The 286,921-nt window shown below is 48.5% G+C and overlaps 6 protein-coding genes across 17 annotated transcripts; 3 read left to right on the top strand and 3 right to left on the bottom strand.

Annotated features, from left to right (window-relative positions):
* Positions 1 to 77,409: 77,409 nt before the first annotated feature.
* RNF112 (ring finger protein 112) lies at positions 77,410 to 82,333 on the bottom strand. Of its 2 annotated transcripts, none has more exons than XM_004433017.3 (14): positions 82,094 to 82,333; positions 81,867 to 81,907; positions 80,807 to 81,092; positions 80,412 to 80,618; positions 80,170 to 80,298; positions 79,884 to 79,988; positions 79,412 to 79,462; positions 79,082 to 79,138; positions 78,928 to 79,002; positions 78,671 to 78,788; positions 78,340 to 78,506; positions 78,206 to 78,259; positions 78,002 to 78,076; positions 77,410 to 77,884 (listed from the first exon to the last, which is right to left on the bottom strand). In XM_004433017.3, the coding sequence occupies exons 1-14, from the start codon at positions 82,145 to 82,147 to the stop codon at positions 77,414 to 77,416; spliced, it is 1,890 nt and encodes a 629-aa protein (XP_004433074.1). In that variant the 5' UTR covers positions 82,148 to 82,333; the 3' UTR covers positions 77,410 to 77,413. The 2 variants fall into 2 exon arrangements, with proteins under 2 accessions (XP_004433074.1, XP_087296287.1); XM_087440161.1 differs by having other exon boundaries at positions 78,671 to 78,785.
* A 26,163-nt stretch (positions 82,334 to 108,496) lies between these two features.
* On the top strand, positions 108,497 to 113,014 carry MFAP4 (microfibril associated protein 4). Its single transcript, XM_087440329.1, has 6 exons — positions 108,497 to 108,936; positions 110,126 to 110,204; positions 110,478 to 110,632; positions 111,124 to 111,220; positions 111,298 to 111,480; positions 111,862 to 113,014. Exons 1-6 carry the CDS (start codon positions 108,892 to 108,894, stop codon positions 112,107 to 112,109), a joined length of 807 nt encoding a protein of 268 aa, XP_087296455.1. The 5' UTR covers positions 108,497 to 108,891; the 3' UTR covers positions 112,110 to 113,014.
* Positions 113,015 to 113,077: 63 nt separating this feature from the next.
* Positions 113,078 to 118,435, bottom strand: MAPK7 (mitogen-activated protein kinase 7). 2 transcript variants are annotated; one of them, XM_004433015.3, is made up of 6 exons: positions 117,556 to 118,435; positions 116,730 to 116,895; positions 115,011 to 116,089; positions 114,252 to 114,901; positions 113,713 to 113,846; positions 113,078 to 113,567 (listed from the first exon to the last, which is right to left on the bottom strand). In XM_004433015.3, exons 1-6 carry the CDS (start codon positions 117,785 to 117,787, stop codon positions 113,414 to 113,416), a joined length of 2,415 nt encoding a protein of 804 aa, XP_004433072.1. In that variant the 5' UTR covers positions 117,788 to 118,435; the 3' UTR covers positions 113,078 to 113,413. The 2 variants fall into 2 exon arrangements, with proteins under 2 accessions (XP_004433072.1, XP_014644949.1); XM_014789463.2 differs by lacking the exons at positions 116,730 to 116,895; positions 117,556 to 118,435 and adding an exon at positions 116,187 to 116,726.
* Positions 118,436 to 140,298: 21,863 nt separating this feature from the next.
* On the top strand, positions 140,299 to 146,562 carry LOC101404379 (serine protease 33-like). Its single transcript, XM_087440239.1, has 7 exons — positions 140,299 to 140,386; positions 141,508 to 141,605; positions 142,197 to 142,302; positions 144,456 to 144,600; positions 144,683 to 144,942; positions 145,506 to 145,672; positions 146,323 to 146,562. The coding sequence occupies exons 1-7, from the start codon at positions 140,299 to 140,301 to the stop codon at positions 146,542 to 146,544; spliced, it is 1,086 nt and encodes a 361-aa protein (XP_087296365.1). The 3' UTR covers positions 146,545 to 146,562.
* Positions 146,563 to 147,602: 1,040 nt separating this feature from the next.
* Positions 147,603 to 161,491, top strand: B9D1 (B9 domain containing 1). Of its 7 annotated transcripts, none has more exons than XM_087440325.1 (9): positions 147,603 to 147,775; positions 149,379 to 149,447; positions 151,214 to 151,325; positions 155,266 to 155,362; positions 156,560 to 156,622; positions 158,760 to 158,918; positions 159,073 to 159,187; positions 160,821 to 160,888; positions 161,122 to 161,269. In XM_087440325.1, the coding sequence occupies exons 1-8, from the start codon at positions 147,713 to 147,715 to the stop codon at positions 160,842 to 160,844; spliced, it is 702 nt and encodes a 233-aa protein (XP_087296451.1). In that variant the 5' UTR covers positions 147,603 to 147,712; the 3' UTR covers positions 160,845 to 160,888; positions 161,122 to 161,269. The 7 variants fall into 7 exon arrangements, with proteins under 7 accessions (XP_087296451.1, XP_087296450.1, XP_087296452.1 ...); XM_087440324.1 differs by having other exon boundaries at positions 147,604 to 147,775; positions 161,206 to 161,354; XM_087440326.1 differs by lacking the exon at positions 158,760 to 158,918 and having other exon boundaries at positions 147,609 to 147,775; positions 161,206 to 161,354.
* A 5,500-nt stretch (positions 161,492 to 166,991) lies between these two features.
* Positions 166,992 to 253,317, bottom strand: EPN2 (epsin 2). Of its 4 annotated transcripts, XM_087440322.1 has the most exons (11): positions 251,257 to 251,379; positions 214,075 to 214,838; positions 211,940 to 212,110; positions 192,671 to 192,783; positions 190,846 to 190,938; positions 189,667 to 189,841; positions 188,761 to 188,838; positions 175,438 to 175,611; positions 174,748 to 174,834; positions 172,459 to 172,674; positions 166,992 to 169,867 (listed from the first exon to the last, which is right to left on the bottom strand). In XM_087440322.1, the coding sequence occupies exons 2-11, from the start codon at positions 214,667 to 214,669 to the stop codon at positions 169,569 to 169,571; spliced, it is 2,001 nt and encodes a 666-aa protein (XP_087296448.1). In that variant the 5' UTR covers positions 214,670 to 214,838; positions 251,257 to 251,379; the 3' UTR covers positions 166,992 to 169,568. The 4 variants fall into 4 exon arrangements, with proteins under 4 accessions (XP_087296448.1, XP_087296446.1, XP_014644945.1 ...); XM_087440320.1 differs by lacking the exons at positions 188,761 to 188,838; positions 211,940 to 212,110; positions 251,257 to 251,379 and adding an exon at positions 252,824 to 253,317; XM_014789459.2 differs by lacking the exons at positions 188,761 to 188,838; positions 211,940 to 212,110.
* Between the last annotated feature and the right edge of the window lie 33,604 nt (positions 253,318 to 286,921).

Raw genomic sequence — 286,921 nt, 5'->3', positions numbered from 1 at the left:
TAATTTTTAAGGACTTCCATGGAAGACTGTCAATGTTGATTCCTTCTGGGAAGTTATGTCAGTTGCTATTTTCTTATGGATAGTTATTGTAGATGTGAGTACATTAAATTAACTTGTGGGATGCTGTGAGTCATATAGAAGCTAGACTTTTTATAGTCATGACTCTTGTTTCCTTTTATTTTATTTATTTATTTTTGTGAGGAAGATCGGCCCTGGGCTAACATCCGTGCCCATCTTCCTCTACTTTATATGGGACGCCGCCACAGCACGGCTTGACAAGCAGTGTGTCGGTGCGTGCCTGGGATCCGAACCGCTGAACCCTGGGCCACCGCAGCAGAGCTCGTGCACTTAACTAACTGCTTGCGCCACCGCACTGGCCCTTGTTTCCTTTTAGATTACTAATATGAATACAAATTAATGCTTGAGTTGAATCTATCCTTATAAAATAACCTAATCTTTTTAGGTAAAGGACTCAATGAACAGGACAACTGCATAACCTCAATGAGGAAAGTTCAATTTACAAATACCTTCTGTCCAAAAGCTGAATACTGAGTCGTAGGTGGGCAATTCACACAGTTAGTGGAGTGTGAATTCCTAGAACCATCTCAGAAACAAATCTCATAGTATGTACCCAAAGCCTTGGAAATGTTTAAGTCCTTTTACTCAGTATAATTCTCCTTCTAGAAATCTACCTTGAAGATGTAATCTGTCACTCATTCAAATATTATGTGAAATATTAGACAGCCTTAAAAATGTATGGGTTAGAACAACATTTAAGGACACCGAAAATGCTAATGATTTAATGTTAAGTGGAAATAAAACAAACCAGGACTTTCTCTACAGGGTCATTATAACTGTTTATTCTTGAGAGAGGGAGCGAGGCACTCACCAGAGAGAAATACTACAAAATACTCATTCATCAGGGACACAGTATAATTTTTTATTATTTTTCCTTATTCCTGTGTTTCCAAATTTACTAATTTGATTAGCTATCATTATGCTCAAAAAAATCTTTCATTTGAAAATGTAGATTATGTAATGTCCAACGAGACTACAGATTTTTTATTTTTAATGTTTTTCTATCCAAAGTTTAGTGGTCTGCTTTGTTTTGTTTGCAGTTTTTCTGCGTTCTTACAAAGTTGGAGACATTTTTGACATGTCTATCCTTCTAATCAGTGAAAGGATCCATTTCTGACATAAGGAAGTGTGTAATCTTACACACCAAACTTTGGTACCATTTCTTTTGCATAGAACAACATGAAACCCAAAGTACTGGGTGCACTGAGACCAACCCTAGGACACACATCATTGATACTCATAGCTCATTCCCACATAGTGGCCAGACCTCTGACTCCAGCCCTGCCAAAGAGAAATTGTCTTCCATTCACAAATTCTTTCATATCCTCACATCTCTTAAGCACGTTCATTAGAGATATCATTGGACTTGATTTCTACATGAGGTGCCTTTTAATATGTTAATTGAGGAGAGAGTAGGGTGTATTTGGTGTTGGCCCCAATCCCTCAGTTATCTAACACAATTGGGAACAAATCATTCTGTAGAAATGAGTTTTGCAGATGACTGAAGCTAACCAAAGTGGCCAGAGCTTTGGTGCAAATCTTTCTGTATAACTGAGAACACATTTCCTGATTTCCTCATTATAATGGACCTGTCATTGTGAGTTTTTCTCTTACGTATTGACTGGAAAAGTCCTTGGAAAGCCAAAGTGATCTCCTCCCCCTTGCGGCCTGCGGGGATTTCTTTTGGACTAGGTAAAGCAGAGTGGAAAGGTGAATGAAGGGGGAGATGGGAGAAGCATTTCACATTTCCCCCTCTGGTTCTCCCATTTCCACAGTGCACACCTGCTCCAGTTCTGGCAAGGTTCCGTCAGCTTTGTGTCCTGGGCTGACTCTTCACCATTTCATTCTAAGAACCCTTGTCCTTAGTCGTCAGCCCACTGCACCACCCCTTCTGCTTGAATGTTCAGGGGGAGATGGGGAAAGAGGAGGCTCACTGTCTCAGGACCAAGACTGAGACAAAAGAATGCAGTTTTTGACTCTTCAGTTCCAGCAGGAAATTGAAAACTGCAGTAAGGGGCACAGTGAGCTATGTGGAGCTATGTGGAGAAATCACGTCGTTAGAGAAGTCTCAGAAAGATCTGGAAGGAGCTGTGACTCATAAGGATGATAATATTGATGTAAGCTCATCCTCATGAGCACAGTTGGAAAATCTGCTTAATTAAACTTAAGAGGCTCCTTCTAGTACTGTCCCGCTGCTGTCCTAGACTATGACTAATGCACTGACAGATGAATCTGCTATGCTGTGAATCTGAGCCTGAGGGCAGTAATGCAGGAGGAAATGAATCAGCAAATGGAGAACTGGCGGGTAAGATGAATTAGCAAATTCTGAAGTGTTGGTGTTGTAGGCTTCCATCCCTGGAATTGTTTATGTGTCCCCGTGCGTCAGGCCCAGGTGCGTGCTGGGCGCGGCAGAGCACTGGACAAGCCTAGAACACCGACTGCCCACTTTCATCCCTTTGGGAGTAACATCCACGAGGGCAGCTGGAGCAGCACTTCAGAGTACTGGATACCGTCCTGTCGGTTCCGTCCGGGAGAGACTGGCTTCTCAGCCTCATGGAGAGAGTGTTTGTGGTGTTCCTCATCATTTGTGGCTTCAAGGCCAATTGTCAACATTTGAACCCAGAGGTGGCAGAGCCATCTCCCAGGACTAGTGGCCTTAGGCTGCAGGCTGAGGAGCAGCAGTGGCCTTCTCTGCCCATGGTGGAAGTGTTGCTAGGGCTGTGTCCCAAGTCCGATGTCGCCTGTGGCACACAGCTGGTGTTGTCAGCCACACTAGATAGCAGCTTCAGGGGAGAGCAGAGGAGGAAATCTGCCCAAACCAGACTTACACCCAGGTGGAGGCAGATCTGAGAGAGAAGCAATAGCATTTTCATTCCTTCAGCTCAAGAGGGCAGAGATAACCATTTCTTCTACATACTGTGTCTTCTTCCTTCATAGTTAAGTTTGTGATTCCTTTAAAAGTCAATTACACTATTGACACTATCCAAAAGGTGGAAACTACCCAGATGCCCATCAACAGATGAATAGATAAACACACTGTGGTGTAAACATACAATACAACCATAAAGAATGAACCACTGATTCATGCTACACACATGAAGCTTGATAACATTATGCTCAGTGAAAGAAGCCAGACAGACGGCCCGGGTTCGGATCCTGGGCGCACACCGACGCACCGCTTCTCCGGCCATGCTGAGGCCGTGTCCCACATACAGCAACTAGAAAGCTGTGCAACTATGACATACAACTATCTACTGGAGCTTTGGGGCGAAAATAAATAAATAAATCTTTAAAAGAAAAAAAAAAAAGAAAGAAGCCAGACAGAAAGGTCATTTATTGTGTTAATTCCACTTATGTGAAATGTGCAGAAGAGGTCAGGCCACAGAGACAGTGCAGACTGGTGGTTGTCAGGTGCTGGGGGAGGGTGGAGTGGGAGTAACTGCTAATGGGTAGGGGTTTCCTTAGGGGTGATGGAAGTAGATAGAGGTGGGGGTTGCACAACTTGTGAATGTATTCAGTGCCACTGAATTGTTTATTTTTAAAAAAGTCCATTACTTTTTGCTTGCTCTGTAATATTTTTTACTTTGTTTGAATATGATAAAATAAATGTTTGATTTCTTAGAAGCATTTAGAATTAAGAAAATATAAAGTCAAGAAGCAAAGGGGTATAAAGTAACTTAACTCTTTTGTTTTTTAGATAATCAGAATGAGAAAATGAAAAGTGGAATGACACAAATGGAGATCTTGATAATCTAATGCTTTTTACAGAGTAACTACTGACTGGGATTTCTTACTATGCTTCACTTTTAACAAAATTTCTATCGTTTGCAATAATAGAAGTTGAAAGGGATCTTATAATTCCTTAGAGGTTTTATTTCTCATTTGGTATTCAAACTCTGATTTAGAATTTGTTTTCAGCTTCTCAAATTGTGGTAATATAAACTATCCTTTTATAGACTTAATATACTTTCTTTTTTTATTGAGGTAACATTGATTTATAACATTGTATAAATTTCAGGTGTACATCATCGTATTTCGCCTTCTGTATAGACTACATCGTGTTCCCCACCAATGTCACCGTACACATGTGCCCTTTATCACTTTCGCCCTCCCTCCTCCCCCTTCCCCTCTGGTAACCACCAATCTGTTCTCTGTATCTATGTGTTTATGTTTGTTTATCTTCCACATATGAATGAAATCATATGACATTTGTCTTTCTCCCTCTGACTTATTTTGCTTAGCATAATACTCTCAAGGTTCATCTGTGTTGTTGCAAATGGCAAGATTTCATCTTTTTTATGGCTGAGTAGTATTCCTTTGTATACATATACCACATCTTCCTTATCCATTCATCTGTTGATGGGCATTTAGGTTGCTTCCAAGTCTTGACTATTGTGAATAATGCTGCAGTGAACACAGGGGTGCAGATATCTTTTCAAATTAATGTTTTCATGTTCTTTGGATAAATACTCAGAAGTGGAATTGCTGGATCATATGGTAGTTCTGTTTTTTTTATTTTTTAAGGACTCTCTATGCTGTTTTCCATAGTGGATACCAATTTACATTCCCGCCAGCTGTGTATGAGGGTTCCCTTTTCTCCACATCCTCTCCAACACTTGTTATTTTTTGTCTTTTTAGTAATAGCCATTCTGACAGGCGTGAGGTGATATCTCATTGTGGTTTTGATTTGCATTTCCCTAATAATTAGTGATACTGAACATCTTTTCATGTGCCTGTTGGACATCTTTATATCTTCTTTGGAAAAATGTTCAAATCTTCTGCCCATTTTTTAACTGGGTTGTTTGCTTTTTTGTTGAGTTGTATGAGTTCTTTATATATTTTGGATATTACCCCCCTATTGGATATATGATTTGCACATATCTTCTCCCCGTTGGTAGGTTGTCTTTCTGTTTTGTTGATGGTTTCCTTTGCTGGGCAGAAGCTTTTTAGTTTGATGTAGTCACATTTGTTTATTTTTTCTTTTGTCTCCCTTGCCTGAAGAGACATGTTCCAAAAGATACTGTTAAGATCAATGTCAAAGAGCAGACTGCCTATGTTTTCTTCTAGGAATATTGTGGTTTCAGGTCGTACATTCAAATCTTTAATCCATTTGGAGTTAATTTTTGTGTGTGGTGTAAGATAATGGTCTACTTTCATTCCTTTGCCTGTGGCTGTCCAGTTTTCCCAGCACCATTTGTTGAGGAGACTTTCCTTTCTCCATTCCATGTTCTTGGCTCCCTTGTTGAAGATTAGCTGTCCGTATATGTGTGGGTTTATTTCTGGGCTCTTGATTCTGTTCCATTGATCTGTATGTCTGTGTTTCTGCCAGTAGTATGCTATTTTGATTACTATAGCTTTGCAGTATACTTTGAATCAGTTATGCCTCCAACTGTGTTCTTTTTTCTCAGGATTCCTTTGGTTATTTGGGGCCTTTTGTTGTTCCATATAAATTTTAGGATTCTTTGTTCTATTTCTGTGAAAAATGTTGCTGGAATTCTGATTGGGATTGCACTGAATCTGTGGATTGCTTTAGGTAATATTGAAATTTTAACTATGTTAATTTTTCCAATCCACGAGCATGGAATATCTTTCCATTTCTTTGTGTCTTCGATTTCTTTCAACAATGCCTTATAGTTTTCAGTGTATTGTGTACAGTGTAAACTTTCACCTCCTTGGTGAAGTTTATTCCTAGGTATTTTATTTTTGCTATTGTAATTGTAAATGGGATTGTATTCTTGATTTCTCTTTCTGCTAGTTCCTTGTTAGTGTATAAAAAAATGCAACTGATTTTTGTATATTGATTTTGTACCCTGCAACTTTACTGTATTCGTTATTATTTCTAATAGTTTTTTGGTGGATTCTTTAGGGTGTTATATATATAAAATCACGTCATCCACAAATAGTGACAGTTTTACTTCTTCCTTTCCAATTTGGTTACCTTTTATTTCTTTTTTTGCCTAATTGCTCTGGCTAGGACTTCCAATACTATGTTGAATAAGAGCAGCAAGAGTGGGCATCCTTGTCTTCTTTCTGTTCTTATGGGGATCCTGTTCTTATCCCTATAAGAAATGTGGTGAAAAGCCCTATTTCAGCTTTTCACCATTGAGTGATGTTAGCTGTGGGTTTGTCATTTATAGCTTTTATAAAATGTTGAGGTATTTTCCCTCTATACCCATTTTATTGAGTGTTTCTATCATAAATCAATGCTAAATCTTGTTGAATGCTTTTTCTGCATCTATTGAGGTTATCTTGTGATTTTTATTCAGCATTTTGTTAATGTGGTGTATCACATTGGTTGATTTGCAGATGTTGAACCGTTCTGACATCCCTGGAATAAATCCCACTTGATCGTGGTGTATGATCCTTTTAATGTATTATTGTATTCAATTTGCTAATATTTTGTTAAGGATTTTTGCCTCTCTGTTCTTCAGTGATATTGGCCTCTAATTTTTGTTTTTTGTGTTGTCCTTGTCTGGTTTTGGCCAGGGCAATGTTGCCCTTGTAAAATGAGTTAGTAAGCATCCCCTCCTCTTCAATTTTTTGGGAGAGTTTGAAAAGGATAGGTGTTAGATCTTCTTTGAATATTTGGTAGAATTCACCGGAGAAGCAGGAATTTATCCATTTCTTCTAGGTTATACAATTTGTTGGCATTAATATATTTTCTTAAGTGAGATGTTCACTGACAATAGGAATTATTCCCTACTTGTTTCTTTTTTCATTGTGGGTGGGTGAACTAAGGAATAAAAACATCTCCCTTCCCCATTCTAGTCCCTATTTCCTGCCACCGATTCTGATACCGTTCTGGTTTTCCAACAATGAATTCTGTGGGTGGAAGGATGCTGCTGACCTCGTGAAATATGAGCATTTGTGCGATGTGAGTTTACATTTGTTCAATGAATTCTTATCACGTCAGATACAGTATTAGGTGCTTAATTTGCAGTATCCCCCTTAATTTATCTAATTTATCCTTCACAAAAGCCCTATCAGGTATGTAATAGTTGAATATAGTGTATTAGTTTGAGAGGGGAAACAAAATAGTACACTAGAAAAAAATCAACACAAGTGAAGGCAGTAATGGACTCATCAAGGAACAACAACAAAAAGATATAGGGCATATGGAAGGCAAATAGCAAATTGGCAGAGTAAGTCCCTCCTGATTAGTAATTACTTCAAATGTAAATGATTAATTCCTCCAATTAAAAGGCAGATATTGGCAGAATGGATTTTAAAAATGACTCAGATATGTCTTGTGTTCAAGAGAATCACTTTAGATCTGAAGACACAAATAGGTTGAAAGTGAAAATATGGAAAAAGGTATTCCATGCAAATAGTAACCAATAGAGAGCTGCAGTGGCTATACTAATATCAGAGAAAATATACTTTAAGTCAAAAACTGTTAAGATACAATTGGGATTATATATATATTGAGAAAGGGGTCAATTTTTCAAGAAGAAAAACAATTATAAACATATATGCACCTAATAACAGAGCCCTGAAAATACATGAAATAAAAACTGACAGAATTGAAGGGATAAAGAGAAAGTGCTAAATGATTGTTGGAGACTTCAATACCCAACTTTTAATAATGGTTAGAAAAACTAGAAGAGCAATAAGAAAGAGGACCTGAGATGCTATGAATCAATTAAACCTGACAGACATGTACAGAACACTCTACCCAACAACTGCAAATACACATTCTTCTCAAGCACACGGAAATCAATGAAACCAAAAGTTGGTTCTCTGAAAAGTCCATCAAAATTGACAAACTTTTACCTAGATTGACTAAGAGAGAAAAATAAGACTCGAATTTCTAGAATCAGAAATGAAACAACAAACATTATTACTGGCCTTACAGAAATTAAAAAGGAGTATAAAGAAATACTATGAACAACTGTATGCTAATTAATTAGCTAACTGAGATGAAATGGAAAAATTTCTAGAAACACACAAACTACCAAAACTGCCTCAATAAGAAATAGAAAATCTCAGTAGACTTATAACCAGTAAAGAGATTGAATTAGTAATCACAAAAATACCCAAAAAGAAAAGCCTAGTCCCATATGGCTTTACAGGCAAATGCTACCAAACATTTAAAGAAGTAACACCAATACTTCACAAACTCTTCCAAAAGATAGAAGAGGAGGAAAAACTTCCCAACTCCTTCTGTGAGGCCAGGATTACCCTGCTGCCTAAACCAGACAGACATCACAAGAAAAGAAAACACAGGCCAACATCTAATATGAATATAGATGTAAAAACTCTAAACAAAATATGAGTAAACAGAATCTATCTTTTTTTGTGTGTGTGTGAGGAAGATCAGCCCTGAGCTAACATCCATGCTAATCCTCCTCTTTTTGCTGAGGAAGACCAGCTCTGAGCTAACATCTATTGCCAGTCCTCCTCCTTTTTTTTTTTCCCCAAAGCCCCAGTAGATAGTTGTATGTCATAGTTGCACATCCTTCTAGTTGCTGTATGTGGGATGTGGCCTCAGCATGGCTGGACAAGCAGTACGTTGGTGTGCACCCGGGATCCGAACCCGGGCCGCCAGTAGCGGAGCACGTGCACTTAACCGCTAATCCACGGGGCCGGCCCAAACAGAATCTAGCAACATATTAAAATAACTCTGTGGAGTGACATCAGCAAGATGGTGGAATAGGAAGTCCTAGCCCTCATACTCCCACAGAAACACTGGCTTAACAATGTATGGACCAAAATACCTTTAGGAGAAGTCCAGGATCCGGTGAAGAAGTTGCAGTACCCCAGGAGAGCACAAAACCGAGAACAGCCACATCGAAATGGGTAAGAGCAATTTCACTTTCCCCACATCAGCCGCTCCCCAAGCCTGCACAGCTCAGTGCCGACAGACTGTCTGAGCCTGTGACCGCTCTCTCGGGAACGAGAGAGTGGAGCATGCATCCAACGCCCTTGGCTTTGGGGGTTCTGCATGAAGGATGTGCTTCTGCCTTGCCTCACCCAGAGCACCAAGGGCACTGGCAGAGTTTGGGTGCCTGAGGGCAGCTAAGAATAAAGAAAAGGAGATGATTACTGTGGCCGGAACAGCTCTGTGAGATTGGGAGAAAGTGCACAACCAGGGGATATCTCCCACAGGACAGAGGGAGAGAACTAGAGTGTGTGCATCCATAGAAAATGTTTGAGAGGCTCCCAGAGTCTCTAGCTAGGCAGATCGGTGAAGGTCTTTCCCTGTTGAAGCTAGCTCATAGAGACTGGGAGAGGAGCTGGCTGTTTCTTCAAATGTTCAGACACCAGCATAAAGCTACAGGGAACAGGAAGAATCAGGGAAATATGAGACAATCAAAGGAACAAAATAAATCACCAGTAGCCAATCCTAAAGAAGTGAAGATCTATGAATCGCCTGATAAAGGATTCAAAATAATCATCTTAAAAAAGCTCGGTGAGTTACAAGAGAACACAGAAAACTAAATGAAACCAGGAAAATGATACATGAATAAAATGATAATATCAACAGATAGAAACCATAAAAAGGAACCAAACAGCAATGAAGATTACAATAACTGAACTGAAAATTTGACTAGAGAGCTTCAGCAGCAGACTTGCTCAAGCAGGAAAGAAGCACAGATCTTGAAGTCACTTGAAATGATCCAGTCAGAGGAGCAATATGAAAAAAATGAAAAAAGTTGAAGAAAACCTAAATGACTTATGGGACAGCAATAAGAGATTATATGCATGTGGGAGTCCCAGAAGGAGAAGAGAAAAAGGGGCAGAAAGCTTATTTGAAGAAATAATGGCCAAAAACTTCCCAAATCTGGAAGGGAAATGGACATCTGGATTCATCAAGCCCAAAGGATCCCAAATAGGATGATCTCAAAGCCTATACCAAGAAACATTATAATCAAATTGTCAAAATTCAAAGACAGAGAATTTTGAAAGCAGCAGGCAAAGAGCAATTTATCATGTACAAGGGAGCCCCCAAAAGACTATCAGTGGCTTTTTCAGCAGAAACTTTGCAGGCCAGAAGGGAGTGCGATGATATATTCAAAATTCTGACAGAAAATAACTGCCAACCAAGAATACTATAACTGGCACAACTGTCCTTCAGAAGTGAGGAGACAAAGACTTTTCCACACAAACAGAAGCTGAGGGAGTTCATCACCACTCTACCTGCCTTACAAGAAATGCTAAAGGGAGTTCTTCAGATCGTAACGACAAGGCACTAAGTGACAACACAAAAGCATATGAGAGTATAAAACTCATCTGTTGTTGGTGCTGTAAAGTTGATTCCAACTCCTAGTGACCCTGTGTACAGCAGAGGGGAACCCTGCCTGGTCTTTTTCCTCTCATCTTCTAGCACTGTATCAGACAATGCTCCACTGCTCTTCATGGGTTTTCATGGCCATTTTTTTCAGAAGTGAGTGGCCAGGTCTTTCCTTCTTCCTAGTCTTTTTTAGTCTAAAATCTCTGCTGAAACCTATCCACCTGAGTGACCCTGCTGGTATTTGAAATACTGATGGCATAGCTCTCAGCATCACAGCAACACACAGCTGCCACAGCATGACAACTGACAGACAGGTGGTGTAGTTCCCTGACTGGGATATGAACCTGGGCCACAGTGGTGAAAGCACCAAATCTTAACCACTAGACCACCAGGGCTGGCTGTAATACTGTAATAGTGGTGTGTAAATCACCTAAATTAAAAAATTTTTTCCAGTTTTATTGAGATATAATTGATATATAAAATTGTATTAATTTAAGGTGTACAACATAATGTTTTGATATATGTATATATTGCAAAATGATAATTAAAAGTTTAGTTAACATTCATCACTTCACAGTTACAATTTTTTTCTTGTGATGAGAACTTTTTTTTTTTTTTTTGAGGAAGATCAGCCCTGAGCTAACATCTTCCTCTTTTTTTTGCTGAGGAAGACCGGCTCTGAGCTAACATCTATTGCCAATCCTCCTCCTTTTTTTTTTCCCCAAAGCCCCAGTAGATAGTTGTATGTCATAGTTGCACATCCTTCTAGTTGCTGTATGTGGGATGCGGCCTCAGCATGGCCAGAGAAGTGGTGCATTGGTGCACGCCCGGGATCTGAACCTGGGCCACCAGTAGCAGAGCATGCGCACTTAACCGCTAAGCCATGGTGCCAGTCCTGATGAGAATTTTTAAGATCTACTCTCTTAGCAACTTTCAAATATGAAATTTAGCATGCTGCATATCACATCCTCATAACTTATTTATCTTATAACTGAAAACTTGTACCTTTTGACCATTTTCACTCCTCCCTCCCAGTCCCTGCCTCTGGCAACCACCAATCTATTCTGTTTCTATGAGTTCATACAGTATTTGTCTTTCTCTGTCTGACTTATTTCAGTCAGCATAATGCCCTCAAGGTCCATCCATATTGTCATATGGCAAGATTTCCTTTCTCATGGCTGAATAATATTCCATTGTGTATATATATACCATATTTCCTTTGTCTATTCATCTGCCAATGAACACTTAGGTGTTTCCATATCTTGGCTATTGTAAATAATACTGCAGTGAACATGGGGGTGCAGATATCTCCTCAAGAGAGTGATTTCAATTCCTTCAGATATATGCCCAGAAGTAGAATTGCTGAATCATATGGTATTTCTATTTTTAGTTTTTTGAGGAAACTCCATACTGTTTTCCATAGTGGCTGCACCAATTTACATTCCCACTAACAGTGCCCAAGCGTTCCCTTTTCTCCACAACCTTGCCAACACTTGTTACTCTTGTCTTTTTGATGACAGTGTTTCTAACAGGTGTGAGGTGATATCTCACTGTGGGTTTGATTTGCATTTCTCTGATGATTGGCAATTTTGAGCATATTTTCATGTACCTACTGGCCATTCATATGTCTTCTTTGGAAAAATGTCTTTTTAGTTCCTCTGCCCATTTTTTTTTTTTTAAAGATTTTATTTATTCAGTTTTTTCCCCCCAAAGCCCCAGTAGATAGTTGTATGTCATAGGTTCACATCCTTCTAGTTGCTGTACGTGGGACTCGGCCTCGCGTTGGACGGAGAAGTGGTGCCTCGGGGCGCTCCCGGGATCCGAACCCGGGCCGCCAGCATCAGAGCGCACGCACTTAACCGCTAAGCCACGGAGCCGGCCCCCTCTGCCCATATTTTAGTTGGACTGTTTGTTTTTATGCTATTGAGTTGTATGAGTTCTTTACATATTTTGGATATTAATCCCTTATCAGATATATGATTTGAAAATATTTTCTCCCACTCCATAGGTTTTCTCCAGTTTCATTTTGTAGATGGTTTCCTTTGCTGTGCAGAAGCTTTTTAGTTTGATGTAGTCCCACTTGTTTATTTTTGCTTTTGTTGCCTGCTTTTGGTGTCAAATACAAAAAAACCATTACAAAACAAGACCAATGTCAAGGAGCTTACTGCCTATGTTTTCTTCTAGGAGTTTTATGGTTTCAGGTCTTACATTCAAGTCTTTATTCCATTTTGAGTTGATTTTTCTGTATGGTGTAAGATATACGTCCAGTTTCATGCTTTTGCATGTGGTTGTCCAGTTTTCCCAACACCATTTATTGAAGAGACTATCCTTTCCCCATTGTGTACTCTTGGCTCCTTTTTCATAACTTAATTGACCACATATATGTGGTTTTATTTCTGGGCTCTCTATTCTGTTCCATTGATCTGTGTGTCTGGTTTTATACTGTTTTGATTACTATGGATTTGTAATATAGTTTGAAATCAGGAAGTGTGATGCCTCCAGCTTTGTTCTTCTTAAGATTCCTTTGGCTAATTAGGGTCCTTTGTGGTTCCAGAGAAATTTTAGGGTTGTTTTTTCCATTTCTGTGAAAAATGCCATTGGATTTTGATAAGGATTGCTTTGAATCTGTAGATTACTCTGGGTGGTATGGACATTTTAACATTAATTCCTCCAACACATGAGCATGAAATGTCTTTCCATTTATTTGTTTCTTTTTTCAGTTTCTTTCATCAATGTCTTATAGTTTTCAGTGTACAGGTCTTTCACCTCCTTAGCTAATTTTATTTCTAGATGTTCTCTTCTTTTTTGATGTAGTTGTAAATGGGATTTTTTTCTTAATTTCTCTTTCCAATAGTTTATTTTAGTGTATAGAAATGTAACCAATTTTTTGTATTTATATTGTATCCTGAAATTTTACTGAATTCCATTATTAGTTCTAACAGTTTTTTGGTGGAGTCTTTAGGGTTTTCTATATATAATATCATATGATCTGCAAATAGAGACAGTTTTACTTCTTCCTTTACAATTTGGATGACTTTTATTTCTTTTTCTTGCCTAATTGCTCTGGATATGGATAGGACTTCCAGTACTATAATCACTTTTAATTTCAGGATAAGAATTAAAAGACAAAAGTATTAAGAATAACTATAACCAGAAATTTTTGTTAATGGATATACAATATAAGAAGATATAAAGTATGACATCAATAACATAAAGTGGGAGTGAGTAAAAGTGTAGAGTTTTTCTATGTGATTGAAGTTGCTATCAGATTAAAATAGATTGTTATAACTAAGATGTTTTATGAAAGCCCTATAGAAAGCAAAAATACCTACAGAAGATTCACAAAAGAAAAGGAAAAGGGAAATAAAGCATATCACTACAAAAATGTCAATGAAACACAAAGGAAGATAACAAGAGAGAAAAACACAATGAGATATCACCTCCCACTTTTTAGGATGGCTATTGTCAAAAAAACCCCAAAAGATAACAGATGTTGGTAAGAATGTGGAGAAACTGGAACCCTTGTACACTGTTGTTAGGAATGTAAAATGGTTAAGCTGTTATGGAAAGCTGTATAGCAGTTCCTCAAAAAATTAAAAACAGGACTACCATATGATCTAGCAATCCCACTTCTCAGTTTATATCCAAAAGAATTGAAATCTGGATCTCAAAGAGACATCTGCACTCTCACGTTCTTTGTATTATCATTCACAATGCCCAGATTGGAAACAACCTAAATATCCAATAACAGATAAATAAAATGTGGTATGCACATACAATGGGCTATTGTTCAAACTTAAAAAAGAAGGAAATCTTGCCATTTGTGACAACATGGATGAACCTGGAACACATTATGCTAAGTGAAATGAGCCAGTTACAGAAGGAGATAAACTGCATGATTCCACTTATATGATGTATAACAGCCAAACTCATAGAAGCAGAGAGTAGAATAGTGATTGCCAGGGACTAGGGGGAGGGAAAGTTGTTGTTGAATGGGTATAAAGTTTCAGTTATGAAAGATGAATAAGTTCTTGAGATCTGCTATACAACATAGTGCCTATAATTAACAGTAATGTATCGTACAATTAAAAGTTAGTTAAGAGGGTAGATCTCATGTTAAGTGTTCTTACTACGATATAAGGAAATATAGTGCCTATAATTAAAAGAAATGTATCGTACAATTAAAAGTTAGTTAAGAGGGTAGATCTCATGTTAAGTGTTCTTACTACAATATAAGGAAATAAAGAAATTAATTTAAAAAAGAATCTGTTCCTTTAGAAAAACAAAACAAAACCCTATATACCATGCCTAAGTGGGATTCGTCCTGGGAATCCAGGGTTGGTTTAACACCCCCAAATCAATTAATTTAATATACCATATCAATAGAATAAAAACAAAAATGACATGAACATCTCAACAGACACTGAAAAATCATTTGACAAAATCCAACACTGTTTCATGATAAAATCTAGGGATAGAAAAGAACTCAACTATCAACCATCTAGGAATAGAATGGAGCTTCTTCAACTTGAAAAGGGCATCTAAGAAAAACCCACGGGGCTGGCCTGGTGGTGTGGCTGTTAAGTTCATGCACTCTGCTTCAGCCTGGGGTTTGCAGATTTGGGTCCTGGGTGCAGACCTACAAACCGCTTATCAAGCCATGCTGTGGCAGGTGTCCCATATATAAAGTACAGAAGATGGGCACAGATGTTAGCCCAGGGCCAAGCTTCCTCAGCAAAAAAGAGGAAGCCACGGCCCCGTGGCTTAGTGGTTAAGTGCGCGCGCTCCGCTGCTGGCGGCCCGGGTTCGGATCCCGGGCACGCACCGACGCACGGCTTCTCCGGCCATGCTGAGGCCACGTCCCACATACAGCAACTAGAAGGATGTGCAGCTATGACATACAACTATCTACTGGGGCTTTGGGGTAAAAATAAATAAATAAAATTATTGAAAAAAAAAAGAGGAAGATTAGCAACAGATGTTAGCTCATGGCTAATGCTCAAAAAAAAGAAAAAAAACAAAGAAAAGAAAAACCTACAGCTAACATCACACTTGATGATAGTAAATTACTTGCCTTCTAGCATGCCTTTGATATGCAAATCAGCCAATCCTGAGTCCATACCTCCACACCTTTTTCAGGCTCCTGAAGTCTGGGACACTATCCCCCTGCCTTAAGTCACTCCAGGGCCAGGTACCAGACAACTCGAGACAGCCTCTATACCCCAGAGCCCACTGAAATTATTCAAACTGGCCAATCCTAAGCCTGTTTCCCCTGCCTTGCTCATTCCTTCCAGCAAAAACTACAATAAAGGCTTTTGCCAGTACTCTCTTTTTGCTGCGTCTCCCTCCTGACTGACCTGGTTGCTTCCCCGTGTAGCCCTGCATAGTGTGGTGTGGCCCCTCCTCTTAGGAAGTGTAACAAACACAATCTTTCAATGGCAATCATCTCTTAATCTGTTGGCCTCACCATACCTAAATAAAACCTAAATCCTTGGTATACTTTAAAACACTGACCATCATGGGATCTTGGAGCTGGGCCCTGGGGGGAAGCAGTGTGCAGGGTCCCATCTGGAGCTGGCATAGAGGGGTGACTCCAGGGCTTCAAGTGACTGGAGAGAGCAGAGGGGGAAAGGACACCCTATCTTCACTTTGACCATCACTGATTAATTGGGTATAGTTGTTGACTCACACACTGGCCGGTCCATAACAAGCCCCAGAATGGAGCTAATCCCCTGTTATGAGAGGTTCGGGGATTCGATCGGAGACGTAAAAGAAACTTTCTACTCCAAACAAATGGACCGAAGGTATATTTTATTATATAGAGGATAGTGAAGGCGATAGTCCGCAAACAGATCTGAATAGGTCAAATAATAAGAGGGAAAAAACACCAGCTCGACTGGAAAGGGAAAACATCCACATCGGCTGAGATAGCAGCAGATCCGATTAGCTCATATAATAAGAGGGAACAACATCAGATCGATCGGAAAGGGAAACACCAGATCGACTGAAGGGAAATGACACAAATCAACCGGAAAGAGAAACACCAGGTTGACCGAAAAGAGAACACATCAGATCAATTACTTCACAGTAAATCAATTACTCACAACATCCACGCCCCACTGCTGGGAGAGTCCTGTCAATCGACACAGCTGGGCAAGGATCACACGTCCTGGGCAAGGCGTCCCTTCCACAGGTGGAACTTTCACCGGGTCTCAGTGTCCAGCAGTTTATATAAGCAGTTACAGAGTTTGCAGAGCAAGCATCTAGTGTTCCCATGCACAAAATGGTTATCAGTGGCGTACGTGCACTGAGCCCCTTGGCTAACGTCCCAGCCCAGTAGTTGTGTATATGCATTGTTCTCTTTGGTTATCGTCTTAGCCCGGCACAGATGGCCAGTCCATCCTGTGCTACGACGCTCCAAGAGCCTTGAAATGTTACAACTTGCAACTCTCTCCGTGGGAGAAGGGCCAGTTCCCACCACGCAGAAAGCAGCTTTATATTTCTTTTTGTGCTGGTGGCTGTACGTCAATGGAGCGGCCAAACATGGCTGTACTCATGTCAAGACATCCCCTTTATTGGCACACGGGGAAAATGAGGCCAGAGGGGAAGGGACATTCACACAGTGAATAAGAAATTCCATCTTCTTGCCTCTCTTGGACCTGCTCATAGCCGGAGCCCAGGCTAAAGGTGGAGTAGGAAAACTAGTCCCCTTCTGCCACCCAACAGAAGCTTGGAAGCTAATCTCAAGGTTGTAAAAGGGATATGGGGAACCTGAGATGATGGGGTAAGAAAGTCCAACAACATTGACTTGATCCAAGCTGTGGTCAGGAGTAGGACCACTGCCATCAGAGACAACTCTCCTGGATCTGGCCAGCATTGTCCTGTGACCCTGGGCAAGGTCTTCCCCTGGTCCTTAGACTCCTGATACATGATGGAAAGTATTTGGTCTCCACATGCTATGATAACCTCACCAGAAGACATGTACCAGGATCTTCATAGCAGCTTTATTCACAACATCCCCAAACTGGAAATATCCCGGGTTTCCAGCAATAGAACGGAAAGTAATCTGTGGTCATCCATACAATGGAATGCTACTCAGCAATAAAAAACATGCAATCGCCTTCTGCTGAGAGAAGGAAGCCTTACCCAACACAGCATATACTGTATGATTCCACCAATATGAAGTTCTAGAACAGGCAAAACTTACCATAGTGGAAGAAAATCAGAACAGTGCTGGTCTTTGTGCAGAGGCCTTACCAGATCAGAGGGGAGCCACAGAAGCCTGGATATGGCCATCCTGAGGGTGCACTGCTTGCTGACTGTGCCTGGTTAGGATAATGATTAATCTCACAGGGAGGGAAAAGCTTTGTGCTGGCTGCTCCTTCATGAATAAACCATTCCTGTGTTCTCACAGGTTCATTCATCACTTGGGTGAAGAAGAAAACGCCCTAAATGAGGCTGTGAGTACCCAGCATGCTTTTCTGTCTCCGCTGCAGAGGCATAACCTCTGATGATGGCTCTCACTAAGGCTCTGAGTTTTGTTCCAAGGTTTGACTTACATTCTCTTCTCTGGCTTGTGCCCCGTGCACTGAGCACGTGTCATGTTGCAGCTTCCTCTAGTGTTCATCCGGTGGACTCCTCCGACCTCATTTGGGATTGGGAGCGAGGCAGATCTTTTTCTTAACCATTAGAGTTGGCCCCCAAATACCTGGCGTCTGCCACTTCTGAGGTTCTCTTTCTCTTCTCAGGTGTTCTGCCCACAGGTTCTGCTGCGCCCTGCGCTGTCACCCTCGAGTCTGTTCCCAGGCCTCCTGGGATTTCCCATGATACTGATGAAGGTCACAGAGCTCGCGACATTGCTCATTCTGGTGATGGGCTTCCCTGTGTCACTGCTCCACAAGCTTCCGGATTCTGGTATTTCCCTCTCCCAATGAGGCTCAACTTGGTGTTTTCCGCTTCTTCTTTAGCTGCCTCAGGATAGTGAAGGTAGATGTGGGTGGTAAGCGGAGCTCTGAGTCTATACACGAGACCCTGGGGCCGGGAGAGGGGGCCAGGGTCGGCGCCGAGTGCGCGGGGAGGGGCCCAACAAGAGGAGCAGAGCCACAGGCCCACTGTCTCAGCACCAACTCTCCTACTCTCCACTCAGTGTCTGCCCCGAGCGCGGGCTTTTATCCCCGCCCGGCGCCCGCCCAGCCAATCCCGGCTGAGGCTCCGCGTGCGTCACAATGGCGTCTGTGACGTCGTGTTGGCCCCTCCCCACGTGACTCCTTCGGCGGAAGTCCACCCAGCCCGCGCAGCGTCCGCCATCCTCGTTGCGGATGGGTCTCTGGCGCTGTCCGGGTAGCAGCTGTTCCACAGTTTATTGTTGAACTTGTTGTTGAATTTACCCTGGCCTGTTGCCCATGAGGTCGCAGATGAGCTGACTTAGGAAAAAAGTTAGGAAGGAAATCTAAGAATGCAGGAAATGAGGCTCTGTGTCTGGGAGGTCCACTCTTATTTGCTGAGGGGAGTGGAGTCTTGTGGGTTTTGTTATTGAAAATTACTCGCGTTAGCTCCTACTATGATAGTGAACACCGTCCCCACGGAGTGAATACAGAATTAATGAGAACTGCAAAGTATGTTGTACCCAAAGTACCTGAACCCTCTTTGTGTTCCCAAAAGGAATTCCATGAAGGAGTCCGTGTGAAGGGCTAGAGATAGAAGAGATAACTGAAACGTTTACAGTTTCTTTCCACAAGTGTCCCTCACTGTAACTGACCCACGGCTCCTTCCTTCCACAGTCTATCTGCAGTCGCCAGGAAGTAAAATGAGCTGGAGTCCATAATGCCCACATCCTAGGAGGTGTCATCAAGTTGCTTTGGAGCTGGGCTACCTGAATTTGAGTCCCCATCTGTCAACTGGCCCTCATGTGGGTCTAGGGTGCGTCTTAAATACACCCCTTCACTCTCACCAGCTATACGTAAAGAGGATGACAGTGGGGACTGACTCAGGGCTACTGTGAGGTTAGTGTGGGAACCAGTAAAGCACTCAGAACAACACTTATGCTCCTGGTTAGCTTTTTTATGATCTACTCCAATTGTTAAGACAACTCTGGGATCACGACTTAAAGTCACATTTTGCTAAATGAGAGCCCTTCTCTCTTGATTCCTTTTGCCATAACTCTTTATTCGGTGGTGCCATTTGTGGGGTACATTCGTGTTTGTCCATCTTCCTCTTTTTAGTGGTGACAAAGCAAATGAAATCCCTTGACCAGGCTACTGTCATGGGTGTGTAGAATGAGACAGGGTTTCCTGCAGGGAGCAGGTGGAAGAGTGAGAACAGATGGTGGAACACGGGGATGAATGATGAGAACCTGCGCCTAGAGGAGTGTTGCTGTAGGAGTGTGCTTGCTGGGCCTGTAACCCAGGGTGGATGAGTCAGAACATCCCCTGCCTGGCCTCCCTCTGTCAGTATTGCTCTTCCCTGCGTTTGGGCTACAAATCTTGATTACCTGTTTAGCGTCCCTCTTTGACTGGGCCACCTCCCAAGGAAGACATAGAGTAAAATGTCTCTTTCCATGTCAGTGATTTTCAATTGGTCTCCATTTAGAGGTGTTTCATGGGTTAGGAAAAGTGAGGCACTGGTTTTACCTCAGGCTGGCACCATGTACTCTGGTACCCTGTAGTTTTAAACCTTCAGCCTGGGGGTGGAGTAGTTGAAGAAAGCCCTTTAAAGGAGAGGAACTTGAGGCTGTACCACAAGCTCCAGCTTCACAGGAGGAGCTTCCAGCTTCAGAATCTCTACATTTGGTGAAGGGATTGGTGAACGTAGTTATGGATACTGAGAAGTCCCAAGACGTGCAGTCATCAAGATGGAGACCCAGGAGAGATGATGTGTAGTTCCAGTCCAAGACCAAAGGCTGAGAACCAGGACAGCTGATGATGTTACTCCAGTCCCAGTCTGAGTCTGAATGCAGGACAAGACCCATGTCCCAGCTCAAAGAGAGTCAGACAGAGAAAGTAAATTCTCCCTTTTTCACCTTTTTGTTCTGTTTAGGCGTCTAACAGATTGGATGAGGCCCATCCACACTGGGGAGGGCAATTTGCTTTACTCAGTCTGCCGATTTAAATGTTAATCTCAGCCAGAAACGCCCTCACAGACAAACCCAGAGTAATGTTTAACCAAATATCTCGGCACCCTGTGGCCCAGTCAAGTTGACACATAAAATTAACCATCATAAGCATAAACTAATAAAGACATTTTTCAGGTCAATCTGACAGTATGTATCAAATGCAAAATTATTTTGTCATTAGAACCAATAATTTTATTATGGATTTAGGTAACTTTCCTGGAGAAAAATTAGTATATATAAATTAAAAGGCATGTAAAGATTATTCCTTCTAAATGGTTTGTATTAGCAAAAGTAGGAGAAATACTCTATATACCGACCAACTGGGAACACTTAAATAAATTACTGCCATTCATTATGTTATGTGGCTCTATATTATGTGAAAATTAAAAATAACAGGGTAGATGTATATTTAGTTACCTGAAAATATCTCTAAAGCCTAATATGCTTTAAAAAACAAGTTGAAGAACTACGCATATAATATAATCTGCTTTTAACTATATATTTGTGCATGTTTTAAGTATATTAAATGAATGAGGCACTATCAAAATTATATAAACAAAAATTCTAACAATCAACACCTCTAGACAGGGTTACATAATTCTGGGAAGGGAGCTTTCACTCTTTCTATACATCTGTAATATTTTCACTATTAATAGGAAAACAAATACTTGCATTATTTGTGTTAGAGAGTTTGCCTGGTTTTCCGTGGAGCCAGCACCTAGAAAACCACATCTCTTGTCCTGTCCCTTGTCCAGGGTGAAACAGTCCACTGGCCATGGGCAGGTCCTCAATTTTCAGAGGAATTTACAGCTACACATAAGCATGGAATGGATTTTTCTGACACCAGTTTCTCTGTTGTTTCCTTCCCAGTTGTTGAACTTTCTTTTTTTGTAGTTTTATCTCTCTCCTCTTGTGGTGAGTGGGGTGGGCAGTGGTTCAGCATGGAATACCAGGGTATTTTTCTCTTGCATCTGAGAAAATTTTATTTCCCTTTCAGAATGACCAGGGGCAAAGCATGCCCACAACATGTAAGCCTAGGGAAGAGAAAGCCCGAGTCCACTAAGGCTGGATGGTCTTAGGTTCTAGAGCGTGGTTCCTTAAGTATTCCTGCAGACCCTGGTCCATTATGATTTCATTAGACTGAAATTTCTACAATTGTTGGTTCTAATAAACAAAATAAAATTTACGTTTGATGTGGACAGTCAGATTGCCCTACAAAATGTCTGTACAAGTTTGCTCTCCAGTCAACATGGTGTGAGAGTGCCTGGGACCCTACTCCCTTCTCAAGGCCTGTGGCAATGTTGGGGATAGAAGTTATGGCTCTAAGAGGGAGGTTAGACCCTATGTTAGTTTCCTAGGGCTGATGTAACAAAAAACCCACAAACTGGGGGGTGTAAAACAACAGAAATTTATTCTCTCACAGTTCTGGAGGCCAGCAGTCCAATATCAAGGTGGTAGCAGGGTTGGTTCCTTCTGGAGACTCTGAGGGAGCATCATCTGTTCGATACCTCTCTCCTAGCTTCTGGTGGTTGCTGGCCATCTTTGGCATTCCTTGGCTTGTAGACACAGCCCTCTAATCTCTGCCTTCATCTCCACAAGGTGTTCTCCCTGGGTGTCTGTCTCAAATATCCCTCTCCCTTCGTTTCTGAGGACACCAGCCAGTGGATTTATGGCCTACCTTAAATCCAGGATGATCTCATCTTGAGATCCTTAACTTGATTACATCTGCAAAGATCCTATTATTTCCAAATAAGGTCACATCTGAGGTTCCCAGTGGACATGACTTTTTGGGTGACACTATTCAACCCACTACAGATCCATTTTTTGCTTGCAAATGTCCTGGGTCTCTGATTGCTGTTCTGCTACAGACTAAGACTTTGACTCTGGGTGTATCCCATAGCCTTCCTGATCTTTAGATTCTGCTCTAGTTGAAGAAGGTGTAATCTTTATGTGGTCTGCCTCACTCATTCAGCCTTTCATTCAATACGTTTGTGTTAATGACCACCTTTTAGACATTGGGCTCTATGTATCTTGGCACCTCATGTGAGCTTGGGGTAAAGAATAGAGGAGTTAGGGTGATGGCAGCATGATGGCTGAACAGACGTGTCAGCCCTCATTCCCCAACAGACAGCAAATTAACAATATAAGGACCAAAATACCTTTAGGAGAACTCCAGAAACCAGTTAAGAAGTTGCAGTACCCCGGGCGAGCGCAGAGCCAAGAACAGCCACATTGAAAAGGGCAAGAAGAGCCTTTCCCTCTATCCGTGATTGCCGCTCCCCCTAGCCAGTGCAGCTGCTCCCTCAGGGGAAAGAGAACTGTGGAATGTGTGTCATCACTCCAGCTTTCAGAGGGCTGCTGGGACTGGTTTCTGTCTCTCCTGACTCTAAGGGCCGACAGAACCAACGTAGTTCGGGCATCTGGGGGCTGCTGAAAGCAAAGATGAGTGAGGGCAGCGTTCTGCAGTACGAGAGGGCCTGCAGCGCTGCAGACAGAGGCCAGGGCAGCTTGGCGTGATCAGAAGGCACCCAACTTAGTAGCTTCTCCCGCAGGAGGGAGGGAGAAGAGTAGAGCATGGGTCCAGTGTTCTGAATTTTTGGAGAGATGCCTGAGGGACTGGTACCTATCTCACCTGATTTGGGGAACCAACAGAGAGCTGGCATACCACGGATGCCTGGAGGCTGGTGAGAACAACAGAGGACAGCTGGGGCAGTTTACTGCTGTGGCGCCAGAGAACATGCAGTACCATGGGCAACACCAGAGGGAGCAAGAGATTACGTGCTCCTGAGAAAGAAACCAGCAAACCTATCTAATTGGAAAGTTACATGCACAAGCCCAGAGATGTTGCATTCCCCCAGAAAGGTTTCAGAGCCCCTCAGAATCTCTAGCTGGGCTAATTGGTGAAGGTCTTCCCCTCTGTGAAACCAGTCCATAAAGACTGGGAGAGGCGGCTGTTTTTTTAAATGCATAAAGCTTAGCAGATAATCACAAGGCACATGAACCGACAGAGAAAGATGTCCCAATCAAAGGAACAAAATAAATCTCCAGAAACCAATGCAAAAGAAGTGGAGATCTATGTATTAGCTGACAAATAATTCAAAATAATTGTGTTAAAGAAGCTCAATGATCTACAAGAGAACACAGATACATAACTAAACAAAAATAAGGAAAATGATGCATGAACAAAATGAAAATATCAACAAAGAGATAGGAACTATAAAAAGAACCAAATGGAAATTCTGAACTGAAGAATACAATAACTGAATTGAAAAATTCACTAGAGAGTTTCAACAGCCAACTTGATCAAGCAAAAGAAAGAATCAGCAAACTCAGAGACAAGTCATTTGAAATTATTGAGTCAGAGGATCAAAAAGAAGAAAGAATGAAGAAAAGTGAAGAAAGCCTAAGACTTATGAGACACCTTTGAGTTGACCAATATAGACATCATGGGAGTCTCAGAAGGAGAAGAGAGAGAGAAAAGAACAGAGAGCTTATTTTAAGAAATAAGGGTCAAACTCTGAGGAAGGAAATGGACATCCACATTCAAGAAGCTCAAAGGACTCCAAACAGGCTAAACTCAAAGAGGCCTACACTGACACATTGTAATCAAACCATCCAAAGTAAAAGAAAGAGAGAATCTTGAAAGCAGCACAAGAAAAGCAATTTTTCATGTACAAGGGAGCTCCCAATAGATTATCAGTGGATTCTAGGCAAAAACATTATAGGCCAGAAGGGAGTGGGATGATATATTCAAAGCACTGAACGAAAAAAGAACACCTGCCAACCAAGAATACTATAGCTAACAAAACTGTCCCTCAAAAACGAAGGTAATGGAGTGACGTCAGCATCATGGTGGAGAAAGTTGTTCCCTTTGTCTCTCCCCTCTAAGTTACAACCAGTAGGACATCCATAGACCAACAAAGGACTCTGCACAGCACACCAGAACACCTGAGAGATCCATGCGGCTATGTCTATACATTTGAAGGAGGGTGGACTAGACCTCCTGGAGGTGATGGAACCAGGGGAGCAGCGGCAGCAGCTCCGGAGACTGGAAGCTCCATAAACTGCAGCTGCACCTGTGATGAGAGGCCCCAGGAACTGAGGTAATGCTCATGAATGGAGGCCCCAGGAACTGAGGTAATGCTCATGAATGGAGGCCCCAGGAACCCAGGCAGCCCATGCTCTCTGAGGTACTAGGAACCACTGTGGGTTCTGTGACTAGAGGTTCTGAGAACTGCAGTGATACCTGTGACCCAGCCCCCACCCCTTCCCCTGGCAGCAGTGCCTTTGACTCTGGTCCTCCCAGTAGCAGGGGCTGCATCCAAGACCTCAGTACCCCTGGCAGTGGTGGTGGTACCTGAGATCAGAGGCTCCAGAAACTGCACCAGTGCTTGAAACCCAGCCCCCTCCCCTGGTAGTAGTGCCTCCAACTCCAGCTCTTCCAACAGTGGGGGCTGCATACAAGACCCAGCAGTGGTGGTGGTATTCTTGAACTGAGGTTCCAAAAATTGTGCCAGTGGCTGAGACCAGAGGCTCCAGGAACCCCAGCAGTGCTCATGACCCAGGTACCATTTCCCCCATGGTGGTGGCAGCATCATCCGCAACCCTGCCCACCCAGCAGTGGTGTTGACACTCACAAACCCAGTGGCCCCAGTAGCTGTGGTGCTAACACTCACAGAAAACCTGGGAGCAGCAGCACAGGAGGCACACATGGCAGCAGCATCTGAGCCCATGGAGAGCCAGGTAACAGTGACACTGGAGCCCACAACCCCAGTCCCCCCCAGCTGCAGTGGCACCCGCAACTTCAGCCCCTCCCCCAGCAGTGGCACCTTCAAACCCAATGAACCTAGACATGGAGGAGGTGCCCATGACCCCAGCTCCCACCCCACTCTCTCCATTTACCCACTGCAGTTGAGAACCGCCAACACAGATCACCCTGGAAGAAGCAGAGGTGCACACCTCCCCAGTGACCCTGGTGGTGACACCTGAGACTGCAGTGACATCATAAGCAGCAAGGCACCAGCAACCTTGGAGACACAAGCAGCACAGGGAGGGCACTGACAATACCTCTGGCAGAGACAGTGGAGGGTGGAAAGCACAGACTCTCAACTACAACCAGAAGCAGCTCAGAATCAAAGCAAATGATTTGCTTTTTACATTATCATGAATCATGATAATGTAACCATGTAAGTTTCCTTCCACTGAAATGCTGGCTGTAAAATAATTCAAACTGTAAAAAAGGAAGAAAAAAATCAAATTATTTTCAGCTACTGTAACATAACTTACTTGGCTATTGCTACACTAGAAAGTAAAAAAGTGTTCATGTTAGAAAAGACATTATAGCCCATCTGGTGTACCTACTCCTTTCACAAATGAGAATATACACCCCTGTGCCTCCCTGACCAAGATCACAAAAGCAGTAGCCAAGCTCTTGTCACTTACAACCTTGTCCAAGGTTCTTTCCACTGAGCCACAACCCTGCAAATTTGACATTTTGTATAAATTCAGAAATGACATAGTCAGTGATTCATTATTATTTCTGAATGATATCAATTTGGATTTTATAAACACTAATTACTGACCCAAAACACCAACACATAGATTTCAATATGAAGATACAAATCATACCTTCATTTCTCATCTCCTATTTGCCAAATAAGGAAGGTGTTTACTACCACAAATGCTCTGGCAGAGGAATAACAAGCTCCATGAAAAACTACAGTAATACGATATCATAAAAATAAAATCACAACTCTCTAGAAATCAAACTTGAAGTCATGGATGATTACAATCTAACTGACAGAGAATTCAAAATAGCTGTCATGAAGAAACTCCACAAGTTACAAGAAAACTCAGAAAGACAGTTCAATGCACTCAGGAACAAAATTAATGAACAGAAGGAATACTTCACCAAAGGGACTGAAACTTTAAAAAAGAGCCAAACAAATTCTGGAGCTGAAGAACACAATAAATGAGATGAAGAATAAAGTAGAAAGCACTGGAAATAGAGCAGACCATAAGGAAGAGAGCTCAAAGATAGAAATCTAGAAATGATTCAGGTGGAAGATGAGAGAGAACTAAGATTTTTTAAACATGGAGAAATTCCATGAGAAATATTTGACTGAATTAGGAAAAGCAATGTAAGGATAATGGGTATCACAGAAGGAGAGGAGAGGGAGAAGGGAGCAGAGAGCTTATTTAAGAAATAATAGCTGAGAACTTCCCAAACTTGGGGAAGGAACTGGATATATAAGTACACGAAGCTAATAGAACACTTAATTATCTCAACTCAAAAAGACCTTCTCCAAGGTACATTATATTAAAACTGTCAAAAGTCAGTGACAAAGAAAGAATATTAAGGGTAGTCAGAGAGAAAAAATAATAACCTGCAAAGGCACTTCCATTAGGCTATCAGAAAATGTCTAAGCATAAACTATATAGGCCAGGAGACTGTAATGATGTATTCAAAATATTGAAAGATAAAAACTTTCAGCCAAGAGTACTCTAACCAGCATAGTATTCTTTCAAATATGAATGAGAAATAAAGGCTGTCCCAGGCAAACAAAAGCTGAGGGAGTACATTGCCACTAGACCTATGAGAAATCATGAAAAGAGCTCTCCTGCCTGAAATGAAAAAAATCAAAACTATACAAAGCTTTGAGCAAGGTGATAAATAGACAGATAGAATCAGAAAATTGCAACTCTATACTTAATTATAACATACAGACTAAAGAGAAAGAAAGCATTAAAATTAACTATAACCATTTCAGTTTGGTAACAGACATACAATACAAAAAGGGATAATTTGTGACAACAAAAACATAGAAAAGGAAGAGGAAAAGGATGGAACCTGATAAGCAAATGGAGATAAGATGCTATCAGCAGAAAAAGGACTATCTTATCTATGAGATCTTTTCTTTTTTTTTTTACTTTTTTTATTGATGTCATAATAGTTTATAACATTGTGAAATTTTAGTTGTACATTACTGTAAGTCACCACATAAATGTATCCCTTCAGCCCTTGCGCCCACCCTCCAACCCCCTTCCCCTGGTAACCACCAAACTATTCTCTCTATATGTGTGTTAGTTTATCTTCCACATATGAGTGAAACCATGCAGTGTTTTTCTCTGTATGGCTTATTTTGCTTAACATAATATCCTCCAGGTCTATCCATGTTGTTGTAAATGGGAAGATTTTGTCTTTTCTTATGGTTGAGTGGTATTCCATTGTATATATACATACCACATCTTCTTTATCCAATCATCAGTCGAGGGACACTTGGGTTGCTTCCACTTCTTGGATATAGTGAATAATGCTGCAATGAACATAGGGGTGCATAAGCCTCTTTGGATTGTTGATTTCAGGATCTTTAGATAAATACTCAGTAGTGGGATAGCTGGATCATAAGGTATTTCTATTTTTAATTTTTTGAGGAATCTCCATACTGTTTTCCATAGAGGCTGCACCAGTTTGCATCCCTACCAGCAGTGAACTAGTGTTCCTGTTTCTCCACAACCTCTCCAACATTTGTTATTTTTTATCTTGGTGATTATAGCCATTCTAATGGGTGTAAGGAGATATCTTAGTGTAGTTCCAACTTGCATTTCCATGATGATTAGTGATGTTGAACATCTTTTCATATGCCTATTGGCCATCTGTATATCTTCCTTGGAAAAAGATCTGTTCATATCCTCTGCCCATTTTTTGATTGGGTTATTTGTTTTTTTGTTGTTCAGCTATGTGAGTTCTTTATATATTATGGAAATTAACCCCTTGTCGGATATATGATTTGCAAATATTTTCTCCCAGCTGGTGCATTGTCTATTCATTTTGATCCTGGTTTCCTTTGCCTTGCAGAAGCTCTTTAGTCTGATGAAATCCCGCTTGTTTATTTTTTCTTTTGTTTCCCTTGTCTGAGTAGACATGGAATTCAAAAAGATCCCTCTATGGCCAATGTCAAAGAGTGTTATGCCTCTGTTTTCTTCCTGGAGTTTTATAGTTTCAGGTCCTACCTTCAAGTCTTTGATCCATTTTGAGTTAATTTTTATGTATGGAAAAGAAAATAGTCTACTTTCATTCTTTTCCATGTGGCTGTCCAGTTTCCCCAGCACCATTTATTGAAGAGGCTTTCCTTTCTCCATCGTATGTTCTTAGCTCCTTTGTCAAAGATTAGCTGTCCGTAGATGTGTGGCTTTATTTCTGGGCTTTCAGTTCTGTTCCATTGATCTGTGTGTCTGTTTTTGTACCAGTACCATCCTGTTTTAATTATTATGGCTTTGTAGTATATTTTGAAGTCACAGATTGTGATGCCTCCAGCTTTGTTCTTTTCTCTCAAGATTGCTTTAGCTATTTGGGGTCTTCTGTTGCCCCATATGAACTTTGGGATTCTTTGTTCTATTTCCATGAAGAATGTCATTGGGATTCTATGAGATCTTTTATAAAAACCTGATGGTAAGCACAAAACAAAAATTGAAAGCAGAGTCAAGAAACATAAAAGAAGAGGAAACTGAGAAACACATCACAGAAAACCACCAAACTGAAATGGCAGACAGAAACAAAAGGAAAAAGAAACAATGGAAATATAAAGCAATCAGAAAACAAAAGATGAGAAGGCAGTATTAAGCCCTGATATATAAATAATCACCCTAAATGCAAATGGATTGAATTCATCGATCACAAGACACAGAGTGGCTGGATGGATTAAAAAATAATACCCAAAAATATACTTCCTCCAGGAGACCCATCTCAGCTCTAAAGACAAACATAGGCTCAAAATGAAGGGATGGAAGATGATACTCTAAGCAAATGGCAACCAAAAGAAAATGGATGTAGCCACACTTACATCAGACAAAATAGACTTCAAGCCAAAAAGGATATTAAAAGACAAAGATGGGCACTATATAATGATAAAGGGGACAATCCACCAAGAAGATGTAACATTTATTAATATATATGCACCTAACATAGGAGCACCAAAGTATCTAAAGCAACTATTAACAATCCTAAAGGGAGAAATTGACAGCAACACAATAATAGTAGAAGAATTTAGGGCCGGCCCCGTGGCTTAGCGGTTGAGTGCGCGCGCTCCGCTACTGGCAGCCCAGGTTCGCATCCCGGGCATGCACCGACGCACTGCTTCTCTGGCCATGCTGAGGCTGTGTCCCACATACAGCAACTAGAAGGATGTGCAGCTATGACCTACAACTATCTACTGGGGCTTTGGGGGAAAAATAAACAAACAAACAAAAAAATAGTAGAAGAATTTAATAGCCCACTTACATCAATGGATAGATCATCCAGACGGAAAGTCACCAAGGAAACATTGCCCTTAAATGAAACACTAGACCAGATGGACTTAATAGATAGATATATATATATAGTACATTCTATCCAAAAGCAGAAAAATATACATTCTTCTCAAGTGCACATAGAACATTCTCAAAGACAGACCATATGTTGGGAAACAAAACAAGTCTCAGTAAATTTAAGAAGATTGAAATCATATCAAGCATCTTTTCTGGCCACAACGGTATGAAAATAGAAATTAACTACAAGAAGAAAGCTGGAAAAGTCACAAATATGTGGAGATCAAACAACATGTTACTGAGCAGCTATTGGACCAATGGAGAAATCAAAAAATACCTGGAAACAAAGGAAAATGAAAACACAACATGTGTAAACTTATAGGATGCAGCAAAAGTGGTACTAAGAGGGAAGTTTATAGCAATCCTACCTCAAAAAACAAGAAAAATATGGAATAAACAATTTAACACTAGACCTAAAAGAACTAGAAAAAGAGAACAAATGAAGCCCAATGTCAGTAGAAGGAGGGAAATAATAAAAATCAGAGTGGAAATAAATGAAATAGAGACTAAAAAGACAATAGAAAAGATCAATGAAACTAACAGCTAATTCTTTGAAAAGATAAACAAAATTGACAAGCCCTTAGCCAGACTCACGAAGAAGAAAAGAGAGGTGACTCAAATAAATAAAATCAGAAATAAGAGAGGAGAAATTACAACAGATACCACAGAAATACAAAGGATTATAAGAGAATATTATGAAAAGATATATGCCAACATATTGGATAATCTAGAAGAAATGGATAAATTCTTAGAATCATACAACCTCCCAAAACTGAATCAAGAAGAAATAGAGAATCTGAATAGACCAATCACAAGTAAAGAGATTGAAACAGTAATCAAAAACAAAAGTCCAGGACCAGATGGCTTCTCTGGTGAATTCTACCAAACATTCAAAGATTTAATACCTATCCTTCTCAAACTCTTCCAAAAAATTGAGGATGGGGGAAGCTCCCTAACTCATTCTACGAAGCCAACATTAGCCTGATACCAAAACCAGACCAGGACAACACAAAAAAAGAAAACTACAGGCCTATATCACTGATGAATATTGATGCAAAAATCCTCAACAAAATACTAGCAAATTGCATACAACAATACGTTAAAAAGATTATACACCATGATCAGGTGGGATTTATTCCAGGGATGCAGGGATGGTTTAACATTCGCAAATCAATCAACGTGATACACCACATTAATAAAATGAAGAATAAAAATCACATGATCATCTCAATAGATGCAGAGAAAGCATTTGACAAGATACAGCATCCATTTATGATAAAAACTCTGAATAAAATGGGTATAGAAGGAAAGTACCTCAACATAATAAAGACCATATATGACAAACCCACAGCTAATATCATCCTCAATGGTGAAAAACTGAAAGCTATCCTTCTAAGAACAGGAACCAGACAAGGATGCCCACTGTCACCACTCCTATTTAACATAGTACTGGAAGTCCTAGCCAGAGCAATCAGGCAAGAAAAAGAAATAAAAGGGATCCAAATTGGAAAGGAAGAAGTGAAACTGTCACTATTTGCAGATGACATGATTTTATATACAGAAAACCCTAAAGAATCCACCAGAAACCTTTTAGAAGTAATAAACGAATATGGTAAAGTTGCAGGATACAAAATCAACATGCAAAAATCAGTTGCATTTCTATACACTAACAAGGAAGTAGCAGAAAGAGAAATTAAGAATACTATCCCATTTACAATTGCAACAAAAAGAATAAAATACCTAGGAATAAACTTAACCAAAGAAGTGAAAGAGCTGTACACTGAAAACTATAAAACATTGCTGAAAGAAATTGAAGAAGACACAAAGAAATGGAAAGACATTCCATGCTCTTGGATTGGAAGAATTAACATAGTTAAGATGTCCATCCTTCCTAAAGCCATCTATAGATTCAATGCAATCCCTATCAAAGTTCCAACAACATTTTTCACAGAAATAGAACAAAGAATCCAAAAATTTATATGGAACAACAAAAGACCCCGAATAGGTAAAGGAATCCTGAGAAAAAAGAACAAAGCTGGAGGTATCACACTCCCTGATTTCAAAATATACTACAAAGCTATAGTAACCAAAACAGCATGGTACTGGCACAAAAACAGACACACAGATCAATGGAATAGAATCAAAAGTCCAGAAATAAACCCACACATCTATGGACAGCTAATCTTTGACAAAGGAGCCAAGAACATACAATGGAGAAAAGAAAGTCTCTTCAACAAATGGTGTTGGGAAAACTGGATAGCCACATGCAAAAAAATGAAAGTAGACCCTTACCTTACACCATACACAAAAATTAACTCCAAATGGATTAAAGACTTGAATGTAAGACCTGAAACCATGAAACTTCTAGAAGAAAACATAGGCAGCATGCTCTTCGACATTGGTCTTAGCAACATATTTTCAAGCACCATGTCTGACCGGGCAAGAGAAACAATAGAAAAAATAAACAAATGGGACTACATCAAACTAAAAAGCTTCTGCACAACAAAGGAAACCATCAACAAAACGAAAAGACAACCTAACAATTGGGAGAAGATATTTGCAAACCATACATCTGATAAGGAGTTAATCTCCAAAATATATAAAGAACTCATGCATCTCAACAACAAAAAAACTAACAACCCAATTAAAAAATGGGCAAAAGCGGGGGCTGGCGGTTAAGTGCACATGCTCCGCTGCTGGCGGCCCTGGTTCAGATCCCGGGCGTGCACCGACGCACCGCTTCTCTGGCCATGCTGAGGCCGCGTCCCACATACAGCAACTAGAAGGATGTGCAGCTATGACATACAACTATCTACTGTGGCTTTTGGGGGGAAAATAAATAAATAAAATCTTTTAAAAAAAAAATGGGCAAAAGACTTGAACAGACATTTCTCCAAAGACTATATACAGATGACCAACAGACACATGAAAAGATGTTCAAAATCATTAATTATCAGGGGAATGCAAATTAAAACTACAATGAGATATCACCTCACGCCCATCAGAATGGCTATAATTAACAAGACAGGAAACGGTAAGTGTTGGAGAGGATGTGAAGAGAAGGGAACTCTCATACACTGCTGGTGGGAGTGCAAACTGGTGCAGCCACTATGGAAAACAGTATGAAGATTCCTCAAAAAATCAAGGATAGAACTACCATATGATCCAGCTATTCCACTGCTGGGTATTTATCCAAAGAACTTGAAAATACCAGTGCATAAAGATACATGCACCCCTGTGTTCATTGCAGCGTTATTCACAATAGCCAAGACTTGGAAGCAACCTAAGTGCCCATCAAGGGACGAATGGATAAAGAAGATGTGGTCTATATACACAATGGAATACTACTGAGCCATAAGAAACAATGAAATCCAGGCATTTGTGACAACATAGATGGACATTGAGGGCAATATGCAAAGTGAAATAAGTCAGAGGGAGAAGGTCAAATACTGTATGATTTCCTTCATTAAGTAGTAGATAATAACAACAATAAACAAAGATATAGAGACAGAGATTGGATTGGTCATTACCAGAGGGGAAGGGGGGAGGGAGGAGGGCGAAAGGGATAATTCGACACATGTGTGTGGTGATGGGTTGTAATTAGTATTTGGGTGGTGAACATGATGTAATCTATGCAGAAATAGAAGTATAATGATGTACACCTGAAATTTACACAATGTTATAAACCAATGTTACTGCAATAAACAAAAAATTAAAAAAAAAAAAAGAAAATATGACATGCCAGAATTTATGGAATACAGCAAAAGCAGTTAAGAGGGAAGTTTATAGCAATGCGAGGCCTGTCTCAACAAACAAGAAAAATCTCAAATAAACAATCTAACAATGCATCTAAAGGAACTGGAAAAAGAAAAACAAACAAAGCCCAAAATTAGTAGAAGAAGGGAAATAATAAAAATCAGAGCAGAAATAAATGAAACAGAGACTAAAAACACAATAGAAAAAATTAATAAAACCGAGAGCTCGTTCTTTGAAAAGATAAGCAAAATTGACCAACCTTTAGCTAGACTTACCAAGAAAAAAAGAGAGAAGGCTGAAATAAGTAAAATCAGAAATGAAAGAGGAGAATTTACAATGGACACCTCAGAAATACAAAAGATTATAAGAGAATACTATGAAAAGCTATGTGCTAACAAATTGGACAATCTGGAAGAAATGGATAAATTCTTAGAATCATACAACCTTCCAAAACTTGATCAAGAAGAAATAGAGAATTTGAATAGACCAATCACCAGTAAGGAGATCAAAACGGTAACAAAAACCTCCCCCAAAATAAAAGTCCAGAACCAGATGGCTTCCCTAGTGAATTCTACCAAACATTCAAAGAAGACTTCATACCTATCCTTCTCAAACTCTTCCAAAAAATTGAGGAGGGGAGGAAGCTCCCTAACTTATTCTACGAAGCCGACATTACCCAAAACCAGACCAGGACAACACAAAAAAAAGAAAAAAGAAAACTACAGGCCAATATCACTGATGAACATCGATGCAAAAATCCTCAACAAAATACTAGCAAATCGCATACAACAATACATTAAAAAGATTATACACCATGATCAGGTGGGATTTATTCCAGGGATGCAGGGATGGTTCAAAATTCACAAATCAATCAACGTGATACACCACATTAATAAAATGAAGAATAAAAATCACATGATCATCTTAATAGATGCAGAGAAAGCATTTGACAAGATACAGCATCCATTTATGATAAAAACTCTGAATAAAATGGGTATAGAAGGAAAGTACCTCAACATAATAAAGACCATATATGACAAACCCACAGCTAATCATAAATGGTGAAAAACTGAAAGCTATCCTTCTAAGAACAGGAGCAAGACAAGGATGCCCACTCTCACCACTCTATTCAGCATAGTGTTGGAAGTCCTAGCCAGAGCAATCAGGCAAGAAAAAGAAATAAAAGGGATCCAAATTGGAAAGGAAGAAGTGAAACTGTCACTATTTGCAGATGACATGATTTTATATGTAGAAAACCCTATAGAATCCACCAGAAAAACTTTTAGAAGTAATAAATGAATACGGTAAAATTGCAGGATACAAAATCAACATACAAAAATCAGTTGCATTTCTATACACTAACAAGGAAGTAGCAGAAAGAGAAATTAAGAATACTATCCCATTTACAATTGCAACCAAAAGAATAAAATACCTAGGAACAAACTTAACCAAAGAGGTGAAAGATCTGTACACTGAAAACTATAAAACATTGCTGAAAGAAATTGAAGAAGACACAAAGAAATGGAAAGATATTCTGTGCCCTTGCATTGGAAGAATTAACATAGTTAAGATGTCTAGACTTCCTAAAGCCATCTATAGATTCAATGTAATCCCTATCAAAGTTCCAACAACATTTTCCACAGCAATAGAACAAAGAATCCTAAAATTTATATGGAACAACAGAAGACCCTGAATAGGTAAAGGAATCCTGAGAAAAAAGAACAAAGCTGAAGATATCACACTCCCTGATTTCAAAATATACTACAAAGCTATAGTAACCAAAACAGCATGGTATTGGCACAAAAACAGACACATCCATCAATGGAATAGAACTGAAAGCCCAGAAATAAACCCACACATCTATGGACAGCTAATCTTTGACAAAGGAGCCAAGAACATACAATGGAGAAAGGAAAGTCTCTTCAACAAATGGTGTTGGGAAAACTGGACAGCTACATGCAAAAAAATGAAAGTAGACCCTTACCTTACACCATACACAAAAATTAACTCCAAATGGATTAAAGACTTGAATGTAAGACCTGAAACCATGAAACTTCTAGAAGAAAACATAGGCAGTCTTCTCTTTGACATCAGTCTTAGCAACATATTTTCAAGGACCATGTCTGACCAGGCAAGAGAAACAATAGAAAAAATAAGCAAATGGGATTACATCAAATGAAAAAGCTTCTGCACAGCAAAAGAAACCATCAACAAAACGAAAAGACAACCTAACAATTGGGAGAAGATATCTGCAAACCATACATCTGATAAGGAGTTAATCTCCAAAATATATAAAGAACTCATGCATCTCAACAACAAAAAAACTAACAACCCAAATAAAAAATGGGCAAAGACCTGAACAGACATTTCTCCAAAGAAGATATACAGATGGCCAACAGGCACATGAAAAGATGTTCAAAATCATTAACTATCAGGGAAATGCAAATCAAAACTACAATGAGATATCACCTCACGCCCGTCAGAATGGCTATAATTAACAAGACAGGAAACGGTAAGTGTTGGAGAGGATGTGGAGAGAAGGGAACTCTCATACACTGCTGGTGGGAGTGCAAACTGGTGCAGCCACTATGGAAAACAGTATGGAGATTCCTCAAAAAATTAAGGATAGAACTACCATACGATCCAGCTATTCCACTGCTGGATATCTATCCAAAGAATGTGAAAACACCAATGCACAAAGATATATGCACCCCTGTGTTCATTGCAGCATTGTTCACAATAGCCAAGACTTGGAAGCAACCTAAGTGCTCATCAAGGGACGAATGGATAAAGAAGATGTGGTCTTTATACACAATGGAATACTACTTAGCCATAAGAAACAATGAAATCCAGCCATTTGTGACAACATGGATGGACACTGAGGGTATTATGCAAAGTGAAATAAGTCAGAGGGAGAAGGTCAAATACCGTATGATCTCACTCATTAAGTAGTAGATAATAACAACAGCAAACAAACACATTGAGACAGAGATTGGATTGGTGGTTACCAGAGGGGAAGGGGGGGAGGGAGGAGGGTGAAAGGGATAATTAGGCACATGTGTGTGGTGATGGATTGTAATTAGTATTTGGGTGGTGAACATGAGAACATGATGTAATCCATGCAGAAATAGAAGTATAATGATGTACACCTGAAATTTATACAATGCTATAAACCAATGTTACTGCAATAAACAAAACAAACAAACAAAAGAAATGGAAAGATATTCCATGCTCATGGATTGGAAGAATTAACATAGTTAAAATGTCCATATTACCTAAGGCAATCTACAGATTCAATGCAATCCCAATCAGAATCCCAACAACATTTTTCATGGGAATAGAACAAAGAATCCTAAAATTTATATGGAACAACATAAGATTCCAAATAGCCAAAGCAATACTGAGGGAAAAAAAACAAAGCTGGAAGTATCACACTCCCCGATTTCAAAATATACCACAAACCTAAATTAATCAAAACAGCATGATACTAGCAGAAAAACAGACCATAGATGAATGGAGTAGAATTGAGAGCCCTGAAATAAACCCACACATCTGTGGATGGCTAATTTTCAACAAAGGAGCCAAGAATATACAATGGAGAAAAGTCTCTTCAACAAATGGTGTTGGGAAAACTGGGCAGGCACATGCAAAAAAAAGAAGGTAGACCATTATCTTATGCCATATACAAAGATTAATTCAAAGTGGATTAAAGACTTGAATGTACAACCTGAAATCATAAAACTCCTAGAAGAAAACATAGGCAGCATGTTCTTTGACATTGGTCTTAGCAGTATCCTTTTGAATATGTTCCCTCAGACAAGGGAAACAAAAGCAAAAATAAATAAATGAGACTACATCAGACTAAAAAGCTTCTGCAGAGCCAGGGAAACCAGCAATAAAATGAAAACACAACCTACCCACTGGGAGGAGACATTTGCAAATCATATGTCCAATAATTAAATATTATATCCATGGTTAATATCCAAAATATATAAAGAACTCATACAACTCAACAACAAAAAGAGCAATCAACCCAATTGAAAAAGGGGCAGAGGATCTGAACAGACATTTTCCCAAAGAAGACATACAGAATGGCCAAAAGGCACATGAAAAGATGTTCAACATCACTAATTATTAGCGATATGCAAGTCAAAACTACAATGAGATATCACCTCATGCTGATCTGAATGGCTATTATTAAAAAGACAAGAAATAATAAGGTTGGAGAGGATGTGGAGAAAAAGGAAACCTTATATTCTGCTGGTGGGAATGTAAATTAGTGCAGCCACCATGGAAAACATTATGGAGAGTCCTCAAAAAATTAAAAATACCATATGATCCAGCTATTTCACTTCTGGGTATTTAACCAAAGAGCAGAAAAAACACTATTTTGAAAAGATATATGCATTATATGCATTGCAGCATTATTCACAAGAGCGAAGACTTGGAGGCAACCTAAGCATCCATCAGCAGATGAATGGATAAAGAAGATCTGGTGTATATATATATATATATATATATATATATATACACAATGGAATACTACTCAACAATAAAAAAAGATGAAATCTTTCCATTTGTGACAACATGGATGGACCTTGAGGGTATTATGCTAAGTGAATTAAATCCAATGGAGAAAGAGAATCACCATATGATTCACTCATATGTGGAAGATAAACAAACAAACACATAGGTATGGAGGACAGGTTGGTGATTACCAGAGGGGAAGGAGGTGGGGGGAGGGCAAAAGGAGTAAAGGGGCACATGTGTACTGTGACAGATGGCAACTAGACTTTGGTGGTGAATATGATGTAGTCTATACAGAGGTAGAAATATAATGATGTACACCTGAAATTTATATAATGTTATAAACCATTGTTACCTCAAGTAAAAAAAAAAGGAGAGATAAGGACCTTCTCAGCTAAACAAATCTGAGATTGCTCATTACCACTAGACCTACCCTACAAGAATTGCTAAAGGGAGTCTTTCAAGTTGAAATGAAGGATGCTAGAGAACAACGTGAAATTATATGAAAAGAAAAAGCTCTCTGGTAAAGGCAAATATATAGACAAATATATATGGAATTCTGTAATACTGTAATGGTGGTACAAAATCATTTAAATTCTGGTATAGAATTTAATACATAAAAGTATAAAAAATAACCATAACTATAAAACTATGTTAATGGATACAAAATATAAAAAGACGCAATTCATGACATCAATTACACAAAGTGCAGGGAGGGAGATATAAATGACTAGTTTTGTATGCAATTGAAGTTAAGCTGCTAGCAGTTTAAAATAGATTATTATAACTATAAGATGTTTTATGTAATCCCCATAGTAACCACAAAGAAAATACCTACAGAAGATGCACAAATGAAAATGAGAAAGGAATCAAAGTATATCACTCCAAAAAATACCAAAAATCAATGAAACACAAAGGAAGGCAGCAAGAGAGGAAAAGAGGGACAAAATAACTACAAGACATACAGGAAACAAGAAAATGGCAATAATAATTCCATCTCGGTATTTATTTTATTTTATTTATTTATTTTTTATTTATTTACTTATTTTTATTTATTTTATTTTTCCCCCACAGCCCCAGTAGATAGTTGTATGTCATAGCTGCACATCCTTCTAGTTGTTCTATGTGGGACGCGGCCTCAGCATGGCCGGACAAGCGGTGCGTCGGTGTGCGCCCGGGATCCGAACCCCGGGCCGCTGGTATTGGAGCGCATGCACTTAACCGCTAAGCCACGGGGCCGGCCCTCGGTAATTATTTTAAATGTAAATGGATTAAACTCCCTACTCAAAATACATAAAATGGCTGAATGAATTAAAAAAAAACAAGATCCAACTAAATGTTGTCTACAAGAGACTCACTTCAGATATAGGATGAAAGTGAAGGGATGGAAAAAGGTATTCCAAGCAAATGGTAATCAAAAGAGAAGGGGTGTACATAATTATAACAGATAAAATAGACTATAAGTCAAAAAAAGGCATAAGAGACAAAGAAGGACATTATATAATCATAAAAGAGTCCATGAACCAGGAAGATGTAACAATTATAAATATATATGCACCTAATAACAGAGCGCCCAAATATATGAAACAAACATTGACAGAATTGAAGGGAGAAATAGACAGTAACACAATAATAGTAGATTTCGATACCCCACTTTCAATAATGGATAGATCAACTAGATAGATGATAAATAAGGAAACAAAGTACTTAACCCTATAGACAATTAGACTGAACAGACATACAGAACACTCCACTCAATAACAGCAGAATACACATTTTTCTCAAGTACACATGGAACATTTTCCAGGATACATCACATGTTAGGCCACAAAACAAGTCTTAACAAATTTAGAATGAAATAATACGAAGTATCTTTTCTGAACACAATGAAATGAAACTAGAAATCAACAGCAAAGGAAAACTGGAAAATCCACAAATACATGGAAATTAAACCATAAACACTTGAACATCCAATGAATCAAAGAAGAAGTAACAAGGGAATTATAAAGTGTCTTGAGACAATTGAAAATAAAAACACAACATACAAAAATTTATGGGATGCAGCAAAAGCAATACCAAGAGGGAATTTTATAGTGACAAACACTGACATTAAAAAAGATCTCAAATCAATAATTTTGCGCCTCAAGGGACTATAAAAGTAGAACAAGCTATACTCAAAGTTAGCAGAAGGAAGGAAATAAGATTAAGCAGAAATGAATGAAACAAAGAATAGAAAAACAGTAAAAAAAAAAAGTCAATAAAACTGAGTTGGTTTTTAAAACATCAACAAAATTGACAAATCCTTAGCTAGACAAACTAAGCAAAAAAGAAAGAAGACTAAAAAATAATAAAATCAGAAATGAAAGAGAAGACATTACAATGGATGCCTCAGAAATAAAAAGAATCATAAGGAACTATTATAAACAGTTACATGCCAAGAAATTTGATAACCTAGAAGAAATGGATGTATTCCTAGAAACATACAACCTACCAAAACTAAATCAAGAAGAGATAAAAACCCTGAACAGACCGAATAGCAAGTAAAGAGACAGAATCAGTAATCAGAAACCTCCCAACAAAGAAAAGCCCAGGACCAGATGGCTGCACAGGTGAACTCTACCAAACATTCAAAAAAGAATTAATACCAATTCCTTTTAAACTCTTCCAAAAAAAAAGAAAAAGTCAGAAAAGGAAGAACATTTCCAAACTCATTTTATGAGGCCAGCAGCATCCTAACACCAAAGCCAGATAAAGACACCACAAGAAAAGAAAACTATAGACCAGTATTGCTGATGAATATTGATGCAGAGATCCTCAGCAAAATACTAGCAAACCAAATTCAATGACACATTAAAAGGATTATACACCATAACCAAGTGGCATTTATCCTCATGATGCCAGGATAGTTCAACACGTGCAAATCAATCAATGTGATACACCACCTTAACAGAATGAAAGATAAAAACCACACGATCATCTCAATAGATGCAGAAAAAGCACTTAACAAAATTCAACATCTATTCTTGATTTTTAAAAAAACTCTCAATAAAATAGTTATAGAAGGAACTTACTTCAACACAATAAAAGTCATTTCTGAAAAGTCCACAGCTCACATCATACTCAATGGTGAAATACTGGAAGCTTTTCCTCTGAGATCACCTTAAAGATATTCTATTTTCACTTGTCAATTATACCTCAATAAAGCTAGTGAGGGGAAGTATGGGTTAAATTATTTATAAGCCAGTAGATTTACAGTTTCCTCACATGGTAAACAGGAATATTAATTTCTTCCTCATGAGAACCAAGGACCAGGCCTTCCACCACTGGCTCTCCTAGCCCTCTACACGGGTGTGTTGCCTATTTTGGGGGCAACTTCTAATTGGTGGTTGATTCATGGTTGGTGTGTATGAGAGTTGTAGGCAGGACCATATTTTCATGACTTCTCTCTCTTCCCACTGCTCTGCCAGACAGTGTTATGCCTTGGATGGGAATATTTAGGAAGATGATTGCAACTATGGGGTGTGAGTATTTTCTCCCTTTTGAAACTACATCTGTAGGGGAGGAAAAAAGTCTTTTTCCTTCTACTCTTCTAGGTTGTCAGCTGGGGCTCTGTAACAACAACAACAAAAGATTAATATGAGAAAAATAAACAGAAGTTTGTTAACATGTATGTCTCAGGGGAGAAACTCAGGGATGAGTACTTCAAAAGTTTGGTTAGAACTTGGGCTTATGTGGCATCTTAGCAAAGGAACAATAAATTTTTACAGAAGACAAATGAAAAGGACCTTGAGTCTCTCGGGGCAGCAAATTGTAAGAAGGCAAATATATGGGAAACTAGTGATAGATAAAGGCCAGTGAGTAAGGTTTGTTCTGTAGAGGCTTCTGGTGCTGTTTCCAGGCTGATAAGGTACTAAAGTTTTCTCTGCTGATCAATTTTTATCCTTCCTGGTAGAGAGGAGAGGAGGGAACATCTTTGTAAACTTATGTCCTGCTTTTAGGCAAGTAGGGGGAGGGCAGAGAGCTTTTTTGGATCTGCTGCTTCTCATTGCCTTTAGCTCAAAATAATCCTTATGCCAGAGTGGTGTATTTTGAGGAGAGAAATTCTGCTACTCTTCACTTCTCTATTCTCAGAAAGTCAGGAGAACTTCCTGAATGGAATGTTGGGGACCCTCAAATAGCCAAAAAAAATCTTGAAAAAAGAAGAACCAGGTTAGATGACTCACACTTTCACATTTCAAAACTTACTACAATGCTACAGTAATCAAAACAATGTGGTACTGATATAAGGCGTGACATATAGACCAATGAAATAGAATTGAGGGTCTGGAAATAAACCCATACATCTATGATCAATGATTTTTGACAAAGGTGTCAAGATCATCCAATGGGGTAAGAATAGTCTCTTCAACAAATTGTGCTGGGAAACTAGATGTCTACATGCAAAAGAAACTATAAACTCTTAAATTTCTTCATAAGAAGTTTTCATGACCTCGAGTTTGGCAATAGATTCTTAACTATGACACCAAAAACATGAGCAACAAAAGAAATATTAGATAAATTGGACTTTAAAATTAAAGACTTTTGTTTATTAAATGACATTACCAAGAACTAGATAGAGGTGGTGGTTGCATAGCATTGAGAAGGTACTTAATGCCACCAATTGTACACTTTAAAGTGGTTAATTTCACGTTATGTGAACTCCGCCTGGATCATTTATTCCTGGACTTCTTAATATTTTAACCTTTTTGTGTGTGTTACAGTTTGCTGGACATCAGCTAAATCCCACTTGAAAAGACCTATGCTGGGTGGACTTTCCGTCCTTGGTAGTAAAATATGCACACACTAGAACCAATTAAAAAAAGCTTCCTTGACTATGCATCTGCAGCATAACTATTTGTACTTATATATAGTCACATTCATGTCCACGACCTGGGAGAATGTTGGTAGTTTGCCTGTCATCTTACAAAGGAAGAGCAGGATAGATCCTCTTTCTGCAGATTTTCTATAGTACTGCCAGCAAAATTCATGAAGCAGTGAGGCCTCTAGGCAAAGGGATGCAGTTGTTTTTGGACACTTTTAGAAGGATGATGGCATTAAGGACATATTACTTCTTAATTAATTCATACTACCTTCCCTCTTCCTAGGCACAGTTACATTGGATTAAGGGCCCATACTACTCCAGTATGACATCATCTTAACTAATTACATCTGCAATGACCTTATGTCTGAATAAGGACACATTCTGTAGTACTGGGGGTCAGGACCTCAACATATCATCTTGGCAGACACCATTCAATCCATGACAGTGACACATGCTGAAATTTTGTTAAGAGACCTAGATGAGTCACTGATTTAGTGTAGTGATGACTCTGAGAAACAGTATGTTTACCACCGTTTGGGGCATGAACCTCTTTACAATGACACCTGTTGAAACTGTGTTGTGGGCCGGCCCGGTGGTGTAGTGGTTAAGTTCACATGCTCCACTCTGGTGGCTTGGGGTTCACGGGTTTGGATCTCAGGCACGGACATACACACCACTCATCAAGCCATGCTGTGGCAGCGACCCACATACAAAATAGAGGAAGATTGGCACAGACGTTAGCCCAGGGCCAATCTTCCTCACCAAAAAAAAAAAAAAAAGAAAGAAAGAAAGAAAAGAAGCTGTTAAATGATCTAGGTGAGTCAGTGATTCATTATGATGCTCTCTCTGTAAAACACTGTGTCTTTAGCATTGAATGGTGCCTGTACTCCATTTTTAGTGACATACATTGAAACTCTGTGTTTAACAGAGCCAGGAGCCCGACTAAGTCCAGTGCTGTCTCTGTGAAACACTGTTTATCATGGCATGGTGCATATACTCTGTGTTTGGTGACACGTGTTGAAACTCTGCTTTTAACAAAGCCAGGTGACTGACTGGTTGAGTACAGCGATTTCTCTGTGAACCGCTGCGTTTAGCACTGTGGTGCGTGTACTCTTTTTTTATTGACAAATGTGGAAACTCTGTATTCACAAAGCTGAGTGGGTGATTGATTCAGTTTAGTGATGTGTCTTTGAAACAGTGGTTAGCACTTGTTTCTTTATTGACATACTTTGACACCCTGTTTTTAGTAGGCCTGGGTGTGTCTTTGGCTCAGGTGGTGATGTCGGGGTGACTCAGTATGTTTTGTGGTGTGTGGTGCATGTATTCATGGGCAACAAGAACGGGTGCGTGACTGAGTCGATATGGTGACATCGCTCTGAAAGCTGTGCTTATTTCTGTGTGGTGTGTGTGTGACACTCTAGTGCCGTCTGCGGGGACTCTGTTCAGCAGAGCTGCCTGTGTCAATGATTCAGTACAGCGAGGTCTCTGCACAACACCACGACCAGCACTGGGGGATGTACGCCCTCAGTTCTTTTGTGACAGGTTGAAAATCTGTGTTTAAAAGATCTAAGTACGTGATTGATTCAGTAAAATGAAGTAAATTGACTCAAGAAAGTGAGATCTCTGTGAAACCTTGTGTTTAGCCCTGTGTGATGCATGTGCTCCTTTCTTTATGGACATATTTTGAAATTCTGTGTTTAATAGACACAGGTGTGTCTTCGATGCAGTGTAGCGGTCTCTGTGAATCAGTGTTTTGTAAAATATCTTGCATGCGTTCCTTTCCTCATGACATGTGCTGAAGCTGCATTGACAGAGGATGGTGGATAGTTGATTAAGTACTATGACATCTCTGGAGAACATTGTTTCTATGCCATATGTTGAAACTGTGTTTAACAGAGCCAGGGGCGTGATTGATTCAGTGTAGTGATGTCTCTGTGAAGGGCTGTGGTTAGCACTGTGTGGTGCACATACTCACTTTTTATTGACAAATGTTGAATTTATGTTTAACAGAGCTAGTTGCATGATAGATTCAAAATTGTGATCATCTGTGATACACATGTAATCTGTCATTGAAACACTGGTGTCACAATGCTAGATGTCTGATTCATTCAGGATTCTTGAGTTGCTGTGTGTGTGTGTGGAGCACTGGGGACCGTCTATTACATTCTTTAATGACATACAACTCCGCTCTGTTTTACAGTATAGTTGCCAGACTGAATGAGAATGGAGATGTCTCTGTGGAATACTGTTTACAATTGTGTGGAAATTGTACTTCTTTTCTAATGACATATGTTGAAATTCTAGCTCAATTAATCACAGAGTTTCAAAATATGGTGCTAAAGAAAGGAGCATGTGACCTCCTACTGTCCTGAACATAACGTTTCACGGAGTGAGTAACTGAGGTGGGTGAGAGATGGATTCCGGATCGCGATGTGTCTCTGAAACACAGTGTTCAGAGGTGTGATGTGTTTACTCGTTCCTTGGTTGGCATGCTTTGAAACTCTGCTTTTACTAGAAAATTGGTGTGTCTTTGATCCAGTGTAGTGATGTCTCTGTGTTTCAGTATGTTTGCCAAAATCTGATGCGTGTAATTCTTTCTCTAGTGACACGTGAAACTGTGTTTAACAGAAGTGGGCTAGTGATAAATATAATGTAGTCTCTGGGAAGCACTGCGCTCATTTCTGTATTGACATGTGTTGAAACTTTGGTTTTAGCAGAGCTATGTGCATGATTGATTCAATGTAGTGACTTATCTGTGAAACACTTTGTGTAGTGCTGTTTCCCAGGTACTGCTGTCCTCAGTCACATGTTTAGCCTCTGTCTTCAAGAGATTGGTTCACTATGGTGATGTCTCTGTAAGACAGTGTGTTTGCCACACTGTGGAGCATAGATGCCTTTCTTTAGTGACATGTTGAAACTCTGTGTTCAACACAGCTGAATGCATGTTTGAGTCTGTATAATGATGTTCTAGGAACACTGTGTTTAGCACTGTAGAATGCACGTATGCATTTTTCTTATGACATAGGTTGAAAATCTGTATTTAAGAGCGCTTGATAAGTGATGGATCTAGTACAGTGAAGTCAGTGTGGAAGCGTGTGGTTAGCACAGTGTGGCACGTCTACTGCTTTCTAGTGATGTCTGTTGACATTCTTTGTTTAAGACCTAGTTACTGGTGGAGTCAGTGCAGTGCTATGTCTGTGTGTGAAACAGTGTGTTTAGTGCCATGTGGTGCATGGGTTCCTTCCAGTTGTGAGGTAGGAAACTCTGTTCAGCAGAACTAGGTGGATGACTGATTCAGTGTAGTGACATTTTCATGAAACATTCATTTAGGACCATCTCATACGAGTACTCCTTTCACAGGGACGTGTGCAGCAACTCTGCATTCAAGAGAGCTTGGTGCACGAGTCAATACAGTGGTGTCTCTGTGACACAACATGGTTATTTTGTGTGTTATGGTTGGTTTATTTTCAGGACAGGTCATGCATGCTCTTTTTCTTTAGTTATACATGTAGAAACACTGTATTTTAGAGAAGTGGGTGAGTGGCTGGTACAGGGCTGTGATGTCTCTGAGAAACAGGGAGTTTAGTGCTGTGTAGTGAATGTCTTCCTTTCTTTAGTGACACATATTGAAACTCTTTTCTTTAGTGACACACATCTAAACTCGCTGATTTGGAATAGTGATGTCCCTGCAAACACTGTTTTATCACTGTGCAATGTGTATACTCTTTTCCATGGTGACACGTGTTGGGACAGTTTAAGAGCTCTGTGTGTGACTGATTCAGTGTAGAAAGTTGCTGGGGAACATCGTGCAGTGTGGTGTGGTACAGGTCTCCTTTCTTAGGGACATATGGTGAAACCATTACCGGCACCGGTCAGATTGGTACGGTGGGGTCCCAGGTTCTTGGTCCACAGACACAAAGGAATTTGAGAGCAGACACACACTGGAAGTTTTGACAGAGGAGGATTTATTAGCAAAGTGAAAGTACACCCCCAAGGGGAGGGGCGGGCAGGCTCGAGGGAGCAACTGCACCAAAGTTGTGGTGGTCAGTGGCTTTGGAAGGTCGGGTCCCAGGGTGGGTGAGGGTCTTGGAATGTGTGCCCATCGGGGCATTGTCTCCACCCTCACGTTGGGAGGGGGAGGTTTTTTCCTTACATAGGCATCTCTGGAACTGTCATGGCGGTGATCCCCCGCTGGGGTGTCAAAACCGCAATGCAAATGAGAGTATAATGTGGCTTGGGGCTACTCTTGGTCAGGGTCAGAGAGGGTTGCACATCTGAAGAGCCACTGCCCGGTAATGAGGACACTGCACCTGGTGGAGTGACCTTGCTCCCAGCTCATATGTAGCTTCCTGCTTATCTCATTCCCCACTCAAGAGGTCTCCAGACCCTGAAATCCTTCAGGGGAATAGGATATGGAGCCTCTTCTTTAGCTACTTCCTGCTGAAAGGGGGCGACATGCCAGGGTCTCAAGTATCCTCTTGCTTTCTGTCTGGGAACAGGGCAGACCTAGAATTGGGTCTCCACCACAGGTGGGGCTCTGTCCTGGGTATCCTGGCGAAATCTTCAAGCAGCTTCATCCAGGGGCGAATAGAGGTCTCCTGGAGAGGCATGTTCTTGGACAGAAGTGTATTTCACCATAGGGAAAGCAGCTAACTGAACGAGCATTTGGAAATTTATGGCCTCTATGTGGGAAGAAATAAACCTAGTTAGGATATTTAAAAGACAAGGTCCAAAGATAAGCAGGAGTAGAATGTAAACTGATGGTCCTGTGAGAGGGAGAAACCAAGTGAGGGATGGAAGTGCACCCTTGATCACCGACCATAGCTGATTGGGGTCTGGTCCCTGATTATAGCAATGGAGCCAGGTGGCCTCTTCATAGCTTTCTCTGATGTTGATCTCAACCTGTCCTGAGTTATTGACATAAGTGCAGCAGGTTTTGTTAATCGCTGCACAGATGCCTCCCTGTTCAGCAAGGAAGTAATCTAATTCCCGTCTTTTATCTATGACAACATTTGCTAAGGAGTCCAGGGAAGTCTGGATGTTTCGTAGGGTTTGTCCTGTCTTTATAACCAGGTTTTCAAAGGCCCGTGTCAGGTTTCTTATAGTTGACTCACGGTATATGAATCCACCCCAGGGAGCTTCCAAACCCAGGGCAGCTCCAACTCCTGCCAGAAGTAGTCCAATCACTCGTCTGGGTCTGGGTTTAGTATTGTTGTGGATAGTTATACCTAGTGTCAAAATTTATCACTAAAAACAGAGTGCGAGCACCACTGTGTGCTAACACGGCACTAAGGAGGAGTAAACGATGCATACGTCCTAATTCACAATGGTTCACAGAGACATTGCTGCGCCAGAGAAAGCAGGCACCTGTGCTGGGAAGACAGAGTTTCATTAGGTGTCAACAAAGTAAGGAGGACATGAATGACAGAGAGCTAAATACAGTGTTTCACAGAGTCACTGCTACACTGAATCAGTCACAGAGAGAGCTCTGATAAACAGAGTCTCAACATACGGCAATAAAGAAATGAGGACATGCATACACCGTGTCACACACATTGTTTCACACAGACATGTATGCACCAAATCCATCACCAGCTACCATAGTCACACGAAGAGTTTCAACATGCGTCACTATCAGGAGCGAACGCACCATACAGGGCTCCACAGGATGCGCCGTGCAGATAGTACTAGCATGAATCATCCGGGCACCCAGCTCTGTTATAAAAAGACTTTCCACTAATGTCACTAAAGAAAGGAGTATGAGGGCCAGCCCATGGCCTAGTGGTTAAGTTCGGTACACTCTGCTTCAGTGGCCCGGGTTTGGTTCCTAGGCATGGATCTACACCACTTGCCGGTGGCCATGCTGTGGCGGTGACCCACATACAAAATAGAAGAAGATTGGCACGGATGTTAGCTCAGGGTGAATCTTCCTCAACAAACAAACAAAAAAAAAAAAAAAAAGAAAGAAAGAAAGTAGTATGTGCACCACACAGTGCAAAACACACTTTCACAGGGATGTCACTTTAAGGAATAAATCACGTACCTTGGACTATTATTCCAAGCGTGAACATATGTCACTTAGTGACATGCCCCACACACTGCTGAGCACAATTGTTCACAGAGACTTCACTTTACAGAATCAATTGTGCACTTGGCTATTTTTAAAACAGAGTTTAAGCAAAGAAACACAAAGCAAGAAGGAAAGGCACACATCCGTCACACATTGCTAGACACAGCAGGTGTGTCCGTGACTCAGTAGAGCACTGGCCCTGGGACACACTATGGTTTGTGCTGTGTGGTGCATGGACTTTTTCTTTAGTGACATGTGTTGAAACTGTGCTTCTGAGAGCTGGGTGCGTGATTGACTCAGTGCGTGATTCCTCTGTGCCGTGATTCCTCTGTGCAACAGTGGGTTTCACACTGGGTGGCGCATGAATTCACTTATTCACTTATTTATTTATTTATTTATTTATTTATTTATTTATTTATTTATTTTGGTGAGGAAGATCAGCCCTGAGCTAACATCCACGCCAATCCTCCTCTTTTTTTTTTTTTGCTGAGGAAGACTGGCCCTGAGCTAACATCCATGCCCACCTTCTTCACTTTTTATGTGGGACACCGCCACAGCATGGCCTGACAAGCGGTGCATCGGTGTGTGCCCAGGATCCGAACCCGGGCCACCAGCAGCCAAGTGCACGCACTTAACCGCTACGCCAGGGGTCTGGCCCCCACTTCTTTAACAATATATGTTCAAATGCTACATTTAACAGAGCTTTGTGTGTCATTTGTTCAGGATAGTGACAGCTTTGGGAAACACTATATTTAGCAGTACTTTTTGGTGGATGTCCTCCTTTCTTTAATGACATATGTTGATACTCTGTGTGTACCAGTTGGTGTATCATTGATTCAGTGTAGCGTGTCTCTGTGTATAACCCTGTTTTAGTACTGTGTGATTCATAAGCCTTTCTGTAATGACATATGTTGAAATTCTGTTTAATAAAGCCAGATGCATCATTCATTGAGCAATGTCTCCGTGTAACACTGTGTTTAAGACTCTGTGGTGCGCATACTTCCAGCTTTAGTGACATATTTTGAAACATTGTGTTTGTAAGAGCTAGGGGCATGCTTGATTCAGAAAACCCGTCTCTGAAAAATTGTGTTTAGCAAAGTGTGGTGCATCTACTCTTTTCTTTAGGTTGAAATACCATGTTTACTAGAGCCAGGTGCATAATTAATTCAGACTACTTACGTTTGACTTATTCTTCTCCTTTTGGTGAAATATGTTGAAACCCTGTATGTTACACAGCTGGGTGCCTGATTGATTCAGAAAAGTCTCATCTGTATAAATACTGTATTTAACACTGCTTAGTGTATGTGTATATTTTAAAATGATGTATTTTAAAATTCTGGTTTAAAATAGCTAGGTGCACATTTAGTAAAGTGAATTTTGCATTCAACCCTCTAAGAGGATTGTGTTAGTATGTACACCCTTTCTGAGTGATGCATGAAACTGTGTGTTGGGCAGAGCCAGGTGCTTGATTATTTCAGTAAAGCACAGCCTTTATCAATGTGTTATGTATGTACTCCCCTTTTTAGTGAAATGAGTTGAAATGCTGTGTTTAACAGATAAAGGTGCATGATTGATCAGCACAGTGATGTCTCCGTGAAACACAGCACCTAGCATGGCGTGAAGTATGTATTACTTTCCTGAGGGGCATATGTCAAAACTCTGTGTTGAAGAGGTAGGTACACGAATGAGTCAGTTTGGTGATGCCTCCATGAAATAAATGTGTTTAGCACTACGTGGTGCATCCACTCCTTTCTTTAGTGACGTGTTGAAACTGTGCTTAACAGAGCTGGGTGTGTGATGGACTCAGCATAGTGAGGTCTCTGTAAAACAGTATTTTTAGCGCTGTGTGGTGCATGTACAGTCACGTGCTGCATAACGACGTTTCGGTCAACAATGGACCACGTACACGACGGTGGTCCCACAAGATTAGTGCCATATAGCCTAGGTGTGTAGTAGCTATACCACCTAGGTTTGTACACTCTGTGATGTTCACACAATGACAAAATCACTTAATAATGTATTTCTCAGAACGTATCCCTGTTGTTAGGCAACACATGACTGTATTCTTATTTTAGTGACCTATGTTGAAACTGTGTTTAATAAAGCTTGGTGCACAATTGAATCCTTACAAAGATGTCTCTGAAATGGTGTCATTAACACTGTGTGGTGTATATTCTGTTTTCCTTAGTGATATATGTTGAAAAACTGTGCTTATCCAAGCTAGGTGTGTGCCAGATTGAGTGTAGTGATTTCTCAGTGAAACAGTGTTTAGTACTGAGTGCTGTTGGTACATCTTTCTTTAGTGACATATTTTGAAACTCTGAATTTAAAAGATAGTTGCATAATTGATTAGTCTTGTGGTTTCTCTGCAAAACGTTTTAATCAACGTTCGGTGCATGTATTTGTTTCTTTAATAACACATGTTTAAACTCTGTGTTTAACATAGCTAGGTGTGTGATTGATTCAGTATCATGATGTGTTTCTGAAACTGTGTGCTTAGCAACATGTGGTGCATATATTCCTTTATTTGGTGATATTTGTATAAACTCTGTGTTTAACAGAGCTAGGGGCATGACTGATTCATTATAGTGATGTCTCTGTGAAACTATGTGGTTACCACTGTGTGTTGCATACACTCCTTTTTCAGTGACATATGCTGAAACACAATGTTTTACTGAGATGTTTGCATAAGTGAAAGAACGTAGTGCTATATCTGTGAAACACTGTGTTTAGAAGTAGGGGGATCATGAAGTTCACTCTTCTGCGATACGTCTGTAAACACTGCATGGAGCAGAGTTAGGAGCAGGAAAGCTCAGTGTTGTCCCTGGGAAACGCTGCCCTCAGGAGTGCCTGGTTCATGTAATTCGTTCTTTGGTGATCCATGTTTAAAACCTTTGGAAAACAGTACTAGGTGTGCAAGAGAATAAGCATCTTGTTATCTCTGTGAAACTCTGTGTATAAAAGGGTGCATTTCATCTACTTCATTCTTCAATGATACATGTTTGAACTCTGTTTAACTGATCTAGGTGCATGTGTGAATGAGCATAGCGTTATCTATGTGAAACACATCACTTAGAAACATGTGAATCATGGAGTTCATTCTTCCGTGATGTGATTAAGCTCTGTGTTTACACGAGTAATTGTGTGAGTAACTGGGGATAATGTTCCTCAGTGAACCACTGTGTTTAGATGTGTGTGGTGGATGTAATACATCCTTCTGGCTATGGCTTTACATTCTGTGTCTAATGGTGCTGGGTGTGTGAGTGAAGGCACCTAGTGTCATCTCTGTGAAAAACTGTGTTTAGAGGTGTGTGGTTAGGGTAATTCATTCTTCTATAAAAATGTTTAAACACTGTGTTTAGCTTGCTAAATACAACTCTATTTAACTGAGCTAGTTGCATGAGAGAATGAGCATGATGTTATGTATGTTACAAACTATGTTCAAAAGGATGCAATTTAGGGGGCTGGCCCCGTGGTGTAGCAGTTAAGTGTGCACGCTCCACTGCTGGTGGCCCGGGTTCGGATCCCAGGCGTGCACCTACGCACTGCTTGTCAGGCCATGCTGTGGCAGCATCCCACATAAAGTGGAGGAAGATGGGCATGGATGTTAGCCCAGGGCCAATCTTCCTCAGCAAAAAGAGGGGAATTGGCATGGATGTTAGCTCAGGGCTGATCTTCCTCACACACACACAAAAAAGGATGCAATATACGTACTTCATGGTTCAGTCACACATGTTTAAACAGTTTCACCTGTCTCGGTGTGTGAGTGAATGAATGTAGTGTTATATCCGTGAAATGCTATGTTTAGAACTTTCTGACTTGTGTAATTCATTCTTCTTTGATACATGACTCAACTCTGTATTTTACAGAACTAAGCATGTGAGTGAATGTGTTCAGTGTAACCTTCCTGAGAAATTGTACTTGGTAGTTTGTAGATCATGTACTTCATTCTGTGTTACATGATTAAACACTATGTAAGAGAGCTAGGTGAATGAATGAATAAGCATGGTGTTATCTCTGTGTGAAACCCTGTATGTAGAAGTGTGTGGTCCAGGTAATTCGTTGTTCTGTGATACATGTTTGAACATTGTGCTTAACAAGCTAGTTGGTCAGGGTGTGACAATACTTGAGTAGAAGTGTGTGGTTCCAGTCCTTCATTCTTATAGGATACATGTTTCAACTATAAATTTGACTGAGACAAGTGGATGAGTGAATGAGTATGGTGTTATATGGGGAACACTGTGTTAGAGTGTGGTTCACATACTCCATTCTACATATTTAATCACTGTGTCTAACAGAACTAGGCATGTGAATGAATGAACATTATGTTATGTCTAAAAATCTGTGTTTAGAAGTATGTGGTTTGGGGCTGGCTCCGTGGCTTAGAGGTTAACTGCGTGCACTCCGCTACTGGCAGCCCAGGTTTGGATCCCGGGCGCGCACCGACACACCACTTGTCCAGCCATCCTGAGGCGGTGTCCCATATACAGCAACCAGCAGGATGTGCAACTATGACATAAAACTATCTACTGGGGCTTTGGGGAAAAAAAGGAGGAGGATTTGCAATAGATGTTAGCCCAGGGCCAGTCTTCCTCAGCAAAAAGAGGAGGATTGGCATGGATGTTAGCTCACGGCTGATCTTCCTCACAAAAAAAAAAAAGAAGAAGAAGAAGTATGTGGTTCATGTACTTCATTCATCCATGAGATCTGCTTAGAGTCCTTGTTGACTGAACTAGGTGCATTATCTCTGTGAAACACTGTGCAAAAGGGTGTAGTTCATTACTTCATTTTTAAGCAATGTGTGTTACTTCATTTTTAAGCAATGCATGTTAAAACACTGTTTTAAAAGTCTACATGTGTGAGAAAAATGACAAACTAGGAAGCTGAAAGCCCCAGTGATCCTCAGTATGATTATCAGTCAATTTCTCAGCAGTAATCTTGGACGCCAGAAGGCAATGAGATGATATATTTAAAGTACTGGGGGGAAAAAACTTATCTGAGAATTCTATGCCCAGAAAAACTGTCCTTCAAAAATGAGGGAGAGTGCTTAACGCTATTGAGCTCTACACTTAAAATGATAAGATGGGGGGCTGGCCCGGTGGCTTGGTGGTTGGGTTCACGTGCTCTGCTTTGGTGGCCTGGGGTTCAGATCCCAGGAGTGGACCTACGCAACACTTATCAAGCCATGCTGTGGCAGCGTCCCGTATAAAGTAGAGGAAGATGAGCACAGATGTTAGCCCAAGGCCAATCTTCCTCAGCAAAAAGAGGAGGATTGGCAACAGATGTTAGCTCAAGGCTACTCTTCCTCAACAAAAAAAAAAAACAGTAAGATGGTAAATTTTGTTAAGTGTATTTTACCACAATTAGAAATTTTTTTAAATTAAAATTTAAAAATAAGGGAGAAATTAAAACATTCCCAGATAAACAAAAGCTGAAGAACTTTGTTACAACTAGACCTACCCTACAAGAAATGCTAAAGAGAACCCTTCAAGTTGAAATTAAAGGACACTAGACAGTAACTTAAAGTTAGACAAAGATATAAAGATCTTTGGTAAAGGTAAATACATGGACAAATATAAAAACCAGTATTAGAGTAATATTGGTTTGTAACTCCACTTTTTATTTTCTACAGGATTGAAAATACAGATACATAAAAAATAATTATAAATCTCTCTTAATGGGTACACAATATATAAAGATATAAGTTGCAACATCAATAACACAAAGTGCAGGGGTGGAGATATAAAGACACAGAGTTTTTTATGCAATTGAAGTTAAGTTGGTATCAATTCAAAATCTATTGTTACAACTTGAGGATGTTATAAACAATCCCCATGGTAGCAGAAAAGAAAATAGCTATAGAATATACACAAAAGAAAATAACAGAATTGAAATGTGTCACTAAAAAAACCTAACTAAACACAAAGGAAGCCAGAAATGGAGGAAATGAAGGACAAAAAAACCCTATAAGATACAGAAAAGAATAACAAAATAACAAAAGTATGTCCTTCTCTATTAGTAATTACTTTAAACATAAATGGATTAAACTCTTTAATATAATGGCAGAGACTGGCAGAATGGATTTTTCTTAAAAAGATCCAATTATATGCTGTTTACAAAAGACTCACTTTACAGATGGTCCCTGACTTATGATGATTCAACTTATGATTTTTTGACTTTATGATGATGTGAAAGTGATACACATTCAGTAGAAATCATACTTTGAATATTGATCTTTTCCCAGGCTAGTGATATGCAGTATATGATACTCTCTCATGATTCTAGGCAATGGCAGTGAGCTGCAGCTCCCAGTCAGCCAGGCAATCATGAGGGTAAACAACCAATACACTTACAACCATTCTGTACCCACACAAGCATTCTGTCTTTCACTTGCAGTACAGTGTTCAATCAATTACATGAGATATTCAACACTTCATTATAAAATAGGCTTTGTGTTAGATGATTTTGCCCAACTGTAGGCTGACACAGTGTCCTGAGCATGTTTACAGTAGGCTAGGCTAGGCTGAGATGTTTGATAGATTAGGTTTATTAAATGCATTTTCAGCTTGCAATAATTTCAACTTACAATGGATTTATCAGGATGTAACTCCATTGTAAGTTGAGGGAAACCTGTAATTCCAAAGTCACAAATATATCAAAAATGAAAAGATAGAAAAGATATTCCATGCAAATAGTAACTAAAGAAAACTGAGGTGGCTGTAGTAACACCAGACAAAATAGGTTTTAAATCAAAGACTGCTCCTAGAGGCAAATAAGGACATTATATGTTGACACAAGGTCAAGTCACCAAGAAGATATAACAATTATAAACATATATGCACCAAACTTCAGAAATCCAAAACACATAAAGCAAATACTGACAGAATTGAATGGAGAAATAGACAGCTCTACAATAAGTTGGAAACCTTAATATCCTACTTTCAATATTGGATAAGACAACCAGAAAAGAGATCAATAAGGAAATAGGGACATGAACAACACTGTAAACTAATTGGTCTTAGCAGACACGTACAGAACAGTGTACCCAACAACAGCAGAGTACATATTTTTCTCAGGTGCACACGGAACACTCTTCAAGATAGACAATATGTTAGGCCACAAATTTTAAAAAATATAATAAATTTTAAAAGATTGAAATCATACCAAGTATTTTTTCTGATTACATGGGATGAAACTATAAATCAATAATAGAAGGAAAACTGGAAATTTCACCAATATATGGAAATTAAATAACATACTCTTAAACAACCAATGGATCAAAGAAGAAATCACAAAAAAATTAGAAGATATTTTGAGACAAATAAATGTGAAAACACAACATACCAGAACCTATGAGATGCAGCAAATGCACTGGTAAGAGGGAAATTTACTGCTGTAAAGATTTACATTTAAGAAGTAAACTTTCAAACAAATAATCTAACTTCACATCTTAAGGAACTAGAAAAAAGAACAAGCTAAGCCAAATGCTAGCAGAAGGAAGAAAATAATAAAGATTCTAGTGAAGACAAATAAAATAGAGACTAAAAAAGATAGAGAACATCAATGAGACCAATTCATCAATGAAATTGATGAATATTTAGCTAGAGTGAATAAAAACACAAGAGAAAACACTCAAATTACTAAAATCAGAAATGAAAGTGGGGACATCACTACTGATTTTACATAAAGTAAAAGGATCATAAGAGAGTAGTATGAACTATTGTTCACTGACAAATTAGATAACATAGAAGAAATGGACAAATTCCTAGAAATACATAACCTCTCTAATTCATGAAAAAATAGACAATCTGAATAGATCTATAACTAGCAAGGAGATTGAATCAGTAATCAAAAACTTCCCAACAAAGAAAAGCCCAGGACCGGATGGTTCACTGGTGAATTCTGCCAAACATTTAAATAAGCATTAATACCAATCCTCAAAGTCTTCCAAAAAATTGAAGAGAAGGAAACACTCCTTAACTCATTTAGGTGGCCAGCATTACTCTGATACCAAAGACAGAGAAAGACACTACAAGAAAAGAAAACTACAGACCAATAACCCTGATGAATATTGATGCAAAAAATAACAAAATACTAGTGACTGGAGTCCAACAGCATATTAAAAGGATTATACACCATGACCAAATGGGATTTGTTTCTGGAATACAAGGAAGGTTCAACATATGGAAATCAATCGATGTAGTACATCACATTAATGGAATGAAGGAAAAAACACATGACTATCACAATTAATGCAGAAAAAGTATTTGACAAGATTCAGCATCCATTCATGAAAAAAACACTCAAAATACTAGGAATAGAAGGATAAATATCTCAACATAATAAAGGCCATATATGGAAAACTCACACCTAGCATCATAGTCAATGGTGAAAACTGAAAGCAAGGATGCCTACTTTCAACACTTCTGTTCAATATAGTATCAGAAGTTGTAGCCAGAGCAATTCAGTAAGAAAAAGAAATTAAAAGCATCCAGATTGGAAAGGAAGAAGTAAAATTATTTCTGTTCTCAGATAATCTTATATGTAGAAAAGCCTGAATTTTCCACAAAAAGACATTGCTAGAACTAATATGCAAATTCAACAAAGTTGGGACACAAAACAATACATAAAAATCACTTGCATTTCTATGCACTGACAGTGAACAATCTGAAATGGTAATTAAGAAAACAATTCCACTTACAATAGCAAGAAAAAGAATAAAATACTTAGGAATAAACTTAACCAAGGAGGTAAAAGAATTGTAAACTGAAAAGTACAAAAAACTGCTAAAATAAATCAAAGACACAAATAAATGGAAAGACGGCCTGTGTTCATGGAAGAGTTAATATTGCTGAGATGTCAATACTATCCACAGCAATCTACAGATTCAATGCAATCCCTATCAAAATCTGAATGACTTTTTTTTGCAGAAATATAAAAACTCATCCTAAAATTCATATGGAATCTCAAGGAACACCAAATAGCCAAAATAATCTTGAAAGAAAAGAACTAAGTTGGAGAATCACACTTCTTGATTTCAAATTTTGCTACACAGCCACAGTAATCAAACCATATGATACTGGCATAAAGACATATAGACCAAGAGACTAGAACAGAAAGCCCAGAAATAAACTTTCATATACAGTCAAATGATTTTTGACAAGGGTACCAAGACCATTCAATGGGGGATGGACGGTAGTTTCAACAAATGTTGCTGGGACAACTAGATATCCACATGCAAAAGAATGAAGTTGAACATTTACTTTACACCATATACAAAAATTAACACAAAATGTATCAAAAACCTAAACAAAACAACTATGAAACTCTTAGAAGAAAACACAAGGGGAAAGCTTTATAGCATTGGATTTGGCAATGCTTTCTTGGATATAACACCAAAAGCACAGGCAACAAAATTAAAAAATAGATAAGTTGGATTTCATCAAAATTTAAAGCTTTTGTGCACCAAAGGACACTATCAACAAGGTGAAAAGGCAACTCACAGAATGGGAAAAAATATTTGCAAATCATATATCTGATAAGTGGTTAATATTCAGAATATGTAAAGACCTCCTAAAGTTCAAAAAAATCAAAATTCCAAAATGGGCAAAGAATTTGAATAGATATCTCTCCAAAGAAGATATACAGATAGCCAATGGCACATAAAACGATGCTCAACATCAATAATCATTAGGTAAATGCAAATCAAAACCACTTCACACCTATGAGGATGGCTATTATAAAAAACAAAAACAAAAATGGCAAGAACAAGTACTGGTGAGGATGTGGAGAAACCCTTCTGTAGCTGTAGTTGGAACCCTCATGCATTGCTGGTGGACTATAACGTGGTGCAGCTGCTGTGGTAAACAGTAAGGCAGTTCCTTGAAAATTTAAACAGAATTATCATATGATCTAGCTATTTCATTTCTAAGTATATATTCAAAAAAATTGAAAGCAGTGACTCAAACAGATATTTGTACACCAACGTTCATAACAGCATTATTCACAATAGCCAAAAGGTGGAAACAACCCAAATGTCATCAATAAATGAATGAGTAAACAAAATGTGGTATATATATGCAATGAAATATTAATTAGCCTTAAAATGGAATGAAATTTGCATACATGCTACAATATAAATTAATATTGAGAACATTATGCTAAGTGAAATAAACCAGATGTAAAAGGATCAATATTGTATAACTCCACTTATATGAAGTAAATAGAATAGGCAAATTCATAGAGACAGAAAATAGAATTATTGTTACCAGGGGCTGAGGGGGAGAATGGGGAGTTATTGTGATGAAACGTTCTAGAGATAGATGGTGATGATGATTAAACACAATGTGAATTACTTAATGCCATTGAACTCTACACTGAAAAATAGTTAAAATTATAAGCTTTGTGCTATGTATATTTTACTACAATAAAAAAAAATGCTAGAATTCAGAGAGAACAGCAAGAGTCTGTGGCATTTGAGTCACAACTGGTTTCTTCCCCTCCCTCTCCTTATCTCACCTTGATGGCAACTCCACTCCAAGTGTGTGGCCAAAAATACAGGGCTCCCTCTCTCCTCAGCTCCCAGTCAGGAGTTACTTTATCTCACCGGGAGGGTCAGGCCACAAGCAAGTCTCATCCTCTCCAACTCCAGGTTGAAGTGGCTAAATTTCTGATGAGTATAACTGAGAGGTCAAGGGCTCTTTTCCTCTGTGCTGCCCTCACCAATAGGATGAAGTCTCTACCCCAGGCACAGCAGGCAAGAATACTGGGGCCCAGATCAACCTCACTCCAGCTTGCTCACGGGGCAAAGGCTCTGATACCGAACCTCTTAACCTCACGTTTATACGTCCAATGCACAGAAAGCCAATCGCTGAGACACTGGGTGCTTGGAGATGGAGAAAGGTTTATTCCTATTGGCCAAAACAAGAGGGCAGGAAGATAGGTTCTCTCAAATTCGCCTTAATGGAAGAAGAAAGCGGGGGTCTTTATAGAGCTAAGGGACTTGAGAGGAGGAGGCTCAGAGAAAAAAAGGGGAAGTCTGTGTTTCTTTCACTCCAGATAAGCTGTGGAGCAGTCATACTTCTGGGCAGCTGGCGGCTGGTTATCCGGTGATTGTAACTTCCTTAAAGGCGTTCTTTTTCTTCTGCAAAACAAGCTCATAAATCCTTGTGACTCTTGAGTCACCCCTCAGGTTAAACAAGGAAATGGCAAATTAACCAGATTAATTTCTTTTCATCTGTGTCTATGTTGGGAACTAGGTCAAATGGTAATCATGTTCTTATTGAATATTTACAGTAACTCTCAGCTACCTGGCACCAGTTCCATACTGAGAGAGGCTAGGAGAGACGAGCAGAGGCTACCATCTGCTCAAAACCCAGAGCAGTAGCTCAGAGACTTTGCCCAGGGCAAGAGGCAGACCATAAAAAAAGAGAGCTCCAAGCTCTCCCCAAAGGAATTGACTTTATTTGAAACAGAGTATGGAGAAGTTCGACCATAAGAGCACTCTGGAAAACAAAAGCTCCTCTTAATTTAGAGCAAAAAGCTAAACCATAGGCCATGTGGTTCACTGGAGAGAACTATGGAAAGCAACAGCTAAGATGCATCCTCCTGGGACGAGAACAAACCTCAAAGACTGGTCTCAAAAATTACCCCTTGCCAGGATTTGATTGGGTTGGATTGCTGAGGAATTTGTTCCCCAGGACATTGTCAAAAACAATAGAGCACTCGGCTGGTAATTAGTGGAGCCTAAGGGCTGGGTGTGATACTAAAATGAATCACACAGCTAAACAGAGAAATCAAAGAGAGAGATCATGAGAGAGAGCCCTGCTAAAACTACCATCATTCCAGGGTGACCCCTCTGGGAACTGACACCAAAGGCTGCATATGGCAGGGGGTAGAGTGAGGGGGGATAGACTTCACTAAAATAGACTAGCCAAGTCACAAAACAAGTAAACAAGCAAACAACAATTAAAACAAGCTCCACAGAGGGAGTAGGGGAATCAGTATACAGAGTTACTACAATATGTTACCAAAAATGTTCAAGTTTTATTAAACTTGTTTTTTAAATAGGACATGCAGAGAAACTAAAAAGTAACATCCATACACAGGAAAAAAAGCAGACAATAGAAATGGCCCGTGAAAAGGACCAGATATCATATTTAACAAAGACCTCAAAGTAGCCATTATAAATATTTTTAAAGGAAATCATGCTTAAAGAAATAAAGGAAAGATCAATTTCTGACGAAACAGCATGAGGAGCTCCACTGACCCACTCCTCAGTGAAACTGGTGAAAATTATTTAAAAATTTAAAGAAATCATTCAAAGCCTATAGAAATGATCCTAATGGCAAACAGCAAGTGAAGAAATATCTATTCAAGAAAATCTATGAAAATTTGGTAAGAAATATGAGAGTCTATGTTATTTGAACCAAGACTGCACCCCCCTTTTTCTCTCCCAGTTCAGAAACTCCACTCCAGACAGCTGCAGCTGAAAACACAGGATGCTCTCTCTCCTCAGACAAGAACACAGGGCCTCTCTTCCCTTAACTCCCAGCTTGAGGGTTTTCTTCCCAGGAGGTGCAGGGCTTCAGCGTTTCTTATCCTGCCCCCAGTCTCCTGTTACTGAGGATAAGTCCCTGGTGAGCATGGCCAAGAGTTGGGGGCACTCTTCTTCTGTTCAGTCCCCATTCCTGGAATGAAGGCTCTACCTGGGACATAATGAGCTGAGAATAATGGGGCCCCAATCACTCTTATCTCAGCTTGTGAAATGGTGGTTCCACACTAGGAAAGGGAAGCTGAGAGGACTTCAGGCTCCTGCCCCACCCCAGCTCCTTGAGTGGGAGTATCACTCAGAGAGAAGCTTTCCATTGTTCCTGCCCCTACCTCTAGAGCCCTAGATCAGGGATTTTTCAGGGAGCGGGGAGCAAGTGGTAAAACATATAGCTCCTATTCTCTTCTTAAATGAACTGACTTCATTTGCAGCAAAGTGACAAGAAATTTTCACATATTGAGGTATGTAGGGTAGCTATTCTGGCTTGAACTAGAGCCTGACTTACAGCCTATCAAACATACATTGTACATCTGCTTTAACATTAAAGTAAAGAATGCATTAGAAATTATCTCAAAGTAAAAGAATGCACTTTTTGAAGATAAGGATGCACATTTCCTTTGCTACAACTGCCAATATCATAAGGCCAGAATCAGTACTCATGAAGATAAGTTTCCTTTCTTGGACATCAGGGTCATGTTGACCTGCTAATCTGAAACTGAATACCTCTTCAAAACTTTGATGAATATGTATCCTGAGCATGTTTGATGTATATTCTTTGTTCTAAAAAGGTATAAAACTCTACTGAAAACCATGCTTCTCTGGAGCACTGTCTTCCTTTGTGAAGGCTGCTCTCCCGGGTTATAATCCTCAGCTTGGCTCAGGTAAAATTCACCTTATCTCTCCTATCTATAGAGTAGTTATTGGTTATTTGCATCAACAAAAGCATGGAGAAGTTCAAGCCTAACCATGCTTTCAAGAACGGTGGAGGTTGTGAGGAAAGGCAATTGGGAGAAGATTCATGGATTTAGCAAAGATAGAGGCTAAACTGTAGGCTGGCTAGTTTGCAGGAGGGAACAGGAGAATAATACACGTAGGAGGAGCCCTTCTAAGGTTAGAACAAATAAACACTGACATCAGAAATTATTCCTTCAATGGAGCCAAAATATGATTGGATTAGTTTGTAGAACAATTTATGCCCCAGGACATTGTCAAACACAGTAGAGCAATCAGCCAACAATTAGTGAAATTAACAGCTGGGTGTGGACAGGGAAAGAGGGGAAGAGAGCACTACCAATACCACTGTCATTCCAGGGTGACCGTGGACATACACAAAGCTGCATCTTTCTGAGGCACAACAGAAGAGGTTTAACACTATGTTTGTGGGGGGTGGGGTGGGGGTGCGAGGAAGCACAATAGACTTCACTGAAATAATCCAGCCAGTCACTAAAAAATAAACAAGCAAGTAATAATAACAAGCCCCAGAGGAGAGGAGGTAGAACCTAGGGTTGCTCCAATATATTATGTAAAATTTCTAGTTTCCAACGAAAAAAGTATGAGCCAAAGAAACAAGAAAGTATCACTCATACACCACAAAAAATCAGGCAAGGAAAACTGACTGTAAGAGTGACAAGATGACAAGATGTTGGATTTAACAGAAAAAACTTCAAAGTAGTCATTATAAATATGTTCACAGAACTAAAAGAAACCATAGTTAAAGAAGTAAAGGAGGGTATGGTGACAGTGTTACATCAAATAGAAAATATCAATAAAGAGATAAAAATTATTTTAAAAGAAGCAAATGGAGATTCTGGAGCTGAAAAGTACAATAACTGAAATAAAAAAAATTCACTAGAGGGGCTCAATAACATATTTGAACTGGTAGAAGAAAGAATTAGCGATTTTGAAGATAGATTGAGAGAAATTATGAAAGCCAAAAGACAGAGAGAAAAAAGAGTAAAGAAAAATGAACAAAGCCTCAAAGAACTTTGGAACAACATTAAATGCATCAAGATACATATAGTAGGAGTACCAGAAGGAGAGTTGAGAGAGAAAGGAGCAGACAAAAATATTTGAAGAAATAGTGGATGAAAACTCCCAAAATTTACTGAAAAAACAGTAAACTACACCTCCAGCATGCTCAAAGAAGTAAAGGAAAATATGAAGACAATGTCCCATCAAATAGAGAATAATGATAAATAAATAGAAATTATATCGAAGGATCAAGTGAAAATTCTGGAGTTAAAAAGTACAATGAGCAAAACGGAAATATTGTTAGAAAATTCTTTCTTCTGCCAGTCCATATCTACTGGCAGAAGAAAGAATTAGCAAACTTGAAGATAGATCAATAGATATCATGTAACTGAAGAACAGAGAAAATAGAACAGATAATAATGAACAGAGCCTCTGAGAAATGTGGAATATGCTTAAGCACACCAACATACACATAATGGGAGTGCCAGAGGAGAGGAGAAAGAGAAAGAAACAGAAAAAATAGTGACTGAAAACCCCTAATTTGTTTTAAACTGAAAAACATTACTCTACATGTCCAATAAGCTCAAAAACTTCTGAATAGGATAAATACAATAAAATCTACACCCAGAACCATCATAATAGAAAGAGAAGAGGAAAAAAACAAAGAGAAAATCTTGAAAATGGCCAGAGAAAAATGACTCATCACGTACAAGGAAACCCTAATATGACTTTTCATCAGAAACAACGAAGGCCAGAGGCAGCGAAAAGACAGTTTCAAAGTACTGAAAGAAAAAGAACTTGTCAACCAAGAATCTTACATCCACCAAAACTATCTTTCGAGAAGGAAGATAAAATAGATATTCTCATGAAGATAAAAAATAAGAGAATCATTGCTAGCAGACCCACCTTAAAGACATGTTCCTCAGACTGAAGGCAACTAAACCCAGATGGAAATTCACACACACACACACACACACACACACACACACACATACACACATATAAACAGAGAAAGGAAAAGAGAGAGAGAACTGGTGAATGCAATTTGTAGTTATAAAAATTGATATAAATGCATTTCATCTTTTTTCTTCTCTTAACTGATTTACAAAGTAATTTTTAAATCAATGACCTAAATATGAGAGCTGAAACTATAAAACTCTTAGAAAAAAACATAAGGGTAAATCTTCATGACTTTGAATTTGCAATGAATTCTTATATATAACACCAAAAGCACAAGCAACAAAAGAAAAATAGGTAAATTGTACATCATAAAAATTAAAAAGTCTGTGCATCAAAAGACACCATTAAGAAAGTGAAAAGAGGGGCCGGCCCAGTGGCACAAGCGGTTGAGTGCGCGCACTCCACTGCGGCGGCCCGGGGTTCACTGATTTGGATCCCAGGGGTGCACTGATGCACCTCTTGTTAAGCCATGCTGTGGTGGCGTCCCATATAAAGTGGAGGAAGATGGGCATGGATGTTAGCCCAGGGCCAATCTTCCTCAGCAAAAAAGAGGAGGATTGGCATCGAATGTTAGCTCAGGGTTGGTCTTCCTCACACACACAAAAAAAGAAAGTGAAAGGACAATGAGAGAAAATATTTGCAAATCATATATGATAAAGGTCTAGTATCTAGAATATATTAAGAACTCTTACAACTCAGCAACAAAAATACAAACAACCCAATTAAAAAAACAAAGAGTTTGAATAGACATTTCTCCAAAGAAGATATACAAATAGCCAACAAGCCCATGAAAAGATACCCAACATCATTAGTCATTAGGGAAATACAAATCAAAACCCAATGAAATACCACTTCATACACATTAAAATGGGTGTTATTTAAAAAAACATACAGAAAATAAAAAGTGTTGGCAAAGATGTGGAAAAATTGAGACTCTTGTGCAGTGCTGGAATATAGAATATAGAATATTCTGTAGGGAATATAGGATACTACAGCCACGGTGGAAGACAGTATGGTGGTTCCTCAAAATATTAAATAGAAAATTAAAATATGATCCAGAAATTCCATTTTTGAGTATATACCCAAAAGAATTGAAAGCAAGACTCAAACAGATATCTGTACACCTATGTTCAAAGCAGCATTATTCACAATATCCAAAAGGCGCAAATAATCTAAATGTCCATTACAAATGAATGGATAAACAAAATGTGGTGGATATGTACAATGGAATATTATTCAGCCATAAAAAGGAATTAAGTTCTGACACATACTACGACATGGATGAACCTTGAAGACATTATGCCAAGTGAAATAAACCAGACACAAAAGGACAAATACTGTATGATTCCACTTATGTGAGGTATCTAGAGTGGTCAAATTCGTAGACAGGAGAATGGTGGTTGCCAGGGGCTGGAGGGGAGGGGAAATGGGGAGTTAGTGTTTAATGGGTGTGAAGTCTCAATTTGAGGTAATGAAAAAAGCTCTGGAGACGGAGGGTGATGATCGTTTCACAACAATGTGAATGTACTTAATGCCATAGAACTGTACACTGAAAAATAGTTAAATAGTTAAAATGGTCAATTTTATGTTACGTATGTCTTACCACAGTAAAAGTTAATAGGGCCGGCCCCGTGGCTTAGTGGTTAGGTGCGCGTGCTCCGCTGCTGGCGGCCCGGGTTCGGATCCCGGGCGTGCACTGACGTGCCGCTTCTCCAGCCATGCTGAGGCCGCGTCCCACGTGCAGTGACTGGAAGGATGTGCAGCTATGGCATACAGCTATCTACTGGGGCTTTGGCGGAAAAAATAAATAAATAAAATTATATAAAAAAATTAATAAATTAATTTATTATATATAAAAGACCTGCTGTGTAACTGAAAGGCTACCATATTCTGTACTCTGATGGAGTGTTCGTGGAGCCCCCTGGAAAAAAGCCCCCTGATTTGGTTACACTGTGCCTTCTGATGGGAAAGGGGAATGATAAAGGGTAGCAGTCTCACCCTGTGCTGGAGAAGGCCCCGGGCTGAAACAGATCCATGCACCACTTTGGGCCTAGAGAAATGACGCTGGTTTATTTGGAGATACAGACCAGATGAAGATTCTTACCAAAAGGATAAGCCATGGCCGTGTGTAAAACACTATCCTTTGTCAAGGGCTCAATTAGACAAAATCAAACCAGTTCTAAAAAACAATTAGAAAAACAAGGGATAATTTTTAAAGAGGGCCACTCACCCTGTTATACTCCCTTATGTCCAGTCAGCGGGGAAGGGGAATCGGAGGAAGATGGTTGGCCACTGTAGAGAATTGTACCAGATCTTAGAGATGTGAATGCATTTGTTGTTCCATTAACTGACTCTGCAACTTTTCTGACTTTGATTCTGTCGTGTGCATAGTTTTTCTCTGTGGTTGACCTATGTTCTGCTTTTTTCTTTTTTTCTATCCCTCTAATTAAAAATTCTCGTTTGTTTTTATCTATGGAGTCCAGTGTTTATAGCAGAGAATTCCTCGGGAGTTTCAGGACCCCTCCTATGTTGTCTAGCCTTTTACAGGAAACCTTGGGGAGCTCTGTCCCGCTGGGGGGTCTGTAATTATTCAGTATGTAGATGACTGCCTGGTAGCCTCAGAAGCTACAGAGAAATGCAAAACCGACACTTTGGCTGTGTTCAAGTTCCTCATCCCACAGAGACACAAGGCCTCACTAGACAAATAGAAATATTACCAAACTGAGGTCAAATATTTAGGGCATTTATTGTGGAAGGTCACAAAGTGTTAGAATCTAGGAGTGAGCCAATTTTGCAGATGAAATGGCCTACAACAAAAAAAGCAACTTAGACAATTTGGGGACTAATGGGATATTTTCCACAGTGGATTCCAGCTTTTGCAGAACAGGCAAACACCTCTGATAGGTAATAGAAGACCCTCAGATTTGGTCCCTAGAATCTGAAGAAACTTCTGAACAGCTGAAATTGGCTATAGTCTCTCCCCAAGCTCTGAGGATTTCAAATTTTGAAAAAACATCCCACATGATTTTCCATGAAAACAAAGGCACTGCTACCAGAATTTAACTCAAAAGTTGGCATTAGATTCTAGACCAATAGTGTATTTCTCAGTGCTTCTGGGTGCCTCCGAGCTGTGGCAGCAGCAGCCACACTTGTTGGAAGGGCTCAAGCTCTTCTTTGGGTCATTTGACTTATTTGCATGTCCCACGTGCAGGGACAGCTATCTTTCAACTGCATTAGACCCAGCGTTGTAGGTGCGCCAGCAGACTATCTGCGAGCACGCGTAATTACCCAGCCCGGCGCTGTGTTTGGGAGATGTGAAGTCCTAGACTCGGCTGCCCTCTCACCAGACCCTGACTGCATAGGTGGTCAAGACTGCACAATGGCAGTGGAGGGAGACCTTAGGGCCTGATCTGATTCATCTGACTTTCCTGTTCAGAGGTCAGATTTGATCATGCTTCCTGCTAGGTCATGTGTGGGCATGAAAATGGCCAAGTTAAGACTTCCTGTGCTGTGGCGGCTGCTCGTGAAATCTCGGAAGCTTAGGTTTTGCCCGGAATGAAATCAGCACAAGCTGAGTGAACCACTAGCAGTTGCTTGGACCACGATTCTCAGTTCAGGACTTAAATTGACTTGACACACTGACAGTGAATGTCTGTCTAGGGTGTGTCATGCAACCACAGGGCAATTTTGGAAAAATAGGGGCTTCTTGACCTCTATGGGAACTAAAATATGTCACGGAAGATTCCGAGCTGAGCTGTTAGGGACTTTACAGGTCATACGACAGCAGCCGTTGCAGCATTCACAGCGGGCAAAGCAACGGGGTCTGAAGGAGGTGATTTTGCTGACAGAGCTGCAGAAACCCCTGTTAAAACGTGGTGGACCCCAAACTTAGAAGTCCCACTTGCAATATACAAGGAACTTCTGCTGTTCATTTTCCAAAATATGCTTCACAACAGGAAATGGACAAATGGGTTGAGAAAAGGGCTAAAAGAAATTAGACTGGACTGTGGGAATCAGCTAACAAAATAACTCCTGGACCACACTGCCCATCTGCTTGATTAGTAACGTGCCATCAACAAAGTCACGTGAGTCCATCATCTGAGCAGGATTTTCAAGGCCCTAGACTCTCACCATGCCTACCAACAGATGACTCATCCAAAGTGTATCGGAGATGTGCTGTGCGTCAGCACAGTTCTTTACAGGTCACCGCCAAGATCAGTACAGTAGGTTTCCCTGACTGGCTTTGCCAGGCACCTGGGGGTAGTTGGATTCCATAGATTCAAAGACTGTGGAAGGTAAGAGATTTTGTCTCATTATGGTTTGCAGGATGTCCAGATGGCCTGAAGTCCACTGTCACTCAGGAATCATGTAAATCTTGCCATCACATGCCCTGTCACCTTCAGTCCTCTGGATGAGTGAAGTGGATGAATCCAACTCTGAAAGCTTCACTCAGCAGTCTACTAGGTGAAAATGGCCTAGAGCTTTACCACGAGCCTTGTTAAAAATGAGAGCGACCTTCCCAGCAAGCATGGTATTGCCCTCTTTGAGCTTATGAACTTATGTTTGGCAGGCTTGTGAGTTTGGATCTGAGACCATATCCTGTGCCAAGTTTAGCTGAATCCCCCCATAATCTTGTTAAATACTTAAAAGGGCTTCTCTCCTCTCTAGAAACCCTGAGACATAAAGTAAGGACCTGGAAGGAGCCACAGAGGAGGCCTGCCACCCCATCTACCAGGAGATCTGATGTACAGAAAGGTGTTCCAGAGGGAAGACGGCTGTCACCACACTGGGAGGGACACTTTCAAGTGCTTTGATATGGCTGAAAGAAAAATCCAGTTGGATTTATGCTTCTGATGCGAAGCCAGCATCTCAGAAGGAATGGACCAAGGTTCCCATAAGGACTTGAAACTTAGGTTTTCTAGGATCACTGATATTGGTACTGAACTCATCTGAAAAGAGCTTTTCTGGTGAAATTATCATTATCACAAATAGCCCTGCTGTCCTTTTCACAGTAGTGATTATCTCCATTACTTTAAGACTCACAATTTACTAGAAACAAACATGTTATTTGTAACACTGCTATTCTTTCATTACCCTCAGTAATGGTCTCCACAATTACAGATTTCTGGTCAGCTCCATATTGTATTCCCAGGATAGACATAGTCTGGACGTAGAAGTCCAACAATCCAATTATCAGCAAAGTGAAGTCGGGACTATCTTCATGAGTAATTTTTGGTAATACTAAAGTAAAAGTAACTTACATGCATTCAATACTGTTAAAGAAAAAGTTATTCATAACACTTGTTAAAGAACAGTAAAGCAGACTTTATTCAAGAGGGGCCGTCGAGATCAGTGTAGAGACCACCGCAATGGGGTCTTGCAGTGGGGAAGAGAGATTGGGCTCAACTCCAAATACAACAAGGAAAAGTGGGAATTTATAGCCAAGGAGCAGGGTGGGGGGTCATTGGATGGAAAATTACTAAGACAACATCAGGGATAAGGGGGGATTCTGGCTGAATGGACCTAACAAGAGTCTTGCTGGAGGCAGGCCAGGGGGATCAGACATTCTCAGGGGCAGGGGGAGGTGGGGGGGGCGGCGGGAGCAGGCGATGAGGAACCCGATCAGATACCCAGGGTGATCAGATATCAAGGGGGGTGGATTCTGGCTAAACTGACTTAGCAGGAATCTTGCTACCAGTGGACAATGCAGAGACAAACACAGAAGCCCAAAAGTCAGGGCCTAGTTGAGAGGAGAATTCAGAGGAGCCTGAGTAGAGTTTGGTCAAGGAGAGAAACTTTGTCAATACTCAAGCCCAAAGTTTGACACAAAATGTCTGTGGCTAACAGTCTTCATAGCAGGAATCACATCCCCTGAGCCCTCCCATCATGGAATCTGTTTATTAAGGGACCTGTTTGGGGCCATCCAAGAACAAAAAGAGACCTATTAGATACAGTCCTTGGAGGAATAGAGCAGGCAAGTTCTAGCTAATGCTTTTTGATATTAATACTTCAACTAATAAACTTGGTGCTTTGGGACTGTTACAAAAACACATAATACAATTGCAATGGGAATGGGGGAAACTTGGAATTGGACTGTTGGGAATAATTGTTACTGAACCCAAACACAAGTTCTTTTACCCACCACATAGTAGGGCCAATAAAGAAAAAGCTGAAACACCAGGCTTGTGGCAAAGAAAGAGGTTTACTATTATCCAAAGGCAGCCAGAAGAGGAGATGGGAGTTAGAACTCAGATCCACCTCCTCGAAGGGAAAAGGTAGGGGTTTTTATCTGGGGTTTTAGGTAGGGGAAGGGGAGCATGCACTGGGGTTTAGGTAGGGGAGGGGAGCATGTGTTGTGGTTTAGGTAGGGAAGGGGGAGTGTGTGCTGGGATTTTAGGTAGGGGAGGGGAGTGTGTGCTGGGGTTTAGGTAGGGAGGGGAGAGTGTGCTAGGTTTTAGGTAGGGAGGGGAGTGTGTGCTGGGATTTTAGGTAGGGAGGGGAGCGTGTGCTGGGGTTTAGGTAGGGAGGGGATCGTGTGCTGGGGTTTAGGTAGGGAGGGAGCATGTGCTGGGGGTCTAGGTAGGGAGGGGAGCGTGTGCTGGGTGTCTAGGTAGGGAGGGGAGTGTGTGCTGGGGTTTAGGTAGGGGAGGGAGCGTGTGCTGGATGTCTAGGTAGGGGAGGGGAGCATGTGCTGGGGTCTAGGTAGGGGAGGGAGCGTGTGCTGGGTGTCTAGGTAGGGAGGGAGCGTGTGCTGGGGTTTAGGTAGGGAGGGGAGCGTGTGCTGGATGTCTAGGTAGGGAGGGGAGCGTGTGCTGGGGTTTAGGTAGGGGAGGGGAGCGTGTGCTGGGGGTCTAGGTAGGGGAGGGGAGCGTGTGCTGGGGGTCTAGGTAGGGGAGGGTGAGCGTGTGCTGGGGTTTAGGTAGGGGAGGGGGATCGTGTGCTGGGGTTTAGCGGGGGAAGGGAGGAGCATGTGCTGGGTTTTAGGGAGGGGAGGGGAGCATGTGGCCCTGCTGTTTGGCACCTCCCCATCAGCCTGTGTTTGGCCTTGAAGACTGAATTTCCTTCCCTTGACTGTCTGGACTCTTCTGGTTTGTTTTCATCCTCAGCCTGCGTTTGGCCTTGTGAAGCTGAATCTTGACGTCTAGACCTCAACTTCGTGGGAAAGACAGCTCAGTCACATGCTAAGGAGGGACAGAAAGACCTGGTTAGTTTTAAACAACAGTTGATTATGCTGAGTATGCACAGCTGCCATTAGCAAAGCTTATCTCCAAGTTTTCGTTCTCTTCTTCTAGCCCAGGGAAGATTTTTTAACTTCTTCGCACTTGGTTTCATAATTTAATGGTGGAACAAAAACTCACCACAAAGGACTCAGGCGCGCAGCGATCCAACAGCTCAGCCATCAGCTACAAACGGCTCTGCAGTATCATCAGTGGTTCAGCATGACCAAGAATTATTGATTTGGAATGATGTGAGAAACAGCCTGTAGGTGGGTTTGTCCTCAAGATGTAACACAATTAAAGCCATAGACAGTAAACGCTGGAAATTGTACCCTTCCAAGGGTGCCCCACAAGAAGGCTTTGATGCTAGGTTAATGGCCATGGTGTCTTGATGTTTTGCATCTGAATTACGGAAGGGCCTAAATTATCAGGTAAGTGTGGACTTGCTTGTGTGACTGATGGGAACTCAGGAGAAATGTACCGGGCCTTCCAAGAAAAACTCAAAATGTCAGACTATTGGGCTCTGGCAGTATGCTATTCCTTAGGCTTAGATTGGGTAAGACTTTGAGTAACTACAAAATAATACACAGATAGTTAATTGTGTGAAAGTGCAAGCGATAAAGACAACCCAGAGTTTGTAAAATCAATATATGCCAAAGGAGAATTTTCGCACGTTGCTAATCGACATACTCCCCCAAAACATGACACCTTGGCATATTGAATGTTTTAAATGGAAAGAATTTGAGAAATAGCACATTCCGGAAGGACTTGCTGCCCTTCCTCTGAAACGTCGTAAACTCTGATGTGACATGTGCCCTCCCTCTGCCCCTAGGAAAGGAGTGTCCTTACCTCAGAAGACAGGGGAAGGACGGGAGGAATCTGAGCAAACAGGCCTTGCTGAGTTTCCTCCAGTTTACTGCACTCAGCTCGCGCCCTCTTTTGTTCTATCGCATTTTCCCACAACTTCCTACTCTTCGTCAAACCCAGCACAAAAACACTCAGGTGTAACCTCTTCTTCGGATCTTCACTTCCTTTTGAAGGCTCCCACGTCACATAAAACTTATGTTAAATCAATGTGTGTGCTTTCCTCTTGTTAATGTCTTTTCGTACAAGGGCCCAGCCGTGAACTTAGAAGAGTAGAAGGAAAGGCTATTTTTCCTCCCCTACATAATCAAGAATTTGCTTTAAGCGTTTGCCATGAGTATGACGTGTTGAAACCTTTTTCCGCAAGTCACACGCTCTACTGAATTTCTAATTCATCCCATTGTGATTCTGATCATTACTTTTATTTGCATTTCACCATAAACTTGCTGAATATTTAGATGGTTGCAAAATGCCAAGAGAAAGGTAGAAACAGCAATGGAGATCATTAGAAAATTGTAGTGTCACTATAGAGTAGTAACAAAAGGGGAAAAATTCAAAGGTAAATAAAAATAAGATTGACTTTTCCTTGTTACAAAAGGGAAAGAGAACTTTCCTCCTTCTCCCTTTTCTTAGAACTTTTCCTAGAGAAAACTTGTTTTTGTAAGTACCTCCTTTGTCCTTTTGATATGTGTGCAAACCTTTTTAATGGCCAGAATTAAAGCCCAGGAGTGTGCTTCTGAAGGGCCTGAGACCCATCTCTGTTCAACGTCAACATCAAGGAAGACAGCACCCCATCTCCCTGTCACCGTCCGCGTTTGGCCGAGGCGCCTTTGCTGCCTGCTCAACGTCGAGATACAAGATGTTTTATTTTTCCTTCAGATAGAGATAATTAGCTAGCACAGATGGCCACCCCAATTACCAGGCGAATGTAGGGCGAACTGTGAAAGTAGGTAGGGCAAACGGTGCTGAGTTCTCTCCCCTGAGGACACGTCCTCGTACTTGAGAACATGCTGCCGTGGGTTGTATCTGCTTGGTATGAAAACAGTGGGATATCTTTGTCTTTGTAATCTCATTTTTTTAATAGCAGATTACCCGTAACACAGCCCAGTCTGGTTTAATGCTGATTCAATAAGAGAACTATTTCTTTTCTACATTTGTGGAGAGGATTTTCTCGGTTGGCAGGAGATTTTATTGTTTTACATTCTTTCCTCAACAGCACAAAGTCTGCCTTCCACGTTCTTGTAGGCGATAGTTTTACCAAATGTTTTGTCTCGACATAGAATGGATCCAGCAGTGTGTTTCCTTAGGCCACCACCCAGCCAGTGATATTGAGGTTTTCATTAGAGCATCACCCCATTTCAAGGAACAAACACCTGTGTTAGGTAGGGTAGGGCAGGCTGTGATGTAGTGACAAATAAACCTGTATATCTCATTCCATGGGATGGTTCAACACAGGCCAGGGGGGTTCGGGGGCTTCTGCTCCATACAGCCAAGCAGCTGCTATAAGAACATACCACAGACTGGGGGGCTTGTAAACAACAAACATTTATTTCTCACAATTCTGGAGGTTGGGAAGTCCAACATTATGAGGCCGGCAGATTCAGTGTGGTCCAGTCGAAGGCCCACGTTCTGGTTCATAAACAGCTGTGTCCTCAGGTGGTGGGAGGAGCTAGGGAGCTCTCTGGGCCTCTTTTATAAGGGCACTAATCCCCTTCATGAGGTTCCACCCTTGTGACCTAATCACCTCCCAAAGGCCCCACCTCCTAATACCATCACACTAGGGATTGGGATTTCAACATATGACACTGGCGGAGGGAAGGGGGTCACAAACATTCAGTCCATAGCAGGGCTTAAGAATGCAGATTCCCAGGGGCCGGCCCGGTGGTGGAGCGGTTAAGTGCGCATGCTCTGCTGCAGTGGCCCTGGGTTCAGATCCCGGGTGCACACTGATGCACCGCTTGTCAAGCCATGCTGTGGTGGCGTCCCGTATAAAGTAGAGGAAGATGGGCACGGTTGTTAGCCCAGGGCCAGTCTTCCTCAGCAAAAAGAGGAGGATTGGTAACAGAGGTTAGCTCAGGGCTATCTTCCTCACATACACACAAAAAAATGCAGATTCCTTTTATGTTGTGGTACTGCCATCTTCAACACGAGGGAGGCCTCAGAAGCAGGAACCATAAGCTGTTTCTCTAACCCAGAAACTTATCACCTGAGAATCTCAGAGTCAGTGACCTTCAGCAGGTCATAGAAGAGAAACCACTCAGACTTCAGCACGCTGCCGAGACCTTGGGCACAAAGTCACGTGGGCTCTTGTGAATGACAGAACCCATGTTGGAAGCCCAAGAAGCCCCCTAGCTGGGTTTGGGACCCAGAGGCCTGGTCTTGGAGTCTGGAGAGACTGGCGGGGTGAAGGCTGTCCTGAGCAAGGAATTTGGCCTCAGAAATCTTGGGTTCAAGTGCTGGCTCATCTCTGACTAGTTCTTTCACTGAGACACCATTTCCCTGAGCTTCGGTAAAAATAGGTGCTCTACGTACTGCATGAGATGGTTTCAAGTCTTCAGGAAGATGATGTTTGGGAAGACGCTTTGAAAACTATAAGGCATAAGACCAACACTACTTACTATGACTCATCTCGCCTCTGCAGAGCACTTCCCCCGCTGGGCCAACATGGCCCTTCTGTTCACATGGCAGGGAGAAGCAGCCCACTGCAGTTCCTTCCAGCACCACTGGGTGGTGTTCTAGCTAGACAACACCCTCCCTCCGTGACTCCTCTGAGGCCCGGCCAAGTCCTGAGCCTGCAAGCCCCAAAGTCTGGGAGGTTTTGTAGCTCATATGTCCACCAGATGGTGATGAAAGGACCCTGGAAAGATGCTTCCAGAAAGCCTCTCTTGACAAACACCACACAAAGTCTGGACCTATTCCCCCTCTGGCCCCGTCCTCAAAAGTTAGAGAGTCACCCTCCGCCCTCCGTCTTCACCCCACCCATCCTCCACCCCGGCTTTGGGATTTCTCTGCATCATAATTTTGTCCCCAGCTTGCTAACTGCAGCTTCTGCTGTTGAGCCATGTGTCCCAGACGACGTCCTTCTGCCTCCATCCCCCCAGTACTGTTTCCAGAGCTGGACCGGACTGGGGGGGTGGGAATCACTGAAGAGGAGTGTCTCGATTTCAGCACAGCCGAGCCCAACACAATCTCTTCTGCCGTCTGTGGGGGAACACCAGCTGGGGGATCAGGAGTTCAGGGCTCCCCTCCTCCTGCCATCAGTAGGCTGGGGAGCGTTAGCTGAGACCTCCTGTGGGTTTGCATCTGCAAAAGGCAGGGTTTGGACGTGGTGACTGTAACTGTGAGATGGGGAGCTGAGGCGGGGAGGGGAAGCAGCAGGTGAGCGCCCGGGCAGCTGACCCCCTGCAGAGGTGGTTCCGGGCTCCCCCACCTTCCTCAGCATTAGCAAGGACTCCCCTTCTATGCCTCTATTACCTCCTTCTGCCGGGACAGATGCCAGGTGACAACCTGTTCGCAGGGTCATCTGAGGCAGGAGAGACCAGGGGAGCAGGATCCCAAGTCCTGGCGGACAAGCCTGAGAAGGTAGCCGTGCCCTTGGTCTGTGGCCTGAGTGCTCTCTCTTGCCTCTCCTGAGCCAGCGGGGGCCTCGTACGCTCAGCCCCCGGAGCTCTTGAATTTAGTCTCCCTCTTCCCGTCCACAGGTCCCATAAGGGAGCGCCTTGGTTCACCTCCCCTGGCCCCAAAGCCAAGAATTGTTTCAATAACACTCGGAAGCTGACATTCAAGCGCACACATTTTATTTTTCATATAATGCACCCATTAATCCTTTACAGCTTAATAGCCTAGAATTCCTCCTAGTAGGGCCGTCCCACGCCCTGGGAGAGGCGCTCCACCCTCAGGCTCTCTGTGGGGCTGCCCCAGGTCTCCTGCTAACTCGGAACAGAGGGGTCTTCCCGAAGGCTCAGGGAGAGAGGGCGTGTCCAGGGTGGCCCGTGTCCCCTGTGTGGCCCTCGAGGACCGTCACAGACTGTCAGGAGGGCTGTCTGCTGTAGCTCCGCGTGTAGTTACGGGTGTTTTCTTTGGCATTTAATCTGTTGCTGGGACAGCATTGCACAAAGAACAAGGGCACTCCCCGTCTGCCCGGGCTTGACCGTGGGCACAGCCACGAGGGAGTACCTACAGGGACCCCATTCGAGGCGCACATGCCAACTCCCCATGCTGAAGAAGGAGAGGCGGCCCCCTTTGTCCTGTGGGGTGGCTTTGGGAAGAGTCGTAGGAGCAAGTCTGTCCGCTCTGAGGTTTAGGCCACTGTCCGCCACACCCGGACTCTTCACTTCTGCCCAGTGGCCCTCCTTCCCTCCTCCCCTCATCAGTGCTCCCTGATCCTGAACACTAAGGTCACTCAACCTGGGGCTTCTCCACCTGTGAAAGGACAGGTCCCCTCCATCCAAGGGGAGATTCTTGGAATGGCGCCTGCCCCACCTTCCTACAATCCAGGGTCATCTGGGGAAATAAGCCGGGGTGGGGAGGGTGGACCTCACTCTTGGTGGGAGACCCTGGGGTCAAGTTTATCTGGGAACCATGGCAGGTTAGCAACAGTCTGCAACCAGAAACAGGCCCTAGACTCTGTTCACTGCTCCCAAATACTACCTCCTGCAGCAGGAGGCCTCCCCAGGGCCCTGGAGCCACCTTGATTCTCCAGCTTAGGCAGCTGCCCGGACACTGGGCATTCAACCAGGGCAGTGTGGTACTGGGGGCCCTCGGAACATCACCCCCAACCCCTTCCCTCCCGCACTTCCTTCCCTCCCTCCTCGCATCTCTCCCTCCTGTTAACATCTCCCGGGGCTGTTACTCCTCCTGGAGCAGGGGCTCTCGGTCCCCTTCCTGCACCCTCTCGTCCTCCTCCTTCTCCATGCAGCCCACAGTGGCAGCCAAACCAGCACCCACACCACCCCCGACCACAGCAGCCCCCGTGGCCCCCACGGCAGCTCCAGCTGCCACCATCCCAGCCTCCGCAGCCAGCGCCGCTGCTGCCATGCCCGCACCTACCACGCCCCCCGCCAGGCCCATGAGCCCGGCCCCCACAGCACCGCCCACGGCAGCCAGGTGGCCACAGAAACGCATAGTGTAAGAGTCCATGAAGATCTTGGCCTCGGCCTGCAGCTCGGCCTCCAGGGCCTCTAATGTCTGCTCTCTCCCCTTGCACAGCAGGGCCACACCGTGGCGAGCCAGGATGGCGTCTTTCTGGGTGGAGAGGAGGTTCCGCATGGTGTCGGGCAGGACCCGGAGCGCAGAGAATATGCGTTTGGTGGCCACATCCTGTGCCAGGGAGGAGGAAAGAAGGCGCTCTGACCAGGAGCCCCAGGGGGGCCCTCCCCTGGTGTGGACCCCACCTGGCTGGACACCTGGCCTCCCATGCAGGACCTGCGGGCTCACCTGCTGTCGCACGTACTCCTCAAACTCCTTCTTGGCAGCTTCCACCGTCCTCAGGTCATGCAGCTGGGCGGCCATCTGTCCACAGGAAAACCCAAGCTGCCTCCCTCTTTCCGCCCGCCCCCTCAGGGCACTACCTGTCTCCATCCCAGGGCACATCGACCCACCTCCCTCCTGGCCCCTGGATCCTCCCGGGGAGCTCCGTACCTCGTCCGGAGAGGAGAACCCGGGCCCCGTCCTCCCCATCCAGCCTGAGAGGTTCTGCGGAGACATCGTCGGAGGGGGTCAGGGTGGGCAAGAGGCCAGCCGGGGTCTCTTGGGTCTTCAGGAGGTTTTCACACCTTGATTTCCTGAGCTAACTGCTGCCCTGTGAGCAGGCGCCTGTCCCCCCTGGCCACGGGGCGCCCCTCGCTCCAGTACCCCTGGCAGCGGCTCTTGGCGTGCTGGGGGGCGGCGCTCAGCACATCCGAGACGTAGGCGCGGAGGTGGCGGAAATCGTCATCTGTGTCTGAGGAAGAGATTCCTCATGCTGAGGAGACCGGGGGCTGAGCAGGACCGGGCTTTGGGAGGAGAAAGGGTGTCAGAGGCTGGGAGATGCTACTAGTGCGAGGGGGGCTCCGGCAGCCCGGAGGAGGGCAGGCTGGGGAGGCCTTTGCTCCTGGGGACACTCACCTTCCGGGGTTCCGTGGGCTCTGCTCCCCCACCGCCTCCCAGGAGCAGGCAGGAGGTAACAGCGGGCTCGCCTCCCTTGGAGCAGCTCCTGAACCTTGGGGTATTTGCTGGACGACTTCTGAGAGAGAGAGTGGGGAGTGCCCTGAGCTAGGGGATGCAGCCTCCCATTCTTGGCTCCCTACAGGACCTCTCCCTGGCTCCCCTCACCTCCTGCAGGGTCCACCCACCCCCTCCAACCCCTCCCTCTGCATGCTCACCTGGATGATGTCACCCACATTCCCCTGCCCTGCCTTGTTGCTGTGGGACGAGTCACGAACTAAGAGATCCAGGTGCTGGAAGAGAAGGGGTCCTGACACCAGCAGCCAGGGGGTGTCAGGGTCTGGGGAGATGGGTCCAAAATGGGTGTCTCACCTGGATTGGCACCATTCCATAATGCCTGCCCATCACCTCAGCCACCTGGACAAACATCTGGGGGCGGAGCAGAGGGTCACAGCTGGGCCACTCCAAGGACTGAGCTTCCCCGCGCCCCCGCACCACTGTAGGACCCACGCTCCGGGCTCCAGCTCCAGGACTCTCCTGTCTCTCTCCCACCCAGGCATCCTGTGCTTCACCCTCCGCCCTCAAGCCCACCAACCCAACTCCAGTGTTGTGAAATCCCAGGCCAGCACTGGAAGGCACCTCATTCCGGCCGGTCCAGTCTCCTGGCCTGATAGTCAGGGCAGGGACCAGACGTCTCCTCACCTCCAGATAGTCCAGGTCTGTATCCTTCAGCTCCTGGGAGGTGTTGAGGATCTGGAACCAAGGAGAACAACAAGTTGGAAGAGGGTCTGTGAAGGCAAAGAGATACTGGGAAGCCCCTGGTGAGGAGGGAGCTCGTAGGCACCCTATGGGGCTCGGGCCTGGGAGAGATCAGCCCGGGGACCTCCACAGCCTGTGAGGCTGGACTGGCCTTGAGGAATGGAAGGCAGGCCCGGGAATGGTCCTGCCGACCGACCTTCAGCTGCCCCCAGGGACCTTCAACGAAACTTTAGAACAAACCATACTCCCACCTTCACTGACTAGGGACACATCCCCCCTTGCAGGGACACCCCTAGAACTTGTGGGGACTCCAGACACAAAAGCTTGTGAGAGCAGGGTGGCCATTCGCAGTGTGCTGAGACACCCTGGGTCTGGAGAAAGATGAGCGGGGGGGGACGGGGGGCAGCACCCTCACCTGGTAGGAGCTCAGCATTGTGGTGAGGGCACACAGCTTGGTCCTTGTTTCTCTGCTCAGTTCAGGGCTCATGGCATCCCCTGTGTCCACCAGGAACACAGCCACCTGTGCGGGAGGCGAGGGAGACAAACCAAGGGGCCAGGCCTGCCTCGCTCCCCCACATTCTTCTGCCCCATCTTCTCACCCTTGCCCGAAAGGTCTTCTTCTCGGTTCCCCTCCTCTTTGCCCGTCTCTGCTCTTTCTCCCTTTCCCCTCCCTGCCCCTCCTCTGCCCTTTCTCCCCTCACCTTCCTCCCCTCTTTCCCCAGCAGGAAGGGGTGACTCCACATCCATATGCCCCTGGTGAGGCTATTGGCACCCCACCGGAACCCCTGGAGGGACCCCCCTCCTCTCGGCCAGCTGCCCTCGCCAGATTCCTGCGGGGCAGAGAAGGGGAGCATCAGTTGGCCCATCCAGCCCCCATTCCCCTCCCGAAGCCAGGCTGGGACCCTGAACCTGCCCCCAGCCGCCTGCCCAGCGCCGCCCTTACCAGGCCCGGCAGGCCCCGCAGCAAGTGGTTGAGGAGGAAAGTCTTCCCTGAGTGCTGCTCGCCCAGGACAGCAAGCAGGCAGACGGGGGTGTCCCTGGCCAGGGGGTGCTTCAGGCAGCGGTTGATGGCCCCCATCCTCAGGATGAGGCCCCCGGAGGCATTGATTCGCACCAGCAGCAGCGGTTCCGCCCTCACAGCCCAGGTCTCCTGGGCCGGGAGGAGGGTCCCTGAGCATCCAGACTGTGGGCGTCAGACCCCAAGTCTGGAGTGTGTCCACCCTGAGCTCCGTTCCCATCCCCACATCCCAGAAGAGGGCCAAAGCCACCTGCCTCCTCTTGGATTGGACCCGGGTCTCTCCGTGCCCCCCACCCCACGACGAGGCGGGGTCCCCGGACCTGCAGCACAGGGGGCAGGGACCTCTGTGGCAGGAGCCTCATCCTCTCGCCCAGGCTCCGCAGGCCCTTCTTCTGCTTGCATATCTTCCGGCACTCGGGGCAGCAGGGCAGCTCGCAGCCCGGGACGCGGTGCGTGCTGAAGCAGCGCGGGCAGAAGTCGTGGCCGCAGTCCAGCGAGATGGGCTCCCGCAGCCTCTCCAGGCAGATGGAGCAGGCGGGCAGCTCCCGGGGCACCGCGGACCGGGGCCCCAGGCCCAGCTCCAGCTTGGGGAATGGCGTGTGGGACCTGGGGGGCAGGGCGGCACATCGGATGCAGGGGTACAGGCCATGGATTCAGAGGGCGGGCTGCTCCCAGAGAGACCACACTCTGCCCGTTCCTCACTGACTTGCACCCCAGAACCTGAGGACCCCAGAGTGGGGGCAGCAGAGCCGTGGTGAGAGTGAGCCCGAGAGGAAGAAAGCCTGAGTGGACTCCTGGCTCTGCCACACCACCACCGTCCCCCCGGGGGCAAGCTCCTGCACTGACCTGGGCCCCAATTCCTAATCGTCCAAGAGCAGAGTTTAGCAGCGCCTGCCTCGTGGGGCCGTTGGGGCGACCAGACGAGATGATGCCTGTGCAGCGCCCTGCCCAGCGCCTGCACAAATGCTCATGACCGTCCTCCCCCACCGCCTGCTGCTGCAAGGGCGCTCACAAGGAGTTACTGACTTCGGCCGGACCCCCAAGGAGTGATCCTCTCTACAACCTCCCTGAAGCGGCTTAAATGTGCCCTGCGCAGTGGGGACGGTAGGGGAGAGTGGGAGCCCCCCCGGTGGCAGGGCAGATGGCTCTGGTTCTTAGAAGATTCCTTCCACTCTCCCCCTCTGAGCTGGAATCGGCCTCCCTGGGCACCCACCCAATTTTCCTTGTCCCTCCCTCCACAGCCTGGCAGATCCAGCCCCGTGCGCCCTCTCCTGGGACAGCCCTCTGGAGGCTCGGGCCACAGGCCTCCCTGCTTGTTCCTGGACCAGCCTGCTGACCAGGCCCGCTGCACCAATCCCGCTGGCAGGCCCTGCCACTTACCAACTGTTGCTGCTGTTTCCCATGAAGCTCCGTTTTCTCTCCTTGGGGAGAAAATTGAGGGGGGGAAAAAAAACAACAAAAAAGGTTTTTAGAAGAGAATCCACACTTCTATCTTCCTCCTGGGTTCCAGTGGCCCCTGATCCTCCTTCCACAGACCCATCCCCCAACCCCGGGTGGCCCCTTCCCACCCCCACTCTCCTCCCCAGATCTCAGGACTGGAGACTTGCCTGTTTCCCAAGCCGATGACAAAAGGAAATGACTGACAAGGCGGACCTCGGCATGGGAGGCTGGGAGCGAGGAGGGGGTCTGGAAGCAGAGAGCAGAGGCCCAAGAGACCTTCAGCCAGTGGCTGGTGGGGATGGCTTTGCCCCTGGAAGGGCTGGCCGAGCTGTGGCAGGTGGAAGATGGGGTGGGGGATGGTCTTCCCCAGAGGAGCCGATTCTGTCAGCGCTGGAAAATAGATGTGACAGTCGGGAAAGAGGAGGCTGCCTCTAGACTCACCCAGGGGGAGGAGACAGGACTGCGGGAACCAGGGCTCCAGAGGAGGGAGGGACAGAGCCAGCCTCAGAATCCCTGGCAGAGGCTGGGATGCAAGCAAGCTGAGGTGGTGAGTCGCCATGGAGACGGAAGGGAGAGATAAGGACAGGGAGGGGGCGGGTGGATGGAAAGAGAGAGAAGCCATATGGGTGCACAGGCAAAGACGAAACCGTGGGCAGGCACTGCCCCTCCTGGCCCAGCTGGGGTCCTTCCAGGGCCACTGGGCGGGGCTTGCAAAGGGGAGAAAGCATAGCCAGAGCTGCCCTACTGGACCCAGTATTCACTGAGCACCTACTATGTACACAGCCCTGTGATGCCCCAATACTACCTGTGGCCCTGCACATGCCCCGCCCCTGGGGGGCGGTCCCAGCTGGCACCAAGCTGGTCTCATTTGTGCCAGGTCCCAGCTGAAGCTTTCCTCAGCACCCTGCCCCACCCACGCCAGCTTCTCTGACATGGGCTACCTACTTGTCACCTAGTATCTTCCCCTTCCAATGGCTTCACCCTGCTTCAAGCTTGTGACAGTCACCTCTGGACCTTCTAACTGCCTCTTGACTGGACTCCTCCCACCAACCCCCACCCCGTGCACAGCCAGCATAAACTTCCCCAAGCACAGCTGACTCATGGCTCCCTACTACCATCAGATCAAAATCCAAACTACCTGGCCTGCGTCCACAGGCCTGAACCTTCCTCTCCAGCCTTCCCTCTCACCCAGCCTTCCCTGCCTCTGCACCTCTGCTCCGTGTTCCCAATGCCTGCCTCACGGCTCCTCCTCTTCCCTCCTGAGAGACCCCAAGGGCCCAGCTCAGGTGCCATCCCCTCCTTGGAGCCTTCCTGCCTCGCCCCTCCCTACTGGATGTGATCTCATCCTCAGGTGGCTTGTGGTTCAGGGGCCTCACTTGTGATGGGTTTGGTGTGGCCCACGCTCTGGTGTCAGGCCGATCCATGTTCGATTCCTGGCTGACCCATACGAGCCGGGGGCCCTGGGTGCTTCCTTTCACCTCTCTGAGCTCTGACGGGTCACAATTACCCACAGAAAGCCACTTGGCCAGGCGGAGAGTTATTCTTAAGCCCTAGGAGCTAGGATGTAGGGGGGTAGGGGGATAGGATTCATACCCTGGAGAAGTTTGGTCAAGACCACTCCCAGCAGAGGAGGACACCCCTGCAGCCAGAGCTGGATCTCGTTCACCCCGGTCTTTCGCACTGGGGACCAGAGGGCCTCCGTCTGTGGGACTGAATCAAAGCCAGAGAAGCAGCACCATCAGCGGGAGCCCCTCTGGGTTGGCAGCAAGGCCTCGCTCAGGAGAGGAGCAGGGCAGAGCCGCGTCCTCTGCTCTCCTTCGAGGAGGCCAGTCGGGTTTTCTCAATCACGCGGCCTTGCTTCCCTGGCAGAGAGATGCAGGCGAGAGAGCGCGGGCGCTGGACTCACACGGAAGTGCTACACCAGCCTCTGTCCCAGCACGAGACCCTGGCAAGTCACTGTCCTCTCTGAGCCTGTTTTCTCATCACTGGGCAAAGCTGTAGGAGAGCAGATGGGCACCCAGTCTTCCCTGAGTGACACGCACTGGGCACCAGGCCCTTGGGGTGCAGCTGGGAACAGGAACCCAAAGTCTCCTCTAGTGGGCACGTGAACCAGCTGGGTGATGGAAATGCGCTAGAGTGAGAACCAGACTGGGGGGTGTCAGGGCTATCCCCGTGAGTGAAGAGGCAGGGAAAGGCTGCTCCAGGCAAACTGAACCAGAGGGGACACGATCCACTGAAGGGGATGAAGGCTCTCCGGGTGGCGGGAATACTCAATGCAAAGGCAGGGGGCGCCAAGGCCAGAACCACGCAGGCCTGGGCATGCAGGACCTCGTGAGTCAAAGGAAGGGATTTGCGCTTGTCAGTAGGTATCCCAGGAGGGGTCCCGCCGGGCAGACGTGTGTCATAGAAGCATCATGCTTAGGGATGGCTACGTAATTTGCGGGCCTGGTGCAAAATGAAACTGCAGAGCCCCTACCAGGGCAGGAAAGTCAATCCCCCTCCGCTTGAGCCCCCTGCCCCAACCCATGGCCAACAGGCGACCCCAAGAGAGGCCACCTTCGTGCTGGGACCTGCTCAGTACCTGGATTGGCGGTGGGCAAGAAGTCCCGCTGCCTTTCAGCCCCTGGAGGGTATGGCTACCACCCTGTCCCACCCCAAGATGCCTGGGGCCAATCCAGTGTCCTCAGTTCTCCTCGAGCCCAGCTCAGGCCTCCAGATGGTGGGAGTATCAGGGAGCAGGGAATGGGCAGCCAAGACTCCGTTCTGGGGAGGCAGCGGGAAGTGGAACATGTCGGACCTGAGGCTCCACGCCCCCAGTGCGTCCTCCATTTTCCCAACAGACTTCACTTAGAAACACAAACTCAGAGCTGAAATGAGCAAGACTTTCCAGATGGCGACCACAGGACACTGACGCCCGGGCACAGGGCCCTACTGAGGGCTGGCCCTGAGTGATTGCGCTGGTCATGCTCCTGCAAAGCCAGCCCTGGTCACTCTGGCTTCTGCATGGACAACAGGTTAGAAGGGCGGGGCTGGAGGAGGGCAGTGAGGCCAGGCCACAAGGGGTAGAGACCTCACCCACGCCCTGGTGACTGAGAGAGACCATGCCGTGAGAGAGACACGGTGGGAACCGGCCAGGCAGAGGGACAGGTGGGAGAAACACGGAGCCTGCCCAAGCTGAGAGCTCGTTCTGGTGGAGAGAGGCCTGGATCCTGCTTCTTTGCTCTCAGAGGCCCCTGGTGGTACCTGCGGCTCTAAGGGGAAGGCTTGCCTGCGGAGGCTGGCCCTGGGGGTCAGGCGCCGACGGCCCCATTCTATCCATTAGGCTCCGCAGACCTGTGAGCAGTTCTACAGTCTCTGAGAATGTTTGGAACCCGATGGGGAAATGAGTGTTTCCAAACCAAAAAAAGAAAACCTCAAAATCAAAAGTAGAGCCAGCCCTGACGGCCCAGTGGTTAAAGTTGGGCGCTTTCACCGCTGCGGAGGCCCAGGGTTAGTTCCTGGTTGTCGAACCACACCACTTGTCTGTCACAGGCCATGTTGTGGCGGCGGTTCACATAGAAGATCTAGAAGAACTTACAACCATACACAACTATGTACTGGGGCTTTGTGGGGGGAAAGGAAGAAAAAAAGGAAGATTGCCAACAGATGTTAGCTCAGGGTGAATCTTCCCCTGCAAAAAAACAAAACAAAACAAAACAATCAAAAGTAATCTCTCTTAGTTCAGTGTCTGCCACCCCTCACGTCACACCAGCTCGCATCATATGAGTTAGATTCACATCACATGAGTGCTACTGAGTCAACAAGTGTATACTGAGCGCCTGCTGAGTACTGAGCACTGAGCTGGACTCTGGGGTGTCAGGGTGACCAAAACAGAGAAAATAATAGCAGTTATGTGTTCATACACAACAACGTGCAATTTGTTCTTATCAAATTCAACATTGTTCAAGATTATACAAATCCTTTTTAAAAAATTCATGGCACGCAGGGAATAGTTATTGTGACATGTTTGCTGTGATGTGAAGGGAGCTCTCCCAAAGATCAAAGGGCCGGGGGCCTGCCAAGCTCTGAGCCTGGCAGGTAAGGCCCGCACAGGAGGAGGACTTGCCCAGGTGGCCCGGGCGCCTGCGCGGGGAACACACTGTCTGGAAAGGGAAGGAAGAAACTCCACTTCGTCCAGCTCCTTGTTTTCTAATAGAGTGAAGGCTCCATGCAGGTCCCCCTGGTGCCCCTGACCTACCCCAGGGACTCAGAGGGACAGCAAAGGCCACGCTGAGCCAGGCCTGGCCCTGCAAAGGAGACCCCCCAGGTGCTGCTGGGGGCTGAGAGACTTCAGTGAGAGGGAGTTCACAGGGAGGGGCCGGGCAGTGGGTGGTCCTGGGATTCAGGAGCTTGGGCTGAGGAGAGGGAGTGAGTTGCAGGCCCTGGAGACAGACTAGTTCATTATTTCATCCACGTGTCCATTCATTCACATCGACTGAGTCTGTGTGAGGCTCCGGCAGTGCAGCCATCAGCAGCTCAGACAATGGCCCTGCCCTCAAGCTCACAGAGACTCCAAGAAGTACAGACTCAGGGGGAGGCCCAAGGCCTGTGCACCAGCTGCACCCTGAAATGCTTTGCAGCCTTGGGGTGGGCGCCTAGTCACCTGTCCATTGGCTAATCGTCTGGTGTCCAAGCTTCCTTCACTGGACAGTGATGACTATGTGGTGTTGGGATTCAGAAGGGGCCCAGGGAGGGCCAGAGAGAGGCCCTAGTGTAGCCCACCTGCCCACAGCCCAGTGGCCAGCAGGACCAGCTCCCAGATGGGCCTCAGGGGCAGGCGAGGCCATCTATGCAGCGCTCACGGCAGGATTTCCTCTTCCAGGGCAGTCATTCTCGTGCCCCAATTCAGCACTCTGTCTCCAGATCCTGAAGCCAGAAGCTCCCAGGGCCCGCTCCTGCTCTGGTTCCTCCCTCTCTGGGGGCCCAGGCGCCCGTGGCCCAGCTTAGGCTGCTCACCTCCTGACCTCCTGACCTCTGGCTCCAGCTTCTGGGCTGGGAGAAGGTGAGGCGGTAGAGTCACTTCCAGAATAACCAGCTTCAGGGGCCAAAAATACCATGTCCTACACAGGGCCCCTGTTAGGGAGGCTTCTGGGTCCCCCAGCACAGTCAGGAGCCACTTCACACACACACACAGAAGCATACACACATCCACACACACATGCACACATGCATACACTCACATACTCAGTCACCTAGACCCCGTGTAAATTCACACACATTCACGGTCAAAATACTCTCACCTCCCCACACTCCGTGTACATACACACATTCACTGCTCTCCCTTGTCTGTACAGACCCGTGAACGCTCATGCACACACATGTACACAGTCATACACACCTGCACTTAGACTCACAACTGCACATGCACATCCACACACACACATCCTTCCTTGCACATTAACACTCACATTCAGGTGTGCACCAAGACATTGCACTCATGCACACTTACACATGAGCTCACATTTACCCCATATGCACACACACACATAGCACATATTGTGAGCTAAGAGAAAACATGTATTGGTCTCTGCCCGCGGCCTCTGGCACTGAGCTCCTAAAACCCGTGTAATTTCCTGAGTGATAAGAGCACTAGGGGCATCTCTGGTTCTAATATTTGTCTTTGACCCCAACTCCTGGCACAGCGTTCCTAAATCCCATGGAATTTCCTGGGTGATAGGAGTATCTTTTGTTCTAGTGAGGTGACTCTGGGGGGACTCCTGGATGCGGGCTGGTCACAGAAAGACCAAGCCATGATTGGAAGCTTGGAATTATCAGCCCCGACCCCCATCCTCCAGAGAGGGGAGAGGGGCTGGAAATGGAGTTAATGATTGAACATGCCCACGTGAGGAAGCCTCCACAAACCCCAATAGTAGGAGTTTCGGAGAGCTTCCAGGTGATGAGCACATCCACACCGAGAAGGTGAAGCACCCCAGCTCCACGGGGACAGAAGCTCCTGCAGTCAGGACCCTCCGAGACCTCACCCTGTGTGTCTCTTCATCTGGCTGTTCATCTGTCCCTTCATCATCTCCTTTAATAAGCTGATAAACGTGTTTCCCTGAGTTCTGTGAGCCACTCTAGCAAATTAATCAAACTCGAGGAGGGGGTCGTGGGAACTTCTAGTTTGTAGCCAAATTGTACAGAAGTTGTGGGGGACCTGGGGACCTACTACTTGCAATTGGCATCTGAAGAGGGGGCACTCTTGTGGGGCTGAGCCCTTAGCCTGTGGGATCTGACGCTAACTCCAGGTAGATCGTGTCAGAACTTAAGTAAATTGTAGACACCAGCTGGTATTGCAGAGTCAATTGGTGGGGAAACCCACACATCTGGTGTCAGAAGTGTTGTGAGTGTGGTAGTAGTGTGAGAGGAAAGGAGAAAGACCCAGGAGAAGAGCTGTGGGTTTTACCAGTGCACATATCCTTACCACAGGTGCTGTCACTGTGGGTAAGTGACACTACTCACCCTCAACCACGCAACCTGTGAGGGAGGTACTATATTACTTCCATTTTACAGGTGAGGAAACTGAGGCCAGAGAGGTTAACTCACTTGTCCAAGTCACACAGCTATTAATGACAGAGTTGGAATCCAAACCCAAACAGGCAGGCTCCCACACCCACACTCTTAACCACAACCTTCTATGGTTTCTTGGGTGGCAGAAATATTGTCAATTATAAAATAAGCCTGGAAAAGAGTTTGTATCTCACTGTGTCTCAGTTTACAGTCATTTACCTCAGAGAGGAAAAAATCAGTCCAGCCCCAGTCTATGTAGAGTATTAAAATCAGACAACTGAGTTCTGGATGGTTCTGACCCCACCTTGCTGTGTGATCTTGGGCAAGTCACCGACCACTGGGCCTCAGTTTCCTGATGGGTAAGTGAAGGGGGGCTCATGAGACCAGAGGTCCCTTCTGTTGGAGGGTCCTGTGCCTCTCCCACCTCCCCGGGTAGGCCGGTGCTCACCAGGAGGCCTGGCCCGGTGGGTGCTGGGTGAGCACTGCATCCCTCCCCTTCTGTCCTGGCACCTGGACCCCTCCCCATCCTCTGTGCTCCTGGGAACCCACTGGACAGCCCAGCTCTGCAGGGAGGTGCGGGCTGTGTGGGGGTCATCACCCCCCTTCACTGGTGCAGCTCTCAGGGCCTGTGCCCTTCTCCCAGGAGTTCCAGCCCATATGTCTCCCCTTGTCTTTGCCCAGCTGCCCAAGGACACTTCTTGCTGGGTGACCAGCTGGGAGAAAGTGAAGGTAACAAGCCCAACCTGGGACCTTGGGGCTGAGGTGACATCCCTCCTCCCACCACCATGCTGACCCCAAGCATGCTGTTCTCCTCCTCCTCCCCAGCCCCTCCCAGCCCCTGCTGTCTCCAAACCCTGAAGCTGAGCCTCCAGCTTACCTCACTACCCCTGCGCCCCAGCCACAATACCTCTCCCCGAGTGCAAACAGCTCTCTCTGGCTGTGTCCTCTGTCACTCCTCATCTTCCGTGTCTCTCCCGAGCTTCTTTCTCCTCCACAGTCTCTCCAGCAGGCCCAGGTGACACTCCTGGACCTTGAAGCCTGTGAGGGTCTCTTCCACAGGTATTCCCAGGAGAGCCCAGAGACCGCCCCTGACCATCAGGTAGGACATGTGGTGTGCTGACTCCACCCAAGGTGTCCCAGATGCCTGCCAGGTGAGTGAGGAGTCCACCCAGCCCCCCAGCCATTTATCCATCCACTCATCATCCACCCATCCATCCATCCATTCTCCATTCCTCCAACCATCCATGCATGCATGCACTGATTATCCACCCACTCATTATCCATCTATTTATCCACCCACCCACCCAAACATCCACACATACATGGGGCCATTGATTAATCCATGTATCACCATTCATTTCCCATATTCTTTCATCCATCCATTCCCCAACTACCTATACACATATCTCTCCATGCATGCATACATATATGATTTCCTCCACCCACCCATCCATCTACCCACCGACCCATCCATCTATCCACCCAACCATCCATCCATTCACCCATCCATCCATCCTTTCATCCATCACTTATCTACTCATCCACCTGTCTACCCATACAATCATCCATTCTGACACTTATCCATTCATGCATCAGTTCATCTATCCATCCATGTTACATTTATTGAGCACTATACAGCAGGCATCATGCTGGCCCTGGGAGTAAACTGGTGAACCCCCAGCATGCCTCCAGTCTAGTGGGGAGACAGAAGAATCATTAGACAAATCCTGGGTGATAAGCTCTCTGATGAGGGTGAGTGAGGGGTGAGGTAGGAGGACCAAGCAAAAGCACCTCACTCGGATCTGGGCATCTGGGACGGCATCCTACACAAAGTAATGCCCAAGCTAAGCCTGAAGGATGAATACGAGTTGGCCAGCAAAGGCATGGGGATGGGCAGACAACATTTCTGGCAGACAAACCAGCACATGCAAAGACCCATAGGCACAAAGTAAAGAGCCTCGCCGGAGTGTAGCTTGTGAAGCAAGGAGAGGGAAGGAGGACAGGGGTGGGGCATATAGGGGCACGTAAGCCCTCTACCATTTGGCATCATCCCTCTGTCCCTGCCCCACAGTGCTCTCTTTCAGGGCTCAGGAGGCCACTGGCCTCTGGACGCCGTCAGGTGTGGTGAGCTAGGCAGTGGGCTGCAGAACCCCCAACCGCCCTGGTGTCCATGCCGACACGGCCGCCTTCATGCCCTGGCCCCTCACCCCAGCCCCTGAGGTGCGGCAGGATGTGCTTCCCGTGCCGCCAGGCCCAAGCAGCTGAGGGGTCGGGCTCTTTCGGTGAAGGAAGAGTGGGTCTCAGAGCAGTGGGACGAGGGCCAGGACCAGAGACGACAGAGCTGGAGGGAGGTGCCAGCAGCTGCCATATCTGGCTGGCATCTTTTAGTTTCAAATAAAGGTCACGACGAGGCTGAGCATGGTGTGGAATTCCTGCTTTTGTGGAGAGAAAACCAGATTCCGACTTCCTGGGCAGTCCTCCCAGCGGCCATCAGTCCCCTCTCGTCACAGGTGGCTCCAGCCCTACCCCCAGACAGCCCTGGGATTGAAAGGCCCGTTCCAGGCTGAAGCCCAGATGCCCAAAACCCTGGTGGCTTGGGAGAGGCTGCTGTCAGCTCAGTCAGCCTCCCCATGGATGATGCCACGTGTCCCCTCCCACGGATGACCGTGGCTACAAGTGGCACCTAGTTTTGACGTCTGTGTTCAGAGCTTGGGCGGGGGGCCGGGGGGAGGGGCAGTAACAGATGGGGACACCAGGGCCAGGCCCTGAACTCCACAGCAGGGCAGCAGACAGTCCGGATGCTGGAGAGGCAGTGCCCACCTGTGGCTGCTCGTGACCCTGACTCCACCCCTCTCCTGCTTGCTGCCTCCAGGGACGTCCCATCAACAGCTGGAGGAGAGTTCAAGCTCCCCAGCCTCCCCTTCAAAGCCCCCACCATCGATTCAACCCCAGGCTTCCTGCAATAATGATTCATAGTAACAATATGACCATCCGACACTTGCTGAGCAATTTGGGGTTGACAATGTGTTGCCTCGTGAGCAGCCTCAGCTGATTCCCACAACACGGTGACTATTAGCCTTGCTTTTTTAACAGGGAAACTGAGGCTGGGAGAGCTGAGGGGACCTTCCAGTGACAGCGCTGGAAGGAGGAGTCAGGTGCCCTGACTCCGGGCCTGTGTTGCCCCTTCACCCCGCCCCCACGTGCTGTGTGTTTTACCGCAGCCAGCGGTCTCCCTACATTCCCAGCTCCACATCTTCGCCCGCCACCGCCTGCCTGGGATGCCCTCTCTGTTCTCCCCCAGGGCCAGGCTGGCTCAGACTTCCTGCAGGGAGCCCTTCCCCAACTTTCTCTCTCCTTCCCTTTGTTCCTCAAATATTTAGGAAATGCCTCCCACGTACCAAGCACGGAGCTGGATGCAAGGGCTGCAGTAACAGATGGGGTCCCTGCCCCGAGGAGCTAGAGGGCTATGCACAAATGAGGAGCCAGGCAGCTGCCCCTCAGCATGGTCGGTGTTAGGGTAGAGCCAGGGAGGCGTGGGACCTCAAGGAAGCCCCTCACCCAGACATGGGGGTCACTGAAGCTCAGTCCTGCAGGACGAGTGGGAGTTAAGCCCCTCGTGAAAGGTATTGGTAAGGCATTCCAGGCACAGGGAACAGCCTGTGCAAAGGCCCGTGTGGGTGGCCTGGAGCGCAGGGTGAGGCTAAAGGCAGTGAGAGTAGTGGCAGGGTGAGCGGACTGAGGTCTCCGTCAGCAGAGAACAGGTCTCAGAGGGCCATGTGGCAAGTTTTGGACTTTACTTACATCACAACGGAAGCCATAAATGATTTTATGCAGGAGGTATGTGATCAGAGCTGTGTCCTTGAACCATTGCTTTGCCCAGGTGAACAGACTGGAGAGACACCTTGCTGTTGTGGACAAACACTTCTCCTTAGGGGCCTTCGAGTGTTTAACTAGTCCTCCAACCAGCCCTCTGGTGCGACGTCTTGAGCGTCGCTAATGCTTTGCTATAACAGTGCGGTGACAAATGTCCCTGCTCTCACTCCACTTCCCACCTGGGCCAGTACCATGTAAAGATGTCCTCACCAGCACAGCGCTTTGTCACTCATGTTGATCTTTGCCAATTTCAGCTACAATGTTAAAGGATGTTTCTTACAGTCAACTCAGCATTTCCAGTTTGCACTGGAGTTTTGAGGTTATCCATTTGCCATGTTGCCTAAAACAGGTTTTTTTTGTTAAAGGGGAAGATTTAAAGCAGCCTAAATGTCCAGTTATAATAAATAGTTGATGATTAAATAGCCAGACACTGTAGACCCAAGGTTACTCCAGCAAAGCTGTTGCTGATTGCTGGGCCTCCAGAGGCCTGTCCCTCGGACTGAGTCCACTCCTGATTAGAATCGGGGCTGTTTCCCACATACGACAGGTATATGTGGCACCTGCTGTGTGCCAGCCACAGGCTCCTTGCTTGCAGCAGACTCAGCCTAGGCCTCAGGCACTGGGTGTGGCAGCCCACCCACCAGAGCTGGAAGCAACACCAGAGGCCCCTGTCGTGAGGGCAGGTGTGGCAAGGGAGACCCCACAAGGAGCAGAACTTCAAATGGACTTTGGGAGGAGAAGAGGACAGGTAAGAAGGATGGCAGGCACTGCAGGCAGAGGGAGGAGGCCGAGCAGGGGCTGGGGAGCCCCAGCCACTTCCAGTCAGAGAGGCTTCCGGCATATTAATAAATGAAGTAATGCCAAAATAGGGCTAGAGAAGCTGAGGCTTTTTTTTTTTTTTTTTTTTTGGTGAGGAAGATCAGCCCTGAGCTAACATCCATGCCAATCCTCCTCTTTTTGCTGAGGAAGACTGGCCCTGGGCTAACATCCGTGCCCATCTTCCTCCACTTTATATGGGACGCTGCCACCACGTGGCTTGACAAGCGGTGTGTAGGTCCACGCCCGGGATGCAAACCTGCGAACCCCGGGCTGCCCAAGTGAAGCGTGTGAACTTAACCACGCCACAGGGCGGGCCCCAGCATATTTTTAAAGTTTACATTGGATGCTTTAAACAACAACAAATTCATTTGGTGACGAAAGTCTACAGTCTAAATTTGAGGCCCTCGGTAGTTGGCCTGCGACAGGCCCTGTGTTCGTTTTGTGGGGCTGCCCTAAAAAAGTACCACAGACTGGGCGGCCTAAACAACAGAAGTTTATTTTCTCACACTCTGGAGGCTGTAAGTCCAAGCTCAAGGTGCTGGCAGGGTTGGTTCCTTCTGAGGCCTCTCTCCTTGGCTTGGAGAGGGCTGTCGTCTCCCTGTGTCCTCACATGGTCTTCCCTCTGTGCATGTCTGTGTCCTCACGTCCTCTTCTCGTGAGGACACGAGTCATTGGATTAGGGCCCACCCCAGTGGCCTCATTTTACCCTAATCACCTCTTTAAAGTCTCTGTTTCCAAATACCGTAAGTCACATTTTGAGGTATGGGGGGTTAGGACTTCAACATATGAACTTAGGGGGACACAATTCAGTCCATAACGGCCCCAAGTGGACGACCAGCATGTGAATCTGGAGAGGGTAAAGAAAGAAGCTTGGAGGAGCTGGCAGGAGCCAGAAAGGCCCTGGATATCAGGCTAAGAACACTAGACTCCAGCCCCTAACAATAAAAGGGGGTAACCAGGAGAGCAGAATTTTCAGGAGGGTGTTGGCACCCTTGCTCTGGCAGTTGGTGTGTAGATCAGAAGGGGAGAGAAGCTGGGGGAACAGTCTGTGGGGGTGGGAGGAGGAGCCCGAGGCACCTGGAGACTGGAGCCACCGCTTGTTAACCCTCACAACCCCCGAGAGGGGAATTAACCCCCTCCCCCATTTTACAGATGAGGAAACCGAGACCTGGAGAGGTGGAATGACTTCCCCAGTGCTCACACCAGTTTCTTACATTGAAGCTTCAACAGCTAAAACAGTCAGGCCTAGGGTGGCCCAACAAACATTTGCTGAATGCAATGAAAACAGTAGAGAAGCCAAAACTCAAATATGGGGAGACAGGAAGGTGGGTGCAGAGGCAGGGTCAAGCAGGATGTAGAGCTGGGGGGAACTAACTGATGTAGGGAACTGCAGGAGAGGAAGAAGGCGGTGACACTGGTGAAGCTGGAAGACCCCAGAAGCACGTTTCTGGAGGCTCACACTGGCACTGCTGGCAGCCACCCCACCCTCACCATCATCTTCCCACAAAATCAGAATCTTGACTCAGCTCCAGACCCCTCCCCAACTCTGCACCATCCCCATTCTGACTCCCATACCACCCACCCCGGGCTCTGGAGCCATCCAGACAGTCAGCCAGGAAGCTGAGGGCTGTGGCCAGCTGGCCCCTGGGGAACAAACTCCCACCACAGACTCAGCCCAGCTGGACCCAGGCCCCCAGACCTCTTCGAGCAGCACCTTGTGGCTGGACAGAGGCAGACAGTCAGACTGAATAGAGCCCACTGTGGTCCAGGCCTCTACGTACAGACATCCGCCTCCATCTACGTACAGACATCCGCCGTCCAGCTGACCTAGATGACCTTTTAGTGCAGACTAGACCAGCAAGGTTGTGTGGGCACTGGGCAGCACCCAGGCCTTGGCGCCACACTGGTTCCGCCCAGCTTGCTGGGCCGAGTCACGCCCCTCACTCAAGTTCAGTTTCCCCAGCAGTAAAATTGAAGGTGATAATCACTCCTGCGCAGGGTCATTGCATCGAGCCTGACATGCAGCTGGTGCTCAGTAAATGCTACCTGTTAATCAGCCTTGGAGGCAAACCCGGGTCGCTCACCTCACTGTGCCTGGATCTCCCCAGGCGCCATTCCTCCCCTGCCTGGGCTCTCAGGCCTCCCTCCCCAAGGCCTCACTCTTTCTTCTTCTTCAAATAAAAAGCCAAGAGATTCCTATAGAAGCAGGACCTTAGGGAGCAGGCATGAGGACAGCTGCCCAGCAGATAAAGTACCATTCTCAGTTAATTTATTACATTGATAATAATGACCAGCACATTCACTGGGCTCCTAATACATGCTGAGTCCTTTACACAACAGAATCTCCAACTCTCCCTGCACTCCTCCAAAGGTGGAAATATTGGCTCCATTATACAGATGAGAAAACTGAGGCTATTCAAGTGACTCACGGCCAAACCTATCTAGCTTCTAATCTCCCTCCCTCCCTCCCTCCCTTTGTCTCTCTCTCTCTCACACACACACACACACACACACACACACACACACACAGTGTTTCTTCTTCCTCTCTCAAAGCCCTGGCCCATTGCTTCCCCCTCCCAACCCCATAATCCAGGGCTGGGCAGAGCAAAGCGGCCACAGCAGCCATGCCCTTAGCAAGCCACAACCCAGCATTTTTGTTGACTAAATGAAAGTGGAGCCACTGTGAAGTGAGGTTAGGTAACAGGAAATTAACAGCTGACCCCAGAGGTCAGGAAGGAGGGCGTCCAAAGGCTGGAATTTGCTTCTGCTTTCTGACAAGGAGTCTGGCAGCAGAGAGAGCAGGAGTTCCCCACCCGGCTCAGATGGCCCAGGCAGCTCAATCCCAAGTGCCAAAGAGGAGGGTGGCGGGCAGCCAGAGGCCTGAGCAGACTTGGAAGCAATCCACGGAGCCCAGGCCACCCCGCCCCGCCCCACCCTCAGGGGCCCCCAGGAACAGACGACGGGCCTGAAAACCCCAGGCTGCCACTCCCTCCCCCGTCTCTCACCAGTCCACCCTCCGCCCACAGGCAGCCTAGTTTTTTAAGAATGTGAATCAAAATGTGTTCTTCCCAGGGCAGGGAGCCAGCTGGGCGGCTAGGAATGTTGCACCTGGGTGGTGGCTCCCAGGTGCACACATCTATGAAGACAGGTCCACCGCACTGTGTGCAAGTTACGCCGCATTACAATTGCAAGTGACTTCCACTAGTAGGAAGATAGAGTAGATGTGTTTTTTCCTATTCCTGTGTGAAGTACGACTAAAAACCCCAGACACTGTATATGAGACAAACCTAGGAAGACCGTGAAAGGTGGAGAGAAGAAGGCAGGCAGGCTGGAGACCTCGGGACCTGAGAAACGACACGGAGGTAGGATTTCTTTTTGTCTCATTGGCCCAGACTGGGGGACAGTCCTGGGGCTGCAGGAGCCGGCAACCTGGAAGTGCCAATAGGCAGAGACAGAAAAAGCCCCAATAAGAGCCTGCTCTCTCTGCCGCAGAGCCAGGCAAGGGACAGCCGGGTAAGACAGAAATCTCTTAGACAATAACCACTCTACTCCAGCGTCACCCACAAAACGACGCAGCCCCACCCCTACCCCCACCAGCAAAGGGCAGAGGAAGAGCCCAGACGTCCCCCTCACCCAGGTGATGTCAGAGAAGGCTAAGTAGGGTGCCTGGACTTCCCTCCCAGCCGGTAACAAGCACTATCCCAAACCCCGAAGTGTTAGTGGAGGCCACTTGGGGATCCAGAACTCTCCCCCGTCCAGCAGTCACAGGGGGCCCCTCCTGGAGCGGCAGAGGCAGAGGCAGAAGGTCAGAGGCAGAATGAGGAACCTGGACTTCTACCCTCACCTGGCATTCTAAGGCAGCGCCCCCCTTCCCCTGCCAGAGGGGTGTCAGAGACTGCCAGCTAGACAGGTCTAAATAGGATCCAGTGTCTCATAATTCAAAAGTGTCCAATTTTCATTTCAAAATCACTCATCACACTGAGAACCAGGAAGATCTCACACTGAATGAAAAACCAATCAATGGATGCCAACACTGAGATGACAGAGATGTTAGAACTACCTGACAAAGGTTTTAAAGCAGTCATGATAAAATGCTTCAACAAGCAATTACGAACACACTTGAAAACAAAGAAAGTCTAAGCAAAAAATAAGTTGTAAAGAAGAACCAGATGGAAATTTTAGAACTGAAAAATATAATAACCGAAATAAAAAGCTCAATGGATGGGCTTAACAGCAGAATGGAGGGGATGGAGGAAAGAAGCAGCAAACTGAAAGATAAAACAATAGAAATGACTCAATCTGACAACAGAAAGAAAAAAGACTGGGGGAAAAACAGAGAGATTCAGGGACCTGTGGAACTATAACTAAAGATCTCATCTTCGCGTTACTGGGGTTCTGGATGGAGAGCAGAAGCAGGGTGTGCAGCAACAGTACTCAAAGAGAGAAGGCTGGAAACTTCCCAAATCTGACAAGACACATAAACCTCCAGATTCAAGAAGGTGAGCACACCCCACACAAGATGACCCCAAAGAAATTCAAGGCAAGACACATCATAATTAAACTTCGGAAAACTAAAGACACAGAAAAAATATTTAAAGCAGCCAGAAAAGAAAATCTTGTCTATAGGGGAAAATAATTCAAATGACAGCAGATTTCTCTTCAAAAACCATGGAAGCCAGAAGGAAGGGACACAAGACTTTTCAGGGAAAAAAAAACCCTACAGGCCCACATGGTTTCCTCAGACAAAATCTTTGAGAACAAAAAAAATTTGTAGTTCTTTTGGATTTAATTTAATGCAAATACAGTTCTTTACTTCATGTTTATTTGACACCTGTCTAGATTTAAGAGTAAAACCCATAATACAAAGTTTCCAAAAAAAAAATCTTTGGGACCTAGAACTAGGCAAAAAGCTGTTACCAAAAGCATGATACCAAAAGCACGATTCAGAAAAGGAAAAATTGACAAATCAGACTTAATCAAAATGTAAAATGTTTGCTCTATGAAAGACTGACCCTGTTAAGAAGATAAAAAGACAAGTCACAGAGTAGGAGAAAATATTTGCAAACCGCATTTCTGACAAAGGACTACTATCTAGAATATAAAACCTTGGCAGTGAAAAAGCAAACCATCCAATTACAACATGGGCAAAAGACATGAACAGACATTTCACTGAAGAAGATATACAGATGGCAAACAGCACATAAAAGGACGGTCAACGTCATTAGCCATGAGAGAAATTCAAATTAAAATCACAATGAGATATCACATGTCCATCAAAATGGTTAAAATAAGAAGTAGTGACAATATCAAATGCTGGCAAAGCGGTGGGAAAGTGGCATCACTCACACTCTGCTGCTGGGGACGCGAAATGGTACAGCCACTCTGGAAATCAGCTTGACAGTTTCTTCAAAAACTAAACATGCAACTACCATGTGACCCAGCAATGGCACTCCTGGGCATTTATCCCAGAGAAATAAAGAATTATGTTCACACAAAAACCTGTACACAGATGTTCATAGCAGCCTTACTCATAATAGCCCCAAACTGGAAACAACCCAGATGTCCTTCAACTAGGAAACGAGTAAACGAAGAGGTACATCCATACCATAGAATACTACTTAGCAAGAAAAAGAAAGAAACGATTGATACACACAACAACCTGGCTGAATCTCCAGAGAATTACGTTGAATGATAAAAGCCCATTCCCAAAGGTTATATGTTGTAGGATTCTATTTATATGACATTCCCGAAATGATAAAATTATAGAAATGGAGAATGATTGGTAGTTGCCAGGGGTTTAGGAGGTAGGGCGGGGAGAGAAGTGTGATGACTACAAAAGGGTAGCAGGAGAGGTCCTGCGGTGATGGAAATGCCCTGCGTCTTGACTGCATCCATGTCAATATCCTGGTTGTATACTCAACCATCATTTTACAAGATGTTCCCACTGGGGAAACTAGGTGCAAGATACATGGGATCTCTCTGTGTTATTTCTTACAACTTCATGGGAAGCTATAATTATCTCAAAAGAAAACTTCTAATTTAAAAATAAAAATTTAAAAGAAATAGGTGCTTTCCTGCTTGAAATTCTCCAACGGCTTTATCCCTTAGGATAGTCTGAACTGCTCCTGGCTGCCAAGGCCCTGCGTGGCCTGCCCACCGCCACCCCCTCCCTCCCTTCCCTCCCAACCCCTCGCTCGCTCTGCTCCAAGCCCACTGGCCTGCCCGCTGCTTCTTGACCAAGCACAGCCCACGAGGGGCGCCCTCAGCCTGGAATGCCGCTCCCCTCCACTGTCTGGCCCGCTCCTACTCATCCCTCAGCTTAGATATCTCTTCCCTTGCACGGCCTTCTCTGACTCTCCAGTCTGAGCGATCCCCCTTTCTCTCCCAGCACTCAGCCCCTCAGGAGCCACACGCTGGACTTGACCTTCTGTCACCGCTTTTGATGACTCAGGGCCTGCACATAAGGCTGGTCACACTGCATGTGTTGTGAGACACCAGGACAATCCCCCCAAGAGAGCCACTGTACAGGCATGTGTCACTTAACAACGGGAATGCTTTCTGAGAACTGCATCGTCAGGCGATTCTGTCGGTGTGCAAACATCACAGAGTGTACTTACACACACCCAGATGGTATAGTCTACCACACACCTGGGCTCTACGGTACTAAGCTTACGGGAGCACCGTCGCATACGTGTTCCGACCTTGACTGAATCGTTGTTGTGTAGCACATGACTGTATGTTGAGGTGTCCTCTTTTTGGGCACCAGAATATGCCCTGAATTAGCTGCAGGCAGCAAGCCTTCAATTAACATCAGGTTGACTCTTGTGTGTCACTGCTGGGGGTGTGAGCCGGTACAACCACTGTGGAGGGTATATGACTGCCTCTCCCACAGCTAACCGCCTGATACCTGTGGCCCGGCATCCATGCCTGGGCAAATATCTGAAGGGAGTGACAGCTTATGTCCACAGAAGACAGATCCACAAAAGTGCACAGCAGCCTTATTCATAATCCAAACAGGAAATATGCCAAATGCCACCAACAGGAGAACGGGTAAATAAGTTGTGGCGTATTCATGCAATGAAATACTATAAAGCAACAATTCTCAGCCATGTTGGTCTCAGGACCCCTTTGAACGCTTAGTAATTATCAAGGACCACATAGCACTTCCATTTATGTGGGTTATATCCACTAACATTTACCATGCTAGCAACGAAAAATAACACTTTAAAAAAATACGTATTTATCAATTCATTTAAAATAACAATAACAAACCCATCATGTGTTTACACAAATAACATATTTTTATAAAAATAATCATATTTCCCAACACAAAAAATAATTAGTGAGAAGAATGGCAGTGGCTTTACATTTTTGCAAATTTCTTTGTCATCTGGCTTAATCAAAAGCAGCTGGGCTCCCTTGTCTGCTGCTTCATTCAGTCTGTTGAGATGTCACACACCGTGCAGCCCCGGGAAAACTCTCCCGTACATTCATGTGAAAACCAGAGGGGAAAAGTCAACTAACATTTTAGTATTATTGTGAAAATCGTTTTGATCTTTCAGACACCCTGAAGGGTCTTGGAGACCCTCAGGGGGTCCCAGATGACACTCAAAGAACCACTACACAGAGCAGTAAAAAAAAGAACAAGCTATTGTGTTGAGCAAAAGAAACCAGCCACCAAAGACTATATACCAACTTATTCCATTTACAGGAAGTTCAAGAACAAACAAAACTAATGTAAGATGAGAGGAGTCAGATAGTGGCTACCTCAGGTTGGGGTGGGGGCATATAAACTTGAGGGGCACAAAGGGAACCTTCTGGGGGCTGGGAATATTCTCTCTCTTGATCTGGGGGCGATGACACAGGTGTTTCCCCATTCAAGAATTCATCAAGCTGCGCGCTTCCATTAGTGCACCTGCTCCCTTTTCTGTATGATTGTTACACCTCAATAAAAAAGAAAAATAATAGCATCAAGCTGATATACCTTGAACTTGGCTTCAGCTTTATTAGTAATGTCAGGACGTGACTGCCCCTTAGCTTGTAAGGATCAGAGGTCACCTGTGGGGTCCCAGCCCCCAAAGGTATGACCACTCCTCATAAGAGCCAAGATCACCCCCATCCAGCCAGGGCAGACCTGGGAGGTTGCCAAATACGCACCTGGTGGTGCCACCGCTGGATCAGGAAGACCCAGTCCCATATGGGACACACACGTGGCCCGGGACAACACATACCCCGTCCCCACCCCTGCCCGGCCCCGCCCTCTGCTTGCCTCTGGGCAGGACCTGTGCTCCTACCAGGTCTGGAGGGTAGAGGAGGACACTAAAACTGGCTTTGGTTTTTCTCATCCTGGTGAGTCTCTTCTTTGACTCATGACCAACTCTATTTGCAAAAACAAGAACCTGCTCTTGGTTCTACCTCAGGCAGAAACTAGACTTTTAGTCTGGTTTAACCAGATGAAGACAACTATGCACAGGGCTCGGAATCCTATGCACAGCCCTTCCTTCTCATAGTTTATAATACACAAGCCAAAGTCCTTCCTACGTTGACAAGGCCCTGAAGAACCTAGCCCATCTCCTCTTTGAGCTCCTCTACTATGTTCCCACCTTTATCCTCTCTGCTCCAGCCACCCCAGCTGACTCACTGTCCCTCAAACATATTGGCACACCCCCACCTGAGGGCCTTTGCACGTGCCACTTCCTTTGCTTGACTGTTCTTTACTCAAATATCCTCACGACTTCCTCCCTCACTTCCTTTAGGTTTTTATTCCAAGAGTATTTATTCCAGGGATCAAGAAACTATGGACCAAATCAGCCCTCACTCATTTTTGTCAGGAAAGCTCTACTGGAACACAGCATACTCATGTGGTTATGAATTGTCTGTGGCTGCTTTTGCGCCACACAGCCAACGAGAAATGATGTAGAATAAGACGAAGTGTGTAAATAATTCAGGAGTTTAAATATGGTGGATTCATCTCTCACATTTACTTCCTCTTCCTTCCAAAACCCACTGAAAAGACAGTTAGAAAAATAAAAAGTTATAAATCCTCAAGTAGTCCTGCTCTGCCTATTTCTGTGTTTTGTTTGTTTGTTGTGTGAAAATAAAACGAAAACACTTCCATCTGGTTGTGCTTCTGTACTCAGATTTTCTGCTGTGTGGAGCCATCAGTCCCACCTGGGCCCACAGAGCTCCCTAACGGGTCCCAAACCTTCCTCCCAAATCCGAACAAATCAGCAGCATGCATTTGAAGAAAGCCTTAGACACAAGAGAGTGACCAAAAAACCAACCAAACAAACACAGAAAAGGAGGAAATAGAGACAATGCAGGAAACAGAAGAAAAATTCAGAGATTATAATTTATCCTCAAAGAAGTAAGAGAAGATATATATCCACAAAACAAAATAAAAAAACCCTGCATGGTCCTAAAAAGGAACAACTGACAACAATAAGAAAACAAACAACTGAATTTTAAAAATGGGCAAAAGATCTTAACAGACCTCACCAGAGAAGATATACTCATGGCAAATAAACATATGAAAGATGCTCCACATCATATGTCATTAGGGAATTGTAAATTAAAACAACAAAATTATATACCTAGGGCCGGCTCCGTGGCTTAGCGGTTAAGTGCGCGCGCTCTGATGCTGGCGGCCTGGGTTCGGATCCCGGGCACCCCCCAGGGCACCACTTCTCTGTCCAACCCGAGGCCAAGTCCCACGTACAGCAACTGGAAGGATGTGAACCTATGACATACAACTGCCTACTGGGGCTTTGGGGGGAAAAAAATGAATAAATAAAATCTTTAAAAAAAAAAAAAAAAAAAAATTATATACCTATTAGAATGGTGAAAACCCAGAACACTGACACCACCAAATGCTGGTGAGGCTGTGGAGCAACAGGAACTCTCACTCACTGCTGGTGGGAATGCAGAATGGTGCAGCCACTTGGGAAGACAGCTCGGTAGTTTCTTACAAAACTAAACATACCCTTACCACATGACCCAGCAATTGTGCACCTTGGTATTTACACAGATATAGCAGCTTTATTCATAATTGCCAAAACTTAGAAGCAACCAAGATGCCCTTCAGTAGGTGAATGGATAAATAAACTGTGGTATAAGTAGATAGTGGAATATTATTCAGCAGTAAAAAGAAATGAGCTATCAAGCCATGAAAAGACATGGAGGAAACTTCAAAGCATATTACTAAGTGAAAGAAGCCAGTCTGGAAAGGCTACATACTGTATGATTGCAACTATATGACATTCTGGAAAAGGTAAAACGAGGGAGAGAGTAGAAAGATCACTGGTTGCCAGGGGTTAGGCATGGAGAGTAGGAGAATCAGTGAAGCACAGAGGATTTTTAGGGCAATAAAACTATTCTATATGATACTTTAATGGTGGATACATGTCAGTATACATCTGTCCAAACCCGTAGAATGTACAAGACCAAGAGTGAACTCTAAACTATGGACTTTGGGTGATTATGATGTGTCAATGTAGGTTCATCAAAGGTCCCACTGTGGTAGAGGATGTTGATAATGGGAGAGGCTGTTTGTGTGTGGGGTAAGGAGTATACAGAAAATCTCTGTATCTTCCCCTCAATTTTGCTGTGAACCTAAAAGTGCTCTAAAAAAGAAAGTCTATTTTTCTTTAAAAAGGAGCAATTGTTGAACTGCACACTTGTAATGGGTGGATTTTACAACATGTAAATCCCAATAAAGCCTTAAAACAAGGAGGAGCTGGAAAACAAAAACAATATGATAGTGAATATTTTAGTCAATACGAGTGTGAGACATTAAGAGTGTACTCCAGAAATTAGAGTTAAAAACGCAGAGATGGAAAATGTCAGAGAAAAGATAAGAACAAATAAAGAATCGATTGAGGAGGTCCAACATCCAACTAATAAAAATTATCTGAAAGAGAACAGAGAAAATTCAGGGGAAGAAAACAGCCAAAGAAGAGGCAATAAAGGAGAATTTCCTCAGAATGAGGGACGCCAGCCTCCAGCGTGGAGGGGCCACACAGCGAAAAGGAAAAAGACCCACCCGAGGCCTCCTCCAACACCAGGGCTGGGAGCTGCCGCTTTTCAAGAAAGGCTTCACAGTACCCTTTCTTTCCAACGATGCACATGCCTTCACTTGATTATTTAAAAACCAAAACCCTTTCATCTGTATGTTTTCTCCCCAGTATGCGGCACCCATACATCTCACACATCAAAATAAAATCAAGCACCTAAGTTACACAAGTCCCAGAAGGTAGACAGGACAGAAGGCCATATCTCAACAGACCCTAACCTCGGAGGCCTTTGGGGTCAAGTTCCAGCATCTTAGCTGGCACTCAGTACCCTCCCCATGTCCAGCCGTCTCTTCTCTAGGCCACACCCTGAGCTCCGTCAGCTGAACTTGCCCCAAACTACGAAAAACAGTAGGGAGAGACACCAAATCCCTCCTAATTTCCCCCTTTAAAACGAAGGAAAATATGGAGAGTGAGGGACTGTGTTCCCCACCATGAAAGCTCCACGCTGGCCTTGGGCCCTGAGTCGCCGTTACTGCCCCTCACTGTGGCCTTCTCTGCCATTCCGCCCACTGGCCCTGCGTCCCTCTTCCTGGTACTTGTCATCACGTTCCTTCACTTGTTTCCCTCTCCAGCTCCAGGAGGCCGCAGCTTGTGTCTATCTGTTCACTGCTGCCTGCACAGGAGTTAGAGAGCGCTCACTATGGGCTGGATTGTGCCCCCTGAAAGTCATTTGTTGAAGCCCTGACCCTCAGTACCTCAGAACGTGACTATATTTGGAGACAGAGCCTTTTAAGTTCAAACGAGGCCACTAGAGTGGGCCCTAGACCAATCTGACCTGGTATTCTGCAGTGCCCACTGGGCCCCAAGGGACGCCACATCCCCGTCCTGTCAAAGACCGTGCACGCCCCTGCCCCCACACGCAGCCCCGCAGCCCCAGTGTTCAGGCTCGTCTTCCCAACAGCCCTCCCCGCCCTGCTGCTGCAGTAGTGGCCTCTGGGGATGGCCCGGCTTTCCTCGGCTCAGCCAGAGGCTCCTTCTGGCAAACAGCCCTGTCTCTCTTGGAGCCCCCTCACTTGACCTGGTTTGGGGGACACACCCTCTCCCCTCCTCCAGTGCTCTCTGCTCCTTGGAGTTCCCTTCAAAAGCTCCCCTCCTCAGCCTTCGTGGGGGGGGCGGTAATCAGAGGAGCAGTCTGGCAAGTCCTACAAGAGCTGCCCAGCACCCGTGGAGACAACACGGGGGGCCTGTCCTCAGCGGTTGTCCAAGACAACAGAAAGCGTTCCGTCCCACAGGCTGCCGGGCTTTTAGAACAAAACCAAAGTAAGACCTTGCGTCAGTCAGGGTCCTGGCAGGAAACGAAAGGCAGACTCAGCTGTTCTGTTTTGTTTTTAAGAGAATTTAATGAAGAGACTATTTACTTGAGTGTAGGCATTAGGGAAACCAACACAGGGTGTGGAGAGGACCCGCAACAGTGGGAGCCGTTACCATTCCAGGCTGCAGGGGGAAGGGGAAGAAATGGGGTTACCAGAGCCATGAACGGGGTTACAGCAGGAGCTATAATCGAGGGTGGGCAGGCGGGGCACAGCCACTGCCAAAACGACAGTCCTGGGCAGGATGGGAGCCATGGAGAAACACCCAACCTCTCTCTTCTCCATCTCCTGCCAGTGCCTCCCACTGGCCAAATCCAGCCAGAAGCCAGGGACCACGGGAACCCAGTGAGGCTCTCCATCCACATGGGGCAGCCCCCTTGGCACAAAGCAGGATAGAGAAAGGTGGAGAGGAGAGGCAACTGCCCAGGGGGTAGGCAAGTGACTCAAGAAGACCAATGGGATGGGTGCTCCCCACCTCCTGGAATCTGGCTCTTGAGCACACAAAGCCACGGGCCTGTCCAGTGAGCAGCTTCACCCCGACAGACTGTCCCCACTACAAGACCATCATGAGGGCCTGATTCCCAGAGCCCTGGAGCAGCCTCAGCTCCCACCCACTCCCGGTCGAGCTGTTCTCCAGCCTCCCAGCAACCCCTGGAGGCCTTGAAGTCCTCCTGACAAAGTCGGTCAGAGTCGGCATCTGCTGCTGGCAATGAAAAAGCCCTGATGCAAACATCTTCACGCGTACGAGTCGAGGGTCTTTTTCAAACAGATAATGGGCAGAGCCATCGAGTTGCCAGGAGAGCCAAGAACCAAGCTCAGGGCTTTGCAGCCCAAGCCAGAGCCAATATCACTCAGCACTGCACTCACAAAGCCACCACCAGCCAGCCAGAGACCCTAGAACCCAGACCCCATTGGGGTTACCACTACTCCAAGAAAAGATCTTTGTGTGCCTGCTTCTCAAGTCAAGATCTCCCAAAATGACTTCCAGGGCGGTGCATTTGCTTGGCTAAACCAAGGTCATGTACCTTCAACTCAACTGCAAGGAAGCTAGGAAAGCAAGCACCCCGCATTCCAGGTAGGAGGGAACCCCCCCAAACATGGGAGAGGATTCTCATGCTGGGCAGCCAAACACATAATGGCCACTAATACATGTACCTTTTTCAATATGTCGGAGTATTTCCTTCAGACAGTATCTTCAAATGGCATTACTGACTCTTGGTATGTATTGCCAAATGTCTTTCCCAGAGTTAAACTAATTCCAACCACATCCAGTGAACAGAGTGCCTGCTTTGCCACATCCACATACGTTATCATTAAGTTCTTTTAAAAACTACTTTAATAGGCAAAATATGATTGGTACCTCATTGCTTAATTCTCTCTCATTTCTTTTTTTTTTTGGTTCTATGTTTGTTTATTAGTTGTATTCTGCAAAAGTCTTTGATACTTGACTTAGGACATGTTTTATTGTTTGTTTTGACGACTGATTTTTCATTATTTTCCTTTTTGTAGCTGGTGCTAAAATTAGCTGGCATTTGCTGAAAGGAGAGATGTAATAGGATCAGATTCAGCTGTGTGTAACAGGAAACAGACAACAGACTTAACCAGATACTAGAAGTTTCTTTCTCTTCCATACAAAAGAGGCCTAGAGAAGGGCAGTCCAGAGCTGGCCTTGGACCCACTCCACGAAGTGGTGAGGGACCCAGCTCCTTCCTGATCACCCCTCCACCATCCCCGACGGGGCCTCATTCTCACTGTCCAAGGTGGCAGCTGGAGCTCCAGCCATCACGCCCAGCAACAGGACAGAGGGCAGGAAGAAGAGGGAATCACTGTCTACTGCTACAACACTTCTGTTTGCATCTTGTTGCCCAAATTCAGACATGTAGCCTCACCAAGGGAGGCTGGACAATCAGTCCAGCTAAAAATCAGGATCTTACTACTCAGGACTAAGGGAAGAAGGGATATCGAGAGGCAGGCAACTATCTCCTCCACAGACAAGGATAAAAATCATGTTGAAGGAAGCCATCCTGGTTGCCTAGCAGTTAAGTGCGCGCGCTCCACTGCGGGGGCCCGGGGTTCGCAGGTTCGGATCCCAGGCACGCACTGATGCACTGCTTGTCAGGCCATGCTGTGGCAGCGTCCCATATAAAGTGGAGGAGGATGGGCACGGATGGTAGCCCAGTGCCAATATTCCTCAGAAAAGAGAGGAGGACTGGCATCGGATATTAGCTCAGGGCTAATCTTCCTCACACACACACACAAAATCGTGTTGAAGACAATCCGTTCATGTAAGAACAACCATTAAATTTATGATAATGATAGCTAATATTTACTAAATAGTTACTAATTGTGGGCACTGTTCTAGCACTTGAGATGTATTACTTAATCCTTGCCACTCCCCTTTGAAGAGAATGCTATTACTACCCTCATTTAACAGAGGAAGAAACCAAGGCACAGAGAGGCTAGGTGACTCGTTCAAGGTCACCCAGCTAACAGGTGGCACAACCTGGATTTGAATGCAGGCAGCCTGGCTCCAGAAGCCCCAGGACATGACACAACTGTGGAGAGGCAACTCCTACCGGCAATTACAGAACCAAGCCAAGGAGGCCGACTGGGCTTGTCACAGTCTTATCGACTCACGAGCGAGAAGAGGGGGCCAGAGCCAGAGCTGCTTTCTTACTTTGAGCCTCTGCATATTGCATTTGTTCATCCACTCAGCAAAGGTTCTTCCATAGCACACATTACATTTGCATTCTAAAGCCTGTATTTGCCACTCCTTGGGGGCAGATACTGTATCCCCAGCAGTCAGCACAAAATAGGTGCTCAAAAGACACTTGATCTGTGAATGAATGCACGTGCTGGGCCTGCCCTGTGCCCGGCTCTGTGAGGGTGTTGAGTGTGCAGGAGCAAGGCACAGACCCTGCCCACCGCACTCATGGCCAAGTGGAGGAGACTGACAGGCTTGACAGGGAAACAGAGCAGGCAACGGCAGGGGAAGCTCCGTGGTGAGAAGTCTGGCCTGGCTAGATTGACCTTGACGACTCACAGCCAATAAGGGACAAGGTCCATCAGGTAGGGTGGCGCCAGACTTAAAATTCCCCTCAAGTCCAAAGTGAGAGATTGAGCCTCAGCCCTGAGGTGATAGGGAGCCACCAGCGGAGGCTGTAAGCAGGCGGTAGCAGAGCAGCCATCTAGAAAGAGTGTTCTGGCAGCCTGTGCAGAGGATGGGAGGAGGAGGAGACCAGAAGCAGGGAGATCTGTGAGGAGGCTGGGGCAGTGAGCATCCTGGAGAGAGGCTCCAAGGAGGCCCGGGGCCTGAGTGGAGAAAGGAGTGGACAGGCCTAAGGGATGGTTGGAAGGCGAACAAGCTCAATGGAGGCAAGAAGGAAAGAGGTGGGTTTTCAGGGCTGAGGAAATAGACACTGGTTGAGAGGGGCCTAGGGGAAAGTCTGAGGTGAGGGGTTTGGAAGAAGGAAGGGGGGTAGGGTGAGGTGAAGAAAAACAAGAGAGGCCCCATGCTTGGGTGTGTGAGCCAGACAGATTGCCCAGGGAACTCTGTGGGAGGGGAAGGGAGGGGGCCTGAGGGGCCGGAGCGAGGGGGCTGGAGAGGGGCCCTGGCTTGAGCTGGGGCAGACAGCAGTTGGACGTCTGCAGGCTGTGCTCATGGCTCAGAAATGTCCCAGCCCTGCCAGGAGACGGCCTGGCCCCTGCTGCCCCTGGCCCCCACCCCCACCCCAGCCCAGATCCCACATCAAGAGCTCCGAAGCTGCCCCCCCAGCCTTATGCTCCCCCAGAATGGGCCTCCCCTCCCCAGAACCCAGGCATACCCACACCCTCCCCACCACTGCTCAGCCTTCCCCCAAAGCCTGATGAAACATGGGCCAGGGAAGGAGAGGGAGAAAATAAACAGACATCTGCAGGGGGGCCATCAGGAAGCAGGGGACGGGCTGGGGGTGCCAGGGGGCCCACAGGTCCCAGGGGCGGGTGGCAGGGGGATCCAGGGAGCAGTCTGAGCCAGCAGGGGGTTAACGTCTGCAGTGCTTTGCTCCTGACAGGCCTAATGAGACACAGGTGGTCCTCTGGCCCAGCCCCACCTCCCCCGGCCCCCCTGACAGTGTAAGCGGATGCTGGTCCAGTGCCGGGGGAGGGGGAGAGGGAGGGTTCTGCAGCTACAGGGGCGGGGCTGGGGCGGCTGGCCTGCGCCCAGCACATAACTCTGGGCGGTTGCAGTCTGGGGCAGCAGACAGCCGGCCGCTCGGAGCTGAACTGGCAGCATGAAGGTACGGGCCTGGGGCGGAGGACTCAGGACTGAGGACTGAGCCCACTGTGGAGGGGCCCCGGCCAGAGAGGGGGCTGCGAAGGCACAAGGAGTTCTCACGATTCAGTCGAAACTCCGAAGCTCTGAGGGCATTGGGCATGTCCCAGAAAGGGGGTTTCTCGGGAGGGGAAAGAGGGGCCAGAGGGCAGGCAGGGGGATTCTGCCAGGGGGTGGTTTGTGTGATGTGGCAAGTGCAGAAAAAGCAGGGGGGCTCTGGGGCCAGGGAGGGGCTGCGGTGGGGTGACCCTGCTTTCCTGTCGCCAGGCCCTCCTGGCCCTGCCGCTCCTGCTGCTCCTCTCCACGCGGCCCTGCGCCCCCCAGATCTCGGGGATCCGCGGAGACGGTAAGCAGCCCACATTCACAAATGCAGCCCGGTCCCCAGGCTGGGCAAGAGAGGCCAGGTTCCCGGGAGTCAGGCCTCAGGGCTGAGCCCCAGCCACCTCCTCCTCTGTGAAACGGGGCAGGTGGACGAGACAATCTTCGAGCACACCCCTCTCAAAGAAATCGTGCCATTTCTCCTGACAGAGGACTTTGCCCCCAGGGACGGAGGCAAACTGGGGTGACAAGGTGCCCATTATGCCTTAGTCCCCTTCTCCTCACCCTCCCCGCCCCCCAGCTCTGGAGAAGTCTTGCCTTCAGCAGCCCCTGGACTGCGACGACATCTACTCCCAGGGCTACCAAGAGGATGGCGTGTACCTCATCTACCCTTCGGGCCCCAGCGTGCCTGTGCCCGTCTTCTGTGACATGACCACTGCGGGCGGGAAGTGGACGGTGAGTGGGAGGAGAGGAACGGAGGCCTGGTTCTAGTCCCAGCTGTGTGACCAAACTTCACCTCTATGAGCCTCAGTTTCTTCATCTCTAAAATGGGGATAACAATACCCATGGCATAGTTGTGAGCTGCTGCCAACACAGGATTCCAGAAGCTTAAGGTAGGTTAGTGCATGTAATCCTCACAATAATCCTGGGAGGAAGGTACATTTTATAGACAAAGAACTGAAGCCCAGAGAGGTGAAGTAACTTGCCCAAGGTCACACAGCCAGTACAACTCACACTCAGGCGCCTGAACTCTAGAGCACCTCCCTCTTAACCTCTTCCTGGCACTCAGCAGCTGCTCACTGAGGGGCCTGATGCCAGCGTGCGCCTTGTTTTAGGCCCCCAGCTCAGTCCTTTAACAAACCACCTCAGCATCACAGGGTCTGTGCCTGGGTGAGGGCCCTGCCCACTGGACCCCTGATCGTCCAGGCCCATCCTCTCTACTCCAGGTTTTCCAGAAGAGATTCAATGGCTCGGTGAGTTTCTTCAGGGGCTGGAATGACTACAAGCTGGGCTTCGGCAGAGCCGACGGGGAGTACTGGCTGGGTAAGGTGGGGCCCAGGCAGGCTGGGGGGGCTGCCCCAGAGCCAGGGCCCTGCTGACCAGCTGCCCCTCCTCCCCAGGGCTGCAGAACATGCACCTCCTGACGCTGAAGCAGAAGTACGAGCTACGAGTGGACCTGGAAGACTTTGAGAACAACACAGCCTCTGCCAAGTATGCCGAATTCTCCATCTCGCCCAATGCGGTCAGTGCTGAGGAGGACGGCTACACCCTCTACGTAGCAGGCTTCGAAGACGGCGGGGCAGGTATCCCCCTCCTGCCAGCCTAAGGAGGGACTGTGGAGGGAGAAGGCAGGGCTGGCACTGCCCAGTTGGCCCCTAACCGCCTTCAGGCCCCTCCTTTCCCCTCCTGGCCTGGAAGGGCCACGCTGGCCCCCAACCCACTTGGGCCTCGGCCCTGAGGAGAAGCCGAGCCTGCTCCACTGCAGGCAGCCCCGTGGGGAGATGCTGCTCTTCGTTGCAGAAGCACAGCTACCCAACATCTGGCTCAGGGAGGGTGCCCCATCCCGCCAGGCTGGCACGTGATGTCTCTCACAGCGTCACTCATTACTGCCGTCACCCTCCTCCCTGCCAGCTTCGGGCTCAGCTCCCAGCCTCAGCAGCCTCATCCCTCTTCTCCTCCACCAGGCGACTCCCTGTCCTATCACAGTGGCCAGAAGTTCTCTACCTTCGACCGGGACCAGGACCTCTTCGTGCAGAACTGTGCGGCCCTCTCCTCGGGAGCCTTCTGGTTCCGCAGCTGTCACTTCGCCAACCTCAATGGCTTCTACCTGGGTGGCTCCCACCTCTCCTATGCCAATGGCATCAACTGGGCCCAGTGGAAGGGCTTCTACTACTCCCTCAAGCGCACCGAGATGAAAATCCGGCGGGCCTGAGGGGCTGGCCCCCCTCAGGCTCCAACCCTTGCCTGGCTGCCCCAGGTCTCCACCAGTGCTCCCTCTGCCGCCCCTGCCGCACCCCAGGGCCCAATACGCTGGTTCTGCTGCTCTCTTAGCACCTGCTTCTCACAGGGGGCCTGTGGCTCTAGGCCTAACTGATCCCGTCGCAGCCAGGGCCTCCATCTCTAAGCCAGCCCTCTGCTCCCCTCCACCTGAGGCTCAGATGCCAGCAGCTTCCCAGGCCTCCTGACAGGCACAGCCATTGACCTGGACCTGGCTGGGCTCCGTGAGACTATCTCAAAGGCTGAGAGCCAACAGCTGCTCTCCCAGGCTATAGGCTTTTGTGTTCCACCTTAGACAGCTTCCTTACTGTGGACTCCTCCATCTGGGGCCACCCTAGCATGCTAGACTGAGCTGGTACAGTCTGACCGACAGCCACAGTGTGCACCAGGCCACCTGCGTGTAGCCACCACTGCCACACCCCAGGACTCTCCCTGGCTGTTCTCAGAGTTCTCTCACTCCCATCCTTCGCCTCCCTCTCACCAACTTATTCCCCAATGGTGAGCACCATGGACCCCCAGTGAGATAGTCCATCTCACTGTCATACTCAGCTTCCCCTGCCTGCCTGTCCCAGGCCCCCAAAGCTCAATACCAACCTCTATTTCCCAACAGCTACCGCACCACCCTAAAACAGCCGTAACCGAGATAGGCATAGATATGAGGTCCCCCTACCCGCCCCGGGGTTGAGTTTGCCCATGTGAGGGGGCAGAGGACCACCTCTGTGGGGCTGGAAACGGGTGGGGACTGGAGGTCTCAATAAACCTCAGGACCTTAACGAACTGGCTTTGGCTGTTGTGCATGCAAATGCATTTGCTTGGCTCCCAGAAGTGGGGACCTGGCTCCTCCTTGCTCCCTTACTGACGGCGCCCTGCCCTCAACTCCAAAGAAACACCTGGAGTTAGGCGCTCAAGGGAACCTTATATTTCATAAGCCTCATTTCGATGGCAAAAACATCCTGTAGTAGTAGTAGTAGTAGTAGTAATAATAATAATAATAATAATAATATAATAATAATAATAAAAATACAATACTGAAAAAGATCGCTCGGGGAGTAGGGGTTTCCTGATGGCTCGGTGGTGGCTCAGGTGGCTGCTTAAGGCTGCAGGGTGGGTCTGAGATGAACCTGCAGAATAATCCAAGCCGAGCTTCCCCTGCCAGGCCCAAGGCTCCAGCCCTCGAGAATGTTCCTGTGGGCCTTGGAGCTGGGTCTGCCCCTGGCAGCAAGGCATAGGCTATGGGCCTCAGGGCTCCTGGAGTTCAGGCAGGTCAGCCAGCAGCATCGGGGAGTCCATCTGGATTTCACGCTGCAGGGACTCAATGTCGGCAGGGTTCATGCCGTGGCCCTCGAGCCAGTCAGCAAGCAGGGAGGCTGAGAGCGAGGCCGAGTCCGCCTGGCTGCAGGGGAAAGGGAAGCGGGGAGAGTGGAGGGGAGAAGAACTATCAGCCTAGGGGCTCCTTGCCCATCCCACAGGCAAGCTCCCCCTGCACCAGGAACCCCTACCCACAGCCTCATTCTAGAAGCTTGGTCCAGCCATCTTACCCATCTTGTGGTCCGTCAGCCACGCCCATGTCGAAAGACTGGTTTAGGAATTCCTCCAGATCAAAGCCAACACCATAGCCAGCCCCACTGCCCTTTGGAGTGCCCGAAAACACGGGGGGCAAGGGGTCCTCCACCTGCAGGGGATGATGGCAGGTTACAACGCAGGCACCATCAAGAGCAGGCCAAGGTCTGCAGGGCACCCCTGTCCTGATGCTGCCCGTGACTGTGTCTGGACACCCATGGGTGACAGCACCAGCCTCGACAATCACTGAGTGCTGACCAGGGCCCATCTCCAGGCCAGGCACTTCCCAGGAAGCTTCTATTTGTCTCCCGACTACCTGCTCATCAACATTATGCCTCTCTATGAGCAAGGGGACGAGTTCACAGAGATAAAGCCCCATCTCTCGCTCTGTTTTCATGAAACAAGGACACACCAAAACTCTCCCGTCCCCTTGTCCCCAACAAACAGCAAGGACTTCCCAAACCCATTTTCCCTGGGCCCGGATCCAGGTGTGCCCATGGCCTGGGCCTCTCCTCACCTGCGACTTGGACAGCTGCTGGGTGACCAGGTTGACATCGGGTGACTCTGAGGTGGAGGGCTGAGGGGCTCCCCCAGGGTCTGGAGGGGGTGGGCCAGATGGGAAATAAGGCAGAACACCCAGAGTGCTGGGGCCAGGCAGCCCAGTGGGTGGCACAAGCGACTGTGGGGCCAGGAGGCTAGAGGAAGTGGTGGTCTGAAGAGCAGGGCCAGGGATGGGCCCGGGAGGGCCAGCAGGGTGGGGAACAGGGCCAGAGGGTGGGCAGGCAGGCTGTGGTGTAGGAGCAGGGGTGGAGCCTGCAGGTGGTGGTGGGGGGCCAGCAGGAGGACTGGTGGGCTGGGCTGGGGGGGCTGTTGTTACCAGGGCTTGGGCTGGTGCCGGGGTGGGGGCTGGGGGCCGGGCCATGCGAGTCCAGCGCTCCAGCAGGCTGCGGTCATTGTCACTGAGCACCAGCCCAGCCAGGGGGTCAGTGGAGGGGCCCCCAGAGGCCCCGGCTCCGCGCTCCTTGCGCTCCCGCTCCTGCCGCCGCTTCTCCCGCTCCTTGGCACGCTCCTGCCGCCGCCGTCGCTTCTCCTCCCGCTCCCGCTGGCGCTCCTGGGCCGTCACTGGCTTCCGAGGCTCAGGAGCTTCCAGGGGGGCACTAGGGCCATCTGCAGGGAAGGTGGGCAGGGGGAAGGTAAGAGCCTGTGGCCCTGTCCAAGTCGGGAGTCCCTCCTCCGCCACGCCACCCCCCGGCAAGCCACGGCCTCCACAAAGCACCTCTGAGCCGGCTCCGCAAGGACTTCAGCAGGGCAGCTTTGAGGGCCGCCTTGGTGTTGTCTGAGATGGCACCTTCCCTCTTTGGAGGGGCTGGTTCACTGGCTGGCGGAGGTGGCTGCAGGGTCAGATCAATGGTGTCAGGTGCAAGACCAGAGCATGGTGGTGGGGCTGGTGGAGGTGACTCCATGGCACAGTCTCCACTGGGAGCCCACGGACTGGGCATCTCAACGTCGGGGCAGCCAGGTTCACTGGCCACAGGTGGCAGGGAAGGCTGGAAGCGGATCTGCTGGCGGATGCCCTCACGCCTCGCATGGAAGTCCTCAATCTCAGCCACGATGGCCTCCTTAATGCGCTCCCGGGTGAGGGCTTCACGGTCAAAGGCAAAGTCAAAGGGTGGGGCACAGTCAGGCTCATCATCAGGGTCATGATACTTGGCCAGGAAGGGGTGGCGAAGGGCAGCAGCTGCGGAGATGCGGGCACTGGGCTCGAAACGCAGCATGCGCCCCAGCAGTGAGAGGGCCTGGCGGTCAGCCCCTGGATACACTGTCTCCCAGGGCACGGGCTGGCGTGGCGGCAGGCTCTGGATATAGGCCCGCACCCTCTCAGCCCCCACAGCCTGAATCACAGCCGGCGAGGGGGTACCCAGCACCATCATGATCAGCTGCAGCTGGTGCACGTAGTTTTTGCCTGGGAAGAGCTGGCGTCGGGCCAGCATTTCACCGAAGATGCAGCCCACAGACCACAGGTCAATAGCCTGCGTGTACTCGTGCAGTGAAAGCATGAGCTCAGGGGCACGGTACCAGCGCGTAGCCACATACTCAGTCATGAAGTACTGGTGCTCAGCAGGCGAGGTGCACAGGCCGCGGGCCATGCCAAAGTCACCGATCTTGAGCTCGCAGTTCTCATTCACCAACAGGTTGGAGGGCTTGAGGTCGCGGTGGATGACCTGAGCTGAGTGCATGTACTTGAGGCCCCGCAGCAGCTGGTACAGGAAGTAGCGTACGTGCTCCAGCGTGAGCGGCTGCGAGGAGTGGATGATCTGGTGCAGGTCACTCTCCATCAGGTCCAAGACCACATAGCTGGAAGGGGCAGGGGAGACAGGCATGGGATGTCTCACCCACACTCCAGCCCCATCCTCACCACACCCTCCCGGCTTCAAACATGTAATGGCCTTACCCTTGGACTCTGTAAGGCCCAATGGCATGGTATGAAGATTCTAGAATCTCTACAACTTTTCCACGAGCTTAAGTGAAGTTAAATCGCTTTTCTCTCCAGACCTAGTTTCCCCATCAGAGAAAAGACGGGGTTGGATTAAACCAGGGCTGGCCAATAGGTTTAGTTTGGGGGTCATCTCCACTGTTTGGTAGTGCCTGCTTGAAAGACTATGATGAAAACAGTGACGGCTTGTCCGTTTTGTGCAGGAAAGTGTTCTGTGATTGATTAGTGAATCTGCTATGGGAGTAGGAGGGTGCAGCTATAGTACGAATGTCCCACGTTTACTATCCTATATACTGAGATTCTATAAAATTGTCTGTACTCTTCTTGAGGAATCACAGTTGTCCCTGGCAAAGCCCTAAGAGTGCACTGGTCCTGGAACTGTGGGAATTTTCCCAGCCTGCCGCATATCAGGTTCAGCTGCCCTTCCAGAACTTCAGCAATATGGCCCAGCCTTCAGAAAAGGACCCAGTTTTGCCTCCCTCGCCCATCCTTGCTCCTTACACAGACTTGAACTCCCCATAGGGCACGGTGGGCCTCAGGATGTCCTTGATGGCAATGATGTTGTCGTGCTTGAAGTGTTTGAGAATCTTCAGCTCCCTGAGGGTCCGCTTGGCATTGGTCACCACGTCAAAAGCATTAGGGATCTTCTTAATGGCCACCTGCTGGCCTGGGGAGTAGGGAAAAGGCAGATACCATCTAGTATGTTGGGGTAGGTGCAGCGTGGCACAAGGCCCCTTTCAGTATGCAAATAACCCCTTCTAGGATGCAAATAACAACAGCTACCCTATACTGAGCATCTACTACGTGCCAAGCCTTGTGCTAAGCACTTTACATAAATCATCAGACTTTCTCTCACATCTCTTCCCCGAGGCAGGTACTAACAGCTCAGAGTTAGAGATAAGGACACCTTGGCTCAGTAACCTGTTGGGGGCTGCACAGCTAGTCAGCAGCAGTCTAGGTGTTAATGCCCGTGCTCCTCCTACCTGCCCACTCCCTCTCCATCTCAGGCCTCACCCTTCCCACCAGCAAGCCCTCGCCCGTCTCCGGCTCCAGAACGCATTTCCCTTTTGGAAACCAAGGACGAGATGTCCATCCTGGTCTAACCGGGATCGTCATCTGCTGAGGAAGTAGGCTGACGGGCTGGCAACACCACCATTCCAGAGCTCCAGAGCCTATGCCCACCAGAGCCTGGCCCCCGGACGGCACCGGACCGGCTCTGCTGACTCGGACCAGGATCTACACCCCGCTCTCCTTGCTGTCCGGGGCAGGCTTCTCCCCCTCGCGGGCCCGGGCTCCCATCGGTGGGCGGCGCCCGGCGGGAGCTCACCGGTGAGGCGGCGGCGCGCAGAGGACACCACCCCGTAGGCGCCGTTGCCGATGGTCTCGATGATCTCATACTCGTCGCCCACGTCAAAGGTCACGTCGAAGGAGCGGGCTTTGAGCAGGGCCAAGTTCTTGGCCGCTACCGAGGCAGCGGTGGTGGCGGGCTCCGCCTTTACCGGCCCGGGGGGCTCCCCGGAGCCGTCCTCGCCGTCTTCCTCCTTCAGGGGCTCGGCCATGGCGTCTGTGTGGAGACGCGGGAGAGGAGGGGCCCACCCCCCCCCGGGCCTCCGTTTCCCCTCGGTGAGGCTGGGGAGCAGGACCAGGAGATTTCCGAGTTCCCTGAGCCAACGGGAGCCGGGGAGGGGGCGAAAGAGAGCGGCTGGCCCGTATGAGACGCCCCACCGCGGCACCCGGCGCCCGAGCTCAGCTCCGGGCGGAACGCAGGGTCGGCGTGGGGAGGCGCCGCGAGGCGCGGTCCAGGAAGAGAGGGAGGGGCGGGGCGCTTGCTTCTCTCGGCCGCACTCACCGAAAGGCGCCTCCCCTTGACGCCTCCTCGGTGCTCTCCGGGGCTCCTGGGGCTCCCCGGCCTCCCGCCCCACTGGAGAGGGACTCCAAGAGCCGCTCGCTCACTTATTCAAGGCCACCGCCACCACCTCGGCGTCTTGCTCTGCACCGCCGGTGCCCCGCCCCGCCTCCCAAGACCACGCTCTGTCCAGCCTCTGGCCAATCGCTGGGCGGCCTCTGACGAGGTTCCCACCCCTTCTACTTGCTGCGTCCAATCCAAGCCTGCCGGCAGAGGAAGCCACGCCCCTCCCCGCGCGCGCGCGCCGCTGTCCCGCTCGCCAGCGGGAGCCGCCCAAAGGGCGCTCCGCGCTTCGCAGGGCTGCGCTCCCAGCCCTGCGCCGCCCCTTTGACGCATGCGCGCTGGCAGCCCCGGGCGCCGCGTGAACGGAAGGCAACGCCGCCGTACGTGCGCGCGCACGCGCATCCCCATCTATCGGCTCCATCTCCTCCTACAACCAGCTCGTCGTAGCTGGTTACCGGAGCTCGGAGGAGTTGAGACGCTTGGGACTGTTACCTGGCGGCCGGCTCACGAAATCCCCCTTCTTTAGGCCCCTCCTCCCTTGTCAGTCCCCATCGCCCAGGGGATTGTGTCCCTTCCCCCATTTTCCTGATCGGCCAGGGAGCCCGGCTCGGAGAATGCATCATCCCAAGTAGAGGGTGATCCATCACGTCCCACCACAGAGATCCCGGTCCTCCGGGATTCTAGAGCGTCCGGTCTGAAGCTGCCACTGACTTCCGGTGGCGAGTCCTCCCCGCACAGCTTCTGGCGTGTCGTCTCCGCACGATGTCGCTGTCACACGGCCCCCGCGGGGTGGGCTGCGGGGGAACAGAAGGGACAGCGGGCCCAGGCCCCTCGGGTCAGCAGAGCCCGCACAGGAAGCCGGGTGCCCTCACCTGCTCCGGAGCCCCGTGGTTCATTCATTCATGTAGCAAATATTGATCGAGCACCGTGGCTGCAGGGCTCAGTGCCCGGGAGGCAGAGGGGACATGGTGGGCAGTGGAAGTGATACCGGCTCAAGATAAGGTTGACATAAGGGAAGCCATATTGTAGAAAAGAAAAACTCTGCTATAACTTCGAGTGACCTCTGACAAACTAACCCAGCTGGATCTGCACCCTCCAGGAGATCTAACTGCTCTGTAGATTTTTACGACCCCTGCTTGTGCATGTACCTCCCAGCTGCAATAAGATGATAACTTTGTTCTTTTGAGTTCCTTAGGAATGTGATAACCCCCGAACAGAGAATCTATGCTGATAGCCATCATCAGTGAAAACTGAAAGATCTCATGTGGCACTCCTGGTCTGTAACACCAGAAGGTCAACATTCCTAGCCCCCTCCCCTGTAACCCAATGGCCTATATAACTGCTGTAAGATTTCATGCCCCCTTAAGATGGTTCTTTTGGACATGAGTCGGCCATCTTCCCTCTTGCTAGCCTTGCTAGCAAGCTGTAATAAAAAAGTCCTTTTTCTCCTACCACCTTGCCTCTTGACTACCGGCATGTCTTGCGGCGAGCAGAAGGCCCCACGCTGGGCGGTAACAATTTGGCGACCCAGATGGGACGTTAGGTCCTGCTCGTGGCCAGCCGACCTCGGATGGGCAGCTTGTCAGGTAAGTCCCTAGGGGCTGCCGAGGCTCTCTTTGTCTCAGGGATCTGCCCTACCTGCTCTCCGGTGCCGACGCCGGCTGCCTCCTAACGCTGATGTGGTAGGAAGAGAAATGGCTACATCTGGTGGGTCAACAGGCTCTCATCTGGAGTAGGGTAAGTCACCTTGGGGGTCCACCACTGAGAACTTTCCTTCTCCTCCATCTGGGGTCTCCTCTTTGAGAAGGAGGACCATCTGGTTAATAGGGTGCCCTACCAGAGTGGGAAGAGGAATAGGACTTCACCCAGAATCTAGGAACTGGTTTCATTGGTGTCTATGTCTGTGTCTGTCTATGTCTGTAAAGAGCTCCAGGATCAGACGTCTTTTGGATTTGGGTGAGTGACTTTGTTTAAATGCGCCTGTGCCTAAAATCATCTAATATCTTGTCAGGATTGTGGGTTAGAGGCCGTACTGGTGAGATCTGGCTGCTGGGTTAAAACCCAAGGCTAGGATTGTGGGAGACAATATAAAGGTTACAGCCACTGAGGCACTCAAAAGGATCGGGTTACAGTCCCGAACTCTGGGGTAGGGTCCCAGAGATTGGATTTCTGTATCTGTTCATGTTTGTCTACCTTTGACTGTGTTATTTGTTGAAATTGGCTGCTTGGGGACTGATTTTCTCGGTGACTGCAACAAACTGCCTTTTAGACTAATCTTATGAGAGTCTTCTGACTCTGAAGAAAAGAGGCACTGTTCTCTCTGGTCCTTCAGCACGTTCCCAGGTGACTGGGGACTTTACCGAGGTGTCAGGCTGTCTGCCCATGACGTGCAACGGCCTCATAGGGACGCCTCCTGAAGAACGTGTCTTACTGGGCCTTCATTGTTCGTGGTGAGGCACTCGACAGCAGCAGCTCATCCGGGGCTTAAATCACCTGAACTTGGTGGGTGCAGGGACACATAAGGGAAAGAGCCAACCCTTGATTATTCTTGGGGGAGCTGCTCCCACTAGCTCACTATCAGACCTTGTTTGTTGCGGCCACCTTGATAAAAGCCCCCCCTAAAAGGGAGATAACTGCAAAAAGCTGGCAAGATGACCCGGGATAGTTTAAAATTACAGTGGCCACTTTGGGCTCTATTTGAGCCTCCAAACCAAGGAACAAGGAAAAATCTTTAATCTTTAAAGAGTCAAGGACTGCACCTTTTGACCAAAAGTTTCCAAAAGGTGTAAATGTTTACAGTGAACAGCAGAATCTTGCCAAGCTTGTTTTGTGTCCTGAGGGCTTGGCTTGATAACTGTCAGGTTGCGGGGGGATCCCAAAATACAGTTGGACGAAAATAGGGTGCACCTCATTTTGCGGTCAGAGATAGTCTGACAGAAATGCGGATTGCGCTCCCGTTTGTGGCTGAGTCCTACCAAACTGCCATCAGCCTCAGGGGAATTACATTGGCTATTTGAAGAAGGCCTTGGCTGGGCCTTCATTTAAGGGTCTTGATTTTAGGGATGATTTAAATTTTCGCAATCTGATTCTAGCTGCAGCATAAATATACTTTTTGTTTTTTTTTAAGGAAGATCAGCCCTGAGCTAACATCCATGCCAATCCTCCTCTTTTTGCTGAGGAAGACTGGCCCTAAGCTAACATCTATTGCCAATCCTCCTCCTTTTTTTTTTCCCTTTTTCCCCCCAAAGCCCCAGTAGATAGTTGTATGTCAGTTGCACATCCTTCTAGTTGCTGTATGTGGGACACGGCCTTAGCATGGCTGGAGAAGCGAAGTGTTGGTGCTCCGCCTGGGATCCCAACCCAGGCTGCCAGTAGCGGAGCGTACGCACTTAACCACTAAGCCACAGGGCCGGCCCCACATAAATATACTTTTGACCAGTCGTGTCTAAATTCTCAAACAATGGGAGACCCTAATTCGATCCCCACCTGAAACGCCTTAGACTGCATTCTCCTGAATTGGGAGACTTTCAGCTACAAGTAAGCAGTAGGAGCTACTGAATATTCATTGGTTTATTGATCCTTCTCCTCCCAGAGACGGTCACTGTTTTCCCTTGTTTCTGTTTTTTGTGTCATTTGTCATAAAGGAAAACCCTTAGAGCAAGATGCAGGCAGCTCCACAAGCCTGCTTTCTGGGTGGCCGGCAGTAGCTCTGCCGCAGGGCCTGCCTGTGGAGTACGCCCATACGGTGGAAGCTGTTGCTAACAGGGCGTCTTGGAAGCCAAAAGAGCCACAATGTTGGTGGGTGCGGGCCCAGCAGTTAAGAGCCATTAGGGTGCTCGCCCCCTCCAGAAGTCTCCCGTGGAAGGATAAGTTGGTCATGGAATGGGGTAGATGACGCAGGTCCCCCACCAACTTCAAGAAAATGTCCGTGCAATGACGAAGCACTCTGTAAAGCACACACAGTCCCCAACCCCGTGGCACCTCCCCCCAGGTATTAGTCTGGCTCCAAGAGACCCAAAGCATAGCTAAAGCTGTTAATGTGCATATAAGATGAGATTTTGTTCCTCTTTTTGTTTTGTTCTATGTCTTGAGAACTTGGCTTTGTGACCTCTTTGCTCATGAGGGGTCCCAGTCCATCAGGGACCTTTGTTGTCTCAATCTTTGTTGTTTGTTGGTGCACTACCGCCTGTGCAGCGAAGGCCTTTGCTTTCTTGGGCTGTTTTTTGGGAGTGAACTTTCTGGATCTTGTGAGGGCTACTCCTTTTGCACTCTCTTTTGGGGATGCCTTATGTCCATAGTTAAGCCATAAATGCTTGTAGATAATGGGATATTAAAAACTGACGAGGCAGATATCCCCCAGAAACTCCATCTTGGGGACAACTTGAGTGGCTTCTCTGTGCCTTTATGATGTAGTTGGACAGGTAGATCAACCTATAATGTCTTTTCAGTTACAACCCAATTTCTGAGAAATTAAGAGCAATTGTCCTTAAAAAATCCTTGTGAGACTGGAAAAGCAGCTCTAGAGGCAGTTCAGAGTCCACCCAGTTCCTTTATCTCAAAAAGGCTTATTGCCTCGCCTCTCTGGGAAGTGTTATCAAGCTCTTTACAATTTCTTTTTTTTTTTTTAATTATATCCACTTATTTATTTTTCATTTATTTATTTTGTGGGGAAGATCAGCCCTGAGCAAACATCCACCAATCCTTCTCGCTTTTTTTTTTTTTTGCTGAGGAAGACTGGCCCTGGGCTAACATCTGTGCCTATCTTCCTCCACTTTATATGGGACGCCACCACAGCATGACCTGACAAGCAGTGCGTCAGTGCGCACCTGGGATCCGAACCCGGGCCGCCAGCAGCAGAGCGCACACACTTAACTGCTACGCCACGGGGCCAGCCCTCACCACCAATTTCTAAGACTGAAGAAAGAAAGAAAAAAAAGTAAAAAGGCCAAAAATGGCCACAGGAGCATGCCTGGCCAAAAATCTAGAATCTCGAGTGTCTTCTCCACAAATATTAGTAAAAAGGCTTAAAACAAAAATTTGGATTCGTAATTGGGGAGCCTCTTACCTGATTCATGGCAGTAATAACTGCGCAGTCTCTGTGTATGTGTCTATATGTGTATTACCTATGTGTGATATTTTACCTCTGGATGGTATGATCAAAATTAAGAGCTCTATTCAATTAACTTGAAGTAAGCGCTTACAAAAATTATTTCTAAATGCAGTTAACCCAAGTGTCTTTCAAGTGAACATGATATAAATTAATCTTTGGTAAATTAAAGCTGGTTTAAGTTTGTTGGTTTGATTGACAATTGTTGGAAACATATGATTTAGATAGATAAAAATAAGAGTTTGGGGGTACAACAGTTATGTTTTGTGGTCTGTATACTTGGGAAAAACAGCTTCCAAAATTCCTTTTAGTAGCTTAAAACTTGAGAGTTTTTGATAAAAGTTCATTGAGTGTCTGGGTCATTTTCAAATAAGATAAAATACTGAAACATTATTGCTAAACATATCTAAGTTTATTTACTTTGGGTTTATTACAGAAAACTAAAAGGTGTTTTGGGTCTATTAGTAAATATGTCTTGTGTTTTATTAAAAGATTGTACTATAAAGTAACATGTTTCCAGAAATTATGAAAAGTGTTTGCCAATAATTTGCAAAGCAATCAATTTGCAATCAATTTGCCAAGCCACAGAATGCTGATGTAAAAGAAAGTTTATAACTGCTTACTTAGTTTTTACTTAGAAGTAAAAGTCTATAAGGGTTAAAACAAAATTCTAATATATGTGATTAAAGTTACTAAAAATTAATAAGGAAAACAGCTCTATATACAAAGAAAGTAAGATGTGTATAGTAAAGAAGATGCAAAGAATGGAAATATTTTTTTTGGTTGGTTAAGAAAGAAAAATTTTTCCCAAAGTACTAGAACGGAAGAAAGGAAGGCACGGGACAAATTCTGAATGTAAAAAGAAAGTTATAGAACGTTTGTGGAAGAGGAATTCTGGAAAAAGTTTTATGCATGGTCAAGTTGGCTGAGATTAAAGTAAATCCAATTAAGTAAATGAGTTTTTTTTTAATAATTTTATTTATTTATTTATTCCCCCAAAGCCCCAGTAGATAGTTGTATGTCATAGCTGCACCTCCTTCTAGTTGCTGTATGTGGGACACGAGAAGCGGTGCTTCGGTGCGCGTCCGGGACCAAACTCAGGCCGCCAGCAGCGGAGCGCGCGCACTTAACCGCTAAGCCCCGGGGCCAGCCCAAGTAAATGAGTTTTAATATCAGAAGTAAGCTGATACAAAATTAAAATTTGGTCGTCTTCTCTTAAAAGGATAATTTTCTTGAACTTGATAAAGAGGCTATAAAAGGTTTTTCTTTACCTTTGAGTAAGTCTACCTAAAAGACAGAAAAACTGTTAAAATAATTTCCTGTGTTCAAAGGACTGAGGTCTCTCTATTAAGGTTTCTTTTTTGCTTTTTTTTTTTTTTTGACTATTTTAACTCTCTGTTTGCCCTTAACTGTTTAAATGGATAACTGAGCGTTGTTTTGCAGTGAGCATTATTTCCTATTTGATCAAGTGTTTTAAAACCTTTTGATATTTTTTTGACAAGCTCTCCAAAATACATATCTTAAATAAAGTCTTTCTTTGGACTTTTTTTCTTTGAGAATTTTCAAAGGGCCCCTGGAACTTCTCAAAGAAATTTGCTCTCTTTCTATAAGGAGGAAGGTACTAAACTTATTAGGCTTATTCGGTATGTTAAATTACGTGGGAAGCATTGTCAAATAACTGATGATAAACCTTCTTAGGTGATATTGTGTGGGTGAATGTTATTGATATGGGTGCTTTGAAACTGTATAACACTACAGGAATTCTGATCTGTCCTGGTTATCAGTCTGGTTCTGGTTATTATTTTAAAGTATTGTATGTCACAAAATTAACCAAATTTCTTTGTCACTTGCCATTTTGGGGTCTTGTTGTTTACAGACAGTTATTGTTTGATGCTTTTGCAAAATATGTTTCATCTTCAGAAAAATTCATAGAAAGGACTTTGGCGCTTACTCTAGAATACAGGTTTCTGATAAACTTTCAGATTATAAAACTGAACTGGGGGTGCTGGCCTGGTGGCGCAAGCGGTTAGGTGCGCGCGCTCCGCTGCGGCGGCCCGGGGTTCGCTGGTTCTGATGCCGGGAGAGCACCGACGCCGACGCACCACTTGTTAAGCCATGCTGTGGCGGCGTCCCACATAAAGTAGAGGAAGATGGGCATGGATCTTAGCCCAGGGCCAGTCTTCCTCAGCAAAAAAGAGGAGGATTGGCATTGGATGTTAGCTCAAGGCTGGTCCTCCTCACCAAAAAAAAAAAAAAAAAACTGAACTGGGTAAGAAATAACAGAACTCTGACAGAGAAACTGCGGACTTCCTGAAACTGCTAACAAGATTAAGATCAAGAATCAATTACTCTGGACTAAATGAACTGATGGGCGTGATTATAATTTTTTTATGGCTTTTGTTTGAAATATTGCTTATTTTTTTAATGTTTTGTTTTCCCAGGTTTAAGGAAAACTTTTTCTCTTTTCTCCTGAGATAGCTGTGACTTATAGCAATTTGGTAAATTATACCTTGGTAAGCAGAATGGAAACATTTATCTTTTCTCCCTACCTGATCCCTCCAGGATTTGGAAACTCTTAGTAAGCGAGTATTGTTTTCATGGCAATAAAGATATTTGCATAAGTTCAATAAGAATCTGTTCTCCTTATAACAGGACACAATTGGAAACATTGGTTATATTACCAAAGCTTTGATGGAATGTGACAAGACAGCTTCTGAGAGACAAAGATTGGACTTTACGGAATAAAGCCACATGGAAGTATTGGCCTGGTGCCTTATGTTCAGTGTTCCAAGCAGCATCTACTGGATAAGTAAGGAATGTCACTTATCTGGCAGGTGCAAGGAACCTCGAAATATTTTGGGGGACCTCGAGAAGAGAGAAATTCACCCAAATCTGTAGGTATTGCAGGCAAAGGCTGATGACAAAGTCCTTGGCTTGGCTTTCCTGGCCTCAAGAGGCCTTTAAAGTTCAATCTGAGATTCTTTATCAAGAGTTCCAGCAAAGCAGATTTAAAAGAGCCTATATGATCAATGGCTGTTCTTGCTGTACTTATGTAAATAATTGTGCCGTTTATTTTATTTTGCAAACCAGTTAGTTTTAATTTGGCTATCTTTGATAAAATAAGCGTGATTTTAGAGAGAAAAATATATGTTTCAATAGAAACTATAGTACACATTCATGGATATTAAGTTCTAGTTCTGATAATTGTCTGTGAGGTTTCTGTTTTATATCTGTTAACTGGACTGGATCCTGAATTCTTCTAGTCTCTTGAAATATTTGGCTACAGATCTCCAAACTAATGTTTTCAATTTTTTTTCCATCATTTTCATTTGGAATCACTGAAAACTGAACCTGCCCTTTTTCCTGAAGCCTTACAAACTGAAGCTGGTGGACTTGATATAAACTTAAGAGAGATTCATGTCTGTTACTGTGTAAGCCACTCAGGAAGGTACCTGAATACCTGAAGACATCTTCAGAGACATTTCAAACTGCAAAAGATGCTTTGACTCTGACATCTAGAAATCTTTTTGACTGGCTGCCCCCTGGACTCAGAAACTGGTTTATAATTTGCTCCCCATTAACTTTGTTTTTCTTTTTCTCTTATTAATTACCTGGTTATTTGCTTCCATAATGTAGGCCTAACTTTGGGAACCCACCTGCATCACCATCTTACTAAGATACTGGTTCAATAAGATGGAACAACAGGACATCCTTCAAGATTGAGGGGCTAAACAGCAAAGGGGGGGAATTGATACCGGCTCAAGACAAGGTTGACATGAGGGAAGCCATGTTGTAGAAAAGAAGCCCTATTGTAACTTCGAATGACCTCTGACAACCTAACCCAGCTGGATATGCACCCTCCAGGAGATCTAACTGCTCTGTAGATTTTATGATCCCTGCTTGTGTATGTACCTCCCAGCTGCAATAAGATGATAACTTGGTTCTTTTGAGATCCTTAGGAATGTGATGACCCCCGAACAGAGAGTCTATGCTGATAGCCATCATCAGTGAAAACTGAAAGATCTGGTGTGGCACTCCTGGTCTGTAACACCAGAAGGTCAACATTCCTAGCCCCCTCCCCTATAACCCAATGACCTATATAACTGCTGTAAGATTTCATGCCCCCTTAAGATGGTTCTTTTGGACATGAGTCAGCCATCTTCCCTCTTGCTAGCAAGCTGTAATAACAAAGTCCTTTTTCTCCTACCACCTTACCTTTTGACTGTTGGCATGTATTGTGGCGAGCAGAAGGCCCCACGTTGGGCGGTAACAATGGAGGACAGGTTTGCAGCAGGGAGCTCGAGGTGGGGCTGTGAGGAAGAAGGGTTTGGAGTCCGGACTCCAAAGATGGCTGTTTCCACCAAGTGAGCAGAGAAGGGCCCTCGAGCTGGGGAAACAGGGAGGCGAAGGTAATGAGGCTGAGAAGCAGGAACGCGGGCTCTGCGGGGTCTCCTTTGCCAGATAATGACCGCTAGATGGTACGCGATAGTTAGTCTGAGTGCCAGATGGAGGGTTTATCCCTTACGTGGCAAACTGGTGGCCGAAGAGTGGAACTGATACCGAACCTCTTAATCTCAAATTTGTGTGCTGGATGCCCAGCAAGCCAAACACTGAGACATCGGTGCTTGGAGATGAGAAAAGTTTATTCGAATTGGCCAAAGCAAGTAGGCGGGGGTCTGAGTTCGCTCAAATCCACCTCCCCTAGAGCAGAAAACAGGGGTTTTATAGAGCTAAGGGGCTTGGCAGGAGGGGCTTCAGGGAAACAAAGGGGTCACTCCAGATAAGCCTCTGGGCAATCTGACTTCTGGGCTTCAACAGCTGCTGAGGGCCGGCCATCAGTCTGGTGGTCGGCCATCCGGTGATCACAACCTCTCCAAAGGCATTCTCTTTCTCCTGCAAAACGGGCTCCCAAATCCTCCAGACCCCTGAGTCACCCCTCAAGTTAAACAGGAAAAACAGTAAATTGGTTTAATATCTACAGTACGCCTCAGATACCCGGCTTCAGAACCAGACCAGAAATGAATTTTGTTAAGCCTACACACTTTTTAAAATTTTGTTTATATTCCCCACTGTTGTGATTCTGTTTTTTACTTTTTACTAAAACGTACATACAGAAAGTTCCTCATAAGTGTGTAGCCCAATCAGTCTTCACAAACATAACACACCAGTGTATTGAATTCAGATTAAAAACTTACCAGCCCCACAGAAGCCCTTCTCTTTTCTAGTGGTGACAGTTTCTTTTTGTTGACTCTTTTCAATACCTTTTTTTTTTTTGCACTGAATTTTAAGAAGTTTGTTGGAATTCATACATTAAGATAGAAAAGTAGATAGTACTGCATTTTTTAAAACTCAACATAAAGAAAAATATACTTAGGAATATTAGGTCAGCCCCAGGATAAATAGATATCTAGTATTTAGACAAATAAAGATCATATGGGCCTCCTGAGTTAAGGCTGAACTATAAATTTGTTTCAGGTTTTCCTGACAGCTTAGCAAAAGGCCGAATTATCTGTTACATTATTTGCATCAAACATTAATAAAGAAATCATATTCATGTGGACTATGTGGACATTTTCTGTCACTAAGGTCTGAAAATATTTCTTTGATGACCTTTCTTTAGGTGATACTGCAGACAATCTTCCCTATCTCTGAAGTACGTCCAGTATAAGGCCTATGGTGTCCCTCAGTATAAGTGGGGGGCATACAAAAGCAGGACACATAAACACAGCTTTTCAGGGGACCGAGTGGACAGCCGTGTGATGGTCTAATCCAGGAATAAAACGTGAAGCATCAGAAGAGACTCATAGACTATGTGTCCTTTAAGTACTTCTCTATAAATATTTCAGTGAGGCTGGGTGTATAAGTTACAGACTATTCAACAATCTCTGGCAAAAACGCCCTGATTCTCACTTACTTTTCAATCCACTGTGAGCTGCATTGCCTCTCCCCTCACTAGGCCCTGACTCTGTCCTGGAAAAATTATTGATTTTCTAACTATAGTGAAATCCAATGGACATTCTTCAGTCCTTGCCCTACTGAGCTCTGCTGCATAAGACACAACTGACCACTTCTTTTTAAAAAAAAAGTTTCACTTGGTTCAAAACTCAATATAAAAAGGTTCAAGTGAAAAATCTTAGTCCTACCCCCAGGTGCCTGCTTTGCTTTCTTCCTTTTTTATTGAAGTAACATTGGTTTATAATACATAAACTTCAGGTGTACATCATTATATTTTGGTTTCTGTATAGACTACATCATCTTCACCACCAAAAGTCTAGTTGCCATCCATCACCGTACGCACGTGCCCATTTACCCCTTTTGCCCTCCCACCCCCGTTCCCCTCTGGTAACCACCAATCTGTTCTCCACATCTATGTGTTTGTTTACCTTCCACATGTAAGTGAGATCGTGACATTTGTCTTTCTCTATCTGACTTATTTCACGTAGCATAATACCTTCAAGGTCCATCCATATTGTTGCAAATGGCAAGATTTCATCTTTTGTATGGCTGAGTAGTATTCCATTGTATATATACACCACATCTTTCTCCATTCATCCATTGATGGGCACTTAGGTTGTTTCCAAGACTTGGCTATTGTGAATAACGCTGCAGTGAACACTATAGTTTCTTACTGGAAGTAAGAAACAAGCAATACAAATTCAACACAAGCAAATACAAATACACATTTTTATCCACCTCCCCTTTAATATACACAAGGCGGCATATTTCATGCACTTCTCCTGAAGATCATTAAGTATCAATAACCAGAGAGGTCCCTTATTCATTTTTTATAACAGCTTTTTTGAGTTCTAATTCACATACTATCAAATTGTTATAGTGTACAATTCAGTGTTTTTTAGTATGTTCACAGAGTTGTGCAACCATCACGACTACCTAATTTTAGAACATTTTCATCACCCCAAAAAGAAACCCGTTAGCAGTCACTCCTCCTTTCCCCCAGCCCCCGGAACCGCTAATCTACCTTCTGTCTCTAGACACTCCATAGAAATGGAATCTTGTGCTGTGTGACCTTTTGTGTCTGACTTCCTTCATTCAGCATAATGATTTCAAGGTTCATCTTTGCAGCACGTGTCAGGACTTCATTCCTTTTTTAAGCCCAAATATATTACATTGTTTGGATATACCAAATTTTGTTTATGCGTTCATCAGTTGATGGATATTTGGGTTATTTCCACTTTTTGGCAATTATGAATAATGATGCTGTGAACACTCACGTACAAGTTTTCATGTGGACATGTTTTCATTTCTCTTGGGTATAAACCTAGGAGTGGGATTGCTGGGTCATATGGTAAACTTTTACGTTTAACTTTTTTTTGTGTGTGTGTGTGAGGAAGATCCGCCCTGAGCTAACATCCATGCCAATCCTCCTCGTTTTTGCTGAGGAAGACTGGCCCTGGGCTAACATCCGTGCCATCTTCCTCTACTTTATATGGGACCCGTGACAGCATGGCTTGACAAGCGGTGCGTTGATCCACACCCAGGATCCGAACCTGCAAACCCCGGGCCGCCAAAGCAGAGCGCGTGCACTTAACCGCTGCGCCACCAGGCCGGCCCCTGTGTTTAACATTTTGAGGAACTGCCTGTTTTCCTCAGTGGCTGCACCATTTTACAATCTGAACAGCAATAGTTGAGGGTTCTAATTTCTCCACATCATCACCAACACTTATTTCCTTTTTTGTTGTGAATTACAGCCATCCTAGTGAGTGTGAGGTGGTGTGTCGTTGTGGCTTTGATTTGCGTTCCCTGATAACTAATGGTGCAGAGCCTCTCTTCATGAGCTGTTGGCCATCTGTCTTCTTTGGAGAAAGGTCTCTTCAAGTCCTTTGCCCATTTTTAATTATGTCATTTGCCTCTTATCATGGAGTTGTAAGAGCTCTTTATATATTCTGGATATAAATCCCTTATCTGATACAAGATCTACAATATTTATTCTGGGGTCGGCTGAGTGGCGTACTGGTTAACGTCATGTGCTCTGCTTCTGCCGCCCGGGGTTCCCTGGTTCGGATCCTGGGTGTGGACCTACTCACCGCTCATCAAGCCATGCTGAGGCGGCGTCCCACGTAGAAGAACTACAACTCTACAACTATGATACACAACTATGTACTGGGGCTTTGGGGAGGAAAAAAAAAAAGAGGAAGATTGGCAACAGATGTTAGCACAGGGCCAATCTCCCTCAAAAAAAAAAAAGAAGGAAAAACAATTTGTACAAACAGCAAATAAAGGCCAACAGCAGCTTCATTTAAAAAAAAAAAAACAAAAAACATTTATTCCCATTCTGTGGATTGTCTTTTCACTTTCTTGATGGTATCATTTGAAGCACAGAAGTTCTTAAAATTTAAAAGTTTTAAAAGTTTTTAGTTGTGATGAATTCCAATTTATCTATGCTGTCTTTTGTCACTTGTGCTTTTGATGTCGTATCTAAGAAACCACCTCATTCTTTTTTACAGCTATGTGGTATCCCGTTACAGATGTCATCTATTTAACCAGCACCCTCCGGGTGGATAGTTAGATTAGTTCACATTTTTTGCTATTGCAAACAATGCTGTAATGAATTATCTTGAACACACCATCTTGCACCCTGCAATTATATCTGCAGGATAAATCCCCAGAAGTGGGAGTGCCAAGTTAAAGAAGATGGCACTTGTAATTTTAACAGTTAATATCACATTTCTGTCCTTAGAGATTGTACCTGTTTAGACTCCCACCAGCTGTGCAGGGGAATGACTCACACAGTGCTTTTTAAAAGCTTGGAGTTATTTGCCTATGTTAAAAATGGGGAGATATCTCATTAAAAAATCCTGATTTCTGGGGGTTGGTTTGTTTGTTTTCAGAAAATCGGAAGATCTGTCAACATCAGACCTGCATTTCCACATAGCAATAATGGACTGTAACTGAGCAATAGCCCCGCCATTGGAAGGCCAGGAGCTCTCCAGTTCACCACAGTCCCCACCACTCCCTAATGCCTCCCCAGCACAGTCTGAGTGTCAGATGCCATTTATCATTGTACTTGTACCCACTGTTTTCTACATATTATTGAAAGCAGGAAAACAAAAGAGGCTGAGAGGACATGTGTCTCAGAAAATGAAGACTACCACATGTATTATTTACAAATATTCAAGTCTCCTGGCTCGTGTCTCCTGCCTGGCCGCTGTGGGCATTTGAGTTTACAATTCCTGGTTTAGGCTACTGGGAGCCTCTGAATATTTTTGAGTAGGAAAATGCCCTTCAGAATTGCCTTCCTGTAAGATATTTCTGGCAAACAGCACGGAAGGTGTCCAGAGGGAGAGAGACTGGAGGCAAGGAGGAGACTATTGTGACAGTCTGGGTGACAGCCCTGATGGGGGTCTGGACTAGGGGGTGGCAGCAAGAACACAGAGCATGGGTCCTTGAAGGAAGTATGTGGAGGGGGTAAGTGCAGGTGTCAGAGTTTCTGGGTAGACAGCGGAGATGGCATCTAGATGGGGACCCCAGAAGAGGAACAGGCTGGGGTGGGTGAGGAGCTCTGTGGTGGGTGTTTAGTCACGTCCTATCGCATGGTGACCCCATCGCTGATCCACCCAGAGGCCCTCCTGAGCTGCAGGACATTAACCCTCATCGTTTGGAAGCGTCAGGGTGCTCCCAGTGTCAGACTCCTTCAGACAACCTCGGGGGCCCCCATTGTGGCAGTGGGGCCCCCCCTTTGTCAATAGTCTCAGCAGAGGTTCAGGGTGGCCTCACCGGGCAGCCTCAGCAGAGGAGGGAGGGTGCCGATTGGCCAGACCTCAGTCACCTGTCCGCCTCCGGACGGAGGAGAGGACTGCAGCATCAGCCAAACTCCTCAGACCGTGAGCGGCTGAGGGCCATTTTCCCAAAGGAAACCTGGGCTTTAACAAAGGTGGGGTGGATGCTGGGCCCGTAGAAGTAGCAGTCCTACCTGTCCACACCCCTCTGCCACCAGAGGAGGTGTAGTTAAGGTCTGAGGAACACAGGGGGGTCTCCATCCTGGAGAGCCACTATCCTGATGTTCCTGCCTCCCCCCAGTCCCAGAGCTCCACAGTTTTAAGAAGACACACTTTGGGACCAGAAACAGCCTGCGTTTGAATCCTGCTCTGCCACACCGTGGCCAAGGCGTTCTTTATTGTCTGTGCTGTGTGCGGGGTCATAACCGTGAGCACGCAGTCCCGGCCCACCCCTCACAGGGGAGACAGTCCTCACCCGGGCAGCTGCTGTCCCTGTGACAGGGGCCAAGGTGGGTATGCTCAGGCACAGGGGAGCTGGGAGAGGCCCCTCGCTCAGCTGGGGGAGTCAGGGACGGACATCGAACCAGCATGTGCCAGCCAGGCTAAGGGGCCAGGAGAATGGAGGAGGGAAGGGGCCAGAGAGGTAGGCAGAGGCCCGACCATGCAGGACCCCAAGGCATGGAGGGAGCCGGGACTGGACAGCCCTGCCCTCAGTGTCCTCGTCTGTAAAGTGGAGACGTTCAGACCGCCCCGGCTGGGTTTTTGTGTGGACTCGAGAAATGATAACCGGGAAAGCACCTGCACAGGCCTGGCCCCTCAGAGGACGAGCAGTCACTGCTCAGGGGACTCCCCCAGACCTGAGGCGTCTGAGTAGCATCTTGGTGTGTAACCATTTCCACCTTCATCTTCTCCTTCCAGAGGGTATCGCTGTCACGGTTTACAGCTGAGATGATGGGCTCAGCGGGGAGGGAGAGGGAGGGACCGAGGCCAGAGTGTGGGGGATGGGCTGCCTCTGCCCCCAGGACCCCCTGTACCCAGTCCTGTTCTTCACACACAGACACACTCTCTGACTAACACCAGCGGCCATGAGCAATCCGGTTCAGTCACCCGGTGAGCGGCTGGGGCATCCCGGGGAAAAGCCCGCGTGGCCAGACCACAGCTCACACCCACATCTGCAGAGGCCAACGGAAGCTGCTCCCCGGCCCACTCTCTCGAGGGCAGGCTGTTGTCAGTCTGCAGGGCCCCCTCCCCTTTCTCCCTCCCCACTTTGCTCAGCCAGGCCTCCTGATCCTGCTCCTGGTGCCACCTACGGGACAGGGTGGCCTGTGGACATCACAGACGGAGTGTCCCCTCCTGAGAAGGGGGCCAGTTTAACTGATGAACCTGCAACAGGGGCACTTCAGGCACCGGTGGGACAGGTTGGAGAGGGGAGTTTGGGAACAAGAACTCCCTCCATGAGCCCTTAGAACTCACCGCATAGGGAAGGACTGAGTTGTAATCCCCTCAGCTGGTGACCTTAGGCAAACCTCAGCCTTCTCTGAACCTCAGTCTCCTCTTCTGTGAAAGGAGGATAGTGATTGATTCCCCTGTCATGCAGGAAGGAGTCTGTCTCCCCAAGACTGGAAATGGGGAGTTGGTCTAAATTCTAACTGGGTCCAAGCCTGATTTGAACATGGATCCTGCTGGTAACCACACAAATGGCAGGGGCTGGGGGTCGGCAGGACTCTGAGCAGTCTGGAGGGAGAGGCCCATGGCTGGAGAGGGGGCAGGGTAAGCTAAACAGCCCATTCTCCCAGCCCTCAACCTGGAATGATCAGTTAAGATTGCATCAGGCTGCAAGTAACAAAAACCCACCAACCAGGATTTAAACATACGAAGGTTTATTTTTCTTTCATCATAAGAAATCCAAAGGACCTTGGTTTAGCTGCCCAATAATGCTTGTCAGGGACTAAGGCTCTATCTCACCAATTTGCCATCATCCTCATGACATTTTGCCCCTCTTAACTCATGGCTGCAAGATGGCTGCTGTACTCCAGCCATCACAATCATACTCCAAACAGGATAAAGGAGGGAGAAGGACATGGTACTACATCTCTCCCCTATCATCACAAGAGCAAACACCTTCCTGGTAGCCCCCAGCAGACATGCACTTACATCTCCTTAGAACTGTCACAAGGCCACCTCCCATGGCAAGGGAGGCTCGGATGGGCACGTTGCTGCCCGCCAAGCCAGGGTTTGTTAGGAAGAGGTGGGGAACAGATATTGAGTAGGCAGCTCACAGGTAAAAGGGACAAAACCAGATCTACTGGTCAAGAGGGCAGGTGGGAGGCGCCCAAGATAGCCTCTTCTAGGGGGCCCTGAAGGCTGGCAGCCTGGGCGGGGGCTGGATTCTCCACTCAGGGCCCACGGTCTCCCCAGTGCAACCATCCTCCTCATCTGTCCCAGCCCCGGGGGCTCTCGTGCTCTTTCCAAAAGGTGGCGGGCACCGAGGCTTCGCTGGGCCCAGAGCCCAGTGTCTCCAGATGACAAACAGGAGGGTCCAGTGGGGGGAGGTGGGAGGTGCTGGCCCGTAGCTCCTGCCCCGCCTCAGTCTCCACCCAGCACTGCCAGGCCCAACAGGCCACATGTCACACCACGACACACGTGCACGCCGGTGGTCACCCCAGTGTTCACGTGTGCACACTCAGAAACAGGACGTGCTCACACCCACTCAGGGACACAAGATATAGGGACACTGCTCCGCACACACAGACAACACTCCTACGTACACATTTACGTTCACACACACTGAGATTTGCACAAGCATGCGCAGAGGTTTGCATAGGCGCACACACAGGGGCATCTGCAAGGACACGGGAACAACACACACACAGGGACACGAACTATTGGGACACACACTCCGGGAACACACATGGGGACTTGCACACACATGCAAACACACACACACACACACACACCTTCCTGCCTCCAGTGCTCCTCCTTGGCCTGTTTCTACACCAGCACACAGAGCAGCCAGGACAAGCTGCCTCCGTCCCCCCAGAGCACGAGGGAAATAGAAGACCAATATCTGCCTGACAGTGGCCGACACGCGGACACCAGGGCGGGCGATGCCTCACCCAGAGAGGCACAGGCCTGCCGGGTGCCCAGACGCGGGGAACCGGGAGGGGGCAAAGGGGGCTGCTGCCTGGGGCCCAGCAACCAGGCAGTGCGGCTTGATGCAGGCACATCTGCCCCCAGGGCACAGGACAGGCGGGGGGTGGTGGTGGTGGTGGTGGTGTTGGGCTTGGGGGGGGCAAGCCACGGCATTTGCATGGCAGCGCCCCTGCGGGAAGGCCAGGGCTGACAGTGAGGAGTGCGGTTTGGTGGGGGGAGAGCAGGAAGCCTGCAGGGGACTCGCTGTCCCTGGCTTCCAGAGCCTGGGTGGGTGGGCTGAGCTCATGGCCAGATGCCTCCAGCCTGGGGCCATCTGTGGTTTCTCAGCACCCCCTCCTCGCTCCTGCTTGCACTCCTTGGCACAGCCAGGCAGACCATGGACTGGGCGGGGGTGCGGAGAGCGGTCACGTCTGTCACGGTGCCCAGAGTTCCACTGTTGGCGCTGCAGTCCCCTGTGGTCCTGAGAGACCCTGGGAGCTGGTAGACACCGAAGCTGACACCGCCCGTCCCAGAACGTGCTGGAGCCCTGGGTGTGGGATGGAGGGTCGAATCTCCTCTGTCCTCGGAAAGACCCCAGGCCTTCTAGAGAAACTGACACGAGTGAATGTCCTCAGGGAGGTCAGCCCCATAGCCGCACGCCTCCCCTGGTCCCCCTCCTCCACTCTGCCGCCCTTCTCTAGAATGTCGGCCGGGGCCCTGTCCTCTCCTCACTCTGCCCCTCCCTGAGCTCAGCACTGACCACTCTCAACCCTGCTCCACCCCAGCCCTCTCCCCTGAGCTCCAGATCCAGCACCCGGTGCCCCTCAGTCATCTCCCCAAGGACACCCACAAGTCCTCCAATTCCCGTGACCAATACCGCGCTCATCAACTCCCCACCCCCGGGCCCCCGTCTCAGCAAACGGCACCTCCGTCCAGGCCGGGCGCCCAGGCCAGCCAGGAGCCCGGGAGTCACCCGTGACCCCTCCCTCGCGCTCTCCCTCCCCTCTGATGGACCACTCCAATCCACACCTCCAGAGCTTCAGCCACTCACCCAACGAGGCTGAGTGCCTACTACGCGCCGGGCACTGTTCCAGGTGCTGGAGATTTGGCAGTGAGCGAAACAGACGCAAATCCCTGCCCTAGAGGAGCTCAGAGTATGGCTGGGAGAGAGTAACAAAATAAATCGACTCAATTACACAGTGACTTAGAAGGTGATAAGCACCACGGAAGTGGGAAGTGCTGATGGCGAGATGGTTATAATGTTCAATAGAATGGTCAGGGATAGCCAGACAGAGGTGGTGACACTGGAGCAAGGATTCGAGGGAGGAGAGGGCATGAGCCCTGCGGAGATGAGAGGGAAAAGCATTCAGGGCAGAGCGAACAGCAGGTGCAAAGGCCCTGAGGCATGAGTGTGCCTGGCATGTGTGAGGAAGCTATAGCTGGAGCAGAGTGACCAGGGGAGACAGGGTAGGAGAAGCACCATTTTTACTGCTGACTGCCTGGTCCCAGCCACTGTCCTGTCTCACCAGCACCATTGCAGTCACCTCCCGCTGTCCTCTTGGCATCCTCTGGCTCCTGTAACCTCTTCCCTGCATAGCAGCCAGAGTGAGCTTTCGAAAAACAGATCAGATCGTGTCTCTGTGGTAACTTCCCCATCCCATGGAACAAAGTCCATTACCCAGGCTGCAATGCCCGCTGGTGAAGAACGGGAGGGAGATGGAGGAGGTGGCAGTCGGTGAAGGGACCAGCTTCTCTGAGGCCTGAGGCCGAGTCCAGGGTGTGGCAGCAACTCCGGCTTGTCTGGTTTCCCGTGGGAGCATCGCTCTCACCCGTCTGTGACCTGCCCCCTACCCAGTTTCCTCTCAGACCTGCTGGAAAAGGCCAGAGGAAATGGCTGAGGGGTGTATGCAGGTCCAGGGGCGGCTGGGGTGTCGGCTGGGAGGGAATGGTAAGGTCCTGCTCGGAACACCCCAGGAGGAGGGAGTGGCCATGGGGGAGGCTCCCTCCCAGGAACTGGGCGGGCCACTCCTGGGTGGCGAGCCTTCTGGGGGCAGGTGTGGACCCCCACCTTCTCTCGCCTGGCACCTATGGGTAGAGCTGCCATGTAAAATACAGGATGCCCAGTTAAATTTGAATTTCAGATGAACAGCGAATCATTCTTTAGTTATGGAGGTCCCAAATATTGCATGCACCCTGTATTTTCATTTGCTAAATCTGGCAGCCCTGTCTGGATGGCCACACCCACCTCCCCACTGGCCTCCCAGCTTTCCCCCCTGGCTCCCACGGTCTCTTCCCCACATGGTGGCCAGAGAGATTCTGTTAAAACCCAAGTCACTTCACCTAAACCCTCAGCTCAAAACCTTCCAGCCACTCTGAGGCTGTCAGTTATCGGGGCCTGGTGACTTCTCTAGACCCATCTCCTACCCCCAGTGGTGGGCTGGTAAAGTGGCTCTCTGAAAAAAATGTATATATAAAAAATAGAAAGCCCTGATGTTAGCATTTGCCGATTTCCATGGTGTAAATACTACCTTTACGGCTGATTTCAAGCTGCCGACGTGACATCACTGAAGGCAGAGTTGCACACAGTTGTCTCTTGTGAGTCGGTGAGAGTAAGCTCCAGTCCACTTCTCTGTTCCTCAAGCATTCTCTACCTCAGGGCCTTTGCACTTACTGTGCTCTTTGTCTGGATGTGCTCACCCCCAGATCCGTGCATGACTCACCACTTTGCTTCTTTTGGGACTTTGCTCAGTCTCCTCCTCAGAGAGGCCTTCCTTGTGCACCCATCTGCATAAACCTCACCCCATCACTCTTCAGCCATTGACACTGCTTTCTTTTTTCTTTCCTTTCTTTTTTTTTTGTGTGTGTGTGTGTGAGGGGATCAGCCCTGAGCTAACATCTGCCAATCCTCCTCTTTTTTTTTTTTTTTTTGCTGAGGAAGACTGGCCCTGAGCTAACATCCGTGCCCATCTTCCTCCACTTTATATGGGACGCCGCCACAGCATGGCTCGATAAGCAGTGCGTCGATGCGCGCCCAGGATCCGAACCGGCGAACCCAGGGCCGCCGCAGCAGAGCGCGTGCACTTAACCACTTGAGCCACCGGGCCGGCCCCTGCTTTATTTTTTCTTCATAGCGCTTATCATTGTCTCGAATTATTCTGAACATCTGTTCACTCGTTTGTCTCCCCCACCAGAAAGTCAACTCCACGAGGGCAGAGGCTGTGTCTGTCTTTTCTTCAACTTTATGCCGAGCCTGGGTGCCTGACACACTGTGGGTGCTCAGTCAGTACCTGTTGGGAGAGTGGTGACTCCAGGCTCAGCAAGAGGGGCTCTCGTGACCCTGATGGTCATTTTTTATGCTCGATTGGAGCAATTCAGGTCACCTGCGCGAGCCCCATCCAAGCGTTCCTCCCTTCCACTCCCACCCGCACCAGGGCCACACCTCCCGCAGCAGCCGGCCACACACAGACACAGGTTCTAGGCCAGCTCCACTCCCACTTTGCTGTGCAACCTTGGTGAGGCCCTCTCCATCTCTGAGCCTTGTGGCTTTGTCCCCTGTGAGGGGGGCAAACTTCCCCTCCTGGGCTCTTGTGGGGACCACATAGCTGAATAGATGGGAGAGCACTTTGCAATCTACAGCCCCTAAAATGTAGCACCAGGAACTCCATCCACCCCACCACTTCTCAGAGGGGAAAAAAATTTGAGGCTATTAGAAAGAAACATCCTAGAACTGTCAAAAGTACTTACAATCAGCTACATATGATGTAAAAACATAACTCACCGTTCTGTTTATTCTGTAACAGCATTTTTCAAAAATCACAAATTTTCATCAAGTAGAAAAGAAAACTGAGGAAGTCACTTTGTCGATGCAATCTCCACTTAGGAGATTCTTCTTGACCACTGAGTGGAGATATTCATATGGCTTTACCTTATCTGGGACACTTTTTTTTTTTTTAAATCATCCTTCTGTTGTCTTTTCCCAGCCTTGGTGACTTCAGTCCATTAAAAATGATGTCACTCTAAATTCTCCTAGTTCTCGGCACTCGCTCTTCTCAGGAAACCTCTCCCACTAGCACCTGGCCTGCCTTCTCCCTTCCCTCCACCACCTGGCTCTCTCCTGGACTGTAATTCCTGAGAGAGCCTGGGAAGGAGTGCTGTCTCAGACGAGGGAACCATCTGTCCAGGACCATGGAGAGCGGCCGGCACGGGCCACCCCTTCCCACAAGCTGGACAGGCCGCGCCTATGCCACAGCAGGACCCGAAAATAAGGGATCACGTACCAACAGCCACAAATAGGCTTTCTTTGACCTACATAGTGTCATCTAAGAATTCACCCAACACAGCAAAATCAGGAGATCTCAAGGAAACGTGGAGAATCCCCAGCTGTTTTCTAAGGAGCAGAAGCGCAGGCGCCTGGACACACTGCCTACAACCAGGGCTGCTCTCCTGCTGGCGTGTGGCGGCCGGGCCCACCAGCAGGCATCCATGCCGGTTGGTGGGGCACACGTTTTGATCAATGCGGCATCTGATCAGATTGGTTGGTGCCCGTTGGTAACTCATTCACCATTGGTAACTCATGGTGAACATGAGTTATTCAATATTTTAAGTACCACCCCATCCTCGACAGCTGCCTGGGGCTGACCACGCCCCATTATCCCCTTGATTACTTCCATGCCGGAACCGTTGTGTTTTCTTAAAGCAGACAAGGACTTCCGGTAGCCACGTCTGTCAACGGAGGAAGAAAACAAAAGCTGGGTGTGGAGACGTGCTCGTTAAGGGCAACGGAAGCAAGCACGGTTCTTCACGGAAGGGAAGAACTGGCTAACTCAGCACTCATTCTAACTGCCTTTTCCCTGCTGTCCTATCCTGTGGAGCCTGGAAAGAAAAATGCTTACGTTGCCCAACTCCCTTGCAGCCAGAAGTGGCCCCATGACTCAGGTCTGGCTAACGGGCTGTGTCTGCAAGCCCCCATCCGATGGGTGGTTGTCTGGGCTGTCCTGTCCTACACAGAGCCTTGCTGGGAACCCCCTTGGCTCCTCCCCCCTTCTGCCTACAACATGGCGCTACACTTGGCGCTGAATCAGCCATCTTGTGGTCATGAGGACAAAAGCCACACGCTAAGCACGTGGAGCAGGAGGACAGAAGGAACCTGGGTCCCTGTTGGCGTAGCCGAGCTGCCCTACCAGTTCTGGACTGTCTGGATGTTTGAGACAAACGACCCCTATGTATTTAAGGCCTGATGGAGTTTTCTGTTACATGCAGCCTAACCGCTGTGCCATACGCCCAAAGAGTGACCTGGCATGCTTCACTCACCTGCCTGGCTTTGGCTGACGCTGAGGTTGTATCCACTGGATTAAAGATGAACGGCTTTTAAAGACCTACAACGTTTTCCCGAAGTTGGCCCACAATTCAACGTGTCTGTCTACAAGCTGGACTCCAAACGCATCACCACCTTCACTGTGGAGACTGTTGCTACCATCTACCGAGCCCTGGAGGTAGGGGATTTACGATCCCCATTTTCCTGGAACCTGAGACTGAGACAAGGGAAGCGCTCAGCCCAGGTCAGTCACAGGCCAGTGAGCAGCAGAGTCTGCGGCTGACCCACTTCCCTACAGCTCCCTCTGCTGGTCAGCTCCTGGAAGAAGCTGCTCCCTGCACTTCCCCTTGCACTTTGGGGGTGAAGAGGGCGTGCCCCGCCCTTGAGGCGGGTTTGGAGAGGCCGAGGATTTCCCCCGCCCTTCAAATGACTTCACAGGAGAATGAGAGAGTGCAGGCAACGCCCTCTTCTTCCTAATGTAGATGCTGAGGCCCAGAATAGGGCAATGACGTGCCCAGGGTGACACTGTAAGTTGGAGATGGGCCAGAGACAGAAACGAGGGCCCTGCACCCTACCTTGGGCTGTGCCTCAGACCCAGGCCTGGTTATCTTGCTGTCCTGCTGGAGGCTGGGGCCCTGAGTCTTCTCGCTTCCCTGACTCTAGCCCCTCCCTCTGCTGGAAACCAAGGCTCAGCCCTGGCCCACAGGCTCCAGAGCCCCTCAAAGTGTCCCCCAAAGGCCTCCCGTCGCTTGTTCACTCACTCACGCAGTCATCTGACGAGCATTTAGAGAGTGGCTCCACTGCGCCCGCCCTCCGTAGCACTCAGGGGGCTCTGACGTGGTCTGGAGACGGAGTCAGACCACAGCCTCTTCACGGTAGGGCCATGACTGACGTGCTGAGGGGCCCAGAGGAAGCCCCTAGACCAACATGGGGGTCAGAAAAAACGCAGCCTGGAGGAGGGGACGTTTATCTGGATCTTGAAGTTCAAGAGGAAGCTTTCAGGCAGAAAAGATGGAAGGGATATTCCCGGTGTGAAGGAACAGCCTGTGCAAACACAGCGTGGTGTACTGAACGCCACCGCAGCGTACACGTGGAAAGGGCTGGTTTTCAGTCATGTGAATTCCACCTCAATAAAAAATGAATACAGGGCCGGCCCCGAAGGCGTAGCGGTTAAGGCCGGCGCACTCCGCTTCAGCGGCCCAGGTTCACAGGTCTGGATCCTGGGCGCAGACCTACACCACTCATCAGCCATGCTGTGGCACCGACCTACATACAAAATAGAGGAAGACTGGCACAGATATTAGCTCAGGGTGAATCTTCTTCAAGCAAAAAAAAAATAAAAAAGAAAGAGGAAGATTGGCAACAGATGTTAGCTCAGAGGGACCCTTCCTCACCAAAAAAATAATAAATACATCCACACAATTTCTCAGAAGGTGGTGTACGTGCACCCAGTACTGTGAGGCCAGGAGGCAGGGGGAGGCGGGCCAGCTGCAAGAGGGGCCAGGGGGACCTGACAGGCCCCAAAGGGCCTTGGCTTTGTGTCACTTATGGAATTCAACCGTGGGCCTGTCTGTGCCCCATTTCACAGAGAATCGACAGGCATTCTCGGCATGGCCCCTCCACTGAAGAGCTGAGAGGCTGAGCCAGGAAGAAAGACCTAGAAGGGCTGCAAGAGGAACCATCTGGAGACTTGGAGTCACAAAGATTCTGGTTCCAACGCACTGTGATCTTGGCAAGTCCCTTCCTCACTTCTCTGAGCCTTGACGCCCCACCTGCAGGAGAGGCTGTAGCACTGCTCCTGTGGGGGTGCCTGAGGGGCCTGCAGTGGGGGTCTACCAAGCCTTGGGGGGGGGAAGAAGGGGAGGATGGGGGGAGGCTATTGATTTCAGCCAGGAGGGGCCGAGGCCTGCAAGACGCCTGTCCCCTGCCGTCCACCCTGGTACAGGCCTGCCTTAGCAGCTTCCTCTTCCCCAGGCCAGTTCCCCTTTGCCTAGTGACGTGGGCCTCATGGGGGTGGTAGGGAGAGCACTAGAGAGGTTAAATTTCCTGGGCTGACAGGGAGGAGGCCAGACTCAGTGGGGACGAGACCCGGGGCCCCTCTACCAATGCTGCTGCTGCTGCTGCTGCCGCTGCTATTTGGTGAGGAGCTGTGGGTAAGGGGTAGGGCGCCTGCGGAGCAGAGGGGAAGGCAGGGAGCTGCTGCAGAGGTGGCTGCCCATCCCTTGAGGGCTGAGTCCATGTCTCTTAAAGCTGGTAACCCAGCCTTGGGTTCAAGGAACAGGAACCTGGGTGCAAGATAGAGCAGGTGACAGGCAGCAGGGTTGTCCAGTCTGCAGGGAGGAGCTCCATGTGGATGGGGACTGACCTTTGAAGATCCAGACTGGAGAACCAGCTTTACGGGGCAGGGCAGCTAAAGGAGGCCCAGCTGCCTTGGTAATGAGTGAGCTCCCTGTCTTGACAGAAAAGCAAGCAGAGCTGGACACCCACCTATAATGAGCTTCTGGGCAGGAAGGGGAGGAAATCTTCCCAAGGCGCAGATTATAGGGGGACGAGAAGAGGAGATCAAAGAAGACTTCACAAAGGTGGGCTTTGAAGGCTGAATAGGAGTTCTCTAGTTGGAGAAGGTAGGGCATGATATGCTAGGTAAAGAGAATAGCGTGTGCAAACCTGGACGCATAAAAAAGCATGAGAATTCCAAGAACTACCTTTAATAATAAGAGTAGCTGCAAACGTATTGAGCTTCAGTGTGATCTAAGTATTTGATGTATATTATCACATCTAATCCTCACAACAACCTCCTCGGTGTGACGAGGAAAAGGGGACCCGAGAGGTTCAGGAGCTCTCTCCAGGCCGCACAGGAGTCCACCGCAGATGGTCTGATTTCAAGCGGGAGGGGCAAGCAGTGGGAGCTGGGGCTGCAGGTTAGTAGGGCCTGGATGGAAAGATGGGGGGACAGATGGGAAAGAGATGAAGGGCAGGATTCCAGGCCCAGAGCTGGGCTGTGAGGCCTCATTCTCCCGCGGCGCAGGGCCCAGGCCAGCCGAGGCCTATAGCAGGAAGGGCCCAGCCACGTGGCCTTGGCAGGCAAGCATCTTCCTGGACACCAGGTACCGCTGCGAGGGGGCCCTCATCTCCCCAGAGTGGGTGCTCACAGGTGCCAACTGCTTTGGCAGGTAGGTGCAGGGGCCAGGGAGGGTGGTGGAGAGGTGCTCTGGGACAGAGGCCCCCAGACTCACTAGCTCCTGCTCTCCACAGCTGGCCCCTGTCCCTCTTCACTGTGACCCTGGGCCCAAATCGACTGGCACTGGAGGCTTGTGAGAGCACATCCAGCGTGGAGGAGCTGCTCCTGTCCCCAGGAGGGCCCGAGGGCTCTGGGTCTGGTGGCATGGCCCTGGCCCGGCTGAAAAGCCCACCATCGCTCAGCAGTGCTGTGCAGCCTATCTCTCTGGCCACCTGCTCCCAGCCTTCCCCCTGGTGGCAGCTCTGCTGGGCCCAGGGGTTTGAGCCTGATTTTGGTGAGGATGGGAGTAGATGCCTGGGATGGTTGAGGGCGGCGGGGGATGCTGGACTGGGTAAGGTGAACATGACAGCCAGGGTGGAGCTGGGACCCTGCAGATGCAGTCATCTTCGGGGTCCCTGAGCCCCAGAGAACAACTGAGCTCTGGTCAGCTGCCCAGTGGGCACCATGGGCAGGGGAGAGGGTGGGCACTGACATCTTGCTATGCCTAAGTCAGCTTCCAGCCCCACCTGGCCCGGACGGCTGGCACTGGGCACTCTCCCCGCCCCCTCCCTGGCCCACAGTGTATCCCAGATCTCAGCAGGCTTGAAGTCTCCCTGAGAGGACTGGGCGAGTCCACCAGAGGATGGAGCTGTACTAAGAGGGAGGTGGGGATGAGGAGTGTCAGGGAGGACTGGAGGCCCAGGAGGGTATTCTCGGAGGGGCGGGCGGTGGGGAGACTTAGGGCAGGTAAGGAAGCCTTGCAGTATGTTAGCAACCAGCAGCACAGGACGGGTGCAAACCCGCAGGATGTTGGTCCTGGCTGAGGGTGCGCCCCCCTCCTCCCCTCCGCACGTGCAGATCCCTACATCCCACCGCGAGAGCTGCACAGTGTCCCGCTGAAACCGCTGGACATCGGGTCCTGCAAAGATGCCTTTCGCCTCCAACCTGACTGTCTTGACCTGAAGCTCAGCCTGCCCAAGGGCTCACAGTGCACCAGGCTCCCCTACAGCCATCCTGAACTGGTGGTGAGGATTCCAGCCCCGCCCTGAGCAGGCTTCGAGACGCACGCTCCCCCACAGTGCCTCCTCATGCCACTAAACCTGGTAGAGCCAGGCCTGGTCACCCTCCCATCCTCCTGGGGTCTCCCATTCCACATCACACAGAGAACTGCCTCAGCCGCACCCCTGCTGGCCACCCCAGAGTTTCCAGTCCCTTGGGGAAACTCTCCCTTTAGGTCCTGTTCGAATGTGGGGCAGTCTTTGACATAGCCAGGTTTTAAACTACCGAGAGCCCCCTGGTTATTTGACAATCGCAAGCCTTTTTGTTGAAAACTGACTTTTGTGTAATTCTGAGCCTCAAAGGCACAAGGAGGAAAGAGTTGGGAGAGAGTGGTAGAATTTGTAGGAGAAAGCATTTTAATTGGAAAGAGAGGGTGTGAGGGGTGCAGAAGGGGGTATGACCACGTCCCTGGGGAGGCAGACAACCCCTGCCTGAGCTCCGTGTGCTGCATTTGGGCTCCCACCCATCCAGCCTGCCCAGCCTCAGCCTCTCCTGTCAGAGGCATGAACCCTGGCTGCCCAGTCCCCTCCCGTCATCAGGTATCTTTGCTCACCTGGGGGGGCGGTGTTTAGTGGGTCCAGGCTGGCTGTTACCCTTCCTTCTCTCTCCTGCACAGGTGTCTGATGGGACCCCCCTGGTCTGCCCCCAAAGTAGCCTCTGGCTGCTGCAGGGCATGATGACCTGGAGTCGCTGTGTGGGGACCCGCCTCCCTGAAGTCTACATGCCTGTGTATCCCTTCATTCCCTGGATCAGAGATAAGGTCTCTAAGGCCACCTTCTACGCCTTGGCTAAGAAGTGCCCTTTGATCTTGCCCAAGACCAAGAAGAGGAGGCAGTGAGGGTCCTTAGCCTGTGGAGTCCTGGGTCTGAATCCTGGCTCAGTTACTCACCTGCTGCTATGACTGTGTCCCAGTCACCTCCCCTCTCTGAATCTGCTTCCTCCTTTGTGTAACGGAAATGTATTCAATCATTCATTCATTCAACAAGCCGTTACCAGTGCTTACCATGCACCCGGCAACCAGGCACAAGATCAACCTGGCCACTGTGCTCATGGAGTCTAGTGGGGGAGGCGAGCAGGAGCCCAGATACGGCAATAAAAAACGTGTAAATACGAACTGCGGCGCGTGCTAAGAGGAACCAGAGCGATGTGTTAACAGAAGCTGTGACCTACTGGGGCAGCCAAGGAGTCACTGTCATCTGAAGTGTCCTGACAGAGCCGTGGGCTCCGGCTCACTCTTCCCCCGACGGCTGGGTGACTGGGAGGCCCCTCCGCGGGCCTCGGTTTCCCCGCTTCACATTGAGGAGCGGTGGCTTGAATTTAAGGGTTCTTGTAGTCCCTCACAAGTTTGTTTATTAAACTTTTTCGGGGTCGAGGGTCTCAAAAGCCACAAGGGAGCATCCCCTTAACCTGAGGCAGGGAACTGCTCGTCCCCAGACTCCCCAGAACCCCGGCGGCCAGACCCTCATCTGCGCTCCCGGCCCTCACGCTGTAACCCTGACACGCGGGGACCGCCCGCCCGCCCCGCAGGCTCCTCCCCGCCGCCCCCCCGCGCCCTCCCGGTGGCGCCACAGCGACACCTCGTGGCTGACGGCTGTCTGCACCACTTGGCCTCCAGCGGGCCTGAGTCAGGGGCGCGCCTCCGCGCTTCCGGGCGGAGCAGGGCCGGGTGCGGGACCTCACACACTCTTGCGGACCTAACCGGACAGGACGGGGGGCTGGGTTCTACACAACGGGTCCACACTCCAGGCCCGGGCCTCGCGTGGACCGGTCCCAGCGCCCCGGAGAAGGGTGGGGCCGCGGAGCCCCGCCCCTCACAAGCCCCGCCCCTCTCCAAGGCTGCCGCTGACTGCGCCTGCGCACCTCTACCCGCACGCACGCGCCTTCGCAAAGGTCCAGCTTCTAAGAAACGTGTCCCGCGCGCCACGCCGTCTGTTTCCAGGGCAGCCCGGCGCCTCTTAGCAACCGCGCGCGCTGCCTGGGTCTCCTCCCGGCGCCCCCAGCTTGCCATGGCGGCCGCGGGTCCCAGCGTCTTCCTGCTCATGGTCAACGGGCAGGTGGAGAGCGCCCAGGTGAGCGCCTGGACCCCGCCGGGGCCCGCCCCCCAGCCTCCTCGGGGGCCCGTCCCGCACCTCCCGGGCTGCTGTGGGGGTCCCGCAGAGACGCGTGATTCCTCCGAGCCTCTCTCCCTCGGTTAGGCGGGGGAGGGGACCAGCATTTGAGGGGCTTGGCGCGGGTGGGCTGGGAATCCTTATTCCCGATGTGCGGCTATGGAACAGACCTCGAGAGGCTGAGCTAGTACCGGGGTCACGCTCAGTTAAGGCTGTGGCCCCTGGCTCGAATCGTGTCCACTTTGTTGAGTCACGGCCAGGAGCCTAACGCGGGTGCAGCTGGAGGAGCCGAGGCTTGGCGGGCACTGAGGGCCTGGTCCTCAGTGTTTGAGTCCCGGGCGCAGGGAGTGCTCGGCACTCTGAACCCTCAGACCCTTGAACTTGGGTTAGAATGATTCGGTTAATCCGATCCAACGATGGTGGTGGCCTGGAATGATCCAGGGAGGGTGTGTCTGTCAGACGGAAGGGGACGCTACTTTCCATCCTTGTACACTTTATAAAAACCATTCTCTATGTAAAACGTATAAAATATATGGCATATAAAATATATGCCAAACTCCGTGCTCAGCAGTGCTCATTCAGTCCTCACAACAACCCTGTGAAGTAGGTATTACTGGCATCCCCAATTTACAAATGGGAAAAAGCTGGGATTTGAAACCTAGTCTGTCTGACGTCCAAGCTTTGCCAGACTGCCCTTCCAGGCTGTTGGAGATGGTGTTTTATTATTATTATTATTTTATTATATTATTGTGAGAATTAACCGAGATGGTTTAGGTAACGTTCTGCTGGGGCCTGGTGTCTCCTGCCTTCCGGTTCTGTCAAGGATGCTGCCCCATGCTCCCACTCCATCCATCTCTGCTTTGGCCTAGTGCGGGAGACAGAGACCGCCTCCCCCTCTTCCTCTCGTCCTGTTAGGGACCCTCAGCTGTGCTGAGTCATGGTCTCAGCTCTCAGCACCCACCCCCCCACCCCCGCTCTAGGCCCCTCCCTCTCTAGGTTTTCAGCTCCAGCCGTGTGTATGCTCTGGGTCCTGTTGGCACCCTGGTTCTCAGACTTTTCACTCAGTGCCATTCCCTTAGACCTGCTCTGTGCCCACCCCTGTGCCAGGCACTGGGGACACTGAAAGGTATCATACCTGTTCCTTGTTCACAGTCTAATGGGGTGGACACAAATAAACACAGGCAATCAATACTTTGATGGAGGGAAGCACCAGGGGCTGAAGAAGCCTGGAGGTGGCCCTTAAGACAGCCTGGAAGTTAGGATAGGCTCCTTGAAGGGTAAGTTTTGAAGGATGAGCAAGAGTTTACCAGATGGAGGCATGGGAAGGGCATGTCAGACAGAAGGCAGAGCCTGAGCAAAGGCCCAGGGGCAGTAACAGCCCCGGCCTTCCCCTCGGACTCCCACATCTTGGACCCAGCCCCTCCATGTCCACATCCCCAGCTGTCTCCTAGACCGCACCCCAGGGGCCCCTGTTCAGAATTCCTATCGCCTCCACCTCCCTAGCCGCCGTGCTGGCCTCAGCATGAGTCCCCGTAAACAGAACCCATGTGTGCTTGTTTTCCAGTTTCCTGAGTACGATGATCTCTACTGCAAGTACTGTTTTGTGTACGGCCAGGACTGGGCCCCCACGGCGGTAAGCTGGCCTCTTGGGCCTTCCTTACTCACAGCCGTCATGACTGTTGGGGTTTCTGAAGGTGTCCATCACACCCCTTCCCTCCCGGTGCGGAACCAATTGCGAGTAGGCAGTTTGGAGGGATGCGAACGTGAGTTTATTGCTAGTGGAGCTGGAGCGGAGAACGCAGCCGCTGTTGGGCTCCCTGACCCGTCCCCCAAGGCCGTGCTCACTCACATACCCTATCCTGGGAGCTTGCACACGGCAGCAGAGAGGAGCGTGTGGGCAGCACAGGCGGGCAGGCCCCAGAGAGCCAGTCTGGACGTGGCTGAGCTGGAGACACTCTGGGCTGGTCCCTTCGTTGTTTGGCCTCTCCTCAGCCCATGGGGAGGACTCTGGAGCTCTCCTTCCAAGACTTCCCAAGGAACAGTCTGTCCTCCCAGGAGAGGAACTCTGATGACAGCCTTGGCCTGCACCACCCTTTACTGTTTGCAGAGCACTTGTTTAATCCTCACAGCAGTTGAGGAAATGGAGGCTGAGCTTCCTTCACCTTTCTGAGCCTGTTTCCTCGTCTGGGTGCTGGGGATACAGAGTAGACTGTGGGGAATAACGGCCAAGGCAGGGAGACCATCGACGGTTACAGTAGAGAGGCGAGAGACAATGGCAGCACGGGCAGGCAGCAGTGGGGGAGGTGAGAGGGGGTGAATTTCAGGTCTCTCTTGAAGATGGAACCAACAGGTTTCCCTGTTGGACAGATGTGGGGTGTGAGAGAGAGGAGGTAAGAATGATGCCAAGCGTTTTAGCCTGAGCACTGGGAAGCCGAGTTGCCGTTCAATGAGAAGACTGTAGATGGAGCAGATGTGGGAGAACTCTGCAGAGCTGAGCCCGGCGTGTGTTAAGTTGGAGGTTCCCTCCAGAGACCCAAGTGGAGGTGCAGGGTGAGCAGTGGAGGTAGGGCAGTGCTGACCTGGAGTCAGGCCAAAGACACACGCTTGGGAACCATCCACATAGCCCACACTGAGAGCCCTGCGACGCTGAGATCCCACGTGCAGGCGGAGGAGGGCCCGGAGGCTGAGCTCGGGTGCAGCAGACCAAGGAGGAAGCGGCAGGAGTGATGGAGCGGGGATCCGAAGACGGGAGGTGTCCCGGAACCCGAGCGGAGGAAGTGTGTCAGGAAGTGAGCGGATGCTGCTGGTGGGCCACATCAGATGAGGACAGAAGTGACCTAAAGGTAGCGATGCTGAGGTCACTGGTGTTGCTTGACAAAAACACTTCAGTAGAGTGGGGGCCTGCAGTCAGATGGAGTGGGTTCATGGAAGAAAAGCAGAGAAGGAATTGGAGCCAGCGAGTATTGACAGCTCTTCTGAGGAGGTTTGCTGTAAACGGGAGCCAAGACTGAGTCTATGCGGGGAGGAAGGAGAGTTATGAGTCTTGCCCTGTGACAGAGAAGATTACATACACACGCACTCCTATGGGAGTGCTCTGGGAAAGCTGGTGATGGAGGAGAGAGTAGCCACGTGCTGGAGCCGTTTCCTTGGCTCAGGCGGGAGGGGACGAGGTCTCGTGCACGAGTGGAGGGTGGCTCCTCAGGTTGTCAGGCTCTAATGGACCACAACGTTGAAAGACCTAGGAGCTGCTCCATTATCTCTTAGTTCCCTGTGTTTGGAAGTTAGTGTGTTGGCAGAAGAAAGTGAAGAAGATACCCCTCCCGACTCTCGCCCAGGTTAAGGGGAGGGGCGTGGCAGCCTGGAACTTGGACACCAGCTGTCACTGTCGTTGTCTCACAGGGTCTGGAAGAGGGCATCTCACAGATCACATCCAAGAGCCAAGATGTGCGGCAAGCACTGGTGTGGAACTTCCCCATCGACGTCACCTTTAAAAGCACCAACCCCTATGGCTGTGAGTCCGCAGGGGCCCTGCAGGGACGGGGAGGTGCCCCCAGGACAGTCTCGGCCTCATCCTGCCCACCACTGTCCGCACTCAGATGTTCACTGCCCATCCCCTGGGCCCTTGCACCAGCCGTGTACTGCGCTCTCTCGCCACCTGGCTGTTCCGCCACTTCCTCCTCCCCGCCCTACCCCACCCCAGTTCATCCACATGCTGTGCACGTGAGCTTTTGGAAGTTCACCCTGAATCAGTAGTGAGGCCCCAGCCTGAGGCCTTCGACAGCTCCGTGCCTGTGAAGGGCAGAGCCCGGTGTCCAGGGCTGCAGCAGTCTGGCCTGGAGAGCTGAGCCTGATGTCTCTCAACTTTCCGTCACATGTTGTGCTCCAGCCAAACCCGAGCCACCTGCTGCTCCTTTGCAAGTCCCTCAAGTCCCCTTTTCTGGGCTGTGGTTCATGCTTTTCTCTCTGGCTGGGATACTCTTCCCACCTCCTACCTCTGCCCTCCTTCCCAAAGGCTCCCTTGCTTGCAGTCTTGACTTCCTACCTTGTCTGGTAGTTGTTCACTCACTTGATAAACGCCTACTGTGTGCAAAGCCTGGGGTTAGCTCCAGGGGGGCTGTGAATACTCTCCCTGTGTGGGCTTGTCCAAGCTTCCTAAACTTTTCTGATGGAAGATTTCTCTCCATTTCTTTTCCCGTATTAGGAAACTGAGACTCAAAAAAAGTGACATCTAGCTTTACATCTAGTAGCTCAGCATGGATTTGATTTTAGGACCTTCTGATTTCACAGTCTGGGCCTTTCTGCTGCACGTGGCTGGGTCCCAGGCGTACCAGGTGCAGAGGGTCTAGGACAGGGGCTGCCTGGCGGGCCTCCTGGGCAGGGACTGCCATCCTATTGTCATCATCCGTGAGTAAGAAACTTCCATAGGCTTCCTGGAATGGGCCACTAGATAACGGACCAACCTCCTCCTGCTGAGGACAGCTAGGAGAGGCAAATAAAATATTAAAAAGTAAAACCAAAAAACAACTACTTGAAGGTATCAGAGAGCTAGCAAAGCAGTAGAGGTTTACCAGGTCAGGATCCAGGAGAAGAACAGAAGTGAAGAGATGTGGCCCTACTCCCATCCCCCAGGAGTGTCTGCTGCTTCCAGCAGAGCCGACTGAGAGGCTGATCAAGACTTCTGACAGCCTCTCTGGGCTGGGGGCACAAGAGTCAGGAAAATCCCAGCAACTTGGGCCAAGACCTCAGAGAGCTGTGCTCTGAGAGGGAGGGAGAAAGGGAAGGAGACCAGCCCCTGACCATTCCAGACCTTGAAGGTGGTTGCAGAACTCCCAGACAAAATATTTGCAAACTGGATCTAGCAGGATACAAAAAGGATAATACATCGTGAGCAAGTAGGGTTTCTTCCAGAAATATAAAGCTTGTGTAACGTCTAAAATCACCTGTGTGATTCACCACATTAAAAAGAAGAAAAGTCGTGGTCATTCCCATAAATGAAGAAAATGTGATAAAATTCAACATCCATTCATGATAAAAACTTAGCAGACTAGGAATAGAAGGAACCTTCCTTAACCTGATAAAGTCTATCTATAAAAAACTTAGAACAAACATCATTTTTTTTAGTGAAATCTTGAAAGATTTCTCTCAAATCAGGAAGCTTGTTACCACAACCCACATTGTACAAATAAAAGAATTAGACTACACAGAAACCAAAATATAGTGATGTACACCTGAAATTTATATAATGTTATAAATCAATGTTACCTCAATAAAAAAAAGAATTAGAAAGGAAGAACAAAACTTTCATCCACAGATGACCTAATTGTGTATGTATAATTTCCAAAATAACCTACAGATAAATTATTAGAGTTAATAAATTGGCATGAATGCCAGATATAAGATCACTATACAAAAATCAGTTGCTTTCTGGGAGCCAGCCCCATGGCCTAGTGGTTAAGTTTGGCACGCTCTGCTTTAGTGGCCTGGGTTCAGTGCCCAGGGGGGGCCTACACCACTTGTCAGCCATGTTGTGCCAGCGACCCACAAACCAAATACAGGAAGATTGGCAACAGGTGTTAGCTCAGGGCTAATCTTCATCAAGCAAAAAAAAAAAAATCAATTGCTTTTTGTGTTAAAAATATTTATGTGTTCTGTTCTATATAAAAAGCAAATAGAAAATATTTTAAAAATAAATTATTTATAATAATATGAAAATATAACTTGTTCCACCAGATATGAAGCTTTAATTATAAAGCACGATAACTAAGACAGTGTAGTTTTGACACAAGGATAGACAAACATCCATAGAGGCCCCCAGACAGGCCTAAGGCCCGTGTAGATGGTGGATTCATAGCCACGGAACACTGCCGAGTAGGAGGGGAGAGAGTCTTTGATAAGCAGTGCTGGGACACTTGGACATGCACGGGAAAAAAATGAAACCCAGTTCCTGCTTCATGTCATGCATACACAAAAGTCCATCCCAAATGGCTCTATAAATGTAAATGGGAAAAGCAAAATAGTAAAGCTTCAGGAAGATAGTATGGGAGACTAGAGCTGGGATATCAGGGTAAAGGAAGAGTTTTTAAAAGGACTCCTTACAGAAGAAGATCCATAGATTTGACTATTAAAATTAAGGGCTTCTGGGCCGGCCTGGTGGCGTAGTGGTTAAGTTGGCGTGCTCCGCTGCGTTAGCCCAGGGGTCGCAGGTTCGGATCCCACACGTGGACCTGTGCACCGCTTATCAAACCATGCTGTGGCGGCGTCCCATATAAAGTAGAGGAAAATGGGCACGGATGTTAGCCCAGGGCCAGTCAGCAAAAAGGAGGATTGGCAACGGATGTTAGCTCAAGGCTGACCTTCCTCACAAAAAAAAAAAAAAAGAAAAAAAGCAGCTGGATACAAAAATATTTGTGTATTGTGTGATTCCATTTACGTAAAGTTCAGAACAGTGGTAGGACCAAAGTACTGTGTTTGGGATGCGTTCTTTGGTGGTGAAACCCTAAAGAAAATAAGTGGCTTTGTAAAATTCAGAATAGTGATTATCTGGGAGCCAGCCCATGGCCTAGTGGTTAAGTTCGGTGTGCTCCACTTCCATGGCCTGGGTTCAGTTCCCGGGCGCAGACCCACACCCCTTGTCAGCAGCCATGCTGTGGTGGTGACCCACATACAAAATAGAGGAAGATGCGAATCTTTCCCAGGAAAAAAAAAAGAAAGGGTAGTGCTTACCTTTGAGGGGTAGTGATGGACAGGGCACTTATGCACTGTTCCAAGTGTCTTAGAGATGAGGAGACTGAGGGGCAGAGAGGTGAGGTTATTGCCTAGGCCAGTGCTAGTAGTCACAGGATCAGAGCCTGATAGGCTGCCTCCTGGGCCTCACTGCCTCACCTGTCACCTGGGGCGATGATTTGTCGCCTGCGTCCAGAGGACGAATGTGCTGACAGAGGTGAAAGGACCTATACGCCTCGATGTCAGCAGGGAACAGGTGGAAGTGTTAATATTTTAAAGGAGGATGCATGGAAGCCCTTTGCTTTCTGACCTCTCCCATGGACACCCCAAACCAGCCCCTCTCTGGCCCGGGAGCCCTTGTGGTCTGCATCAGAAGGGAAGCTCCCAAGAGTGGGCCCTTTGCTCAGTGCACAGCTGGGTCCTCGTGCCTTGAACAGGGCCTCCAGAGGCACTTCCTGTGTCTGTCGAAAGACAGAATTGGGCAGCATCTGAGCTCGGTGACTCGGGCATCTGGACTGAGCCAGGGGCCTGGCCAGCAGGTTCCAGTTTCCCCAGCCTCCCCGCCTGCCTCTTGGCAGAAACCCTTGGTGCAGAGGGGTGCCATGTCCGCTCCTGCCCTTCAGCAAGCCCACACCCCTAGGGCTTTGAGCGCCATCCTCCCTGTTCTCTGCCCTGTACCTTCCCCTGAGTATCCCCACGTGCTGACCCCCTGCCTTGTCCTCCCCAAGGGCCGCAGATCGTGCTCAGCGTGTACGGGCCGGACGTGTTCGGGAACGATGTGGTCCGAGGCTACGGGGCGGTGCACGTGCCTTTCTCCCCTGGCCGGTAGGTCCTCACTCTGACCTGGGCCCTGGGCCTCAGCCCGTCCCTTGCTGGGCCATGCTGGCCTAGGGGCCTGGGCACCTTCAGCAGGGCTTTTCCTGAGACAGCCTTCACCTCTAGACTAGGAACGTGCTGGGGTCCCCAGGGGCCTGGGCAGCTCGGCTTGGAGGTGGGGCTGCATCCCATGGCTGGGAGGAGACCCACGTGGGTGAGGCTAATGCTGCCGCCCAAGCAGCAGGTGGGGAGGCAGGGAGTGTCGGAGGTCCCGGCAGGGAGCACAGGGCATCCTGAGGGGAGCTGGGTCTAGCTGCAGCTTGTTCCGGGCACGGAGGGTCTGGAGTTGGGACACTCCCTCCTGCACCTCTTCCCTCCCTCAGTGTGCTGTGCGCCCCACCGATACCCCTTCTGTACCTGGCTCTGCCGGCATCAGGACACAGGTGTGTCAGACACGTGTGACCACACAGGCCCTGCCCTCAGAAGCCCCCAGACACAGATGGAAAGACGTGATTCTCTTTAGTTAGGCACAGTGACGAGGTGCGGATGCAGGGTATTCTGGGCACAGAGGAGGGCCAGGGGTAGCTGACCTTAAAAGACGAGGGGTTTGTGTAGAGAAGGCGGAGGGAGGAGGAGGAGCAGCGCGTGTGTTGAGTGCTCTGAGTGTTATTGTGGAAACACAAAGTGCAGGATGCCAGGGGAGGGGGCGTGGACAGGAGGGAGGGACCAGGCAGGTGAGGGGCAGGATCCCCGGCTCTGAGGAAGGGACTGGACTGGGGCAGGTAACCACAGCAGGGGTTGCACCCTGGCCAGTGTCAGGGGCTTCCTGGAGGAAGGGCATCCCAATAGGGCCTGGAAGATGGCAGCACGTTTGGACATCTGGAGAAGGACAGGGCTTTGAGGGTCACGGTGTGAGCCAGGACCCCACGTTTGATTTTTGTAACCCTCAGCATCCTCTTGACCCTTTGAAAGAAACGAGACGCTCCCGGGACGCTGAGCCGTGCGAGGCAGGGTCCAGGCCTGCTGTCCACGGTGCTCTCTCAGCACTCGGCGTCCGGCCTGGGCACAGCGGGCACGGCCAGCCTGGGCTCTGACTTGGCACTGCCTGATCTGGGAGTGCTCCTGCTCGCTGCTTGCCAGAGGCTCAGAAAGTTCCGTCACTTTTCTGTTACTCAGCACTTCTGTCTGTGAAAACATTTGTTTCAGGCACAAAAGGACCATCCCCATGTTTGTCCCAGAATCTACGTCTAAACTGCAGAAGTTTACAAGGTGAGTTTTCTACACATCCCCCCGGCCCCTCCTTCTGACGCAGGTGGTCGGAGTGGAGGGAGGGACGTCGCGTTCCACCCCTCGTTTGTGCCAGGTAGCCTCGCCAGATCTTCAGGCTGCTCCGTCTTTTGGGGACAAATGGAAACGGGTTCTGTGGGGTTGCTGAGGATCACTGGGCCCCCTTCGGCCACTGTCCCGGCAGCATAAGGCCATGCAGTTTTACTCTGTGCCCTGTTAAATGTCTGTCAGATGGAGCAGAGAAAAACTCTTGTCAGATGGGAAAGGGCCCATGACATAATGTCACGTTAAAAAGGTGAGATAGGAGGGGCTACAGCAGGGGGAGCCAGACAACCTGAAACAGTAATAACCATCCTAGTAGGTATCTTCTATCAGTCAGTCACTAAACGCCCTCACAGGTGGCAGCCTCTGCAGGGAGGTGACACCTGAGCAGATACTAGAGCAGAGGCGAGGGGCCAACGTGGCAGGTCTGGGAGAAGAGTGTTCCAGGCACAGGGAGCAGCATGTGCAAGCCCCTGAGGAGAGGGTGAGCTTAGTGTGTTAGGAGCAGCCAAGAGGTGGGTGTGGCTCGTAGTGGTGAGCAAGGGGGAATGTGGGGGGAGACGGCAGGGAGGCGGGGGTCCGCCGGGACACAGCGCCTGCGGGGCATGCTTGTGGACAAATGACAAGGAAGAGCGGCCCAGAGGCCTCTTGCCCCTTACCACATCCAAGTAGGAGCTGGAGGGCCAGCTGGGCCCTGGCTGACTGACTCAAGCTTGGGGACAGAAGCTCCCGTCAGCTCAGCTCAGCTGCAAGCCACCACTGCTCCCCAGCAGGTCAGCTGGGCATGGGCCCTGAGCCCTCCATTCACAGCCAGGATGAGGGGGAAATGGAGGACCACCTGGGTGCCCAGGCGGCCGCTGGCGAGCTGCTGCCTGCAGGCCTAGCCAGTATCAGGGTGAGGCTTGGCCAGAGCCCTGCTGGGTGGAGAGACAGTGTCGGGCCTGAGCCAAGGGAGCCTCACTGAGCTGTGGTGGCTGGGGAGGGGAGAATTTGGGTGCCCACTGCCCCTAGAAGCTCTAAGAGGCCACCATGCTGGGAAGGGGCTTATTAGCCAGATGCCCTGGACCAGTGTAAGCCGGAGGTGACAACACCCACCCCACAGGGCTGTCGGGGAAGTGGGGGAGGGCGGTAGTGCCTGTCAGTGGGTCCGGGGAAGGTTCCGGGCTTTGAGTGTCCACACAGCCATCCTGGCCAGGACGTTCATGCCACTCCATGTCCCACGGCTCTGAGGGGAGAGTCTGGGCCTCCACGTGAGCTCTCGCTGTGGAGAGGGTTCCACTCCTGAGCAAGTTAGGCCTCACAGCTTGTAAAGCAGTCAGGGTTTTTGCTGGTGCTGAGGGATAGCAGCTCGGGGCAGGGGCCATCTCCCGCCCTTTGGAGGGGCTCTCAACTGCCAGGGCGGCCTGTGCTTGAGTTACAGAAGCTGGGGAAAGGTCTGATTAGTGGAGGCAGTTTGATGGACAGAATCTTCCCAGGCAAGCTTTGTGGAGGCCACTGAGCAGCTGGCTCCAGCAGCCCCCTTTGCTCAGGCCAGAGCCCTGGGGTCATCCGCAGCCCTCCCTGCCTCCCCGCTCCCTGGCATCCTCTGTGGCTCCCTCCTCTGCTCTCCCATGGCCTCCCGTCCGTCCTTTGTCAGCCTCGCTGGCCTGCCCATTCCCGCTCTCAGCCCGCGTTAGTTTCCTGTGGCCGCCGTCACAAATTACCACAAACTTGATGGCTTAAAACAACGGAAATTTATTTTCTCATACTTCTGAGGGCCAAAGTCCAAAACCAGCATCACTGGGCCAAAATCAAGGTGTCCGCAGGCACACCCCCCGAGGCTCTAGGGGAGAGTCTGTTCCTGCCTCTTCCAGCTTCTGGTGGCTGCAGCCTGCCTTGGCTTGTGGCCGCATTGCTCAGGTCCCTGCCTCTGCGGTCACACGGCCTCCCCTGTATCAAATCTCCTTGGGCTCTCACAAGGACACTTGGGATGGCATTTAGGGTCCACCTGGATAATCCAGGATAATCTTCCCATGTTAAGACCCTCACCTTAATCACATCTGCAAAGATCCTTTTTCCAATGAGGTCACATCCACAGGTTCCAGGGACGAGGACCTGGTATCTTTGGGGCCATTATTCAGCCTACGACAGCACCTCTGGCTAGTCTTCACATAGTAACAAAAAAGGTTTTCCGAAAACACCACTTTAGAAACTACTCAGGCTCACGTCTGCATTTAGGATCACCTTCAACTAGCAGGTGACGAGCCCCGAGTTCTCTGGCCCTGCTGACCTCGTGCCCTCTCCCCCACCTGCCTCCCCTGCCTCGCTTCTTCCAGCCCCCTGGGTCCTCCCCTGCCTCGGGCCCTGGCCTGGAACACTGCCCTGAACATCTGCCTCTTCTCCCACCCCAGCCGACCTCAGAGAGAGAAATGCAGTGGCCCTGGCAGCTCCGTGGATTCACACTTGGGATGTGCCAGGCTCGTGGTGGCTGCCACCCGTGCCTCCGTCCTCACAGCAACCTGTGAGGTGGGTGCTGTTAGAGCCCCACTCCTCAGATGGAGAAACTGAGGTGCAGAGCGGTGGTGATGCCCACCCAGCCCCGGCTGGAACCCTGGGTTCCCCATTTCCCTCCCTGTCCTCTTCCTTGGTGCTGGGCATCTGTGAGGCCCCCACTGCATCCGCACATGGCCTGCGGACAGACTGGGCGGTTGTTCCTTCACCCAGCAGCGTGAGCCGGCAGACGGAGCCCCTGCCCTGGGCAGCACCAGTGGCACTGGCGCCCTCCACCATCAGGGTGGGCCGGGCCGAGGGAAGACTCACCCAGCCTCCGCCCAGCTTCCCTGCCCGTCGGGTGTCGAGGGCGGCTGTGCCTGGACGGGTGCTGGGCCCTCCTGTGGGTCAGCCCCTCCACGGAGGGCAGGGCGGAGCCCGTGCTGGGAGCTGCTGTGCACCAGAAGACGGGCATTTCCAGGAGTGCGGGGACCGCGAGAGGCGCAGGGGCCTCACTCCTTACATACGGGAGGCCACGGGGCCTTCCTGGCACCCCGCGCTGCCCAGGTGGTCACATCGTTGGCCTCCCCAGTGCAGGTCCCCAAAGTGCAGGCCCGGGAGGTGGCTCCAGGACAAAGCCCGCGTCTGCCTGGCCCACCCAGCCAGGAATAGTGCACGTGTCTGTTTCCGGCTCGAGTGGGTGTGTCGGAGGCGAGGCTGCTGCTCTGGAAGGAGCTGCCTTGGCTCAGCGCCACGGGGCCTGGAGTCGGGAGGCTGTGGTCCCGTGCAGCTCCACTGCTTCCTAACTGTGGCCTTGGGCGAGTCACTGGACTTCTCTCCCCTCTGTAAGGCGGGGATGCGCAGAGCCAGGCTGCTGTGAGGGGAAGGAAGGCAGCGGGGGTCGGGGCACCTCACCAGGGTGAGTGGCGTTAGATGATGGAGTGTGTCACTGCAGACAAGTGCGCCCTCTGCAGGTGTACCCCAGAGTGCAAACCACAGATAGTAAGGTTCACATCTTATGTGGCCGTGGACAGAGTGCCTTCAGAGTCCCGTGAGGTAGGTACCATTATTATCCCCATCACAGTTGAGAACATTGGGGTTCAGAGATGGGCAGTGACTTGTCCTGGATCCCACACTATTAAGAGGAAAGTGGAGAGCCCAGATCTGGCCTCTGCCACACCAAGGATGGTTGCTGAACTCTGGGATGGGGCCCTCCTTCCCAGGGAGGGTGGGGGGTCATACTGTCCCCGGGCTCCTCTCCCCTCCCCCACCTCAGCTGCTGTTGCCTTCCTGGGATTTCCACCTGGGTTCGAGCCATGCCCTCACCCCACCCCGCCCCAGATCTCCCTCAGCTTTAAGCCTCAGTGAACCAGACCCATGGGTGATGGTGATGGGGAAGCTTGGCATCCAGCTGAGGAGGGATGGGGCTGCAGAGCACCAGGGGTCTGGTGGAAGCCCACCAGGCCTCCATGGACTCCACCACCGTGCTTTTCAGATGGGCAGAGGGACGGTGGGTGTGGGAGGCTCTGCCCGGGGCTTGGCCCTGGGGGAGGGGTTGGAGGAGGGCAGCTGGTTTCTGGAGCAAAGAGAGACCCCATGTCCAGTGTCTGAGGGCTATCCGGGGTGGGGGGGTGGGTCGTGCTCATCCAGTGTTCTCCTGTCTTCCCAGCTGGTTCATGGGACGGCGGCCTGAGTACACAGACCCCAAGGTGGTGGCTCAGGGTGAAGGCCGGGAAGGTAAAGCTTGATCCCCCCACTCCATGGGTAGGTTGGGGCCTGGGAGGGACTAGGTGGGTCCCCAGGAAACAGACGGGGGATGCCAGGGACCTGCCAGGCACGCAGACGCTGGTCCTGCGGGAGCACCTCCCAGCTGTGGGCCTGGTTGGAGGGCTGTCCGTGTCTGTCTGTCCCCGCTGCAGCCCTTTCACCTCCCAGTGAGGACATAGGCCAAGTGCTGTCCCATTTTACAGGAGAGAACACTGAGGCCGAGAGAGTCCCAAAGCAGCCTGGATCTCTCTGCCCCAGCCCGACTGACACTGCCCTTCTGTCCCCAGTGACGCGTGTCCGCTCCCAGGGCTTTGTCACTCTCCTCTTCAACGTGGTGACCAAGGACATGAGGAAGCTGGGCTACGACACTGGGCCTCCAGACACACAGGGCGTCTTGGGGCCCAGCCCGCCCCCGGGCCTCCCCCGGTGAGGGCCCCTCCACTGCCCTCTGTGCAGACCAGCAGCTCTCCAGTAACGCAGGGCATCCTTCGGGAGAGTCCGCCACGGATCATCTGCCTGAAGTGCAGCCTGGGGTGGGGGTGTTATACAATAAAGTCTTACCTTTTTACAGAGCCCAGGCCTGGGGCTGCCTCCTCTCCCCTCTAGCACCTCCCCCACGGGAGCAGGCCACCACCAGGATGGCCGACTAGGACATGAGCGTTGGCTCTGCCCTGATTCTGCCACTCAGGGCTGTGTGGCCTTTTCTGCGCTTCAACATGCTCATCCCTAAGACAAGCGCGTCATCCACTGTGGGGGCTTTGGGGGTTAAGGAGAATTGCCTGCTCGGTGCCTGGCACCCGTGCCGGCCATGCTCCATGACTGCCAGCCTCCCCTGGCGAGAAGGAGAAAAGCCTGTCAGCAGGAGCTGAATGGTGAGGCCACCAGCCAGGCCTCTGCCTGCCCCCCAACTCCGCAGCCCAGGGGTCAGGGTTGAAGACCTCCCAGCAGTAGGAAGCTGCTGGAATTCCAGCTTCTGCCAAGTCTCACAGCAGGAGAGGAAGGTGAGCCCCGCGGCCCACACCTGTGCTCTGTGAGCCAGCCCTCGCAGCCTGCTGTGGTGGAGTCCCCCTCTCACCTTACCCTCAGCCCGAGGCTGGGCCTTCTTACCTTCTCCCCACACAGCCTGGGCCCAGCAGAGGCAGTGTGTCCCCCGTCACCCGCAGCTCCGGGTGAGCCCTCTGGGGGTGGGACCAGAGCTTGCTCAGTCTCCTCCCAGGCCTGCACACCACCCTCACAGGATTTCAGGCGGCCACCAAGTGCCTTGCCCCAGCCTCCTAGTCACCCCACCCCTAAGCCTGGAGACCACCAGCCTGGTCACTACACACCGCCCTGACTGTAATTCACACTTGCTGTAAGAGGCCACATGAACTGACCGTGTTCTGCCCTTTATCACACTTACTTCTCAGCACCAGAAGTTTATGCTGCTCGGGCCACTCCTAGCCCCTGCCCCCAACTCACTGTGTGCTCTGGAACTCGTGGTCTGTCATCAGCAAAATTCCTGTGATTCCAACCCTCTTTGAATGGAAAATTCCCTCCACCTCTGACCCCTACTGAAGCCTACGCTGCCCGCTGCAGCCCTCAAAGCCGGTATCTTTTTGCTCCCACATGCCATCCACCGTGAGCCTGGAGACGGGGTTTGTGTTCTTGCCCCTTATTAGCATTTCCTCCTTCCCCATCCCAGCTCCCTCGACAGCCAGGCCATCAGACCACACTACTGACAGCCACCAAAGGCCTGATGACCTGTCGCTCCCTCTAGCTAGTCTTGGCAACATCAGTGCCCACATGGAAGATCTCCCCACAACTTGGGCTCTCTCTAGCCTCCTCCCTTGCCCTGTGCCCCTCAGTAGCTGCCCGCTCCCATGGCCAGAGCCTGTTTCTTATTACCAATGACTACATCACCTCCAAAATGTGCATCCAAGCATCCCTCTTCCAGACGGCTCCCTCCCTATGTGGTCTCCACTCCAACCATCCTTCATTCCATCCAGCTCCTCCAAGCCACCCACAGACCCTCTTTGTGCCAACTGCTAGCCCCTCCTTTCCTTTCCTCCCTGCCCAATTTTGAATTCAGTCGTCATTCACACGTACTTTCCCTTCATACACGCTCAACTCTTGTGCCCTGTCTGTTTGTTTATCTCTCACTTGGCCAACCTCAGCCCTCGTGAAACCTAGCCACCCGCTGAAGGCCGAGGCATGGTCAGAGAGCAGCCAGCCCGAGGACTGCCCACGCTAGGTCCCTGGCCAGGTCTCCCTCAGTGCTGCTAAGCAACGCCCCTTATTTCCTTAGGCACCTCCGTCTTGCATTCCCTGAGAAAACTCATTCACACCTTTTTTCCTCTTCAAACCTCCAGTACCCGCTCCCCTCAGCTGAAGTGCTCATGAGGAAATGGAAAGACAGACTCCCTCATGTTCCCTCCACGCCATCTGACACCAACCTACATTTGCTCCAGAAACGCCGTGGTCCTACCTGGTCCTGCCTGAGGCCGCCCCTCACGTGTGGACGAGATCCCATGCCCTCTGGCTTCTCACGGGTGTCGTTCCCGCAGCTCTCCCTCCCTCCCCCGTGTGCTTTCCTCTGCGGGGTTATTCACACCAGCCTCCACATGTGCTCTCTTACCTTACAGAACCACCACATGAAGAAAAACCCTGGGCCCTCCACGTGCTTCTCCACTCCTCTGCCTCATCCTAGTGCAGCGCCTTGAGGGGCTGCATTCTGTTCCTCCCTCCCCTCCACCCGTGCCAATTGGCCTTCTTCCCTGTCACTGCCCAGAAACCGCCGTCCTGTCAAGTCCATGGGCAAGTCTCAGGTCACAGGTACCCCGTCTGTCAGCACCTTTGACGTAGTGGCTCACCCTCTTCTCATTGTTTAATTTCCTAATTTAAAAAATTTTTTTCAGCATTTTATTATTTTACTTTATTTTTGTGAGGAAGATCAGCCCTGAGCTAACACTGATGCCAATCCTCCTCTTTTTGTTGAGGAAGACTGGCCCTGGGCTAACATCTGTGCCCATCTTCCTCCACTTTATATGGGACGCCGCCATGGCCTGGCTTGACAAGCGGTGCGTTGGTGCGCGCCCGGGATCCGAACCCCGGGCCGCCAGCAGCGGAGCACACGCACCTAACCGCTGCGCCACGGGGCCGGCCCCAACATTTTACTATTAAAATGTTTAAACAGAAAAGTTGAAATAACTTTACAGTAAACACTCATACAAAGCACCTAGATGATACCATTACCATTTTCCTGTCCTGGTGTTTTTACGTCTACCCAACTCTTCATCTCTCCATCAATCGTCCTATTTTTAGTGCATTTCAAAATAAACTGCAGACATCAGTACACCTGCATATTTCAGCATGCTTACCATTAACTGGAGTTCCATATTTGTTTTTAGGTGGGGTTTTTTCTTTTGAGGGAACATTTACATACAATGAAATGCATAAATCTTAAGTGTACCAGGAGCTGAGTTTGGACAAGTGCATGCCCACCCCCCATCAAGGTACAGAATGTTACCATCCCCTCAGAAAGCTCCCTCATGCCTCTTCCCAGTCAAGGCAAGAGGACGACACTGGAACTTTGGAGGCTGAGGGCGTGTGTTTGCGTCTGGGAGTTGGGGAGCAGGTGGAGATTTGTCACCATCTACGTGAGCAGTCAAGGCCTGCGGCCCCCAAGCTCACCCCTCACTTGCTCCTCATTCTGTCCTCCACTGTGGCACAGCTGTGTTCACCAGCCCATTTCCTTTTCCTCTGGGCTCAAGATTGCATTTCCTGGGCCCCTGTATCCAGGTGGGTCCCTGTGTGTAACTCAGGCTGAGGAAATGTAGGAAATGTGGGTTGAGAGGATGTTCACCACTTAGAGCTCTGACTCGTTTAACACCTCCCGTGAGCCATCCTTCTCCTTCTTCCTTTTCCACAGCACCCTGAGGCCACTGTTGAAGATGGCGCATCATGAGGGAGGGGCCTGGGTCACTGAGCTGCCAGGAACATCCCCAGTGGGCATTCTGTGAGAAACTTTTATTGGGTTCAGCCAGAGTTTGGGGTTTATTCCTGCAGAGCCCATTCTATTCTGATATGGCAGTTGGTATCAGGAGTGGGTTTTTTGCTGAGACCAAAACAAAATCCACATGAACGTACGTGGCATTAGCTAAGCAGTTGGGCGGCATGCAGGAAGAAGAGATAAACGGCTGGAGAGCAGGACAGAACTTGAGGTGAGACCCTGTGCTAACTTGGGAGGGGGTCATGCGCCTGCTGCGCCCACGGCTCTGAGGAGGGGGGAGATGGCAGGCGTGTGGTATGTGGTGGCTACTGTTGGCTGTATTTGGAGAGTTATCACAGTAAAGGGATGAGCTCAGGAAAGAAATGGCCAGTTTGCAAGCAGAAATGACAGGAAATAAAGAGAATCCAAAAATTTTTGGCATCGAAAGGTTGGAAAAGGAAACTTTCTAGAACTCAAATGGGAAGAGATTGAAGAATGCTTTGAGCAATAAAGGCCTAGAAAACTTCTCATTTGGAGAAGTAACTCAGCCTTTGGGTAAATATCTGATTAAGAGGGTGGCCCTCCCCCCAATGTCCCAAATGGCCTCACAGCAGTTACCATGAAGTTGAAAGAAGCTTGGGGATAAGGCAACAAGAAATTAAGTAGGCTCATGTCTAGAAAAGAATTGTGTGTGTGCTCCTGTTCTCTCTTGCTAACAAACCACCACCATTTATTCTCTTTCATGATTCTACAGATGACTGGATGGGACCTGAGGCCTCCCTAGGGGGAGGGGATGTGGTTCCCTGCATAATTATTTGGTGACTAGAGGGCCAGCTGTGACAAACCCATTTCCCGTCCCCCTGGGCGCAAAGGAAGCCTGCACTTCTCATTCCCCTGCACCTAGATGGAGCCATGGGACCGGTTCTGGTGTTAGGACAAGGGTGGAAGCCGCGGACTTCCAGGCCTGGCCCCTAAGAAATCTGGAGCACGTCTCACTCTGCTCACTCATTCCCCTCCACGGCAGCCTTCAGGGCTGTGCCTCGAGGGTGGCAGTGTCACAAGATGAAAGCAGCCGCGGTCCCCCACCACTGCTTGGAGCGCTGTGCAGCCACACACGTACTTGGTGAGAAATAACTTGTCGTGTGAAGCGACTGAGATGTGGAGGTTTGTTACCGCAAGGTAACCCAGAGCACCCGGACGAACACCCTTCTCGCCTGTCCTGGAGTGGACCCCCGGCTGATCCAGGCTCTGGCAAACCCTCCCTACTGACTCCTGCTCCCCACGTGGGCGCCAGGGGGCCAGATCTTCAGCACAGAAAGATGGGTGTGCAGAGCAGCCCCAGAGCAGAGGTCAGCACTGGGCCCTCCCTCACGAGAGAAGCTGCACGCCTGCCCCTCGCCTCCCTCACCACCTTTCCACCTTCATCTCCCTCCACCCGTCCTTGCCTTTGCTGTACACCCTCTACAATCAGAGCACTCTGCCACCTCTGCCTGGAAAGGAATTTCTGTCCTTCAGCCGCTACACCTCCCCTGATCAGTTTCCCAGAGGGGACAGGCCCTCTGCACCAGTCAGCCGTTGCCACAGGGAAGCTGCACAAGCCACCCAAGAACCAGTGGCTACCACCATCGCCATCTCCTGGATCTGCAGGTGGGCTGGGCAGCTTCTCAAGCAGCAGCTCTTCTGGTGGCATGGACACGGAAGAGGAAGCAAAGCGCGGCAGGCTCTGGAGACGCAGCCTTGGAACCGTCACTTACACCTCATTCTAAGTAAGTCTTATGGCTAAGCCCGAAGTTCATGGGTGGTGACGTGCACCCCTGACAAGGTCACGGCAAGGGGTAAAAGACTAGCCGGTACTTGCATCAGCATGCCCTTGCAGACCAGCTGTCACGGTGTCCCGCACCATGGGCCACAGAGGGCAGCCTCCCAGCCTCTCCTTCCTTGACGTTCAGAGACTCACATGGGCACCGAGACCAAGTCAACGGCCTCCTTAACCGCAGGCCAAGCTGGGTTCCAGGGAAGAACCGGCTCCCTAGCCGGCCCACCCCTCTCCTGTGTCGCAGGATTCATAAAGATGGGGATGGGGGAAGGACACAGCCAGAAACCGCATCATGATACAAATGATAAATTATATTTATACAGTAAATAAGTATCAATAGTCAACACAAGTTCAAAACCAGCCACCGGCCCCTGGGACTGGGAAAACAGCTGGGTGACGCTCCTACCACGGTGCCCATCAGGAGGGAGCTTGATGGCATGTGTACAACATGCGTGGCAGTGGCCGGTGGCTTCATGATCAGTGCAGCGGGCAACAGGGACGAGGCGCCTGGGGACGGGCCTGTGCCGGGAGGCGGGGCAGGAGTCTTCTTGGGCCTTGGTGGCCCAGTGGCTGTAACGTTGGGGCCTCAAAGCCACATCAGGAAGGGCTCTTGACTGTTACAAAAGAATCACTGACCCAAGGAGTCGAGTGAGGTCTACTGGCGGGTGAGGTGGTCAGGGCTGCATGGCTGGAGTGACGGCACCTCCCTGGGGCAGCATCCTGCCCGAGTCCTGCCCCGCCTCCACCCTCCCCCAGGCCGGATGAGGCCAGACGCGGCGTGAATGACTTCAGAGCCCCCAGTCCAGCCCCAGGCCTCCGGTTCTGGCAGAGGCGTGGCTGGGCAGGAGCTCTGGGCAGGTGGCTCCTGGGGCCCTAGGGCAGCCTCGAGGAGCGGCATAGGTGAGCTCTTTCACACAGGCAACAGGAGAGGGCCTCAGCGGGCAGCTCTGAATCAGCCTGCACGCCTCCCGGCACTTTCCATCTCTCCTGGGCCCAGTGCCGAGGGTCAGATCTCCTCTGGACCCAGAGAGAGGGGTGGAGGGGCCCCATCCCTCCTCGGAGGGACCACCAGGTGGTCGGCTGCCCTTGGAGCTGAGAAGGCCACAGTGGAAAGGGAGACTGCAACGCCTGCCAAGCAAGCTGACCGGACACAGAATTCAGGCGGAATGTCCCTTCCCTGGGGAGAAGCAAGTCTTTTCTGTATTTAATTTGTGACTCAATACTCTTTTGATAGTGGTGGGTGGGGTAAGGAAAGTAGGAGGTTGGAAGAGGGAGGTAATATTAGTGCATATTTGTTAAAAATCTATTCTGTGTGAGAATGATTTTTTTTCTTCCTCTCCAAAATAAGAGATGATTATTTTAAGTCTGCAATGTGTGACTGCAAGGTGGGTGGGTCAAGGCAGCCCTGGGCCCTTACCTCGTCTCAGCCCAGGGACCGTCGCCCAGGGAGCCAAGGGCACAGACGCGCCACTGCCCCCCAGACAACTGCTGTCTCCACTCTCCCCATCTCTACCCTGAGCATGCAGTGAGAGGAGACCAGACACAGGTTCAAGACGGCTCCTCCGTCTCGGCTCTCCACTGTAAGCGGAAGTCCTTGTTAATCCGTGCGTGCCTTACAAAAGGGAATTCGCTGATACAAACTGGTGAGTCACATTCATACACTACATTTTTTTAACTTCCTTGATATTGATATCTCAGTAAGAAAAATAGCCTCTCTCTTAGGATCTAGCCCAAAAGGCTGAAAGTCAATCTGTTTGGTAATTCACCAAAAAGGGGAGTTCAAGAAAGGAAAAGGCAAGGAGGCTAGGATTTTTTGCTGCTGTTGTAGTTTCTTTCTTTTTAAATAAACATCATCTTTTATGTGTAATCAAATTCCCGTATTTTTCCCTGTAAAGAATTTGCTTTAGTTCCCATACGGCATTTTTTCTGACTCTTCCTCTTTAAATTTTCTTACAGAATTAAAACCATAAATAAGAGGATTTAAACCACTAACATGACACGTGCCCGTATCTTAATTCAGCCAGACCTGGTAAATTCTATCAAAACTAGACAGTTAAATAAGAACCACGTTATAAAAATATTAGCCAAAAAAAGACTATTAGATAATTCTGCAAACTCAAATATGAAACTGTACTAAACAAAATATGTGCAAACGTGTACAAGCATAGAGCCGTGTGGCAGGGTTATGCTCAGGTTAGTTTAAAGCTTGCTCTAGTGGACTTAATCCAAGTTGTTCCACAGCGGTGCTGTTTACTTTGAACTCACACACGAGTCGAAGAAAAATATGCACAACCACTTCCCTAAACGGTCAGGGTCTGATGGAGGTCAGGGTCTGATGGAGCGGCACTTCATCTGTCACACTGGGACGCCTGGGGTGTCGCTGGGGCTGGGGGGCAAAGACGAGGCGGCCATCCCAAGTCCTGGGTGAGGCAGTGACCCAAAGACCCTCAGGCTGAGGCTGGGGGCAAGGGCAACACCGAGGACTCCCGCCTCCTCGTCCACAGCCCCAGAGAGCCAGCCATCTCCACAGGAGCCAGGGCCCTGTGCTCGGGAGGCGGCGGGGAGGGTGGCCAGGCTGGGTCAGGGGCGGGCCCGCGTGACGCAGGCTGCGGACTGGGGACAGGTGAGCAGGCACCTCAGACGGCGTGGAGACCTGCGTGCTCTGTCTCATGTCTCAGCAAGCCTGCCACCACTGAGTCCGAGGGTCAGGGCTGTAAAGACAACCCTTGATCAGGAAGCCGGAACTGGAAATCCCTAACACCCACCCCAACTCTCAGACACCATTCCACAAACGACAGTCCCTGCTCGGCGTCCTCGGGCGCAGATGCTCTGGGCACTCGCTCTGCGGCGGGTCCCCAGCCCGGGCACTAGAGAAGGAAAGGGTTGGTTGTGCCGGTGGCCTGAGCAGCCGATGGGGGGATGCCCATGCTGCCCACCATGTTCATCGTTGTGGGGCCCAGTGGCGTCAGGGAGGAACTGCTGACCCCCAGAGCTGGGTGTGAGGCTGTGGAGGTCATGGAGGCCATAGCCATGGGCTCTACACCCGGGCCAGGCCCGAAGGACGTGCTGGACCCCAGTACCGGGCTCCCTCGCAGCTGGTTCAGCGTCAGTGGCTGGGGCTGGTTCACTTGGAAGGGGTTGACAGGGGCCGAAGCCGCAGCTGCGCCTGGGGAGAGAGCAGGAAGGAAGTGGCCAGAGTCAGAACATCCGTCCCCAAGTCCACAGGCGGGAAGACCAAGGCCACGGGAGCAGGCACTCAGGGAGCCTGCCCTCAGGGCCTGGCGGCATCCCGACCCCTGCTGTGCCACAGAGCCCACAGTAGCACCAGCCAGCACGCGGCAGACACATCTGTGGACTGAACGCATCTCCAGTGGATGAGGAGGCTAAGGCTGTGGGAAGCCAAGTGACTTGTCCAGGGTCACAAAGCCTGAACAAGGCAGTGCCAGGAACATGCCAGGCTCGTGGGGCTCCAGCTGCTCCAGGGCTGGCACCCAAGGATTCCTTCAGCGACAAACGACTGGCCTCGCTCCCTTATTCTGTCTGCCAAGCTCTGTGACCACAGGTGTCTGGGAGAGAGGAGAACAAAGCGGGAGGTGGGAACTAGAGCGTGTGGCTTGAGTGCTGCACTCCCCATGCTGCACCCTGGGACCCTGGCATAACAAAGGCTCTGAGAAGTTCTGCAGTCGTGAAGTGGATGCAGACTCTGTCTTACCCAGTGTTTCCAAAATGGATCAGAAAACCTTTTCCCCACTTGAGCAAAAACATCTATTGATTCTCTGCCAAAAAACATGGGAGCTGCAAGCCCTGAGTCTCCAACGCAGCCCAGCCCCTGCTCACAAAGGCTGCCCAGCAGGGGCACCCCACAAGTCACCAGCAGGAGACTCTGCCCCACCGCGGGGGAGGCGGGTCCCACTGCGGGCACACCGACACTCCTGCATCAACTGCTCCTCGTCACCCTAGGACGTGGGCTCTGCAGATCACCCCTGGTTAGAGATGAGCAAACCGAGCCTACAGAGCAGGACAGGGACTTGCTTGAGGCCCCCCACCCAGGAAGGATCTGAGCCAGAACCCTAGAAATGACAAGTGACAGCCCAGAGCCACCTGTGTGGCCTGGAGAATGGCCTTGGAGGTCCAGCAGGGCGGCCTGAACCTCCTCCATCTTGGCTGCAGCCCCCAGGGACCACAAACTGTTTGCAGACAGCACAGCTGCCCCAAGGCCCTGACATGGCTGCCCCGAAAGCCTGGAGGAGACTGCCGATGGACACGCCTGCTGGTGGAGCTCCCACAGGGCCCGAGGGCTCTCTGGGCAGAGAGGGCAGGAGCCCTCCTGGGGCAGGGACACGGCTCCTGGCTGGCTTATGAACCTGGGTTCTTTTTTTGTGTGTGTGAGGAAGATCTGCCTTGAGCTAACATCTGCCAATCCTCCTCTTTTTGCTGAGGAAGACTGGCCCTGGGCTAAGATCCATGCCCATCATTCTCCACTTTATATGGGACGCCACCACAGCATGGCCTGACAAGTGGTGCGCTGGTGCGCGCCCAGGATCCAAACCGGCGAATCACGGGCTGCTGCAGCGGAGCGCGTGCACTTAACCGCTTGCACCACTGGGCCGGCCCCGGAACCTGGGTTCTAATCCAGTTCCACCCAGGGAGTGAGGAGCCATAAAGCCACCCTTCCCTGAGGGCAACCACATCCTCACCCCCCTCAGGATGGCAGGGTTGGGCGGAAGCCAGGCACTCTACACGCCCCACTTCTGCCCTAGGGTCCCCAACCTCAGTCCTTGGGTCCTGCTCTGCACTGTCCTATCAAGGGCAGTGGCCCAGATCTTCAGATCTCCCTTTGTCGAGGGGCGGGTCTGAGGCTGAACACCTTGAATGTGACACATTCTTGTCCTTGCGGAGCCCAAGGCCTTGCTGGGAAATCTGTGGGGAAGGAAGGCGGCTTCCTAGAGGAAGACATCTGTCTGGGCTGGGTGCTGAAGGATGGATCCACAGGAAAAGAGGCAGGAGGGCACTCCAGGCAGAGGAAACAGAATGCGTACGCGTGAGCAACGTTACGAGGGTTTGAGCACACAGGGAGAGAAGGGGAGTGGGGCCAGGCCACAAGGGCCCTGGACACTAAAGCAAAGGCTAGGGCTTGTCCTGCAGCCCACGGAGAGCCCCTCTGTGGGTGGAGAGCAGGTCTTTAGACACAGCCTGCCAGCGGGAAGATGGTGGTAGGGTGGAGTTCCTGGCCCCAGAAAAGGCAGAATCCAGCACCAGGGGCCAAGTGAGGGTCCTTGGGTCCCTGAAGGATGGCCCAGCTGAAGGGCCCTGTTACACTCCACCCAGAAGGCAGAATGTTGGGCAGCAGACCCTGGCTCTCCCTCACCCCCCAGCACTGCCCTCCTCTAGCTGACCCAGAACCAGTGCTTGCTCGAGGGTGTCCCTGGTTGGGGGTACCAAGTTGGAGGCAGCTTCTGCTCAGTGGTCTCAACTGAAGAGGGGGGCTGTTTTCCACCCCGCCTTAACTGAACAGCAGCTTTCACATCCCACCCCACAAGGCCCTGGAGAGGCAGAAGAGCTAGTGTAGGAGTTCCCAGCTGGCTCCACTGCTTCCCAGCCCCAAGGCCTGGCACACCCCTGAGCATGGTGCCTGCATGTGGGACGCAGCGGGAGGAGCCCCTCAGAGGTAGAGGAGAGATCAGGGCCTGAGGCCTGCCCCAAACCCATTCTCAGGAAGAGCAGACAGCCAGAGGAAGCCCCGGGCAGCGAGCATACCTGGTGCCAGGAAAGGGTTGAGGGACTGGGCTGGTGGGGCTGGCCTGGTCACCAGCGAGTCCAGGTTCACCAGGGCTGCGTTGGGGCCCAGGAAGGACTCGGGTGTTTTCCGGGCACTGCTGGGCTTGCTCGAGGCGATGGTCAGGGGCTGGGACTCAAAGGGGTCAGGGCTTGTAGTTCCATTGTTTTGCGATGGTGGAGAGGTCACCACCTCAGCTACAAAACAAGGACACACACGGGCATGGTGAGTGTGGAGGGCAGGCCCCGAGACTGGTCCAACCCCAGGTGCGTCCAGAGCAGAACACAGACATTCCCCAGACATGCGAGTCCCCGGAGGACACAACAGATGTGCAGATGATGGGGATGTTCATTGCAGTGTCGTTTCCAACAGCCCCAGACTGGAGACAAACAGCCACAGGGCAGGTTCCGCTATCCACTGAATGTATAACCAAACCCCAGAGTGCAGGGACAGAAGAGGACTTCCTGCCGAGGAACGAGAACTGCACCAAAACATCAAGTGAGAAAAGCAGGGGCAAGAGAGTACGACGGCACAGCCCTCCAAACATGTTACGATGTGATTCGGGGTGAGTGGCTGGGCACAGGTAATTCACATTTTTTTATGTTTTCATTTTCTACAATGAACATGAATTTCTTGATAGTTAAAAAGAAAGCAAATTATTTTTTAAAATCCAGCCAATAGAGGGTGTGTGAGACAGGCCATTGGGAATGTGGTTGCTTTGCCAACATGCAACAGGGCAGTGGGCATAGAGGTTCTTAAAAACGGTCATACTCTCCACTCAGTAATCCCATTTCTAGGAACCCAGTCTCAAGAAATAACGCAAAATGTGAACAGGGATTTAAGCACAAAGATGTTCACCGTGGCATTATTTACTTCAACAAAACTTGAATTCAACCTAAAATGTCCTCCCCAAAATTAATGACTAAATAAATTATTGCTGAGCCACACAGAGAGATACCACATAGCTATGAAATATTTCCTAAAGAATTTTTAAGGCCACGAGAAAATGCTTTCGTCCTGTTATTCCGTACGAGTGCGGGGCGGGAGAGGGGCAGGATTCGACTCGGACAGTGTGGACTGAACAAAAAAGACTGTATGGAAGAGCTCAGAGAACACACGGGAAGGAAACACAGTGGTCGAGGGCAGGTGGAAGGGTTATGGATGATTTTCATTTTCTTCCATAAACTTTCCCATGTTTTCTACAATGAGAATTCTTCTAGAATGGGGGTAAACGTTTGACAAGTCCACGGAAGGATGTTCACATGACGAGGCCATGTGCCTTCTCACTGAGGCACGGAGGTGTGGCAAGGACAGTTAGGTTGTACTTTGGCCGAGGAAGGAGACAATGGAATCTTGTTGGTTTTTTAACGCAGCAAAAGAAAGACCCCAAGAAGCAGCACATTGTAAGTTGCCTCTGGTGCCCTGAGCTGACAGGGCTGAGAGGGTGGTCAGGGGCACCAGGCTGCTCATACCTTACACCAGGAACAGCCAGGCCTGTGGCTGCAGCCAGGGAGAGAGGGGGAGGAGGAGGGAGGGAGGCGGGGGGGCGGGGAATGGGTGAGGCACGGGGAGAAGCAGAGACAGGAAAGAGAAAGGAGAGAAGTTGCTCTTTGTGGCTGGGAGGGGTGGCCCTGAGATGCACACAGGCTGCCTGGCTCTGTCCCCAGCCCCACTTAGGGGTGTGTGAAGAAGGCGTCCCAGGCCTCCTCCCTCTGCACCCCACCCTGATCCCCTCCCAGCCCAGGGGCACACAGGGGAGGAGCTGGGCCTAAAGACTTGACCATGGATCTCCTGGACACGGGCACCAGCCTGGGGGTGATAAAGCAGGGCAGAGACACGGCATCCGTGCCCAGCTCTGGGGCTGTCCGGAAAAGGTGGCACCTTTGGGGAGTGGGAAGTTGGGAGGAGGAAGGTGAATGGAAATGATGGCTCAGACCTGGGGGCGGGTGCCCATGTTGGCTAGGCAGGCCAGGGCAGTGGGCTTCTGCAGGCAGCCAGGGGGCCCCGGGGGAGTAAGGCTGAGACACAGAGGTGAACCAGCTAGGAAACATGGGGCCCAACATGAGGAGAGGGTGAAAGAAAAACTCAACCACGTGACTTTTCTCTGCTGATGTGTGAATTCCTGCAATTAGACGTTTCTGGCTCCCAAGATCAAAACGCAAAGAAAATGCATAAAGGTGATAGGTTTTGAGAGCTGACTGTTCTTTCTGCCATAACCAGGCTGGTCAAATGCACAGAACGTTATGGAAACCACTACCACCTTTACATACCTGTTGTTTTTGAAGTTCGGAGGTTGTCAAATTCAGAAAAGTCATCTTTAATTGTACCATTCAAATTACTGAAGAGATCAAAGGCCCCTAGGTGAACACGAGAGGCCAGTGACTGTGGGCCCATCATGACTTCTCTGTACTTCCGCTGCCCTGTCTACACCCCGAGGTGGGGCTGGCAACGGGCAGGGGAGGCAGAGCTCTATCTACCTCAGCGGGGAGAACTCTGACAGGGGCCAGAGGGCAGCAAGCACTCAGGGTCACCTGCGGGCTGGGAGGGGACCGGGGGGGGGGGGCCAGGCCAGCGTCTCTGGCCTCCCTGTGCATGGTGTGGGGTGCTTACCTGCCACTGCTCCCACCACCCCCACCCAAAACTGAAGGAGGGGCTCATGGTGGTGGAGACACAACTGAGCTGGGTCTAGAAGCTTGGACAGGGCCTGTAGGAAGCTACTGGAAGGAGTGCCTGGAGGGCAGCCTGCCCAGGGTCCCCTCGGGAAGCTCCCTCTGGAGGGAGGTGCGGGTGCCCACAGGGCCTGAGAGCTCACCCCTCACACTGGGCGCATGGCATCCGGGGATCAGGAAGGAGGGCAGCAGGTGCAGGCAAACCCACAGGCCCCACGCCAAGGAGCCAGGAGAGGGGAAAGCGCTGGGGCCCAAAGGGGCTCTCAGACCCTGGGCAGGGTGAGGTCTCACCAGAGGTGGACACAGGCTTGGCGGTCGAGGCTGCAGCCCAGGCGTCAGCTGTTTTCCCAGCACTGGGGGCAGGCTGCTGCGGGGCTGCCCAGGGGTCTGAGCTCTTGGAGATGGAGTGTGTGCTGGCACCGGTGGGCACTCCCCATGGGTCGACAGAGGCAGCTGGCTTGGCACCTGCAAGAAGGCAGCGTAGGGCTCAAAGATGCCCTTAGAAAGTTCTGGGCAGCGGGCTGAGAAGGGAAAAGACACTGGGCCACATGAGCCACACTGGTGTCTGTGCCCCGCATCAGGTGAGGCAGGCACCCTAAGGGAAAGCTGGAGAGAGCTGAAGCCCAGGGCCGACAGCCGTTGAGGGCTTCCATGCTGGGAGGCAAGCTGGGCCAGGCCTGGCCAGGACAGCCCTTGGGAAGAGACCAGAGAGAAGACAGCTGAGAACCTTTCCAATCTCCCCACCACACGTGGTCTTGCAAAAGGCTCCTTGAGCTAAATTGAAGCCCGCCTGCCCACAGAGTCCACAGGCTTCCTCCTCAGACAAGAGCCCTCCCTGGCATTAGCTGCTCGAGCCTCAGGCCCAGGCAGCGTCCTCTCCCCACTTGCTTTGAGTGGTTTCTGCTCTTAACAGAAGGGTGAATAAAACAGATGAGTACAGCATAAAGAGGAATAATAAAACCAACGCCAACGTACTAACCTTCCACTTAAGCAATAAAACGTTTTCAAACAGTGAGTACAAATCAATTTAGTGGGTCACAACTGGCTTTTTTTAAGGATAGAATAGAAAACACCTGAGCAAATCTGATCCTGTTGTGCGACTCTCTCATTTCAGTTACGTGTAGATACACATGTATTTGTGTATATGTGCGTACACATAAAATACACCGTGCGTCTCCTTTCTTCTGGTGGAGCATCACAAGCAATGTCTGAAAGCCACTGCTGCCTTTCAGGGACCAGAAAGTGCCTCCTCCAGTGGCAGCCGCCACCTTAATCTTCACGAATTCTGTTAGCCCTTCTCTTGATTTTCCTTCTCATTTTTCCATGTAAAGTTACCTTTAAACAATATAGTGGTTAGCTGTGCCTATTTTTTGAACTTTATATCAATGGAAACAATGTACACATTCTTTTGTGACTGGCTTTATTCACTCCACATATTGGGGAGATTCATCTGTATTGAGGTGTAGCTGATATGTGCTCATTTTTACTGTGGTACAATAAATAGTCCACTCCACTGGGGGTCACAATGGATTAGTCTGTTGAAGGCACTGGTTTGGTTTGGTTTTGCTTTGCTGCCTGTTCTTGTTCATATCCCTGGTGCACACGTACACACGAGAACTGCGGGTCATAGCTCCTTCCCCTTCACTGCGTGGTGCCAGGGAGGTCTCCACGTGGTCGTGCCAACTTAATGCTCCCACTGGCCGTGGACGCAGGTCCCAGTGCTCCCGGAGGTGCCTCATTAACCAAACGAACGCTTCGTGCCATCTCACTTTTTCACGTGTGCCCATCTGGTGGTTGTGAAGTGTTACCTGCCTGTGTTTTTATTGTGTTTCCTTGGTCCTTAACAAAGCCGTGCATCTTCTCATTTGTTGCGGGTCCCTCGTGACTCCTCTCCTATCAAGTGCCTGCTCCAGTCTGCTTTCCACCTTTCTGCGGGGTTGGTTATCTATTTTTTTTATTGTTTTGAGAGAGTTCTTTTCATGTTCTGAATACTGATTCTTTTACTTGTGTTACAAATAACTTCTCCCAATATGTGGCCTTTCTTTTCACTCTCCTTAAGGTATCTTTTGATAAATAGCAAAGTTCTTAACTTTAATGAGTAGAACCTATCAGTATTTTCCTTTGTAATCTGTGCTTTTCCTGACATTTAGGAAATCCTTCCCCACACTGGGCCCTCGGAGCTATTCTTCTATAGTAATAATGTCTAAAGGATTTACAGTGTGCTTTTCATGTTTCCACAGTGGATCCATTAGTAATTGATTTTGTTATAGGGTATAAAATATAAGGACTCGATCTCATACTCTTTCCCCACAGTGCCTCCTCTATCAGAAGGTAAGTCTTCATGGATTCATCACTGGGCTCTCTGTTCTGTTCCACTGACCCATTTATCTATTTCCATCCCTGCACTTTCTTGACTATCCTCACAGATATTATTATGATAATAAATCTTGATATCTGGTACAGCAAATCCCAACCTTGGTCTTGTTCTTCAGGAGTATCTTGGCTATTCCTGGGCCTTTGTTCTTCCATACGCATTTTAAAATCACCTTGTCAAATTAAAGGAAAAATAACAAAAAACATAAAAATTAAAACCTTGTTGGGATTTTCATCAAAATTGCACTGAATCTCAGATCAATTTGAGGAAAAGTGTTATCATTTGGTTTCCATACCAAAATCACGGGACATCTCTCCATTTATTTAAGTCTTCTTTAATATCTTTCAGTGAAATTTAATCTTTTTTACTTTATCCTGTATCTCCATAAGGGATTTATACAACTTTTGTAAAATTTATTTAGAAACTGGTATATTTTTACAATTTAATTGTCTACTTATTGTATGCAAAAAATTTTAATTTTGCATACTTATTTTTGTATCCAGCAATCTTGCTAAACTCAATTCTAATAACTGAAACTCATCCTAATTATTTATTCTTATAATAATTCTAATAACTCAATTCTAATAAACTCACCTGTAGAAATTTTTGGATAGTCTACATACATGATCACATCACTTGCAAATGATAACGGCTTAGTTCTTTCTAGTCCTTATACTTTTTCTTCCATTTTCCCTTCTCACTGTGCTGGCTGCGACACCAGTCCCAACATAAAGCAGGAGTGTGGAGAATCTTGCTCTTACAGGATCAACTTTCAACATTTTACCACTTAATGGTACCATTTACCATAATAGGCTTTTTTCCATTTAGAAGTCTTTTATCAGGTTATGGAAGTTCCCCATTATTCCAAGTCTGCTAATTCTTTTGCAAAGAATAGCTGATAAATTTTATCAACCTGTCTCTGCCTCTCTTAAGATGATCACATGATTTTTCTCTTTGGGTCTCTTAATATGTTACATTAATACAAAATGACTGGGTCCTTGCAAACAAGGTGTTTCATGGTGTACTATATCATTTTTATGTTTTTATCATTTTGGTTTTACAATTGTTTCTTTGCTTAGGGTTTTTGCATCTATATTCCTAAGTGGGATTGGCCTGACTTGTTTGTTCTCACACTGTACATCCTTTGTCTGGTTCTGGTGTTAAGATTATGCGACCCTCATAAAATGAGTAGGGATACCCCCTATTCTCCTATCCTCTGAAGGAGTTTGTATAAAAGTGGAAATGTTTCTTGGGGCTGGCCCTGTGGCCTAGTGGTTAAGTTCGGCGCACTCTGCTTCGGCGGCCTGGGTTTGGTTCCTAGGCATGGACCTATACCACTCGTTGGCGGCCATCCCATGGCGGTGACCCACATACAAAATAGAGGAAGACAGGCGCAGATGTTAGCTCAGGGCAAATCTTCCTCAGCAAAAAAAAAAAAGTGGAATTGTTTCTCGAAAGGTGAAAAAACTTTCCAGTAAAGCCTTCTGGGTGAATTTGGAGGGTGAGGGGGATTTTTAAGTAATTACTCAATTTCTTTAATGATTATAGGATGATCCCTATTTAGAAGTTTTCTATTGTTCTTCAGTCAGCTTTGCTAAGTTTTATTTTTTAATTTATCCATTTTATCCAAGTTTTCAGGTTTGTAAGCACAGAGTAGATCAGACGGCCTCTTCCTCTGCATCGAATCCTGGCAGCATCCACAGTTACGTCTCAGTTTCGTTCCTAATACTGTTTGTCTTTCCTTTCGATTTTTTAAAATTAATCTTGCCAGAGATTTGTCTCTTTTATTACTATTTTTATTCAACAACTTCTGTCTTTGTGGATATTATTATTTGTGTTCTGATTCATTAATTCCTGTTCTTACCCATTATTTCGTTCCTTCTCCTTTATTTGGGTGTAATGCTATTCTAACCGCTACTGTTACCTCATGAATCTTGCGTCTTTCTTCTTGACTAACGTAAACATTTAAAGCTATAAATTTCCCTCTTACTGTTGCTTCCATTGTCCCACAAATTCTGATATGAAAATATTTACATTATTATTTGGTTCTAAATATTTCTGATTTTCATTATAATTTCTTCCTTGACTCAAGAATTTTGTTTTTAGGCCAACAGACACATGAAAAGATGTTCAACATCACTAATTATTAGGGAAATGCAAATCAAAACAATAATGAGATATCACCTTCCACCAGTTAGAATGGCTATAATTACCAAGACAGAAAACAACAAATGTTGGGGAGGGTGTGGAGAAAAGGGAACTCTCATACACTGCTGGTGGGAATGCAAAGTGGTGCAGCCACTATGGAAAACAGTATGGAGATTTCTCAAAAAATTAAAAATAGAAATACCATTCGATCCAGCTATCCCACTACTGGGCATTTATCCAAAGAACTTCAAATCCATGATCCAAAGAGATTTATGCACCCCTATGTTCATTGCAGCATTATTCACTACAGCCAAGAAGTGGAAGCAACCCACGTGTCCCTCGACTAATGACTGCATCAAGAAGATGTGGTATATATATACACAATGGAATACTACTCAGCCAATAAGAAAAGACAAAATCATCCCATTTGCAACAACATGGATGGACCTTGAGGGTATGATGTCCAGACAAAGACAAATACTGCATGATTTCACTCATATGGGGAATATAACAAATACATGGATAAAGAGAACAGATTAGTGGTTACCAGAGGGGAAGGGGTTGGGGGGTGGGTGAAAGGGGTAAAGGGACACATATGTACAGTGATGAACAATAATTAGACTACTTGGGGTGACCACGATGAAGTCTACTCAGAAATTGATAAACAATAACGTACACCCAAAACTACACAATGTTATAAACCATTATGATCTCAATAAAGTTACTGGGAAAAAAAGCAAAAGAAAAAGACCTGTATCTCAGGAAAAAAAAAAAAAAAAGAAAAAGAAATTCTGTTTTTAAAATGTCAAATATATGGAGTTTTTCTAGTTATCTTTTTGTTACTGACCTTTTATTTATTTATTTATTTTTTGGGAGGAAGATCAACCCTGAGCTAACATTTGCCAATCCTCCTCTTTTTGCTGAGGAAGACTGGCTCTGGGCTAACATCCATGCCCATCTTCCTCTACTGTATGTGGGACACCGCCGCAGCATGGCCAGAGAAGCAGTGCATCAGTGCGTGCCCAGGATCCGAACCCGGGCCGCCAGCAGCGGAGCACGCGCACTTAACTGCTATGCCACGGGGCCGGCCCGTTACTGACTTTTAACTTGAGTGTACCGTAGTCAGAAAATGTGTTCTATGTGACCCCAATTTTCTGAGATTTGTAGAGGCCTGCTAGCTTTTTTGACTAGCACATGATCATTTTTTTGTAAGTATTCTGTATGTCATTGAAAAGAATGTGTATTCTCCAATTGCTGGGAACAACAAATTCACAGGCTTATGAATTGTGCTGCTCAAATTTTCTTAGATTCTTATACTTTTAAAATATTTTCCCACATTTTTTCTCATTTCTGATGTTCTTCATTCCTTCCTAAGAACTTCTCTTAGTGTTTCTTGTGGAGCAGATGTGTTGGCAACAGATTCTCTTAGACTTCTGTTCCCTGGAAATGTTATTATTTCACCTTCATTCTTGAAGAATACCTTCATTGAATATAGAATTCTGGAGGGTGACTTTTTTTGTTGTTTCAAAACTTAAAATATCTTTATTTCACCATCATTCTTGGAAGAAAGATGCTTTCTCTAGCCATGGAATCCTGGATTGACCGTTCTCCTTTCAGCACAATGTCCTCTGGCCTCTGTGGTCACTGTTGAGAGTCAGCTGTCAGTGTGATCGCTGTTCCTTTGTAACTGATGTCTGTTCCCTGTGGGTTTACGATGCTCTCTTTCTTTGGTGGCCTGCAGTTTCCTGATGACCTATCTAAGTGGGGATTTCTTTTATTATCCTACTTTAATTCACTAGGCTTCCTGATTCTGAGAAGTAGCACTTTGCCATAATTCTTAAAAATCCTCAGTCATTATTTTTTCAAATATATTAACTTTTCTGGAACTTCAAACAGATGTGTGTTAGATGTCCTCATTCTGCCTCCATGCTTCCCCAGCCACACTGACCACCCCACTGCTTTCAAAACACACCAAAGGGCACACCACCTGCCACCCATGGGCCTCCAAGTCCCTCCATCTTTTCCCTTCTCTTCATGCCTTCCCTGACCCCTCTGGAATCCTCCACTCGGCTTTCTTTTAAAGCACTTCTCATACGGCACCATAACTACTCATTTGCCTAAGAGTCTCCCCTGCACTGTGAACTCCCCGGCGGCGAGGCTATCTCCTTTCCCTGCACCAGGCAGGAGGGCAGCAGGAGGGGTGGTGAGCGCCAATCTGAGAGAAGACTGGAGAATGCTCCTGAGCCTCTGAGGACTCACCTCCTGGTCCCCCGTTCCCATGCACGCCCCTCCTTAACAGCCCCAGCGGCAGTGCGCAGCGATGGGCGTGTGAGCAGGAAGCTCCTGGGCCTTCAGAAAGACAAACCTGCTAGGTGTTCCACCATGCGGCCTTCATCCCTTCTAGGCTCTGAAATGCTGACTGGCTTCAGAGTGGGCCTCTCAACCCTGTACCAGCTACTGCCTTGACTGCCTTCTAACTTTTGGCAGGGATAGCTGACAGCGAGCAGAGAGCAGCATGGGGAAGAAGAGGAAGAGACTGGTGCTTTCGCTACTTTGCAGGCTTGCTACAGCGACTCCAACAACTAGTTATGAGCTAGAAACAGGCCAGGGTGAACTTCTACCTGCAAGCCTCATTCCCTCCATCCCTTTGACATGCATGCCCATCACTTACTCACAGCCTGTCAACTCCTGTGTGGACTTAGGGCTTCTCCACCCGCTGCCCCCAAACCCACAACCCTCCAGAGGCCTCTGGAAATGCCTGTCTCCCTCCAAAAGCTCCTCTGATCTTTCACTCCTGGTCTTCCCAGCATCTCACACAGAACAACCTCCCCCCATGACTGAAGCCACTCTCCCAGGCCCACCTCTGCCAGACATGACTAAGGGCACATCAGGACACTGAACCTGGTCCTGGCTAGAGTCACACAGCAGAGACGGGCCCTTGCTCTGCCTCCACCACAGCACCTCCTAGGGCTTCAGTTCTCCATCTTGACTGAAGGGAAGTGATGTGGTGGAAACAGTGCATCAGGGAGAATGCTGCACTGCAAGTCAGAAGAGCTGGGACACATCTTCAGAGCTGCCCATGATGCAATGGAGAGCACACAGGATTTGATCTACAGGAAGAACTGGGACTGGTGCCAGGCTGCTTCTGACATCCTATGGAACCATGGGGAAGTTAACACACTTTCCTCAACTTCCCCTTGCTCACCAGCAACTGTGAGAACTGAACAAGCTCACGTCAGGAGACCCATGCTACAGGGTCCACATCCCGCTAGCCTGTCTGTGCCTGGAGGACGTGGACTAGGGAGTCTCACCCTCCCTGCAGCCCTGACCACACTGGGCACCTGTCCCCTTCCAGGCGGAGTGCTCCTGTCCTGTCCTTCTTGCCATCATCAAGAGATACTCCCTGGTCACTTTCCAGCACCCATCCCCCCTTTTTCCTGAAAGATACCCTGATTTTCTTCGGGACAATTATCCCCTCACCCACTCCCAGTCCCAGTCTGAGTGGGACTGACCCTGCCCCTGGCAACAGGGGAGGGTTTTCACTAGCTAAAGTCAATCTGCAGAGTCCCCTCCAGTCCCACCCTCCCCACTCAAATCCCGGAATGGTACAGGAGCCACAGAGAAATTCTCCCTATCCCCACTGGGAACATGAGGTGGGCACCCAAGGCAGCAGGACCGTGAGCTTCTGAGGCTGGAGGGGAGAGGGGAAGGCCCACTGGGTGGGCAGCACAAAGAGGATGTGGGTCTTAGTGATAACCTCTGAGCCACTGCATCAAGCCGGCCTCAAGGCAGAGCTACCTGTCTCTACCGAAGCTGTTTGCAATGTAGCATCCTGACCAGACTACCTCCCTGACACACTCCGGGGGGTGGGGGGGGGTCTTGCTGGGAAGGCACAGTCTCCACCCTGCAGCCTCCACATAATCTCATCACACAGCCACCCACTCTAAACCCAGCCCGAGTCCTGCTCTTGCTCATATGAGGGTCCGTCTGTCTCCCCAAGTAGAGCACGTGCTCCACAGGAGCAGGGGCTGGGTCTGTTTTGCCCACGCTGCTCTCCCAGAGCACAGAACTGAGCCCGATACACAGAAGGTGCTCAATAACTAATTGGGGACTGAAGGGAAACAACAAAGGGAACCACAGAACCTCAGGGCCGGAAGGGGCTTTGTGGTTTATCTGCTCTAACTCCCTCCAGTGAGGCATCTTTGCACACTGGAGTTCAGTAATCACTTCTTCTAGAAGGTTCTGGATAAATGTCTGCTTCAGGTGCTAGAGACACATACAGATAAGAGGTGCCCCTAATCTCTGACATGCTGCACAGAGTTTTCAAATGTCTTAGATTCAGTGGGACTTCACTCACCATGCACCTCAGGGGGCACCAGATCAGTGGTTCTCAACTGTGGGTATCCTTGGGAATCTCCTGGGGGATGTAAGTAAAAGACTGACACTGTCCTGTCTTCCCCTGCGATACATACAGATTCTGGGGAGGACCTGGGCATTTGGGTTTTTAGAAGCTCCCCAAATGACTGGAACAGGCAGCCAGGATGTGTGAGAACCAAGAGTTCCTGGAGCACCTGGGCCCCTGGCCTCCTCAGAAGTGAGGGCCCACCATCTGATGGCCCAGCTCAGACACACTGGCCTGACTGGATGGACACCCGGGGGGACAAGCCCCGCCTCCCACATACAGATGGTCCTTGGAGTCACCTTGCTCTATCTGAGCAACATTTCGTCAACATTTACCAGGCCCAGGTCCCGCCTCTGAGAGAGAAACACGGACACAGCGACTGCACTCAGCATGGGTTCATGGACAAGGGGTGACCATGGGATGGGGTGAGGTGGTCCTAAGGACAGGGTGAGTATGTCTCCCCGAGCATGGACATGTGAGCCATGTTTTCAAGAATAAACAGGAGTTTGCTAGGCAGACAGCAGGACACAATATAAAGTAAGGATCAGGCATTTAAGGGAATCTAAGCTGTCCCGCCAAGCAGAGACGAGTTTTGACACTCTCCTCAGCCACCTCACCAGCCCCAGCCTCGGGTATTGCCCTCCTGACCTCACGTAGGCAAGTCCCTCAGGGACCACACACACGGTTGTGTGTGTGCAAAAATAGGATGTACTTCTCTATCTGGAACCCCTCTCAGGCAATACGGGTCTAAACACACGAGTTTTCCCCAAAACTGATAAACTTATATTGCTAAAGAGCTCTGTCTATCCGAACGCTCTGCCATATGAAGCTGCATACACTGCATGCATCCTAAAGCTTTCTCCACAAGCATGTGTCATGCTGAGCCCTGCCATCTGGGGCTCTCAGGCAAGGTTTCCACTCAGAGCGCCCCACTGCTACGCAGCCCCACCCTGAAACTGTTCGAGAACCTCTTTTGACACCTCCAGTTACCTCCCAGGGGCCCTGCTCCCCTTTAGGACCTGTGAAACAACAAAACAGCAGCACAGTCAAGAACTTTACAGACCAGCAATCTACATGATACACCATGTGGAAATCAACAAGCCCTGGCCTGGAAGGAACCCCCTGCTCCTGGGCCACCACGCACATGGACCAAGTTGGTCACAGATTGGAGAGCTGTGGCTGTGGAGCGAAAGATGTGCTCAGTTCAAACCCTGGCCACCCCCAAATCAGCCAGATGACCACGAATAAGTTACTTAGCCTCAGTGAGCTTTGTCAGGTTTCTATTCTGCAAGTGGCAGTTGGGGACCTATGTGCATACAGCACAGTGCCAACTTTCTGTCCCACTGTGCACCAGGAGTCACAAGAGGTCACATACTGTGGCACCTCACTGTCTTCAAATCTAACCTGGGGACAGACAGTGTTCCCTCCGCCTTTCCACGGGTGCTGACGGCCCACATAAGCTAGCCGTGGGAAAGCAGGCAGCAGGGGGCCAGGCACAGCAGGCCCCCAGTGAACGCCTGCTGACAGGGCGACTGTTGGGGCCCGGCCCTCCATCCTCCTCCACCATGAATGGACAGTGGATTCACTGCAAGGCTCCTCTGTACTCTGGCCTCCATGTCCTCGGCAGGGTCCAGGCCATGCCACACACCCGATAAATAAATGCTTATTGAGAACTCGAGTGAATGAGAGGAAAGGAGGATGGAACCAAGGGCAGAAAGATCAAGCAGCTTCCGGCCTCCTCCTCTGTGGGCCCATTCATAGGGAGCATGCATTCCCTCTGCCTCTCCCTTGCCAGCCTGGTTCATCCCAAGCCTCACGTATGAATATTCATGTGCACAGGGAGGCAGTCACATGGTGGGATCACAGAACTCAGCCATTGCGGGGGGCACCAAGAAACCAGCAGCACCACCTGCTGCCGCCAGGGCGGAAGACAGCCTCTGTCCTGGCCTGAGTAGTGGGTGGGTGGGCAGAGAGTGGGCCCGAGCCAGCCAAGGCCTTCTGAATCCCCAGACTGTGAGCCCTCCTCACACCAGGTGGCTGCTTTGTGTGTCTGGACAGAGGAGGAAGTGCCCCACTGACCTGGCAGGCTGCAATTTCCCCTCTTTCAGCCCTTAGCATTTCCTCCCGAGGCCACTTGGCCAAGCTGCCCCCAGTGCTGCTCGGAAAGCATTGTTAATGGCAGGGCTCACTACAAACAGGGACTTTCAAACCCACACTTCTTTCATTGAGAGGATGCAACTAATAGCGTTTGGGAAGAGACTCTCTAATCTTTCTAATTGATGGACGTGTTTCAGGATGGTGGGGTGGCTGTGAAAATGCACATTATCAGATTCTACTAGAAACTAATCCGTCGTGCTCTGGAGCTATGTCTCGGAAGATGGAAGCAAAGGGACTGTTACCACGCTCCAGTGAATTCGGGAGCTGGTGTCCAGCCGTCTCCTGCAGAGCTACTGAAAGCAGAGTGCTAAGAACTGCAAAACCACCACGTGGACAACAACGGGCCACTGGGTTATGGAGGTACAGCCCTGTGCTGTCCCACTGGAGCCAAGTTGTTTAGAGTTTCTAATGATGCCGGAAATGCTCATCGCATAGTACAAACTGAAATATCTCTATATATTTATAAGATTGTATATACAATATGACCTTGACTACGTAAAAACATAAGTGCCCAGAAAAAACAGGAAGCAGATAAGCTAACATTTTAACACTGGTTCTCTCTCAATGCTGGGATTTGTGGTGACTTTTCCAGGACATGCTCACCACAGAGGACTTTTTTTTCCAGGATGGCATGACAATTCCAGGACAAGGTGCTATAAGCACTGAGCCTGCCCCTAACTTGCTGTGTGACCCCAGAGAAACAAACAGCCTCTCTGGGCTTTGGTGGCCTGCTTTTCTCCCCAAGTTACTGGTACAAATGCCCAGTGCATCACAACCAAGGAGAGGGCCCTGGGCTGGGCAAGTGGCAAGAGACGGCAAGCTGGCAGTCCATGGGCCACACGTGGCCACCCACAGGTATATTTTGATTAGCCTCAACCATGTTTTTCATTTTTAGAATTCATTGTCAACATTTAAAAGTTAATAGGTTTCAACAATTTACGTTTCAATCTTCTCTTTAAAAAATTGGATTCATGAGCCGGCCTAGTGGCACAGCGGTTAAGTGCACGCACTCTGCTGCGGCAACCCGGGTTTCGGATCCCGGGTGCGCACTGACACACCGCTTGTCAAGCCATGCTGTGGCAGCGTCCCATATAAAGTGGAGGAAGATGGGCACGGATGTTAGCCCAGGGCCAGTCTTCCTCAGCAAAAAGAGGAGGATTGGCATCGGATGTTAGCTCAGGGCTGATCTTCCTCACAAAAAAAAAAAAACTGAGGATATTCCTCAGGAAAGACTATGAGTCCCTTTCAAAATTGCCTAATGGATCATTAATAAACAGACGGGTAGTTTTCTAGTGCCCAGAAAAGAAAGCAGTCACACTAGGAGCCGGGTGAGTTTATTATGACTGAATTATGCTGAGTCACCAGTTGACTCTGGGGAGGGGCTTGGGGGCTGGGCGGTGGTGGGAGGGAGACAGGTTTTCCCTCTCTACCTTTTTTTTTAAACTGTTTGACTTATTAACCGGGGGTAAGTATTACCTGGTTAGGAGAGACAAAATACATACATTCTAAATGAACAGGTTTGCCCTCCTTCCTTTGCCAGTGCATGAGGCTGTGCCCTGGAGCAGAGGGTCATGAGTGAGGCGGGAACCCAGCCTCACGGGGAGCTGGGGCATCTCCTGGTGGGTGGGGCAAGACCACCTCCAGTGAGTGGGGTTCTCACACACTCGCAGGCGTCATGGACCAGGAAAACTACCCGTCTGTTTATTAATGATCCATTAGGCAATTTTGAAAGGGACTCATAGTCTTTCCTGAGGAATATCCTATCCATAACTTAAGGTGGCCATCACTTTACAAAAGAACTGTTTTTTAGATTTAAAAATAAAGTCAAAGCCACTGTCTGGAAGGGCCTGTTGTCTCCTCGGGCAGCACTGTGTGGGCATTTCCTGCTAACCTGCTTTGCTGTCCCCATGTGAGGGGGGACTAAAGTGAGACTTTACCCCACAGCCTCCCTGGCGGCACAGCATACAGGCCACGGACCATGTGAACCAACCTTCTGGCAGCCCTGGTGCTGGCCTTCAGTGAGGGAGAACTTTGGACCATTTGGCCCAGGGTTTGCCCCAAGGCCCAGAGGGCTCCTGCCAAAGGTTTGTGGGGCTCTGCCTGGGTCCTTGAGGCCAATAGCATCGCCCAAGAACATGTGGGGCCTACACTGACCTCTGGACAAGGCTGCCAGGCCCTGAGGGACCAGGCCACTCCTCCTCCCACCCCTCACCCTCCTCTCCCCTACCCCACTCCTCTGCTATGCGGTTTCCCCACACCTGTACCCACTACACCACTGCATGCCCTCACGACTCTCACAAGCTGAGCCTTCTGCTGAGAACACCCTTGCCTCTTCATGGCCTGTCCACTCTTCCTCCTCCTTGAAGATTCCTCCAAGATGCCTGCCTCACACTCTCCAGATTCCTGAGCTAAGCCCTGCCCCAGGATGCTCTCAAAGAGCCAACGCTGAGGCCTGGCCCACACAGCACTGCTATTACACTGGTGTTCCTGCCTTGCCTACACCTGCCCAGCACCTTGAGGGCAGGACCACTACCTGTTTGTGTCTGGGTCCCTGCATGGCAGGACAGAGCCTGGCATTTGGTACACTTTGGTAAACATCCAGGGAACCGAGCTGAATACAAAAGATGGTTCCAGTTTGGGGAAACAGAGACCCCAAGAAATAGAGGCAAATTTCCACAAGACATACAACTCAAAGTTCCTAGTCAGAAAGCCGACAGATCAGCCATGGCTGGCAGTGTTCAGAGCACCCGGAGGGGGCCTCCCAGAGCAGCAGGCTGGGTGGGAGGCCATCACGAACCTGCAGGCCAAGCCGTGTGTCCATCAATCAGGACACCCATGTGACCAAAACCTCATCCAGATTAAACTGATTGTGCCACACTCAATATTTCAAATCTCCTATCACAAATTCTCTTATATTTGGCATTAAACATTAGGGCTTTAAAATATTCATTTAGCTTAGTAAACTGACTTCCTATTGTTTTAAATAACAAGTAAGAAGAATTCCAGCAAACGTATCCTCTTTTCATTAGCAGTCCTGTTAAGCACATCATAATTTCCAGCTAATTATAGCAACTTGATTTAGATGTTTCATGCTGTGTATTATAGCTTCTTAATCTAGGGTGCTGAGTGCAATTCTGAGGCTGAGAGAGTTGACATGTGTCCCAGAGAAGGGACAAGCCATTTCTGATGCATGTGGGAAGTAGAGAGGAAGTCAGCTTTTCCTCTACCAAAGCAGAAAACCATTCAGAATGGAATGGAAGAGAGCGCTGTACACAGTCCTCAGGAGGAGGGCGGCAGCCTGCTGGATATTACAGTCGGGGACTGCAGAAGCCTAGACCCCACCACCATCGTCCAGGTGAGAGACAGCAAGAAGCTCTGCCCTGCTGTCCCTCACCCATCCAGCAGGCAGGCACGGGAGACAAATGAGGGGGTTCTTTACCGTATGATGGCCAGGGGTCCGATGTGCTGGCTGGGGCCACTGGCCCACCCCAGGGGTTGGTCTGGTTAGCTGAAGCTGATGGGCCCCAGGGCTCTGCTTTCTGGGCAGCAGGGCCCGAGCTGGGAAGGGCATCCATTAAATCCAACAGAGTGGTCTGCTGTGGGTGGGAGCCGTGCTTTTGAGACAAAGAGAAAGGGACAGGTTTAACTTTGCTACAGTTACAACAAATATCCACACGTTAGCCATAAATATTGCCCGTGCCTCCTTACTAGAGTAGAGGCCTTCTGGGAGACGCCAAGAAGACCTGGAAAATTGAGCCACCCCATTTCCTCCCCATCCCGCTCACTCCCCAAGATCACGATTTTCCAGTACAGCCCAGGCTCCAGCCACATCAGAGCTATTTGCTATGTGCCAAATGCCCCATCCACTTTCAAACAGTCCTCAGGGCTTTCCAGGATAACACTGGCTTTAGTCTGGGCTTTGGCCTCTGTCCAGGATACTGTCCTCCCCGACCGTGCTCCCCCAGCCATCATCCAGGGACCTCTCTCCTGGGGACCCCACCCTCCCACTCCCATGGCCACCACGGCTGCCATCAGGCACCTTGCAGCACTGTAACATGTGAGGCCACTGGGGGTTGGGGGGTGTCTGTCTCCTGACTGGATGATGAGCTTATCAGGAGCAGAGCCATATCCTGGTCACCTTTAGGTCCCAACCAGGGAGCCCGGCGTAGAGTAAGGATGATGACAGCGATGAAGACCAGCACTAGGGAGGGCTTACCTTGCACCAGGAAATTGTTCCAATGCGCTTGACACTTCACTTAGGTAACAGTCGCCATAACCACATAAGGTGGCTCTGTTACTCTGCTCATTTTACAGGGGAGGGAACTGAGGCACCAGTTAATGGAGGGAATGTGTACCCAGGCAACTGGGCCCCTTGCCCGTGCCCCTCCTCCCTCAGGGTGCCCTCGGGAGAGGCCAGGAGCAGCAGAGGCAGATGTGTTTTCAATTACGTCCTCACCTCACTCTTGCTCATCACACCCGAGGATTATTTGTCGAGTGAAGAGAGAAAACAGCACCTCTAACTCACACAGGTCACACACGAGCTGCAGGTTTGGATTGGGACACTGCAGCAACAGCTACGGGACAGTCTCACGTGCTGACCTTCCCAGTAAGCGCTTACCTCTTTCTTTTTTGGAACTTTAACTGTGTCTCTTCGGCTCTCTTCTAGGGCCATCTGTAATCTGAGGTCATCACCCCGCCTGAGGCGTTCTTCCTGTAGAGGACAATGTAACTTGAAGCTGGTGGTAACTGTAACAACATCACTATACAGAACAAAGCAACGCCAGCCAGGAGCAGGAAATGCAAAACTGTATTATGTATTATTTCAAAGGAGGATTTGAAAACAACTTGTAAAACACAGTTACTTTTCCATTCCGAACGTGTAGCCCAGAGAGCTCCACCCCTCATTTCTGGGTCCCAGCAGGGAGACGGGTGCATAGGCACCACCAAATTCGGGAAAGGGAATACTTATTCCAAAATGTTTTTTCTCAAAATGAAAATGGCTTTATAATTCTTTCTAATTATAGAAGTAAGATGTCTCCTTATAAAATACAAAAATCCGACAACTCAGGAAGGACTTATAAAGAGGATGAAGGGCCGGCCCTGTGGCTTGGTGGTTAAGTGCGCGCGCTGCGATGCTGGTGGCCCGGGTTCAGATCCCGGGTGTGCATCGAGGCACCACTTCTCCGTTCATCCTGAGGCCGAGTCCCGCATACAGCAACTAGAAGGATGTGCAGCTACGACATACAACTATCCACTGGGGCTTTGGGGGGAAAAATAAAATAAATAAAATCTTTAAAAAAAAAAAAATAAAGAGGATGAAAATCACATATTGTTCCACCTCTCACTGTTCCAGAAAATGACTGTATATTTATTTCTATGATTTCTAACAGAAATGTTTCATTACATTTAATTTATATTTATTTAAGGCAAATAAAATAAAGTTGGGTCGTCCTAGCTTTCATATAATGATTAAATATAAATAAATATATTATATTTTATTGTAAATATGATAAATCATAGAGATGAGTTATTAATTAAAATGGGCTCAAATCGTCTGTCTGTCCCTGTATTTCTGCCCCTTCTTCCTAGGCTGTCGATGACAGAGCCAGGCATGCAAAGGGAGAGATTTAATGGCTGTGTATTTCCTACTGCAGACAGACGGGCCAAACTGAAGCTGTCCACTGCTGTTGAGCTTCAGGTATTTCCGGTTATAGCGATACGAATCATGCTGGGACAACATCTTTGCACTTCCATCGAACTATCCTTAATATTTGTCTCTGACACCACACTACACCTGACTCCATCTCTCCCTTTTCAACCACAGGTCTGCGGAGACAGATCTAGTAATTGCGATCAAAGGGCTGACGACTTTGAAAGGTCATTTTAACCGTTCCTTTCCCTCCTTCTCCATTTAAAGTAATACATGCTTACTAAAGAAAACGGGAACTGAAACAAAATTAAAACTACACACACTTATGTCATCTAAGTATAAGTACGCACTCATTTCCTGGAGCGTTTCCTTCTAGCCTGTTTTCCTTCAGTGTTCAGACGCTCCTGCTCCAGCTTACCTAACTGCCCTCCAAAGAGGCCAAGGCCGATCTGTGCCCACACGCCCCGTCAGGAGGCTGTGCAGCTCCTTCAAACAGAGCGCCCACAAAGTGGTCCTGTCTGCACAAGTGTTTCTGGGAAGCACTTCTGATTGGTTCGCCCCTTGGCAACAACTTCCCTGAAAACCTTTCCTAAATGTAACTTTGCAGAGGACCCCACCCTGACTGGGGGCAGTAGGTGACAAGCACTTGCGGCAACAAGAAGTCACCTCTCGGGAAGCACATCGGAAATGTCAAGGACAGGGCTGCGTGCGCATCCTCCCTGCGCTCCACGCCCTGCCCGCCCTGCCCTCTGCACAGGGCAGTCACCAGTGGCAGACTCTCCTGGGCACCCACCTGCTCTGCTACTTCTCTGCTCATGGCAAGTGCCAGCTGCAGCTGCAGCTCCTCTTCTCCGCTGGTCTGGGGCCGGGCCTGCTCCAGCTCGGAGGACACCCGCGGGGAAGTGGCTGTAGGGGGGAGGCAAAGTCACCATATGCCAAGGACAGGCTCATGTTCAGTAGTTAGATGGTCAAACCAAACCCCACCCCAGACACCCACAGTTCTGGTGACAGCCCAACAATATGAGCATTGTAAAGGAAAGGTTTGCAAATATTTCAAGGTTAAAATCAAGTAACCTCAAATGTGGTTTCACAACTACATAAGCCACATGGCACAGATCAAGAAAAGAAGCCTTTGGGTGCAAGCCCAGCGGTCAAGGCCTCAGGAGGATTAGAACCTCAGTCTTCACTGCAGAGCTGCACAGCTTCAAAGAGAGGAACTAACTTTTTTAAAGATCAGGAGTGTAGTTCTTGAAAAGCCAGATCAGAGAACATCATTTAAACAAGCGCAGGGCATCTGTGGACCGAGAGCTCCACTTGAGATCCCCCACATTTGGGAATCTCATTTTACATCTCAGAGTGTTCAAGATCATGGAAAATGAGCCCAAACGTTTCTGTGGTAATCGCAAAAATTTTTGTTTTTTAAGTAAAATTCTATGTTGACTTGAAAAAAACACAAATGCATTTTTTGTTATAAGTACATAGCTAGTTTAAACACTCGTAAACAGCTCCTGGAAAGACAGTTTTTACTGAAGGGATGAGATGTGAATTCCTAGCTGATGTAATGAACCCCCAGGAAAGGAGTCTTGACACGTTAACACTGTCAGTCTGGCTGGGCCTCCCCAAGTGAAATGCTGGGCTGACACAGCCATCAGGATGTTTTGTGCATTAGGGAGTCTAAGTGCCTCCAGAGATCAGACGTAAAGCTTTGGGAGCTTGCACCTGAGTGTGTGCCCACCTCTGCCGCACCCCCCCCCCCCAAGGAGAGGGTCCATAGCTTCTCTGAAACCACCCCCTTAGATGACTGCAAGCTCTGTCCTCCTTCAGGGCATTTGTGCATGTCGCTCCCTCAGTCCACCCAGTACCTCCCCAGCCTCCCCAGTTCTCAAAGCTCAGCTTCCGGCCCGGACCTCCAGGGCTGCCCTCCCCCCAGACTGGGTGAGCACTCCCCCTCTCCCTCATGGCACTCCCCCCCCATTCTGCAGTTTGGTAGGTCACACCGGAGTTATACTCCTTGGGGACGGCCCAGGCCTGTCTTCTCACTACATCCATCCCCAAAGTTTGGCAGAGCAGTTAGCAAATACCCATTGGATGGATGCATGAACAGATGGATGGATGGACAGACAGATGGAGAATTCAATTTCATGGCTGATAGGTAGTCATTTGAAAATGCTCTAATTGTGTATTAGTTTACTTCCTCCTTTCATTACATCCATTCTAGCAAACCCAACCATCAGGACTCACCCAAATGCTGCTTCTGCCTAAATCTCTAATCTAAACTTGCTTCTGAGGATCTGCCTCTTTGGGAGAAAGTAAAAGGGTGGGGAACGATTCCTGACAGATGAGGTTTCCAGTTGGCTGGGCTACAGTGAACAATGCAAGAGAAGAGGGCTAGAACAGTTAGGGTGGGGAGGTAGTCCAGAGAAGAACCAGGCGAGGCTGCAGGGGCTGCTCTGGGCAGAGGCTGGGGCAGTGCAGGGCAGGAGACTGTAAATGGCACTGCTTTCTCACACAAAAGAAAACACAAAACAGAGCAGTAGGAGTTCATCTGGAACAGTTCTGTGGCGTGAAGCACAGTGTGTTTGCTGTGATTTAGTGTCAACCAAGAGAACCATCCAAAATAACAAAAAAAAGCCAGCAACCAACTGCCTCACGTCTACTCAAACCTACATGATCAGGTCAAACAGCAAAAAAAAATGCTGCAGTTATAAAAAATATAAATATACTTTTCTAAATAAAATCAAGTTGAATCTCAGCCTAGTGCATCACTCCAATTATATTTTCCAAAGTGTTTCTTTAGGGAAAAAACTAGATGGTACTGCAATGTTCTCAAATCCATCTCAATAATTTGATTTCTTAATAATATACCAAAACAAAAGTACATTTTCTTTTGGTTTTGTTGCCAAACTTCACCGATGCCAATCACAGTGTTTAGGTTTGGGCTTTCTTGTGCTCTAGAAGCAAAGACATCACCATGCAGACTGGTGGAAACGCAGGAAGCCGGACAGTTCTGGGGGACGGTTCTGGGGGACGGTTCTGGGGTACAGTTCTGGAGGACGGCTCTGGGGGAATCTCCTCAACTGAACGCAGCTCTCCCATCCAGATGGTTAACCACTCAGGCCACCCATTCCCAGCCTCCTTCCTGATCAAAAATCTCTGAGGCTTGCTTCACAAAACCCTCAGTTTATAACAAATACAGCACATGTGACATCCTTCATTTACTACCAACTGGAAATCATGAGTGAATAAAGGAGAAAACCTCATACTCCACCCCACACCCCAAAAAGTGCTCTGAAAAATGAGCCCCACCTTGGCAAGAAAAGCTGCTACTTGGCTGCACACTCACAGGGCCTGATTCAGCCAGACCAGGGATGAATGGGACGGGGCCTTGAACAGGGACCTTCTGGAGAAATGAGGCCTCTCTTGTCCTCTGAGCCTGTCAGCATATCTGCAAGGCCAGACGGGCTTCAAATGCAAATGGACGTGTTTATGTCTACCATAACCGATGCTGTTGGAATAACGCATAGCCAGCACATACGGAAATAGCTTACCACATCAATGTGGAAATTAAAGACAAGGGGTATTCCCCTAAATGCTGTGGTTTTTATAAACGGATGTACAGCTCTCAGTTCCGCATGTGGCAGAACTCACAGCCACCAGCCCTGAGTGTCAGCTGAGACGCACACAGCAGTCTCAGCTGCAAGGGAGGATTCCAGCGGCGATGTTCCTGCCTTACTGACAGCATTTCAGCCCCACAAAGGACCTCTTGTGCCCGTGCACATGACAGTGAACACAGATGTGGTTGTGAGACAGGCCTGAATGGACACTTCTGACCACCTGAGCTTGGCCCTGGCCCTGCTCTGAGGATCTGAAGGTCCACAACTCACAGGAACCCATGGAAAAAGCAAGCCCGAGAGATTGCCCACCATCACGGTAGCCGGCTGCTGTCTTACCAACCACCCTCTGGAAGGAAGAGCAGGAATTGTTAGCATTAGCTAATCACTGAAGGAGCACTGAGTGCATCACCGTCCTTCTCCTACCGCTACGACATCCTTTTGTGTACAGATCCCACCTGGAAGAGCTCAAAGTCTTCACTTGGCGTGGCCAAGAATTATAAACATGAGTAGGCCTCATTTTTATCTTTTCTGGTCTATTACGCTGGCTGAGAAAGCCTGAGGGCAGAGGTCGAACAGGGAGCCTATAAAAGCCCAACACTTCCCTCAGAATACAGCGTAAGAGGAAGACCAAGAAACATCTCCCAGTGCAGGGAGACAAGGGCCTCCCACATTCACTCCACTCTGCCTGCTCCAGGGACCACCAGGCCGAGCCTGGGTGCCCACACCTTGGGCTGCAGGAAGGACCCTGTTTCCCAAATGTTCTCCTAAAACAAAGGCCAAAAGATTTTCTAACAAAGATGGTTCAGCTGGCCAATCTTGGGTAATTCTGAAAGAAGAAAGCAAAGCAGTCAAGGTAACAGAAAAACAGGAAATCGCTTCTTCTTGTTGGCTATGTTTTACAATTTTCCTAGAAAGCACTTAAGCAGCATCTGCAATCACATACGTTGATTAAAGGGAACAGACACCATGGGAGGCAACTTTACTGGCAAACAGCTACGCATGGTGACCAGCACGACTTCTGGTAAAGTTCTCTGATACGTGAGCCTCACACAGGGTGAGGGCCTCATCTCCGTGTCCCTGGCTGATGCTGGGCACACAAGGCACATCTGACAACTTGGCGAGAACGCAAGGTCGCCAGGCTTGGGGGCCTGAGAAGACCCCATCTGGTCCAGCACTGCTGCCACCACTTATAAGCCTGTGCCCATGAGCTGAGAAGGATACTAGGGTTCAAATCCTGTCCCCATCATTTACTGGTAGTGAGACCACATGCAAATAGCCTGACCTCTCTGGGCATCTGCTTCCACATCTATGAAATGGAGACCAGTGGGGCTGTGGGAGGGGTCAGGAGTATCCAAGACACAGTGGCTCAGCTGGATCTCCCTGGTGGATGCACCTTGCCCAGGTCACTGCTCTCTGCTCCGTCCCATAACCACCAGACCACCTGGGGGCCAGAGTTCTGTCCAGCACTCCCACTCTCCACCTCACACAAAAATGGGTAACCTACTGGGGCCCTGGCCTTTCCCAGGCCTTCATGGGAACAGGACTGGGGCTCCAGCCCAGCCGTGGTCCTTCAAGGGAAAGGCTGGGGAGCCGATACTGAGCCCAGGGCGAGCTTCTGCCTTCTGGTGACCAGTTCTCCAGTCCAGCTAAGTTCCTTCCTCATCAGTGACCTGCAAAGAAGTGCTTACTGGGTCTTCCTCAACACGGTGACATCTTCCTATGGAGTCCGCGATGTCGTTCAGCCACTGAGGACACTCCCATCCAGCACCTGGCCTGAGCTCAGGCTTCTAAATCTGTTCCCCACAGAAGACCCTCCAGGGCCCTCACTTTACTGCCTCAGAGGGAGGAACAGGCAAGACTGCTTTCAGTTGAAGAAGGCAAATTATAAGAAAATAAGCTCAGATTACCACAGGCAACATTAAAAGAGAAAAAAGATATAAATAGATGGTGGAAAAGTCAAAAAGGTACAGGATGAGAAGTGCACCAAAGTACCACCACAGCCAGATCACTTTCAGGCCACAAGGGAGGATGTGACTTCACAACAGAGGGACAAACTATGGCCAACCCCTGGCCATGATGTGATGTCACCCCACACCCATGACGGTCCTGGCAGAACCTCTGAATTGATTCCAATCCAGACTCTCAATGTGATTCCCAGTTCACAGGAACACAGGGTGAGGACTGAGCCAAACACCACACAAGGCAGTGGACACTCTGTAGGACAAGTGGCCCAGTCTCTTAGTGTATTAGGGTCGTGAGAAAAAGGGAAGGAGCTGCAGTAAGACTGAAGGGACGGGACAACCAGATCAACACGAGGTCCTGGAGTAGTCTCAGTTTAGACAGATCAGCTACTAGACACTTTCAGGACAACTGGCAAAATCTAAATATGGACTGGGTGTTAGATGATATTGGCATGCTGATTTGGTTAGGTGTGAAAACAGCTTTGTCACTCACTCTTCAGGAAGAGATGCATACTGAAGAATTTTATGGGTGGAACGTGATGATGCCCATAACTTATTTTTAAACACTTCAGCATAAAAGGAAGTGAGAGCCACTCCTCTATCCTGTCCCCATTCCTCTCCCCAGAGGAAACAGCTGTTGACATTTTCTCGTGATTCTACCCAAGAAAACTTTTAACGCATACTCCACGTGTCAACACGCATAGGCGTGCTTCTCTGACGTCTACCCACGGGGAGCCACGTCTATTCCTTGCTGTGTGTGCTGCTTTTTCTTGCTTTGGCCTGACCTAGGCTGAGTGTCTTCAGTCTAGGAGAGGCAGCAAAGCGTGGAGGGCGAGTCCAAATGCCTGGGCTCAGATCTGGGCTCTGCCACTTCTCAACAAGTGACCTTGGCCTAGGCAGGCAATTCTCTGTGCCTCGGTTTTCTCATCTGCAGAATGGAGACAGAGTGCCTGCCCCCTCCCCGGGCTGTTGTGAGGATTAAAAGAGTTAATACGTGGCAAGCACTTAGCCCAGTGCCAGGCACACGACACCTGTACAACACTTACTAGTATCTTACTTACTAGTATCTCAATGAACCCTCAGTCTAGGAGCGGGTACCGTCCCCCAACTCAGACCAGGACAGAGGCAGAGAGATAAAGGGACTTGCCCAAGGCCACTCAGCCAGTGAGAGATGAAGTCTGGCCCTGAGGGCCTTGCTCTTTATTATCAACCCTTTTCACAGGAGGTAACTAGGGCCCAGAGAAGTTAAATGACTCGCTCACAGTTGGCAGGAGAAGAACTCAAAGCCAAGTCTTAGAGCCAAATCCCACGCTTGCTGCCAGCACCCCAAAGGTGCTCTGAGACGCCCCGGCCTTTACACTCGCGGACACCATGCCCAGCACTCCTCTAGGCCTGAGGAAAGTCCCTGCTCTCCAGGAGCTTATGTTCTAGTAAGGAGAGACAACACACACATTAAGAAAGCAGGGGAAAGGGGAGTGACAGGGCAGAGGAGAGCTTGCTCTATGTGTTCAGAGGTCAGGGAAGGCCCTTCTCACACCAGAGATTGGAGCAGAGCCGTGGGATGGGGTGGGGGCAGCAAGGCGACCAGGCAGAGAGCAGATGGGAGCTTTGCTCCTGGGGTGGACGGCTCTGAGACTGCTGTAAGCAGACAGCATCCAAAGGGCCATGATGGAAGACACGGCGATTCCAGGGGCCCTCAGAGGGGCTTTGGGAGGGTCTAAGCAGAGCAGAGATGCAATCTGACGGGTCCAGGGAGCAATGGTGGGAGCTTGGGCCAGAATGGTAGCTTTGAAGGAGGTGAGAAGTGGCCAGATTCTGAATATGTTTAACTGAGATTCTATTAAACCTGGAAATGTTCCTGGACCATCCGGTCTGAGACCACAAGTGAATATCTGTGGCCCTGCCTGGCCTGGCTCACGCTGACCCTCAGCAGCACCTCACCCTTCCAGCATGAGCAGGGTGCAGCCTGATAGTGCTTCAAGATGTAGAATCAGCACTCAGAGTGCTTTCTTCTGACTAGGTGTTGCAGGCAGAATTGGGCCCCCCAAAAAGATATGTTGAAGTCTTTACTCCCAGTACCCCAGAATGTGACCTTATTTGGAAATAGGGTTATTGTGGATGTAATTAGCTAAGCTGAGGTCATACTGAAGCAGGGTGGGCCCTAAATCCAACATGACTGGTGTCCTTACAAGAGAAGAGACAGAGGCACACAGACACACACACAAGGGGAGAACACATGTGACAATGCGGCAGAGATTGGAGTGCTGCAGCTGCTAGCCACGGAACACCAGGATTGCCAGCCACCACCCAAAGCTAGGAAAAAGCAAGGAAGGATTCTCCCCTACAGGTTTCAGAGGGAGCATGGCCTTGCCAACACCTTGATTTTGGACTTTTGGCCTCCAGAAGGGTGACACAATCCATTGCTGTTGTTTTAAACCACCTGGTTTGTGGTACTTTGTTGCAGCAGCCCTAGAAAGCTACCAGGTCAAAGCCTTTCCCAGAGCACATCTCAATGCCTTCCCACCACCTCCCCGCACACACCAAAGTGGGCGTCCTCCTCATGCAGGGAAAGGAACCGTGCACCCCTCCCACCCCTGGCTCTAGGGCTCTCGACTCTACTCCCCAAGGCTGCTCACCTGGGCCCTGCTCATGAGCCCATCCTCCCCCCGGGTACCTGCCTTGCTGGCCACTGTTCAGTTCCTAGAACCCTCAGGCTCCTTCCTGCCTTTGGACTGTGCGCTCTCCATCTGTTCCCAAATGGGAAAGAGAAATGTGTCCTCATCCCTAAGTGTCAGCTCCAATGCCACCTTCTCTAGCACATGTTCCCCAACGGTGCCATCAGGATGTTCCACAGGGCAGGGGTTCTCATTGGCTTGATTCATCACAGACCCCCCCATCCCCCACCCCCTAGGCACCTGCGAGCGGGCCAGGCACTCTGTGAGCACTCAGCCAGCATCAGCTAAGTGGGCCCCTCAAGGCCCTCGTCTGCACCCCTCATGATCAGTACTTACGCGTTCTACACTGTTGACCTGTTTGCAGTCAGGCCATCTCCCGACCCGGCCGAAATCTCCATACAGGAAGGGGCCACACTGGCTTTGCTCCAGGCACAGAGCAGGAGTTCAAACACCTGTCAGTTTGTTTTCAAGTTTAGTTTCCAGTGAAAACAATGGTTGTGACTTCCAAGGGCACACCTCACACACTCCGTCACCACCACCCTGAGATATTGGTGCTGCCACCTCAGTTTACAGACACCGAAGCTGAAACCCAGGGAAGAAGGAGGCAGACCTGGGACAATGGCCACATTCCTGCTCCGAGCAGGGCTGGAGACTGAAACGGGGGCAGGCGGGGGGAGCAGAGACAAAAGGCAGTCCTTTTATTTGCATGATTCAAAGCTCATCCTCTGTCTGAAATAAAACAGCAAGTCTGTGCTATTCTCTTTGGGCTACAGGTTAAACCCTCTCCCTTACAAGATCACCAGCTTGTAAGGCAGGGAAGGGAGGACTTTCCAAAACATTAAGCAATTCTTTCTCATTGCTGTTTTCCCAGGGGTCCCCATGGTTCCTGATGCTTCGTCCACGGTGAAAGTCACTCTTTGGGTAGAGAGCTGGGTTGAGGGCACCACTGTAGCTGGGAGCCATCCACAGCTCTAGAGGCAAGAGTGTGGGAGGGAGGAGGGGGCTCTGAACACCTGCCCCCAAACTTGTGAGCAGGCACAGGGAAAGGCATGAACCTCAACAAAAACCTAATTTATCTCTTTTTTAATTCAATCATAAACTTAAAGAAGTTAAATGCCTATAGCAGTTTCTTAGAGTAATACTTACAAACAGGAAACTCACTTTTAAAATGAGTGTTCTGATAGTAATTTCCAATTATTAAATTAGTAATGATCTTAAAGATTACAGTACCGATTTTGGGCTGTTTGAGCACTGTCATTCAAGGCTGGGACACTGCAAATGAGCACAACCTGTTTGGAAAGCATTTGCAATGTTTCAAGAGACAGAATGATGTTCATACACTCTTCCCATTAATCTCACTTCTGGGAATTCTACATAGAGGATATAACCTAAAAAATCCTTAGAAAAGCAAGCTTTCTGCACAAAGACATTTACCACAACATTGTTTACACTGGTGAAAAACACTCTGATCATAACGATGATAATGAATTATCCATTTATGGAGCATTTCCTTTGTGCAAAGAGGTATGTGCAGTGCATATATTAGCATATGTAATTTACTCAATGACCCAGGAGAAAGTACTATCCTTATCCCCATTTTACAGATTAAAAGACTTAAACTTGCAGAAGTTAGTAACCTACCCAAGGTTTAACCTTTAAAATGAAGTGTAACTGTGCAGCAACATGAAAAATGCACACAGAAAGTTAGATGAAAAGATCAGACTGCCTAATTGTATTATTTCTCATGGGAATCTGGTGGTAAGGAGTCAGCTGAAGGGCAACCTCTGCAGCCACTATATGGGGTCTGCTGCAGCCTGTGCTCGCCCTGTCCCACTGTGTGCAGGGTTAGAACAGCTCAAGGGTCACAGAAGCTCTGAACCCCCAGTCCAGCCCCCTCCCAGACACTACACTTGGCACACCGTCAACATGTCTGCCTCTCCTGAACTGGAAGCCCACTGAGGGCAAGGCTTCAGCTGCTGATTGTGAGCCGCTTAATGCTCAGCACTGGCCCTGCCACAGACAGGCTTACAAAATGAGCAAATGAACAAACTAACAATTTGAGAAATGTACTTTGAAAATGTCACATAGTTATGAGTGACACTTGTATAATACTATTCTAGTATCTGCATAATATAAAACATTAGATTTGTTCTGTTTTCATGGAACACTATTCAGACCTGTGATCCAGATCTGTCAGTACAGCTGCCCTTGGGCGATGTGGGTTTTGATCTGGCCTTCAATTCCTCTCCAGATTAAGAACCTGCTTGCTTTGCCCACAGACAGATGGCCACAACAAAACCACACAACGTGGGTCCAAACCCACCCATGCTCACAGTCCAGAAAGCCGAGAGCCTGGCACTGAAGATGGCTAGGCTATTCGGTGTGAACATGAGGAGTGACTGACTGTCCAACAGCAGGCAAGGATAAGTTAGGAACCTGCACCCAGCGGAATGCTGAGTACAGTTGTTAAAATGTTTACAGGACTGGGGCTGGCCCGGTGGCATAGCGGTTAAGTTCTCACGCTCTGCTTTAAGTGCCCGGGGTTCGCAGGTTTGGATCCTGGGCGCCGACCTACACACTGCTTGTCAAGCCACACTGTGGCGGCGTCCCATGTAAAGTAGAGGAAGATGGTCACAGATATTAGCCCAGGGCCAATCTTCCCTGGCAAAAAGAGGAGGACTGGCAACAGATGTTAGCTCAGGGCTAATCTTCCTCACACACACACGCACACACACATACACACACAAATGTTTACAGGACTGTGGAAGAACGGAGAAAATGTTTCTGTTACAGTGTTATGACCAAAAATCAGCGATACAAAGTTGTATTTACAATGTAATTACAACCCTGAAAAAGAAAATGCTTAGAAAAAAAGTCCAGAAGGAAGTAACAACAACATGTGAACAACAGCTGTTTTTGTGTAATAATAGTATAGGTTACTCCTGTCTTCTTCTTTTTGTATTTTCTACACTACCATGAATGGACACACATTACTTTTATAATGAAAAAAATGAAGAGAGTTTCTTATTTCACGTCCACACCAAACTTACGAGTTACAACTCGAGAAGCAGGCCACCAAGTGAACTCGTTTGAAGGGTACTGGTTATTCCACAGACAGCTGGACTAAGCTTTCCACTAGCAGTCAGCAGGAGGAGACTAATTCACTTGGCAGCATCAATTTCAAGCTGCTGCAAGTCGGCGTAAGGCCGGCTGACTATGACTTTCTGAAAGGGTACTGCTTCTGGTCATCAGGTGAAGGGAAACAAGAGGAAGAAGCCTTCAGCTGAGCCACACCTGACACCGACTCGACCACTGGAGCAGCAGTGCTCAGCCCCGGGTGCACACTGCAATCACCGGAAGCTTTAACCCACCATGTAGTCTGGGTCCATCCCAGAGGTTCTGACCTGACTGGTCAGACGTGTGGCCCAGGCTTTGGGACATTTAAAAGCTCCTGGGCTGCCAGCTTGACAGCTGGTGGCTTAGGGAAAAGACAAAAGGCAGCTGGCAAAACGAGGAACAGCAATTTATTACTAAACAAAAACTAGCAACTATGAATCATATTGTTGTTAAACTCAACCTTAAAGCATTAAAAAACTACACAAATATGTAAAATGTTTCTATATTTCTGGAAAAGTCCACAAAATGTATTTTCAAAAGACTAATGCTCATGCCTGGGGCAGAAACCAACAGAGATGAGCACATCACATAAAAGTACCACCGAAAAAAAAAGAATTAAGGTTCACCTAGCATTTGTTCACTCAACAAGTGCTTACTGAACACCTCTCCTGGGTCAGGCACATTGCAGTGAGCATAGACAAGGCTCCTGCTCTTAGAGTGTGTTTTAGTGCAAGAAGACAGAAAATCAAGTAAATGATAATTTCAGATAGTGAAAGACAATAAAACAGAATAACATGATATATAAAGATTATATGTAAATGTATGGTCTATTTTCCCATCTAAAAGAAAATGTATCTTTAGACCCTCCCTCTTTTATTTATATAATTTTTAAATGCCCCCTTGAAGCTGACCATTTGAAACTAGCCACTATCATACTGAACAGCCATGAATCAGACACTGTCACAGCTGTGATATTGTGTTCTCGAACCTGACTTAAACTCCTCTTTTCCCTTTTTCATACTCCACTTGTTGACAGTTTATAAACATAGTTTGTTTACCTATACCACAGAGATGCTTTAAAGACAAATAGATATAAATATTGTATTCATAACTTCAATTTTCTATGGCACAAGTCAACATCAATCATTAACTAATAATCCCCAATCAGCAGTTCTGATATTGTTTCAATCTTATATTATCAGATAATCAGAGGAGCTCCTTAAGATCTGGGTCCCCATTAAGTAACAGTTTAAATAGGATGTTCCTGTTTTTAAAAACCATAAGTTAGAAAAAAGCATTATATGAGATGGACCATACAATCTTAAAATTGCAATAGGTGTACTGTATATTTATCTATTTTATACAATAATTTAAAAACTACTTTTTTTTATTGGAAAATAGAAGAATGAGAACCAGAGTTCTGGAAAACTCTGGGTTCCAATTCTGGCTTTACCGCTTATGACTGAATGGATTTGGGTGAATGAGCCCATCTTGGTATCCTTATTAACAGCAGCTGCCGAGGCTACCTCCTTGGGCAGGTGTGAGCAGCAGCTGGACTCTTCCCCAGAGAAGGCAGAAGAGGGGCGATCAGTACACCTTCTGGCTGTCTCTGGCAACTGCCAACTTGAGCAGCTCAGCCACCTAGCAGCCTCACTACCGCACATTTGACCCCACTGAAGACCCAAGCCCTCGTGGCGAGAATGAGCATCTTTTATTTAGACAGATGTGTCGATAAAGCTGCCGCCTCCGGGGGTCTGTCGGCATTGCTGACCAGCTTCCTCTGTGACTCTGTTTCCACGTGAAGAGACTAACTCCCTCCAGAGACAACTAACGCCGACAGCCCAGCACCCGCCTCTGCCCCCAGGACTGCCTGCCTGCCAGAGACGCAGGGGTCCCATGACTTAAAGGACACATTTGTTCCAGCAAAACGGGATGTCAAATGAATCCCGCCTCCCACCAAATTCCTAGTCCATTCCCCTCAGAAAACAATCTGCCGAGATGATGCCCAAAGCCAGGTGGAGGCCCTGAGGGTTGGGCACATTCCCCACTGGCCAGCTGTCCCTGGCCTTTCCTGACACCAGGGAATCACTTGGCCGGCAGCACAAACCGCCTCTCAGCCCTGCGCGTTCCCCCACCCTGACCCCGGGCTGTGTCACTGTCACTCAGCCTTGCACCTTGCAGCTTTGCTTCCCTCCACCTCCCACTCTCTCAGGAGGCCTCCACGACCCAGGCTCCTTCCAAGTCCACACCCCAAGAGGGCTTCTGAGGAATAGGCTAGCTGGGTTTGATTTTTTTTTTTTTTTTAAAGATTTTTTTTTTTTTTAATTTATTTTCCCCCCCAAAGCCCCAGTAGATAGTTGTATGTCATAGCTGCACATCCTTCTAGTTGCTGTATGTGGGACTCGGCCTCAGGATGGACAGAGAAGTGGTGCCTCGGTGCGCACCCGGGATCCGAACCCAGGCCACCAGCATCAGAGCGCACGCACCCAACCACCAAGCCACGGGGCCGGCCCTGATTTTTTTTTAAATAATTAATATATTTTCCCACATCCTCAAGCTTTCAAAAATAGACCCATGTAGTTATAAACCTACAGGACGGCAATAAAATAAAATAAAAACATACAAAGATTGGGAAAAAAATAAACAAATAAAAACATACTTCAGTTAAACATCAAAAAAAAAAAAAAAATAGGGCTGGCCCCGTGGCTTAGCGGTTAAGTGCGCGCGCTCCGCTGCTGGCGGCCCAGGTTCGGATCCCAGGCGCGCACTAAGGCACCACTTCTCCGGCCATGCTGAGGCCGCGTCCCACATACAGCAACTAGAAGGATGTGCAACTATGACACACACGACTATCTCCTGGGGCTTTGGGGGAAAAAAAAGGAGGAGGATTGGCAATAGATGTTAGCTCAGAGCTGGCCTTCCTCACCAAAAAAAAAAAAAAAAAATAGACCTACTCCCTTGCTCAGATGCTTAATTCTTATTAAACATTAAAACATTCTCTTCTGTGTGTGTACACACGTGTACATGCTCCAGCTTCACTCCTAGAGTCTGGCTGGCAAGGCTGGGGCCACTGGTTTACCTCTGAGGTTCCCCTGCTGTGGAGAACCAGCTTCCCTGGAGAGGCCTGCTGCCTCTGGGGCCTTCCCAGACACACACGTGAAACAGCGCACACGGAAGCTTTCAGACTCTCCCTAATGGGTTTAAGAATGGCTGATCACCATGAAGGAAGCAAGACAGCCATGCCACCCCTCCACACCCCGAGAGAGAGCCTGAGCTCCCCTGGATTCACGTCAGGCCATCAGAGCGTGGGGCTCCAGACTGGTGGGGGCGGTCCCGCTGTGGGGATGAGGTCAGGACAGAGCTCCCACAGCGCTCCCCACAGAGCTTTGTGCGGACTGCTCTCAGGCCCTGCTCCTCCTCCTGCACCTGGCCTCCCTCGACCTCACCTGGATCCCGGACTCTTGTCCAGAAACTAAAGAGAAACTGTCCTCTTTGGTATTGGTCGCTGAGAAGTTCAAAGCCATATCTGGATCCATCTCCAGCAGTTAGTGACCCTGGTCTTATCTTATTTTCTTACCCTTATTTCCCTTTTGCCCCAATTTCTTCTGGTATCTATCTAATCCTCCGGTATTGCATGCATTTTGTAAGCCAACTCCAATCCTTTCTAGAGAGAAGCAGGGCAAATAAACTAAATGGTCATAACCTCTAGTATAATCACTTGGTGAATCACCGTCAATGGTGTGTGAACGGGAGCAGCCCTGTATAAGGAGCTCCCAGCCCAAAAGGAAGGCTGGCCTGAAGGAAGCACTGACATTCCCCTGGGAGCAGACCTGAACCACACCACAGGTGGCTGCTCTGCACCAGCCAGAGTGCTGAAGGTATCACTGAGACAGGGTCCATCAGGACAGCCCAAGAGACCTGGTCGCAGGTGGTGGCACCCACCCCATGCAAAGCCCACCACCGCCCACTTCGGTTCTGGAACTTCAGGTTGGTTCTGATTCACCCAAGGGAACTAGAGGGTGATGAGGATTTCTCTTCTCTGTCTTTCTTCCTTCCTTTTCCTAAGAACGAGAATGCTGGCAGTTGACCTCCTACCCAGAAATCCAAGGTACCAAGCAACACAGGATACATTCATGCTGCAGCAAGGCAAGGCAAGTGCGGCTCTGGCTCCACAGACCACTTCAAGGAGTGCAGCAAGGGGAGCTAAGAACGAGAGCTGGGCATTCCTTCCTTCTCTCACCAGCCCTCCCTCCATGGAAACCAACCCAGGGCCCAGAGATGGGGGGAGTGGGAGGTCCAGCCCCTGCCTTCAGCGCTTCCACGTCAGAGGACAGAGGTAATCTTTATGTTCCAGGCCTCCATCTTGACTCACAGGGATGATTCTCCCACCTTTGATGTGGGTTCCCGCCACCCCAAGAACCTCTGCATCTTCTCCACGGCCTGCTGAACATTGTTACCAAACTGCAGAACGGGGGAGGGTGAACAGAGCCCTGGGTGGGGGTAACAGGAAGGCTGTTCACACCCATTCCATCCAAGCCAGCTGCCCTGTCTGTGGGGTCTCGGGCAAACCCCAACCCCTCAGCCCGAGAGGCTTCCTCTGGGCCCCACAGCTTCGCCTGCACACAGCAGTTCTGAGCACCAACTACGTGCCAGGATCACGTAAGGCAGCCAACACAGGCGAGCCAAAGACTCAGCCTTGGGTGGGGAGGGCAGCCGGTGCACCAGGGATTACAAAACCGTGAAGCAAACACAAGCGCCAGATGAGGCCAAAGAGCTAAAGACATCTCCAGCCTAGAATTCTCTCCCAAGTCCTAGACTTCTCAGACCTTCTCCACACCTCCACCTGCATGTCTAGTAGACATTTCAACACGTCCAGAATGTAACCCCACCTCCACTCAAATCTGCTCCACTCACGGTCACCCTCCTGTCAGGCGCAGCAGCTCCCACTTGCTCAACTGGCAGTCCTCAGGGCTGTCCTCAACTCCTCTTTCACCCCCACCCAGCCCTCCAGCGAGTCCTCTCGGCTCTCCTTTAAACTACACTCAGACCCCCGGGCCCAGGCGCCATCATCTCCCACCTGAATAAAGGCAGTGGTCTCCTGACTAGTCTCCCCAGGCCTGCCTTGCCCCATACACGGCCAGAGGGTGCTCTTAGGCCTTCTCATCGCTAAATCAGACCAGGTTCCTCCTCAGTTCCAAACCCTCCTCTGCCTCCCCAGCTCCCAGAGTAAAAGTCAAAGGGCTTCCAATGACCCAGAAGACCCTACACCAGTCTACTTAGGATGTGGTCCATGGCAAGATAAGTACAGCAAGAGACAGCATTTAGAAACTTTTCTAGCAATCGGACATTGCTACAATATCCAAACACTGATACAAAAGTATCAGCCTGAGAGGGATTAGGAATTGCAAGAACTGCTCCCTGCCAGAGGCAGTTTGAGACGCCTGCCCTATACCTTCTCCAGGCCCGCCCTCGGACACACTCCCATCCTGACCTCACGTGCCACTTAAACTCACTCAGCTCGGGGCCGGCCCAGTGGCACAAGCGGTTAAGTGCACACGCTCCGCTGCGGCGGCCCGGGGTTTGCCGGTTCGGATCCCGGGCGCTCACCGACGCACCGCTTGGCAAGCCATGCTCTGGCGGCATCCCATATAAAGTGGAGGGAGATGGGCACGGATGTTAGCCCAGGGCCAGTCTTCCTCAGCAAAAAAAAAAAAAAAGGAGGATTGGCAGATGTTAGCACAGGGCTGATCTCCTCACAAAAAAAAAACAAAAAACAAAAAAAAACTCACTCAGCTCTAGCCACACTGGCTGCCTTCTTATTCTGCAAACACCCTGAGCACACTCCCACCTCAGGGCCTTTGCATGGCTGCTCCCACCCTCTGCCTGGAATGCTCTTCCAGACCATCACACAGCTCACTCCTCCTCCTCCTCCTTCAATCCTTGCTCCAGCATCACCTTCTCAATGAGGCTTGTTCTGACACCCTCCTTAACATTGCAGGCCACCCTCCCTGCTCCTCATACTCAGCTGGGTTGTTTTGGTTTTGGTGTGCTGTTTTCCAGAGCACTCATCACATAACATGCTGTATTAATGTCTTAGGTTTATAAACTCTCTTCCCATTAGTAGGGGCAGGGGCTCTGCTTTGTGCTTAGCACAGCACCTGCCACACAATGGGAATTCAACACACACTTGTTGAGTGAACAAGGGAATGCGGGAGCCAGAGTGGAGCTAGGGCAGGCTTCACAGAGAGAACCCAGGAGCAGTGCCCCGAGGCAGACATGAGCAGGCTTGAGCTGGCAGAGGGCAGCCAAGGACCTCCAGGGAAGGGAGTTGTCTGCCATGTCAAAGGCTCTGGGGTGAAACCTGCAGGGTCCGCTGGGATCTAGAGGAGTCTCTGAGGAGGCTTCTGAGACCCAGGATCAGGGTATCATTCATAAAGATGGAGGGTGAATAAGAACAGGGGAGGCTAACAGCAAGGAAACCAATCAGAAAGCTGGCATTGAATTGAGGCCATGGAACTAGAGATGAAGGACAGAATTTGAGAGGTTTCCAAGGTCAGATCTACAGATGTACGTGGGAAGTGAGAGGGAGGGGAAGGATGAAATGGGAATAGTCCCTGAAAGGAAGCTCTCCTCAAACATCATCACCATCACTGTGGGTCAGTACCCGCCTGGGGCACCTGCTCTCCCGTGAAGGGGCCAGGGCCTCCTCGGCCATCTGCCTCCACTCACCCCTGCCCTGAGTCTGTACCTGTGCCCACCAGGCCTCCCCTGCCTCCCCTGGGGTCCTAAGAGTGCCCCTCACAAACGTTTCCCCTGAATCACAGCCTGCATTTCACGAGACCATTTCCTGTGGCCAGTGTCAGTCTGACTTCTCCATTGCTGGATTCCAAGACGGTATCTTCAAAGCAAACCCACAGATATGCATATATTAAGCACCTACTTTACACTTAACTCTCTGTTAGGTGCTAAGATAGAAGAGAAAGGAGTCATGGGACGGGTCCTGCCCCCACCACCACCCATCCCCCAGCCCGACAGCTCCCCATGAGGGGGAGGCTGTGAGATGTGGAAAGGAATGCACACACGAAAAGGTTAAAGGACAAAACATGACCATGTAACTCTTGTTTGTCTAAAACTTACCTGGCACATGAGAAATTGTCAAAATAAACCCAAACTCATTTTTATCCTTAATTTCTACCAGAGCTGAAGGAGACAAGAAATCCACATGAGGCATACATCTTGAGCAACCTGTCAGATGTGTATGTGCAGGGGAGGCACCCAAGTGGAGGGAACTGAACAGGCAAGGTGGACTGAGACTGGCCGGGGGTTGGGGGGGTGCAGGGTGTCTGGTCCCGGCCACAGTGGGAGGAAGCAGGCAGGACAGGTGAGGCGTGTCAGCCTGATTTTAATATGCAAACATCCCAGGAGAGCCAGCCTGCCACCAGGAGAACTGGAGGGCCAGATGAACACAGTTAACCACCGAGACTCAAAACATACCTTACCAGTCACTGAACAGGTGGAACCTGGGAAAAACAAAGAGGGAGCTCCTGGAGTTCCGGGGATCACTAGGAACCTGCCGGAATAGCCCCCGAAGATCTGGTGGGAGAAACGGGCGTGTAACTCAAGTGCCTTTGGGTGATCCTTCAAACACGCTTTGACCTTTTGCATTCTCTACAGTGCAAAGCTGGCCCTCCTTACAAAATCCTGTATAAACTGTTAGGGGAGGATGAAAGAAAACCTCCCAGAACTAAACAGAGCGATCACACAAATCCCCAAGTCAGACAAGCTATAATATTAATGAGGCGTGAATGAACAGTAACTGTTTCCAGGGCTGGACAAAGGCTGGCCACCTTATCGGGAAGTAGCACAAAGGCTCTCCGCTGGTGCCCCTTCTAGTAAGAGCAGAAGAGAACAGGCAGCTTTCTGCTCTGTAGCGGGGACCCACTTGGGACTGAAGGTAGATTAGACTGAGAGCATTTTCTCGTAGGCAATAGTGAAAATCTGTTTTCAGTTTAACCTGCAACAGTTGTAGACTGACCAGGATACACTATTAATTAGTTAAAAGAGAAGCCCCATTTTTAGTTACCCATTGAATTAGGTAACTTCAAACACTGTGACCTAGAATTGACAGTACAGCTAACTCTCTGTTTACCATGGTAATGGGGATTTCAGGAAGGACCGCAGTTAATTGAGAAGCAAAAACAATCCCATTTTGTCCTCAGCAAGGCACATATCAAGGATGTATCAAGGATGATGGCTTCCAGCAACTATCCACTGAGGCCCTTGGGGCTGCCTGGCATTGTGAGATTTAAACCACACCTTTCTGGCTCAACAAGCCAAGTGGTCTGGTCCTCCACCACGCCTGGGTCTGGCAGACAGTGGAGCCCCCTCCAATTTTTCAGGGCACGGGGAAATAGGGAGAGCACAGACAATCACCCCATGCCTTACCCAAACAGCAGATCCCCTATTAAGCCTTCAGCAGAACTTCTAGCAAGTGACGTGTGATGGTGTGAGGGGAGCACGGCTAGGCCATGAGCTCCTAGGGAGAGAGGAAGAAAGGGGCCCTGGGTCCACTGGAGGCTGGACCACAAGGCCCAGAAGGAGACAGGGAGAGAGTTGGCTGTACTGACACGATAAGTACACCCCCAGCAAGCTGCCCAGCATTTCTAGGAAGGAGAAAAGCAAACCGCCGTCCCACCTCGGGCTGCGCGGTCACAAGTGAGGCAGGGCTGGGACCAGTCGCCATTTGGGCGGGAGGCCAGCCCCAGGTGCGGCAGGAAAGGGTGGCGCTGGCTCAGCGGCTGCAGCTCCTCGCTCTGACCCAGCGGGGCCGCTGTGCGGTGCTGGGGGCACAGCGAGGCCTCGGGCGCTGTCGGGCAGGGACACACACACATACACACAGAGAGAGACACGCCATTAGAGGAAGAGGGAGCAGCAGAGGTGCGGGCGAGGCGGACGCCCACTACACTCGGAGCCGGAGATCAGCCGGCCGACCACATTCTGACCCTGAACGTGCAGCTCACGCTCAAGGTCTGAGGGAACCAGAAACCGCTAGAGCTGGGACCACGGCAGCATCGGTGAGCCCAGTGGAAGGCTGGCAGGATCTGTGACTGGAGGCCTGATCCAGACCCCCAGGCTCCTGCACCTCCAACACCTCTCCAGGCACCTGGAAGTTCCCATAAACTATTAATGAAATGGATGCTATTTCAGCTCCTCACTTTGTATCCTCTGGCTTCTTGAGAATAATGACTGCAAAAGACATGTCGAGAGAAGAGCAGCTCCCACGGCCATATAGCGCAGCCAGAGTCACTTCCCAAAGAGGAAGCCAAGGTGGCTTGAGACCAACTCAACTCATAGAGGGCCTTTCTGGGGGAAGGAAAGAGGCTCCTTGAGAGAAAAAAACAACTTCACTTCTTAAAGGGCAATCTTCATTGTTTGGTGAATCCTAGCCCATATGGAGACCGCTAGAGATGCAGGCTACATTCTTTTCAAGTGGTTTCATTAAGGTCACAACCTTTGCTTAAGCAGAGCAGTTCAACTAAGTGAGAAAATGACAATAACTAGAAACGGGATAAGAAAACGCTAACCTCTCCAAGCTTGACAATAATTCAGAATTCCTAGAGGCAGGAAGTCTGATGTTGCTATGCAAATCCCCTATTTGACACACTTCTCAAAATGCTGCTGATGGCAGTGCAAAGTCATATTGAAACCTGTAAAAGCAGAAAGGTTAGTAAGTGGTCTGGTAACAGAACCACTGACTAAGCAAGGGTCAACAAGGGTTTGTGAAACTACAAACAACTTCCTTTAAAAAAAAAGAAAAAAGTTTTCTGTTATGCTGACATAGTGTTACTGATTCCAAAAAGAAAGGGTATAGGGGACCTGAACTTTTGTTTTTATAGCCAGAAGATACAATTTCTGCATCACCTACCCCACTCCACCCCTGCAGGCTATCAGGGCCACCTATCTCGACACTGAACCGTGAAGGTAGAGGGGGCTGTTCCTGGGACCACTTTCAGTGAACGGCCAGGATGCCAACATGGCTCACCAAGACCAGCTTCCATCACACCCTGAATTCCACGTCTGTTCCCTGCAATCTCTTCTGAACGTTGGGCAAAGACCTAGAGTAATCCGACATGCAAAATGAGAAAACAGAGCAGCCCACCCAGCAGAGACTCAGCTATGCAACCAAATCACCGAGGAGTCTCATCCATATGTTGGAAAAGAGGCCTTTCCCAACCTTCCTTGCCCACACTGACACCTGCAGAGGTTTTTGCCTTCTCCTTCTTCAAGTGAGACAGAGACATACCCTCTTACCCTATGTGATGCTGAAGTAGAAAATAATACTGAGCCAGTCAGGAGACCTGCAGCCCAGTCATTAGAAAAACATTTAATATGAGATTAAAGAAACAAGATTACCCAGAAAGAGCACTCGCTTCCTCCTGGCTACTAAATACAGTCAACTCCCCACTATTTGTGTGACAGGCCAATCCCTTGGCTCCAGGCCTTCCCGGAGGAGGAAGCAGGTGAGACCTGCCTCTAGGCCTGTCTTTTCCCCAATGGCCAGCCCTGCCCAGGTGTACAGAATCAGACCACAGAGTAGCAGAGGGTCTTGAGACCCTTGAACCAGACAGCCAAAGGGCCCAAAGCCCCTTTGTAACTGTAGCTCGATGCAGACCAAGGACACCGTTTTCTGGGCTGCCAAAAGCTGAGAACAGAGCATAGATGTAAGCTTTCGCTCAGCCTCAGGGCACCCACCCTACCTGTCGCCCAGCGCTGCTGTGTCTGCACCCAGCGCACTCTGGCAAGGGGCAGGGGAGCGCTTCCACTACTCACAGCCATGGTAAGAGGCCGGTGATCCCCCAGCCTTGCCGTACTCCTGCTCTGAGTAGCTGGTGGAGAGGTTGGGCTGGCTGGAGCCGCGGCCAAAGGTGATCTGGTTGCTGCCCATGCCAGTGGCGACCTGGGCCATGCGCTCTTTGGTTTTGAGAGCCTGGGCCCTCTCGGCCTTCAGCCGCTCCTCATCCTTGAGGAGGGCTACCAGCTGCTTTGACTTCTCACGCACATTGATGCCCTGGTCCTTGCCATCACGGTCGATATACTGGAAGTCCTTCAGGGTCTGGATGGCGAAGATGTTCTCACGGCACTGCTGGGCCACGCGCTCGGAGCCCGTCTTGATGAGGTAGTCCAGCAGTGTCAGCGCCTTGTACACGTGCCGCCAGTTCTTGCCATGGTCATTGAGCCGCTTCCACACCATGCTCATGATCTCTGAGAAGGCCACCACGTTGTAGGTCAGATCCGCGATCTCAGTCATCAGAGAACTGGACGGGCCCCACGGGTCATTGGAGGTGGCTTCCCGGACTTTTATTTCGGCTTCTGAGTAATTGTTCACAATGTTTTTCATCTGCCGTCTGATAGACGAAGTCGTCATCTTTATTTTCTTTGTTACAAATGTAAAGCCCTTCAAAGAGAAAAACTTTCCTGTCCCGGGCAAGATCGCGCCCTGCAAAGGTTCAGTCTCTGTAACAGATCTGGAGCAAGATTCCTGACAGTCATTTCCTCCATGGGAGCCTCAGGTCCAAGAAGCCAGAAGCCATGACCTAGAGAAAGAAAGAAAAACACTCACTGTGCCACGAGCTCCTCTAAGACAGCAGGAGGCTCAGGCTCAGACATTTCTGTGACCAGCTGGTACTGGGATCTGCCAGGGGGCAGGGAATGAACACACTCCAGCCTTCCTAGGAGGAGAGAGATTCCATCTTTCTTTCAAAACTAAGATAAGATCAATATTACGAGTTAATAATGAATAAATTTTAAACTCAAGTCTAAGACTTTGGAAGAGAAGAAGTAAACATTATGACTCTTGTTCTATTTTCAAAACACTTCCACTGGAATGGCTCTTCTACGGGTTATATTTTCACTGTGTGCCAAAAGCCAGCTATAGAAGAATCATAAGGTTTGGAAAGGTCAGTCTTGACAGATTTTAAATTACCTTTGGGAGCAAGAAAGCCTCTCACTTCAGGTATATCGTAACCCAAAAATGCCTATCTATACCTTTAAAATTGCTTCACACCGGGCTTTGGTCCACCATGATTCTAACTGCCCAGGGAATTCTCCATGAGCACTGCTTTTCTCCTGACTTTTTATAAAAGTTCCCAACGCTTCTTCCCGAGCATGGCTAAGGCTCTCCACTGGGCTTTCAGAAGTCTCCAGCACCTGGCCCGAGCTATATAATATACCCTTAGAAATAATCGGGTTCTAGCCCAATCCCCTCCCTTCACAGAGGAGAAAACTGAGGCTCAGGGTTACACGTTAACCGGTGCACTCAGCCCACACCACAAACGCATCTACCCCTCTCTCCAGAGAAGAAACCTTCACCGAGCTCGAGTGAAGCCCACATCTCCGACAGCGGGCTCTACTCCATGAGTTTGGGGACCCCCATTGGTCTTGTTCACCAGTGAGCACCCAGCATCTAGCACTGTGCCTGACACAGATATAAACATTATTGAACACATTTATGAAACAGATTAAAAACAGTGTCCCTGTCCTCAGGAAGGCCATAGTCTGGCAGGGGACGGAGGTGACCACAGAGGATCTGAGGATGCAAAGCCAGAAAACCAACTTAGCTGGCAGGTGGGGATTGCAAGGCAGGCACAGAAAGGATTTTCTGCCAGAAATAACCGTCAGTATGGTCTTCAAAGCTGAGGAGGCCTGAGGGGGTGGAAGGGAAGTGGTGACATAGGTTATTCCCCATCTATAAAATGAGGAAACAAGCCCAGAAGACTCTAGGGACTGCGAAGACAGAGCAGCACAGCTGGGGTCTGGCCACAAAGCGAGTGGCTCTCCCACCACCCACTGCCCCACCACCCCCTACCCCATATCCCCAACTACTGCCTGCTGGGCTTGTCTGGCCTGTGAAGGAGCTGAGGCAGCCTCGGGCCGGGCTCTCACTTAATGCTCATCAAAGTCTTCAAGTAATGCTTATTCTTCCCATGATACAGATGAGGAACCTGAGGCCTGGAGTCATGTGGTCAGCTGACTGAGGTCAACCGGCTAGGACCCTGCTCTCTCCTCCTGCACGGGCCCTTACTCTCCACCAAGTTGCTGTGCTGCTTCCGCTACAGAAATAATGGATGGCTCCCACCTTTCTCACCTAAAGCCTCAGACACGCAATGGGCACATCAAAAAAAAAAAAAGTAAACAAAAGGTGTCAGGAGGGGGGAAAAGCCACAAGAAATGCAATGATCACTCATCACAGGTACCCATACAAATAAGAAAAAGGCAGCTCATAAAATTTTCATCCTGGTGACAGTCAATCAATACATCTGCTCCGGCCAACGAGGCCTTCTCTCCACCCTCAAATATGCCAAGAATTCTGCCTCCATCTGAAGCCACAGAACGGGCTTCAGCTGAAGGCACGCATATTCTGCCTCTCCACTGATTTGGCCACTTCTCATAAATCCTCCACAGCCTGTCAAAGGACCAGGGATAAACCTCTTGCGGTGACCCAACATTCGATTTAATTAGGTTTTTCATTCATAGCAACATTCACTGCTAGCAGAGATGGGATGGGCCTTGAAAAGGAAAAAAACTTTGATTTTTAATGAGCACCTCTCAGCTTAAAGTGCAAATACTTGCCAAAATCAGTAGTAACATTCGGATGTACATAATGCCCAGGGGCCCTACCATGTGCCAGGGACCACCGGGCACTTCCGTTTGTCATTCCATTTGATGCATGGCAGGGAGGACTGCCCTGCTTCTCGAAGAAGCAGGTGGAGCTGGGATCCGACCCTGAAGAGACCCTGGGCCACCTTCCTCCTGCTCAGGAAGCGGCTTCAATTAAGCACGAGAGCAAACGGTCCTCAAAAAAAGGCCTCAAAAGGTTGAAAATATCACAATTTCCTGAGGGAGAAATGATGTGCTGGGCTCTGCTGCCCCTCCTCTAGTCTGGCCGCCTTGGGGGTGGACCAGAACAGCTGGACTCGGTATCCTCTGAAGGGAGAGGCAGGGGAAAGGCCGTGAGGCCCAGCCAGGGCACCCACCGAGCCTCCTAGGCCTTTGCTGGCAGAGAAAAGGCAGCAGTGTCTGTGAGCAAGGGTCCAGGTGCCTCCAGGCACAGGCTGGGAAAGGAACGCCAAACAATTTAGAAAGGGGCTGCAAACCAAGGCGGTGGCTTTCTCTAACAGGCTCAACTTGCAAAGACACCTGTTGGCAGTCTCTCTGAAATATTTAGGCTTCGAGAAGAAGTAAAAAGCTAATAAAATATTTGTTATAGTCAGAAAAAATATGTAAAGTTTATATTAATTTGAATGGCTGCCTGCTATTTTCAGACAAGAGCAGCTTTTAGGACTGGCAAATGGCAAGAAGGGTGAGATCTGGGGATAAGAAATTCCTGATAGGAGAAAGGACACCAAAGGCACCTCCAAGAAACCATTTCCAAGGCCAACAGAATTACGCACCTCACCGAAGACTTTGCAGACTGAAATTGCACCTTCCGGCCATGAGAGAACCTGGCGACATGTGAGTGGGCTGCAGGACCAGAGCAGTGCCAGCCTGGGCACAAGGATGTCCCAGATTGCTCCACCTAAAGATATGGACCTCTGCTGCTCAGTTGCACTTGCCCATGTGGACCTCACACCTCGTTTTTCCCATTTTAACCTCTCCCCTTCAACCTCAGGACTGGGCTGTAAACACTGAAACCTCTCCCCTCCCAGCAAACATCTGCCAGGTGCTCCCTCCTAAAAGCAAGCCCTGAACACACACCATCCTCAAATACACATCCTGTTATTTCTAGAACCTGAGTTTTGTCTTGTTCTCACTCTTTTTTGAATAGTTTGCATGCTCTACCTTTCTAAACTTTCCTTCTCAATTTGCCAGTTTTCTTCCATTTCCAGCTTGCTGAGCCTGAACTAATCTACATGCAAAAGCAACTAAAACAGGATCATTTGTTACCTTCTTGGCTCTTCACTCAAGCCTGGGGGAACTGTGGTCAGTTCACAAATATCCAATCATTTATTAAGGACCTCCAGGCCAGATATGGGGAAGACAGAGGGTCGGGGAGGGGTGGAGTTTGTCAACACAAGAAGGAAAAATAAATTTTGTTAAAGGTTTAGACCAATATAGCCAAAAAAAAAAAAAAAAAAACAACGTAGGAGGACTCATTTTCATAAATTACATGCTGACAACTAAAGGGACAAACGCCATTAGAACATCAGTAACTAGAAATGCCTTTAGAAATCTAGTGCCACCATCATATAGTACTTAGAACTATTTTACAATAAGTGGTAAATGAAGCACGTAAATTTGTATAATTCTGTTACAATTTTAAATATTTTTGAATGGAGGCAGCAAAATGACTTCAAGTTGAAATTTACTATTCAAGGCAAACAAATCTTTCTTCACCTACCAAGAAAGCTGGAACAGGAGCCAGAGGACATCCATTTACTTTCCTGAATGAGGTAAGCAGGGGCTCCCAACCACCACAGCCTCCACCATACCTCCCCACTCCAGCCTCAGACTGGAAAACCCTATTTTGAAATTGAATTAATAATTTATTTTATTAAGAATGAGAGTTTCTGATGCACATGAGGTAACCACTGGTAACCACACTGAGTTGATAAAACCAAACCAACAGCAAAGAAACTGAACACATCACTGGCCTGGGGAAGCCTCACCGTGGGCAATGCACATTTCTGTCAGGCCTTCCAAAAGGCCCTGGAGAGCTTCGGAGACTCCACATCAAAAGCCACATTCTATTCAGTATGGAAGGGGACTCTCACTTTTCGACAGTTAGTCCCCAGTACTAGGGAAGGTTCAAGCCAAAGAATATTTCACTTCCATCCTGGACCATCCTGGAAGTGAACTCTGTTGTTCTGCCTGTGCAATACCCATAACCCCTTGTCTCAGAAAAAGCCTCAGTCCTCTGTGGGGAAGTGGCCAGGAGCAGGCACAGCCCAGCCTAGGCCCAGTTAATCAGAACACCACAGGCTACCAGCGACGGTGGCTAGATCAGGGGTGGGCTAACAATCCAGACTGGGCCACCCAGAGACCTCTCTGGATGGACCCTGAAACCATTGGGAAACCAGCAGGGTTGGTAAACTGCTGGAAGCCACCATAGGGCCAGGGTTTACCTAAGTCTGAAGCCGACACAGAAGCAAGCAAGGAGCCAAGGGACGGAGAAGGAGCAAGATAGAATATCATCCGAACCTCTAGGCCCACCTGTGCCTGAAGCCATTTATCCCCTACCCTTCTGCATGAGCCAACACAGTCACTTGTAACCTACAGCAATGTGCGCTTCTGTCATGTGCAACAACAAGCCTTATGCAATGAGTCCCCTGAGAGGAAGAAAGCCGGCAACAGCCAAACAATGAACATACAGAGCCTGGTCCTCCCCAGAACCTCCAATGGGGCCTCAAGTAGAAGTGCAGGGACACCAACCAGGCTCTCCTCAGTCACACCTGACCCACGGCCCCAGGCTGATCAAGGAGCTGCATCCTTCCCAGGGAGGCTCACTACTCCTCAAACTGCAGGCCCCCCCAGTCAAAGTCTGGGATCATCACTCTTTTTTGAGGGTGGCTTACGATGGTGACAATAATAATAGCTGGATCACCACATTTGCAGCGGACAAGCTGGGGAAGAAAACTTCTGGCATATTTGAAAACACAACCAGAATTTGAAAAACAGTAGAGACTGGAAATAGACCGAATAAAACAGCAAACAGAAAAAACTAAACAAACAAACAAAAAATTCCAGGGCTACAGTGATGCCCCTGGAGGCAAGAAGAATTACATAAAAATGTGCTCCAAGGGCTTGCAGAGCTGGGTGGGGACATTCCTTCCAAATCTAGTGTTCCTGATCATGGGAGAAAGGGAAGCTTTCCATGGTTTCCAGCAGCCCAGGCAGGTCCCTGGTCAAAGCCCACGTGTCTCTCCGGCATGGTGCTTCTGTGACACTGAGACGTGGTGGCCAGGTGCCGAGACGATGCTCACCCTATCCATCGTGGTCTACTCCAAATCCCTCACCAAATCCCTACGGAGATTTTGGGAGTGGCTTTCAGGGATCAGGGATCAATATCAGGGATCAAGACCAGCTATAAGGGAATAGCAACAATTGTCTCTCCCTCCCCCCACAACCTAACAGTCACAAGTCAACCAATATTCACTGTGACAAACCAGTCAAAATCAATAAATATTACTGGATGAATTGATCTGAAAATCTTCACCCCAGATGGCAGCTGCAACTATCTATGTCTGGCAGCCTCCTTCATTTTTCTCAAGGCAGATGACAGGGAGAGGTGTGGGAAGGGGGTACATATATACACTAGCATCTCCTGGGGAGACTGTTCAAAACTCCAGACACATAGTAAACTGAAGGTAGCACTGAGGGGATGTCACACTTGCACAAGCTCCCGTGGTGATTTCTAGGTGTCCTGAAGTGAGTGCCAGGGTGCCACCGTATGGTTCACATAAACACTAAGTTCGTGGACTACTTTGCAAGCCTTGATTAGCTGGCTCTACTTTCCCAGTACGTAGGATCATGAGTGAGGAAACATCTCCATCTTCCTACTGGAGAAAAGGATAGCACAACCATTACAAGGAGGCTCAGTGAAGGGGCGGCTGAGACTGCAGCTCACGTGACCTAACCACGCTGGCTCTCCAGAAGACAACGGTCCAGTTAGGACGATATGGACAGTGCCACATTCTTTTCCACAGTAATCATTTCAGCCTAAAGAGAAAGGACTATTATGACTCTGCATCAGCCAAGCTAGCAATAACTTAGAGCCCAATAACTACTGCTCATGCAGAGGGGAAAAATGAAAAGGAAAAAAAATAATTCTTTACTTTATTCACACCAGTGAGAAAAACAGTGAGATTCAGCCAAAAAAAGGCATGCCCTCTTCACTCACTGAATGTAGGCATTCCAATGACTTCTTGTTGGGTAGAGAAATCAAATTTTATATCACTATCCAATAAGTGGCTTAAAAAAAACTTTGTATTCACATACTTAAAGAATTTTGAGGGAAAACAAACATTTTAGACTTGACTTCTAGATGAGAAAGCAGGTAAAGTTAAACTGCCCATGCACTCTCCTCTCTCGCTTCTAGGGGAAGAAAGTCAGTGAACCTACCATCAAATGGAGGCATGAAGGCCCCGCCCTCATGCTGGACATTGCCACCCTTCATATAAGACAGGAAGTCCTCCCACAAACAGACACCTGGGCAGTTTCTCCCAGGATCTGACAGTCATTGGAACAAGCACACGAGAGCTCAAATTAGATCTCAGACAGCCTCCTATGACTTTAAGTGTTCTTAATGTTTCTAAAAGCAGAAATCAAGTACTGAAAACACACATGACGAATTTGATTTTTCTTTACCAATGTGCCTGACCATTTAGTCTCTGGGAAGAGCGGCCTGCGGGTGCAGATTACACAGGTATTAAAATGCAATCATTTTTAAAGATCATGTGAAGCAAGGACCCAGGTCAGGAAACATGGTTCTGGACATTCCGGCTGCACCCTGGCCATCTGACACTCAGTTAGCCTCACTCCCTGATCCAGGAAGTGGGGGTGTGACAAGCTGCACCTCCCTCACAGGGTCAAGGATCAATCCAACACCCTGGCAACTGGACCAAGGGGATGCAAAAACGTGGAAAGGAAAAAGAGAATTCTTAATGCTCCCCCACTTTTCTTCTACTCCTTAAAGCAGTTTTGCAAATGACCAATCACGGACAGCTTTCTTAAAGTCATGCCAAAAAGCAAACAGTGTGGTGTGGTAGAGCGCACAGAATCAGGAGCCGGGAAACCAGAGATCTGGGTCCAGCACTGTGACCACTCTACAGCACCAGGCAAGCCAGTGACCAAGCTCCTTGCTTCTGAAATGATGGGGTAGACCAGACGGTCTCCCCAAAACCTTCAAGTCCCAAGGCCCCCTTTCTGACAAATAGCTCAGTTTCCTACCGTCTCCATGGTGTCATGGGGGAGCCCAAGCTTCCCACCAGCCCCAGCCACAGGTCACCGACAGGAGGGCTAGAATTCCAGCCACAAGCCTAGCAGTGGATGTTTCTCTTGGCCTGTGGGGCTCCATGGTGGTAAAAGGGTAGGGCTTCCCTTGGGCCTTTGGAAGTATGAAGAGCAGCCCTCAGAACTCTTCCTTCCTCCAAGGAAGGCAGCTTGTGTGTGACCCCTGGGCCAGAGTCTCCATTTCTAACACGTTGTGACTACTCTGCTACTAGAAATACCCACTAATGACAGATAGCAATGCCACCCAAACACTGGGAACCAGAGAATGGGGGCATTTGATGGCTTCACACACCTACCCCACCCCACGGGGCAGGCCCAGCTATGGACTACAATTTGATCAATACCATTTTCCAGCTTGAGACATTTGAAAAAAATGCAGAGATGAAAGGGAAAATTTAGAATTCCCATGATTTCAAGCTTAATTTAGACTTGGCTGGTCGCTGTGGTGGCGCTAAGTGCTCGGCTGTTGCCAACTCCTGAGGAGCTGGTGAGAGAGCGGAAGCAAAGCGAGGGTGAGCTATGGATCCCCTTGGCCAGGACCCCACAGACCTGGTTGCAGGCACAGCAGTGACCTAAGACTTTTCTCAAAAAGAGCTCGAGGTGCTTGCCAAGAGGAACTTCACAGGTAAGGAACAGGTATTTCCACACTAAGCACAAAACCAAAGCCATGAGGAAAATGAGTGGTTTGCTCACCTCTGCCCTAAACAAGCAGCTGTGGGAGGTCATGTCTGACTCTCTCCAGGGTGGCTGTGGAGGAACAGGGCAGATTTCTGCGGGTAGCTGAGGGAGTTACTTCTATGGACTTCAGGCAGTGATGGCTGATGTCTGCTGGCCAGACCACTCAGAGCCTGGCCCTGGGTTCCCACCCTACCCTGAACAACACAGGGTGGGGGGAGCCAGAGGCCAGAGGATAGGCTCACCTCAGCACCAGTTCAAAGGAAAAGCCAAATTATCCTACATTTGGGCCCCAGGGAAGGACAAGACCTGAAGGTTAACTCTTCATGTGCCACCCCACGTGCTGCACTCTCTTTTCCAGTCTTCTCCTTATTACTGAAACAATCTGCTCACTGTTACTTCAGAGAAACCCATGTGCCAAACTGGCCCTTGCCTTATGCTCTACCCACCTGCTGTTTCCTCTGCCTGCAATCCTTCCCCATGACTGTCAGTAGACTGGCTCTTTCTTGTCATTTGAGATCTCAGTTTAAACAGTGCCTCTTCAGAACCACTAGTCACTCTATCAAGTCACCAGTTGTAATTTTGAGCAGAGCCCCTCTCTCTATTGGACATTTTCTTGCTTATGCACCTGTTTATTAATCCTGTGTCCCTCATGCCCTCTATGAAAGCAGGGCCCTGCCTGTCTTCACTGCTGTCTCCTCAGTGCCTAGAACAGAGCCTGGCATACAGTGAATGCTCAATAAACATTTGATGAGTGAATGAACACAAAGGCAAAAAACATGAAAATTTAAAAAATTAGCCCTAATCCCATCTACTCAGACCACCAGAGTTAAGAGCTCAGGGGCTATTCTCTCAGTTTCTGTTTCCCTTTTGGTCTTTATCACTTGAGTTAAAAACAGCTCCTGTACTCCACTTACTGACTATCTGCCCAACGATGAACTGTTTGAAGACAGGAACTGTCACACCTGGTGCTTAACAAATGCTCACCACACACATGAACAGCCACGGAAGCCTGGGCCCCACAGGGCAGCACACGTGCCTCGGGGCAGAGACCACTCAATGCACCCCACAGCCTGGGCTCAGAAGCAAAGCCAGCCAGCCTTGGGCAGCAAGCAAGTGCTAAGATGGGTAATCTTATTCCAACCACATGGATCTACATCCTGCCTTTCCAGCTGGGTGACCTGAGGCAAGTTGATGAGCTTTCCTGAGCCTCTATTTCTACACCTGTCAAATGGAGGTAGCAACAGCTGCTGCTCGGGGTTGCTGTGAGGAGGTGCCTAGAGAGGGACCAGCAAATAACAGGTGTCCAAATATCCGCTGCTTCTCCCAGCCACACCAAGGTGAGAATGTCCTTAAGGATGTTTCTCAGCATGTCCCTGAGGACCTCTCTACGAGAAGTTTCAAGGCAGAAGATGAAAGCCCACAGAAGCACCTCCATGAAAAACATGCTGGGTGGAAATCACCTACCAGTTTGGTAGGTGGTATGACCCACAGGCATCTCTTTCCTGAACATACAGACAACCCGTTAGACACAGCCACCAGTTCCAGCTCTTCTCCTTTGCAGCTGGCACTTCTACAAAAGGTCTCAGATGTGCTAACTCTCATACCAGTAATCATAATAGAATAAACTAAGAATAGCAATAGGAAAAGAAGGGGCTCTCTAACTAGAATCTAGTGCATACTAACTGAACTCTGACTATATGCCAGGCGTGTTCTAAGGACTTCACACACATCTACTTATTGAATCTTCCTAAGAAGGCTACAGGGAGTTATTATTGTGATTATTATCCTCATTTTATAGACAAGGAAGTTGAGGTACAGAGAGGTTATAACTGGCTACACTGCCAGCAAGTGGCAGGACCAAGATTTGATCCCAGACCTCTGGCTTCTGGTCCCATTCTCTTAATCCCTATTCTTATTCCAGCTGAATTCAGACAGATCTGGCGCTCAAAGTCATGAGAACAATGAATCCTTGCTGAATCTGCAGGCCTAGAAAGGCCCCTCTTGTCTAGATGTTTAAGAGGCCAGAAGACGGCACAGAAGCAACTGTTTTCCTACCCCAGTTCAGCCGGCCATAGGAGAGCCTTTCCCCAGCCAGCTCACCAAGTCAAGCGAGCAGGAGCAAAGACGCTGGAGCTGGAAGGGCCTCAGAACTCGCCCACGTGCAGACACCGAGGCCCAGGGCGGTTTAGTGCTTACCAGGATCAGACCCTGGCATTCCCAGCTCCTTCCAGTACAGCCAACAAAAGGAAAATGGCTTCAATGCTCTTCAAAGAAAGCTTCACTTCAAAATGTGTAAAGTTCTACAGACTGGCAATACAATAAAATCAGGCAAGGTGGAAGTCTGAAATACCACAGAGACTCCAAAACTATTTTTAAAAATTTGTTCTTCAGAACTCACATCCTTAAGAAATGATGTCTCTCTGGCTATACCCATGTCTTCTACTAAATCAGTCACATCAACTTTAACAACTTGAGAAGTTTGCATTATTCCTTTGAAATAGCTGTTGTCGTCTGAAATACCACTCAGAAAAAAATGTGTCTCAGCGCTGAAAGGTAAACTTCCTTTTCTGGTACAGAGTAAAATATTCTTCCCCTCCTTCCTCCTCTGCTGGAGGCACTCCCAGTGTCTCATTTACTCTGCCACACTGACTGGATACGTCAGAAGGAAATGTTCCTTCTAACTCGCAATGTCAGGAGTCTACCCTAGATGGAAGTCAGCCCTAAGGTCTTCTTGCTGCTCCTCTATTTTCTTAAATTTTTATGTACTGCTGACTACACATAAAAGAGTAAGTGCAAACCATATGTGAGGCACAAACAAAATGAGCCTTGTGACCCCAGGTCCCCTCAAGGCCTAGAGCATAACCACAATGCCCATCCAGGGGATCCTTCCCCTTCCCACCTCCTCCACTCTAGGAAAACAGCCCAGGTTCTGGATTCTTCAGTCCCTTGCTTTTCAAAAAAGAAAATAATTTTACCACATATGTTGTAAAACTAAACAATATATGATCTTCCACAATCTGCTTTTGTCACTCAATACTATGTTTCTGAGATACATTCATGCTGCTATGTACAGCTGGCCATGGTTCATCCATTTTCACTGCTGTATAATATTTGCCTATGTTCATATTTAACAATTTATCCACTCATTCTCCTGTCAGTAGACATCTGGACTATTTCCAGATTTTTGCTATCATGAATAACACTAGTATGTGCAGGTGTGTCTCCTGGGACAGAAGCACCAAGTTTCTCCAGACTATGTTCCTAGGAATAGAACTGCTCGTTCATAGGGTATACAAATGTTCTCTGCACTAAATTTTTATAATTTTTATTTATTTATTTATTTTTCCCCCAAAGCCCCAGTAGATAGTTGTATGTCATAGTTGCACATCTTTCTAGTTGCTGTATGTGGGACGCGACCTCAGCATGGCCAGAGAAGCGGTGTGTCGGTGCGCGCCCAGGATCCGAACCCGGGCCGCCAGTAGCGGAGCACGCACACTTAACCGCTACGCCACGGGGCCGGCCCTGCACTAAATTTTTAAAATATTTTTGCTGACCTGTTTTATAACATCATTTTATCATTACTGCACAAAGACACATTAATGCTTTAGTTGATACTAGATTCTACACGTACTTGTCTCACACAACGTGCAAAGAACAATGCCAACAGGCACAAGGATTTAGGGAAGCTCAACACCGGGCTTCCGATCTGGACTGGGGGGACAACAAAAGCAGCTTCCACACTGGGTGCTGCAGGCAGCTCATGAGGAGATCAGGACAGGGTGTGGGACGTCAAGTGTGTCTGACGCAATGCCGCTGCAGAAGGAGAGGATGAGTGAGTGTAGAGGGGAAGGAGGCGCTCAGGCAGAGAGCATGGGGCGTGGGAGTGCAGGGCTTTAGGGGTGCAGGGACAGGCTGGCCGAGGCTGTGCTGTGAGGGCCTCACTCAGCACGCTAAGGAATCCAGACGTGCCAACTCTGGTCATTCACCTGCAAGATTTCTGCCATCTCCTCCAAATAATAATAATAATGGCTAACACAGGGCACTTACTATGTGCCAGGCACTGACTTAGGAATTATCTCCTTTAATTCTTACTATAAGCTGCATTATTGTTTGCTTCATATTTTTCTTTAAATCAATTTACTTTTAAACTCAAATACCCACTTTAAGTAATAACATATATGAAATCAGGTATCATTGCTATGGCATTTTGGGGGGGAGGGGTCTTTTTGTTTTGTTTTTATTGGGATATAATTCAGCAGAAAATTCACCATTTTTAAGTGTACAAGTCACACTTACGATTTAGTATATTCACAATGTTGTACATTCATCACCACTATGTAATTCCAGAACATTTTCATCACCCCAGAAAGAAACCTTGTATCTGTTAGCAGTCACTATTCACTCCTCCTTTCCCCCAGCCCCTGGCAACTACTAATCTACGTTCTGTCTCTACAGATTCGCCTATTCTGGACATTTCACGTTAAGTGGAATCATACAATACACGGCCTTTTGTGTCTGGTTCCTTTCACTTAGCATATTTTAAAGGTTCGTCCGTATTGCATTATCTATCAGTACTTCATTCCTTTCTATGGCTGAATGATTTGTCATTATATGGACACACCACATGTTATTGATCCACTTATTGGTTGGAAGCAACAATGGTTGTTCCCATTTTTTGGCTATTAAGAACAATGCTGCTATGAACATTTGTACAAGTTTTTGTGTGGACACACGTTTTCAGCCCTGCTGGGTTTATACTGAAGAGTGGAATTGCTGGGTCACATGGTAACTATGTTTAACTTTTTGAGGAGCTATCCAAGTATTGTGGCATTTTTAAGACAAAGAACTATTAAAATGAGTAACATTCAACTGCATACCAATTAACATTATTTTAGGAAATACTGCTAAAAGCAAAGCTACTGAAGTTGGTTTCTGTTTTGTTTGGGAGCAAAGGAGTGACCTGTCAGAATGCTATTTCTGAAATCCTGATCAAGCGACAGCAGGGTGAGAGAACTATGGGAGAAGGGAGGATGGTGAAGACAGGCCCACACCAGAGGCGATGAGAAAAGAGTCGGGCCTGAGTCCAGTGCAGCAGGGGAATGGGAATGGGCAGGAGAGGACATAAACACAGAGCAGGAGAATCAACCCCTGACAACCAAATGTCAGTGGGGGTGGGGCGGGTGGCGGTGGGAGTAGCCAGGAGGACAGAGGCACCTGTAACGGAATGTAAAGACGAGGAGGGTGTGCAGGTTTCAGAAGGAAAGAGGCAGAATAAGTAGTTTTATTTCAGACAAATGTAGCTGAAGGTGCTGGCAAGACAGGCATGGAGAATGAATATGGCCAAGTGGCAGCTGGTGCCTAGGGTGGGGAGGGGCACTGGGCTGGCATGTTCCTCTAGGAGGAGCAGGTGAGAGGAACCCAGGAGAGCAGAGGAGAATGGGGATGAGGATGCAAGTTAGAAGGAGGCGAGTGGCCAACAGCACATTCTAAGAAGAGCCAGGAGTGGGGCGGAGACACAGGAAACCATCCGGTGCAGGGGAGGGGAAAGCGGAGAGGTTTCAGGGAGTGATGCTAATCAAGAGGGATACAGAAGAGTCCAGAGGATGTGGCAAGAGGCATGCTTTCACGTGCCATGTATAGCAGTGGGCGGCTGAGAGAGCTGTGCCTTCTCCCAATAACGCCAACAAACGGCTCGAATGCCCTTGTCGGGGAGGCCACACGGAACCTCCCAAACCTGCTGCACAGTGGTCCACACCTTTATGGCACACCGCCTCCTCCCCAGTCTCAGGACAAAACTGAACCTATCACACCCAACTCCCCCACTTGCCCCCAATTCCCCTTCCCTCCAGGGATCCTCTGCTGAAGGATCTACCACCTGCTGCCTGGCTGGTTGAGCCAGAGGCCTTGGAGCCCGCCTGGGAAGCTTCCGGCTCTCCCTCCACCTCTCCCTCCTTCCTCCCACGACCTCTGGACTGCAGGCTCTCAGGGGACAGAGGCCCTGACTGTCTCCACACTGCCGCCTGCCTCAAAGGGGCTGGCACGGTGCCTGGCACACATCTGCCACAGGAATGAATGACTCCACAGGCACCAAGTACAACCCCCACCTGCTCGTGCGCTCCCCCCGACCCCCCAGTGTCTCTGCTCCTCTCCATACCTTCACCAAACTTCCAAATCAAGGACCCACAAATGCTCTTACGGAATATAAAACACGGCCTATCGATATTGCTGTAGTTTAAAAATAACAACTCGGTAGACTGGAAAGATGGCTGCTCTCCCTACCACTTTTCAGCCGCCTCAATCAATCTCAGTTTCCTCCTCTGGGAAATGGAAACAGCGGCTGCGAGGCCCCACAAGGTAGCAGACGTGAGCTATGTGAACTGGAGAGAAACCTCTCACTTCTACTACAGGTTCCAGGTTTGCCCACATGCTTCTGACTGACCCTCTCCAGGCCCCACCGGTCCCCTCTCCACTCTCCCCAAAAGAGAAGCAGAACAGGGGCAAGCTGACATTCCGGGTTGGGGGGGCATTTCTGAGTCAATTTCACACTAAATTTAACAAGCAGAAACAAACAGTAGTTTGCATACCACATACTTTCTTTAATTCTTAAAAGATTAGAAGTATGCTGCCAAATGTTAAAACACAAAAGCCAAAAAGAAATTGAAGTTCTTATTTTCCTTTTGGTTTTATCTCTATTAGCCAAATGCTTTTGTTCAAACAATGTTTACATTGCCATTGTCCCGCTTTGTTTAGAAAAATAATAAACAGTTGTGCTTCCAGCACTGATGACTGAGTGTGTACGCAGATCTGCCCAGTTTCTCCAGTGCCCAGAAAATGCTCCAGTTTAGAAACTCCTGTGCCAGAGGCTGAGGAAGAACTGTTTACTTGCCTAAGAATATTCAACTGGCCACGTCAATGCCACCAACCTCCTCCTCCTTCAGGCACCCCGGGGATAACCAGGCCGTGAGAACAGGGCAGTCCTTCAGCACAGTTCTGCTTCACAAGGAAAACATGAACCAAAGGCCTTGGGAAGGCTGGGGCCTATCCCCTGAGTGACTGCAGGCTCGGCTGCTGCTCATCAAATTCACCAAGGTGACAGCTGTAATTTACTGAGTGTCAACTATGTGCTACAATTCTGCAAAGTAGGCATTTTACAGGTGAGAAGACAGAGGGTGAATAACACAGAGCAAGTCACGGAGCTGGGGTGATGTCTGTGCTCCGTCTACTGAGCTACAGCACCCCTTGTGAAAATCCAGACAAGCCCAGTCCTCAACGTTGGCCCATTTAACATTGCTTTCACGAGGCTGCCCTCCCCCTCTCCAATATCATCACACACTTCCTAAATTGCTTCTTGGAAGATTCGAGGTCTTTCCACCAACCAGCTTTTAAGGCCAACCCATTAGTTCCAGGTAATTTCTACCCTGGAACTCCCACCTTACTAATGAACCCTTTCCAGAGTGACCTTTCAACACAGAATCACTTTTCTGGGTCCCAAGAATGCCCATTTCTCTTCTCTGAAGTTTCTATTCACCAAGTATTTCCAGTTCACCTCCTTCCGGGCCTGTGACAGAACTGCATTCCCCCACCCCCTCTGAAGTCAGTCATGGCACTGGCCAATAAAATGTGATAGAAGTGATGTGTGTCACTTTCTGTTGAACACTTTAAAAGCCACTGTGCAACTCTCCGCATTCCCTTCCCAATGTGCTGGTGGATAGTGGAAGCCTGTGCCAAGATGGAGCCTCCTCGTGTATCCAAGAGAAAGGAAAACATGTCCCCACACAAACTCGCACCAATGTTTGCAGCAGCATCACTTAGCCAAAAAGTGGAAACAGCTTTGTCCATCAACAGATGAATGGGTAAATAAAACGTGGTCTATCTATACAATGGAATATCATTCAGCCTTAAAAAGGAATGAAGGATACACACTACAACGGGATGACTTTGAAAACATGCTCAGTGAAAGAAGCCAGACACAAAAGGCCACATATTGTATGATTCCATTTACATGAAATTTCCAGAATAGGCAAATCCACAAAGACAGAAAGTACAGTAGACTGATAGCTGCCAGAGGCTGTGGGACTGCTTAATGGGTAAGGGTTTTCTTTTTGGGGTGATGAAATGTTCTAAAATAAGGCTATGCTGATTGTCGCACACCTCTAAATATACTAAAAGCTATTGAACTGTATATGCAAACGAGTGAATTTTATTGTATAGTACATAAATTATATATCAATAAAGCTGTTAATAACAACCAAAAAAAGATGGTGCCTCCATCAGCCTGGGCCCATGAACGACTATGATGACCACACACACTGGGCAAACAGCATGAGCAAGAAATAAGTCTGTGCTGTGTTGAGCCACTGAAATGTGAGGGGGCTGGTTGTTTTCACAGCAGCAAATAGCCTATCCCCATACAGACTCAAACACATCCACACTATTGTATGATCATGTCAAAAACGTGTCTGTGGTCAATTATCTTAAAATCCTGGACTGAAGCCAAAGTTGTGGTTCTGTCTCAAGGCCACAGCCTGAATCTTTAAACACAGGAGATGGAGAGGGAGGTACTTAAAGAATCTGATTAGATCAGAATGATTTCTAGCCTGAAAAAATATTTACAACTCATAACACATGGAACTAACCTTCCAAAAATATAAAGAGCTCATAGAAATTGAGAAATAAGCAACCAATAACCCAAGAGAAAAATGGGAAAACAACTGTCCACAGAAAAATATAAATGACCCTTAAACATAAGACAACTTGATCAGCTCACACTTCAGAAAAATGCAAATTAAAACTATATTGAGGGCCGGCCCTGTGGCTTGGTGGTTAAGTGCGCGCGCTGCGATGCTGGTGGCCCGGGTTCGGATCCCAGGTGCGCATCGAGGCACCACTTCTCCGTTCATCCTGAGGCCGAGTCCCACATACACCAACTAGAAGGATGTGCAGCTACGACACACAACTATCCACTGGGGCTTTGCGGGGAAAAATAAAATCTTAAAAAAAAAAAAAAAAAACTATATTGAGGGCCGGCCCTGGGGCTTAGCAGTTAAGTGCGCGCACTCCACTACTGGCGGCCTAGGTTTGGATCCTGGGCGCGCACTGACGCACCGCTTCTCTGGCCATGCTGAGGCCGCATCCCACATACAGCAACTAGAAGGATGTGCAACTATGACATACAACTATCTACTGGGGCGTTGGGGGGAAAAAAAAAAGGAGGAGGATTGGCAATAGATGTTAGCTCAGAGCCGGTCTTCCTCAGCAAAAACAGGAGGAGGATTAGCACGGATGTTAGCTCAGGGCTGATCTTCCTCACAAAAAAAAAAAAAAAAAAACTATACTGAGGGGCCGGCTCCGTGGCTTGGCAGTTGAGTGCGCGCACTCCGCTACTGGTGGCCCGACTTCAGATCCCGGGCGCGCACCGACGCACTGCTTCTCCGGCCGTGCTGAGGCTGCATCCCACATACAGCAACTAGAAGGATGTGCAACTATGACATACAACTATCTACTGGGGCTTTGGGGAGCAAAAGGAGGAGGACTGGCAATAGATGTTAGCTCAGAGCTGGTCTTCCTCAGCAAAAAGCGGAGGATTGGCAGGGATGTTAGCTCAGGGCTGATCTTCCTCACCACAAAAAAAAAAAAAAAACTATATTGAGATACTCTTTACACCTGTCAGATTGGCAAAAATCTCAACATTTGACTATACCTTCTGCTGGCAAGGCTATGGGGAAACAGGCATGCATACTTGCTGGTGGGGGTGCAAAATGAAACAACCCACGTGGAGGGCAATTTGGCAAAATTTATCAAAATTACAAATGTGTTTACCCTCTGACCCAGCAACGTCCTTGGAGGATGCAACCCTACAGATCCATCTGCACTATGGGAAACGATGCCTGATGCATAGTAAGTTACCCATCGCAGGCATGTTATGAAACAGCATGTTGGAAACAACTCAAATGCCTTTGTGTAGGGGATGGAACTTAAAACTAAACAAAAGGAACAACTTTTGTTCCTCCAAAAAAAGGAACAACTTCACAATACTACATAGCAATTCTATCTCTCAGAGAAAGAGAATGACAAAGATTCTCCACATACTGACATGGAAAATCTCTAGGCTACATTGGCAAGTAAAAAATCAAGGTGTAGAATGATGCGTATAGTGTGCTAGCTTTTATTTAACAAAAAGGGAGAAATGGAAATATAAATTTGTTTGCTTTATTTGCATAAAGAAACATGGGAAGCCTATTCAAACTACTAAAAGGGGTTATTTATTAGGGAGAAGGGAGACAGGGCAGATGAGATCAGCGGTGAAGGGCAAGATTTCTTAAAGTCTACTTTCATTTTAGAACTATGTGTCCAGGTATGCAGGGATGGTTCAACATTCGCAAATCAATCAATGTAATACACCACATTAATAAAATGAAGAATAAAAATCACATGATCATCTCAATAGATGCAGAGAAAGCATTTGACAAGATACAGCATGCATTTATGATAAAAACTCTGAATAAAATGGGTATAGAAGGAAAGTACCTCAACATAATAAAGGCCATATATGACAAACCCACAGCTAATATCATCCTCAATGGTGAAAAACTGAAAGCTATCTCTCTAAGAACAGGAACCAGACAAGGATGCCCACTGTCACCACTCCTATTTAACATAGTACTCGAAGTCCTAGCCAGAGCAATCAGGCAAGAAAAAGAAATAAAAGGGATCTAAATTGGAAAGGAAGAAGTGAAACTCTCACTATTTACAGATGACATGATTTTATATACAGAAAACCCTAAAGAATCCATCAAAAAACTTTTAGAAGTAATAAACGAATACGGTAAAGTTGCAGGATACAAAATCAACATACAAAAATCAGTTGCATTTCTATACACTAACAACGAAGTAGCAGAAAGAGAAATCAAGAATAGAACTATGTGAATGTACTGTCTGTTCAAAAGAGCATTACACTAAAAAAAAAAAAAAAAAAGTCCCAGGGCCGGCCCACTGGCATAGTGGTTAAGTTCATGCACTCCACTTTGGCAGCCCAGGGTTCACAGGTTCGGGTCCCAGGTGCGGACATACGCACCGCATATCAAGCCATGCTGTGGCAGGCGTCCCACATATAAAGTGGAGGAAGATGGGCACTGATGTTAGCCCAGGGCCAATCTTCCTCAGCAAAAAGAGGAGGATTGGCAACAGATTTTAGCTCAAGGCTGATCTTCCTCACCAAAAAAAAAAAAAAATCCCATCCTCATTCAAAAAAAAAACCATCAAAGCCTTTGTCCAATAGGTCCCAGACGCCAGTGCCATGAGCAGCACAGGCGCAACATCAGCCCAGCTCTCTCCATGTCCTTCCACCTGTCAATCTGCCAGAGCTCTTCACTGACAGCTGTGAAAGCTGGAGGGCAGGGACCACAGACAGTCCTGCATCTGTCCCTTCTAGGTCCCTCAGGCTTCACACCTGGAAGGCTGTGAATGGCCTGCAGTGGCTTCCCCAGCCGTCCACACTCCCACTGAACCGGCTATCCAGCTGGTTGGTGTCGTCCTTCTCCCAGACAACTCCCAGTTGGAGTTGTCCACTCCCCTGCCCTGCCCATGGATTCATGCACAACCCTCCTCCCCTCCAAGCGCGGCCCTGAGCAGGTCTGTGTCTCTAATCACCAGGTGGCAGGGTCAAGGAAGGGAAGAACGAGAAGCTCTGAGCTCCCAACTGTGCAGCAGGTGTGTCCTCAGCACCTCTACCTGCTGGGCAGCAGCGCGGTGCTGGGGGATGCAGGTCAATCAGGCACAGCCTCTGTCTGTAAAGAGCTCATGTGACAGCCCACGGGGAACAGGGAAACACAAACAGATGATACCCTAGACGGAAGCCTAAAGGGTACAGGCTAGGCATGGAGTGCGTGATGGGACGGCTGACGTGGGTGAGTGGCAGGCACAGTGCATTCCAAGCAAAACGACTGGCTCAGTACCCAGCCTGGCGAGTGAGGAGAGGAGAGCAGGGAGAGCTGAGGCCAGAAAAGATGACGGCAGGCCAAGCAGGGATGGGCCCTGAATGCCACTGACAGAGAATGTGGACTCCTCCTCCAGGCACTCAGGGGGAGGGGACTGCAATCTCGGGGACCATCTGTGAGCGCCACCTCATCCATCCCACTCCAGGATCACCTCAGCCTTCCACCTGGCACCCAGCTCTCCTCACCTGTGCCGGTCCAATCAGCCTTGCCTCTGGGAAACCAGGGAACAGGGAAAGTGTAAAGAGGAAAAACAAAAACTGTGAGTGAAAAGGAAAGGCTTTGGCCCTCAAAGGGGTGATACTCACTTGTCTAGAAATTTTCCTCTGAAGTGACTTAATGCTCAAAAGATGCCACATCAATGAGGTGCTGCACTCATATCCAACCAAAAACAACAGCAAAACCGTATTTCCACACTGCCTACTGAAAGGGGAGAAACCTTAGGCTGAGCAATTCCAAATTATATTTCCATGAGCCTCACAAGGCAGTTTTTTAAAAAATCTCTTATTTTGGGGCTGGCCCAGTGGTACAAGCGGTTAAGTGCACGCGCTCTGCTTTGGCAGCTGGGGTTTGAAGGTTCGGATCCCGGGCGCGCACCAACACACAGCTTGTCAAGCCATGCTGTGGTGGCGTCCCATATAAAGTAGAAGAAGACGGGCACGGACGTTAGCCCAGGGCCACTCTTCCTCAGGAAAAAAAAAAAGAGGAGGATTGGCAACAGGTGTTAGCTCAAGGCTGACTAGCCTCACCAAAAAAAAAAAAAATCTCTCATTTTGATTTAGAAACCAGTGTGTCAAAGAATGAGTTTTTTCTTTTAAAGAAGACATCATTTGTTTCCCCTCTCAAGTTTTAAATCACTTTTTTCTCTTCCAAATGAAAAAAAAAATCCTTCACAGTAGTCTTTCAATTTATTTTAAAAGGATTTCTTAAATATCCCCCAGCTGGTAGTGTAATACAGCACACAAATGCAAACCTCCATTTGACAAGTCTGTACTAACATGTCCGCCCCAGCCACGCCCTGCGCTGGACACTGCACCCAGCAGGCCTGCTGCCCTCCCAGGGCGCGCAGTCTTGTGGGAAAGCCAACATCTTTTTACTGGAGTTGACTCTGTGACCAGCCAAGTGGGCCGAACACCAGTGGGCAGGGAATCAGGGACCTTTCCCCAGCATGGGAGACCTGCTCACAGGGACTCAAACAACCCCTCTGACTGTGTACATGCAATGTCAATGCCAAGGGCCCCAGAAGGAAATTACCAGATATTGACATACCATAGGCGACCCTGAGGTGACCTGGTTGACCTACAACCTGGACTAGCTCTCTAGGTTGGATCAGAGTGAGCTGGTGAGCCTCAGGCAAACACACTTCCTGAGGAACTGGCCCATTTTCTCTTCTGGAGACTCCTGAAAGGAGAGGCGATAAACCCATCTCATCATCAACCCAACCCAACCTCTCCAAAGGGAAAAGATACATCCAGAAACAACAAAACCGCTGCCAGCTTGAAAGCTGCTCTTCCCTAAGACCGGAATGTCTTGAGGTCACAGAACCCATGCATTCTGGCATTAGGAAGGACTGGATATCACTGAGTCCTACTCTCATTTCTATCCTAGATGGGAAAACTGAGGCCCAGAGAGCCTGAAGTGACTTTGCCCAAAGAGCCGTCCACCCCGCTCTGGAAGTCTCTGAAGTGCATGCAGTGCTGTCGGTCTTTGGTTCCACTGTCCAACGCTGAAATTGTCCTCCCCACCGGGCCGGTTCCACCTCCACACTCCCTACTTCAGCACCAGCACCAAGAGGGTCTCCTCCTCCCTCACCCATATCCAACTGGTTAATAAAGCCTATGAAGCTGGCAAAGCCCCTCCCCTAGCAGAGCTCCCTCCTGGCCTCCCGGAGCCCCTGGGGGCTGCAGACTCCACTCTTCTGCAGCAAGGGAGGAGGGGACAAATCACGGAGGTGGCTGACCTCTTCCCAGCACAGCCATTCAAGGGAAAGCTCTGCGCCATCCATGATGTTCACACAGGCCACAAAGACCCCTGCATACTAAACAAACAGAACAACAACTTAAGAGAAAATAAACCACAATATAACAGCGATTACAGTGACAAGGCTATAGGTCAAGTTCTGGTTTGGTCCTTCCTACTTAGGTGAACTTTACAAATTTTCTTGATGACCCTTAAAACAGGCATCCTACACATTCTCCATGAGAGCACAAAAAAGAAAATCAGCCTGGAAATACTATATTGCAGACAGTCTATTTTGGTAGAGCTCACTTTAACACAGTCTTCGGAAACTATTGATAATCAGATGGTGGAGAAGAAAAAAAAGTTAAGATTTTTGTTCAAAGTCAAAAGAACTAAATGAAAACAATCCGGGTTTTTTTAGGGAGAGGGGGAAGAACGAATGAGGAGTTTGGTTTTGTTTGTTTAAAGAAACATTTGTTTCTCTGTCTTCAAGTGTTAAAATCTACCCAACACCTTGCAGTCAGGTTACAGAGTGATTTCTTGTGCTACTTGCCCTTTTCTTCTGCCAATAAAATATATTCTTTTAAACCAAGAAAGAATGTGCTTTCTTTCATAATTTCTTGTTTCTCTTTTAAGCAGGAAGAGTGCTTTTTTAAAGTGCAGGAGGGATCAGATTAGTTGTTCTGATCTGGTTAAAAAAATTTAACCATGTTTTAAATTTTCTCTTTATATGCTGAGTCTTCTCCATAATTACATTCTATAGCAAATGGTATGAAGCATAAATTAGGTCCCAAGTATGGGACTTGGGGTCCTGAATGGCCCAGAAGACCTTGTTACAAGGCCATACACCACTAGGCAGGCCCAAGATCTTCAGAGCAAAATTTCCAGGCACTCCTCCCCACCCCGGTCCAGGAATTGAGGCTTCGACTGTTCTGGCCAAGTACGGGAGCCCCTCAGAGTTTTCCTACTGGTTCCACTGGCAGGAAAACCACTGGAAGCTACATAATCCTCTTTACTTCACTTCTCTGAGCTCAGACCACCGGGCCAGCTGTCCTCCCAGTCTCCATCCTTTTCATCGATTTATCCCTGCCTTGTTGCTAAAAAGATGTAAAACAGCCTACAGCAGTGGTTCTCACCCTTAGCCACATGTTCGAATCTCTGGAGAGCTTTGGAAATGCACTTATGCTCAGGCCCCATCCAGACAAGTAAAACAGAAGGTAGTGGGGACCCAGCATCGGCACCTCAAAAAAGAATCTCCCCAGGTGATTCTGATTAGAGTACAGTTAGACAAGTTGAGAATCACTGGCTTAGAGAAACCCAGAGAACATAGTGAAAACAAGCAAATGAAGAAACTCAGGCAAGAGGAAAATAGAAGGGGGAAGAAAAGGCTGGGCCAGAAAGCAAGGTTAGAACCCAAAGTGCAGGCCACATTAGAGATGGGACAAATGACTAGCTCTAAGCTGAGCTTCCTGGTGACCAAAGCAAAGAGGATTCACACCATCTACAAAATAGAAATAAATCAGATTCACAGAAGACTCTCCTTGTCCTGGGACCTGAGATGAACACCTCCCTCACATCCTCCAAAAGGGGACACACAGCATGATGCAGAGGGGAGTATGCTCCTCAACACTGTGACTAGAACTACCTAAGAAGTTGTAGTCACCTCACACAGCAGCCGTGGAGAAGGGCACCCACCAGTCAGCAACTAGCTACTCGGGGCTGCCCCCTAACTCCTCAGTGGAAATAAACTCATAATGGAAATCAATGCTGCATATAAAACATGCTACCAAATCCACTTCATTTTCCACCCTGATAACAATGTACCTAACCTACCATCCTGAACTCCTACACGCAGCCATAAAAACACGAGGGCACGGACTCTAGGTATATAAATAAAGGCACTGACTTGGTATCCAGGAAAACAAGCTCTTCTGTCACTGGCTCTGATGAACACCAAATCTGTCCCCGTAACTCAGGAGGGGGCAAAGTCCCAGAGACTGCTGAGCATTCCCTCGATGCCAGTGCTCAGAAAGGCCACTGTCCACCCTCAAACCCAGAGCTGTGGTGTCTCAAGTCTAAGAAGAGCAGGGTTTGTCCTTCAGATGGCAGACTATTAAGCAGCCCACACAGCCACTGAAAACAAAAAATAGCCAGGAGAGGCCTTGGAGCCCCTTATGTACTGGCATTATGTATAATATACTTTTCTATTATGTATATTATACATCAGTAATAAGTTTTTTTTAAATGTGTGTGTTGAAATCAATGGAATCAAGAGTAAATCACCCTCCTGTCATACACGATATTTCCTCACACGTGACATTTTCTTTTTGTTCCACGCACCACATCACATTTCAAATTAAGCACTGACAAGTTAAAGTAGCAACTACTCACAAGTGCCAAAGGTGGAAACAACCCAAGTGTCCAGAAACAGATGAATGGATAAACTAACTGTGGTCTATTCACACAATGGAATATTATTCAGCCATAAAAAGCAATGAAGTACTGACACATGCAACCACATGGATGAACCTGGAAAGCACTGTGCTAAGTCAAAGAAGCCAGACACAGAAGGTCACATAGTGTGTGATTCCATTTACATGAAATGTCCAACGTAGGCAAATCCATAGGGACAGAAAGTAGATTAGTGGTTGCCAGGGGCTGGGGGGAATGGGAGGACTGGGAGCGACTGCTTAATAAGGGTAAAGGTTTCCTTGTGGGGTGATGAAAAACTCTGGAACTAGACAGTAGTGGTGACTGCACGTCACTGTGAATGTACTTCATACCACTGAATTTTTACCCTTTAAAATGGTTACTGTGGTAAATTTTATACGTATTTTCCAATAAAAAAATTAAAATAGCAAAAATCTCATTGCTTTGCCCTAATAGAAGTACTAATAAAATTCAACACACATCAAGATTTTGTACGAAGATGGTCATTATTCCACAACTGAAAAAAATCAACTTCGACGCCAGAGCATATGAAAATCAGAATTAGGATGGCTGGTGGTCAGTCTTCACTTAAAAACAAGTTTCCAAAGAGTCCATATCTGGTAGCGATACACACCAAAGTACTAATCGGTGAAGTCAAGTCTGAGATTTGCTTTGAAATAATCCAAGGCGGGGAGGGGAGGAAGAGCCTAGATTGAAACTGTTGAAGCTGAGTGATGGGGGTTCATGGAACTATTCTATTTTTATATGTTAGAAACCCTCTACAATGAAAAGTTTTGCTTTTTTTCAAGCAAGTTTCCAAAGATTTTTAACATGCTGGATAAAACTCTGTGTAGATAAAAGAACTAGATGCCCTTAAGCTGTCAAATTCTGGTGGCTCAACCCAGCACCCTCTACCTGAGCCCCACAGTGCAGGGTCACCCAGGGCAGGCCTGTCCACAAGAGGCCACACAAAGAGCTCCTCGGAAAGCAACCAGAGCCCCAGTTTAGACTGCCAGGCAGTGGCACACAGAAGCGTCTAGAGTAGTCCCTCACACTGCAAACCAACACGCTATCTGCGCCTCTGAAATACCTGCCCAAAATTCTGCCCAGCTATCTGCTGGGTCCAGGCAATGTCTAGAAACAAGGGCGTCTTTCACCAAAATGCCTTCAACAGAGCTCCAGAACCTCCCACCACTGCAGCCAGAGCTCACCTCCGGGCCAGGGTGTGAGGAAGCAGGATGCTGCCAGACCCTGCCTAGACGCAGCAGGAGGTTAATATTGCAATTGCCTGTTCACCTGTTTCTGCTTCTCCCTCTTCTAGAACTAGATTTGCAGGGGCAGACAAGGCGGGTGTCTCTATCTCATTCCCTATTGTATTTCCAGTATCTGGGGAAGTGCATGGCACATAGTAGATGTTCGACTAAATGCTTGTCGTGTGACCCTGACTTTTGATGGATACTGCTTTAAAGGTGCATTATAAAGACCTGCTTTTCACAACTGCCAATGCAAGACATAAAATGGAAGGCACCAGAACATACTAGTGTTGAGTGGCAGAAAAGGAGGGGACAGAAGAAAAGGAGCTATGGTACAAACACCACCACCTAAAATAGCATCAGAGATGCTCTGGAATGTAGAGCCCTGGGTTAAGGAGAGGGGGCCATGGAGAGGAGAGACAACTGTGTGTCAGGCAGAGGAGGGTGTAGGACAAGGGTCTAGGGGCAGGCAGTGGGTTGCAGGGGCAAAGAGGAGGGCACCAAACAGAAAGGCAGGCAAGCTCCACCACCCTGAACACAGGACGCTGCCATGACTGGACTATGTGTAAGGCCCTGGGTCCCCGGAGCAGGGCCCAGGCAATGAAGGGGAAAAAGCAGGCACCATGTGAGGGATGGGGGCTGTGGAGAACTGGCACCAGCAACCCCATCCAGAGATGGCGCCAACACTGGCACTGACCCATTGTTGCCAGGCAACAGTGCAGGCCCCTGCCTGCCAAGTGTTCTGATTTGTCAATAAAGCTGCAAGTCTGGATTGCTATGTAAGATCTCCTGATTTTCATGTTAGTAAAGACAGAATAATGATAGACAGAATAATGGCCTCCCATAGGTCTCCACATCCTAATCCCAGTTACACGGCAAAGGGGAATTATGGTAGCAGATGGGATTAAGGTTTCTAATCAGGTGACCTTAAAATAGGGAGAGGATCCTGGATTATCCAGTAGGCTCAATGTAATCACAAGGGTTCTTAGAGATGCAAGTGGGAGACAAAAAACTTAGTGTCAGAGTGATCTGGTGTGAGAAGGAGAGAACTGGCTATTGCTGGCTTCGAAAATAGAAGGGGCCACAAATCAAGGAATGTGGACAGCCTCCAGAAGCTGGAAAATGCAAGGAAACAGATTCTCCCCTAGAGCTTCCATAAGGCATAGCCCTGACTACACCACGATTTTAGCCCACTGAGACCCATGTGGGACTCCTAACCTATAGAACTGTGTTGTTTTAAGCCATGGCATTTGTGGTAATTTGTTACAGCAGCCATAGGAATCTACCAGAGCAGCCACTTCCAATTTTTAACAAGGGGCACAGTGCAGCCCAAACAAAACGCATATGTGGGCTGGACCCACGGACCACAATGAGGAGAGTTGAGGGCTGGGGCCATCTCCTGGGTACCCAGCCCAGAGGCTGGCACACAGCAGCTCTCTGACACACACCCCAAGTTCACTGCTAGGTCCCTTACCTTGGCAATCTGGTCAGAAAAGTCTCCAGGGATTTCTGGAAAACAGAGCTGCTTGACTGTAAGGAGTTCTACTCCCAAGGGACCTGTTAACCACAGCATCAGCACGCTGCCTAGACATTACCCAGGGACCAGAGAAACTGGCTTGGAGTAGAGAACGGAACAGGCAAGAATCCTTTCCAACTCCACCTTCTCAGGCAAAAAGAAAGAAGTGAGGGCCTTTCAGGTCCCTGGGGAAGCATCCAGTCCCTCCCTGCCCGACACCCACAGACACTCTCCTGCTCACAGTGGTTCCCCAGCACCTACAGCAGTGAGATCACTTTGGTTTTTTTTAAACAGCAGAGGAACACTTCTCAAATGAGCCCCTTTTAGTTCCCCATGTTCAGATCAGAGCTGCTCTGATTAGAGGTAGGGCAGAGGGCCCAGGGCCCTGCCCGCTCACCACCAAAAAGACTGTGCGAGAACCACAGCCCGACTCAAATCGCACTAAGCTCTCTGCCTGTCCTTCTGGGTCTGCCTGTCCTGCCTGGTCGCCTGTCCTGCCTGGTTGGCCTGTGGCTGGGCCTCTGCCACGTGTCCAGCCCTTCCTCATCCACGTCCTCCTTGCTGAGCCCGAGCTTGACGCTTCACCCTCAGGCCTTGGCCTAGCGCCATTCCCTCAGTCGGGAGTCCTCTCATCTCTGTCCCTGGAAGTCCCACTTCTCCTTCAAGATTCTACTTACATATCATTTCCTCTGAAGCTTCTCTGACACCCAGGTTCATTCTCAGTGTCTGACACCACATTCTAAACTTCTCTCTCCTGGGGCTAACATCACTTGTCCCTATGTCGGGAGCCACTCTCTGCAGACCATAAGCTACCTGAGTGCAGGAACTTACACTTTATCATCTATGTATTCCCAGTGTATAGTTCATAATATATATGTGCTCAATAAATATTAAATAAAGACTGAATGAGGGGCCAGCCCAGTGGCGCAAGAAGTTAAGTGCGCGCGCTTCGCTGCGGCGGCCCGGGGTTCACCGGTTCGGATCCTGGGCACGCACCGACGCACTGCTTGTCAGGCCATGCTGTGGTGGCATCCCACATAAAGTGGAGGAAGATGGGCACGGATGTTAGCCCAGGGCCAGTCTTCCTCGGCAAAAAAAAGAGGATTGGGGCCGGCCCCGTGGCTTGGTGGTTAAGTGAGCGCGCTCCACTGCTGGCGACCCGGGTTCGGATCCCGGGCTCGCACCGACGCGCTGCTTCTCCGGCCATGCTGAGGCCGTGTCCCACATACAGCAACTAGAAGGATGTGCAGCTGTGACACACAACTATCTACTGGGGCTTTGGGGGGGAAAAAATAAATAAAATCTTTAAAAAAAAAAAAAAAAAAAAAAAAAGAGGATTGGCAGATGTTACCACAGAGCTGATCTCCTCACAAAAATAAAAATAAAAATAAAGACTGAATGAATTGGACAATAAACTAACTTTTTCTGGAAATACCATAAATAACGATATTGTGATATGCAGTAAATGCACCAGGTAAAATCTTATTTCAAATCTTTGACTAAAAAGTGAATCTTACTAAATTAGGAACTCTAAATCACAACTATCTTTAATATGATTACCGTAAAGAAATTTAGTTTTAAATTTTACAAGCAGTGTCTGCTACAGTCAATACAATTAGGGGTGTCGGAAGGAACCTAGCTCACAGGCTTGAATGAACAGGTAAGAACCCTCTGTGCCTGCTCCATAGACCTGGCTAAAAATCAGGCTGAAGGAGGATTACCAAACAGGTGGGTCACAATCTCTCCTCCTGCCCTCACCTTGTTTACACTCTTTGCTAAACTAGCCCCCTTTCCCACGGCGGCTCAAAAGCAAACTTCAGCAGCCCAGGTGGTCATCTCTGCCTCTCTCTCTCTGGCAAGATTCCACCTTATCTGCCGTCCCCTCTCTCTTTTCTCAAGCAGGTCCACAGTTGCTCTATGGTAGCTCAGGGCTCCAGCACACCATACCTCACTACTGCAAAGGCTTCTTGCTTTCTCCGGCTCCAAGTTTTTCCCACCTTCTAATCCCTGACACTCCTACAGGCTCCCCTGAGCACACAGTTCAGTTTCTCAGCCCACACAAACTATTATAAGCATCTAGGGTACTTCTAGAAAAACTACTGGCTCCCCCTCCATGGTCTGGGGTGGGGCCCCATCACAGGAATTTTTAAAAAGCTTTCCAGGCCACGTGATTTGCAGGTGCAGCCAAGGATAAGAACTGCAGGCTCACAGAGTGTCACATCCACACTTCCCAGCTGGCACTGAGGCCCCTGCCTCTCCCCAAACAGAACTGAACTCTGGCCTCCCTTCACTCTGACACGTACCCTTGTGCTATCTCCAGAACTGTGACCTATCCATTCTCATGAAGCCAGCCCAACCAGGCCCTCACCCACAGGAATTATGCCACTTTGCAGGTCCCTGCCAGAAGGTCCCTCCCCAAACACTTGAGCTCCCTACTGCCAACACCACCAAATCCCAAGGCTACTGCCTCATCAGAGCCAGTGGCCATCTGGCCACCTCGGTCCTTACTGCTCTCGGCAGGCATCCACGGGGCAGAGCTGCTTCTGGAGCCTGTGCCACGCACATACCACACACACACCAAACGCATGCAGGACCTGCCCAAGCCCACCCCAAGCTTTGCCTCCTGCTGTTCCCTCAACTTGAAATGGCTTCCGCTCCCAGACACTGTTCCCTGTCCTTCGAGGTCCAACTCAAATCCTACCTTCTTCCTGACTCTTCTAGACTTTTCTTCATTCTTGATCTGACAAAGAATCAAAATCAGAGCTCCACAAACCACCAGCTTCTGTCTCACAAATAATAACTTTGTCTTCTCAATTAGACTAAGTTCTTGGTGTCAAGAAACACGGCATTTTATTTACACCCATTACTTGAACTCTAAAGACACGTGTTGCATATTTTCCAGGCTCTGATCTCAAATATTCTGCCCTATTGTCATGAAATTGTCCTTGATTTGATGCCCATGCTTCTACATCGACCGGACTGCCTCTCATAAAGTGGAATAAAATTATTTCTCTGATCACCTGTTTCTCAAGTTTTTGGATCCAAAGTATACTCATTATAGCCAGGACAGCTCTGGGTATCAAACGGGCACTCATGGAGGACTTGAGTTCAAGTAAAAATGTGACTTTTTAGTCTGTTAGCATTCCTTCATTGCTGTGACTTTCTCGTGGGGGGCGCAGAGAAGAGGGCAGACTCTGAACAGCAACTTTCAGCTCCCATGATTTATTCAACAACAGACGCAAGTCCAACCCCTAGGCCCCCGAGAGCGCACAGGGTGGGTGCTGACACACCGCTGTTGACCACCCTGGCTCGGGGGCTGCAGGCAATTCTCAATCTGCGGGAAAATGATCACACCCTAGCCTCCTCGTACACTGCCAAGATCAGAAAAAGGACCCATCTGCTACAAGTCATGTGTCAATTGCCTGCTGAGGAAGGAGATACTTTATATTTTTATTTATATGTAAGTGTTTAAGACTATCAAGTTCTTCTGCATGAATTTGATCATGTTTTAACAACAGCATTACCAGAGGATTTTTTAGTCCTTAATTCCCATGTGTCATGTTCACAGAACCAATATACAGGGCTTCAGGATTACAGAGTAAAAAGAAATTCCCTCAAAGAGCAATTTGGGCAATTATTTTAACACAGCTTTGCAAACACAAACTCCTACCAGCCCACACAGACGTCCTCCCAGCCCACCCAGCTGGGTCCCCCCAGGTCCCTGTTGCACACATTCAGGCAGCTGTGGGTCTTAGAATTTACTTCTGTAGTCCTGGACAAGGAGGTGAGGTGTTGTCATAGAAACAGCTCATGAGGCTCCAAAATCAGACAGGGGTGGGACTGAATTCAGGCCCTGCCAGCCACTGGGTGGGTGCACGTGAACAAGCTTGACGGCTCTGAGCCTCAGCTCGCTCACCTGCGACACGCCTACCTCCCAGGGCTGTTGAGAGGGGAGAGTGGGGCTAGGGGAGCACCTGGCCCAGCTGCAGAGTGCCGTAGCAGAAATAATGTGGTTTTGAATCTGACACAGGTGGCAGCAAATACCAGCTGGGGAACTTACTGGCTGTGTGCCCTGGGGCAGGCTGCTGAAGCCCTCTGAGATTTAGTTTTTGCATATGCAAAAAAGAGAAATGGTGACAAGCCTTGCAGGATCATGATGAAAATTAAATTAAATACTGTGCATAAAAGCAGTAGTGCAGAGCCCGGCACACAGCAGACATTCAAAAACCATCAGGGCTCAAACACACACCCACGTGTTTGTTTTTGATGGACATGCTGATAATTACTACTGGAGGAAAATAATTTTTTTTCCCCAAACTCTAAACACCAAAGAATATTAAATCAATCTGAATTGTTGGAGGGAGGAAGAGTGACTTCCATTAACACCACTGGCCATCCCTAAGGGCCCCGTGGGAGTCCGCTTGGTGCCCAACATCACTCCCCCTTGTCCTTTCCCAGCTGCATTTCTAAAAAGCCTTGATGGTGAGCATCTTGCTTGATGTGTGAGAATGATGAACCAGCTTTTCAAACAGAATCCTACATTTACTGCCTCTTCAAAGGATACGGACATCTTACATTCCCTTCACTGAGGAAAACATCCTGACTAACCCACAGAGTGATATCTGTGACCACAGTCCAAATTATAATCATGAAAGAACAAAGTGAAAACATCTCTTTGAAAAACCAAATTCCCTTCCCAAGTGACATGCCATCATCTTCTGAGCAGTATTCAGAGCATTTCAGAGGCAAAAAGCAACTGCTGTTCTTGAGTTTCCCCTGCACAGCCAGCCAGTGCTGACACCTTACACACCTTCCCATTCAATCTTCTGGGCTGGGGTTCCCAAATCCTGAGAGAGGGACGATGAAGCCTGCACTCAGAAGTGATTAATTATAGATGCTTTTAAATCCACATCATGCATCAGCCCTAAATGGTCAGCTACCCCTCAGGATGAGCCTGCTTTTCCAGGCTCCATTTATCAGCCAGGTTGCCATGAAGAGAACATGGTGGGGCGGGGTCCCTTCATTTGCAGCCCTCTGTGCACCCAATTCCTAGCACTGCTTGAACAGAAAGAGAATTAAGTTACCCATTCTATCTCTAGAGGGCTTGAAAATGCAACACACTCTGTCTAGACCAGGATCAACAGGAAAGCTTTTCTGTGCCCAGGCACAAAGCAGGCTCCAGTACCTGGGTATGCTGGGAATGAGTCACCAGGAAGAATCCAATGCACATACAGGGAGCATTTTAACAATGTTGCAGATGTGGTTCAAAGGAAGCAGGCTTTTTTTTTTTTTTTTTTTAATCAAACCCTAAATCTAGCATCTATCAGTTAAAGTGCTCCATTAAACTCAACATTCAAACAGCAGTGCTTTCACAGATCCTAAGGTTAGGAAAAAGACAGAAACCTCCTTATTCACAAGTCCCAACCTTCTAAATAAACTTGGTGATTTTCAGGTCACAAGTTTATCCTATAATTTAAATGACGACCCACAGGAGCTGGTGGAGCAGGAGGGACCCAAGTTTGGGAACCACACGGACCTGGGTTTGCCTCCTGTCTGTGCCAGTCCCTCCAAGGTCACTTAACCTCTCTGGGCCTCAGTTGTTCCATTCACGGATGGGTGGTAATCCCTATGCTATACATCCATGTGAAGACAAAATGAAATTATCTTAAAAAAAAAGTCTGCAGAAACAGCTTTGCATTTCAAGACACAAACAACGTAAGTGCTTGACTTGAAAACAGGTCTGGTCAAACGAGTCCCTAGATAGATGTCACTGAATACACTCACTGACGCACACGGACACTTATTTCACTGTATCTGATTTTCTAAGTTTCTATTTTTAGACACCCTGAACAAGCTAATTAAGATCACAGAAAATTCCATTGAGGAACTTATGAGAAAGCTTGTCAATTTTCAAAAACTCAACAGATGGTCATAAACAGTCATTTCATAATGCATCCGACAAAAGCAAAATGTGCTCTCTCCCACCCTCAACAATCTTAACTATTATCCCACGGTATTCAGTCCATTGTCAACTTGCAGAAGGGCTATAAGCAAGTCTCTTCCTCCCTGTGAGACTCGGTTCCTCAAATGAAGTAACAGGCATAACAATATTTTGGGATCCAACAGAACTGTTCGAATACCAGCCCCATGACTTACTGGCTATGTGACCTTGAACACATGACTTAAGCCCCTGGGTCTCAGTTTCCTAAGCTGTAGAAGGGGGATAATACCCACGTGACTTACATATAACTGCTGGACCAACAGCAGTGGTCTTTGCAAGAGCAAGACAGAACAGTGGAGCCTGTAGTAAGGGATCAATAAAAGTTTGTTCCCCTGCCCCCACGACTACTTATTTACACCTCAGACCTTTACTGAGTACCTACCACAGGTCAGAGACTGAGCTAGGTGCTGGAGAAGTAAAGAAAGACAGGGCAATCATTGGCTTCAAAGATGTCCAAGTGTCACAAGAGCCCCAGATACACAGACAACATGATAAGTGCTCCACCAGACTGTTTGGGGTGGTGAAGCTTAGAGACCAGAGGGGCCCAGACACTGGTGGAGTTGGCTGGCAAAGGCTTGACAGAAGAGGTCTGTTTAAATCAAACGTGAGTTGAAAGTCCAGCAGATAAACGAGGGAGTAGGACTAGATAAGACCTTCTATCCTCCCCAACCTCAAATTCCCAAAATCCAAGCCCTTGATTTCTCCAAGGCTCAGGGTCACCAGGTACTCATGCCATAAAATGACAACCACCATGGTCATCCACACCCCACCAATATGACAGGAAGATTCTGGGGAACAGTGAGAACAACTGCCAAAAAGCTTTGAAAACTTTAATGCACTTCCCAAGAGTATGACAACGACAACTGCATGCATGAAAATCTCTTAGCACCTTAGTCCACAAAGAACTGCAAGTTGCCACTCCTCCTAATGAAATCTAAAAAAAAAAAAAAAAATGCCCATTCTTTAAGTTCAGGAAAAGCCAAGCCATTAAAACAAATCAGAGTCTAAAAAACTTTTCAGGACTCCTATCAGAATCCCAACTATTGGGAAATCCACACCTTATTATGGAAGATAGCTACATAAAGAGGCAACTGTCTTTCTACAGAGGATTTCTACAAAGGATGGGTCATTTTTCAAGACTGCGAATACCATGCTAGGTATCATCGCTCGCAAGTTTTACATTTCTTCACACCTCACACACGTACTTGGCACAACACAGCTTGCTGGCAGAGAGTTCTCCACAGAGCTCCCGATCTGCAAGCTCAGAGTTCAGGGAGGCAAAGGTGGGCAAACCAGGAGAGATCAGGACACCCCACAGGACAATCTGAACTTGCTCCTGGTCCAGGGGCTTGTGGGATGCAGTCCTGAACCATGCCTTACAGTAATTTGCACTTTACCAAACTTTAATAGCCAGTATCTCATTCAACACTTACAAAAGAATAGCCCAGTGAGCCCAGTGAATAGTAAGGATGACTAACCCAATATTAAAACTAAAGAAACAAATAAGCTTTAACAATGTAAGAATTAAAACACAGATAAACAAAAGATGAGAAGATCTTGGTGACTTCTCCAACACAATCACTTGTCCCAAAGTCCCAAACACAATCACTGGAATAAGTACCATTCAGAAACAAACTGTAGTCTCTTTCGATTTTCAATTAAATACAGATGAAAACTTAATTATCACTGCAAATTCAATCACTGCCATGCAGGATTCAGCACATGATTTTGTCAGCACCTATCATCGGATATCTAGAGCTACAGATGCACAAGTTTTCTGCCAGATCTTCATTAATCTTATGTAATTGAGGGAGGAGGGGGAGAGGAGGGCATGGATAATTAAAATGCACCTTTTTCAATTATTTTAACCCCCGTTCCAATCCCTTCTTTCACAGGGCATTTTCTGGAGGCGGAAAAGAACTCACACTTCTCATCTTTTCCTGCCCATTTTCTTTGTGAATGTTAAAAATAAACGAGGAGAGGAGTAATCCTGAACATCTCTCTAAAAAAAATCTAAAACGTGGTGGAGAAAGCCCTAAATACCGAGCTTCTAGTTCTGGCAATTGACACAGTATCACTGCGTGTGACCTTGGGCAAATCACTGCTTCTCTGGGCCTCAGTTTCCCCCACCTTAACCCTGATGATGGTTAAGTTCCATCCTCTCTTCAGGCACACACTTCAGATGCGTCTAGGGCAGCAAAACAGAGAAGGGAGCCCAGACGGAGCCCCAGGACGGAGGAATGGGTTTTCACGGGCCTCTGCTGGGGTTTCGGAGGAGAGCAAGTTGCCCCTCCCCACTCGCCCGCAAAGCCACTGGGCCAACTCCAGGTCGCAAACAAAAACCTGTCGGCACGGACTCCTCTAGGAAGGGCCGGCCTCTCCCAACGCGCTAGGCTCCTGGGGAGCCCCACGGAGACAGACAAGAAGGGTCTCCTGGAGAGGCCGGCCCCCACGCACCCATTCACCCACCCCGATGAGCCGAGCAGGACCGCCGCCCGGGGTCTCTGCCATCCCACGCGGAACAAAAGGCAGCTGGAGCCTGGCTCTGCCGCCCCCGTCCCCGCTGTGCCGTGGGGGTGCGGGTGGGGGTGGGGAGGGAGAACCTAGGGCGGGGAAGGGGGCCCGCTCCAGCCCAAAGGAGAGGGGGCACGGACCGGGATCCCGTACCGAGGGGACCCCTCCCTCGGCTTCTGGAGGGAACGGGGGCTGGGCTCTGCACGGGGGCGAGAGGCAGACCCGGCGGGGCTCTGGAGGAAAGGGGCGCTGGGCCCGCGGACGGGAGGAAAGTGCTCTGGGGAGGAGGGGCGGGGTTGTTCCAAGACGAAAGGTGGAGGGTGAGGGCCTGGAGGGGACTCCTGGATCTGGCGTGGGAGGAAAGGGAGCCCCAGACTCCGAGGATATAAAAGGAAGAGCTCCACGATAGGCAAACGGGGGATCCTGGTAGCGGAAAGAAGGACCTAGATGGGGAGGGGGCCATGCTCCTGCCCGTGGAGCGGGACCTGGCTGGAAAGAAGGGGGCCCCGCCTGAGGTGGATGCTACCCAGCTGGGGCAGCAGGGGTGCCTGCTGCGGGGGGCGGGGGCCTGTGCTCTGGGGGCGTCCCCCCTGGGGAGGGGAGGGTCCGCGCCCTGGGGGGCCCCGCTCCGGCCCCCGAGCCCCGCGGGCCCCGGCTCACCTCCGCTCTTCCGGGCCGGCCCGGGTGCGCGGCTGCGGCCGCCACTAGCGCCGGGGAGGCGGGAGCGACCGGAGCCCGCGGAGCCGCTGCCGCGTCTAGCTCGGTTTGACACCCACACACACCAGCCAACATGGCGGCCGGGAGGGGGCGCGCCGGCTGCGTGCGCGCGCCCGCCGGCCCCGCCCCCGCCCAGGCCCCGCCCCCGCGGCCCCCGCGACCCCCCACACACCCGCGACCCCGCGCGGGGCCGCCCGGCCCTCCCTCAGCGGCCCGCGGCGTACGTCCACATCCCCGGTACGACCCCCGAAGCCCACGCGCGCGTCGCGGCGACGGCCAGCCGCCACACGAGCCCTGCAGAGTCACTCCCGAGCCGCGCAGTCGGCGACCTCCCGCACGTCCCCCGCCCCGTACTCGAGCCGCCGCTCGCGTCCCTCCCGGAACGCCCGCGCGCCGCCGCCGCGTGCTCGGCCCGCCGCCTCGCACCTGAGGCCGCGGCGGGCATCAGGCTTCCCTCAGGAGGGGCCCTGGAAGGCCGGGGGCCGGTCACCGCCGGTCTCTGCGGCGGTGCTGGGTCACGAGTGTGTCCGCTGTGCAAGTTCACTGAGGAACACTTCAGGCGTGTGCGCTTTTCCGTATGTGTTACACTTCAATAAAACACGCAGAAACTACTCGGAGAGGGGCACAGGCTCGGCTACACTGCCAGAGGGGGCGTCACACCAGACGGGGAGCCGTTGGCCGTCCCCTCGCGGGAGGTTACAGACACCCCCGGGCGGGCTCGGCCCTTCACACGCCTGGCACCGTCGCGCCAGCGACAGGATCCGCCTCTTCCCGCCGGGTCAGCCAGCGCCCACGAGGCGCCCAGTGTGTGCCAAGCCCGGCGCTGGGCACCGAAGGGGACGGGCCAGGCGGGGGAGAGGCCAGCAGACGCCTCACGGCGGGGCCTGGGGTACGGGTCGGGGCTGCTAGGGCGGTGGACAGCACCGTCCCCGCTGCCTGTGTTCCAAGGAGGCCTGGGTGACATCAACGCCATGCCAAGCTCTGGTTTCAGGGAGGCTGTGTCCAGAAGTCCCACTCTGCCCTCACTTCCTAAGGGACCTCGGGCGAGTCCCTGCACTTCTCTGAGCCTTGAATTCTTCCTCCCTATGAAGGAGCCAGACGGACGAAGGCATCCCGTCTGTCCTCACAAGCTGGGATCTAGACTTCCCTTCTCTGGCAAAAATATGAGGGAGGGGAGGGGGGAGAAAATGGGAGGGGAGGGGAGAGAGAGGAGAGGAAGGGGAGGGGGAGAGAGGAGAAAGAGGTGGGGGAGGAGAGAGAGAGAGTTGGGGGACACTAACACATTTGCAAACCCACATGGCCATTTTTCCTTTGAAAAGTCCGACACGGGTAGTTCTAGATGTGCAAACCGCTCCCCGCAGTTTGCTGCCCCTCCCACCGCTCAGCGTCCCTCCTCGGCCAGAAGAGCGCGTTAAGCCCTACACGCTGCCTTGCGGCAGGAACCTGAACTCCCCGTTTTGAACTTGGTCCACCTCCAACCCAAAGAAGACCCTCAACCAGTCCAACATACCTTGTAAGCCAAAGCTCGCTTTTTACCGGGCCTTCCTGGCCCTTGTGGGAGAGCAGAACTTGACGTGAAGCCATGGCTCCTGCCCTTCTGATGAATTATGGCAGCGCACGGTGGGTGCCCTGTGCAGGCCTGAGCACTTTACGTAGATGGTCTAAACCAGCGCTGCCCAGTGGAACTTCCCACAGTGACGGAAATGTTCTCTAGCTGTGCCGTCCACTGTAAGCACTTGAAATGTGGCTAGTGCGACCGAGGAGCTGAATATTTAAGACCTTATTCAACTTTAATTAATGAATTTAAATAGCCGCATGTGGCTAGATGCTGCCATACAAAACAGCACTGGCCTCAAACCTCCCCACGGCGCCACAGGCTGCGCATTCTCATTGTCCGCATTTTACAGGCAAGAACTTGAGGTTTGAAGACATGCAGGGGCTCTGTCACCCGGGACGATTTTTCTACATGCGGAGCCCATTCCCTTCCCCTCCTGCTAGCGCGTCTGCGAGTCTGCGTAGCCACAGAGATAAAGCTGCAAGCTTTGGAAAGAGAACTGGATACAGATAAAGAGGTGATGAGCCAAGTACAGCCCAGGAAGTGAGTCGGAGAGCACGAGGTTGAGCCAGGCTGGGAGTGGGGGAGGGCCTCCTGAGGCCAGAAGACCACCGCCCCTGTGCAAGGTCAGAAGGGACATTCCTGCATTCCTCCAAGTCACTTCTCCTTTCTGCACCTCTTTTGAAGCGTATCACCCTCTTTCCCATTCCCTCTCTCAATTCATCCTCGTGATGAGCCCTGGAAGGCAGCAGTCCTACTCCCATTCTATGATAAGCAAACAGGCAGCACGTGGCAGTGCTGGGATTCAAACCCAGGTTCTGCCAAGTCCAGAGCACGCAAGCAGTCTCCCAGAGGAGGGTGCAGGACAAGCCGGGGGCTATGCCCACGCCCCAAGCAGTTGGGCACACTCGTCTGCCCTTCCCAGGATTTGGAGGCAGGTTCCAGGTGCATCACTAGGCAGAGCGATAGGAGCTGGTCAGAGTGGTGTTCCACCAGGAAGCAGAAGGAAATGGCCGTGCAGGCCAGAGTTGTCTCTGGGGTTAGGACAGGAGGCTTCGAGGGGAGAGGCACTTTGGGAGTGATGGTGCACTGAGTGAAAATAATTGCCTAGGAAAGTTGCAGAAGGAGGTCCTAGGGGTCTTCACCGAAGGTTTGAACTCGAGATTCAAAACCATTTGTCCAGGGCCGGCCCCGTGGCTTGGTGGTTAAGTGCACGCGCTCCGATGCTGGTGGCCCGGGTTCGGATCCCGGGCGCGCACCGAGGCACCACTTCTCCGTCCATCCTGAGGCCGAGTCCCACATACAGCAACTAGAAGGATGTGCAGCTATGACATACAACTATCTACTGGGGCTTTGGGGGGAAAAAATAAATAAATATAAAATCTTTAAAAAAAAAACAAAACCATTTGTCCAGCAGAGAAGAGCCCAGTGCTGGGAATCCAGAAACACCTAATTTCTTGTCCACTGATCTGCTGCTTGACCTTGGCCATGTCACTGCTCCTTCCAGGTCTCGGTTTCCTCATCTGCCAAGTGGGAATAATACTCTCTCCCACTTTACAGGATTGCAATTCTATTCAGAATGAGAGAGCAGAGGAGGAAATGCTCTGGAAACTGTAAAGCCCTACGTGGGTGTTAATAGTGGTTCTTGTTAAGACAGATACAAAGCAGAGGAGACAAGAACACAAGCAGAAACTGAAACACCACATAGAAAATCGTAAGAGAAAAGGCTGTGAGACCTCACAGGAGGAAGTTTCCTTCTAGCTTGTAGGGGGGGAGTGATCAGGGCAGACTTCCTGGAAGTGAAGGTACTGGTGCTAGGAAATAGTAATAATAATAATAACAATAACAATAAAGCAGTGAGCACTGTGCAAATGCTTTGCATGGATTATCTCATTTCCTTTTCATGACAACCCTGAGTTTGAGACGATCGTTATCTCCATTTTACAGATGAGGATCAGAGAGATTCAATTATTTGCCCATGATCACAATGCTAAAAAGTGGCAATGCTGGAAAACCCATGCATGTCTGTTTCCAAAGCTAAATTCTTGAGAGGAATTTGAATAGGCTGAGGGGAGAGATTGCCCCTCTCCTCCAGCTCCAGGGGTGGGTGTATAACCAAAGCTGAGCCAATCAGAGCAGCTCTCCCTGGTCATAGTGATTGGGTCAGGAATGGGAACATGACTCAAGACAGGCTAATGAGACTCAAGCCCAGGATTTTTGCAGAAACCATTAAAAAAGGGAACTTTATCTTCCCATGAGGTTGCTGAGCTAGTGGGATGTAAGCCTAGAACAGCTCCACACCAAGAGAGCCAGCCTGAGAATGAAGCCAACACAGGGCGGGGGGTGGGGGAAGGGTGGGGGGGGGAGGGGACGGGGAGCAGAGATGAGAGAAAAGATAGATTCCTGCTGATATTACCTGAGCACCTTGAACCAGCAATACCTGAAGCTTTCACCCTGGACTTTTTAGCACACAAGCCAAAACATCAGTTGGAACTATTTTGACAGAAAACTGAACTCAAACTGGCTTAAATGATAATTAGACTCAATTGGCTCATTTAACTAAAATCTCCAGAGCTAGGGCTTCATGTGCAGTATGATCAAGATTCTGGCTCCATTTCTTTGACATATGCCCCCTAGACATGTCATCATTTTCCTTGGCTGGTGTCTTGACTGGCTGTAAATTGGCTGTAGCAGATCCATGCCCCACGTCTGTAGCCACACCACCCAGAAGCAGACAATGTCTTTCTCCCAACTAGCAAAGTAATACCCAAGACTTGCTCTGATTAGCACTTGGATGGCCTGCCCATCCCAGAGCCAACTGTGAGGAATTTGAGGTGAGGGATTAGAGTGATTGTCTCAGGCCAATCAGGGCTCACCCCTGGAGCTGGGGGGCAGGGTTATGAGAGCGGAACAGACGCTGGGGAGGTGTGCAGCAATGCCCACCACTCTAACGAACTCCCTATCCTCCCCCAGCCAGTTGACTGCGGATTTCATCACTCAGTACCCAGCTTCCCGACAATAATGGTCAATCAACCCCATTTCCAAACAGTTTTCATTTCATTTTTTGACAGGTCCAGGCTTTTATACTTGTATTTACTAAATCAATCAATACACTGATAATTCTGCTTGGGTTTACATAATGCCTTTCTTCCAAAGCTCTTATCACACCTCATAAACAAGTTTCAATAAGCTTCCTCAGTTTTCCTCCCGAGGGCATTCTGTGTAACTATTAAAACATAGCATCCACTTAAATATAGTTTCTGATCTTATGACACAACATTTCTGTTCCTTATTGACCCTTAATCTTCTGGCTTTTTCCCCTATAGTGGTGAAGAATCCAAACAAGAATCTAGATGGACTAAACACCTTACTTGCATTTTCAGTCAACAGTCACCACCACTGTATGAGAGAGGGACACCTGTTATCACCATTTTACAGGTAAGCAAAGTGACGGGCGGGGAGGGGCCATAGCTGGTGACCCAGCTGCAGGGCAGGGCTGGGCTTCTCACTCGAGTCCCGGGAGTCAGGGACTTGCGTCTCCCCAGGGCGCTCAGCGGCGGGCCCCCTCAGAGCACCCCTTCCTCTTGCGGTATAGCCTAAAGAAGCCAGAGCCCCTTCCCGGCCTCAGAAAGGCACTGTGCTTGCTTCTTCAGAAAATTTACCGACAAGTTGAACACCCTCCACCTTCCTAAAGCTTTCAGCTTGGGTTGAGAGTTGAAACATAACCCCCCAGAGCCGTAACACAAGGAAGTCTGCCCCAAGAGTAGCGTTTGAGCTGGGTCTGTAAGGATGGCTAGTTATGGGGGAAGAGCAAGGGGGGGTGGGGGGCAGGCTGAGCAAAGACCAGGGGCAGGAAACCATGGACCAGTGGTGAGTTTATCTGGACTGCAGGATGCATAGAAGAGAGAAGCAAAGGGTGAGTCAGGAGAGAAGGGCTGGAAGGTGCGGTGGACATGTATCCAAGCTGCTCTGCACTGTGGAGAGCAGCCCTCCTCACCGTCAGCCCAGGGGCAGGCGTGATCCTGGCTGGCCAATGAGAATGCTCACCTCCCTGGCCATAGTGATTGGTTCAGGGATGGCCATGTGACTCAAGCCCAGCCAATAAGACCTTTCCTAGGGAATTTTGGCTAAAACCATCAGGAAAGTGGCCCTCTCTGCCTCCGAGATTGTGAGTACCCAGGGCTGTGGAAGTCTGGAGCTGCCAAGAGCCGTCTCTGTTACCTCTCAGAGACAATTCTTAATACCTCCAGTTCAGACCAGCCCAGGAACCAGGCGAGCAGAGCTGTTGGGTCAGGCTGGTGTCATCGTAGCTTTCTTGAAGGCCACACCTGCTGTTGCCTCAAGCAAAGCTGTCTTTTGAGAGAAACTCCCAAGTCTTTCTTTCTTTCCTTTTTCTCTTCTTTCTTTCATTTATTTATTCTTGCTTTCTATCTCTCTCTTTCTCTTTGTTTCTCTCTCTTTCTTATTTCTTTTTCATATTTAGTAAATATCTTTAAAAATAATCCTTAAAAAATACATGCACACATCCTACAAATAACTGACCAGTACTCTTCAAAACTGTCAACATCATGAAACACAAGAAAGACTGTCACCGACTAGAGGAGACTAAGAAGACAAGACAACTCAATGCAATGTGGGATCCTGGATGGAATCCTAGTACAGAAAAGAGAGATTGGTGGAAAAACTGGTGAATAATTTCTGCGCCTTAGTTAATAGTATTGTAGCGATGTTAATTTCTCAATGTTGACAAATGGACAATGGTGTGTATGGAAATTAGAGGGAGCTGAGGGAAGGCAATGGGGAACTCTTTGTGCTGTATCTGTAATTTTTCTGTAGATCTAAAATCACTCCAAAGTAAAAGTTTCTGAAAATACGTGCACAGAAAAACGTGCAAACAGTACATCAGGACATACAGTAAAAAACAAGTCTCCCTCCTGCTGTCGCCCCAGACCTGCAGTCCCCCTCCCGGGGGGTAACCACTGTTAACAGTGTAATAGGGATTCTCCGGGGACTTGCAGGCTTGCCCCCCACCCCCACCTCTACACAAATGGTAACTCTCTCATCATGCTCTTTTCACTTAACAGTGTATCTCTCGGAGATTCTTCCACATCAGCATAAAGAGAACTGCTTCAATCCCAATGGCTTAGTGTATTTAACCAGTCCCCAATGAATGGCGGACATTATCCCCTGGATTCTGTTTCTAGAAACAATGCAACATACAATGTGTGTCCTTGATCATATATGTCTTTGCACTTCTGTGCAAATTTATCTGCAGTTTCCTTATAGAGGCTCTTGAAGAGCAATTCCAGAGTCTTGTCTATAGGTTACTACGAGGCCAGGTATCCCCAACCTATGCTGGGTCCTTAGACCTGAAGGATTTGAAACTGACCTTGGCAAAACTACTTCCTGTTTAGTCAAGTCCCACCCGCCAGCTGCAGGTGAGACCTCTGGGGACTTGGATGCTATCAGCTGACATCCTAGCCACCTGGTGGGGTCCTCCATTGGACTAACTGCCCAGCATCTGTCCTCCCTTCACAGACCAGCCCTCAGTAGTGTCATCCTCAAAAGCATGCCCGTCAATTCTTGCTTCTGAGGTCCTGGGGCTGCCTGAGGTGGTAGCCTTTTTCCAAAGCTTGTCTTTGATTCTCTGAGCTGCTCCATTTCCTTCCACTACATTTAAATTTCCTTCCACTAAATTTCCTTCCACTTCTGGGGGCCGGCCCGGTGGCTTAGCGGTTAAGTGCGTGCTCTCCGCTACTGGCGGCCTGGGTTTGGATCCCGGGTGCGCACCAACGCACCGCTTGTCCAGCCATGCTGAGGCGGCATCCCACATACAGCAACTAGAAGGATGTGCAACTATGACATACAACTATCTACTGGGGATTTGGAGGAAAAAAGGAGGAGGATTGGCCATAGATGTTAGCTCAGAGCCGGTCTTCCTCAGCAAAAAGAGGAGGATGGGCATGGATGTTAGCTCAGGGCTGATCTTCCTCTCACACACACACACACACACACACACACACACACACAAAATTTCCTTCCACTTTTTTCTTTATGTAACTAGAATCCATTTCTTTTGCTCACAACCAAAGAACCCTATGTGTCAAACAGTCACCCCTGTCTTAAGTCATACACAAGATCAATAAACAGCTGTTGCCACCAAGCATCCATTCCAGTCATTCATCAGGGAATGTAACAAGACTCTCATAGCTGTGGCCATCCTCCCCCGGTTCTGAGTGCTTCTCCCTTAGTTCTTGATATCCATTCAGCTCTGAATAAATATTTGTTAAAGACATGCTTAAATCTTAGTTTTATTACCCAGTGCCCTCCCAACCATATTTTATGCATAATCGCAAACCACTTGCAGCTTGTGTTCCAAAAATGCTGCTGTCTTTGATATGAAGAGGCAGAAATAGAAGACTTGTCACTGTGCTGGGGACCATGCCCCTCCCCTGATCACTCCTGGTCTGCATCAGACTCTTCTGTCAGCATCAGCTGATCATTTTGGACAAAAAGCCCAAATCAAGACTGAGATGACAGTCACCTCTCTGGGAGTGCGGTCCCCTCCAATGCCAAGGGCATGAAATTGGGAGTCAGAAAGCCAAGGTTTAAATCATAGCTCCTCCACTCATTAGCAATTTCTTGTTTTTTTTTTTTTTTTTTGTGAGGAAGATCAGCCCTGAGCTAACATCCGTGCTAATCCTCCTCTTTTTGCTGAGGAAGACTGGCCCTGAGCTAACATCTATTGCCAATCCTCCTCCTTTTTTTCCCCCAAAGCCCCAGTAGATAGTTGTATGTCATAGCTGCACATCCTTCTAGTTGCTGTATGTGGGACGCGGCCTCAGCATGGCCGGAGAAGCGGTGCGTCGGTGCGCGCCCGGGATCCGAACCCGGGCCGCCAGTAGCAGAGCGCATGCACTTAACCGCTAAGCCACGGGGCCGGCCCTCATTAGCAATTTCACCTTTTTGAGGGCCTAAGTTTTGCAACCTGTCATATAGGGTTCACACCCCCAACACTACACCCTTCATGAGACCTCTGCCAGAGTCATGTGAGGGCAATGGGGGGAGGTACTCGGGCTGCCCTGTGGCTCTGCTCCTTGCTCTCCTCTCTGTTTCCAGACTCCCGATTCCCCACCCTCCTCCCCAGAAGGAAAATAGGTTGGCTGGAGTTGAGACCCTGCAGCCTGGAGGATTCCAGGAGAGTCCAGGGCAACTGAGTGGGCTGAGAGGACTGGAAAAGAGTGACGCGATAGTGCTGTGTGCGAAACCACAGACACGTGGCGTGCCTAAGGCCAGGGCGCAAGTTAGGACTCGGCAGCTATGTGGCCTCGGGCACGTCACTCTGCCTTTCTGAGCCTCAGTTTTCTCGACTGTAAAATGGACAGCGTAGTGATAACTCCCCCCTTGTCTACTTCAAATGTTGGTAGGGAGGCCCAGACTACACCAGATATGAAATGCTGTGCAGCAAGGAAGTGTGTGTGCCCACGTGGGGCTGTGCGGGGCCGAGCAGAGCTGCTTCTGGGACCCACAAACCTGGCTGACTCCCAGAGAATTAGGAGCACACATCATGCTCATGAGACCGGGCCTGCCCAAAGTGTTCTCACACGGGATGAGGAAGAGGCCAGGCAGGGTCACTCTCCCATTTCACAGATGAAACAACTGAAGCCCTAAGAGAATTGAGCACATTTTGGAAAGGGGAGGGGAATGGAATTTTCTGATATGTTGGGAAAATTGCTTGAATTCTCCAGCCTTTCCATTTGGATGCTCTTCTCTTTGCCAAGACACGCCCGTAAGCTCATCCCTTATAAGAGCCATGTCCGTGGTCGAAAATACAGGTCCTGGGGTCAGGGAGGCCTGGGTTTGAATCCAGAATCAGTCACTTCTCAGCGGGGTGACCTCGGACAAGTCACTGCTCCTCTCTGAGCCTTGAGCTTCCTTACCTATAAAATGGGGCCGATAATACCTGCTTCACAGTATTGCGTTGACGGATGCCAAGCACGTAGTCCAGGCCTAGCGCAGAGCAGGCACTGCAATCTCATGACTCAGGGCCATGGGAAGAACGCCGAGGGGCCTGGCCTCTGCGCTGGAAGGGGCCTTAGGCCAAGGCTGAGAGAGTGGAGCATCGGGATCTACCAGCCCATCCAGAGACCACGGCACACATCTCCAGACCGGTTCTCCCGGCCGCCGCCTCCTCCCACTCATGTCCGCTCATTCACGCAGGCGTCCTTCTTGGCGCCCCTGCTGTGTGACGCTGGGGATTGGAGCTGAAGCAGGAGTGTCCCAGGGGCCACCAGGCTGTGGGGGAGGCTAACACAGAAACAGCACCTAAAAGGCCAAGACATGGGGGTCCCAGAAGAGGGCAGGAGGCTGGTGACTCCAAGGGGTAAGAGAATGCAAATGTGGGGGCCATTTTAGCCCAGAAAAAGGCAAAAAAAAAATTCCCCCAATCTTTTTCTTTCTTTTGCCTCTTACTCTCCCTCCTCATTTCCCTCCTCCCTCCTTCCTCTCCTCCCTCCCTTCCTTCTTTCCTTCCCTCCACTTCTTTCTTTAACCCAAAGGACATAAAAGTTGAGGACATAAAGCAAATATTGTTATTAATTTTTGTAAATGTGCTGATCTAAGAGGCACTGAGCAGAAAGATGAGACCAAAATTGCACCTCCATTCTCTTCATCTGGGCTGCGGGATCCAAGCCTCCCACACACTCAGACCTAGGCAGGAAGGACAAGTCTGCCAGCTGGGACCTGCCCCAGCAGCCTGAGGCCCTCCCAGGGCCCCCTCCCATCCCTGCTCTCCTGGCTTCCTTGTGGTCACCCACTGAACAGATCAGGACATTGAGCTCCAGAGTCGAGAATAGATTGCCCTCTCTGGGCTCCTCTGCTGGCACCGCTTCCCCACCATCCTGCCCTGTAGGCCCACCGACCAGCTGGGGTCCCTTAGACAGCCTGCACATGCTCGCCTCTGAGCTTCTGTGTGTGCTGTTCCCTCTGCCTGGAGCTCCCTCTCCACCCCTCAGGCCCCATCCAGCAGCTGACCCGGCCAAGAGCTAACAGGCCTTCAGGATTCCGTAGATATCCTCCCTGGGAGCTTCTCTGATGGCCACGGGCCACGATCAGGGCCTCCTCTGGCTGCTCACCCTCCTAGCACCTGCCCCCTGAATGGTGACAGACAGTCTAGGTTCTGTCGCCCTGTGGTCCAGCACTTCTCAAGGGAGGGCCGAGACTGGCCCTTACTTGTCTGTGTCTCCTACCCCTTCGAGGTTCTGGCCACAGAGCGGAAGGCCGGAATATGTTTGTTGCATGAAGGACGTAAGACAAGATGCCCCTGGTGGAAGCCACTCTGCACCCCAGCTTGACGGAGGTGGCTGGGTGGGAAGAGCTGGCAGCTGCCCGGCACCTCACACCAACTGCGGATCCGGGAGCCACGGTCGTCGCAGCTCTGCGCTGGTAACCCGGGGCCTCAGGGGGGGCCTCAGATGGTGCCGGCGTGCTCGCGGAGCCGCAGATCCCCACTGCAAGTCGGGGTGCTGTCCTTGCTGGGGGGGGTGCTGGGAGGACCAAGTGAGATCACCATGTCACCCCTGTCCAAACCCTGCAAGGACCTCACGTCACCCTTAGAATCAAATCCACAGCCCACCCACCCCGCCCTTCCCCCCAGTCTCCCCCTGGAGCCCTGAGCCTCCCCCACGGCTCCCTTGCTGTCCCCTTCACCTGGAACGCCCTTCCCCACACATCCTGAAGCCCCGTCCTCCATCCCTCCAGCCCACCTCTTGAGCAGTCTCCCCTGACCACCAAGAGGGTGCCTCCTCCCCCGCCCCCACTTTGTGTGGACCCCGCAGCGTTGATCACCACCTGACGTCATGTTACACCTGATTTCTCTGCTTCTGGTCTCCCTCCCCTCTGAGAGGGCAGGGCCTTCTGTCTGCTTGTTTATGCAGAAGCCCCAGAACCTGGATAAGGGCCTGGCACACAGTGGGTGCTCAGCAAAGATCTGAACCAATGGATATTGGGACGGCCCAGAGAAGTGCTCAGGACCATGCCCTCTGACCCCCTGTCCAGGCTGCACCCCCAGGAGTCCAGGTTCCTGCCGATGGGCGGAGTCCAGGGCCCAGGTCTGGAAAGCATCCACCCACAGGGCAGATGGGCAGAAGGGCCATACGGCTGCTCAAGGTGTGCAGTCTCTGGGAGAAGCATGAGCCACCAGCTCCTGCGTGGTGTAGGTGCCTTGCCCGGCTTCTAGCTAGAGGGTGCCCTGCTCACCAGACACAAGCCCAGGGGTCCAGGCTCTCCCTGGCCCCGGCTCTGGCTTCCCCCCCGGAGCCCTCTAACTTCTGAGCTCACCGGCTCCCAGACCTCCATGCAGGGGGGGCCAGAGGACCCACTTGTCCAGCCACTTGCCCCTGCTCAGTACCTGAGGAGCCCGAGAGGTCTTGCCTGGCCTGAAGTCACACGGCAGGTTGGGGCAGAGCCAGCAAGGACTCGGGACTCCCGTGCCAGCCTGGGCATCCCCTACACTGCCAGGGATTGAGCCCAAGTTCAGCTGTGGCCAAGCCAAGGGGTCAGAGGCCCAGGTTGAAATCCAGCTGGCGCTGCAGAGGCCACACATTTCCCTGTGGCCTTGTCAAGGCGGTTGTGTCAAGGGACTCCCAGGCCCCATCACTGGCCACTTCTCAGCTCAGCCAGCCCCAGTCACGCCATGTTTAGATGTCACCAAACGCATTTCCACTTCTGAGAAAACAGAGGTCGTGCCCGCTTGCCCCACCCTCCTCCCCCTCTTCCTGCAAACTTGAGTCAGAGCCGCCCTGTCAGTGGGGCCCGGGGTGTCTGAGTCAGCCTGGCCCAGGTTCCAGTCCCGACGCCACCCCTTACCAGCTGTGAGACCTGTGGCACCTCCAGACCCTGCCGAGCCTCCGCCTGGCGTCGGTGAGGCTGAGGTGTGGAGGTACCTGCCTTGTCGGTGACTGCGAGGGTCGAGCAGGCCTGGGGGTCGACCCCTCTGTGCAGGGTCACAGCACGTAGGAGGTGCCCAGTGACAATAGGGACGCCCACGTGGAGACTACCACGAAGCCCCTCTCCTCAGCTCTTCCCTATATGAGCTCATCTGACCTTCATACCAATCCAGTGAGGATGGCACCATCACCATCCCACTTCACCTGTGAGGAAATGGAGACACAGGAGGGAGAAGTGACACAGCCAGTAGGTGCAGACTGGAGACTTGAACCCAGAGTCCATGCTCTTGCCCACTCCCTCCACAACTGGGGGCTGTGAATAACGCTCTTAGAGCCTGTCCTATGTGCACGGGGGCTGGGCTCAGGGTAGGCATGCAAGCACGTCTGATGACTGACTGAATGTCTCCACTTGGTGCCCCCAGAAGCCCACCCAGAACAAGGATTCAAGTGCAAGTTGTTTGTTTGGAGGTAATCTCAGGAATCACCTTTAGGGGTGTGGGAAATTGAGACAGGAAAGAAGAGGAGCCGATAGCTGTGGGTATGTGGCACAGCCCTTCTGCTGTGTGGTCCTGGACCAGCCACTGTCCCACTCTGAACCTCAGTTTCCTCTTCTATAAAACTGGAATGCCAGCCCCAGTGTCCCAGGAGATAGGCTGGGAGGTCTCTGGGGTCTGAGAAGGGTCCCATCTGGGCTCCCAGCCACAGCCCAGGCTCCGGGAAACACAACACCCCCCAATGAGGGCTCTCTGTGGGTGAAGAAGCCACAGGAGGCAGGCACGGTGCCCAGGCTGTCACCACAGGGGCTCTGGAGAAACCACATCATGGCCACCACAGCCTCCACCATCCCACGGCGACTTCCGCTTCTGCCTCTCCCAGGGCAGCCTCTCCTACCACTGTCGGCTGTCCCCTCTGTCAGTGCCTGCCCCGGGGGTCCCCGTAGCGGGGCACGGCTCCGCAGGGGAGGCTGGCAGCTGCTCCTGGAGAGGCGTGCAGCAGCGGGGCTGCTTTAAAAAGCCACGGAGACTCCTGCGGTCAGGAGCTTGTGCCCCTGCACTTCGACCTCAAGTCCCAGCTCCTCCACTTGTGACCCTCGGCAAGTCCTTTCACTGTCCTGATCCTCACTGGCCTCATCCATCAGATGGAGCCACCAGTCCACCGTCCCCTTGTGGCCTCAGCTCCTCACTTCCAGCCTTTGCAGTGGCTGTTCCCTCCATCTGGAACTCCTTTCCACCCCTCCCTCTTTGCTAAGGAACTCCTGCTCAGGCTTCGGCAGTCATTCCAATGCCTCTCCTCAAGGAAGGACAGCCCTTACTGACCACCGCCCTCAAACTGTCGCCGCCCCTCAGGGTACTCTTCCTCAGAGCCCGGAGCCCAGTTTGTGAGACAGGATTTACTCCTTGGCCTCCTCGTCTGACCCCCTCACTGCAAATCCCGTGAGAGCACAAACTAATCTTGCCTCCTGCCCAAACCCCAGGGCCTCGCACGGGGACTGGCACGCAGTAGGTGCTCAATAAATGCTTGTCGAAGAAGAGCATTATTGTCGGAAACGCTTGTCCTTGGTTAACTCCTTGCTCTTCCAACCAGACTTAAACGGCACCTTCTCCAGGCAGCCTTCCCTGATGCCTCTTCTGGGTTTCCAGAATCTCCCCAACCTTCCCCCCATCACGGCCGCTTCCCTCGCGGGCGTCGCAGCCCCGTTACGGGAACCCCGGCCCCGCCCCCTCCATGGGCCTCCCCGCGAGGGACGCGGCAAGAGCCGGAGGAAGAGGAAGGCGCGGCCGCAGAGCCGGCGCTGCGGGGCTGGAGACGGAGCGCGGGCCGCGCCGGCAGGAGGGGCAGGCGGGGGCCCGGGGGCGCGGCGGCGGGTCTGGAATTTCCCGCGGCCGCCCGGAAATGCCTGCGGCCGGGGCGGGGTCGCCGGGAGGCCCCCGCCGCGCACGCTCCGCGCTGCGCCCTCGGCCGCGGCCCCGTCACCGGGCAGGAGCGGCCGCCGAGACGGCCGGCGGGGTGGGGGCTGCCGCCGGCCTTTCGGCTGACCCTCGCGCCAGGGCCCCGGCCCCACGGCCCCCCTGCGTCCCCGCGGGGACCGCTGCTCCTGGGGGTCCTGGCAGGGCGGAGGGGCGTGGGGAGGGGGCTGCCCGACTGGCCCCGAGCACCGGGCGGCAGCCCCCCACCCCCGCCGCGCCCCCCGTGCCTGAGCCCCCAGCAGCGCAGGGCTCCCGGGGCCCCGTCTCGGAGGTGAGCCGCTCAGCCCCGTTTCACAGGCGGGAGACTGAGGCCCCAAGAGGGGCGGGCACGCTCATTAATCCACACATTTCTTCCCTCACTCTGTTGACTGAGCCGTCAGTCCATCTTTGGCTGGACTCCATCCGCCTGAGTTCTCATCTGCCCGCACTGCCTCGGAGCCGGGGGACCTTCGGAGGAGCTGCTTTCCCCCTCTGGGCCAACGTTCCCCCTCTGTCTGATAGGGAGAAAGCCGGGCCTGGCTCGGAGGACTGTGGTGAGAAATGAGTTGGTCTGTGTAAATCACTGTGCCCGGCATGTAGGATGTGCTTAATCCATGCTGGTTATTTTAATAGAAACTTGCTCAGGCCTCCACCACCTACAAACAAAAAGTCGCTCCCTTTGACCTTTACCCCACCTTGACTTTCCCTCCCCTACTGAATTCTATCAAATACCCATCTTCTGTAAAGTCAAGAAAGTGTTTGACTCAAAAAAATAGAAAACAGATCACAGTGACTTGACAAATAGTTTATTTTCCCCCATTACAGTGAGCTTGGAGATCAGCTATGGCTGGCATTGTTTTGCCAGGCAAATGATGCCAGGGCTGGTGTCTCTGCAATTCTCTTGGCTTTTCCCTTTTGTTTGCAAGATGGCTGCTACTGCTCCTGGCATTGCATCAGCATTCTCACTTAAGACAGAAAGGAAGAGAAATGGTTAAGTTTAGGGTATTTGTTCCTTTTATCACGAAGAGAAATAATCTCCCAGAACCCACCCCACAGACTCAGTCCCCTTCAGTCCCTGATGTCTCACAGTCCCCACCACACCCTATTTCACTCATTCACATTTCTTGCCTGGCCCTTGTTGGTGTTGAAATTTGAACCCCTGAATTAATGTACTTATTTTCCCTTCTGTGCCCTCATTTCAGAAAGTTAACACACAAAAATATCCGTTTTAGGTATTTCATAGATGTGCAGCAAAAAGTTTCCTTTCAACCATGAAACCCAGGCACCCAGTTCCCCTCCCAAAGGGTAAAGACTGTAATCAACCCCTTGTTAAGAACTTTAGAAATATTTTATGCACATATAGGCAAATCTACCTACATTTCCTATCCTCCCACTCCCTTTTCACCTCAAATGTGAGCATATACACACACTGTTCTGCACTTGGCTTTTCTTTCCATTTACAATACCTAACAATGTAACTTGGAGGTCACTTCCTGTCCCTACATGGACACCTTCTTCATTCCTTTTCCGGGCTGCAGAGCAAGCCCCTCCCCATCCCTGAGCCTCCTTCACAGGGTGGGACCCACGACAACACCGCCCCCAGAGGACCAGGGAGAGAATTCGGAAGCACTGGTTATGACATCACTGGGTCTTGGAGACCAGCTGTATTGCCCACTTTGCTGAATGTGAAGTGAGTTTCCAGAACTAGGAGAGACGGAAGCCCCCAAGGAGAGCCCATGGAACAATAGCAGTCCAGTGCTTTACTTGTGTTGTTGTATCCAGTCCTCACAACGATCTTCTAAGGGAGGTGCTGTTATTATCCCCACTCTGCAGAAGTGGAAACCAAGGCACAGAGCAGCTAGGTGACTTGCCTGGAATGGCACAGCAGAGAGTAGTACAGCTAGGATTTTAACCCACAGCTGCCACTCTAGTGCCAGTGTCCAGGCAGCCGGGCACCGTCCCCCCCCCCAAGACTGACTGACCCAGCGCCTGGCAGTCCCCAGGCTGAAGGGGGCCCCTCCCTGGGCCCTCCAGGTCACTCTGCCTAGGGGAGACATCTGGACCCACAGATGTCTCTGTGCTCAGAGCAGAGCCAAGGTTTGGGGTCTCTTTATCCCTGGGATGGGGCTGGGGCACTCAAGTGACCTGAGGGACCCAGACGCTCTGGAGCCAGACCGCTCGGTCTCAGCTGTGTGGCTTTGGATAAGTCACCTGCGTCTCTGAGTCTCAGTTTCTTCATCTGTGAAAGGGGATCAGTAACTGCTCCTCACTTATGGTATTGTGAGGCATTAAGTGACCTCATAACTGTATCCATCAAACAGACCAGGAAGAGTGGCAGAGGGGTCTCAGCCTGGGGGCCACAGACCTTGCCCAAATCCCTGTCCTGCTTCTTTTCTCCGTGTAACCCAAAAAAACAAAAAAAACCCAAAAACCCCAGTTATTATTATTGACAACATTGTCCCTGGAAGCTCTTGCAGCAGGAAGTGGGAGGGACAGCTTGCTGGGAGGGGGACTCAAGGAGTCAATCCTTCCTGCTGACCTTGTCCCAGGACTTGGAAGGGGCTCAGACCATCCTGGGAAACCCCATTCTACAGGTGATGAGACTGAGGCCTGGGAGGAGGTGACCCCTGGGTCTGAGCCACTCCGGGAAGCCGTCCAGAGCATCCACCCCTGCCAGGCCCTCAGGCCCCTTCTTGCCTGGCCCCCTGCCCCCCCATCTCTCAGTCTCTCAGGATGAGGTCGCCTCAGCCTCTCTGGTACTGCAGTGACCACAGACCTCCCAGAAGTGCAAGCAGGCCCCTGCCAGCCTTGACCTCTGACCTGCAGGGACCCCAGGTTCTGACCGTCTGTGACAGAGCGGTCGGTCCCTCTGCCATCACGGCCCCTCCATGGGACGCAGGGAAGAGGGCTTCTTGCGGGCCCCAGGGAAGCTCCACTGTCCAGACCCTCTGCTCAGATGGCCTCAGAGCAGGGTGGGAGGCGCTGGGACACGGGGGCGGTGCCCGCAGGCAGGCTCCGCCGCGGGAGGCACCGACGCCCCCACCCGCAGGTCAGAGCATCGGCGCTCGCTCGGAAAGGCTAAATGCTGACGCCCCCAGGAGGCAAGCAGGGCTGTGGGAGCCCCCGGCCCTTACCTCTTTCCCTCCCCCACCTCGGCCTGAAGACCCGTCAGGGCCGCGTGGTGCTCAGCTCCGGGGGCCGCTCAGGGGCCTTTGCTGTCCCTCCACCAGGTCCCCGCCCTTCTCAAACTCCGCCTCCCACCTACTTTCCAGGATGCAGTTACAGCATCACGTCCTGGGAAGCCTGCCTCCATCCCGCTTCCCTCCCCAGGCCGGTAAAGGCCTTCCCACGGCTCCTACAGCCCTGCGCGGGCCTCGGTCCCCCCCACTGCCCCCACATCCCCCCCGCGCGGACCCGCTGCGCCCTCTCCCTCCCGGTTCACCCGCCCGCCCCTCCCCGGGCGCGGACGCGCGTCGGCAGCGCCCTCTGCCGGCCACTCCTCGGTCGCAGCGCCATCTCCGCCCACCTGGGACCCAGCCCTGCCCTGGCTCGGGTCTGGGGTCCGGCGGTCCAGACGACCAAATGAGGCGGGAAACCCGGGTAGAGCGGCAGAGGTCTCGGCCCTGGGGCCACAGACTTTGCCCAAATCCCTGTCCTGCTTCTCTCTCCGTGTAATCTCGGGCCGTACCTCTGGGAGCCTGTTTCCCCTTCTGCAAAATGTCTTCCCCCCTATTTCCTCAGTATCTGCTGTGTGCTGGGTACCAGACTGGGCGCTGGGAACACGGCGGTGACAAGGACAAGCAAAGTCACTGCCTCAGGAAGCAGACACGGAGGGGACAGGCAAAACGAGTAAATACGAAGCATAATGTCACTTACACTGCAGGGTGAGGGCTATAAAGAAACAAACCCGAGTGGGGACAGCGTGTCACAGCTGATGCTCTGGGTGGGATGCTGGGGGCAGCCTCACTGGAAGACATCAGTGTCCACCCAGCGGGCTGTCCTGGGATGGCATGGTGTGCAGCGTGCTGTCCCTCACTCCTTGCCTCGGTCTCTCCTCCCAGTTCTCCGGCGGCTCCTTGGCTGGTTCCTCCCCCTCTCTCTGATCTGTTAAAGTCTGGGCGCCCATGGGCGCATCCTGGGATCTTTTTCTGTCTGCACTAACTCCCAGGGAGCCTCAGTCTAGAGACTCTAAACACCAGCTATGCTCTAATGATTCCTAAAATGTCAGCCTCAGACCTGCCCTCCCCCCCAACTCCAGGCTCATGTATCCAGCATCCCCACCTCTGAAAACAACTCCCCACCTTTCCCCCAGGTCCATTCCACCCCCTGTCTTCTCCCTCTCTGAAAAACTCCATCCTGCCAATTGCTCAGGGGAGAAATCGCTCTTTGTCTCATTCCCTGCGTCTGATCTACCAGCAAATCCTGTTGGCTACCTCTGAAATGGACCTGGAATCTGACCCCCGTCCCCCCTCCGCCCCCTCCAGGCCCCCTACTTCTGAAACTGACCTGGAATCTGGACCCCCCCCAGCTCCCCCCACCCCATCCAGGCCCCCAACACCCTTACCTGGACTAGTGAAGCGCCCTCCTCCCCAGCCTCCTTTCCTCCACCTGTGTCTTCAGTCTGATCCCCACGCCTAACTCAGATCTCCTCCCTCCTCTGCTCAGACTGTCTGTGGGCTCCCAGGTCCCTCAGCCTTGCTGTGGTCTACAAAGCCACGCCCTCAGGGGTAGAGCCAGGTTCTGTGGGGTCTGAAGCTTCTATGAGGTAGGAGGACCTCTTTAAGAAAAAGAATGCAATCTTACAAAGGCAGGATGAGGGAATCTGGGATGAAGAGGGAGTCAGAATGGGAAAGAGTGGTCTTAACCAATTGCGATGAAATAGTTTGCTCTCTGGTACAACCACTTTGGCAAACAGCTCAGGCGCGTATGAAGGCGGACACACGGCCGCCCTCAGAGCCAGCAGTCCCACTGTGTCAACACCCAACAAAAACGTGCAGGTGTGTGCACCAAGAGCCATGTTCTCGGATGTTCATGGCTCTGTTCATACTAGCCCCACACTGGAAACAAGCTCAATGCCCATCAGCAGAGGCTGGAAGGTGAGTGGGGGCCTCTTCACCACAGACGGCGATGCAGCAACAAGACCAAGGGTGTCCCACAAGGCAGACAGGTGCGCGCTGTGATTCCACTCAGACGAATTCAAAACCAGACCGGCTCAGCTGTGTCTCGGGGAGTCAGGACAAGGGGTCACCCCAGTGCGCCGGCTAGGAGGGAGCACGAGGGGATCAGGGGGCTGGTCAAGTTCCATTTCTTGATCTGGTGCTGGTCCCTCTGTGAAATGTCATTGAGCTGTCTGCTTAGCATGTATGCCCTTTTCCGTAGGGGTCTTCTACTTCAGCAGAGAAGTTTCCAGAGAGGACGAAGTGGATTAAATATAGAAAATTAACTAGGGCCAGCCCCGTGGCTTGGCGGTTAAGTGCGCGCGCTCAGCTGCTGGCGGCCCTGGCCCGGATCCCGGGCGCGCACCGACGCACCGCTTCTCCGGCCATGCTGAGACCGTGTCCCACATACAGCAACTAGAAGGATGTGCAGCTATGACATACAACTATCTACTGGGGCTTTGGGGAAAAAAATAAGTAAATAAAAATTAAAAAAAAATTAAATATTATGAAATGAAATGAAACACATTACATCTCAATAACTGACCTACGTTCCTTGAAAAATGTTTAAATTGGCTTTTTAATGGTTTGATATCAACCACGTGGAGTTTCAGAAAAGGCATTTAACTTGCTTTTGCATGTTTTACAGAAGCGTGTGGCCATGTGAACACATTTCGAGGCCCCTGCCAGTACCTTGGACAGCCTGGGCAGGTGAGGGGACTGTGGCTTAAGCTTTATTAGCTTCTCAGTGAATATGCCCCTGTCCTGCTCCCTTTTACCTCCTGGCTTCATCTCCTGCCCTATCCCCCTCACCCCACTCCAGCCACACTGGCCTACTCGCTGCTCCTCAAACCCCCAAGTACACACCCACCTCAGGGCCTTTGCACTTGCTGTTCCCTGTGCCAGAACACTCTTCCCCCAGATCTTCCTGTGGCTCCCTCACCTCCTTCAGGTTTCTACTCAAACGTCACCTCCTCAGTGAGGCCCTCTCTCACCTCCCATCCCCTTGTCCTCCTGCTCTGGTTTCTCCATGTATCATCACCCGCCAAGCTCCACAGCTGACTTACTGTGTTATCGTCCGCGTGTTCCATGAGAATGTAGCCCTGTGAGTCTGTCTCCTCCATTAGAACAGTGCTGTGCAGACAGTAGGTGCCCAATGAATGCTGCTTTATAGATTTCTGAGCAGGCCTGGGCAGGATGACGCCTGTCCACTCCTCCACCAACACGTCCGAATGTTTGCCGTATCCTGCCTTAGGCCCAGCCTCGTGCCAGTCCCGGCTGGGCAGTGCTGGGACTCAGCTCGGGGGGACCCCACCCTTGGAGACAGAAGCAGGCCGTGTGATCAAATGGGGGGCCACCTGGGAGGCCATGGAGCCCGGAGGAGCCTGACCCAGCCAGGGTGGGTACAGCAGAGGCTTTCTGGAGGCCGCAGCGCACATGGACCTGAGACTTGAAGAGTGGCAACTACGTACAAGGAGGAAGGGTGTTCAAGGTGAAGGAACAGCAGTGAAAAGGCAGGAGGCATTGAGGTTCTTCGAGTGGTTCAAGGTGGCTGAGAAGAGAGTGCAAGTGGCCCCGAAGATGCCAGGCAGGGACCAGGTCAGGAAAGGCCTGGAAGGTCAGGCCAAGGGGCTTGGATTTCATCCTGGGGCTCAGAGAGGCATTGTGGCCTAGTAACAGGTGGGCGCTGAGCCCCACCTCCTGGGTGGGAATCCTGCTTCTGCTGTTGACCAGCAGTGAGGTGTTGAGTAAATCACTTGACCACTCTGTGCCTCAGTTCCCCCATCTGTGAAATCGACTTAATGACCTTAAGGAGTGTTGGTGAGAAAACACATCTGGAGCATGTATCCAGTAAGTGTTCAATAAATGTTAGTTGTGATTGTTACATTCGGGTTTACTTTCCTCTACTGTAAGCAAAAATGTAGATGAATAATTATAACTATTATTATTATAGCTGACCTTTATTGACCTCCAACTGTCTCAGTTTGGGATCTCCTAAAACGGACCCTGAGACAAGAATTTCAGAGCAAGGAGTTTCTTCGGGAGGTGACCCCGGGAGCACCGGCAGGGGTGTGGGGAAGTGGGATGGGGACGGGGGGAGAGCAAGAAGGAGCAGGTCCCTGCTGTGGGCACCTGCTCCTCAATGCCACTGGGGGGCTCGAGAACTGTCCCATCGGGCTGGGAGGGGTGGCCTTTGCCCTCATCAGTTGAAGGTTGCTCCTTTGCCCTTCGCCTGGGCTGAGCATCCTCCTACAGCCAGAGCCCTCGGGTGCCTGACGTGTACGGCTGCTGACTGTAGCAGACAAAAATGCAGGACTCCCAGTTAAATTGGAACTACAGGTTAACAAGGAACAATTTTTAGTATAAGTATGTCCCATGCAATATTTGAGACACACTTATGCTATAGAAGGACTCATAGTTTATCTGAAAATTAAATTTATCTGGGTGTCCTGCGTTTCATCTGGTAACTTTCTGAGGTGGGAAGCCAGGGGTGTGTACAGGAAATGTGTGGCTGGCGGTTGGCGCTGGCCGGGGCTGTGAGCTAACAGCCTCAGTTTTCCTCCACATGGATCTTTCCACATTGCTTCTTGGGCTTCCTCATAACACGGCGGCTCACTCCAAGAAGCAGCATTCCAAGAGGTAGAAATCAGAGGCTTCTAGTTCTCTTGAGGTCTTGACTCAGAAGTCCCAGAACATTACTTCTGATGCGTTCTACTGGTCTGGGCCAGCCCAGATTCAGGGGAGGGGAAATAGCCTTCATCTCTTGATGTGGGAGTGGCAGGTGTGTCCAGGGAGGGGACAAATTGGTGGCCACCATTTGGGGAGATAATCAACTACAGTGGGAAGCCATTTCCTTCTGAATTCTCTTTCAATCTGTTGATTACATCCAGGAGAAATCTCTGTACGGTGTTAGGGCAATTTTAAATCTTCTCAAAGTTTTTCCAGTTATGGGTTGTGGTCCCTCAGTGAGTTGTAAAATCAAAACTATTAGGGTTTTTTTTGTGTGTGAGGAAGATCAGCCCTGAGCTAACATCTGTTGCCAATCCTCCTCTTTTTGCTGAGGAAGACTGGCCCTGGGCTAACATCCGTGCCCATCTTCCTCTATTTTTGTATGTGGGACGCCACCACAGCATGGCTCAACAAGCGGTGCATCGGTGCATGCCTGGGATCTGAACCTTCGAACTCCAGGCCACCGAAGCAGAGCATGTGAGCTTAACCACAATGCCACCGGGCCGGCCCCCCAAGCTAGTAGTTTTTTAAAAATTCTTTTTAATTTGCAATTTCTGAACATGCACAAAAATAGAAAGCATGAGCCCCCATGTACCATCACTCAGCTTTGACCCCCACTAACATTTTCCATACTTGTGCATCTACCTGCCTTTGAATTTTTTTTTTTGATGTTTTAATAGTTTTTAACATTGTGAAATTTTGGGTTGTACATTTTTGTTTGTCCATCACCATATATATGTCTCCCTTCACCCCTTGTGCCCACCCCCGACCCCCATTGCCCCTGGTAACCACAATACAGTTTTCTCTGTCCATGTGTTGGTTTATATTCCACATATGAGTGAGAGCATACAGTGTTTGTCTTTCTCTTTCTGGCTTATTTCACTTAACATAATACCCTCCAGGCCCATCCATGTTGTTGCAAATGGGACGATTTTGTCTTTTTTTGTGGCTGAGTAGTATTCCACTGTATATATATATACCACATTTTCTTGATCCAGTTGTCAGTCGAGGGACACTTAGGTTGCTTCCACTTCTTGGCTATGGTGAATAATGCTGCAATGAACATAGGGGTGCATAAGCCTCTTTGGATTGTTGATTTCAGGTTCGTTGGATAGATTCCCAGTAGTGGGATGGCTGGATCATAGGGTATTTTTATTTTTAATTCTTTGAGGAATCTCCATACCGTCTTCCATAGAGGCTGCATCACTTTGCATTCCCACCGGCTGTGTGTGAGGGTTCCTGTTTCTCCACATCCTCTCCAACATTTGTTGTTTTTTGTCTTGGTGATTACAGCCATTCTAACGGGCATGAGGTGATATCTTAGTGTTGTTTTGATTTGCATTTCCCTGATGATTAGTGATGTTGAACATCTTTGCATGTGCCTATCGGCCATCTGTATATCTTCTTTGGAGAAGTGTCTGTTCATTTCCTCTGCCCATTTTTTGATCGGGTTGTTTGTTTTTTTGTTGTTCAGTTGTGTGAGTTCTTTATATATTATGGAGATCAACCCCTTGTCAGATATATGTTTTGCAAATATTCTCTCCCAGCTGGTGGGTTGTCTGTTCATCTTGATTCTGGTTTCATTTGTCTTGTAGAAGCTCTTTAATCTGATAAAGTCCCACTTGTTTATTTTTTCTTTAGTTTTCCTAGTCTGGGTAGGCGTGTCATCCAAAAAGATTCCTTTATGACCAATGTCAAATATTTTCTTCTATGAGTTTTATAGTTTCAGGTCTCACCTTCAGGTCTTTGATCCATTTTGAGTTAATTTTTGTGAATGGTCCACTTTCATTCTTTTGCATGTGGCTGTCCAGTTTTCCCAACACCACTTATTGAAGAGACTTTCATTTCTCCATTGTATGTTCTTAGCACCTTTGTCGAAAATTAGCTGTCCATATATGTGTGGGTTTTTTTCTGGGCTTTCAATTCTGTTCCATTGTTCTGTGTTTCTGTTTTTGTACCAGTACCATGCTGTTTTGATTACTATTGCTTTGTAGTATGTTTTGAAGTCAGGGATTGTGATGCCTCCTGCTTTGTTCTTTTTTCTTAGGATTGCTTTAGCTATTCGGGGTCTTTTGTTGCCCCATATGAATTTTAGTATTCTTTTTTCTATTTCCGTGAAGAATGTCATTGGGATTCTGATTGGGATTGCATTGAATCTGTAGATTGCTTTAGGTAATATAGACGTTTTAACTATGTTTATTCTTCCAATCCATGTGCATGGGATGTCTTTCCATTTCTTTATGTCATCATTGATTTCTTTCAATAATGTCTTGTAGTTCTCATTGTATAGGTCTTTCACCTCCTTGGTAAGATTTATTCCTGGATATTTTATTCTTTTTGATGCAATTGTAAATGGTATTATCTTTTTGAGGTCTCTTTGTTAGCTCGTTATTAGCATACAGAAATGCAACTGATTTTTGTAGATTGATTTTGTACCCTGTGACTTTGCTGTAGTTGTTACCTGCCTTTGAATATTTTAAAAAATAAAATAAAATAGATTAGAAAAGATCAGAAAAGTAAACGTATTGTTTTGTGAAATTTTGGTTTCATCTTTATATGTGTCTCCTAGGTCGGAACGTAAAATGTGTTTGAAAACCCCTTCTCGGGTGCTTGACTGATCTCCCTTTTGCACAAAGCGCAGGCTGTGCCCAGCTTTTGTGAGAAACAGTATCCAACAGCGTTAATAACATTGTCTTGTTTTTATCCTAGTTTCATTGTTATTATGTATAAAATGACACCAATTTTCCACTTAAGAGTAGCGACATGCAAGTTCCCCCTTTAAGTACATTTATTGATATTTTAAAAGAAGTCCTTTAAAAAAGTCATCTGTTGGTAGAACAATTTTAAATTTTATTGCGTAGTGGTGGTTGAGGGCGGTGAGGTGAGAATCCGAGAGGGGCAGGGGAACGGAGTGAGGGGCAGGCCGCGGCCCTGGCCCAGCTCAGGCCCCGCTGGGAGCCCCCTGGCTCCAGGGCTCGCCCCGCGGGACCCCAGCCCCGCCGCGCCGTCTGCCGCGGGGAAGCTGGATTCTGGAGCCCGCCTTCCAGGCCTGGCCTCGCCCTGCTCGCAGCCTGCGCCCGGGCAGATCCTTCGTCCCTCTGCCTCGGTCTCTGCCTCGGTGGCAAGCGGAGAATGGGTGGGGTCGGCCTTTCTCTTGCGTTCTGTGTCTGGGGGGCCTGGGCACCCAGGAGTCCCTCCTTCCTAGCGCCGCCCCCCGCCGGACTCGCGCTTCTCCGACAGGCAGGCGACCTGTAGTTCCGAGAGGTGCCGCAAGAGGGCAGAGGCGGCCGTCGACTTGAGGGGCTGCCGGTGGGCGCTGCCTCCGGATGCGGACAAAAAAATGAGGGGGCCCTGTGCAGGGCCTGCCGTCCTGGCGCCCCAGCCACCGGCTTCCAACCCGCCTTCCTCCGTTCCTAGGCTGTCTCTTAATCTCTCTCGCAATAAAATGAGTCATTGTAAGGATTAAATAATGTGAATATAACGTGCCTAGGTTATGCTTCCGTCTTTCCCCGACGGCATCTCAGATCGGAACTGTGGACCTCCCTCAAGAGCTGTGGGCAGTTTAACGATGTGGAAGAATTTAAGGAATTTTTATTTAGCTGCTGCATGATACGGAAAGCTTGTGAGCAGGGGAATGACATTTTTTTTTTAATGCGGACAAAAGAAAAAGAAAAATGCACTTAAAAATTACCTATAATCCTATTCCTCATCAATAACCACAGTGGATATTGGTATAAAGCTTTGCAGTATTTTTTTTTTTTCGGAAAACACATACATACAAATATAAATGCATGAATATTTGCCCACAAACTCAGGGGTGCAAGAAATGCCACATTTCTTCATTAAAAATTTTTTTCTTACTTTAAATAATAACTTGTTTCTATAAAACTAATACATACTCAACAGAAAAATATCCACACAATTTAGTAAGTTCAAAGAAAATAAGCAATAAATCATCGTCGTGAATGGGATTTCATATTTCATGAATATCATTATAGAATTCTCTCTGCACAGCCTCACCCTATCTCTACAGGATGAATGGATACATGGACAGTATGAATCTAAGAGTGGGATCATAATCCATGCTATTTTTTCCTGTGTACAGTCAATGACTTGCTTTTGTGTGCATGTGTACGTTTAAAATTAATTAATAGACTTTTTGAGGGGCAGTTTTAGTTTTACAAAAAAATTGAGCAGAAAGTACAGAGAATTCTCTTACATCCCCTCATACACATCCCCACACCCCTATTTCCCTATTATTAACATCTTGCATTATAGTGTAGTACGTTTGTTACAATTGATGAGCCAATATTGATGTGTAATTATTAAATAAAATCCATAGTTTTCATTAGGGTTCACTCTTTGTGTTGTACATTCTGTGGACTTTGAAAAATATATAATGACATGTATCTACCATTATGGTATCATGCAGAATAGTTTCACTGCCCTAAAACCCCCCTGTGTTCCACCTATTCATCCCTCCCTTCCTCTGAACCCCTGGCAACCACTGGTCTTTTTACTGTCTCCGTAGTTTCGACTTTTCCAGAATAACCATATGTTCCAGTTGGAACCCCATGGTCATCTAGGTTTTCTCCTATGTTATCTTCTAGGAGTTTATAGTTTTGTGTTTTACATTTACATCTATGATCCATTTTGAGTTAATTTTTGTGGAAGTTGTAAGGACTGTATCTAGATTCATTTTTTTGCACATGGATGTTCAGTTGTTCCAGCACCGTTTGTTGAAGACTGTCCTTTCTCTGTGGAATTATTTTTGCTTCTTTGTCAAAGATCAGTTGACTGTATTTGTGTTTGTCTATTTCTGGGCTCTCTATTCTGTTCCATTGATCTATTATTTTTATTATTTTTGCGTGTGTGTGAGGAAGATCAGCCCTGAGCTAACATCCGTGCTAATCCTCCTCTTTTTGCTGAGGAAGACCGGCCCTGAGCTAACATCTATTGCCAATCCTCCTCCTTTTTCTCCCAAAAGCCCCAGTAGATAGTTGTATGTCATAGTTGCACATCCTTCTAGTTGCTGTATGTGGGACACGGCCTCAGCATGGCCAGAGAAGCGGTGCGTCGGTGCGCACCTGGGATCCGAACCCGGGCTGCCAGTAGCAGAGCGCGTGCACTTAACTGCTAAGCCACGGAGCCAGCCCCCATTGATCGATTTGTCCATTCTTTTGCCAATACCACACTGTCTTGATTACTGTAGCTTTATAGTAAGTCTTGAGGTCAGGCACTGTCAGTCCCCCAACTTTGTTCTTCCCTTTCAGTATTGTCAAAGATTCTGGGTCTTTGCCTCTCCATATAAACTTTAGAATCAATTTTTTTTTATATCCACAAAATAACTTGCTGGGATTTTGATTGGGATTGCATTGAATCCATAGATCAAGGGAAGAACTGACATTTTGACAATATTAAGTCTTCCTATCCATGAACATGGAATATCTCTCCATTTATTTCGATCTTCTTTAATTTCTTTCATTAGAGTTTTATAGCCTTCCTCATATAGATCTTATACATATTTGGTTAGATTTACATGAAAGTATTTATCTTTTTTGGTGATAATGTAAGTAGTATTATGTTTCTAATTTCAAATTCTAATTGTTCATTGCTGGCATATAAGAAAACAATTGATTTTTGTACATTAACCTTGTATCTGCATCTTCACTCTAATTGCTTATTAGTTACAGGATTTTGTTGTTGTTGTTGTTGATTCTTTGGGATTTTCTATATAGACAATCATGTCATCTGTGAACAAAGACAATTTTATTTCTTCTTTCACAATCTGTATATCTTTTATTTCCTTTTCTTATCTTGTCCCATAAGCTAGGACTTCTGGTATGATGTTGAATAGGAGTAGTTAAAGATGACATCCTTGCTTTGTTCCTGATCTCAGAAGGAAAGCATCTAGTTTCTCATCCTTAAGAATGATGTTAGGGTCGGCCCCGTGGCTTAGCGGTTAAGTGTGCGCGCTCCACTACTGGCGGCCCGGGTTTGGATCCTGGGCGCGTACCGACGCACCGCTTGTCTCGCCATGCTGAGGCCGCGTCCCACATACAGCAACTAGAAGGATGTGCAACTATGACATACAACTATCTACTGGGGCTTTGGGGAGAAAAAAGGAAAAAAAGGAGGAGGATTGGTAATAGATGTTAGCTGAGGGCTGGTCTTCCTCAGCAAAAAAGAGGAGGATTTGGCATGGATGTTAGCTCAGGGCTGATCTTCCTCACACACACAAAAAATAATTTAAAAAAATTAAAAAGAATGATGTTAGCTGTAGGTTCTTTCTAAATGTTCTTTATCAAGTTGAGGAAGTTCTCCTTTATTCCTAGTTTGCTAGCAGTTTTTTGTCATGAATAGGAGTTGCATTTTGTGAAATGCTTTTTCTACCTCTATTGATATGATTTTTCTTCTTTAGCCTGTTGATATGATGAATTACACTAATTAATTTTCAAATGTTGAACCAGTCTTGCATACCTGGGATAAATCCCACTTGGTCATGGTGTATAATTCTTTTTATACATTGTTGGATTCAATTTGCTAATATTTTGTCAAGGATTTTTGCATCTATGTTCATGAGAGATATTGGTCCATAGTTTTCTTTTCCTGTAATGTCTTTTTCTGGTTTTGGTATAGAGTAATGCTGGCCTCATAGAATGGGTTGGGAAGTGTTCCCTCTGCTTCTATCCTCTGAAAGAGATTGTAGAGATCGGTAAATTTCTTCCTTAAATGTTTGGTATAATTCACCAGTGAACCCATCTGGGCCCTGTGCTTTCTGTTTTGGAAGGTTGTCAATTATTGATTCCATTTCTTTTTTTTTTTTTTTTTTTTAAAGATTTTTATTTATTTTATTTTTTCCCCCCAAAGCCCCAGTGGATAGTTGTGTGTCGTAGCTGCACATCCTTCTAGTTGCTGTATGTGGGACTCGGCCTCAGGATGAACGGAGAAGTGGTGCCTCGATGCGCACCCGGGATCCGAACCCGGGCCGCCAGCATCGCAGCGCGCACACTTAACCACCAAGCCACAGGGCCGGCCCATTGATTCCATTTCTTTAACAGATATAGGCCTATTCTGATTGTCTATTTCTTCTATCTATTTCACAGATTGTGTGAGTTTTGGCAGATTGTGTCTTTCAAGGAATTGGTCCATTTCATCTAGGTTATCAAATTTGTGGGCATACAGTTGTTCATAATATTCCTTTATTATCCTTTTGCTCTCCATAGGATTAGTAGTGATGGCCCCTCTTTCATTTTTGATATTAGTAATTTGAGTCTTCTCTTTTTTTTCTTGGTTAACCTGAATAAAGGTTTTATCTATTTTATTCATTTTTTCAAAGAACCAGCTTTTGGTTTTGTGGATTTTCTCAATTGATTGCCTATTTTAAATTTTATTGATTTCTGCTCTAATTTTTATTATATCTTTTCTTCTGCTTACTTTGGATTTAAATTGCTCTTCTTTTTCTAGTTTCCTAAGGTGGTAGCTTAGATTATTGATTTTAGATTTTTCTTCTTTTCTAATATATGCATTCAATGTTATAAATGTTTTCCTCCCCTTTATCTTTAGAATTATAATTAAGTGTTTGCTAATCTGTTCTGATAGAGAGTTGAAATTTTCTGATTTTGTCTGCCTATTTATCCCCTTGCTCAAGGCTTTGTAAACCCTTTCTTTCTTTTTTTTCAGGTATAAGGGTCTTCTTGGTCAAATCTTGTAGAGGGGGGTCTTATGGCAATGAACTCCCTCAGCTTTTGTTTATATGGGAAAATTTTTATTTCTCCATCATATCTGAAGGGTATTTTTGCTGGATATAGTATTCTTGGCTGAAAGTTTTTGTCTTTCAAAATTTTGAATATATCATTCCACTCTCTCCTAGCCTGTAAAGTTTCTGCTGAAAAATCTGCTGAAAGCTTGATAGGGCTTTCTTTGTAGGTTATTCTCTTCTGCCTTGCTGCCCTTAATATATATATATATTTTTTGTCATTGACTTTTGTCGGCTTTACTAATATATGCCTTGGAGAAAGTCTTTTTACATTGATGTAATTAGGGGTTCTGTTGGCTTCTTTTACATGTAATTCCAGCTCCTTCTCCAGGTTTGGGAATTTCTCAGTTATTATTTCTTTGAACAAGCTTTCTGCTCCTTTTTCCCTCTCTTCTCCCTCTGGAATACCTATAATCCTTATGTTGCATTTCCTAATTGAGTCAGATATTTCTCAGAGAATTTCTTCATTTCTTTTTAGTCTAAGCTCTCTCTCCTCCTCCATCTGAAGCATCTCTGTGTTCCTATCCTTCAGATTGCTAATTCTATCCTCCATGTCGTCAGCTCTGTTGTTTAAGGACACCAGATTTTTCTTTATCTCATCCACTGTGTTTTTCATCTTTAACAATTCTGTTTGGTTTTTCTTTATAGTTTCAATCTTTTTTGTGAAGAATTCCCTCTGTTCAGTAATTTAGTTCCTGATTTCATTGCACTGTCTATCAGAACTCTCTGGTAGCTCATTGAGTTTTCTCATGATGGTTGTCTCGAATTCTTTGTCATTTAGATTGTAGATTTCAATGCCTTCAGGATTTGTTTCTGGGTGTTTGTCTTTTTCCTTCTGGTCTGGAGTATTAATAAATTTCTTTATGCCATTTGATGGAGTGGATTTGTGCCAGCGTATAGTGATGATTTCTGGATGCAGGTTCCACCTGCTGCCACTTGGGGGGGAGCAGGAGCTGTGTAATATGAGCCGACTGCCACCATCCCTGTCAGCTTTGCCTGTCTGAGCCTGGGCTACTCCTTGGGACCGCAGCAGCCCTGTGGAGTCTCCCACCAAATTGGAATGTAGTCACATGGGGGCTCAGGGCTGCTGTCACCTGCTCCCACAGTCCTGCCTAGTTCTGCTTCCCCCTTTGGGGCCACAGTGGTACTATGGGCATTCAAGGCAGCTGGGGGCTTGTCCAGTTTCTGCTGCCCTCTGCTCCTAGGTCACACCAGCTATTGTGCTTGGTGGGCAGGACCTCCCCTCTGGGACTGAGCCAAAACCGCTCCCTAGGACCCTGGTGGGATTGTGGACTCTCCCACTGGATGAGAGAGTGATCACACAGGAGTGCAGGTCTACTGCCACCTGCTCCCACAGACCCACGGAGTTGCACTTCCTGCTTCGGGGCCACAGCAGTACTATGGGCGTTCATGTCAGCCGGGAGCTTGTTCACCCAGACTGGGATCTTAGCCACCCTCTGTTCCTAGGTCACACCAGCCATTGTGCGTGGTGGATGGGACCTCCCCTCTGGGACCCAGCCAAAGCCACTGCCTGGGATCGCAGTGGGATTGTGGTTTCTCCCACCAGGCAAGAGAGTGATCACATGGGGGCTCAGGGTTACTGCCACCTACTCCCACAGTCCTGCCGAGACATGCTTCCCCTCTTTGGGGCTGCAGCAGTACTATGGGCACTCACAGCAGCCGGGGGCTTGTTTGGTTTCTGCTGCCGTTTGCTCCTAGGTCGCACCAGCCTTTGTGCTTGGTGGGCAGAGCTTCTTCACTGGGTCCAAGCCTGTGCCGCTCTCTGTGGGCCACGTGGCCTTGAGGGCTCTCCCACTAGATGGGGAAGTGATCACACTGGGGGCTCAGGACTGCTGCCACCTGTTTCCACAATTGTGCTGAGGTGGTTCCCATCCTGGGGGCTGTAGCAGTGCTATGGCCACTCCAGCCGGGAACGTAGCTGCAGGGGCTGGGCGGTCTGCGGCCCAGAGCATGCTGACCCAGCTCCACCACCTCCTCAGGGGGTGGTCCCTCCACCTTCAGATGTATAGCTGCTCAGGTCTCTCAGGCGTCCTGAGGTGCTGTGTGGGTATCCTCTGCTGATCAGTGAATGTCCTTTTACTTGTAGTTCAAAGGGGGAAAGACACAGGGAACAGCTCACTCTGCCATGTTGCTAACCTAAAAAAAATCTTTTTAAAACTATAACCCTTTTAGTGGTTGTGAAGGGTATGTCATTGTAGTTTGACTTGCATTTCTCTAATGATTAATGATGTTAAGCATCTTTCATGGGCTGGTTAGATATTTGTATGTCTTCTTTGGAGAATATTCTATTTAGATCCTTTGCCCATTTTTAAATTGAGTTGTTTGTGTTTTTGTTGTTTTGCTGTAAGAGTTCTATATTCTGGATACTAGATCCTTATCAGATATATGATTTGCAATTATTTTCTCCCATTCTGTAGATAGTCTTTTATTTTCTTCACAGTGTCCTTTGATGTACAAAAATTTTAATTTTGATGAAATCCAATATATTTATCTTTTCGAGGCCAGCCCAGTGGCGTAGTGGTTAAGTTCGCGTGTTCCACTTCAGTGGCCCAGGGTTCGCCGGTTCAGATCCTGGGCACAGACCTACTCACCGCTCATCAAGCCATGTTGAGATGGCATGCCACATGGAGGAGCTACAACTCTACAGCTGTGACACACAACTATGTGCTGGGGCTTTGGGGGGAAAAAAGAGAAAGAGGAAGATTGGCAACAGATGTTAGCGCAGGTCCAGTCTTCCTCAAAAAAATTTTTTTTATGTATTTTTCTTTTGTTGCTTATGCTCTTGGTGTCATATGTAAGAATCCATTGCCAAATCCAAGGTCATGGAACTTTATTCCTATGTTTTATTTTAAGAGTTTTATGCTTTAGCTCTTATATTTAGGTCTTTGATTCATTTTGAGTTAACTTTTATGTGTGGTGTGAGGTAAGGTTCCAAATTTATTCTTTCGCGTGTGGCTATCCAGTTGTCTCAGCATCATTTGTTGAAAAGACTATTCTTTACCTGTTGAATAGCCTTGATGCCCTAGTCAAAAATCAATTGACCAAAGATGTATAAGTTTATTTCTGGACTCTCAATTCTATTTCATTGATCTATATGTGTATCTTTATGCCAGTACCCACTGTTTTGATTATTGTAGTTTTGTAGTAAGTTTTGAAAGCAGGAAGAGCAAGTCCTCCTAAACTATTCTTCTTTTTCAAGACTGTTTTGGCTATTCTGGGCCACTTGCAATTCCTTATGAGTTTTAGAATCATCTTGTCAATTTCTACAAAGAAATCAGCTGGGATGGCAATAGCCGTCTTAAAAATGTTAAGTTCTCAAATCTATGATTCCATGGGATGTTTTTCTAATTATTTTGATCCACTTTAATTTCTTTCAGCAATATTTTTTAATTTTTAGAGTAGAAGTTTTGCACTTTATGCTGTAAATTTATTCGTAAGTCTTTAATTATTATTAGTATAAATGGACTTATTTTCTTAATTTCACTTTCAGGTTGTTCATTGCAAGTATATAGAAATAAAATTGATTTTCATGTATTTATCTTGTATCTTGCAACCTTGCTGAACTCACTAATTAGTACTAATGTTTTTTAGTGGATTCCTTAGGATTTTCTATATACAAAGTCATGTCATCTGTGAGTAGAGATAGTTTTACTTCTTCCTTTCCAAAGTTGATGCCTTTTATTTCTTTTCCTTGCCCAATTATGATGTCTAGAACCTCCAGTACAGTGTTGAACAACAGTGGTGGGAGTGAACATTCTTGTTCCTGGTCTTAGGGGGAAAGCATCAATCTTTCACCATTAAGTATCCTATTAGCCATGGGTTTTTCATAGATACCATTTATCATGTTGAGGAAGTTCCCTTCTATTCCTAGTTTATTGAATGTTTTTATCATTTAAAAAGTGTTGTATTTTGTCAAATTTTTTTTCTGAGTCTATTGAGGTGGCATATGATTTTTGTTTTTTATTCTATTGATATCATATATTACATTAATTGATATTTATATGTTGAGCCAACCTTGCGTTCCTGTGATAAATTCCACTTGGTCATAGTGTATAATTCTTTTTCTACGTTCCTGGATTCAGTTTGCTAGTATTTTGTTCAGGATTTTTGCATCCATATTCATAAGAGGTATTGGTCTGTAGTTTTGTTTTTTTGGTGTTTTTATTTGGTTTTGGTATTAGGTTAATACTGGCCTCATGGGAAGTGTTACTTCCTCTTCTACTTTTTGGAAGAGTTTGTGAAGAATTGGTATTAATTCTTTAAATATTTGTTAGAATTCAATGATAAAGCCATCCGGGCCTAGGCTTTTCTTTTTGGCTAGTTTTTGTTTGTTTGTTTGTTTGTTTTTTTCCTACTACTTCAAACACTTCATTTGTTGTTGGTCTCTCAGATTGTCTGTTTATCCTTGGTTCAGTTTTGGTGATTCATACCTTTCCAGGAGTTTTTCCTTTTCAATTAAGTTATCTAATTTGTTGTTGTACCATTGTTTATAGTATTCCTTCATAATCCTTTTTATTTCTGTGGGGTAAGTAGTCATGTCCCCTCTTTCATTTCTGATTCTAGTAATTTGAGCCTTCTCTTTTTTTCTTGGTCAATCTAGCTAAAGGTTTGTCAATTTCATTGATGTTTTCAAAGAACCAGTTTTTCGTTTCAATTACTTTCTCTATTTTTTCTATTCTCTACTTCTTTAATTTCTGCTCCAATCTTTACTGTTTCCTTCCTTCTGCTTACTTTAGCTTTAGTTCACTCTTCTTCTTCCAGTGTGTTAAGGTTAAAGACTAGGTTATTGATTTGAGATCTTTCTTAATATAGGCATTTACAGCTATAAATTTCCTTTTAAGCACTGTTTTAATTGTAAATTTTGGTATCTTGTATCTCCTCTGATTCCCTTTCATTTATCTCAAAGTACTTTGTGATTTCTCTTTTAATTTTTTCTATGATCCAATCATTATTTAGGAGTATGTTAAATTTCCTCTTATTTGTGAGTTTCCCAATTTTTTTTCTGCTATTGATTTTTTATTTAAATCCACTGTGGATGGAAAACATACTTTGTATTATTTCTATCCCTTTAAACTTGTTAAGGTTTGTTTTATGGCCTGGAATGTGGTTTATCCTGGAGAATGTTCCATGTGCACTTGAGAAGAATGTGTATTCTGCTGTTGTTGGGTGGAGCATTCCATAGATGTCTGTTAGATCTAGTTGGTTTATAGTGTTGTTCAACTCTTCTATTTCCTAGTTGATCTTTGGTCTGGCTGTTCTATCCATTTTGAAAGTGGGTTATTGAAGTCTCCAACTATTTTTTTTTGAATTGTCTATTTCTCCCTTCGTTTCTGTCAGTTTTTTCTTCCTGTATTTTGGTGCTCTGCTATTTGGTGGATATTCGTTTATAATTGTTACATATCCCCACTGAATTGACCCTTTTATCATTGTAAAAATGTCCCCTCTTTGTCTAGTAACATTTCTTTTCCTGCATCAGTGATTTTAATATGGATTCT

Source organism: Ceratotherium simum, chromosome 16 (genome assembly GCF_057802395.1).
Source record: "Ceratotherium simum simum isolate JZ-2026a chromosome 16, ASM5780239v1, whole genome shotgun sequence".
Taxonomy (NCBI): domain Eukaryota; kingdom Metazoa; phylum Chordata; class Mammalia; order Perissodactyla; family Rhinocerotidae; genus Ceratotherium; species Ceratotherium simum.
This window is presented reverse-complemented; position numbering and strand designations above follow the sequence as displayed.

Coding starts and splice junctions, on each gene's coding strand:
- RNF112 (XM_004433017.3), bottom strand. CDS start 82,147: ATGCCGAGGTCCGCCTTGTCAGTCATTTCCTTTTGTCATCGGCTTGGG. Junction 81,093..81,866: donor GGAAACAGCAGCAACAGTTG/GTAAGTGGCAGG, acceptor CCTGCCCCCCAG/GTCCCACACGCCATTCCCCA. Junction 77,885..78,001: donor AGGAGTACGTGCGACAGCAG/GTGAGCCCGCAG, acceptor TCCCTGGCACAG/GATGTGGCCACCAAACGCAT.
- MFAP4 (XM_087440329.1), top strand. CDS start 108,892: ATGGTTGGAAGGCGAACAAGCTCAATGGAGGCAAGAAGGAAAGAG. Junction 110,205..110,477: donor CTCGGGGATCCGCGGAGACG/GTAAGCAGCCCA, acceptor CCCGCCCCCCAG/CTCTGGAGAAGTCTTGCCTT. Junction 111,221..111,297: donor CGACGGGGAGTACTGGCTGG/GTAAGGTGGGGC, acceptor CCTCCTCCCCAG/GGCTGCAGAACATGCACCTC.
- MAPK7 (XM_004433015.3), bottom strand. CDS start 117,787: ATGGCCGAGCCCCTGAAGGAGGAAGACGGCGAGGACGGCTCCGGGGAG. Junction 116,896..117,555: donor TGCGCGCCGCCGCCTCACCG/GTGAGCTCCCGC, acceptor CCTACTCCCCAG/GCCAGCAGGTGGCCATTAAG. Junction 113,847..114,251: donor AGCAGCTGTCCAAGTCGCAG/GTGAGGAGAGGC, acceptor CATCCCCTGCAG/GTGGAGGACCCCTTGCCCCC.
- LOC101404379 (XM_087440239.1), top strand. CDS start 140,299: ATGGAGAGCGGCCGGCACGGGCCACCCCTTCCCACAAGCTGGACAGGC. Junction 140,387..141,507: donor ACCCGAAAATAAGGGATCAC/GTACCAACAGCC, acceptor GTTTTCCCGAAG/TTGGCCCACAATTCAACGTG. Junction 144,943..145,505: donor GGGGTTTGAGCCTGATTTTG/GTGAGGATGGGA, acceptor CCGCACGTGCAG/ATCCCTACATCCCACCGCGA.
- B9D1 (XM_087440323.1), top strand. CDS start 149,392: ATGATCTCTACTGCAAGTACTGTTTTGTGTACGGCCAGGACTGGGCCC. Junction 149,448..151,213: donor AGGACTGGGCCCCCACGGCG/GTAAGCTGGCCT, acceptor GTTGTCTCACAG/GGTCTGGAAGAGGGCATCTC. Junction 159,188..160,820: donor TCCTCACAGCAACCTGTGAG/GTGGGTGCTGTT, acceptor CTGTCTTCCCAG/CTGGTTCATGGGACGGCGGC.
- EPN2 (XM_087440322.1), bottom strand. CDS start 214,669: ATGACGACTTCGTCTATCAGACGGCAGATGAAAAACATTGTGAACAAT. Junction 174,835..175,437: donor CAAGCCTGTGTCCACCTCTG/GTGAGACCTCAC, acceptor GTGTTCACCTAG/GGGCCTTTGATCTCTTCAGT. Junction 172,675..174,747: donor CCGAACTTCAAAAACAACAG/GTATGTAAAGGT, acceptor CTTGTTTTGTAG/CTGAGGTGGTGACCTCTCCA.